Source organism: Stenella coeruleoalba, assembly GCF_951394435.1.
Source record: "Stenella coeruleoalba genome assembly, chromosome: 11".
NCBI lineage: Eukaryota > Metazoa > Chordata > Mammalia > Artiodactyla > Delphinidae > Stenella > Stenella coeruleoalba.
The window spans coordinates 88286085-88574442 of NC_137157.1; the positions used below are offsets into that span (position 1 = coordinate 88286085).

The 288358-nt window shown below is 35.1% G+C and overlaps 2 long non-coding RNA genes across 2 annotated transcripts; both read left to right on the forward strand.

The window, feature by feature from the left end:
- The first annotated feature begins 46163 nt into the window (after positions 1–46163).
- On the forward strand, positions 46164–155587 carry LOC307194822. Its single transcript, XR_013830638.1, has 3 exons — positions 46164–46282; positions 112971–113092; positions 155539–155587. It is a non-coding gene; the product is annotated as an uncharacterized lncRNA (long non-coding RNA).
- A 60390-nt stretch (positions 155588–215977) lies between these two features.
- LOC307194821 lies at positions 215978–269427 on the forward strand. Its single transcript, XR_013830637.1, has 5 exons — positions 215978–216114; positions 228548–228693; positions 253144–253231; positions 268614–268794; positions 269332–269427. It is a non-coding gene; the product is annotated as an uncharacterized lncRNA (long non-coding RNA).
- Positions 269428–288358: the final 18931 nt, after the last annotated feature.

Here is a 288358-nt window from a genome sequence, read left to right on the forward strand (position 1 = left end):
GATCAAAACACTGTAACAGAAATAAAGAATGCATTTAATGTACTCAACACAGCTGAGGAAAAAAATGAGCTAGAGAAAATATCAACAAAATATTTAAAAACCAAAATGTAAAGAGAACAAGATATTAAAAAAAAAAAAAAAAAGAGGGCTTGCCTGGTGGCGCAGTGGTTGAGAGTCCGCCTGCCAATGCAGGGGACACGGGTTCTTGCCCCGGTCCGGGAAGATCCCACATGCCGCGGAGCAACTGGGCCCGTGAGCCATGGCCGCTGAGCCTGCGTGTCCGGAGCCTGTGCTCCGCAACGGGAGAGGCCACAACAGTGAGAGGCCCGCGTACCACAAAAAAAAAAAAAAAGAAATGAATATACAAGGACTTTGGGAAAATTATGAAACGTGTACATGTATAGGCATACAAGAGGAGAAGAAAGAAAGAAAGGAAAATAAGAAATATTTGACACAATAATGACTGAATTTCTCCCTGAGTTATTGGCAGACTTGAAATCACAGATATATAAAGCTCAGCAAATATAAAACAGGAAAAATGCCAAGAAACTACACCTACCCATATCATTTCCAAACTACAGAAAATCAAAGGTAAAGAAAATATTTTGAAACAAGCCAGAGGGAAAACAACTCAATTATAGAGGATCAAAAATAATGTTTACATCTGACTTCTCAGTAACCATGCAGCAAGAAGAAAATGAAGTTAAAAAATTAAAATGTTGAGAGAAAAAACCCCCACCAACCTAGAATTCTCTACCCTGTGAAATTATCCTTCAAAAGTGAAGGAGAAATAAAGACTTTCTCGACAAAAAAAAAAAAAAAAAAATTCAGGAAATTTGTTGTCAGGAGACATGACTTGAAAAAAAATTAAAAGAAATTCTTAAAAAAGAAGAAAAATAATACTGATCAGAACCTCAGATCCACAAAAAGAATGGAAGATCATTGAAGAAGGAATAAGTGAAGGTTAAATAAGGTTAAATAAAAAAATTAATCTTATTAATTGAATAGGTAACTGTTCAAAATTATATATATATATATATATACATATATATGAAATGAGAGACAGCCATATTATAAGGGATAGGATTAGGATTATTACAAAGGAGGAATCAGGATTACTTTGTTATTGTAAGGTACCCACACTAGTCATGAAGTGGTATAATATACAAACTACCAGTTATAAAAAGTCACAGGGATGTAATGTACAGCACAGAGAATATAAACAATATTTTATACTTACTTTTTATGGTGATTAATCTACAAAAGTATTTAATCACTATGTTGTACACCTGAAATGAATATAATATTTTAAGTCAACTACACTTCAGTTAAAAAAAAGAAAGAAAGCAGACTTCGATGATATGTAAATGCATAGTGCAAACTCTAGGGCAACCACTAAAAAAGTTTAAAAAAAGAATATAACTGATATGCTAAGGAGAGAAAAGGAAATCACATAAAACCGCAATTAAAGTCATATAAAACCTCAGCTAAAATCACAAAGGCAGAAACAGTGGTAGACAAAATAGGAACGAAGAACAAAGGCAACAAGTAGAAAACGGTAATAAATATGGTAGATAGTAATCCAACTATATCAATGATTATCAATGATCTAAATGCATCAATTCAAATACAAAGATGGTCAGAGTGGGGCTTCCCTGGTGACACAGTGGTTGAGAGTCCACCTGCCAATGCAGGGGACATGGGTTCGTGCCCCAGTCCGGGAAGATCCCACATGCCGCGGAGTGGCTGCGCCCGTGAGCCATGGCCACTGAGTCTGTGCGTCCAGAGCCTGTGCTCCGCAACGGGAGAGGCCACAACAGTGAGAGGCCCGCGTACCGCAAAAAAAAAAAAAGATGGTCAGAGTGGATCAAAAAACAAGGCCCAACTCAATGTCATCTACAAGAAACCCACTTTAAATATAAAGGCACTTAACAGCTTAAAAGTAAACAGATGTATTTGTAGTGAGGTGGATGGACCTAGAGTCTGTCATACAGAGTGAAGTAAGTCAGAAAGATAAAAACAAATACCGTATGCTAACACATATATATGGAATCTAAAAAAAAATGGTTCTGAAGAACCTAGGGGCAGAACAGGAATAAAGACGCAGACGTAGAGAATGGACTTGAGGATACGGGGAGTGGGAAGGGTAAGCTGGGATGATGTGACAGAGTGGCACGGACATATATACACTACCAAATGTAAAATAGATAGCTAGTGGGAAGCAGCCGCATAGCACAGGGAGAACAGCTCGGTGCTTTTTGACCATCTAGAGGGGTGGGATAGGGAGGGTGGGAGGGAGATGCAAGAGGGAGGAGATATGGAGATATATGTATAGCTGGTTCACTTTGTTATAAAGCAGAAACTAACACACCATTGTAAAGCAATTATACTCCAATAAAGATGTTTAAAAAAAAAGTAAACGGAGAAAGATATTACACACTAACACTACTCAAAAAGAAGCAGGAGTAGCCATATTAATTTCACACAGAGCAAAAACAATTTATCAGTGATAAAGATGGGCATCATGTAATGATAAAGGGTTCAATTGCCTGAGAAGATATAACAGTCATTAACGTTTATACATCTAACACATCATCAAACTATGTGAGGCAAAAACTAGTAGAATTACAAAGAAAATAGATAAATCCATTATTTAACGTCCCTCTATCAGAAATGGACAGATATAGCAGGCAGAAAATCACTAAAGGCATAGGTGAACTCAACAACACCATCAACCAACTCTATATAATAGACATCTATAGACTACTTCAGCCAACAGCAGCAGAATACATATTTTTATCAAGTAGTCATGGAACATTCATCAAGATAGATTACATTCTGGGCCGTGAAACACCTTAACAAATCTAAAAAAAAATAAAAACCATACAACATCTCCTCTCAGACCATAATGGAATTAAACCAGAAATCAGTAACATAAAGATAATTGGAAAATCACAAAATATATGGAGATTAAACAACATGCTTCTAAATAGCACATGGATGAAAGGAGAAATCCCAAGAGAAATTTGAAATATTTTGAACTAAATGATAATGAAAATACAACTTACTGGAATTTGTCAGATGAAGGGAAAGCAGTGCTTAGAGAGCAATTTATAGAATTGAATGTATATATTAGAAAAGAATAAACATAAAATCAATCATCTAAGTTCCCACCTTAGGAAATTAGAAAAAGAAAAGCAAATTGAATCCAAAGCAGAAGGGAATAAGTAATAAGAATTAGAGCAGAAATCAGTAAAATTGAAAACAGGAAAGCAATGAAGAAAAATCAATGAAACCAAAAAATTCTTTATAAAGATCAATAAAATCAGTAAGCCAGGCTACCTTAGAACAAAAGAAGAGGACACACATTACTAATATCAGAAATAAAAGAGGGGGCATCACTATGGATTCTTTAGACATTAATGGGGTAATAATGTAATACTGTGAACTACTCTATGCCCACAAATTTGATAACCTAGATGAAATAGACCAATTACTTAAAAGACATATTTCTGCCAAAACTCACACAAGAAAAAATAGATAACCTGATTTGGCCTATTAATATAGGTATATTAAATAAATCAATAATTAATAATCTTCCAAACAGAAAGCACCAGGCCCAACTGGGTCCACTGGTGAATTCTACCAAACATTTAAGGAAGAAATTAGACCAATTCTCTACAATCTGTTTTATAGTATAGTAGCAGAGAGAATACTTCCTAACTCATTCTATGAGGCCAGCATTATGCTAGTACCCAAACCAAAGACAGTACAAAAAAGGAAAACTGCAGAACAGTATATACAAACATTCTCAACAAAATATTAGCAAATCAAATCCAACAATATATAAAGTATAAAATTTATCCTAGGTTTACAAGCCTGGTTCAACATTTGAAATTCAATTAATGTAATCCATTACATCAGAGACTGAAAAAAGGAAAATCACAAGATTATATCTATAGATTATATCTATAGATGTAGAACAAGCATTAGACTAAATCCAGCATGCATTTATAATAAAACTCTCAACCCATCTAGTGAAATAAGTCAGAGAAAGTTAAAAAAATACTGTATGTTTTTACTTATATAGAATCTAAAACTAAAACAAACAAATGAATATAACAAAAAAGAAACAGACTCATAAGTACATAGGTATATGTAACTATACTTCGATTTTAAAAGAAGTCTCAACACTAGGAATAGAGAGAGACTTTCTCAACTTGATAAAGAATATCTACAAAAATCCAACAGCTAAAGTCATACTTAATGGAGAGAAACTCATAATTTTCCCATTAGCATCAGATACAAGAAAAGGATATCCTTTTCCACCACTCCTTTTTACATTCATACAGGAGATACTAGCTCAATGCAATAAGGAAAAGAAATAAAAGGTACACAGATGGGAAGAAAGAAATAAAATTGTCTTTGCTCTCAGATGACATCATTCTCTGTTTAAAAAAATCCACAAAGAAATTGACAAAAATCCCCCTAGGACTAATAAGCAATTATAGCAAGATTGCATGACACAGGGTTAAAATACAGAAGTCAATAGCTTTCCTATATAACAAAAGTGAACAAGTGGAATTTGAAATTAAATACATAATACCATTTATATTAACACACCCCCAAGAATGAAATACGTAAGTATAAAGGTAACAGAATATGTACAAGATCTATATGAGGGGACCTCCCTGGTGGTGCATTGGATAAGACTACATGCTCTCAATGCAGGGGCCCTGGGTTCAATCCCTGGTCAGGGAACTAGATCCCACATGCAAGCTGCAACTAAGAGTTCACATGCCACAAGTAAGGAACTGGCAAGCCGCAACTAAGGAGCCGGTGAGCCGCAACTAAGAAGCCCTGGAGCCACAACTAGGGAGCCCATGTGCTGCAACTAAGGAGCTGGTGGGCTGCAACTGGGGAGCCCGCCTGCCTAAGACCCAGTGCAACCAAATTAATGAATTAATTAAAAATAAATAAAGTTAAAAAAAATCTATATGAGGAAAATTAAGAACTTTGATTAATGGAATCAAAGGAGAACTAAATAAATGGAGACATTCCATGTTTATGGAATCAATATTGTCACTGTGTCAGTTCTTCCCAAACTGATCAATAGATTCAATGCAATCTCAATCAAACCACCAAGTTATTTTGTGGATATTGACAAACTGATTCTAAAGTTTATACGGAGAGGCAAATGACCTAAAATAACCACACAATACTGAAAGAGAAGAACAAAGTTGTAGAACTGACACTACCAAACTTCAAGACACACTAAAAAGCTACAGTAATCAAGACTGTGATACTGTTGAAAGAATAAACAAATAGATCAATGGAACAGAATAGAGAGTCCAAAAGTAGACCCACATAAATAGAGACACCTGATCTTTGACTAGGAGCAAAGGTAATACATTGGAGCAAAGACAGACTTTTTAATAAATGGTATAGGAACAACTGGACATTCATATGCAAAAAAATATTAATCTAGACACAGGTCGTCCACTGGTCACAAAAAGTAATCCAAAATAAATTGCAGACCTAAATGTAATACACAAAACTATACAATTCCTACAGATGAGAAAACCTAGACGACCCTGGGTATAGCAATGACTTTTTAGACACAAAACCAAAGGCATGATCCATGAAAGACATGATGGATAAGCTGGAGTTCATTAAAATTAAAATTTTCCCTTCTGTGAAACACAGTGAATGTCAAGAGAATGAGAAAACAGGCCACAAATTGGGAGAAAATATTTGCAAAAGATACATCTGATAAAGAACTGTTATACAAAATATACAAAGAATTTTTGATGTAAAACAATAAGAAAAACAACACCCAATATAAAAATGGACCAAAGAATTTAACAGACACCTCACCAAAGAAGATATACACGGCAAATAAGCATATTAATATATGTTAAATATCATGTATCATCAGGGAAATGCAAATTAAAACAACAATAGGATATCATCACTATTTGAATGGCCAAAATCCAGAACACTGACAACACCAAATGTTGGCAAGAATGTGGAGAAATGAGAAACTTGCATTCATTCCTGGTGGGAATGCAAAATGGTTCTGCCACTTTGGAGGACAGTTTGATGGTTTCTTAGAAAACTAAACACACACTTGCCATACAATCCAGCAATCAGTCTCCTTGGCATATATCCAAAGGATTTGAAAAGTTATGTTTGCACAAAAACCTTTGTGCATGATGTTTATAGTAGATTTATTCATACTTGCCAAAACTGGAAGCAAACAAGACGTCTACAATAGATAAATGGATAAATAAACTGTGGTACATCCAGCAATGGAATATTATCCAGAACTAAAAGAAAATGAGATATCAAGCCATGATATAACACAGATAACCTTAAATGCGTATTACCAAGCAAAAGAAGCCAATCTGAAAAGGCTACATACTGTATAATACCAACTATATGACATTCTGGAAAAGGCAAAACTATAAAGAGAGTAAAAATATCAGAGGTTGACAGTGATTGGGGTCAGAGAAAAAAATATAATGGTGGAGCAAAGAGGATTTCAGGGCAGTGATAGTACTCTGCATGACACCATAATTATGGTTACACGTTATTATATATTTGTCCAACTCCTAAGATGTATAACACCAAGAGTGAACCCTAAAGTAAACTATGTACTTTGGGTGATTATGATGTGTCAGTGGAGTTTCATCAGTCGTAACACATGTACCACTCTGGTGGAGGATGTGGATAATTATTGCTGAGTATTTTTCTTTTTTATTATCTCCTTTAAACATTTCCGTATTATTCAGCTGTTTTTTAATGAATTTATATTACTACTTCTATATAATTAACATGTAATCTAAGTAACACTTTTATGTTTTTAAAATTCAACTATTTTAAAAGGTTGTAATGAAACATCACTCCGTCTATCACACTTCCTTACCATGGCCTCTTTCAGGCTCTAATACTCTTCAACTTAGTCTTCACTATTTGTATTGCTTCATGTATATCTAAATAACATAGCTATTCTTTTCTTACAAATTTTAATCCCAGATGTTTTGAAATAATATCCAAATGAGTACAGAATTTAAGTTTTATATCTATGCAGTTTCTTCCCTAAATCTTCTCAATATTAAAGAAAATTACTATTTTTGTTCAATTAGTGTTTAAACTTTATATAATTAAGATTATTCACTACTGTTCAGCCACAATATCTTTTATATATATATATATATATATATATATATATTTATATTTAGCTTTTCCTGAAATTAAAAATCATTCTCCAGTGCTTTGCTGAGTCAAGGCTATGGGAGGTATACTCTTTTTAAATTCATCATGTCTGAAAATGTCTTTACGTTAATCTCACATTTGAGTGATTGTTTATAGAAATTTATATTGAAGATTGTTTTCTGTTAATGTACTATTATAACCTAGCTTGCAGAGTTACGTTGAAAAGTGATGCAACTCAGATTCTTACCCCTTTTAATCTTATGCTACCTTGTTTTTCCTTTATTTTTTGTTTGTAAGAGGAGGCTGGGAGTCTTATCATTCACTGTAGAGGATCCCTCTGTTTCCAGTACAGGGTCTAACTATTGCTATTCACTGTGCCTGTTGACCTCAAATCTCCTTCAATTGCTCAAGAAAATTTCTCTTGTTTGAGTATACAATGGATAATCACCTATTTGCATATAATGAGGAGGGAAAATTTGTGATTTTAATAGCTCTCTACATTCTACCCAGTTTTCAATCTTTTTCAAACAAATTCTGTGCCTCTTCTCTCCTGGAGACAATGTGGATTGACCACTTAATATCATAACATCCTCCTGCTAGGGTTCTCTACATGAATTAGGGTACAGAAATTAGATGCATATAGTTTGGAAAGTAGAAGTGAGTCAGAGGTCATTTTTCTGATCCCTTTTGGCAGTTTCTTCCAACATGCAAGTTATGGAAAAGGAGAGTTCTGTGAAGTAGCATCCCATTGCCTGTTCTCCAGCTTCCTAAATCCAAGGTAGTTGTGGCAAGATGACAATGAGCAATACAGTTATGTTCTTGAACTCATGACTCCACAGCTACTTCCGATGTAATTCCTTGGAGTTTCTGCCTTTTAGTGCTCTGGCAGTCTTTCCTGGAGGGCCAGTCTAAAATTGGATTCACCACCCCTTCCAATAATTATGTAAGAAACTAATTTCCTGTATTAAGTCTTTTCCTGCATAAATGCCTCATTCCGTAAATGAGACCCTGTTTGACTATCTACCCATCTACCTTCCACAGAACATGGTGCCTTCAACTCCTAAACTCTTTTAGAGATCCATGGACTAAATCTGCATGGCTTCTGTTGGTGTCTACCTCTTACACATACTTCGGTTTCACTTACTTTGACTATTTTTTCCCATCTTCTAAAAAATTGCTGCTATCTCCCAACTTCTGACTTCTACTCATTATTTTTGTTGTCCTTTTAGGTTTATATCATTCTTATTATTTCAGTATTTTCTGAGAGGAGTAGGGAAGTTTGAGGGAGAAATGGAAATATACATTATCATCCAGTCTACCATTTTAAATATGATTTGTTCATGAATTGATTTATAATAAGTAATCAATTAATGGAAGAAGACTGGAAGAAAAAAGAATGTTTTTTTGCTGTATATAAATTGTATCCTGAATTCTTGCATTTTCTATGGCATTCCATTATAGAAAAATAAAATAGGAGACTCAATAGTCAGAGCAGAGGGGGACATGAAAAATGTTCTTAAAGAAATAGGGGTTGGACTCTCAAAATAAGGTGAGAAGTAGAGTCTAAGTAGAAACATATTCAAAGCTGGTATGGGGATGGTTAAAATACACAAAATGTCTAATATTTAATTTTTAATTATCTCCTTCTGCTAATTTTTCTGTGTCATGCAGTGATATCATTTCATGATATTTTAGGGAATGAAATTGAATGAAAAAGAAAACATAGGTTTATAAGTGGAATGAACAGGACCATTGTTTTAAAAGATGAGTTGCTATGTGAAAAATTAAATAGGGAGCAGAAATTCTGAGGCAGAAAGGACATTTATGCTTGCCTTTCCCCAATTCATCATATCTTAAGGAAACTGAGACATACTGGGAATGGAAATGGACTTCCCTGAGTACTTGGGATGATCATTTAAACCATTTTTTTTTATATTTAAGTAAAAACTTTATCTTTTTATTTTGAAGACAAACCACCTGACTTGAAGATGGTATTAAGCATAAAATTACTGCAATTGAATTCTGTATACGTCCAAATAATATGCACAGCTTATTAGCATAAGGGTCTTTGGTAAGTCAACTCTTCATCAATTTCTGAGTACTTTAATATTATAATGAAATGGTTAAGTTGCTCAAGGATTTATCAAAGCTACCTATTTTGTAACATGGGTCCTATGTAACAAATTCTAGAGTAAACATACGCAGGTGGCCCAGACCAAAACCGTTATCCATTTTTTCTGGTTGTACAGTGATGTTATAATCAATCATATGACTGTTTGCTAGAAATCAGCATAGGCTAGACAGTCATTTACACAGCAGTGATACCCCAAGTCAGTAATCACAGCTGGAGAATATCAGTGGGCAGGAGTGCTCATCCATGGGGAAGTTGTGCAGCTGCAGCTGGCATTCTGCATTTATGGTGAGCCTTAAAGTGTAAAGGATTTTCCCATAATTCCAAATTCTGAGGAGCTGATTGGGGGTGGGGATCCAGTGAGCCTCTGCAGTTTTGGAATTGTGGAATATTATATATGGAATCCATATTAATCCCACCATGTTGCTGTTCAGAGTAAGTATTTTCATTGTGCTGTTGAACCAAAGAGGATGAATGATTTAAACCATTTTATTCATGTATTTATAAAATTGTCAGAGAACCTTACTGTGTCAAAACTAGTATCTATCTCTGACATGACAAATTTAATTCTGGCATAAATTTCTGTATCTGGGAAGTAGACTGAAAGATAGCTCTACCCAGCTATGTGTTTTAAGAAAGATGCATGAGAGGGAGGAACACTCCCAAACTCATTATATGAGGCCACCATCACCCTGATACCAAAACCAGACAAGGATGTCACAAAGAAAGAAAACTACAGACCAATATCACTGATGAACATAGATGCAAAAATCGTCAACAAAGTACTAGCAAACAGAATCCAACAGCACATTAAAAGCATCACACACCATGATCAAGTGGGATTTATTCCAGGAATGCAAGGATTCTTCAATATATGCAAATCAATCAACGTGATACACCATATTAACAAATTGAAGGAGAAAAACCATATGATCATCTTAATAGATACAGAGAAAGCTTTCGACAAAATTCAACACGCATTTATGATAAAAACCTTGCAGAAAGTAGGCATAGAGGGAACTTTCCTCAACATAATAAAGGGTATATATGACAAACCCACAGCCAACATCGTCCTCAATGGTGAAAAACTGAAAGCATTTCCACTAAGGTCAGGAACAAGACAAGGTTGCGCACTCTCACTTATTCTCTTATTCAACATAGTTTTGGAAGTTTTAGCCACAGCAATCAGAGAACAAAAAGAAATAAAAGGAATCCAAATCGGAAAAGAAGTAAAGCTGTCACTGTTTGCAGATGACATGATACTATACATAGAGAATCCCAAAGATGCTACCAGAAAACTACTAGAGCTAATCAATTTTGGTAAAGTAGCAGGATACAAAATTAATGCACAGAAATCTCTGGCATTCCTATACACTAAGGATGAAAAATCTGAAAGTGAAATCAAGAAAACACTCCCATTTACCATTGCAACAAAAAGAATAAAATATCTAGGAATAAACCTACCTAAGGAGACAAAAGACCTGTATGCAGAAAATTATAAGACACTGATGAAAGAAATTGAAGATGATACAAATAGATGGAGAGATATACCATGTTCTTGGATTGGAAGAATCAACATTGTGAAAATGACTCTACTACCCAAAGCAATCTACAGATTCAATGCAATCCCTATCAAACTACCACTGGCATTTTTCACAGAACTAGAACAAAAAAATTCACAATTTGTATGGAAACACAAAAGACCCCAAATAGACAAAGCAATCTTGAGAACGAAAAATGGAGCTGGAGGAATCAGGCTCCCTGACTTCAGACTATACTACAAAGCTACAGTAATCAAGACAGTATGGTACTGGCACAAAAACAGAAATATAGATCAATGGAACAGGATAGAAAGCCCAGAGATAAACCCACACACATACGGTCACCTTATCTTTGATAAAGGAGGCAAGAATATACGGTGGAGAAAAGACAGCCTCTTCAATAAGTGGTGCTGGGACAACTGGACAGGTACATGTAAACGTATGAGATTAGAACACTGCCTAACACCATACACAAAAATAAGCTCAAAATGGATTAAAGACCTAAATGTAAGGCCAGAAACTATCAAACTCTTAGAGGAAAACATAGGAAGAACACTCTATGACATAAATCACAGCAAGATCCTTTCTGACCCACCTCCTAGAGAAATGGAAATAAGAACAAAAATAAACACATGGGACCTAATGAAACTTCAAAGCTTTTGCACAGCAAAGGAAACCATAAACAAGAGCAAAAGACAACCCTCAGAATGGGAGAAAATATTGGCAAATGAAGCAACTGACTGGATTAATCTCTAAAATTTACAAGCAGCTCATGCAGCTCAATAACAAAAAAACAAACAACCCAATCCAAAAATGGGCAGAAGACTTAAATATACAGACTGCCAACAAACACATGAAAGAATGCTCAACATCATTAATCATTAGAGAAATGCAAATCAAAACTACAATGAGATATCATCTCACACCAGTCAGAATGGCCGTCATCAAAAAATCTAGAAACAATAAATGCTGGAGAGGGTGTGGAGAAAAGGGAACACTCTTGCACTGCTGGTGGGAATGTGAATTGGTACAGCCACTATGGAGAACAGTATGGAGGTTCCTTAAAAAACTACAAATAGAAATACCATATGACCCAGCAATCCCACTACTGGGCGTATACCCTGAGAAAACCATAATTCAAAGAGTCATGTACCAAAATGTTCATTGAAGCTCTATTTACAATAGCCAGGAGATGGAAGCAACCTAAGTGTCCATCATCAGATGAATGGATAAAGAAGATGTGGTACATATATACAATGGAATATTACTCAGCTATAAAAAGAAACAAAATTGAGTTATTTGTAGTGAGGTGGATGGACCTAGAGTGTGTCATTCAGCGTGAAGTAAGTCAGAAAGAGAAAAACAAATACCGTATGCTAACACATATATATGGAATCTAAGGAGAAAAAAAAAAAAGTCATGAAGAACCTAGGGGTAAGACGGGAATAAAGACACAGACCTACTAGATAATGGACTTGAGGATATGGGGAGGGGGAAGGGTAAACTGGGACAAAGTGAGAGAGTGGCATGGACATATATACACTACCAAACATAAAATAGATAGCTAGTGGGAAGCAGCCGCATGGCACAGGGAGATCAGCTCGGTGCTTTGCGACCATTTAGAGGGGTGGGATAGGGAGGGTAGGAGGGAGTGAGATGCAAGAGGGAAGAGACATGGGAACATATGTATATGTATAACTGATTCACTTTGTTATAAAGCAGAAACTAACATACCATTGTAAAGCAATTATACTCCAATAAAGATGTTTAAAAAAAAAAAGACAGAAAGGTGCATGTATAAACCAACAAAATTTTGTAGATATCTGTTCCTAACAAGTGGACATGTAACAACCTTCCTTGAGAGACTGTTTTTTTATCACTCTGACAGTCAAGAAATCTATTTTAATTTAAGATAATTGGGTTTTGGGTATGGGAAAATAGTGTTATGTAGTGAAAAGGGCTGTGGGCTTTGAACACAACAAATCTGGTTTCAAATTTCATCTCGGTAGTGCTTGAGGCCATCTGAAAAATTTGCTGAACCTCCCTTAGTCTCACCACACATCCATAAATTGGCAAGAATATCACATATCTTGCATACATACTGTCAGAAATAATTTATGTTAAGGATATACTTCAGAATGTGGTATGTAACAAGAGTCAATCAATGTTTTTGTTACCATTCTTTTTTTTTTAAAGCATTTCTTATTTTTTTAAATTTATTTATTTTATTTATTTTTGGCTGCACTGGGTCTTTGTTGCTGTGCACGGGCTTTCTCTAGTTGCAGCAAGTGAGGGGTACTCTTCATTGCAGTGCGCAGGCTTCTCACTGCAGTGGCTTCTCTTGTTGCGGAGCACGGGCTCTAGGTGCATGGGCTCCTGTAGTTGTGGCACGGGGGCTCAGTAGTTGTGGCTTGCGGGTTCTAGAGTGCACACTCAGTAGTTGTGGCACATGGACTTAGTTGCTCCGCGACATGTGGGATCTTCCAGGACAAGGGCTCGAACCATTGTCCCCTGTATTGGCAGGCAGATTCTCAACCGCCACTAGTGAAGACCCTTTGTTACTATTCTTAAAGGTGTAGTTGATAGTGCCTAAACTAAATGGATCATCTGGTGATAAATGCTGTAATCTTAATATGCCCATACCCAAAAAGTGAGATAAGGAGTGAAAGATGTCTAGAGGAGGGAATTCTGTGCAGTAAGGCATTGAACTGGGAATGAAAAGGCTGCATTCCAACTTCAGTTTTATACAGTAACAGGAACTCTGTGCTCCTCTGCAAACAAGTTACTTCCCTGAGGTATCAGCTATCTAGCCTGAGTAACAAAGAAACACAAGCAGAGGAAACAGACAGGATTTGGGTTACATGATCATTAAGGTCCCTCCTTGCTCTAAGGCACTAATTTTATTTACTTATTATTTCTAAAGGCTCATATCATACCTAAGAAAGCAAGGCTTCAGAGACAGCAGCCTAAATTCTGAGACCCCTTTCTTAACCATGAATCACAGTCAGGAATATATTTTCTAGGAGTAATATATTTTCTAGGAGTAAAGATGACTCTAGGAACATAAATTCCTGAGTAGGTGTATTGAATTTTCTTTCACTCTGCTTTCAAATAGCAATGGTCCCAGTTTAACAGTTGCATAGGTGTTTTTAAACAATTCATCTCTCTCTCCCTTTAATTACACATGCACTCTCTCTAGTCCCCATACTTGTAAAACTGTAGTTTGCAATTTGACAGGATGATATTATAGTATTGAGCAATATGTGAATTGGTTTAAAAGTAACCGGAGTTGAAGCATACATCAATCACCACAAGTGCAAACGCAGGTCACTAAAGCTGTCAATTTCAATCAGCTCTGTAATTAAATACATCACCAATATGGATTTTGTGTAAGAATGTCACTTGTTCTTCAGATGTCTGCTATGAGGACAAATCACACTTCAGTGTCTCTGCACAGGCATGCTAAATATAGTATTTTTAAAAGCAGGACATCTTCATCCATCTTTCTCTGATTTGTTAAGTAGAAATCCATTTACTAAAGTGTAGTCTAAAAGCTATGTTTTTAAATATATATTTGAACTGCTTTCTATTTAATTAAAATATTGTAAATCTCAGTTGGCATTTTAAACTCATCTTTCACACGTTGAATAGCATTTGTTATGAAATAAATAGATAATGAATAATAATCATCTTTTAAAAGGCTGAACAATTTGTAATTATGGATAATTTGCAATTAGATATTCTTTATTATGTGTTCAAAAAGCAGAAGATGCTTTCGGTTGTGAAGAAATAAATTATTCATTTTGATTTCAGCAGGAGAACAAAACTATCTCACATTTAGAAATATTTTAACTTTTCTTCTTAAACAGCTATAAAGTATCATCTTCCAAAACACTTACCACTACATGGGAAAAACCTGCAACAAAGCCATATTACCAAATATATATTGCCTGCCATTTGAATTAATCTTCAAATAAGCTCCAGGAAGCAGGTCCCTGGACAGTTAATCTTTAGTTTTGTAGCCCATGCACATTTTCAATAAGGTTACTAGGGAATTAGGCCCAGTAGGGAGAGGAAAAGCATATTGTCTTATTCCACAGGCAGCTGTTGTGAGCCCTGTTAGCAAATTATAACTTCCTTAATTATGAAATACTGTATTAGTAGAATCTCCATCATCATGTCTATGCTCGTCAAAGAAAGTCATTGTAAATCTTTAGTATAAAGTTCCAAACAATTTTTAAAAATTCTCTTGGCTAATAACAAATCTCCTATAATGTTTCTCATCACAAGTATCATCAAAAAGCAAAGCCCAGTTAGATAATTTGAAATATTAAAGAACAGAGACAACAGTTAGGACCTTAATAAAGATAATGATCAAAATAAAACACTTGAGGAAAGGTGTTATATAAATAAAAAGTGATAGTAACTGTTCATTTTAGATTGTGTTGCTGTCCTCATCAATAATACACACACACACTTTTTTCAAGCATCTTTTACAATTGTTCCTATTTAAACAATAGCATCAAAAACCAACAAATTGTTTGATAAACAAAAAACATGAATCATCTGGAAAAATATCATAAAAGCTTAATATAATTCTGAGAGCCATCCAGAAAAAAAAAATTAAAAAGTTAGAGGAACATAAAGCAAGGGGACATTAACCACAAGTTGCTGACTTGAGGTTTTTTGGTTTTTTTTTTATTTTTCTTTGCAGTTAACAGTAGCATGCAATAACTCAGGAGCAATTTTCTGTGGATTACTGTACCTACTCAATTTATTTTGGAGCAATCTTTGTAAGTTAAGTCTCCACTTATATAAACATACATGTTACCTTCAGATAGACCTTAAACAGTGTAAGAACACTCTCATCTAATTTGTTTTAGTTCCTCTGATCTTCATGTTTAGCCTCACCCACTGTTCCTGAAATGCATGAATAGCAAGGAATAATCTTTTACAGACCAAATACTAAATAAATAGGAGATAATGTGAAATTGAGTTTTAAAAAATGAAACAGTGAAGCCAATCAAATTTGCATTGACTTTCTGGAGATCTGTGGCCTGCTAGTTCTGAGAAAGACCTTTTTACCTCCTCTGAAACTAAAATACAGCCACTCCCTGGATGCTTTTCTGAGCTTTCTCTGGGTCCCCAGTTAAGCACTTCTCACATAACCCCAGCAGCTATTTCAATTATTTTGCCAGTTTCCTCAGTCCTCTGTTCCATATCTTTCAACATCCCATGCAGCAGTGCTTGTCTCCTACTTTGGAGAAAACCAAACAAATGAGTAAATAATAAAGGTCAACAGGCAGAAAATCTCACTCCAAGCCATCAACATCCACCATTCCTTTTCACTTTCATGGACAAATTAGCTTTTTCATGTATGAAAGTTAACCTTTCTGCCATTGCTTGGGATTATCTTCTCTGCTATTCACAACCACCTCCCTCCATTAATTGCCTCCCTTACTCCTGCCTTTTGTGTCCCTTCTTTTTAATGGATTCTTTCCCTCTACATATAAAAATTCCAAGTTTCCTCCTTATTTAAAGCTACAATGCCCTCTTAACCCTATATTGCTCTCTAACTACTGAAAATCTTCCTCTTTTCCTAGCGGATAAAACACAGTTCTGAATAGTATACACATGCTCTAATACTTTTTCATCTCCCATTCTTTTGTCCACTGACTGTCAAGTAGCTTCTGCCACGATTTCTCTCTTGCCAGACACTAATAAACTTCTTGTGGTTAAAGTCGATGGTCATTTTTATTTAATATAGTTAGTATATTATTTCCTCTCTTTATCCTTTGACATTATTGACCTTTATCTGCTTCCTAGAAAGCAACTCTTCATCCCTTGCAGTGAGACTTTTCCACTATTGACTTTCTGTGGAAAGGCGGTGCCCCCAGTTTCAGTCTTAATCTTATACTCATGGGTACTGGTATCACTCCATACTCCATTTAATGACACTAGACAAACTTTGCTTCTGAGTTCTGGATACATAACAAGTTCATTTTTGATGCCCAATGTCACCTCCACACTCTGTCCCTAATTGGTCCCACTCTATTCTTATTTTTCACCATTTTGGGAAAGGTCCTCTCTTCCCAGAGCAAATAAAATGTATTGCTTACATGAAAAAAAACTAGGTTTTTTGCTTGTTTGTTTGCTTTTAAAGTTCTGTGTTCCTGTGACAGTTATTAACTGGTTAGCTTTGTATGAAAATGATTAAAAACAAACAAACAAAAAACAAACCGTATTTTCTTAATAATAGTCTTTGTTTCAAGTAAATGCATTTATTGTATTAATATCAACAAAGATAATAAAACTGATGATATTGTAAGGGATGAAAAATAATTTTACCTCTATCTTCTGAGGTCTTAACTGAGACCCTTGTGATAAAAGATAGATGAACAAGAGAAAAACAAACAAAAGTTTATTAACATGCATGCCTCATGTACACATTGGAGACAACCAAGGAAAAATGAGCAACATCCGAGATGGCTTAGAATTTAGGCTTAAATACATCTCAGCAGGGGAAGGGGAGGAAGGATATAAACTTCCAAAGGGAGAGTAAGTGATTTTTTAGGAAAGATGAATGGGTCCTTAGAAGAACAGATGGGAGGTATGATAGTTTCTTAAAAAGTTTGTCTGCGTGTAGGGTTAACTTCTAGATTTCTCTCCTGGGATGAGTCGATTAAATATCTTTTGGAGGAACTATCTTTAGGCAAAGAGGAGTTTAGAGAAAGCCTCCCCCCACCCCCAGCATTTGTTAATTTTCAAATGCATACAGCTCAAAGTAATCAATATGCCAAAGTGGTATATAGTCGTCCCTCTGTATCCACAGTGAATTGGTTCCAGGATCCCCAGCAGATACCAACATCCATGGATGCTCAAGCCCCTTATATAAAATGGTGTAGTATTTGCATATAACCTATGCACATCCTCCTGTATACTTTAAATCATCTTCAGATTTACTTATATGGGAACATATGTATATATATAACTGATTCACTTTGTTGTAAAGCAGAAACTAACACACCATTGTAAAGCAATTTATACTCCAATAAAGATTAAAAAAAAAAACCTAATACAATATAATTGCTATGTAAATATTTGTAAATACAATGTAAAGATATATAAATAGCTGCTGCTGACCCATGGCAAGTTCAAGGTTTTCTTTCTGAAAATTTCTGGAATTTTTTTCCCAAATATTTTTCATCTGCGGTTGGCTGAATCTGCATATGCAGATCTTGTGAAAACAGAGGGCCAACTGTATTTTGGGTTTGCATATTCCACTATCCTTCAAAATCAAAATCTGCTTAATTTTCTTGAGAATATACACAAATATTAAATTAACACTAGAATTCTAGTATAAGAATAAATTCTATAGTTAATATCTTTTAAAAGACAGATATGACGTGATTATTTTATTTTTATTTTCTAGCTTCTTAAAATAGTACTGCTTTGTGGAAAAGAATCAACCATCTACCTTTGTAATTGGTTTCAATCATTGGTAAAATAACACCAAACAGCAGTAACTACTTATTAAAAGACGGTAATACACAGGAAAATTTAAGTTAAATTGTACATTACATACTGGAAATCTACATAAGGTAGATCAAACATTCTTAATGCATCCTGTTAATAAATTGATTTATATATAACATGGGGTCCAATAAGATAATATGCTGTTTCCAGATTCTTTATTTTTCAGAATAAATCTATAATTGAGACCCTAAAGGCCAAGTGCAAGTAAAAATATCGTATTGTCAGTCTCTTAACAGCTCTAAAGAAATTAGAAATAATGAGAGTGGTATTACAGAAAAAAAGAATTAAAATAGAATATTTTAAAATCATGAATAAGTAATCTATTATTGTTTATGAATTTTAAATTAATTTTAAAAACTAATAAGGAAATGGGTTTAAAAGCTTTATAAATACTTAGGAAAATATAGAAAAAAATTGCATCAAAGTAAATTAGGAGATTTCAGGGACATTATTATATTTTACCTAATATGAACTTAAGACACATTAAAATATTATGCATAGATAATATATAATGGTCTGTTTGAAAAGAAGTAGTTGTTTGCTTCTACAGGTCTATGTTCCCTTGCGAATTACTGGCTGGCTAGCTGTGGATTAAAATGATCTAGTGGTCTACCGGGACAAGAAGGCCTTGGGCAACCACTCACCTTACAATGTAAAACCCTTTCTTACAAAATTAAACACAGAATGAGTTGCACTGAACTCTGCTCACTTTTGCTTTGTTTCTTTTATCTTATCTCTTTGAAACTCAAGAAGCAATGTTATATGAAAGCATTAAGGTTGATTTCATTTGTGATTTGAAGACTATCCATATTACAGATTATTAAATTAATAGCAATCTAACCTTGAAAGCACCTCTATCTGCTGAAAGAGCAACACTTCATCACCTGTTTTGATTCATTAATGTATCATTTAACTTGGTATGACACATGTTCAGCAGTTATAATTACATTATGGTCTTCCTAGTACATCAGCTCTGCTCCAAGTTTCTGTCACCACAAGTCCAATTTTCAACATAGAGCAATCCACTGCACTCTTTCCTTATTAGTGTCATCTTTAATGTAGCAGAGAGGCTGAACCATTACTTGGCACTGAGAGTTTAACAGCAATTAACCCCTGCTCTATCCCCAGGGATAAGTACATCAGCAACTTGCCAAAACACTGTAAACAAGCTGGCCAAGATCAATGTGCAACCATGCTGGCTGCAGAGCACCTAGTGTATTAATTTAGCATTGATATATAGGGAAAGAAGGAGGAAATGGTCTGCATGAAATTAACCTGAGTCACTTCCCTACCCTAAACTGGATATATTTCTTCCATGGATAGATATAGGACTTTAAAAAAAAAGAAAAAGGAAGAAAATCATGCTTAGAGTTAGCAAATATACTACATGTTTATTCAGCTTTATAGCCATAAGAAAATAATTATTGAATTGATTATTTCACAGGATGGTGTTTGAGGATAGGAAATGAAATGTATAAACAATGTATTCACATAATTTAAAGGTCAAATTCAAAGAGCAAATGACAAAGCAAACTCAATTTTGAGATAGTCTTTGGTTGTTCTAACATACAAATGACTGGCAAGGGGAGCCATATATGGTTCTCCATAAATTTCAACTTAGGAAATTCTTAGCATGATGAAGTATGTAGTTCTGAGAGTTGATGGTACAAACTCTAAAAGAGTGCAGAGACACTGCCCAGAGCAGAATGTGTGGTCGGATATTTTCTAGACTCATTCTGCCATAATTTGTAACTTGGACACTCAGTACAAAGCTGGATGCTTTAATACTGCAGTCTACTGAAAGTGGGAGGTGCATAATGTTAAGACCATAAGTGTCTGCTACAGATAGACATAAGAAATGTTAAAGTATTTGGAGGAGGTCTATGGACCTAGATCAAAGATTTAGCTTGTTACTTTATTTCAGTGCATTAAAAAGAAAAAAGGTCATAACTCTAAAGTGCCTAATTATTTTTCTGTTGTTACTTGAGTCACTGTCACTTGTTTATACTATGTATTTTCACATTACCATGCCAAGACTGGCACCACACATCACCACTTTTAAAATAATAGCAACTGTACCTCCTGCTGAATGGTACCCTAACTTCACTTTGGAGTGAAACAATCAGCTCTTGAAGATACAAAATTTCTTTTGTATGCAAATACTAATTATTCATTTGTCTGTACTTCTTTTCTCTCCATATTTCTTTGCAGAGATGGCAGTCTAGAATAAATAGAATTATACCACTCTCTTGCTAAAAACTCTTTAATGATTTCCTATTACATTTAGAATACATACACACACACTAAGTTAATAATTAAGTCCAAATTCTTCTCCAAAATTATGAGGCCCTACGTGATTTGTCCTGGCTGTCTGTTTAACTTTTTCTTCTGCTTTATCTTTCTAGGTAAGACCTACTTCAACTCCTACTATTCTGTCTGTTGTTCACCAATCTTCAGTCACAATGAACTATTTTTTCCTAAATAAGCTATGCCCTATGCTTTTCCCCCACCCCCATGGGCTTCACATTTTCTTTTCTTTTTTCTTTTTTCTTCTTTCTGGAATACTTTTCTCTAAGCAATATCTTCTCATGTCTAATTATTTAGTATGATTCACTCCTGTTTCTCACATGGCCCGATGGCAATGCCACATATACACAAAGGCTCTTTCTGAACATCCTTCTACAATCTCTCATTCTCTCTCTGACTCTCTGTTTCTCTATATACACATATTTAGACATTTAGACACTTATATTTAGATATTAAATATTTATCCTCCTGTCAACACTATGTTAACTCCAGGAACCCAAATACTTTTATTTTCTTCATAATACCCTATGTTCCTCTTATCTATTGTTACATGTTTTAAAAATCACAACATCTGAAATTAACTTAGCTATTTGCTTGCTGGTCTATCTCTCCCTTGGACTCTGTAACATTCACCACTGGTGCCTAAGAAATCATTCAGAAGATAACTAATACTCAATAAATAATTTTGAATAAATTACTTCTGAGTATGAATAATGTAGACAGTACCTGCCACAGAAATAAGAGTGCATTGTTTCTAACCTAGAACATGAATGGTCTCATAATTCAAATAGATATAGAAGTCTCTAAACTCTGTATATGTCCAAAGAAAAATGCTTTCTCAAACTATTGGGTTGGCCAAAAATTTTGTTCGGGTTTTCCGTAACATCTTATGGAAAAACCTGAATGAAATTTTTGGCCAATCCAATAGATTGACTATAATCATTTTCTTCAAAAATACAGTTTGGAAGTTGTTGGGAATTCTTGAATGAAAGAGCTATATAATATGGAAAATTAAATGAAATAAATGTATTTACAGAGAGGTGTCTGATACACATGATTGGATTTATCTTAATTTGTGGCATCACTCAGTAGGTATTTTCAATCTAACTTGTAAATATATGTAAGAATTTAAAAGTTATATGCCTATTGGAAATTGTTTTTAAATTATTTAAGAAATTTTCCTCTGCTGCCAATTTGGCTATCAATAAAAAACAATATCAATATCCCCCTTTCTCAAGATGCAGAATTGTGATTTTATGATAGGACAATTGCCCTAAATCAAACCTGATATTCTGAGTTGATCTCAGCCCATCATCTTAAGGCACTGCAACACTAAACTGTGTCTCATATAGCCACTTCTAACTGCTATAGAGTCTGTGAGATTGTTTTAGTCAATCTCCATGTGCTTTAAGTCAATTCAGATCCTACTGGGCCTCCCAGGATAGTGGATAAAAGTCCTTGAGTATTCATTTAATTTATATTCCAAGTACAGTTAGGAGCCTCTAAGTGGGCTTAGGGGTGAGAAAAGGGTAACCAAAGTCAGGTGTTTGAAACCACTGGTAGGCAGAGAATGAAGCATCATTTTACCTCTGCACACTGCTTTTCTCTCCTGCCCCTTCTGGACAGCTCATTCAACAAATTTTTGTTGAACACTTATTATACATCAGGTACTGCTCTAGAAATTGATGATACACAATGTGCAAATCTAAAACTGCTGATCTCATAAATTTTATACTTAAGTGAGATGAAATTCACAATAAAAAATAAGGACAAAAAATATATAGTCATTAGATGAGGATAAGTGCTAAAGGAGAAAAACAAAGCAGGGGGAAATATTGGAAATTCTGGGAGGGAATAATTTCAAGTTAATTGGTCAGTGAAAGCTATATTAGAAAGAGACATTTGAACAAGGACTTGAGCCATTCAGGTAACAGATGTCAGAAGCTCAGCTGTTCTGGAGAAAACTGAATTATCAGGTATTACAATAGCTGAACGAGCAACAAGCCAAAAACAAAAGTAACAATCAAGCCTTTAATCATTTACTGCAATGGTATAAACAAGAGGTTAAAATCAGAGAAAGCTCCAACTTCCCCCATTTCATTTTTCCCCATGAGCTGGTTCACTAGTGGAACATCAGATGGATTAGTACACACATAGGAGTCCTCTCAGTCTTGAAGGAGCTCCCCCTTTCACACACACCCCCCCACCACCAAAGTCTCCTTTATTTTTATCAACCTGAGGGCTGGGAAAAGGTGTTGGAAGGCTAGGAGTGTAAAGTACCAAGTACTAATTCACAGCGGTAAAAAGTATTTTCTAGGTTCCCTTTCTCCCCAATAAGGAGTTATCAGCAGAGGCGCTTAAGGTCTTGATTTGAGGGTCCCAGATAAAGAGACCTAGTGATAAAGGTGGCTATAGTAGGACAGCAAATATGTATAAGAGCATGGCTGGCCAGAGGGGCCTGAGTCCTTGACTGTAACTTCCTTTAGAGACTAATGCGCTAGCCACGCGCCAACTCCAGTGTGGGAAGGGCAGTTTTCCCCCATGACACCTGCCAGAAAAAGTTTTGTAATTGCTATGGTCAGGCCTGAAAAATTACATGCAAGTTTTCTGGCCAGGAGTCAAACTCCTCAATAGGACGGAGGGGCATGAAAGAGTGAGGAAACAGCAGGTGAGAAATCCCTGAGAGGGAATCATGGCTGGAATATCAGAAAAACAGCAAAGGGGTAAGAAAAGCTATTTAAATAAGCTGTAGAAGAAAGATATTAGGTGATGAAGTCAGAAGACTTCCCAATTGGACAGAGCCTTGGAAACCCCTGGAAGAACTCTGTTTTTTACTCTGAGCGGGAGTTGGGGGTGGGTGGGAAATGACTGGATGATTTTGGTAAAAACAATAATGCCATGATCTAACTTTTTTTTTTTAAAGAATTATTCTGCCTTCTAAGTTTAGGATAAAGTGTTGAAGAGAGGAGGGCAGAGGCAGAGATACCAGTTAAAAAGCTAATGAAATGATCCAGGATGATACATGATGGAGGTCTGGACTGGGGTGAGAGAGTAGATGTAGTGAAAAGTGATGGGATTCTTAATATATTTTGAAGATAGAACTGGAGAATTTGCTGATGGATTAGATGTGGGGTGTGAGAAAAAGAAAGGAGTCAAGCCTGTGCCAAGATGTTTAGCCTAAGCAACTACAAGAATGGAATTCCTAGTTACTGAAATGAGTCAAAGATTGTCAGAAAGCAGGTTCATGTGTGTGGTTGGCAGTAGAGGGGGGTTGGATTTTTGATATCTAGTAGATATTCTACTGATTATCATGTGGGTTAATGATTTAATGACTATAAGAGAGCCTTAAGATCTTTAGATCCTAAGATCATCCTTTAGATGCAGGGAAATAATTCAGGTTAAAGATCTAAATGTAGGAGTTTTCAGCACATAACTGGAATTCAACACAACAAGATAAATGAGATCATGGAGTATGTGTGTGAAGAGAGAGAACAGGTCCAAAGATTAATCCCAGGGGCACATCAATGCAAGAGGTCCTGAAGATAAGTAGGCACATGCAAAGGAGACTGATAAGGAGTAGAATGATAAGTAGGGTAGGAAGAAATCCAGAAGAGTGAGGTGGTGTCTTAAATGCCAGTGGAGACAGCATTTCCAAGAAATGAAGGGGATCAGTTTGATCACATGCTATTGAGAAGTCAGCGTTTAACTTCCCTGGACAAGAGCAGTTTATGTTGGGAGGAATGTCTTATTGAAGTGTGCTCAACAGTATATTGGGGGAGAGGAATCAGAGCTTAGACCACTTACTCAAGGAGCTTTGCTGTTAATATAGAGAAATAAAAATATACTAGAATAGAAAGGAGTGGGTCTTTCATCCTTTTCTTGTTCCTTGTAATAGGAGAAATGACAGCCCATTGGTGTGCCAACGGGGATGATTAAGTAGATAATAAAACATCAACAATTCAAGAAAAAGAAGGTAGAATTCCTAGAGCAATGTCCTTGGATAGGTGAAAGAGATGGATCTAGAACACAAGTGGTGGGACTGTCCTTAGACTGAAGCATGAATAGTTCATCCAAATTGATACGAGGGAAGTCAAATATGAGGGCAGAGACACAAAGTGTGATGGGTACCTGCAATGGTGGGAACCTGTGGAAATCCTTTTCTGACTGCTGTTTCTATTTTCTGAGTGACTTGGAAAGTAAGATTGTTAGTACAAGTGAACAAGGAAGGAAAGGTTTGAAGGTTTGAGAAAAGAAAAGAAAATTTGCAGAAGTCATTTCTGACTATCAGTTGGACAAATGAAATGTAATAGAAATGCCAGTTAACACTAAGTACTGCCAAAATTTAATGGTAATGAATATTAAGTGAAATAAGCAAGAATGATCTAATTTTCTCTCTGGCTGTGACTAGCTGTGTGGCTGCAGACAAGAAACAAGTGGAGTGCTGCATTTAAACAGAGTTTAAGTTTTGCTACATCAGTATGACAAAATAAGAATGATATTTTTGGTGATCTGCTCCCCTAATCTGCTTTCCTATTTTTCCTCTCTCACTCCTAAAACTGAGAGTTTAATGTCTTTTAGATAATTTGGCTTGGAAAATGCAGATTAATTTCCTAGTAGATAACTTCAGATTATCCAGTCTATTTAAAGCAACACCAGGGAAGAAAATGCTTCTTCTTTGAAGACATCTTATTATATCTAACAAAACGTAATAACGAGAAATGTTAAATAGCCTTCCCTTAAAACTTATGCTGAGATATTAAGCCTCCTCCTAACTTCTCACCTCGACCTGCAATTCAAATTTCCATCATTGCAGTTATCACTGGTCAGACAAACCAATCTGGGGAGGGGGAAAACACATTGCTGTTTTGGTTTCGTACATGTGTACACACACACACACACACACCCCCTTGGCAATTGAATAAAGTTCTGCCCAGTCTTTTAGCTAACTATCTCCAAGTCACAAGCCATAGATGCAAAGGGCTGCTGCTATGCCGAGTTAATTACCTGACAATGAGAACCTGAGGTTGGGCCAAGTGGAGCTTCATTACCACTGAGCATCACTGACCAATAAGGAAGATGACAAAAAGTAAAGAAATGAAAACATTTTCTTTTTTTTTCTTAATGGAAAACCATGTAAATATTAACTTTACAGAGTTTGGTCTATTACCCCGAAAAAAATGTTTTTATAGGGGGAAATAGAAAGCATCCATTGTATTTAGTCTTTCCTTGGGAATGGTATTCAGATACTGGCATATTTTTTTGGTTTCATTGCTTTCCTGTGAGCCAAAGTCAAGGTCAAATTCCCATTGGGCCAATAAGTCATCCCTGGGCTTCCTCCATTACCATCTTCTGGTAGATAAGAGAAGTGGCTTATATGCCCAGGTCAGGTAAACAAATCTTCATTATTATAAGGTAAGGTAGGAGCAGATAAAGGTTAAATTACTACCAAGTTGACTTGAATTAACACTAACACCTATTTCCTTCAACTTCAATTTTAAAACTTAAGCACACTGTATATAGGTATAAGCGTGTGTTCATGTACTTAGAATAATTTTTTCAGAGATGAAGCAAGAATAGAAAAATGTGGGACTTCCCTGTTGGCATAGTGGTTAAGAATTCTCCTGCCAATGCAGGGGACACAGGTTCGAGCCCTGGTCCGGGAAGATCCCACATGCCATGGAGCAACTAAGCCCGTGTGCCACAACTACTGAGCCTGCGCTCTAGAGCCCGTGAGCCACAACTATTGAGCCTGTGAGCCACAACTAGTAAAGTCCACGTGCCTAGAGCCCATGCTCCGCAACAAGAGAAGCCACTGCAATGAGAAGCCCATGCACCACAATGAAGAGTAGCCCCCGCTTGCCGCAACTAGAGAAAGCCCACGCGCAGCAACGAAGACCCAATGCAGCCAAAAATAAATTAATTAATTTTTTAAAAAATTTAAAAAGAAAAGAAAAATGTCTTAGCTAAAATTTCTTGAAGTACTTAGCAGAAATAGGGGAAAGGGTTTTATTTCAGCCTAATAATTGATGAACAAACAAAAGCTGAACAAACATAGAATGCTATGTCATTGTCAAAGGACTCAGCCTTTAATAATTGATGGTTTGGACCCTTGTTACTAGAAAATAAATTTTTTAAAAAAGAATGAAAAATATGAAATATATAACACATTACACTGTTTAAATAAAAATCTTATTTTTAATTGGAAATTGGCACCTTGCCACTAACTAAACTTGACTTCAAAAGCAACAGCTGGGAAAGCATCTTTTTAGTTCTTAATTACTGTAGTACGTAAACCAACTTCTTTTTCCTCATCATAAGACACTTGTCTAGCTGAGGATGAGATCAAAGTACAAGACGTGGGAAAAGAAATTATGACCTAGACTATAACATGAGGATCTAATAAAGTACCACAAGGAGTCTCAAGAATAAACTTACACCAGACTCCTTTCATTATATAAAGTCAGATTGTTGAGACTCAAGCTGAACAATTAGAGTGAAACTGGGGACACCTTTGCTCAAACATATGTTTTCTTCTAAAAGACTATTACAAAATGGGAAAAGGAAAATGATGTAATATGAGCTCAATTCTATTCTGACTACCAGAGTCCATAAAGCATTGGGATGTGGGGGAAAAGGGAGAAGACTCCATCTCACTTCTCTGGTGTTGGGCATTGGGACTGCCTCTTACTCTTCTCAATCTGTTATTTGTGATTCTCATCTTCAATATTTCCCTCTACAATCCTAAGGAACCTCATAAGAAATAATACAGGGCAAAACGAGGAACTTATTACTCTGTTCCGTGTAAGATGGAGTAGTTTTGAGAGTCATTTCTTTTCCAAAATGGGAATGGGGTTGCTAACCAAGAAAAAGAAAAGGAATATTTTTTGTTTTATAAAAAGTTAGAGGGCTATCCCTTGATGCTTTGCATGTTTGCAATACTTAGGGCTAACAAAGAAACTGGGAAATCAGACATACATATTTTTTTCTTTATTCCACCTGACCCAACCTCAGGCACTTTTCCCAATGACTGCATTCTTATTAGTCAGTTAACTAGCACATTAATGTATAATTATCTTACTTCAAGTTAAATAAAACCATATTTTAAAACACCATATTTAAAAATCAATAGAATAATTTCTTAGCTGATAATACTTTTTCTCCTTTATGAATAATCTTGACACTGCATATAACACAATGAAAGAAAACCCACTCTGGAACATTCTAACATGGAAACATTAATGAAAGCATTTGCAATACAAATCCCTAGCATGCTGACAGTGTTTTGAGAGGCACCCTCGTGAAATGTTTGTGCAGGAGGCTGGAAGTAACACTGTATAGAGGGTAATAAATGGAACATCATATTGTGGGAAAGAGAAAAAAGCCCTCCATTTTTCCTTTAAATCAAAGTACCAATGTAACCCGGCACAGCTAAAACTAGTACCCAACTACTTCTGATGTGCCTGCAAGTCTTAGCACAGTGAAAAGGACTTAACGTGTGAGGAAGGTGTGCTGTGTTATTGACAATTCCCTAGTAATTCAGTCATCTTAAGTCAGGTCAGATATTAAGATAGCCAGGATTTGGAAATATGGCAGAAGGGAAGAGTTACAGGTTTCTATAATGACCAAGGTTTATTATCAGTACTAATGTGGCTCTGTTTTTTTGGTTTGTTTTTGGTTTTTAAATTTTTTTTTAGATTTTCACAGAAGGCGTATAAAAAGGGAGAAATACCAATTCTTATATAAACATACTGGCAAGTGTTATATGAAGAAACAAGAATAATTCAAGCTAACACATCCATTCATTTAAAAATGTAGAGACATGTAATGTAGTATGTTTGCCATAATTCCTGTATAACTTGGGCAAACTGCATTATGTTTCAGTGACATCATCTTTAGAGTTGGGATTTGAATTAAGTGATAGCTGTATACTTTCAGTACATTTCTTACTTACGTATTTTTCTTCACCTGGATAACACAATCTTTCCAATCCAATGAAAAATTGGGTGAACCCCAAGAAAGAAAACTTTTGGAGATGATATAGATAAAACATGTAGAAAGACGTATTTTTACTAATTAAATTTTCATAGACTTCAACATTCCTTTGAGTCATCTAGTTAGAATATAACCAGTGATATCTGATTTTGTGTTGTTGTTGTTTTGTATTACTTGGTATTTGTTACCTATTGATCTGGTAATGGATTTATTTATAAGTAGTATGGTAAAATAGGGGGAGAAAAATACAATAAAACTGTGACTCTGGATCCAGGGAAAATTCTACTTGAACTTGAAAACTCTATTTGAATTTGAATTCCTCTGCTGCTTCTTACCAGCCAAATGGCTTCAGACAAATAATTCATCATATATGTATGATATATGTCATTAATATATCTGAGATATATATGTTAAACTATATCTCAGATATATTAATGACATCATAGAGTTACTGACATGTTAAATTAGATATGTGAAAATGATTTAGCATATAATAGTTAAGGCTTATTATATGCTATTTCTCTTCCTCATCCCAACCTTTATAAACATAAATAATGTTATATATGTTGTCAACATATTAGCAGCAACCCATGATACTTATGCGGATTTAAATATCAGTACTGCACATTGAAAATTTTCCATCTCGTTTCTACTTTCTTACTGCAAGCAGGTTAAAAATTCATTCAGTTATAGGTGCTAAGGGTTCATTGTCTAAAATGTTGCTTCAAGAAAACTAATTAATATGAGTGCAGAAAAGCAGAAACACAAGCCAAAAGAAATATTTTTCTTAATTTGATTAGATGTTCAAATATCAGATAATTTAAGTTTAGGATTTTTTCTTCTTTTCTGAATGACAGAACTACTTGATTCTAGAGAATTCTGCTTAATAATCATTCAAATGATTGTTAATCCAAACAGGGATGATCCAGGGGCTTATGTGTTAAGTCGGCATTATAAAGCGAGAAGATATTATGGATAAGACCCTCCTAGAGGAATTGCTTTATACTACCTACAGGTACCTGTTAAGTGTTTCTGCAAAGCAGTGCTTAAATATTAGCATTTTTTCACTTGAGGGAAAATGAACACACTGGGAAGAGAAAAGCATTCTGAAGATTCTGGTGTTTGTTTTCAAACTGTGTACACCCTGAAAAACTGGATGGAGATGCTTTCTGATTATTGTGCAAATAGATAACCAATACCCCCTCCTAAGTAAGTCAGATGAGTAGGTAAATATGTAAGACTGATGATGAGAGTTTGTATCCCTAACACATTCTTCCCCCAGGTTAACTTGCTAGGTTAATTCATCCCTAGATACTCATTCTTAAACTTCCTTTAATTGGCAATTGAGAGGTGTTTCAGCAGATAGGCGTGCTGCAGATACCCTAAAGCCAACAAAAGGGGAAGAGTTAACAAGGGGTTCTGAGGCACTGCGACAAGGGTGACAAGGTTTGTTAAGCACGAATAAAGGGGACAAGCATTGCAGGAGGTATTATGGATTGGCAGCCTTTTCAGAAAGGTCAGCAGCTTCCTTTTATAATTGCTTCCATTCATTTCAATACAGTTTGCTAGAACACTCTAAGGCCAGAAGCTGTCTAATGGCACACTTATAACTTCCCTTTTCTTTGCAGTGTCTCTTTCATTCAAAATAACTTTTGTTTTAGCAGGCTTAAAAAAAAATCATATGTAAGGAAACCATATTTTTAAAACTTGGGTTAAAATTCTCTTATAAATCTCTAGTAATTTTGTATGATTCATTTGAGAAAAATAGGAAATGACTTTGGCTCAAAGTGAAAATTCACTTCTATTTTTTAAAATGTCATTAAGCACCTAGACATTTTTGATTCAGCAGGACAAATATCTTGGCTTTTGCAACATAAATTATTCCAAATATTAGAGAGCAAGATTTCAAAAATATATGTAATTCCCTCCTGATTTTTCTTTTCAAATTCTGCTTGATCTTTCTGTTTTTTTCATACTTAGCAAACTTAATCCAACTTAAGCTAACCTGTCTGAGCTACTGAGAACAATTTCTAATGCACACATTCTTAAATTTTCAAATACACTTGGGATATTTCTTTGAAATGTGTTTTTCTAATCTCACCATCCTAAATTCAGAATCAGTGGTTTTAAGATGGAAAACAAGAATCCCATTTCCCAGGTGATTTTGATGCAGAACTTTCCTAGGCAATTATAGAAACAACATATAAAGCCACTAGACATCCAAAGAAAAAATAGTTTCAAAGGAACAACATTATTTATTAGATTTTTGTAAATCCATGAAGCTAATGATATTTAGGCATAAGTTTTATTTTATTTTTGGTAAATCTTTTTCTAAGTCATTATGGTATCAGTTGGATAATCCTACTAGTCCTGGGCAATGTCCTTTGGCAACTGAGACCTATCATGGATGCTTAAAATGAATAAATACATATATATAGTTTTATACAAAATAGACTTAAAAACAAAAACAGACATCTGGAATATAAAACTATTTTCTTTAGTAGTTTTGTTTTAAAAAAATAGGAAAAAATAAGTAGACAGCATCTTTACAAATCATGTTTATGGGTACTTCTGAGTAGCGTAAATTTTGCTTTTTTAATTTTTAAGAAACATTTTTGGTCCTGTCTCCCACTGAGTCTCTCTTTCCTATTTCACCTGCTATACCAACATAGCAATCATGGGAATTTCATAATTTGTGCATTCGCATTTGAGTGGAAATTGCTGAGACTCACCCTCCTAGAGCAAATGACCATAAGCTGTCCATTCTGCTGGAGGAAGTAAAGCAGGGTCTGCCTCTTTTCCACTCACAGATACAGCCAGAAGTTGGGCACGTGACCTTAACTCAGCCAATCAGAAACCCTGAAAAGTTGGATGTTATGCTAGTGGCAGAGGGAACATTTGGAGTTCAGATTTCCAGCAGCAGCGTAGGTAGTGTGCAAACCATACGGTTTCTGATGCATGTTCCTGGTGTGGTTTCTGCTGTCCTTTGATTTCTGCCAATTTTCCAAACTTGGTTTGTCAGATTTTTACTGATTTTCTGAGTCTAAGCTTGCTTGCAATGATTCTCTTATTGTTTAAAAATACCTTTTTTCCCATCCTGTTGCTTTTCACCAAGAACCCTGGATGAAGCCCTTTATTTTTTTTCATTGGCAAAGGCATGTCTGGTAATGAACACAGACAGATTTGTGTACAATTCAGAGATTATTCACATCATCACTGATAGGCTATGAAGGCATCAGGAGTCCAACTCAACATTATACAGGAAATGTGAAAGGAAGTAATCAGGAACATATAAAAATAATACAGTATGAATTTCAGAACACACAACTGTATCAGGAAAACATTTCACTGATTTGGGCTCATATGGATTTCTGGTTTACCATATTTTTAAAAAGTGGTTGAAAGCTAAGCAAAGTGAGAAACGATAAATTATCTGGAACTCAATTGTGCAGATATGTCAGGGAATGAAACTTGAGAAGGACTCGCTAAGACCAAATTTTAAGGTTGCATGAAGAAAGCTCTCGAATGTATGCAAAAACAAGGATTGAGAAAAACTGAAGATATGTACATATGTATATACATAATTACTTTTCAAACATATGGGCTGTTCATGTATTGAGTGCTTTACAAAGGGAAACCTAAAATCTAAATGCACAAATGAGAAACAGAAGATCTCAACTCCAGCTAAAGTGTCCCCATTTACTCAACAAATTTATAAAGGTGATGCAGTGTAGCTAGAATTGGAGGGATAGCTAGTTAAAATAGCTAAGTTATTATTTATTTACTATGATTGAATAAGCAAAGAGAAGTCCCATCCCCATTCTAAAATCTTCATTCGACTATGTTTAATATCATGTCATGGGAAATTTTTTAATTTTACAGGATGCCATGTTTGTAACGGGCCCATCAGTGGCACTCACACTGGCTATTCTATAATGGTGAGTATTGGAAGAATAATACTAATGGCAATTAAACAAGACTCCATCACAGTGAAAGGAGGACACTTTGATAGGTATGGTAAGGAAAGGTAATTGAACACAAAAATGTTAGACCCTTTTTAACTGATTTTAAAAAATGGTTACATACTTTTCTATGTCTCTTGAATTCTTCCAAGAGAAGGAGAACTTGCAAGCAAATGTACCCACTACAGTATGCCGAATACATGCTTGAATAAATGAACCTGTGAAATGGAAAGAAAAATATTTACCTCCTTGGGTATAATAGTAGTTATTAGTGTATTCATAAAACATTTCTAAGCATCCCCCTTTCCAAGCAATTGTTAAAATTTCATTTCCCCTTTGGGATTAGATGTGTCCATATGATTCATTTTGGCCAATGAAATATGAAAGGATATGTCATTTCTGGATGGAAACTTTCAAGTTCAGCACACAGTACACTATCTTTTAATTATTACTATTGCTGTGGAAATTGCAGATTAACATATTCAGATGAAGCCTTATTCAACCCAAATTCCTGAGTGCAATAGTCGAGAGCAAAACCTCTAGCTTATCCACAGTAAACATATATAACAAGCAAGAAATAAGACATGTGATTTTAGGTATTGTTATTGTAGCATGACCTAGCTATCCTCACTGGTACATAGGATAACTGTGAGGGTTAAATAAAATAATCAAGGTGAAAATGCATTAGTAAAGTTTAATTAGTAAGACTAACTAAACTAATTAATTGGTCAATAGTAAAGTTTTATATATATGCTATTTTTATTTTATTTCCATAATGACTTTCTTAGCATTTGTGAACATAGACATTTAATAACAAAAATGACCCATATAATTTAGCAGAACTCACTCTGAAAGAAATCAAGAGACAGGCCAAGAAATAACTAAATATATGACATAAATTTCCCCAAGGAAATGGTGATTTATAAATTCAAATTCAAATGCTGATGAGAATTATTTTATCATTAGTGAATGGTCAATATTTTCTCTCTAAGAATTGTGGCAGAGGAATAAAGCCATGTATTCTGGTGTGTTGGATTCAAGGTTATTGGAGGGAAAAACTGCGCAGTAGGCAAAATGGTTTTTAAGTCTTCTGTTCTTTTGATGTTTTCCCCATTTCCTACTACAAATGTTAAATTCCCTACTCCCCTCAAGTTTCCATAAGGTTTCTTCCTCTCCCCATTATTAAAACATACTATCAAGAGTACAACCAAAAATCTTAAAAGAGTTTGGTGGCAATTGGATAATAACTGTTCTCCACCATCATCAAAATTTGAAATTGAAAATTCAAAAATTTTATTTGAATCCCAGCAAGGAACAAATGGGTGGGCTGAGGGAGCTATCTGAGAGTGAATACCTTCCATAGAATATCTGAAATCATAGAATGTTCTCATTTTTTTTTCAATAGTTTCAACATAGTAGAAAGGCAAAAAAAGTGAAACTTTTTATGCCTTTACTTATAATTTTAAGAGAAGATTTATTCAAATAAACATAATTAAAATGTCCTAAATATTTAGCAGTGTAACCTGAAGCGTGTTCCAATAGGTCTTTCCACTGTCCATTATCCAATGTCTTCCAACAAGTCAAAAGAGGTTACATATAACCATTCTTATTCATGTCTTCTTATCATGCTGGATACATTTTATAGAGATGTAAGTAACTGAACCAAAAGACACATCATAGCAAAAAGAAAAAAATCCAGAAATTTTTGAAAAATAGTATTCTCTATGTGCATGTATTCCCTCAGCACCATGAACGTTTGAGAAAGAAAATGTAAAAAATCTATTTTAATTATTTCAGTTGTGGTTTTATTATTTTATACTGTCAACATACTTCTAAATTCAGTGTTAGACTAAAATCAACTCCTCTACTGACTCTATTTCTTTAAAACGCTTCTTTAAGCTACTTCTTGTTCAGTCTAAATTTGAATGTGTGCAAAAAATAGGTTACTTATGGCACTCACCCATTTAGATGTCAGAAGAAGTTCTATATGTCCACTAAATTACAACATCCTAATCATCGGCTGTCAAGCCTTGGAGAACTTGGCACTGTCTCATATTTCTGTTTATGACAGCTCACAGAAGGCATGCTGTGAACTGCTTTTTTTCCTGCTTAGGACCCAATTAGGGGTGACAAATGCAGGCATTTCAATATCCCAAATACAAATATGTGATATTGAGTATATCTAGAGGTGAGGTCACTGACTTATTTGCCAATGTTCAACATTCTGAAACAGGAAAGTTAAGGTTTGCTTTGCCACTGTTAAGAGTCTAGATCTAGAAGTCAAAATATTGCCAAGTACAAATGGGTCCTAGAAAGTGGAATTGCATGAAGGTGGCAAGAGTATGATTGACTCCTAGGAAGAAAAAAATAAACATGGAGAAAATCTCTTTGAGAACACTGCAGAAAGATAATAAATATTTAGTAGCCCAAAAAGGTATAATTTATAAAAGGGGCAGAGTTTTATTTGATGGTTACTGGAGGATTTGCTAGCAGATATGTAAAAAAAGATTATAGAAAACACAGATTGAAAGAAAGCTAAGAGGAAGACATAGCAGGTGTTTCTATTTCCTGCCATTAAGCAACCAACTCTTCCTTACTAAGAAGTATTATAGAATTTTGTGATAGAGCAAGAAAAAAATAATTAAAGACATGATCCTCAATTAGGAGTGATATTAAAAATAATTGTGATAAACTGTGGACACAAGCAATATAATTATAGGTGGATGTGCTTCTTTATCAGGCCATAGTGCTGTCATTGAACCCAAATATCCATCTTCTTACAAGTCTTCCCTGTGTCTCCAAGGAAATAATCTGTAACTTCAGGCAGTTAAGGAAAAAAAAAACAGTTTGGAGAAGATCAAAACAATTCACATTGTCACATATTGTATATCTTAAATTTTGTGATTGGTGGATTTTATAAGCAGTTATAAAATCATGATGATATATATGTGCCCCTTAAGCTGTTTTGTAGACCTGGAGACTTTATATAATATAAGCAAAGGCATTTTAGAGATGATCTAAATGCTCCAGTTCGAACACCCTGAATCTTTTGCAATGAAGCCTGATATCATCATTGCAGTATAAATTCTGTAAAAATCATGGACTTCCCTCTAGCTGTAAAGATGGTAGTTCTCTTTCTTGTCACTAAGCCACTGAGAATACTGACTACTGAGTTTATTACAGTACTTACTTAAGTGTTATCTTTTCAGTCAGCTCTGTTATTCATGAGCTGATTATCTAGGTGGTGAATTACCTCTGTTCCTCCTTTTCTTCCTGTTTTCCTCTACTCCCTGCCCATTGGCTATTCCCATGCTTGTTAACATTTCCACCAGTAGGTGAGCAACAGAAGGAAAGGGGGATGAAACACCAGTCAATTTTATTACTTGTTAGCAAACCCTTATAAAGGTTTGGTAGAAGAGGAAAATTTAACATAGTTGTTAAAATTAGGTTTGGGGGATTATCTGTGGCTTTTATTTATTCATGTTCTTTCTCTTGTCTATTAGCATAATCTATGACTATTGCATTTAACAATTATATTTTGAATATAAATGTGCTCTTAGTAGAGACAGCCACATTTTATTAATAAAACTGTGTATAGTCTTTAAAACACATTGGGAGCTTTCATTATAGTGGTATAAATATAAGTGTAAAATACTATGATTAAAAGTGACTACTTAAATAATGTTGGTAGTATTTAATAATTGACATTTACAACATGGAGAAAGAAGCATCCAATGAAATATGCAATATTTAAAGTTTCCACCTGCAGGTTTTCATATTCTCTAGTTTCTAGTGCTTCGCAAGCATTCAAATTACTATGATTTTCAGTTTATTCAGCTTAAGACACTAGTGATATCATCATGTCCCTTTTCCACAGAAATTTCAACATAATGGTTACTTACAGATGGTACAATTCTGTAATGCCAGTATCATTCTTTGCATCATTATTTGCCTCTTGCTCCTCAATTGGTAGAGTATCCCTGCCTAGGTTCTTTTAAAAAGTGCCAGCATATAATATGATGAAATATCCCACTGCAGTGAAAAATAAACAACCTTTCTTAGAAGTTTCTAAAGTTTGACAGGTACCTATTTTTCTTCTCTAAGAATCCAAACTCCTGGAGGTATTACCTCAGCAATCTCTCATTCCACATCTAGCGATGTAGCAAAATAATCATTAGTGTAATCTTGATAGAGAAAGAAAAGATATGACAGAAAATTTACAGATAGCCTAAATACTAATTCATATTAAACTTTTAAGGATTCTTATCCTAAACATTTCTTAAGGAAGTCAGTACACAGGCCATCTTCCTGGGAGAGAAGCCTTGAACTTTTTGAGTATGTGCTGAGTACAAGATTTTCACCTCATTTGGAATTACTTTGATGGCCTCTATAATGCTATTTTTCTCAATAATAGTTATCACAGGACAAATACTAGTAAGTAATAATTTGCCTGAATCCTTCTGAATCTCTTTTCACCTGGCTGAGAATATAAATTAAAATGAGGAAATGCTACCCAAGGCAATTGCAAGCATGACAATGGTGTGTTTTGATATTAACCACAATGCCAGTAGAAGTTCAAATTTCAGTCATCATGTAAATGCATTCTGGTCTAAAAATTTTCTGAGAAGAAGATGGGGTCCAGAGTATTTGTAGGCCTGTTATACCAGGGAGATAGATAAGATAAAGTGGATTCTCATGAATGGAGGAAAAGTTGTGAAGCCATCAGGTGAGTGATTTTCATTCCACTGAATGACTCCATGTAACATTTCTCCCAATTTTGGCAAAGGCAGATGATCTATACACTGGAAAGAAAGCTATGTGGTAGTTCTCTCTGAAATATACCACAAAACCAACACCATTCCCAAAACCCTACCAAAACCTACACCTGAACATCTTAGCATCAGTCAGGAAAAATATTGTGCTGCTCCTTAGCCCAATATAGTGTATCTTGCAGAAAACTGTATAGCCTTTCCAAGAACTAATGTACTATGTACCACTGGGGAAGTAATGCTTATAGCAGGCTATGGCTCTGAGGGTCATGAGTAAAACAGAGTGTAGTTAATGGTAGGCAAATTCTTCAGTGCCAAGATTGGAGAACTGTTCCCATTGTCTGATTGAAGCTTTCTTCCAGGACCCAATCAATAGATCTCTGACTTCCTTTTTTCTTTAGATATATACTTGTTAGTTGGCATGCAGGTATGCAGGCATTTGAAAACTTCATTAAGAAAGTAACATAAAATAAGGAACAATAAAGATCACTCAGTTCCTGAATGTCTGCTAAAGTGGAACTTTTATATGAACTGAATAATGGTGGCTGAAATGGATGGCATAGGATATTAAGTGTGCCTTCTTGGCCAGAGTGCTCACCACCTCTAAAGTGATACCATAGCCATAGGAAGAGAAAGATTTAAGATTAGAATCACTGTGATTATGGTCCAAGGAAGCTTCAGAATCAAACATGGATAGAACAATATTTTAAAATTTTCAGGAATTGTTTGGTCTCAATAAGTATCATCTGTGTCAAATATTTGGGGACATCTTGCCAGATGTTCTCACTGTAGGCCACAGTCAATATTTTTAAGCAAGTGACTCCAAGGGATGGCATCATGGTAGAAGAATTTGAATGTGATTTCCCACAGAAATCAGGGTGCATTGTTGGGAATCTGGAGGACCTAACTATCTTCTAGATTTTACCATGCATGCATCTAACTCTTGGAGAATCTGGATCTTAGGAGCTAGTGCATTGCTTTTCTCTTGTTGGATTGCTTTGGGCAGTGAGGTGAAGACTGGATGGCTACAAAATTCTCAGGCTGAGGAACTGCAGAGGAAGGGTAACCTTTGCTGTCCTCTGCCATTCCAGTTTCAGTGACAAGTTTACTATCCTGCAGTTTTGGCTGTTCTAGCTTATAAGAGATATAAAACACAAAGTGATTAAAGAAAAATGCCTACTTTATTTGGCACATGCTGTACTTACATATTTTCCACTATAATGAAAAAATTCTGAAAGCAAGGGCTTACCTTGTCTGGTTTACTGCTTTATTCCCAGAGACAAAAGTGTTTGGCAAAAGTTGCCTATTAAAAAAAAAAAAATTGCAGCCATGCTCAGATCAGAGCATCAAAGAGTATTGGGTTACCTCAAAATGAATCTCCATATCTCAAAGGCATGCTTTCCATTCCCCAAATATACGTGATTTGGGCCAAAATATGGTTCATTGAAAAATCACCTGTGGTGTGGATACTGCTTAGGAATTTCCTTTTGTGTTGAACATTCTTTCGTGTTGAATGCTTTTGTTTTGATGGTATTTGTTCTAGTTTTCTCAGACTAAGACAAAAATCATATTAGAAATTAATAAAATTGTAATTCTTATCCACCTGGAGTAACATTCTTTCCCTGAAAAGATTTTTATTGTAGCCAGAATGTAAAAGTGAAGAGTGGATAAGAGCTGTATCATACTTTTCCCCCAGTCCAAAAAGTGAGCTATGGGATATCTTTGACTGTGACAGGATTTCATGGCTTTGCTAGATAAAATAAATAATTTCAGCTTTGTTTTCTCAGGGTGAGTTGCTTAAGATTGACTGAGTAGTGGGTCTGTGATAGTCAGTCAAGGCCTCTCTGGAACTCTGCATAATTATTCTTTGGTAACAATGACTAACTGGAAAGACTGCTAAATCTTCACAGGTGTAATGTTCTCCTCTATTGACTCCTCACATTTTGATGGGAATTGGCAAAAAACTAAATATTACTTCAGTTTATTATCAGTGATATTTTAAAGCCCTGCTATTATTTAACAATACTATCATCCTCTTAGTCTAACTGTGGAAATAGACATGTTGATAAATGTCTACAATATAAATCATATTGTTAAAAACACTTAGCATATGCTGATCACAATGGGAAAAGAGAATAAGTAACAATTAGTTTTGGTTTAAGGATTCATGAGAGGTTCCAAGAGAAAAACCTTTCCCTTAGGAATGCTCATGAGAGATTCTTAAGACTTTGTAAAGGCAACATAATTCAATTAGACAAACACTTATGAATGGCCATTATGTCTAAGATAGTAAGGCATTGCACAAGACACTTACTTGGAAAGTGCAAAGAAGGGAAAAACAATATTCATTTCCAACAAATTGCTTGGGATATCATGGAGGAGACAGACATGTACAAATCTCATTACAACCCAGTAATGGTTAGAGGCCATGTGACAATAAAGAAGGAGAAATTAATTCGAGGCCTTGTGACAATAAAGGAGAAATTAATTCTAATATAGAAATTATGAAAGTTTTCTTATGGAATATTCACTGTTCATTTATTCAGTCACTCATTTAATCATTTACACAACAAAGTATAAACTAGGCACTGTTCTGGATACTGAGGATACACTAAAGACCAAAATAGACATAATGGAACTTACAAAACAGTCTGGGAGATAATACAATAAGCAGATAAATAAAGCAAATAACTTAGAAACTATCTGACAGTAAAGCATACTATTCCAGTGACTGAATTTTAGCTTCAGAGAGACATGAAATTGAATGGCCAGAGAAAGCTTCTCTGAAGACATTTAACTGTTCTGATTGAAAAGAAGGAGCCAACCTTTTAAACACCAGAGGAAAGAGTCTTCTGGGCAAAAGATGCAACTTGTCCAAAAGCTTAGGAAAGCAAGAGCAGAGGCCAGTTTGGCTAGAACTGAATGAGAGAAAAAAGGAGTAGTCCAAGAGTGATATGAAGGGTAAGACAAGGCTAGGACACATAGGGCTTCATAAACGAAAGTTTGGAGCTTATTCCAAGTTCTACAGGAAGGCACTGGAGAATTTTATGTAAGTGCTTTACAGGATCTCTTTTGCATCTGTCAGGCACATGGAGTAATAGAGGAACAGGTTTCCCAGCTGTAAGCTAGTTCAGGATAAACGCAACACATTTTTGCTCAGTGTGGGCGGGGGTCAGGTGGGGAGAAGGGATTAGAAGTTGTCATAGTGGAGAAAGAAAGTGGATAAAATCAGAATAATTTAGAATTGCTGAGTTGACTGGAGTACTGTGCTTGGGTAATGGAAGAGAGGGGTATTTAATCTGATCTGTAAAGACTTCAACCAGGTAGAAAAGAAAATGTTATGAGGAGAGGAAAAAGAAAAGAGGTAGTCAGCTTGGTTGGAAGAGACAAGTCCTTAGAAATATGACCACGGCTGATATAAACAGGGTGAAAATATGTAAACCTACATATTATGTAATTATTAAAAGTTCTGGATTATATAGATGAGGAAGGTATAAGACTGCTGGGAGTGATCAGATGGGGAATATTATGAACAGCTTTGGTAATTGGGCCTAAATTTCCTATTTGAATCTCAGCAAGATAAATTCTTTTTTTTTTTTAATTTGTAACACAATTTTTATCAGAAAAAAATTAGATAACACAATATGAAGATTTAACAATTATAATCCTACAACCTAGAAATTTCCAACCACCATACTGATTTTGAATTAGGATGCCTTATTTTTTATGCAGATGTTTCTCACTCAGGATATGTTATTATTTAATTTCTGATGTTAATAATAGAAACATTTTTAAAATATTAGGAAAAAATCACCACCACTATTAAGATTTAAAAATGCTTATCTACGTTACAAATCACTTCATCAACTAAGGAATTAATTGGCTCATGTAATTGGGTGGCTGAGGAACAGCTTAATTCAGGAATAAAACAACATCCCTAGGAGCCACAGCAAGCCACATAGCAAGAAGCCAGCAAGGTACATGTGACCCAAATCCTACTCTCACCCCATCACACACAGAGGGAATAGATTTTTTGGCTGACTTCTATAGAAGTTATTAATGACTGTCTCTCACTGTCTTAGATAGGTCATTTGACTGCTCTTTTTTTTTAATGTTTTATTTTATATTGGAATGTAGCCAATTAACAATGTTGTGATGGTTTCAGGTGCACAGCAAAGGGACTCAGCCATACATATACATGTATCCATTATCCCCCAAACTCCCTTCCCATCCAGGCTGCCACATAACACTGAGCAGAGTTCCCTGTTCTATACAGTAGGTCCTTGTTGGTTATCCATTTTATATACAGCAGTGTGTACATGTCAGACAAAGAAAGAGAAATACTGTATGATATCCCTTATATGCGGAATCTAAAAAGAAATGATACAAATGAACTTATTTAAAAAACAGAAACAGACTCACAGACTTAGAGAACGAACTTATGGTTACCTGGGGGGTGGGGGAAGCATGGGGGGAAGGGATAGTTAGGGAGTTTGGGATCAACATATACACATTTGATTGCTCTTGATTCAACCACTGTGGTGAAGGTAATAGAATACCCTGATTGATTTGGCCTAAGTCACATGTTTATACCCCAGGGAAAAGTGTGCAAATCCTACCTGAACGTGTACTCAGAGTGGGGAAGAGCCATATTCTCCAAAATAACATTGTGCTCTTACCACACAAATGGTTCTGGATAATGAAACAATAAATGATCAGCTCAACTGAATGTCCAAACTCTGAGAATGCACTGTGTCTTAATTTTTTCATTAATATTGCCCAAATGATAGTGTTCTAGAGTGGCCTATGCCAGAAAGTTTCCATTGTGAAATTGAAGATGTTTAATTTAGTAATTTGCCTTTGCCTAATTATATCCAAATTTACCCTCTTTCACCACTCCACCATTAAAGTCCAAGGTTCAGCAAATGAAAACTTAGGCTGAACTAAAACTTCAGATAATTTAAAAATTATTTTAATTAAAATGGAAATTTGAATGCATGCATAGCCTTAGCCTGTACCTAAGAATGGTGTTGAAATCAACAGAGGCATCATCTCAAAGGATCCAAGCAGGTAAGATGCTGGGGAAAATGTTTTGATATTAATCTAGTCCGCCTATAATTTATATTTCACAATCTTAAGAGAAATATTGAACATAATTTCTATTTTGTATGTCTCATGATTAAACTCATTGCACATGGTTTAATGAATTTATGATAGCTTTAGATTTTGGGAGATAAAATTTTGGCATTTTATTTTAGAACTTATGGTAGAAATTAAACATTCTTTTACTTAGGTAGCAATTTTCCTTAATATACATAAATCCAAGTTCTCCAAGTGTAAGTCCCAATTCTTCAGCCTTATAAGATATCTTGTATTTTAAAATATTGTAAAATGCCTCAATGCCCTTTACCTGCATTGTGGAAACTATAGAAGCCTTCCAATATGTTTAACGAATTAGTTGTATGAAAAAAATAAAGGTGGTTATATGTTTGTTAATTTAGCCTACTCTGAAGCCTGCTTTTCTTAACCTGCAACCTGAGGTCCTTAACCAACCTTAGTGGTCCTCCTGTTGATATTTGCCATTTTATCTTGACCACCACTTCATTTTATTTTTTTAATATTCCAAAACACCTTTAATATGGGTCAGCTTGTGTGGTCATCCTTTACTACAGATTTGGAGAAAATGCAACAACTAAAAATTAAATGTTGACTATTACTGTTTTTAGTAATCAACTGCACAATCTTTGATTTGCTGCTTGGGCTCCTCTTTCACCCTGGACACTATTCAGACTCCTAGAGTCCCTCACTACAAAGCTATCTGAGGAAACTAAAGATTTTTTTCATTTATTCTGCATAAAGATTCAGTTCTAACTTTACTCTTTTTCTAACTTTGCCTTGAAGGTAAGGATATGAGAGTGGGGTTGCTCACTGTCACATCTCCAAATGCCCTGGAATATACTTTGTTGAAGAAACAATCATCTCCCTGAAGATGAATTATGACCACTTATTATATGAAAGTGGCTGCTCCCAGTTTTTCTTAAATGCACATTAAAAACTGTTTTCCCCCTTTCCCAATGTACATGCAGATAGGCTTAACTTAAAATTTTAAACAATTTTGCTTCACTTCTTGTTAGATGATTCTTGAGGAAAAAATAATACACATTTTTAAAAGAGATTTTGTACTTGCCTTACATCTTTTCTTTGACGCAGTCTCATTAAGCTATCACATTCTTCAACTCATGAGTTAAAAATATTTTTTAAAAATTAAAAAAAAAGACAATACATGCTACTGGAAGAAGAAAACAATACAACAGAATGGGCATTGAGAAATAACTTGCTCTAATACTGATGTCTAGTGCCTCTATCCTTCTTTCCAAAGGCAATCACTATTATCAATTTCTTGTATCTTTCTAGATATTCTAGCTATATACATGCATATATGTATACCATCACCTTAAAAATAGTAATATGGTTTTACAGACTGTTTTGCTCCTCACATTTTTTGTTTAGTTTTATATACTGGGTATATTTCATATTAGCAATATAGCTCTAATTTTTATATGGCCATACTGTATAAATTTATATGGATATATTGTAATGTATTTATTCAGTTTTTCACTGGCTGACTTTGCCATCACCTCCACTTATTGCTACTACATACAGTAAAGCGATGTATGCCCTTCTACCTATATTTTGAGCATATGGACCATTAGAGCTGCAAGCTAACCCTAGAAACAGAATTATTGGTTTAAAGTACATTTACACTTTAATAGATAATGCCAAAATATCTTCTAATGAAATTTTACCAATGTTCATTCAATCACTGCTCATTCTTGAGGATACAATAGTGCTAACATCAATGCTTTTGCAGCTCCTAAGAGGCAACAAGTAAAATGATTAGGTTGTAATGCCTGGATTTGAATCCTGTCTCTACTACTTTGTTACCTTGGAAAATGTATTTTTTTTTTCTGTACCTTAGGTTTTTTTTTTCCTTTTGCAGTGGAATTAACGATATAAATTACTCTTCAGGTTGCTACAGGTTACTTAGTTAATGTATATAAAGCACATTAAAACAATATATACTACCTAAGCAATAGTTAATACAAATTAGCTATTTTAATCTGATCTAGAGGAGAGACAAGGACAAAATAAAGTTGCAGCTATTATGTTCGGGGTGGTCGTTTTGAAGGAGAAGCACTTAATTTCAGAGACTACAATATGGATATTGCTATGTCAGAAAAGGCTTTTTAAAACAAGTGACTGATGATTAAGTTGAGATCTGAAGGATAAGTCAGAGTTAAGCCGGTGAAGAAGTTCAAGAAAAATATTTGAGGAGGAGAAAATTGTATGCAAAGGCCTGTGTCAAGGAAGCCAATTGCTGGAATGGGGGACTGACCAAAGAAAGAACATAGGTGAGAGTCATCTCAGGTGAGTCTGAAGAGTTAGGCAGATTATGATCAACACCTTTATCTTAAATTAAGACAATGGAGATCCACTGAAAGCTTTTGGGAGTGGGGGGAATCAAGCAAGACTATATGGTGACATGATTGGATTTGTTCTTCAAATGTTTTCTTTATGCATATGGAGAAGAAATTAGAGAGCGGCCAGTGTGAATGAAGGTAGGTTGGTTGGAGGGTAATTATGGTAATAAAGATGGGAGATGATGGTAATTTGGACTAAGTTGGTGAAGGCAGAGGTGTGGAGAAATAAACATATTTAGAGATGAATTGGCAGGACTTGGATATGGGTACTTATAGGGTTAAGAAAAAATGAGAGAAAGTGTCAAAGATTTATATTAAAAAAACTAGTCTAAAGTCTGACACATGTAGGCACTCAACAGCTTTCTATTTTCTCCCCCCCCATCTTTTATATAGTATATTTAGAATCAACCTAATTTTTGGATACATATACTTGCCTTATTTTTATATTTCAATCTTTTATATTTTATTATCATTATTATTTACGCTAAGCATGTTTTAATGTAGTCAAGAATATATCTGTAGTTAAGATATTTCCTAATTATGTATTAAGGAGGCAAGAATCGCCTAATTTCTTTTTTTTTTTTTTTGCGGTACGTGGGCCTCTCACTGCTGTGGCCTCTCCTACTGCGGAGCACAGGCTCCGGACGCACAGGCTCAGCGGCCATGGCTCACAGGCCCAGCCGCACCGCGGCATGTGGGATCCTGCCGGACCGGGGCACGAACCCATGTCCCCTGCATTGGCAGGCGGACTCTAAACCACTGCACCACCAGGGAAGCCCCTAATTTCTTTTTTGTTGTTGTTTATTTGCTTGAAGCAGCCAAAAAAAGAATTTATTCTGGTTATATAAAATACTAGAAAATGAAAACTAATCTGTGGCGACAGAAAACAGATCAGTGGTTTCAGGGAGGAAGGCAAGGTGAGACGAGAGAGGGTTACCAAGGGGCAGAAGGAAACTTTTGAGGGCGATGGATATGTTCACTATCTTGATTGTGGTGATGGGGTCACAGGTGTGTACTTACGTCAAAACTCATCAATGACTGCCCACTTTCAGTTACTCAAACGTCAATTAAGCCTCGGCAAGAAGGGAAACTTTCCGCAGCCCGCAGCCTCTGGGAGGAGGGATTGTGGGAGAGGCTAGGCGCGCATGCTCAGTCCTTCCTCCACGCTCACCAATCAGATCCTGGTTGGGCGAACTGGCTCGCTGCGGAAGCCGGCAGACGTGAGAGGACGCCACGGTAAGATGGCGCCCGCGCGTTCAGCAGGGCGGGGCGGCTTGAGGCCTTCCAGAGGCCGGTGGCGTTTTTTCCTGAGGGTACAGAGGCGCCATGCAAGGACTCCAAACAGGCAAGCGATTTAAGCCGGTGTTCGTTTTGAAACAGTATTTTGAAGCGGTGTGGAAAGTGGGCTCGAGAGGATGGGGAACGACCTGGCGGGAGGCTGTGGTAATTTTTGTTTTTCCTCATTGGTCTCTCCCTTCAACCACGAACTCTTGGAGGGAAGGGACTATTTCGTGCTTATCAAAGTACCCCTTCCCCACATGCACCCCTGCCCCATGGCTGGGGGTCAGTAAAGTTTTGTTGAAGAAATCTCTTAATTTCTGACATACCAGAAATCTTTCTGAAATTTCACTAACCAATGATAAATCCCAAGGTATTTATTACATCCCTGTAGTATATAAAATGTAACAATTATAATTAAAAATAGTTGCCAAAGCATATATGTAGAATATATATAGAATACAAATATAGAATATATATAGAATAAAAATATAGAATATATATAGAATATATAAGCCAAAGCATACATATAGAATAGTATATAATAATATTCAAATAAAGCTATACATAGAAAATTAATAATGGTAAAATAATAGCAATAATAATAAAGCATTGAGTTTTATGTGCCACAAACAGTATTCAAAGAGCAACATATGTATCTTATTATCTAAGTCTTATGGAACCCTATGGGACAGATATTATTATTCCCATTTTAAAGATAAGAAAACCGTGGCATGATGAGAGGTCAAATAAATTGCAGGTAGTATCAGTGCTCCTAAGTGGTAGCACTGGGCTTTGAATCTAAGTCTTTAACTTTCCAGGATTTGCAGTCCTATGATGTATTTAAAAGCTTCATTTCATCACTGTACTCAGTTCTGGTTCAGTCATTTACTAACTCTGTGATCCTGTGCCATTATCCCACATAAAGTTTCACTCAGAAACTATAAATGAGAAAATTCATAAAAAGCACTAAGAAAACGCTTGGCATATGGTACATGCTAGCTGTAAATAAAATAAAAAGGTTTTTAAAATTACATTATTATTGTTGTTGCCACTGTTCAAATTTGTTTATTCACTTGAAGATAAAACTATTTTTTTTCTTACTCCCAATATTTTATGTTAATTTACAGTTCACTGGTATCAGGACACTTGAAATCAGGTGGCACTGAGAAATGAATAATACCTAAAAATTACATAGTCTGTGAAACTAAGTTTACAAATTTCAGGTCCACAAAATTCAGCATCACAATAAGCAACTGAGCGTTAACTCCCAGTTTCCTGAAGAAATAAATGTTTACAGATTTCTTTAATTTGGGGGATATGTTTTATTCATAACCTACGAAAGAATTTGGATGCCTGAGAAAAAGGTGAAGTAGACTACATTTACATGCAGAACTAGTTTGATGATTATGAGGGTCAAGTCATTCAAAACCCAGTTTTGACAGAACCTAGATTGCTAAAGTAGTCTTCTTTAAGATGAGTATGGTTTGAGACCTTAAATATTCATCATTAATAAAAATTCCCTGACATTTTTCAGAAGAACATTTGCCCGGGTCATTTGCCCAGATGCCAAGTTAAATCATTAAGGTGTGGCCAACTGCCATTTCATTTTTCTTTTTCCCTTAATATCCTAGATTTTTTAATTTAAAGGAACCTGAGGTATGCTTTTTCTTGAACATTGAATTTACAAGTGAGTATCATAATATCAGAAAGTGCCTTTCCCAAACCTAGAACTTCTGAGGTCTTTGAAAAATCTCTCTTTGGGATGGGGATATGGTTGGTAAGGGAGAGTGTTTCTGAGTTTTTAATAATTAAATTCTGGATTAAATTTTCCACTTAAAAATTTTCCAATGAATATAGGCCAGAAGCTGTTTTTCTTGCTGTTTGTTGTTGTGTTAGAGGTTGTTATTCTTTTTTTTTTAATGATTAGGGGTTAAACCACAGTCCATTTGATACTTTGTTGATTTTCTCTTGTATTACAATTTCACAGAAACAAGTGCAGTATAATTTTTTTTTTTTTTACTTATCCACACATTTTAATAACCTTTACCATTTCTCATTAATTGGAGGTAGGGTGAATCCTTTCCAATCTGTTTTAGAATATAACAAGGACAGGCTTTGTGTCACATCCCACATAGTACACATCCATGCTTTGCTATCAAAACAATTTCTTATGTTATCTCATTGTGTTTTATCGTTTGTTTGCATGTTGAAGAAAATTAGTAGTTCTGTATTTGAATGGTGCCTTGATATGATTTTTAAAAGGCTACTGAAATTAGGGAATGACTAGAGTAAGAAAATGAAAATGAAGATTGACCTTGAAAGTATGCTATTAACTAGATTTGTTCTCTAGCTCATAGTTTATGTATGTTAAATTAATATATCATTGTAACTATATTAGAAAGCATGTGTATCATCCAGTAGCAAAATGTCTCCAAGTTAGTTTCATCCCATATATATTTTGTTACTTTCAATGTGTTGAACATTCAGTTGTACAGATAGATGCCTCCTAAGTGCCACTTGCAAATAGTTGTGTTTTAAAAATGTGATGTTTATATCCAGCTACATGCAATAGGACCTGGTAAAGTCTTACTCATCCTTAAGGACTCAGATTATATTTTAGTTCTTTGTGATTCCTTATCTAATCCACAAAGGTGATCTTCCCGTGAGGTTTTCTTAGAACTTTATATGTGAGATGATTTTATAATAATATAGTTATTTTTGAATACTTCTATATCAGGCATGGTTTTAATGGACTTTCATTTAATGGGCTTATTGCTCCAAGAGAAGGTTTAATTGCTGGAGTTGTCAATCAATTGCCAAAACTTACCCATTCAACAAGAACAACATATGTGTGTGTGTGTGTGTGTGTGAGATACTAGGCGTTTATGCTATACCTAAACATTGAGGATTCAGATATTTTAAAGAGAGCTTGCTTTGTTATGAAATAACAATACAACAAGGAATACAGTTGCATAACTATGTAATAATACAGAACAGTAAGTACCACAAAGGAGGTGAGTATAAAATGTGGTATGATGGAAAGGTTCACAACACTTACTAGTTTCTGTTATGTGCCATGTACTTTATAGAGTTTAATCCTTTTATGTTTCATAATTATACTAGGAGATAAGCAAAATTAGTATTCTTTATTAATGAAGAAATTGAGGTTAGAGAAGTTTAGTAACTGCAGAAAGTCACATGGCTAGTAATTGGAGAATAAGAAATAGAATTCAACTCTTTCTGATTTTATTAGGTCAGTTGGATTTTTTGCTTGGGAGGACTGAGGAAGACTTAAAAAGGACAACAACCACCACCAAAGGACATGGGATTTAAGAATAAGAAAGGAGGGGAAGGGAATTCTCAGAAGACTGGATATTCTCAGTCAAGTTCAGGCTCTGACTCTATTGTGAGCCTGCATTAAGAACTGAGATAGCTCTTTTCTGTGACTTAATGCAGCTGAAGTCTTGCCTTTTAAGAACAGCATTCTAGTTACTTAAAATAATGAAGGTATAAGGGCTATAGACCGATCTACCGATCTGTCTTTCATATTATTCACATATATATATATAGATAGATAGATAGAGAGAGAGAGAGAGAGAGAGAGAGAGGGAGGGAGCATGCGTGAGAGAGTATCAAAACCCTTCTCAACTTCTAGTAAATTTTTAGTGAACTGAAAGTTACTTAATAGGTCAGATGCTTAATGAATCTTTCAAAAGCTTCTAATTTGCACTCCACCTGCAACTAAGTCATTAAAAGAATATGATTCCCTGTATATCAATGACCAGGATTTATTATTGTAAAATGGGTTTACTAATTGCTTATTTTGTGTTTGTTGACTGCTTTTATAGCATGTGCTGTTTATTGATTTATTTTTTAGATTTATAAAATTGCTTTTCCTTTCAAGGCACAGGGATATGAAATAGCATTAATTGTACTAGGAATATTGTGTATATATGTATAATTCTATAATAAAAATAGATTGCAAACACAGTATTGAATATTATTTTGTTCTCTGCCAGAATAATTATATCTTAGTAGAAGAACCAAAAGACTCTTAATGTTAAAAGGAAAAATGATAATACGATTGTAATCTGTATGAAGAAGAGTGAGAGAATTTCAAAATCTAAAACTACTCGAGGATTTGCCTTCTTAGACTAAAACTAGCAATAGCTACAATCATAAACCTTTTTGAAAGTAAATCTTTAAAACTTGGGATGTAAGAACCAGAGAATACTGAATCTGGGCAATGTAGGGGTTTTATTTTGGTAATTATAAAACAAAATTGAATATAAACATATAACAAAAATAAAATCTTAATTTCCATTCACTCATTCTCTCTAAAAACATCTCTTGAGCCCTGGATATAACAATAACATTATTATTGAAAACATTCATAACTAGCATTTATTAAGCAGGTATCATGTGGTAGAAACTGATGTAGAAATTGGAGATAGTGTGAGGAAAAAGACAAAGTATCTACAGTGAAAGACAGAACTAAGTTTATCTCCCCCCCATGTATTATTTTTCCTTGTTGTTAGAGTTCTCTAGGAATTAAAGTGTTATGATTAACTGGATTTTCTGATTAAGAATGTTTTCATTGTTGAAAAATTTTAATGAAATACCTTTGGCTTCCCTCCTTCCTCTTAATGTATTTAGATGAGAAATAAAAACAAATTTCCTTGACAGTAGACCCTATAGTGTATCATGAAAGGGTTCTAAGTTTTAATTTTAAGAAGATAGGTGCTACTGTTGATGAAGAAAGTAATAGATTTCACATTCATGTTCTACAGATGTAAAAAAATTATTTTATCAAAATAGGAAGCATTAACTGAGTTGACTTTCTATAATATTGCAGTTTTCTCTTTAGTGTAGCTTTTTTGAAATGATCTAATTTTTTAAGTAATTATATTTTAGCATAAATCTACTTATTTGAATTCAGGGTAAGAAGAGAGATGATTTTTATGAAGAGCAAAAAGAGAATGTTATGTTTATTCATTTATGTATTTTTATTAAATTATAGTTGATTTACAGTATTACTTTCAGCTCTACAAAACACTGAATTTTTATAGATTATACTCCATTTAATATTATAAAATATTGGCTGTATTCACTGTGCTGTATGATATATCCTTGTACCTTATTAATTTTATATATAATAGTTTGAATGTCTTAATCCCCAACCCAATCTTGCTCCTTCCTGCATTCTTCTTCCTACTGGTAACCACTAGTTTGTTCTCTATGTCTGTGGGTCTCCTTTTGTTACATTAATTTGCTTGTTTTAGTTTTTAGATTCCACAATAAGTGACAACATACAGTATCTGTCATTCTCTGTTGACTTATTTCACTAAGCATAATAGCCTCCAAGTCCATTCATGTTGTTGTAAACAGCACACTTTCACTCTCTTTATGGCTGAGTAATATTCCATTGTGTATCTCCCTCTCTCTCTCTCTCTCCCCCTCCCTCTCTCTCTCTCTCTCTCTCTCTCTCTCTCTCTATATATATATATATATATATATATATACCATATCCTCTTCATCCATTCATCTGCTGATGGACATTTAGTTTGCTTCCATATCTTGCCTATTGTAAATAATGTTGCAGTGAACATAGTGGTGCATTTATCTTTTCAAATTAGTGTTTTCATTTTCTTCAAATATATACCCAGGAGTGGAATTGCTGGATCACATAGTAGTTCCATTTTTAATTTTTTGAGGAAACTCCATAATGTTTTCCATGAGGGCTGTGCCATTTACATTCCCACCAACAGTTTACTAGGGTTCCCTTTTCTCCACATCCTTGCTGACGTTTGTTATTTGTTGTCATCTTGATGATAGCCATTCTGACAGGTGGGAGGTGATATCTCATTGTGGTTTGGATTTTCATGTCTCTCACAATTACTGACGTTGGGCATCTTCTCATGTGCATATTGGCCAACTGTATGCCTTCTTTATAAAAATGTCTACTCACGTCTTCTTCCCATTTCTTAATTGGATTTTTTTGTTTTTTTTGATATTGAGTTGTATGAGCTGTTTGTATATTTTAGATATTAACCCCTTATAAGTTATATCATTTGCAAGTATTTTCTCCCACTCAGTAGGTTGTCTTCTCATTTTGTCTACAGTTTCCTTTGCTGTGCAAAAGCTTTTAAGTTTAGTTAGGTTCCATTTGATTATTTTTGTTTTTGCTTCCTTTGCCTGAGGAGACTAATCCAAAAGAAACATATTGCTATGATTTATGTTTAAGTGTGTTCTGCCTGTTTTGTACTAGGAGTTTTATGTTTTCTAATCTTACATTTAGATTTTTAATTCATTTTGAGTTTTTTTTTAAATATGATGTGAGAAAATATTCTAATTTCATTCTTCTACATGTAGCTGTCCAGTGTTCCCAGCATCACTTATTGAAGAGACTGTCTTTTCTCCATTGTATATTTTTGCCTCCTTTGTCATGGATTAAGTAACCATATGAGCATGGGTTTATTTCTGGGCTCTCTATTCTGTTCCATTGATCTATGTGCCCTTTTCTTGTGCCAGTACCATACTGTTTTGATGACTGTAGTTTTGTAATATAGTCTGAAGTCAGGGAGTGTGATACTTCTAGCTTTGTTCATTTTTTCTCAAGATTGCTCAGACAATTCAGGGTCTTTTACATTTTCACATCTATCCCTTAATTTTTTATTGTAATTATGGTTGATTTTACAACTTTTGTCTCTTAATCTTTGTACTCATTTAAGTGGCTGATCCATAATCTTTACTATATATTCACCTTTACTGTTGGGATTTTTCCTTTCTTACAAATTCTTATTTCTTGTAGTAGCCTTTTCTTTTCCACTCAGAGAAGGCACTTTAAAACTTCTTGTAGGGTTGGTTTAGTATTGATAAACTCTTATTTTTTGCTTGTCCAAGAAGTGCTTTCTCTGTCCTTCAACTCTGAATGATAACCTTGCTAGGTAGAGTATCTTCATTTGTAGGTTTTTCCCTTTCAGCACTTTGAATATGTCATGCCACTCCTTCTGGCCTGCAAAATTTCTGTAGAAAAGTCAGCTGATAGCTCCATGAGGGTTCCCTTGTATGTGAGTCTTGCTTTTCTCTTTCTGCCTTTAAAATTCTATATTTTTAATTTTGCCATTTTAATTATGATATGTCTTGGTGTGGGTCTCTTTGGGTACATTTTGTTTGGAATTCTTTCTGTGCTTCCTGTACAGTAAAGTCTGTTTCCTTCTTCAGCTTCAGGAATTTTTTAGCTATAATTCCATCAAATACATTTTCTACCCCTTTCTCTCTCTCTTCTCCTTCTGGAACCCCTATAATGCAAATGATACTATGGTTAATGTTGTCAGAGAGATCCCTTTTACTATACTAATTTTTTAAAATTAGTATTTCTTTTTGCTGTTTTGATTGGATGATTTCCATTATTCTACCTTTTGAATCACTTGTGCATTCTTCTGTATCATCTAGTGTGCTCTTAATTCCTTCTAGTGTGTTTTTCATTTCAGTTATTGTATTCTTAATCTCTGACTGGTTCTTTTTTATATTTTCTAGTTCTGTATTAAAATTCTCACTGTGTTCATGGATTCTTTCCCCAAGTTCAGTTAGCATTCTTATTATTAATGCTTTGAACTCTTTATATGGTACATTATTTATCTTTGTTTCATTACTTTTTCCAGGTTCTTTTCCTTGTTCTTACATTGGAAACAAATTCCTCTGTCTTCGCATTTTGTTTACTTTCTCTGACTATTTGAAATTAGTTGGAACAGTTACCTATTCTGGTCTTGAAAGGGTGTCCTTCTGTGGGAGCATCCTTATGCAGCCTCCGTGTGCCCAGTGGCTTTGGTGGGAGAGCTGGATCTGAAGTAAGCATGGGTTACATCTTCCTCCCGGGGTGTGCTGGTGGCTACCATCTTGGTGGGAGGTAGGGTTGGAGATGAAGGGGCTAGACCCAGAGCCAAGTGCGAGCCTGGGCTTCTGTGCTCAGTGGCTGTCACCACACTATCAGGAGTAGGTTTGGGACCCAAGAAGCTGCAGCAGAAGCCCTGACGTTCAGATTCAAGCTGTTCCATTCCCCCCAAGTATGTGCTCTGTCCCTTGGCATCTTCACCTCCACCCTAGTGGAGAGCGGTGCCGATCAAGAGGGACAAAAGTGGGTACCTGGTACGAGCAGTGGTGTGATCTGGGATGGTCTCAGCATGCCAGTGGGAACCTCAAGCCATTTTTGATCTGCTGTCTCTGTTTTCTTGTATACAGTGGCTTCCCTCACTCCATTCAGAGGCAGGGCAGGGTCCAAGCTGGCTCTGCTTCTTCCAAGTACAGTCACCTCCCCTACTAATAGCACCTTTACCCCGGTGAGGAGCAGTGCTGGAGCAAGAGAGGCTAGGGCAGTTTCCCAGTGAGGGCTGGAGTGGTCTTGGGAAACCAGCCAGAGTCCCAGGGAATTTTCAGTCGGCTTCCTTCACTTTCTTCCTGGGAGTAAGCAAGTGTGTGTGCATGCTCTTATTGAGAGGAGTCTCTGTTTCTTACAGCCTTCTGGTAAGTCCCACTGGTTTCAAACCAGCTAAGGTCCTGATGTTGCACCCTAGGGCTGCAGTGCCCAATATTCGGCTCAAACCTCTCTCTCCTTAGGGAGGATCTACAAGATATCTCCATGATGTCCCTCTCCCCTTCTGTGTCCCCTGCTAGCGGTGTGGGTCCTGACCTGATCACATCTCCTCCCTTCCTGCCTAACTGTGTGGATCTTTCTTTACAGCCTTGGTTGTAGAAGAGCCTTTCTACCAGTCTTCAGTTTGTTTTCAGCAAGAGTTGCTCCACATGTAGATGTATTTTTGATGTGTTTGTGGAGGGAGGTTGAGCTCAGTGGCCTCCTACTCTGCTATCATGATCTTTGAAGAAAAATATTTTTAAAGAATATTCTACACATAGTTTAATTTTACATGGAAATGTAAAAATCACACAAATAATTTTTCATAGTCCATTTCATTATGTGATTCCTGGTCTACTTAAGTGAGATATGTAAAGGTGCTTTAGGTACATTCGTTTTGCATTTATTTTTAGCTTCCAATCAATTTGTGATGGTACATTGTATACTCTTGGTAGTGTGTTACAGAACATACTATCGTATTAATATAGTGATGTTCAAAAGGTCTTCAAACTAAGTCCTTTCCTGATTTGGGGTGAAATATTAAATTTATTTGGGGATTTTTGTGTTCCATGTCTTTTTATGTCCTAGTTTGGTGAATGTTTCTGAAAGTCCTTAAACTGATAGAATATTTCTACCCTATCTATTCAGTCAGTATTTTCCAGAAGCTCAAAAATGCAAGAAGGGGGTATCACTGTATAGAAAAAGAAAAAAATACAACACTTCTATGGAAAGTGCTGCATTTAATCATTGAATGGGGGCAATTGTCTCTTCTCTAATATTTTGACTTTATTTTGATTTATTGTATTAAATAATCAGAGGATGTTCTAAAGGTGGGCAGTGCCTACCCTCTCATCTTACCTATAAGGAAACTGAAGACAGATTTAATTTACTCAACAGAGTTTAATTTACTCAACAAAGGTCACATGGCTGGAAGACAGTAGAGCAAAGAGGAGACTTTGATTCCTGTCTTTGATTATTCAAATGCTTTTTTGACTAGATTATGTTTATTTTTACAGTAGAGACTACAGCCTCAGCAACTTAAAATCTAGGAGTGTTTTTGTTGATTTTTAAATTTTTTCTTTTCCTTCAAACTTGATGGGAGTAAAGGAAGGACCCGTGTTTTCTTCAGCTACATTTCAAAACAGGTTTACACACAATGCAGTTTTCTAGAAGTTATACTTTGTCATTAATTTAAATTTCAGGTAGGAGTTGGTGGAAGTAAAAATAAAAACAAAAGAAATATGGTTCTTTCTGTAATAAATATGGTTCTTTCTGTAATACCACAGTCCTTGTAATTTTCATTGTTAAGTGTGATACAACAAATGAATTTATTATTTCTTTAGAAAGACCAATTTATTCAAATGAAAAATGATTCTTCCTCAGTGAAAACTCCAGGAAATTTGATTGAGATTGAAGAAATAATTCTCTTCTATCAGAGGGAATTTCATAACCTCATCAACTCCCTATTTTGTGACTAAGCAAAGTCCACTGTACAGTTTAAAAAATCAGAACCTATTCATTGCTTTGCTCATTTAGTACTATAACCAGCACAAATTAAACCTATCTGTCAATTATAAGCAAATGAACAGCTTTTATTACCAAAGAGAATGACAATGCTATACTTTAATGAGTAATGGCTGAGGCCGATTGCTGCTTAATTCACAGATGACATAACATCCTTTTATTGATGCTCTCTGTGTGTTTCAGCCTGGAAGTTATCACTTACAGATTTAGTATGCCCCTAGTATAATGTAAAAGTACAAGTAAACCTGGAGCATTTAGCCAAACAACAAAAAAAATGGCTAGGAAAAAAAAACATTTTGTTAAGTGTCAAGCATGTGGCCTTAACCTTAGCAAGATTCTGTGCAATTGGAAATAAAACTCACAACACCATGAAGACAGGGAGGAATAAAAAACAAATCAAAATTCTGCTAGGCTACAACTGTTACATATCATTTTGTTCATGTTTTTAAGTAATGTGCTAATAGAAATTCACACTTCCAAAGATGTGAACCAAGTTATACTGTTGATGTTAAAGAACATCACTATTATATATTGTACAAGGAAAAATAAAGAAGCACAGGAATGTTTACTTTTAGAAATTTACCAGTTCCTTTATATTGTTCTAACAAAGTTTGCATGTTATAATTAAGAAAATTTAGAGTTATTACTATCTGTTACGACAATTTTTAATAGCACCTGTCCTACTAACTAGATGGAAGGAACCTACATTGGGCAATAAAAGGTGTCTTACTCATGTCTAATTTAAAAATTTTTTTTCAAATTATTTCACTCCAACTATGGGCAGTCAGTTCAAACTCAACTCCCTACCAGAGTAATTTGTCATTCTGTCACTTCCCATTTGCTCCCTACTCCCCACTCCTTGTTTAACCTCAGAACATTGAGAGACATATCTCTGAGTCTTCACCCATCTCACATGTGTCCTAAGGCTTTTATCTATATTAACAGATTTGATTTAATATTCACAACAAAGTAGATACTAATAGTTCCATTGTGCTGGTAAGAAAATAGAGCCTCAGAAAGATTAACTATTTATCCCTTTAGTGATAGCGAAACTTTATTGAGTGTGTGACATCTCACAGACACTTCAAAGCTCTATAGGTAATATACTATTATGTATGTGTTAAATTAACCCTCAAAAGCCTATGATGTAAATACACATATTATTCCCCCCACCTTTTTTTAAACATCTTTATTGGAGTATAATTGCTTTATAATGGTGTGTTAGTTTCTGCTTTATAACAAAGTGAATCAGCTATACATATACATATATCCCCATATCTCCTCCCTCTTGCGTCTCCTTCCCACCCTCCCTATCCCACCCTTCTAGGTGGTCACAAAGCACTGAGCTGAGCTCCCTGTTCGATGCAGCTGCTTCCCACTAGCTATCTATTTTACATTAGGTAGTGTATATATGTCCATGCCACTCTCTCACTTCGTCCCAGCTTACCCTTCTCCCTCCCCGTGTCCTCAAGTCCATACTCTAAGTCTGCGTCCTTACTGTTGTCCTGCTCCTAGGTTCTTCAGATTTTTAGATTCCATATATATGTGTGAGCATATGGTATTTGTTTTTCTCTTTCTGACTTACTTCACTCTGTATGACAGACTCTAGGTCCATCCACCTCCCTACAAGTAACTCAATTTTGTTTCTTTGTATGGCTGAGTAATATTCCATTGTATATATGTGCTACATCTTCTTTATCCATTCATCTGTCGATGGACACTTAGGTTGCTTCCATGTCCTGGCTATTGTAAATAGAGCTGCAGTGAACATTGTAGTACATGACTCTTTTTGAATTATGGTTTTCTCAGGGTATATGCCCAGGAGTGGGATTGCTGTGTCATATGGTAGTTCTGTTTTTAGTTTTTTAAGGAACCCCTATAGTGTTCTCCATAGTGGCTGTATCAGTTTACATCCCCACAAACAGTGCAAGAAGGTTCCCTTTTCTCCACCCCCTCTCCAGCATTTATTGTTTGTATATATTTGATGGCCATTCTGACTGGTATGAGGTGATACCTCACTGTACTTTTGATTTGCATTTCTCTAATGGTTAGTCATGTTGAGCATCCTTCCATGTGTTTGTTGCCAATCTATATATCTTTAGAGAAATGTCTGTTTAGGTCTTCTGCCCATTTTTGGATTGGGTTGTTTGTTTTTTTGATATTGAGCTCTCTGCTTGTAAATTTTGGAGATTAATCCTTTGTCAGTTGCTTCATTTGCAAATATTTTCTCCCATTATTAGGGCTGTCTTTTCGTCTTGTTTATGGGTTCCTTTGCTGTGCAAAAGCTTTTAAGTTTCATTAGATCCCATTTGTTTATTTTTGTTTTTATTTCCATTTGTCTAGGAGGTGGGTCAAAAAGTATCTTGCTGTGATTTATGTCATAGAGTGTTCTGCCTATGTTTTCCTCTAAGAGTTTGATAGTGTCTAGCCTTACATTTAGGTCTCTAATCCATTTTGAGTTTATTTTTGTGTATGGTCTTAGGGAGTGTTCTAATTTCATGCTTTTACATGTAGCTGTCCAATTTTCCCAGCACCACTTACTGAAGAGTTTGTCTTTCGTCAGTTGTATATTCTTACCTCCTTTATCAAAGATAAGCTGGCCATATGTGTGTGGGTTTATCTCTGGGCTTTCTATCTGTGTCATTGATCTGTATTTCTGTTTCTGCGCCAGTACAATACTGTCTTGATTACTGTAGCTTTGTAGTATGCTCTGATGTCCAGAAGCCTGATTACTCCAGCTCCGGTTTTCATTCTCAAGATTGCTTTGGCTATTCAGGGTCTTTTGTGTTTCTATACAAATTGTGAAATTTTTTGTTTTACTTCTGTGAAAAATGCCATTGTAATTTGATAGGGATTGCATTGAATCTGTAGATTGCTTTGGGCAGTAGAGTCATTTTCACAATGTTGATTCTTCCAATCCAAGAACATGGTATATCTCTCCATCTGTTTGTATTTTCATCAATGTATTATAGTTTTCTGCATACAGGTCTTTTGTCTCCTTAGGTAGGTTTATTCCTAGGTATTTTATTCTTTTTGTTGCAGTGGTAAATGGGAGTGTTTTCTTAGTTTCTGGTTCAGATTTTTCATCATTAGTGTATAAGAATGCACGAGATTTCTGTGCATTAAGTTTGTATCCTGTTACTTTACCAAATTCATTGATTAGCTCTGGAAGTTTTTGGTAGCATTTTTAGGATTCTCTTTGTGTAGTATCATGTCATCTGCAAACAGTTACAGCTTTACTTCTTCTTTTCCGATTTGGATTTCTTTTATTTCTTTTTCTTCTCTGATTGCTGTGGCTAAAACTGCCAAAACCATGTTGAATAATAGTGCTGAGAGTGGGCAACCGTGTCTTGTGCCTGATCTCAGTGGAAATGCTTTCAGTTTTTCACCATTGAGAACGATGTTGGCTGTGGGTTTGTCATATATACCCTTTATTATGTTTAGGTAAGTTCCCTCTATGCCTACTTTCTGTAGGGTTTTTATCATAAATGCATTTTGAATTTTGTTGAAAGCTTTTTCTGCATCTATTGAGATGATCCTATGGTTTTAATCCTTCAATTTGTTAGTATGGTGTACCACATTGATTGATCATGGTGTATGATCCTTTTAATGTGCTCTTGGATTCTGTTTGCTAGTATTTTGTGGAGGATTTTTGCATCTATGTTCATCAGTGATATTGGCCTGTAGTTTTCTTTCTTTGTGACATCTTTTTCTGGTTTTGGTATCAGGGTGATGGTGGCCTCGTAGAATGAGTTTGGGAGTGTTCCTCCCTCTGCTATATTTTGGAAGAGTTTGAGAAGGATAGGTATTAGCTCTTCTTTAAATGTTTGATAGAATTCGCCTGTGAAGCCATCTGGTCCTGGGCTTTTGTTTGCTGGAAGATTTTTAATCACAGTCTCAATTTCAGTGCTTGTGATTGGCCTGTTTATATTTTCTATTTCTTCTTGGTTCAGTCTTGGGAGGTTGTCCTTTTTAAGAATTTGTCCATTTTTCTTTAAGGTTGTCCATTTTATTGGCATATATTTGCTTGTAGTAATCTCTCATGATCTTTTGTATTTATGCAGTGTCAGTTGTTACTTCTCCGTTCTCATTTCTATTCTGTTTATTTGAGTCTTCTACCTTTTGTTCTTCATGAGTCTGGCTAATTGTCTATCAATGTTGTTTATCTTCTCAAAGAACCAGCTTTTAGTGTATTGACCTTTGCTATTGTTTCCTTCATTTATTTCTGATCTGATCTTTATGATTTCTTTCCTTCTGCTAACTTTGGGTTTTTTGTTGTTGTTCTTCTTCTTTCTCTAATTGCTTTAGGTGTAAGGTTAGGTTGCTTATTTGAGATATTTCTTGTTTCTTGAGGTAGGATTGTATTGCTATAAACTTCTCTCTTAGAACTGCTTTTGCTGCATCCCATAGATTTTGGGTTGTCACGTTTTCATTGTCCTGTGTCTAGGTATTCTTTGATTTCTTCAGTGATCTCTTGATTATTAAGTAGTGTATTGTTTAGCCTCCATGTGCTTGTATTCTTTACAGATTTTTTCCTGTAATTTATATCTAGTCTCATAGCGTTGTGGTCACAAAAGATACTTGATATGATTTCAATTTTCCTAAATTTCCTAAGGTTTGATTTGTGACGCAACATATGATCTATCCTGGAGAATGTTCCATGAGCACTTGACAAGAATGCGTGTTCTGTTGTTTTTGGATGTAATGTCCTATAAATATCAATTAAGTCCATCTTGTTTAATGTATTATTTAAACCTTGTGTTTCCTTATTTATTTTCATTTTGGATGATCTGTCCATTGGTGAAAGTGGGGTGTTAAAGTCCCCTACTATGATTGTGTTACTGTCGATTTCCCCTTTTATGGCTGTTAGCATTTGCCTTATGTATTGAGGTGCTCCTATGTTGGGTGCATAAATATTTACAATTGTTATATCTTCCTCTTGGATAGATCCCTTGATCATTATGTAGTGTCCTTGTTTGTCTCTTGTACTAGTCTTTATTTTAAGTCTATTTTGTCTGATATGAGAATTGCTACTCCAGCTTTCTTTTGATTTCCATTTGCATGGAATATCTTTTTCCATCCCCTCACTTTCAGTCTGTATGTGTCTCTAGGTCTGAAGTGGGTCTCTTGTAAACAAGGTCTTGTTTTTGTATCCCTTCAGTCAGTCTGTGTCTTTTGGTTGGAGCATTTAATCCATTTACATTTAAGGTAATTATCAATATGTATGTTCCTATTACCATTTTCTTAATTGTTTTGTGTTTGTTATTGTAGGTCTTTTCCTCCTCTTGTGTTTCCTGCCTAGAGAAGTTCCTTTAGCATTTGTTGTAAAGCTGTTTTCATGGTTCTGAATTTTCTTAGCTTTTGCTTGTCTGTAAAGGTTTTAATATCTCCGTCGAATCTGAATGAGATCCTTGCTGGGTAGAGTAATCTTGGTTGTAGGTTTTTCCCTTTCATCACTTTAAATATGTCCTGCCACTGCCTTCTGGCTTGCAGAGTTTCTGCTGAAAGATCAGCTGTTAACCATATGGGGATTCCCTTGTATGTTATTTGTTGTTTTTCCCTTGCTGCTTTTAATATTTTTTCTTTGTACTTACTTTTTGATAGCTTGATTAATATGTGTCTTGGTGTGTTTCTCTTTGGATTTATCCTGTATGGGACTCTCTGTGCTTCCTGGACTTGATTACCTATTTCCTTTCCCATATTAGGGAAGTTTTCAACTATAAACACTTCAAATATTTTCTCAGTCTCTTTCGTTTCCTCTTCTTCTCTGGGACCCCTATAATTCGAATGTTGGTGCATATAATGTTGTCCCAGGGGTCTCTGAGACTGTCCTCAATTCTTTTCATTCTTTTTTGTTTATTATGGTCTGAAATAGTTTTTTCCACTATTTTATCTTCCACGTCCCTTATCCATTCTTCTGCCTCAGTTTTTCTGCTATTGATTCCTTCCAGAGAATTTTTAATTTCATTTTGTGTTGTTCATCATTGTTTATTTGCTCTTTAGTTTTTCTAGGGCCTTGTTAAACGTTTCTTATATTTTCTCCATTCTATTTCCAAATTTTGGATATCTTTACTATCATTACTCTCACTTCTTTTTCAGGTAGTCTGCCTATTTCCTCTTCATTTGTTTGGTCTGGTGGGTTGTTACTTTGCTCCTTCAACTGCTGTTTGTTTCTCTTTCTTCTCATTTTGCTTAACTTACTGTGTTTGGGGTCTCCTTTTCACAGGCTGCAGGTTCATAGTTCCTGTTGTTTTTGGTGTCTGCCCCCAGTGGCTAAGGTTGGTTCAGTGGGTTTTGTAGGCTTCCTGGTAGAAAGGACTAGTGCCTGTGTTCTGGTGGATGACACTGGATCTTGTCTTTCTGGTGCGCAGGACCATGTCCCGTGGTGTGTTTTGGGGTGTCCGTGACCTTATTGTGATTTTAGGCAGCCTCTCTGCTAATGGGTGGGGTTGTGTTCCTGTCTTGCTAATTGTTTGTCATAGGGTGTCCAGCACTGTAGCTTGCTGGTTGTTGAGTGGAGCTGGGTCTTAGCATTGAGATGGAGATCTCTGGGAGAAATTTCACCATTTGATATTGCATGGCGTCAGGAGGTCTCTGGTGGACCAATGTCCTGAACTCGGCTCTCCCACCTCTGAGGCACAGGCCTGACCCCCGGCCCCCTGACAAGACCCTGTCAGCCACACTTTTGGGAAGTCTGAGGTCTTCTGCCAGCATTCAGTAGATGTTCTGTAGGAGTTGTTCCACATGTAGATGTATTTCTGATGTATTTGTGTGGAGGAGGGTGATCTCTGCTTCTTACTCTTTTGCCATCTTGAAGGTCTCCTCTCTTTTCACTTTGTAGATAAAGAAACAAAGACATAGACAGATTATGTAATTTGCCTTACACCATGGTGATATGTTTTAGTAGAACCAGTATTAACGCTCAGGCAGTCTAGCTCCAAAAGCTACACTATTAACCACAACTGCCTTTACAAAATTCATTGAAATATCACATATATAGATCACATAAATATCATAAAGATCACATAAATATCACATATATAGATCATCGCAACTGAAACTGAATCTGAATAATGGGTTGGTACTTTTCAAAGAACTAAAGAGGCAACAAATTATCTTGTATACCATTCCTCAGTGTCTATCATAGTATATACCAGTATAGCTAATAAGGTAAGATATGGTGTCTGTCACCCTTGCTTGCCCATGACTGACCAGCATCCCCAATCTCACTGTCTGTTACAAGAAGAGATCCTGTGTAGGCTTAAATAGTGGGACTGTTTTCCACTCACTCATTTACCTTATAAATGGTTTTCTACAACCCTGGTATACCAGTATGATTTTGTTGGAGGAGTTGAGGAGGAAACCAAAATGTAGGAATATAAATGGAGTTGCAGCCTGCCCCAAATTCAGCACCCACTTAATGGTGTCTTGCAGAGGCGGTAAGTACCATGAAAGTGAGGAGATTTTCAGTGAGTTTCAGACCTGGTGAGCAGGGAATATATGGGAGACCCATCATTGAAAGGGGAGGGAACAACCTGAAGTGCAGAGACCACATAAAAATTTATCAGAAGAAGATGGGCATTAAAAGAGGAAAAGTGGCACTTGCATTATATGTGACTAATTCTCAAATTCATTCTTCAGCTTTCAGACCGTTTGACTTCTGGGAAGTGTTCTCTGATCATCCCCAAGTCTGATTTTGGTGCCTTTCTTATGGAATCTAATAATAAACTCTTTAAAATCTAATAAAATTATGGAATCTAATAAAATCTATATTATAAAATCTAATAATAAACCACTTTAACTCATTCCAAACAAATGTTAAAAATTATAGGGAATATTGACAAATGTTTTCACAAGAAATTTATCTTGAAAAATGAAACAAAAATTTGCATATGTCTATCTGATATTTAACAAAATTTAGCTTAAGTGTAATGATATTCCTTTTCTTAAAATGAACAAAGAATGAAACACATAACAATAAAGAAATTAGCTTTGACTTTATATCTAACTTTTCTAATATAATAAAGAGAATCTAAATTTGAAGAATAATTATAATGATCAACCCACTATAATTATAAAGATAACCTAACATATGCAACATGATCATAAAAAGAAATCAAGAGCTTGTCAATTTTCCCTAAAGTCTGTCTTATCCTTACATTGTCACATAAGCTCTTTGAAGAGCTCATCTCTAATCCTTGTTGATTTTCTTTTTTCATTTTTTCTACCACTGAAAAGTGTAGTAGTATTTTTAACTACATTAATGTGCATTAACTATATTAAATATATTTAACTGCATTAATTAGTAGTTACCAGTGATTAATGCAGTTAATCATTACCAATGATGAATGTCGTTCTCCAACATCACTTTCAGGAATTTTGTGAAATCTTGCACTTTTTCCAAGATTTGTAGGTTGACTTCGCCATCACATGCCATTGTGCTTACATTGTTTTTAGATGTTTACAATAGCTAACAACTGGTGAAAGACTGACAAATAAGAAATGAAGATGTGGATGCAGTGGGGAGGATGCTTGGCATTAGAATCAGGGCAGATATTCAGCCAGTAAATACCGCTGTGGCCATAGCACTTGCTAAATTTTTGACATGCGTCCATACCTTGAAGTAAAATCACTACTTTGACACCCAAAATATGCCAATGGCTGCTACCCTCACTTGCCTGACTCTGCTCTGGGATTCCCCCGAACTTCCTCATAATGCAATAAGTGGAGTAGAAATCCCTGGCACAGGGTCCCCATGGCCCTGCCTGAGTGTTTTAGCAGACATCCTTTCTGATTGGTTAGTGACCATGCTGTCCCTGGACAAAAGACAGGTGGAACAGGATGTTTGAATTAAAATTATTTTTTAAAGTAGTCAGTTTATTAGTGAATATTCCCAGTGTGAGATACTTTTGTTTCCCTAGGCAACACTGTAACTCAGAGATTCAGAAAATGAATATTTGGATATAGTGACTCCCATTCTTCCCTGCTAGCATGGTTTTTAACACATTCTACTGCAAGTGTTTCTTCAACTGTTTTTTTTTTTTTTCTTTACTAATCTGGATTTTCTGTGACGGTAAAGCACAGATCTGTATTTTTCAATGTTCTATCTAGTGAACCAAGCTTTCACTCCTCTCCTATGAAGTCTTTGCTGATTTCATACCAGTGAAGTAAAAGCTAAAGTCCTCACAGTGGTCTTCAAGGATCTTCATTGTCTTCCATCAACTGTGACCTGATTGCTTGTTACTCTCACCCTTCCTCATCCTGGTCCAGCCACACTGGCTTTCTTGCTATTCCTCAAATTTGCCAGGGTGCTGTCTCCAGGGCCTTAGTATTTGTTGTTCCCTCTGCTTGAAACTCTTTCCTTAGATATTTTCACAGCTCATTTCTTCAACTGCTTCCAGGTGCAGTCCTTCAGATATTTACTTAAAATATTTCTTCTCAGGGAGTCCTTTTTTTTTTTTTTTTTTTTTGCAGTACGCGGGCCTCTCACCCATGGCTCATGGGTCCAGCCACTCTGCGGCATGTGGGATCTTCCCGGACCCGGGCACGAACCCGTGTCCCCTGCATTGGCAGGCGGACTCTCAACCACTGCGCCACCAGGGAAGCCTAGGGAGTCCTTTCTGATCCACTTATTTAAGTATTCATTCCTGTCAGTCCATATGCCTCTTTTGTGCATTATTTTTCTCTATAGATGTATGACTGTCTAGAGAAAATATTTATCTGTCTCCTCTTCTAAAATGTAAACCCCACAGGGGCAAGGACTTCTGCAGTTCTTCACTAATGTGTCTGTGGTCCCTAGAACAGTGCTTGGAACATAGTAGGTGCCCAATTAATATTTTTGGATTAAAACAGTGAATGAAAGCAAATTTTCCTTAAGATGTCCATTTGAGTCTCCACTAAGGGAAATGTAAATTAACATTTATTTATTGAAAATCTTCAGTGTGAATGATGCTTTCTCATTTGTCAAAATAATCTTGAGGGTTAGAAATAAATATTTCTTTCTTATTAAAGAAACACAAGTCCCAGAGTAGCTTACCCAAAGAGGGAGAGGAAGGATTCAGCCACAGGTAATGAAGGGTTCTGACGCCCATGTTACTTTTGACACCATTAGATAACCTCTACAGTACAAAAAGATTTCTAGAATATCTATTGTACCAGAAATTACACATTGTCAGAGCTTGTGCCATTAGTCACAATGGCCTCATGTATTTTGAATTTCTAATCTAAGTACTAACATGTGAAGATATGGCAAAGTGGGAAGAGAGGAAATTAAAAAAACGCTGCCCCTGCCCTGCCTTCTAAGCACTGGTTTCCATGTACTTTCCACACTCAAAGTTATAATTACAAAAATCTGTGTCATTATGCTTTATTACTCTCACACTTGGAACTGATCTCTATTTAAAAAACTGACAACTATAGCAATATGAAATAGAATCTTAAAAAACACTATCCCTTAGTCAGTCTGTTATCTTTTGTCAATTGTTTCACTTTAGAATATGTTTCATTTATTTGATTGTTAATGAGGAAAACTACGAAAAATGTGGGAAAGGAAGTAGTGACTGACAGGGTGGCAGCAGGACTGAAGCTACCATGGACAGCGACAGCACAAGCTGGAAAATGATGCCTTTTCCTTGAGGCAACACCCTGTACTGAGATGATGGCTTGGCAAAGGAAGAGTTGGAATTTTAGTCTGCACTCATCAAATGTTTATTCCAAAATTTGATTTTCCATAGTCATATCAGCTGTAATATCCTGAAATCAAAATTCAGATATGAAACAGCTAATCTCCATTTGAGTTAATAACGAATCAGTCAGTTAACGCATTTAACTACCTTATAAGACCTATTAATCAAGTAGCAAATTGTTTTTTATCAACCTGTGTCTTTGTACGCAACTCTGTATCAAAACAATCTTAAATATGTTTTCAGATAAATTTAAAATTTAGTGACTAACACCCTTCTCATGATCTTATAATCACGGATCTTTTTGGCAAAATTATTAACCGTCTTGATAACCATTCCTTTTCCAGGCCTAGATGGTAATGATGTTTGGTTTCTGAAAATCAAAGACATTGTCAAAGTATAGTGATTTTTTTCATAGTTGCTTATCCTTAAAATATATTGTAAATTTTAAAAATAGTTCCAGAACTCAGAATGGTGTTTGAAGCCCCAGCTAGATTATTGCAATAACTAAATAATAAGCCCCAACTCTATTCTTCATGTATTTCTCACTAAGTTTTAAAGAGGACAATACTTATTTGAATGTATAATTTTGGATTGTATTTGTTGACAATTGAATTATACTACTTTTTCACTTTGCAGAAAATTTGCTTTTTTTTCTCATTTTGTAAAGTGCTTCCTTTACCATTGAATCGAACGAAAAATAGAAAGCAGTAAAAAATACTACAATCTCTAATGTTTAAAAGCATATTTGGGAAGTGCTATGTTCTGCTTAATATAATTTAGTCAACAGAATATTAGTATATATTATGCTCAGGTTATCAATGTTATAGTCTTAGAACACAGTAAAATACATTGAACATAAAGGCAATTCAAAACATTCAAAATGTAAATTCATCTATTATTTTTGTCACTCTGAACATATCATAGGAGTTTTCAGGACATCAGGACTATTCCTACATATATTTTCATTGTCCTAGCATAGCTGGGGAGTGTTCATACAACACTGGATGAAAGAATGTTATACTCAATTTAAAAATTAGGATGATATTTGGAAATAAAATATAAGCATTTGCAGGGCTGGTAATTATTGATACACATATTCAGAAAGATTACAGGGCTTCCCTGGTGGCGCAGTGGTTGGGAGTCCACCTGCCGATGCAGGGGACATGGGTTTGTGCCCCGGTCCGGGAAGATCCCACATACCGTGGAGTGGCTGGGCCCGTGAGCCATGGCCACTGAGCCTGTGCGTCCAGAGCCTGTGCTCCGCAGTGGGAGAGGCCACAGCAGTGAGAGGCCCACGTACCGCAAAAAAAAAAAAAAACATTACAAAGAACTTACCAGCTATTACATTTGAGTTTCAATTATTCTTTAAATAAATGTGTACATCCTTTATCTAACTTATTTCATATGCAGTCTTAGTAAAATTTATATGTTTATACATATGAATTGAAGCTCCATTTTTACTACATGCTTTATTCAACTTTATTCAAACTTCGTTGGAGAGTTGACACTTTATCATTAGTGTTTCTCTGTCTCTAAAATATCATCATTCCTGCACACCCTCATCCTTTTCTGGCTTCTTTGAATAGAGCTTCACTTCTGTGTTTTCTTTCCCCCTTACCATTGTGTCCCTGAGCTTCCTCCCTCCACTATTCATAACAAGGTTACATTTTCTAGCTTAAACAACTTTTAGAAGGTTCCATTTTGATGAATAGTTTAAAACAATTTCAAAAACAAAAATCAAAACTAATTCACTGATGTCCTAAAATATTAATGATAAAACTGAAATTTGCTGATCATTCTATTTCTTTTAATATGTTTTTATGATATTTTGCCTTTTTACCCAGTCCTGTGAATCTTGATTAGAATATCCCTTTCTGTTGACTTGATGCTAATATCCCAATGCTAATTTTATAACAATTCCTGCAAATTAACCAAACTCAACAATATTCTGTTCATTTTTAACTTTGAAAAAAATATTATATATAATTTTTGAAAAAATCTGACAAAGTGCATTATGAGATACTGAAATGCTTTATAAAGAATAAAAGGAGCAATTTCTGTATTGAGTTGAAAGTTGATCTGCAAGAACCCTTGCATTTTTAGGTTGCTAGTTCTCTACCTTTGGGACAAGAGAGGAAAATTACAATGAAGTCTCACAGTGCTTGCTGTTCTGCCAATAGTTATGCAGTTTACTTCTGATATTTAATTTTAAGCTAGAGTGAAATATTTCTTAGAGTATGATATTGCTTTTACTCTCTATATACCTGATCAGGCCAAAACTGATTTCTTACTCTATCCCAAATCCAAAATCAGACAAAGAGCCTCTAAAGCTGCCCCAAGGGATTCCAATCAGTACTGAAGTCATCCTGAAAATATTATAAAATCCCTTATCCAGTGCTTTCTTGTCTGTATATGTATGTGACCTATCAGCTGGAAAGAGAATCTTAAAAAGCTACATTTTTCACTATTATTTTTGAGGTGAGAACCCAGTATTTTTCTTTTACTGTAATTCACTATTTAGATTTCACATGGTTTATTTATGTAAAAAAAATAGTCATATGTTCTATAATATAACAATTTTTAAAATATAGAACAAGAATTTAAAGGGAATTATAAAGCAAACATCAATGTCTTTCAAGATTTTGACTCCTCCATCAATTCTTTTTAGATGTCTTTCCTACATTTGATCTTATAGCAGCCTTTTAGCCACTTGATGTAGTCTTCCTTAAATATTCAAATTTAATTAATTTTCGTATGGATTATTCATTTTTACACTCTATTTATGTAGTTACAATGATACAATCATGAATGGAAACAAACTCTTTTGGCATGCAAATAATTAAGCCATCAGACCCAAAATGCATGGTGGTACTAGAGAGTAGTGTCTTATTATAAGAGAGTGTTCAGTATGATGTGTTTATCATACAGTAGGTTTTACAGAGGGAATGAAGAACATGCACAATGTAACAAATAGTTTAAATGGAGGTGGGTTAATAATACATTTATAGTACTTGTTTTTTTCTTAACATGTCAGGTCCACAGTTAAATGTGTCTTGTGAGAATAATTTTGCATTTGCTTAGAAGGAGGAAATGGGCAACCCTTGAGAAATTGATCTCAAAATTATATGCATAAGAATCACTTGGGACCCTAGTTAAAAATTCAAATTCTTAGCACTAGTCCAAAGACACTGGTTCTAGAGAGAAAACCCAAGATATTTTAAAAAAAATTGGCATCCCAGATGATTCTAGTACAAGTGATCCATGAATATATTTTGTGAAATAGTACACTATAATGTCCAGACCTCCCAGAAACAGGGAATAGTTTGCTTCCTAACACCTAATATGACTTTATCGTTATTTTTTCTGATTATGGAGGTGAGATAATCTCGTGTAGAAAATTTAGAAGAATTGCTAAATCAAATAATGAAAGCCACCTAGAATCTCATTTTTCAGATGTAATAGTTCAAAAATATTTTTCTGTATTTACAATGATTCATATATATACACTAACAAACACATTTATAAATTATATGAGAGGGAATTCTTTTCCTTAGAAAATATTTTCCCATCTCTATTAGTCAAGCTGTAGTAAAACAAAACATAAACCATGCCATTTAGAGTAGCATCAAAAATAATAAAATTCTTAGGAATAAATGTAACCAAGGAGGTGAAATGTCTACACCAAAAAAAAAAAAAATGGATTAAAAAAATGGAAGAAGACACAAATAAATGGAAATACATTCCGTGTTCATGGACTGGAAGACTATATATTGTTAAAATATCCATACTACCCGAAGCAATCTATAGTTTCAATACAATACCGATAAAAATTGTTTTTTCACAGAAATGGAAAAACCAATGCAGAAATTTGTAGGAAGCCACAAAAGATCAGATATAGCTAAAGCAGTCTTAAGAAATAAGAGCCAAGCTGGAGATGTCACACTTCATGATTTGAAACTATATTATAAAACAATAGTTATCAAAGCAGCATGGTACTGGTATAAAAATTGATACAGACCAATTGAATGGAATATAGAGCCCAGAAAATAATTCACATATACAGTCAACTGTCATTTGATAGGGGGGGCCAAGAATACTCAATGGAGAAAGAGTAATCTCTTCAATAAATGGTGCTGAGAAAACTGGATACCCCCAAGCAAAATAATGAAATTAGACCCCTATCCTAAAACATACAAAAATAAACTCAAAATGGTTAAAAGAGTTAAGCATCAGACCTGAAAAGCAAATAACCTGAATAAAATATGGACAAAAGACATGAATAGATATTTTTCCAAAGAAGACATACAAATGAGCAACCTCCTTAATGCTGGTCTTGGCAATGCTTTTTTAGATTTGACATCAAGAGCAAAGGCAACAAAAGCAAAAATAAACAATTGGTATTACATCAAATTGGCAATAGGTATGTGAAAAGGTGTTCAACACTACTAATCATCAAGAATATGCCAATCAAAACCACAATGAGTCATCAGTTTACACATTTTAGAATGGTTATTGTCAAAAAGATGAGATTACATGTTAATGAGGATGTGGAGAAAATGAAACCCTTGTACACTGTTGGTTGGAAGGTATATTGGTGCAGCCATTATGGAAAACAACCTAAGTGCCCATTGACAGATGAATGGATAAAGAAAATGTGATATATATATATCTAATATAGATATATATCTATAATATAGATATATCTATAATATATATATAGTATATATCTATAATATATATGTATATAAAATGGAATATTTTTCAGCCTTAAGAAAGAAATCCTGCCATTTGTGATGACATGGATGATTCTGGAAGGCATTATGCTAATTTAAATAAGTCAGACAAAGAAAGATAAATATTATATGGTATCACTTAACATGTGAAATCTTGAAAAGAGGGAAGAAAAGTAAAGTCAAACTCACAGAAACAGTAGAATGGTTGTAGCCAGTGGCTGGGGAGGGGAAAAATGGCTAGAGGTTGGTCAAAATGTACAAACTTTCAGTTATAAGATGAATAAGTTTGGGGGACCTAATATATAGCATGGTGCCTGTACCTAATATTATGTATTGTATACTTGAAATTTACTAAAAGAGTAGATCTTAAGTATTCTTACCAAAAAAAAAAAGTGACTGTGGAGTTCTGAATGTGTTAGTTAACTTGATTGTGGTGATAATTTCATGATGTATACATAGATCAAATCATCACATTGTGCACCTTACAAATATTCTAATTTTATCTGTCAGTTATACCTCAATAAAGCTAGGGAACAAAAAGAGAAAAATGAAGTCCATCCACATTTTTGAATGAATGAGTGAATAAATGAATTGCTGATAAAACTGTACAAAGTACAATTTTAAACAAATATAAAATTAGAAATAAATATGCAATATGATATGAAATTGCAAAACACATATAGTGCATATAATGTATACTATAAATGGAAATAGTTATACATAGCTTCTATATAGCATAATTCTTACATATATTTTCTTTTTTTTTTGAATTGAGCACTTCTCTAGATGCTGTAGCTATAGCAGTGACTCATAAAGTTTGTATGAATGGAGCAGCAGACAAACAGATAACATAGAATATGTCAGTTTGTGATAAATGCTGTGGTAGCAGAAAATGTTGGATTAGGTTATAGAGAGTGCTTTCAGATGTGTTAGTATCTAAAGAAAGTGTCTAGAAACAACTCTCTGATTTGTGCAGAGGACTGAATGACATGAATGGGTGAGAATAGGGTATTCTGGATAAGAGCTTTCCAGATAGAAGACAAAGGAGAGAAAAGTCAGAAGAAGACCTGGTCACTCTCAAAATGTTATTTTATTTTCATGTCAGACTCATAGCCTGAGAACAGATCATGCAAGACCCTACTGAAAATATCAAGGCTTTTGAACTTAACCCTGAGAAAGACAGAAAGCTATTGGAGGATTTTGTGCAGATAAGTGACTTGTTTTTAAAAAGATTACTTTAGTTGCTCTGTGAAGAAAAAACTGTACAGGCAAAAAGGTTGGGGCCTTTTGAGTCCTGTTTCTATATTCCAGGCAATAGATGATGGCAGATCAGATGTCAGTTTGAGATAGTTGTGGAAATGACACTGAGAACTGGTTGGATTCTAAATACTTTTTGACGGTAGAACTAACAGAATTGTTAGATAGATTAGATCTGGGATATGGAAGAAAGGTGACAGATGACTCTAAGGTTTTTGTCCTGAAACACCTAAAGGGTGAAGTCACCTCTGACGGACTTTGGGAGAAGCAGATTATTTTTTCCAAAATGACATATCATACTATGTAAGTTGATCTACAGTGTTGAGTAGGTTGGATGTGGTAAAACAATATGCCTAAATTTTATTAATTATAGATTATTCAAATAGAAAATATAGAAGGGGAAGATCTCAAACTGAAGAAGCATTATTTTACCATGAAAATGTACTACTGTTGTACAATATGATAAATAATAGAGATAATTTTCTCAATGCTGACTTTGACCAGCATTTCATGATCATACATTAAGTGAAAAAAGCAAAATGTGATTAGCAGTATGAACCCAATTTAAAAATATATCTCTGTGTATGTGTATATAACATATCAAACTATATATTGGAGTTTTTTGATACTAATGATTTTCATATTCATTTTAATAATTATTTCAGCATTTTCCAAATTGTCTGAAGAGAAAAATATACAGAGATAACAATTGAAGTACTGAATACTGGGGTAGATTAATGTGTCTTATTTTTAACTCAAAAGTTATTTCCATGTCTTACAATCACCTTATATGTTTGGTAAGTATTTTATAGTAATAGTATGATGATTTTTCCCTTTAAATAAGTGACCTCTATTATGTATTTGTTATTCCTTATGAGGACCCTATATCTACTAATTAACAATTCCTAAGAACATATTAACATCACCTCCTCACACATATCTAATACTTTCAGGTATAAGAAAATTTTCCAATTGTGTCACTTTTTTTTTTTTTTTCGCGGTACGCGGGCCTCTCACTGTTGTGGCCTCTCCCGTTGCGGAGCCCAGGCTCCGGATGCGCAGGCTCAGCGGCCATGGCTCATGGGCACAGCCGCTCCTCGGCATGTGGGATCTTCCCGGACTGGGGCACGAACCCGTGTCCCCTGCATTGGCAGGCGGACTCTCAACCACTGCGCCACCAGGGAAGCCCATTGTGTCACATTTTAACAAAACAATCCACATAAAGAAAACTTTGTAGGATGTGGTGATGAAAAGTTTATATCACCTTCTCCACATATTTTTGTTTGTAAAAATGTGTGTTATATATACATGATTTCTACATTTATTGAGATTGATATTTCATATTATTAATTAAGATACTTGGCTATCAAAGCTTCAAGGACACTAAATAATGTTGAGAGGTTACAATATTGTCTTGGTATGAATAAAGTTTAAATGATTTATGTATGTCTACTCTAGTAAAAGAATAGAAAAACATAACCCTATAAAATTAAAATAAAAAGTATAAAACAAACATTGGTATTTAACTAAACTCAGTACATTGAATTTTACTAGTCAGTCCTTAATGTCTGTCTTTCTGTTCTAGGATACTATGCAGGCTACTACATGTACTCTGAAAGCAAATCCTCTGACATACTCTCCCTTTTTGTATCTTTAGCATCTTGTATAGTTTCTGGTATTTTATTTACTTATTTTTAATTATTTATTTGGCTGTGCCAGGTCTTCGTTGCCGCGTACAGGATCTTTTAGTATACTGACCAGGGATCGAACCCAGACCCCCTGCATTGGGAGCGTGGAGTCTTAGCCACTGGACCACCAGGGAAGTCCCTGGTATTTTAAAAGAACTTAATATTTGGTGAAATAAACCACACAGATAAACTAATGATTTCAGCATGTTTTCAGAAACTTTCCTGGCCCAGAATATCAAAATGCATATCTCTCAAAATTGAATAGCCATAGAAAACATGACACATTTGTTGCTGGCAGTAGTAAGTATTTAAGTTCTTTTCCTTCTACTTCTTTATCTGGATGACAGTGGATCATCATGGTAAATCAACTAGGAATTATATTCCAGATTTTGTGGAATCATTAAAGGACTGTGTGTTTGTGTCTGTGTGTGTGTGTGTGTAGTTTCCTTATTAGCTTATCCTTGGTTGGCTGTAGTTAAGAAACTAATCCACTAAAGGCATGCTCAGTTTCTCCTGGTTGCTCCAGTGTATCATTTTCATCTTTGTTCTTTTAATTATATTTCTTCCACTAGATTCCTACAGGTACAAACTAGAAAGATGAAAGATTAATAAACACTTAACTCTTAAAAATTTAATATATAATTTTCAACGATGTTGGGCTTATTCTTTGCTAGTTTAAAAAAAAGGGAAAAGGGGGAGGAAGAGCAAATCAATTTTACTTTCCAGTTCTGTGAAGGTGATTTTCAGTAGCACTTAAGAACTAAAGGGGAAAAAGTGATTGAGAAGGTAATTAAATGATAAAAAGTATCAGGCAAGGATGCAGACAAAGTACAAATGGGGAAAATGATCAAATATGCTTGATCTTTAAAAATTACAGTTTCAAATTATATAAATTATAATTCTTGGAGCAGGAAAGAAATCTGGTTTTTGCCTATATTTTTTTTTCAATTTTTTAAAGCAATAACTGTGGTTATGCTTTCTCTTCCTCTCTTTTTCCTTCCCTCCCACTAGTGTCATGATTTTTAAACAAGGCAATTACTTCATCATCCATGTCACTTTTCCTGTTAGTTTTATGTCTTTTGTTCAGGAATCAAGAATTTAAAAAATACTAATTATCAACTTTCCTTGTTTTTCATAATCTTTCTGTGATTATTACAAGCATTGTGTAAAACTAACCACATTAGCATGGGGCAATGTGTAGTATCATACGTACTAGACAAAAAAGTAATAATCCTTATAGGTCATGGGCATCAGGATAGTATTTCTGATCTAGGTGAATCAAGACTGCAGTTACAATAGGATACTCTGTGTTATAGAGCCTTAGTGTCTAAATCACTGATATCAGATTAACACTTTGGGGGATGTAAGTCTTTCAGGTTATTAAAGTAAATTTACCAAATTGCTTTTCTAAATGCAACAATTTGGACATTACCTAATAGAGGTCAGAGTAATAGTAATTACAAAACATGAAGCCAGTCTTTAGTAATGACATTAGTGGCCTATGAATACCTTGAAATTTCTTGTACCTCTTTCTTTTTCTCCTGTTCTTATTCAGATTACCTTTCTGTTTCACTTTCAGCTCATGGTTCTGGTTTTCTTACCAAATAATTGCTTACTACTTGTCCTTCTGCATCATGATGTTCTGTGCTTTTCTGGGTAGGAAGATTGTCTTAAACAGCTGCCTGCAGCAATCCAACCCCCACAACTATCACTGCTAACGCTCTGAGGGGACTATCTTTAGACCTTATGCAAAGGATGGGTTTGGACCATGATTTTGGGGTACAAGGATGAGAAAACACATCAAAAATTTTATATGATAGTATCTGATTTGAGTTAGAATGCAAAGTACTGTGACAGGCCTTAACATCAACTTTATAAAAGTGACTAAATATATTTTAGATGTTTAAATTATATTCATATTCACTATATCTGCATTTCAAAACTATCTGAGATTAGGAAAAGATCTGAAAGAAAAAACTGTGTCTTGGTTATTAAGGGAAACCATTAAATACTGAAGTGTATTTAATATGCAAAGATATAAATAAATGTTACATATTTATTAACATTTAACAAATCTGATATTCCTTTGAGATTTTCCTCAACAGGCAAAGAATTGATGATTATTACAAATATCAAATAAATAATGAATATCCACAGGACTTAACAATACTCTCCTAGGTTTAGATACATTAATTTAAATCAATAAGATTTTTTTTTACTGAATACTTAAAGAAAAGCACTATTTTATACATTTTAGAAGTATTTTTAAAGACATGCTGAAATCGAGTGGGAAATACAGGTAGTCAGGAAGAAGAGTGAGTAGATAGACTGGGGAAATGGCTTTAAGAATGAAAGAGACTAACAACTAATGAACAGGACCCAAGACCTCCCTTCCTGTTTCCAGTGTTCATCCAGCTAGTATAATAAGTAATGCTCTTTGGCCAGAGATCAAAATTCTGAACCTTAGGATTCTACTTTGCCACTATCACTTCCCTAGAAATCTCTGAGAAACATTAGCATATAGCACACACACAAGATAAATTTGCAACTTTCTTAACATAAGATCTTTATCTCTGGCACCAACCTAATATTCTTAGGCTGGTTTAGGCCAGTGAAAGAAATTCCTTTGCTCTGTGTTAGATGCTTCCAACTTACCTTTTAAGCTAAAATTCTACCACCAGTATCTTTCCAAACTGGTGGTAAGAAATGAGAGAGAGAGAGGGAGAGAGAGAGAAGACACAAAGGAAAATGAAGAGAGAAAGAATTGAAAATAGTTTGAGAATGATTCTCAAGGTAAATGCGATCTATCCTCTTCAGGATTATTTTACATGTGAGCCTCCTTCTCCCTGCACTAGCCTGAGTGAGCAGCGAGGAAGCCCTCTCCTAGAGATCACATTTTCCAAGAGGGAAAACACCTACAGCAAAGGATCTGTAAGAGAATTGGTCTTCACCTCATTATCTCTGTACTCTTTGAATGAGGAATGAAAAGAAAGAGAATCCTGAAATTATTTTTTTAGTGAGTAGAATGTAAAGCTACTGAGGCATGTTGGACAGGAAAGTGATGTATGATATTCATTTTAAAAATATGGAAGAAACGGGAAGGGGAAAAATAAAGTTAGTCTGGACACTGGGAGATCGGTTTGGATGCTTGTTTATTTTTATGAGAATCTAAATTTAGGCAAACATATAAGAAGAGAGAGATGGGAGAGAGAAGAAAGGTCAAAAATTAAAACAAAATCTTCTAAGAACAAAGACAGTTTGAATTATGCAGGTTTCAAGAAAGTAAAGAATTTAGGATGATGCTCAGATCTTTGGCTTTGATAGCTGGAACTACTGGGAAAACAAATTAGATTACATATTTCAGTGTGAAAGAAAAAGGTAAAAGTGCTTAGATCCCTCTCACTAGCAATAGTTAATGTCTTACAGTGATTAGTGCTTCCTCAGGCTAAACAGAGAAACAACAGAACCTAAAACCTGTTTTAATGTACTAATAGCCTTGAATGAAGATATCAACTGTCACTTAAATAAGAAAATGATTAGGTTGTAAACATATTGGCCAATCAACTCATTTGCTGATAGTCATCAGGCATTAGCCGGTTGCCAGACAACTACATGTTCCAACTGGGAAGATTCTCTCATGCTAACCAAGGATTAGATTATTTGACATCTTTGGGGATCTTTTTATATAATCTAAAGTCCTTGCGACAGATGGCAGTAATTTTACCTGAAGATATCTAAAATAATAAATTAGATTGGATGATTAAATTATTTTTTTAAATTCCCATAGTTTTCTTGGATTTAAAGGACCGTCCATTCCAATTGGCTGTATGGTTGGATATAAATATTTGCTAATTTTCCTACATGGATAATTGTAAGACTTTTATGTTTATTCTTATAATTTGAAAATTGTCAATGTATGTGGGCCATTTTTATTTCTTTAGTTAATTTTGGATACAACTTATTGTGCCTTTTTGAGCTTTATGTTTTCCAAAGCTCAGGAAATGGTATTTAAACATAATACCTTGGACTGTTCTTTTAGAATACTTTAAATTCTTAGGTTGGGCTATTTTCTGCTATATATTCTTATCACTTGTCAAGTTGTAGTTTATGGACAGTACAGCGTAGTCGATAAAAGTGAGGCACAAGAATCAAAAAGACTTGGGCTTGGATATCTGCCATTTACAGGTTCTGTAGCACACAAATTGTGTGTGTGACATACTGTTAGCAGCAAGAAACAAAACTACTGACTCGAAAAGTGTTCATCTGTAAATAAATTTATTATCTCATAACTAAGACAGTTGGTTTCCATAAGTGTCCCTCTTCCCTGGTTCCAACATTCCTTCAATTATCCCCTCATATCTTCCCAATAAATCCCTGCATATGTACAGATGTACAACAGCTCAGTGATTTCCTTAAGACCCAGTAATCTGCCTGTCCCTTAGGAACTGTATTCTTCTGGACATGAACAAAAAAATACATAGCTCCATTTACTACTGGAGACTATCTTGTAGCCACAAAGCAAACAGTCTTAGAATGAAGCCAACACTGAACTCTCTGTAGACCAGGAACAGAAAGATCTTAGATCCTTGAGGACATCACTGAGCTACAGATCACTGTACCTAGCAAGTTTCCTTCCCTTGAACTTCCAGTTATATAGGATAATAAAGTTCTTTATTGATCAAGTTGATAAAGAGGGCAGGAGTTTTTGTACTGCTATATACAAAGTGGCAGATCCAGAAATCAAAGCCCACGTTTATTTAACTCCATTCCTTTTACCTATGTTATACAGTATCTATAAACCATGATTAGAGAAACAGAAAGAAATACAAAGAGAAATTTAGCCCAAACATTAAAAATTTCTTTAGGCTAATTAAGTCATCTTTGGACACAAATGCACACTTGGACCAGTGTGAGTCAGCAAAGGAATGCCATGAAGTGCTTGTTTTAGACTCAGAACCAGTTCCTGGAACCTTGAAATAAGGTGATCTTCTTCCGAAATATATGGCTATATGAAGGAGTGGTGATTTTCTTAACATTAAAAAAAAAGTTCTCTTAGAAAGATTTGAGAGGAGTAGAGAAGAGATGTTGAGGAAGTGAACAATGATGTGTGATCCTGGACATATTATTTAAATTATCTTGGTCTTAATATTGATACAAAATGGAGACAACAGTAGTAGTAACAGTAGCCTATTTCTTTGAGTTCTTGTGATGATTGAATAAAATAATACATATAAAATGCCCAATGCAGGTACATTCTAAAACTTCAATCAACCCTAGTAGTTAGTAGTTAATTCTCCTCAACATTCAGAAGAAAATTCCATAGTGTGTAGTTGTGCTGGATTTCTCCAGATTCACTCTGCAGCCTGTCAGCCTTCTCTGCATCCTGTGATCTTGGCCCATCCTACCCACATCATTGAATTCCCTTGCCCTGCAGCTTCTGGCTGTTTGATCAGTGTGAGACATTGACAGGAAATGAGAAGAAGGGAGAAGAGAGAACTTGGAGTATTTATTTATTCCCCAGGTTTCATCTCTTTGAGTTGCTATGGATTGACTGCATTAATCTACCAAAAGTCACAGTTCCTCTCTGACTATTTTCAGCACAGGGATATCCTCTCCAGATTGCAATAGCCACCCTGTTTCTTTGCCAATTTGATCAAAGGGTGTTTACAGTTCCCTCTGTTGCTGGCCCTAGGGTAGTACTGGGTTATGCCTGTGAGTTTCCTTACACTTAACTACATCTTTGCTTTATTCAACTTTCCTCAAATTACACATTTGAGTGTACATTACATTTACTGGTGGGACTCTGATTGATACTATCACTTGTATTTTTCAATTTTCTACTCAATTCTGCTTTTATTGCTACTAGTGGTAATTTTAATTTTCATATTGCATACTTTTCTTTTTTTGCAGATCTTTCTGTATCCCAGATCAATTATCATTTCTGTAGCCTCTCTTCCTACAACTCTTTGCATCTTTTTTAAAGTTGTCATATTTTTCTTGTATCCTGTTGAGATCCACACAGAATCTGTTTTTGGTGAGAGTACCAGTAGAGGTTTCTGGCTTTTGGGCAGGAGCCATGGAGTTTGGAGCTCAGCATCAGCCATTCAAGATCTGATGTTTATGGACAGCTGCAGAGTCAGTGGGATTTTCACTGGTGCAGTCCTAAGAGGTTGCAGGAATTGGCTCGTGGGTGATATTCTATCAATCCTGATTTTACTGTTTTGGAGAATCTGAGAACTATCTATTTTAAAAAATGACTTTCTTCTTATTAAACTGGTTCTTTTGTCAATCATGAACCCTGACCATTACCATAGGTCTATTTTTTAGTTCATGCTAGAAGAAAGATTAATCCTGCCAGATACTGGTTTTGGCAACAAGCAGATCATGTAGATCTGCTTTGGCTTTACTCAATACTTGGGCATTAGTAGAATTTCTCTTCTGAGATTTTTTGATCTGATGTTAGAATGACATGCCTATGTGCTAGCCCAATATCTTTCTAATGCCTAATATCCATTTTTTCCTATTATGCCTTTCTGCTGATCAGAGTCAAAATATTATTGTATGCATCTTCCTGGTACTCTGGCACACTAAATTAATGAAATAACTTTAAAAATTATAATTCCTAGGATGCATTGATTTGAGGAAATCTTCCTTTCTCTTTCCTACCCTTGAGCAGTTTAGTTGTTAAACTATTGTATATCATTCAACATTTGCATGCTCCTATATCACAAACTCCTTGCTTCTTCCACCTCAACCTCCCCACATTGCCTTAACCCTGAAATCCCCCCCTCTCAATCATCCCATCTCTGAACATTTCTAATTTCCCCTCCAAGTTAGAATTTTGAATGAATAGAGAGAGAGTAATTTTGATGGCCAGCAGAAATAAAGGCGAATAGCCTACATTCTTAAAAATGTTTATAAACTTTTAGTTTTAGTTAGGCAATAATATGTGTTCCCAAGATAAGGTAAAAAAATTGAAGTAAAAACCAAATATTCTCCTACTTTCAGACCGATGACCTTGCTAAAAAGCAAAGATGAGTTTGTGCTTCTGAATTTCTCTATTCAACTTCGTTTGCCTTGAATTTATTGAAAATTCATTATAAATCTTACAGACACATTATATTTAAAATGTCCATTGACAGATGAATAGATAAAGATGTGGCATATATATACAATGGATTATTACTCAACCATAAAAAAGAATAAAATAATGCCATTTGCAGCAACATGGATGGAACTAGAGGTTATCATATTAAGTGAAGTAAGTCAGACAGAGAAAGATAAATGTCATATGATATCACATGTGGAATCTAAAAAAATAATGCAAATGAATTTATTTACAAAACAGAAATAGACTCACAGATACAGAAAACAAAATTACGGTTACCAAAGGGGATAGCGGGGGCGAGGAGTGGGGAGAGATAAATTAAGACTTTGGGATTAACATATAGACACTACAGTATATAAAATAGATAACCAACAGGGACCTACTGTATAGCACAGAGAACTGTATTCAATATTTTGTAATAACCTATAAGGGAAAAGAATCTGAAATAGAATATATATACATATATATGTATCTATAACTGAATCACTGCTGTACACTTGAAACTAACAGCATTTTAAATTAACTATACTTCAATAAAATAATAAACTCAAAAAATATATAGGACTGCATGTCTACCCATTAGTTACTTAGAGCTGCAATAACAAATTACTACAAACTGGGAGGCTTAAAGCAGAAACTTATTTTTTCACAGTTCTGGAGGCTATATGTTTGAAATCAGGGTATCAACATGGCCACATTTTCTTTGAAGGCTCTAGAGAAGAATTCCTTCTTGCATCTTAGCTTTTGGTTGTTGCTGGTAATCTTTAGCTTTACTTGACTTGCAACTTCTCTCACCCCAGTCTCTGGCTGTCCTTACGTGGCCTTCTCCCTTATGATTGTGTCTGTGTGTTCAAATTTCCCTCTTGCTTTGTGACCACCTAGAGGGGTGGGATAGGGAGTATGGGAGGGAGACGCAAGAGGGAGGAGATATGGGGTATATGTATATGTATAGCTGATTCATTTTGTTATAAAGCAGAAACTAACACACCATTGTAAAGCAATTATACTCCGGTAAAGATACTAAAAAAAAAATTTCCCTCTTCTAATAAGGGCATCAATCATATTGGGTTTAGCACTCACTTCACTCCCATCCATTATGATCTCATCTTGACTTGATTACATCTGCAAAGACCTTATTTCCAAATGAGGTCACACTCAACAAGTTCCTAGCGAATTCGTAGTGTCCTGGTGAATGTGAATTTTGATGGAACACTACTGAACTCAGTACAGCATGTAAATTTTGGTTTTTACCCCCACTCTGCCTTCATCTTATTTTCCTATCCTTATTTCTCTTTGTCACAATTCGTTCTCAAGTTTGAAATTTTATGTAACATTGAAACATGGATCTTTATAAAATGTAATAAACCATTTTTTATTTAAAAAAATTTAAGGTGCAAAAGTAGACATAAAAATGTTTAAAACATCAATTATTTTTCAATCTGCTTTCAGATTCTTCCAAAGCATTGATGATAAACCACACTTTTGTTGATAGTATAACATGTATGTATGTATGTATGTATTTTTTAGTATTTTGGTCTCTCCATAGATGTCTATGAGAAAGTGGGGTTGGAATGTGCTAAGGACAGTTAGCCATATAACCTGCATTATTTTAAACTAGAACTTTGACTTTTTTTTTTTTTTTTTTTTTTTGCGGTATGCGGGCCTCTCACTGCTGTGGCCTCTCCCGTTGCGGAGCACAGGCTCCGGACGCGCAGGCTCAGCGGCCATGGCTCACGGGCCCAGCCGCTTCGCGGCATGTGGGATCTTCCCGGACCGGGGCACGCACCCGTGTCCCCTGCATTGGTAGGGGGACTCTCAACCACTGCGCCACCAGGGAAGCCCTGACCACTTTTTTTTAAAAGGAATGAAAAGTTTAAGAACCAATTATGATGAGCCTTGGGAAGAAACAGTAATACTTATACCAAAATGATGCAAGCAGAAATGATTGAGATTACATGAAAAGCCAAAGATGAAATTCTTTCCAGATGTTCATCTTCAGCATACCTGTCCCTGAATAAACTGTCACAATTTCAGAGAACTGGATCAAGATAGGGAGGCAGAGGTTGACTCTACTACCTGTAACTTTGAGCTGGTGATTTAATCTACCTTAGTTTTAATGTCCCCAGTTGTAAATTGGGAATAATATTTACCTCACAAGTATGCTTTTACTTAAATCGTATAATGAATGTTAAAATATGTTGTCCAGATTTTGTCAGTAGACATTGTATAAATGCCTTTTCAAGGTGAACCACAAACCCTGGCTCCTACAGACCTGTAAGTCCTCAGTCTTGTGTGTACAACCATCTGTTGTTCTGCCCAAAACTGTCAAGTGTGAAAAGGCCAAATCTGTTTCTAAACATTACACCTACACCATTTCTTGATGTACTCAGTTTCTGTGTTGTCTCTTTTTGTCAGCATTGCCTTGGAATATTCAAATTTTCTTTTTTACTGATATAGCATCCATTGGTATTTACCAAATTGGAATTTACAAGTGTCAAATGCATAGTGTACAGTGGAATAGCTTACCTGATTCAGATTAAACAATCATATTCTCAAAGACTTTAATTAATTTCAACTGAAAGAGAAGAAATACATGTCTATAGCATTTTTAACATTTTAGGGACATTATAATATGTATATATAAGAATTTTGTATATTATATATGTGTGCATATATGTATACACATATAATGTACAGCTTAAAAATAGAGTATTAACAGTAACTTTTAAACCTGCTCTGAGCTTCTCCCAAATTGTATTTCCTACCCACAAAGTAAGTAATATTATTAACTTTATGTTAATTATTCCTTGCTTTCTTTATAGTTTTTCCACATATGTGAATTATTTTCAGGTTTTTTTTCTTTTAAAATTTTATGTGAGTGGAATAATACTGAATGGATTCTTGAGTGGCTTGTTTTATCATATTGAACATATTATTGGGCTGGCCAAAAAGTTCGTTCGGGTTTTTCTGTAACATGTTATAGAAAAACCGGAACTTTTTGACCAACCCAGTATTTTAAAGAAGAAAATCTATGTTGACTCATATAGCTATAGTTGATTCATTTTCACTATTATATAGTATCCAATTGTATATTTTCATTTTTATGTCCACTGTACATTTATCTTTCTGCCTACCAAGAGATTTTAGAATTTTTTTAGAATGTTTTAGAATTGTTTTCTTTTTTTCCCAAATTTTTTGCTATTTCAAAACAATGCTGCTTTGAATATCCTTCAGTATGTCTCCTGATGCACATATGCATTTCTTTAGGGAGAATTCCTATAAATGGAAATTCTGGGTCTTTGGGCATACACATATTCAAATTTACTAAGTAATGAGAGACCATTGAAAACTGATTTTGCCAGTTTACAGTTACACAAGCATAGGTGTTCATATACAACTTCCTATATTGTTCCACATCTTCAGCAGCACTTGCCATTTCCCAGTTCTGTTTTGGTCCATTCGATGGATATTAAATGAAATCAATGTAAATCTTATTTTGTATTTTTCTGATTAATAATACAGTTGATACATTTTCATTTGTTGTTTAGCAATTCAAACTAGGTCTTCTATGAAATGCTTTTTGTGGTGGTTTTTTGAGGATTTTTTTTGGCAATGTGTCTTATTCATCTGAATTGATTTTATAGATATTCTGGATGCTGGTCTTCTGATGTTATGTGCTTTACTATTACTGTTTCTCTTTTAGTAATTTTTCCTCTACTGTCTTTATAGTATCTTCTGATGAAGATAAATTCATAATTTTAGAAATACTTTATTTGTATTAATATTTTATGTTGTGATTACCTGTTGGTGGGAATGTAAATTGGTGCAGCCACTGTGGAAAACAGTATGGAGGATGGAGGTTTCCCAAAAAACTAAAAATAGAATTTCCATATGATCCAGCAATTCCAATCCTGGGTATATATTCGAAAAAAAGCAAAAACACTAATTTGAAGAGATACATGCACCAATGTTCATAGCTGAATTACATACCATAGCCAAGATATGGAAGCAACCTGAATGAATGTCCATCAACAAATGAATGGATAAAGAAACTGTGGTATACATATACAAAGAAATATTACTCAGCCATTAAAAAGAATGAAATTCTGCCATTTCCAACAATGTGGATGGACCTAGAGAGTATTATACTTAGTGAAATACATCACACAAAGAAAGACAAATACTATATGTTATCATTTATATGTGGAATCTAAAAAATTAGAACAATTTTATATAATAAAATAGAAACACACTCACAGATATAGAAAACAAACAAATAGATACCAATGGTGAGAAGAATGGGGGAAGGGACAAGGTATGGAACTAAGAGATACCAACTACTATGTATAAAATAGAGAAGAAACTAGAATATATTTGTACAGCACAGTAAAATATAGGTATTATTTTGTAATAACTTTAAATGGAATATAATGTATAAAAATACTGAATCATTATGCTGTACACCTGAAACTAATATAGTATTGTAAATCAACTGTACTTCAATTAAAAAAAGAAAGATTAGGGGACTTCTTGTGCTAAGGAGACTTTGACAAGGGCAGTGCAGGTCAAAGACAGTTCTCTCTTCATCTCCTCTGATCTGAGACCTTGATAGCTGATTCAAGGATGGCTCAAGCTACCCAAACTCGCATGCCATAAATATAATGTATTTATTTTAAATAAAGTGTGTAGCTTACTAGGGACTGGGAAGAAATTATATAAGACCATTTGTTACAACATGGTTAAATACAAATGAGATGTGAGATCAACGGAAGGTATATTTCTCTTTTCTGTTTTCCATTTTATAAATGAACCTGGATTCCCAGGAAGAAGGAAGATAGTAGAAACAGTCATGTGTCATACCTGGATTCTTCAGCTACCTCCTCTATCTTTATCCCCTCTTAGCACCAGGAACTGCCATCTATGGAAAGGAGAGGATAGGGCATGCTTTCCAGGAGATAACCCAAGAATGAACTAAACCCTGTGGTATAACCAAATGTGACATTTAGAGTAAGGCTGAGTGTCCTGCTAAAACCCGAATATGAAAGTATCAGAAGAGAAAGAGAGCTGAAAGAATATATGTTAAAATATACAGCCACTATGGAGAACAGTATGGAGGTTCCTTAAAAAACTAAAAATAGAACTACCATATGACCCACTAATGGGCATATAACCTGAGAAAACCGTAATTCAAAAACAGTCATGTACCACAATGTTCATTGCAGCTCTATTTACAATAGCCAGGACATGGAAGCAACCTAAGTGTCCATCGACAGATGAATGGATAAAGAAAATGTGGCACATATATACAATGGAATATTCCTCAGCCATAAAAAGAAACGAAAGTGAGTTATTTGTAGTGAGATGGATGGACCTACAGTCTGTCATACAGAATGAAGTTAGTCAGAAAGAGAAAAACAAATACTAACACATATATATGGAATCTAAAAACAAAAAATGGTTCTGAAGAACCCAGGAGCAGGACAGGAATAAAAACGCAGATGGACAGAATGGACTTGAGGACACAGGGAGGGACAAGGTTAAGCTGGGATGAAGTGAGAGAGTGGCATGGACTTATATATACTACCAAATGTAAAATAGATAGCTAGTGGGAAGCAGGCGCATAGCACAGGGAGATCAGCTCGGTGCTTTGTGACCACCTAGAGGGGTGGGATAGGGAGTGTGGGAGGGAGATGCAAGAGAGAGGAGATATGGGGATATATGTATATGTATAGCTGATTCACTTTGTTATAAAGCAGAAACTTAACACCCCATTATACTGGAGCAATTATACTCCAATAAAGATGTTAAAAAAAGGGGGGGGGTGGATAGAAGAACACAAAATGAGAAAACTGGGAACAGTCATTCAGACTTGCCACTTTCAAAAGTGGTAACCTCTTGGTTGTTTTCACCTGCAGTCGTTTGCAACATCTAGTTTGCAGTTTTATATAGACACCAAACCTAAGCAATAGAATTATTCTCCTGCTTTTAACCCAAATACAATTGATTAAAGCTCAATAAGAGCTACATACAACATATGTAATAAATGCAAATCAGAAAATATATACATTACAGAAAATGAAACAGAAAAAAGAAAGTGCTTTCTTTGCAAAGCTAATAGTCTCTAACTGGATGCTATATTGAGATAAACAAGAAATAATCACAGAAAAAGAAAAACTACTACTAAAATTACAAATTTACATTAAAACTATCATGTAAAAGAAAATATCCAATTCAGTGAATTATTATGCATGAAGTCTTGGGTTCTTGACAGTCTGTTTTTGGCAAAAATATAACTGCTTTTCTGTAATTTTTCTAAACCTACACAGGTGATACAAAGGACAAAACTTAGCAAACTTATATGGGAAAGAAAGATAGTAGAAATTTTTATAAAGTGAGCACGTGAAGTAAGGTCTTCAGAGGATACATGTTATAAGCAATGCAGTGTAAACATTATTATATTGCTCTTTACAGAAGTGAAAATCATTTATCACCTACCATGTCATTTTTGATACAGAATCACACTTCGCCTTATTCTTTTTGACTCAAAAATAATTATCTCCTGTGTTTGTTACAGTAATAAAGATAATCATAATTCGCTCTTCTAGTGTACTTTTCCTCCTAAGAGTTTAAGCACTTTAGAGCAAACTATTACACTTGTCTTCATAAAAACCCTGCAAAGTAGGTATATAGAGATAAATGGCCATAGAAGATGAATAGGGGAAAATGTTTTAACCTGGAGAGTTGGATTCTTATTCATCTTGGTCGTTTGAGCCAGAGAAATGGAGTCTGCATCATGAATGTAGATTTGAAATTCTCCCAAGATACCAAATATTTTTTCCTTGATCTCAGAGGTAAATGTGAACATTTTTTTTTACTTGAAATTTTGGCCTAAGTTAAATTGAGATATGTTGTCAAAGTTTCCATCTAATGGAATATTACTGAAGGAATAAAAATACATTTTTCCAAAGAATTTTTGGCACAGCCCGTAGCAGCATCCTTAATTAACAAATATAGGCTCATTAAATATGTATATGTTTCATGTACAGTAAGTTTCATGTTAAGGCCAAGAATTAATATATGTACCAAGCTAATGATTTAAGGGAATTTTGTATTTAAATACTTCCAAGGAACCCATACAGGTAAGATCTTTTATAGGCAATGCCAAATCATTTCTAGAACTAGAAAATAAAAATGGTCAATCCTTTTCCTTCTAAAAGAATAGTTAAGAATTATTCTGATTGACTCTAACATGTGTTTGATTAATCCATCCTGAAGCATGAATAATTTAACTAAATTTTCTGGAATTTGAAAGAGTTAATTTTAGTCACAATTTCTAAACTTTGGGGAATATGTTCAAATATGGGAGAATCCAAGATTGAATGGAGTCTGCTGAATCCTCTTTATTTTGTTCCATCTTGTGAGATGTAGTAAATCCTATTGTCTTCTTCCTATAAATTAAAATAGGAGTATCTCAGTCACCTAGCTAAGTTATATGAAAGAATATTGAAAATGGGTGTTAAAAATGTGTCATTTATAGCCAGCAAAGTTAAAGTCTCTCTCTTTTTTTTTCTTTTACTGTTTTGAGCCAGTGTGTTATTTGGACTGTAACATTTTGTATCATCATCATTAAAATCCATACAAATGATTTTAGAAATACCAGAATTAAGTATTTTCTTTACATGCATGCTTACTGATCCTGTCTTCATAAAGACATAAATGTAAAAAATAAGGTTGTTTCCACACTGGCAAAATGCAGTGTACTATTTTGCAAAATGCACTGCACTGTTTGCGTATTTGACACTGTTACAGCTCTCTTACAAAATGGCATTCATTACACCCATGCTGCCAACTCTATCAATTCCATTTGATGGTGAAAACAAACCCAAGGTTTATTGTGATGATATGGAATCAGGTACAACCATATTCCAAATTGCCAAAAAAAAAAAAAAAAAAGCAGTTGGAGAGTATAGGACTCCATTCCTTCCTTTTTTTGTACAATGAACTGACTCTTTATTGACTACATTTAGATTTTAATATCTTATTTGCCCTTTGCCCCATTCTTTATTTTCTATCTCACTGTATTTTCAATTGAATTGTAGATATTGGCAACCTATTTCTGATTCCATGTGGTAATAGATAAATGTGCAGATGAATGGATAGATACATAGGTAGATACATGGATAAGTAGGTAGGTAGGTAGATAGATAGATAGGTAGGTAGATAGGTGATGGATGAATACCCTCAGGGTGCATGAGAGTGGGAGGGAGGGAGGGGGGAGAGAAACAGACAGACAGACTGACTGACTAGACGGAGGTAGGGAGAGAGGAAAACAGTATAAAATTTAATCTGAAGAACCATAATAGAAAAATGTATTGCTATTCCCATTTTATAAATTGGGAAACTGAAACTCACAGGCGTTAAGCACATCACCCCGCATCACACACTGATATGTGGTGGAGTCAGGTCTATGTGCAGATCTGGAGAGGATGAAGACTGACAAATAGATTAATATTTAGATTGTTGCCCATACTGAATATGGGTAAGGATCACTAAGTATATATGGACTGGAAACCAAAAACTTATTTCCCACACACTTGTAAGTCATAGAAAAATATTGTAAAATATCAGAAAAAAGGAATTTCCAAATGAATTTAATGAAGGAAATAACAGCAGGTACCTTCCAAAACTTGAAGACTGATAGACAGTTTTTGTGACAAGAGTTTTAAAAACTGATTTATTTGTATGTTCTGTTTCATTTGATTTGTAAAATTGTTCATCTGCTACCCAATCATATTGACTAGAAGGAAATATGGCTTTTTAGCAGCTCTTGCTTTCAGCGTCTGGAAATTGTTTTAGATTTTTATAATCCCTTTTCTCATTGTTGAGTCTAACTCATGAGAACTTCTCTCTTACTGTTAATTTAAACAACCTGCGATCATACAGACTGAGGTTCCCTGAGACTGTGAGTTCCTCCATTGTAATACACTTATTTCCTATTCATTTCATTACAGTGGGTTAAGAATAGTTACAAGTGGGGAGTTTCAGGCTGTCACATAGGATGTGTAGCATTCTAGATTTCTGAATGAGAACATCAACTATATGAAGTATTGTAAGTATTTCTATCCTACACCATGAAATAAGAAATCTATCCAAGTCAGAGTGTCATCCATCTATATGTTTTGCAAGTACGGAGACTTCATGAAATTGGACTCAAGTTATAGGAAGTACAAAGAAAACCACTTCTCAGGTGGCATCGTAGCTTTTATGTCCTTAAGCATTTATTTTTAACTTCGACTATTCTAAAATAGCAAAATGTTATGCCTCTATTTCCAAATCTTAAAAATTCCGTCGATTATTTGACTTTATATATTAGAGTTGTAAACTAGATACAATATTTAGATTTCAAGATGATGTCTGCCATGATAATAGATTGACACCTGGGTTTTATATACTGCAAACAGAAATAAGTCCATATTTAATAAACAAATATAAGGTCTCAATAATACGAGGTAACTTTTGTATGGAGTTATCTTTTACATAGTCACTCTTTTAGGATGATAAACATATTATCAAGTTATCAACAATTTATAAAATTGTTTATGTCACAAAGATAAAATTAGGCAACAGTCTAGAGTGGTCGATTCTGCGAACTAACCATTATAATTAGCCATTTTATTATAATATTTCTGTATTATATGATATACAGCATGAAGACATAAAAGCTTATCAATTTAAAAAAAGTAAGTTTCAAACCAAAGAGAAAATTAGAATTTTGACTCTAAAAAATTCTGGTTCCAAAGATTCAAGATCCAATGACGTTTTGTGTTTAAAACTATGTAAAAGAAGCACAGGAAAAATATTAAAAAATAAAATTACTGCAGCTAAGTCAAAGTTCTCATTTAACTCTAGGCTTTATAAGTCTGCTGTCTGTTTACAGACAAAGGTTTCTGGCAAATGGGAGGAACAGTAAATGGTAACTACTGATGTTCTTTGTAGAAGGCCTTTTTATCACTAACCAACTATATAAAAAGTTTATGTGCTCATCACATCATGGCACAGATGAAAATCAACATTTCAAAGAGCCAGAGCCATTGTTCTCTGAATTTACCCTGTTCAGACCATCATCCAAGCAAGAGAAATAAAACAGATTAAGGGGTTCAGCAATTTTCAACATCACAGAGTCCATTCCAAAGGGGATGTCTGCTCTAACAAAGATCTGGATGTCATGTTAGCCAGTGCATCAATTGTGCTCAAAGAGCCACAATGCAACCCTTGGCTGTGGCTATGAGATAAGAATTCTGGTTAATAAGAACAGTTCTAGGACAGGCACAAATGAGATTACAGGACAGAGACCCAAGTTGTGCCAAAACTCAAGATGATGTTTTTCTCTTTAGCTGTCACAGATGGGATGGCTTAAAACATTCACACCACATCATCTTTTAAAGAGAAAATTGTGGGGGGAGAAAAAAGGGTTTTCAAGAACTAAATGTGATAAAATGACAGAGAATTTGAACTTAAAGGAAAAAAAAAAGCAGAGAACTAACCCTTTTACAACACTGGCACATTACTGTTGAGGATTTTGGCAGAACATATTTACAACAGATTTCATGTAGGGGATAGAATCCAAAAACTACTCCTCCCCTAATTTTGAACTGAATTCTCCCCCTCTTTGAAAAAAAAAATACAGGAAGAAATAAAAATAACTTCATTTTTGGATTATATGGAAATTTGAAAGGAATCAGTCCAGCAGGATAGATTACCAACTGGAAAATTTGGAAGGAAAGTAAGGTCTGGGATTTCCGGCTTCAAGCTGGTGGACTCAGAATTTGTCACAGAGGTTAGTTCTCTCCAAGGGAGAGCCAGCCATACTATACAAGAGTACCCCCTGTTGGTTGGCTGGCCAGAGAACATTGGCAGTGCCTGCTGTGGCAGCTGCTCATTTAAACTTCTACCCTGAAATTTGCTAAAAGGAAAACAAGAAAGGTTTGAGAGGCCAGGGAGGAGAAGGGAAGCAGGAAGGATACCATGTGAGGAGGGAAGTTTGGGATGCAGATTTTCTTTAATTCTTTTGTTAAGATAGAAAAATAATCAAAGGCAATTACAGAAAATAGGGGGACAACACTGTGACCAAGTTTTATCCAAAGACATTAAGTCATTGTCAATGCCAATGTGTATCTAACTATGGCTTTTTTTTTTTAACCATAATTGTACCTCTGAATTATTACAGTGCAAGCCAAATCCTCATCCTTCTCCAAAACACTTTGGCCAGGTGATTCAGAGGTCATAGAATATATTTGTATTCCAAAAGAAGATAATGATAGTATTTTATTTCTCTGAATGATGCAAGTAGGGTCCAAAAACTTCCTCACCCTTCCCAATATTTAATCAATGTGAGGAATAAGCTGAAAATGAACAGAATTCTGAGATAAGTACAGCTATCCATTAAAAACATGACTGTGTCTGAAATGGTATCAGATGCAAAAAGGAGACCTGAAAGGAAAACAAACAAACAAAAACCCCAAAACTCTATGGTGTGTGCTGCAAACTAGTCCTACTGTTTTAGTTTTAACAGTAACATATAATTGTATTGAAAATAATTCTATCATAAGAAATATACACAACACTGTGCTGAGTTGGAGTATTAGCAAAAGCTGGGAAAGTCTGAATCGGGTTTGTTGTAATCTTTAGAGCAAGGATACACTGGGGTTCTAAAAGGTTAATGAACCACTTGTGGTAGACCTTTCCTTCACATTTTAACTCTGTTTTATTCCTGATAGAACCATTAACTTCTACACTAACCTTTCTACTTGTTACTATTACACACATTCTACCCACTAAAGCTTTCTATTGATTTTTGCCAGTGAGGTTTTGTAAAATGTAGCTCTAAATACATGGTTTCTGCAACTGTGTTAGCATCAGCCAGTGTTTGTGAAGACAGAGATTGTCTCTGGTTTTAATTTTTTTTATATATTGTGATTCAAATACTCTTTTGTTATGATTGTTTTCGCCAGAAATCTTCCCTAAAGCTTTCACATTTGTACTTTTTACATTGTATGGCAAATAGAATTTTATTTAATTTCTTATTTTTAAATACTGTGTTTATCCTAAGTATGCTAGAAAGTATATAACTTTAATTTTCTGTTGTTCAATATAAGTTTTCCATTACTGTGAGTGTGTGTGTGTGTATGTGTTTTGGAATGAAAGATTAAGAACAAGAGATAAAAACAATGCATATAAGTAGATATACAAATAGTTATATCATGTGAATTTTTATTTAAAAGCTTACATAATTTGCTGAAATGAATGCATGATATTCCTAAACAAAAATATTCAAGACTAAATTTAGCTCTGTGAAAATCATGTCAAAAATACAAGTTCAGTATGCCTTAAGTAAGAATACTATGAAGAAGTTAGCCCTGCAATTTTAATATGAGTTCCCTACTTTGTTTTGAGTATTTTAAAATGGTTGTATTATTTTTCTAATTTTAAATATCATCTTCTAAAATCAATATCCTTCTTTTAAAATCCTTTCAGTCTATTATTTGTTCAGTTTGAAAATGTCTTCTAATTTAGAGGAGTGACACATCAAAATAGCTGGTAAGAAGAAAAATAAATATTAATCCACATATGTTATCTCAACTCTGAGATGAAGTTAGAATATGGTTTGATCATTGACTGTCTCCTCACTATATTATAAATCTGAAGTTTGGGAAATACCCTGACTCCCTTTAAAATTTAAAATCCTTGCTCAGAACTTCAGTACTTTATTTTAAGATCTCAAATACTAGAACAGTTGCCTGATGATCCAGAGTATGTTAAATCAATCATGGTAGTTAACAGAAATGATCAAAAAGGCATGGTTCATTCTCAGTAGTAAAGGAGTTCAGAACAAGTCTCTCCAAAATGTGTCACTTTGGCATGTAGACTATTTTGAGCTGGAGGCAGGCAAGACCCAGCAGACTCAAGAAAAACTTTTACCTCTCCCTTAACTGCCTAAGAGAATTTAGATGGAAGGCCTGGTCCGGGAAGAGAACCATCACCAGAGATGACTACATAGAGTAGGGGCTAGGTGTGCTAAGCTGTTGGGGAGCTCAGATGGGCCTGGAGATCAAAGTCTTCTCTGTGTCCCATTGTCTCTGCATGGCATGGCAAACCTTCGTTTACCAAACGCTTGCTCTTCCCATCTTCCTGTGACTTGTCTTCCTTCCCTTTGAAGCCCCAGACATCTACCCACTTTTCCTTAGCTGAGAATAGAATATAAGCCTCAATTACCTGACTGCCTCTCAGTCTCATATTCTTATGGGACCCTTGTATGTACATAGTCAAATTTGGTTTTCTTCTGTTAATCTGTCCTATGTTAATTAATTATTAGACTAGCCAAAGAGCAAAGAAGTGGAGAAGAAAAATTTTTCCTTCCCTACAGTAGCAAATATCTAGACCTTTATGGAACTCTTATATGCATTAAATAAATAAATATGTGTGTGTAAATTTTATTTTGCGAGAAATAATAATTAAAGGCTATTTTTGCTCATCTGTCTTTCAGTTAGCCATTCTAGATGGAAAGCTAAATTTTTCAACCAAAAGATGATAATGTATCTATAGTCAACAAAACATCTTGATCTAACTGAAGACCAAGTGTATAAGAAAATACTTGGGGTTTTGGAAGTTGTTCTTACTAATCAAACCTATAAAGGAATACAGACAGATAGTCTGAAACACCAGCACCATGGAAGTGTTAACTCATTTTCTTTAAAGGAATACATTTTCACCATAGGACAATGGATTTTAAGTGGTCAGCAATTTTGTTTTACTTCTGGGTTATTTGATATTATACAGCAGCTGGACATTGCTAGTTATTAGATGTCATTTCTCTCATGTCTTCTCTCATGTCTTTCATGTCTTCACAAACACTGGGTATCAGTCTTTCTACTGACAGAGAACTAGCAGTAAAATTTAACAGCTTTGAAATATAAAATTATAGCATTGATCAGTTCATTTATGTCAGGCCGTTGATCAGGAGATCAGAATCACCTGGCGTGATGACAGACGTCTTAAGGTGTAGAGGAAGACAGGATGCCAGTTGACAAAGTGCACTTTGGGTGGAAAATCCAGAAAGTGGGTGGGTGACAGGAAGCAGGAGGTCTACTAGAGAGAACATGAATGTCAAAGCAGTGTTATTGTGTATCTTTATTTTAAAAAGGCAGTCACAGAAGAATGATCTGGAACCTGCATTGCACTTGATATCATCTTCCTTTCAATTCTAAGAAAATGAATAACACCCCTAGAGAAGATCATAAAGAAGTTATTGTCCTTAGGAGAAAGCCAAACTTTAGGTAAGACAAGGTGGAGAAAATTTCGGAGAGGTAGTTGACACCTATGGCCTCTTTTGGTTACAGAGTGCACAATGAGAATGTTTGGGCAGAAGGGGAGAGAAGGAAATTAGCAAAGTAATAGATAGATTTCCAGAGCTTTAAGTGGCCGTGTGCAGTGAGGCCTGACTGTTTTAAGCCCTTGAGGTTACTTAAAGTACTTCAGATGCTACCTGAAAGGGGGTCTGTTTGTTAGGATGTGTGGACATAATTGCCTTCTTCTTAATCTACACATCAGCTACAGAGGAAGAGGCTGTGAGTGTCAGAGCTATCTGACATGGGGGTATGGACCCTCCCATGGCTGAGAGTAGGTAAGGGGCAGTCCTCCCAAGCACAGTATTTAATCTCTGTACGTTGGGGCTCTGCTTGATCAGGGGTCCTAGGTCACTGCCCTCATGGCTTCACATAACATGAGGGATCTGACATCATTGTGTGGTAATATATACTTTGTAGTGGTATTTGGGAAGACAGCTGTGGCATTACTTGCATTGCTGCTAAGTTTGCAAATCCTCTTTCTTAGGAATAAACAGATCAGCTCCCTCACTTTAGGGCATCTTTTGGCCTCACATGACCAGGTCACAGCTAAGGTGACCCTAAGTAGAGCCTCCAAGAGCTCATAGGGACTCTATGTGAGAGCATTCATTGCTACCATGAAATACTGAAGGCCACTAAATATATCATATCACTTAATTAAAATTTAAGCTGTAATTGATAGAAAAATATGCAGTTGTCCTTGGAAAGGGGAAAACATGTCCATACTGTTACTCAATCCTTATCCCAGCCTTTGTGCCAAGCACTGGAGGGAAAACCAGAGCAGGAAAAATATGTGTCCCTTCAAAGAGCTTATTGTCTAGTTGAGATGACAGATAATTTTATTTCAGTATGATATGTGATACTGGTTGGTGCAAAGTACAGGAAGATCACATAGAAAGTAGACTTATTTCAGTCTTGAAGGAGTCAAGAAAGGCTTCTTAGAGAATTGTATCTACTCTGAAACATGAAGGCTGAGTAGGCATTAGTGAGGCAAAATGGGATGATAGTCCCTTAAGTTTAAGAATCAGCCTTGGCAAAGGTATCTCAGGAGATGACTGAAAGCCTGACACATTAGCAGAGCCAATATAGGCAACGCACCAACTTAATGGGATTCAACAATGTCAACTAGTTTTTCATTACTTTCACTTCTACTACTACTGCTACCACTGATAAAAATAATGATAATTCTAGATGCAAATTTCCAGTATATAGATGGAGGGAGACAGGCAGTTTTGAACATAATTTAAAATAAATTAAACTGGTATAATCTACATCACTTAGTATCATGTTGCTGTTAGGTGAGAAGATGCCATTCCCAAAGCAGGAAATTTAGAGAGCAACTGCTACTTTGGACAAGAAGATCATGAGAGGTTTCCAAATGTGATATATTATTGTTGACTGGAATCATTTTTTAGATACATATTGCAGGTTTTCTCAAGTAGAAATACATGATGGAAGATTAAAAGGCTTTCCTACCTCCACTCCCAAAAGTATTTTCCTACTACATAAATCCTCTCAGAACAGAGATGAAACCCTGAAAAAGGAGTGGGGGGCCCTAGTTCTAAATGAGATTAAGTTTCCACCATCTTGGTGGAATGGGGCTTCACTGTAATCAACAGATACTTTAAACAAATAAAATGGAAGTATTTGTATCTGAGTTCATGAACACACACATATAATAAAATAATTATGGTAACTTTTACTATTATTTTATCGAGTACGCAAGTGGTTTCTCCTACTAGGAACAGTGTTCCTTGAGAGCAGTTAAGTGAAGCTTCATCTTCATTTTAATGTTCCTTATGTCCAGTAAAGTACTTTGTTCATGGAAGGTGTTCAATAAAAGTTGTATAAATAAATAAACTTACGTGCTCTCCAAGAGTCTGAAATTCTAAAAAATATTTGGCATAGTATTTTAGAATCTAATTTATCCCAGAGATAAGATTAGATGTTTGGCATTGGGTAGGTAATTGTGTAATAGAACATAGTATTGGTGACTACTATGCCCATCTAACTCCGGATACCTAAAATTAGAAATACAGGAAAATTGGGTCTTAGTATTTAAATGTATGCCATACAGGGAAAACAGTAGTTTGAGGAATAGTTTTCACAAACACATTTACTGCTATAACAGGCCATAAACTATGCATCTCTCTTCCTTTATTTTAACTACGTGAAGTCATGAAAGCAAATATGTTTCTTAGACTCACCTTCTCCTGAAGATGATTTGTCAAGTCATTGCCCTTAACTTTTGACAACCCAATGAATTCACAAAAATAGAACTGATCCGTATGCCCAAGGCTTAAAGAAATGTAAATCAGGTAGTGTATTAAAAAGGAACATCAATCCCTTTACTTGTTTTTCATGACAAGCTATGTCTATGACTAAAATCTGAGAATATTTGCTAAAAGATGGTTCATATTTGTCATTTCTTTAGTAGAGTGAAAGATAATAAAGATGGTAGGAATGAATAAAATGGCTAAGGTAATTCTAGTGATTGTACACACATTAATACAATTTTTACTAGATAAAGTTTTTTGTAGATCAAATGAACTTGAAAGTGTTTAGCAAAGCAGCTTGGAAAATTTCCCAGGGCATATGTTATAATGCCCTCAAAGTAAGATTCTGTTCTCTAATGAGAAATAAACAGCAGTATCTAAGTTCTTTAACATTGTCCAGAGAAATGGTAATCTATAACAGTATTGTCCACATATTCAAATCTTATTTAAATAGAATTTGAGGGGTAACATGAAGAATGAATCAGTACAAAATTAGTTAGGTATTGATGAGATAATTTCCATCTTTCAGGCATTAACAGTCTTGAGAAAAATCCTAAACCAAAAAAAGCAAAATCAAACACAAAAACCTGAAATAAAACATAGGTGTTGTAAGTGAAATTGTGAAAAATATAATGCAAAATGTCACTTAATTCCCATTTTTATGTAGAAATTGATTGCAATAGATGTAGAAAAATAAATTTAATTTTAGGACAGTATAGAGTTGAAAATTTTTGATGTTTATAAAATAAAAGGAAGGAGTTACAAAACATATATGAGACTTTTAGAATAATTGAAAATTCGATCATTGTCCCTATCAATAAAGAATAAGAAAAATAAAAGCAACAGAATAGAGGCTAAATTGAATTTTCTGAATACACTCTTCAAAGTGTTCCCATGAGGTGCTAGCAGTTTTGAAAGTACTTTTAGTGTACTTAAAGTATATTACCTTTTCCTAAGAAATCATCTGTATGCTAGTAATTGTCAGTGAGAGTTCTACTGCACAATCCTTGTCATCTTGAATATATTTTAAGTAAAATATCTTGAAGAAATACATTATTACCATTTCATAAAACTGTTCTGCTTAGGTCCATACAGGAAAATGATCAAAATAATCAAATGTTTAGCATTGCTCTGACCCCAAAGTCCCGTGACTGAAAACTGTAGTCCTTTCCAGACAGATTTGTGCTTACTGGAGGTTCTCATCGATATAATTCTTCAATTTTTCTCCTCACTGCATTCAGATGGATAGTTAAAAATTTTTCAGTAATGTTTCCTTTGATAAGAGTGTCTCTGTTTAATGTGTCATAATGGAGGTATTGAGTGTAGATATTTTGTTGGTAATACTGGTATTAAATATACATTTGAGGAAAAGCAAAGCCAAGAAACTTTTTAAAAAAAATTTTAAAGATTTTTTTTTGATGTGGACCATTTTTAAAGTCTTTATTGAATTTGTTACAATATTGATTTGGTTTTATGTTTTGGTTTTTTGACCCCAAGGCATGTGGGATCCTACCTTGCTCCCCGACCAGGGATCAAACTCACACCCTCTGCATTGGAAGGTGAAGTCTTAACCACTGGACCGCCAGGGAATTCCCAAAGCCAAGAAAGTTTTGCTGCACCATTTTCCCTCAGCCCTTGCCCACCTTGGAACAGGGCTATGTAGAATTGGTTTTGACACTTTATGTCAAAATTCATCTTGACTTGAAGGGCATTACCAAAATATCCTCGTGTTAATCTTTTTTATCACAAGGAATACAATTGAGGATTTCTTCTCAAATTAGTCTCAAGTACTATCTTTTATGTAAGTCTGAAACATGGGAAAAACAGTTTTTATTGGTAAAAGAATAAATTAAATGTAAAGGGAAATGACCATAGCTAACAAAATGTAAAAAAAGGCAGATATGGAAGGGATAGCTTATACGTGATTGAGTCCAGTTTCCAAATATCTCCTTCTTCTAGACCAATGATGCATGTACAAATTTTTTACTTAAAAAAAAAATGATTTGACAAGTACAGGATGTGTGAAGACCTGAATTAACAGAAAATTACACAAAAGAGTACTGATAGTTTAGTTTTCCACAAGTTCAATATAATCCCACAGTGTTTTGTGGCTGCTAAAAAAAAATCAAGAGTCTAAACTTATAGCTGTGAAGGGAAGTGAGATCAGAATTAGTGGACTTCCAGCTAGAAGAGGCTATGCACAATGGGAAATAAATGACATGCCTCTCAATTTATTCTGCCATATGTAGTTGAATGGGATGAGAGCCATGGACATAAACCCCTACCTCCACCTGTGACAATCCATCAGCAGTGCTCCTCCATCTGGGCTCAGTCTTAGGTCTGGTGGAAATTTGGATCCAACATACCACAGCTTGATCCTTAAAGCCACCAATTGTACTAAGTCTCTAATAACTTCAGTCTGAGAGTAGGACACCAAATCAAAGTTCCATTAGGTATTACAGTGAGTTAGGGGGAAAGGGCCATTAGATATCCCCGTTGAGGTAAGCCCTTCATGCACTGAGTATAAGTATTAGTCATCAGTTGAAATCTCAGAAAAATATGATCTTATCAGTAGCCTTAATCTGGAGCTAAGACATATGCTTAGAAAAGTTAGGAATTACAGGGACTCACAAAAGTTTATTATGTAGGGTTCATTTAAAGACTTACTGAAACAAAAATACAGATATCAGTCATTGTATTCTCGTTCCTGTATGGGTCAATAACTTTGCCCTCTCTCATATCCTAAGTATAATATTTATGTTCATTCCAATCTGAGTAGGGTCACAGAAATAGACCTCAATGCTGCTAGAATGGGTGTTCCAATAACCTTGTAGCAATAGTCCAACCTACTTAGCTAAAAGAAAGACATTATCCACCCAAGAAGTTGGCGCAGATTGGCTCCCTGAAAACCTATAGTTTACTGTGTCATAGTATAGTCATCTCTTAAGGAAGAAAGAGAATCTCCAGGACTGGTGAAGTTTTCTAGGTCTAGCAGCTACAATAACACCAGTGGTTGGAACATTCCTTCCACTTTGAACTCTGCATTGAATTAGATCCCCAACCTTTAGGGGGAAATGTTTTATGCATGAACCCTCCAAGAACCTGGAAATGAATTCTTAACTGGAAACCTTCTGTGAGAAGCCAAAGTATGAGACTAAGAAGAATGTTAAGGGCAGTCAGAAGAGATACACTCACCAGCTCAGCAATAAAGCCTTCACTGTGCTTGAACTGGCCATAATTTGCCACAGATATGAAATCTCAGCATACCTAAGCCACCATTCTGTTAAGGCCCAGAGACAGAGGAAAAATGAAACCCCTGGGACATGGAACTCATGAAATATTCAAAAATCTCTCTGACGGCTTCCCTGGTGGTGCAGTCCACCTGCCAATGAGAGTCCACCTGCCAATTGAGAGTCCACCTGCCAATGCAGGGGACACGGGTTCGTGCCCCGGTCCAGGAAGATCCCACATGCTGCGGAGCGGCTGGGCCCATGAGCCATGGCCGCTGAGCCTGTGCGTCTGGAGCCTGTGCTCCGCAATGGGAGAGGCCACAACAATGAGAGGCCCGCGTACCGCAAAAAAAAAAATCTCTCTGAGAAAGCCGCATGTCTGACCTCTGATTTGGGTCAGATACCTATAACCAGGTTGGTGTGCAACTGGAGTGGGACTATGTTAAGACTATGGATATGTGTGGAGGACATGGCGAGAGGGGCCAAAAATATTGTTTAGAGGTGAAGTTGAGCCAAAGAAGGGAAGAAACAGTAACACCCAAGCTTCTAATCCCATGGAGACCAGGCCTAAAAAAATATGACAGAGGCCAAAGTGGGGAGAAAAGGGTGAGCAGTGGAGAGAGAGAATGTAGAATAGAGAAGCATAGAGATTTCTGGAAGTGCTAATAAGTTACATGGTGGGAAATAATTAAAGAGCAAGCTCTTAGCTTATTAAAACTAATGGGCTATAAGGCTTGGAAACTAATAACTACCATAATATAAAAAAGAAATGTGAAAAATAAAGATTTATTTAAATTACAGGACCTCTTTGGAAATTTAAGGGAGCAAACTAGGACAAATGGCTTCAAATAATCTAAGAGCTAAGAAGCTATGGGAAATCTGTCATGATTGCTTTAGAAAATAATCTTTGGCCCATTGGTTAAAAGAGGAGAGAGACTTCTCAGCCTTTCTTCGAAGGATCAGTTTCCCTCATGTTGCAATGAATTCCCCACTCTTAGAGTTGTTCAGACAGAGCCGGGAGGTCACCTTTCATAGACTTATAAAAACTCTTTATTTTCATTTCAAGCCACAAGCCATATGTTCTATAACATTCTAAAAATATTCATTGGTATACAAAAAGTACCAAATTAATATGGCAATTCATCTCTTCACTTTTAAATTCCTAGAGCATAGAATTTATACAGAGCTCTTTGTAAAGGGCTAAGTCTAGCATGATGAGTAGATAATTTGTAATTATTTTTCTGACAAAGACCACTGCTAGAAATTTTTTTAATGCTGTGCTTTATTAATTTTTCTACTTTTACAAGTATTGTAAAAAAAATCACAATGATATAATTGATTTGAGTTTAGCACTCATTACAATATCCACCTTAGGTATAGATAGAAGACCCAATCAAAATCTTTTTCTCTAATTAGTACATATAGAACATGTCTAATAAATTAGATATTTTCAAAATTCTAAAATGTAAGAAACAAAAGTTTAGTAAAGGGGAGTCATTCTGCATTTATGATTCACTCTTATGAGCATATTTTGGAGTGATAGAAAAAGACAAAATTGTTTTATATTGGTTTCTGCAGGTATTGACTTAATTTTTTTAAGGGTTTTTTTTTATATGGACCATTTTTTTTAAAGTCTTTATTGAATTTGTTACAATATTGCTTCTGTGTTATGTTTTTTGATTTTCTGGCCATGAGGCATGTGGGATCTTAGCTCCCCGAACAGGGATAGAACCTGTACCCTCCTGCATTGGAAGGCAAAGTCTTAACCACTGGACCACCAGGGAAGTCCCTCTGTAGGTATTCACATTAAACTTAGGAACAGATAGATTAGTAAATCAGGTTTTGTCAATTTTAATACTTTTATTATCAAATATTGAGTTTTTTCTACTCAGGTTCCATTTTCATTCTATGAAAATTTAAACACTTCCAGCAATTTCATCCATATTTCCCCTCGGTTCTCAATTATTTTCTTAAACATTATTTACAGGCTTTTGAAATTTCAGTTGCATTTTGTTTACCCACACATTGCACTAAAATTTAACTTTGAAAAAAATTACCTCTACGCAAATATCATTATTATGTAAGGGAACAGTGAAGGAAGGCGTTGTTAGTTATATTTTCTTAAGCATTGTGGGAAGTTATTTGCTGTTGTAAAGCAATACACACATCCATGCATACACACACACACACACACACACTTTCACACAGAGTTCTTCTATTATGTTGGGAAGCTCACGGGCAGATTACAAAATAACCTTAAATTGGTAAATGAGTCAAGTGGGCGGCATTATCAGTTAGTGCACATTGTCAAATTGCAATGTGTTGGACTTTTACAATTGCATTTCATTCTGGTTAAAGGAATTGTTTGGTTTTTTTTTTCCTCCCAATTTGTAAACCCACAGTCTCCTTGAAAAATAAAACTCTGCACTTGACATTTTCAGATTCTCCTTATCCCATTTCCATTAAAGACAAGTCTGACTTTGGGAGCACTAAGAATTTCAGAGAATTGAATTCCAGAGAGAAACTCCTACTGGAATAAAGTCTGCCTATCCAGGAACACAAAGGACAGCTTTTTCTCGCCCCTTCTAATGAAGAGCTAGACTAATGTCCCCTCTTGGGGTTTGCAGTAATACTCTCATGGAACATTCATTTGCAGAAGCTGCTGAGTTAACTCCAAAGTCCCCCTTTCCCATAGCAAGTTGTCTACAAAGACAGTGAATTTAAGGGGTCATGATAATGGTGTCTCCCAAGACACCAAGTAAAATGTTGCAAGTTCTCACACCCCATTTCAAACTCTCCTATGGATTGTTGATGGCAAGATGTGCATATCTTGAAGAGGTCACCTCCAAGAAGTTTCTACAAAGCAACTAATACACAGACTAGATAACTGTGGCAATAAAGGCACTTTTCTGAGACTCTCCTTTCTGGAACAATTAAAATAGATGTTGTCACTGTACACTGCAACAGAATTAAGGATGTAAGACCCCACGTTAAAGGTGAAGGCTAGGGCTTCCCTGGTGGCGCAGTGGTTGAGAGGTCACCTGCCGATGCGGGGGACGCGGGTTCGTGCCCCGGTCCAGGAAGATCCCACATGCCGCGGAGCGGCTGGGCCCGTGAGCCATGGCCGCTGAGCCTGCGCGTCCGGAGCTTGTGCTCCGCAACGGGAGAGGCCACAGCAGTGAGACGCCCGCGTACCGCAAAAAAAAAAAAAAAGAAAAAAGGTAAAGGCTAATAAGTGAAATTATTAGTATAGGCTCTTTAAGGAAAAGAAATTTAGCTTTCCATAATACTTCCCAGAGCTTGGAATAGGGCCTTTCATAAAGGAAGGAAGGAAAGAAGGAAGGGAGGAAGGAAAGAAGAAAAGAAGGGAGAGAGGGAGGAACGGAAGAAGGAATGATTGAACAAATAAAGGAGTAAACAGAAAAATTTATATTACAGCTAGCTAATAGGTCAAAGAAGTTATAAAAAATGTTTTGTGCCCATGTGCATTAGGCTTTTATTTTTTAGTTGTTTGATAATATTCAGGAATTTTCTCATAGTAAATGTTTTATGGGACTAAAATACAAAACAAGATCCTGTATATGAGAGGAAATTGAATTGAAGCAATCTCTATTGTTGGCTGTGAAGGGTTTCTTTGTGGTTTTTTGTTTGTTTGTTTTCTCCTACTGAGTACTTTGTCATCTGCGGGAGGTCAATTTATGGTCTCTTTAAAATGGGTAAATCCAACATTTTTCTTTCTTTTCTGCTATATTTTTTAAACTTGCCTCAGAATAGTGAGAACAAACTTAATATACGGACTTCAAGAATGATTTTCTCTAAAGAGGATGCTTTATGCCCAGAAGTGGATCTCTCACTGATACTCATTTTCTGGGGACTGCTTTGTGACTCTGTGTAACACTAGCTCTTTTAATAGCCACAGGAAGAATTAGTTAAAAATTGACTTTGAATGTAATTCATTTGCTACAAAGTGGTCTTTTACCTCCTGCTCTTCTCTTTCACTGACATCCACATTTTCGTTTCTAGTCCTTTGTTAAAAAATGAACTACACAGCAAAAGCATGTGAGGATAAGGATTTCTGAATACCATCATGCACACCATGGTGTTCCCAGCAGTGAGCCATTAATGCATCACTGTTGTCGTATGCTGGATGAGGGGGGAGAGAGAGTTAAGAGGAGAAGCTGGCTAAGGAGAACCCCAGGGATGAGCTTCCAGAGATCCTTACCTGGAAAGAAGAAAGCAACAGCCTTCATGTCTGCTCCTCTTGGCTTCCTGCACTCAACTCCCAGGGATTGTCTTGTTGCTAGACATGCCACTAACTACTATGTCAATGAACACAAACTCAGCAGAGATAAAACTGAAAGGAAAATGCTTTCCTTTTTTATCTGCTCAAAGTTAAATTAGTAATAGTCTGGGGCAAATACCTTGCAGAGCTAATTATAAGTACACATTTAAATTGGGCAAAATTGGTTTAGGTCTAATTGTTACTCCCCACCTCCTTTTTAAATTTACTATCTCCTTCTGTCTAAAATTCCACCATGAATGCCAAGGAAAGGGAATGTGCTATAACTTAATGAACATTTAAATCAGTGTTAAGATCCTTTAAGCTTCTCTTAAGTTAGAAATTAAAAGGTCTTTGCCATGGGTAAAGGGAAGAAGAGGGGTGGAATCTTTTGGATCACTACAATATTTTACTCATAAATAAATATCTACACCTCCCATAAGCAAATCATTCTGATACAGCATAAACTGAGCATTGGTGAAAAAAATATATTTTCAACTCCTATTACAAATGCTTCCCAATGCTTATAGAAAGAAAATATGATATCCATGATTAGCTTCCTAGTTTAGAAAATGCTAGCATTTCCATTAATAGAGCAAGGTCTTCATAACCTTTGAAGCCTTTGACATAGGCTTACCTTTGCCTATGTCATCTATATGGTATTCTTGATTACTAGGTCCTCATTAGTAGATATAATGAAGAAGGAAAACAATCCCACCATTCAGCAGCTTTTGTAAGAAAGAAAAATTTTCCAAAAAAATGCAATCAAAAGATACAGATTCAGATAAATACTGCATCTAACATTGATTTTCAATAAATATTCATTGTATTCACAAAGTAGCTGAAAGTATAACTTCATGATAGTAAAGTAAACATCTTTAAAACTTATTTTCTACTAGTGTCTTCCTTCTCAGGAGAGTGCGGTATGGTAAAAATCCCTTTACTTAAGCTAGTTGGAGTCTCCATCTTTCAAGTAGAATGTTAGATAAAAACTCACATTTTAATCCTATTGTAAGAGGTATTTGTCAATAAATGCATATTTTTGGTATAAAATCAACAGTTTATGCAGAGAAAAAAAATATTAACTTGTATAATACTTCAGCTCATGCCTCAGAAAACATATCAGAGCTTTTAAAATTACATAGTAAGTTAAACTCCAGTTATACAGGATCTAAATTCCTTAAGAATACTCTCTAGGAACAGAGAAAGATAGTAATTTGAAGATTGAGTCACACAATGTAAATCTCAGTGAAGGAGTTGTTATTAGAGAAATAAAATTACAATGTTTCTGACATTGAATTTAATGTAAATAAAACAAATGTATAAGGATTCAGGTAAATACATTTAAAATTCTAGCTATGATCAATTGAAAAGCATTATAATTATCTTATGTGATATTATTTTTAGATTTACAGAAGCCAAAATTCTATTTATGATTAAATGAGGTATAATGCATGATAAGCGTCACGTTTGGTACAAAATAATCCCAAATATAACACACCCCACCATCACACATTTATTACTTGTACAGCTCTTAACCTATCACAGGAACTCAGAATAACAATGATTGTATTGATGTCAGTAAAAAAACTACACCTTCAAGAAAAAGGAAAACTTAAACTCAGAATCTTAAGTTTTCTTGCAAATAGATTAATCCAAATACATATGTATAGCTTTAGTCGTCTTCTGAAGCTTCAGATCCATAACTCTAATTTTCTTCTGGACTTCTCAAATCAATGTTCCATTTTATTCAAAACCAAACAATAATCTCAAAGCAAGTTCACCATCTTCCAATGCATCCTTTTGGCTATTGCAGTATGTCAAAAGATGCTATATTGTAGATATGCGAAGTGTGAGTGGGTGTGTGTGTGTGTACAGAAAGAGAAAGAGAGAGAGTGGATTCCCTCAACAGGGCCCTACTACAGGGTCTAATTTTGAAAAAAAAATTGAAGTTGTATAGATCTTAAGGTTAGTGAGATCCAAAATGCTGAAATACTGGTGAATATTCAAAGTCCATGAAATGGAAGAGATGCAGGAAGTAAGACCAGGTTTTTAGTTATGTCCATAATGTAGATGTTTACATTACTAAATATTATGATAGGATAGAAGATAAGAAGATATCCTTAAGCAAGATTTTCAACTCACCAAAGAAGGAGAAAGAAAGCAATGAAGAAATAGTGAGAATGTTGACTTAAATTCGTGGTGTATGTAAAATGCGTAACATAAAATATAAAGTAATTATTAATAAATGTTAATTATTTTTTGTGTCATTATGTAAGTCATTGGAATTTTTATGAATGAGGTTACCTTAAAATATTTATACTTTCAAAGGTATAACCTATGCAATGGAGATGTGAATCATGGTAAATACGTAAGGCATGGAAAAGTTCCCATTTGAAAGAATGGCATGCTCCAGCTTGCCACAAATATTCTGAAGAAAATCACCACTTACAGAAATCACATCTGATATAATTGGCCACATCAAGAATTCTTTAAAATTGTGGAGGGGGTCAGTGCTCTATTTCTAAATGGCATTTGGTTGAAATTTAAAAAGAAAAAATTTTGTTATATATTGATGTTCCTCATTATGGCAATATTGTAATTTGAGTTAGAAATTTCTTCTGGAAAAATCTTCTCTTAGTAAACATTTACTGCCTACTTTGAAAATCTTATAAAATATGACTAAACAAAGCATTAAGAATTATGCCAATTAAAAAGATAGAGAAAAGGTTATATGGATTGTGAGTTATCTCCATTTTGGTAATTCTTAGTTCTCATTTAATGGACATATGTTACTGTTCAATAAAATAATAAAGCAAACTATAAATAAAGGACCAAAAGTGTTATAAATAGTTGAGAACAGAGTTAAAAATACTAAGCGCAAAATGAATAGGGCCTCTGAAATTCTTTTTAAAAAAGTGTTAACTGAACCCATGTTAGAGTATAATGATGAACACAAATGGGTAACTTCAGTACTTGGCTGACATGACTAATATAAGCAAAACTATTTCATACTTCAGTGTTGTTTGTAAAAATGTAAAGTAAGGTAATATAATGCAATGTTTTTGATAATGTAAGTAAGAGAAGTATAGGAGAAATCTGTTTTATGCCAAAAGGGAAAATGAGGAGTAATGGATAAAATTTATGAGAAGGTATATTTATTTTAACCTAGGAAATATAAATAATAATATTTCAAAATTGAATAGGGGTTCCACTTTCAACCCTGATGAAGTAATGATACTCAAATTGCTATCCAGCCATAGTCAACTATAAAACTGGAAAAGTTTTATGAAACGACTGTTTCTATTCATTTGAGAGTAGGCAGCAAAGAATTGTGAACTGTAGAGAAAAAAACAAAAACCAAATGAGCCCTATTAATGCCCTGTATTTCTGAATGGAGTTAATTACTGGACCCTGGCACAAGGAGAAGTGGCATAAGCATGGCTTCGTAATCATGCTGAATTGAATACACAGAAATTGGAGTTTAGCAAGGCTTAGAGAACTGGTATTTGGAAGGTAGAGTACTGACCAAGAGAAGGCTACTCAGAGAAAGAGCTCCAAAGATCTGCAAGGGTCACCTTGATTCTTTGGCTGAATACTAAATTACCATACATAGAATGACTCCACAAGGCCAGGCAAAGAATAACTATTAAGGAAGTACAACTACCACAGAGCCATAAGATGGAAAATGTCCAGAACTCTCATAGCGTTGGGAAAGTGTTGAGTTTAACTAACCAGATTGGAGGAACCTCATGAAACACACATGGCATTTTGCAGAGATGCCAAAAGGGCCATACATCAGTAGTGAAACTAAATTAATCATCGTGTAGAATTACTCTAGACCTTACCAGGGATTCCTGGAGTTGTTCTATAATGACTAAATAGACAGTTCTTTAAGAGGATAAAGCAATACTGAATGTGTGTGCACCTAATAATATAGGGTCATTATACATAAAACAAAACTAACAGGAAAAAAACAGATAAATATACAATTTTGACTAAATCATTTCATCTTTTCTCAATATTTGGTAAACTAATTACAGAAAAATAAGCAAGGAAATTTGAATAAGGCTCTCCACCAAAATGATCTAATTGACATTAATAAATCTTTACATCCAAAAACAGTGGGATACACATTTTTCTCAAGTGTACATGGAACATTAGCTAGGAGAGTTCATATACTGGACCATAAAACAAGTTTCAATAAATTTAAAATGACTGAAATCTTTTAAAGAATTTATTCTTCCCAAGAGAAAATAGAAATCAATAATAAAATATCTTAGAAAAGCCTCAAGTATTTAGAATCTGAACAAAATACTTCTAAATAACCTATGTATCAAAGAAATAACGGGGGAAATTAGAAAGTACTTTTAACTTAATGGTATTGAATATAAGGCATTAAAATTTGTGGATGTAGCCCAAACAGTGCTTATAGGAAGCTTCATACCTCTCAATGATTATATATATTAAAAAAGAATAATAATCTAAAATTGTATGGTCAAAATTTTTACCTTAAACAGTTTGAATAAGAACAAATTAAATTTACATTTAGTAAAAGAGAGGAAAGATAAACATAACATTAGAAATCAATAAAATAGAAAAGAGGAAAACTTTCGGGAAAATCAATGAAACCAAAAGCACTTTCTTTGAAAGAATCATTAAATTAATAAAAATCTAGCTACACTGATGAAGGAAAAAGTAGAAAAAGACCCACAAGTTACCAATGACAGAAATGAAAAGTAGGACATCACTAGAGAATCTATAGATATTGAAATGATAAGGAACTATTGTGAAAAAGTTATGCCCGTTAATTCAACAACCTAGATAAAATGGGCAAATTTCTTGAAAGACACAAATTAACAAAAATGGCATAAGAAGAAATAGAAAACTTGTATTACCATGTATTGACTAAATGATATGTAATAATAATTTAAAACATTGCCAGCAAAGAAAAGAAAAAGAAAAGAAAAAACTCCAAGACAAAATTCCTTTCCTAGTCAATTCTGTTAATTTTTTAAGAATAAAAACATATTACAACTCTTATACAAACATTTTCAGAACATACAGTGGTGGGGATATTTTCAAATTCTGCCAAATACATTACAAGAAAAATGCTAATATTATTCATTAACACTGGTAAACCTTAACAAAATATTAGCAAATCCAACCAGCATTCTATACAAGGAACATATATTATGACCAAGTCAGTTTTATCACAGGAATGTAAGGCTATTTTAATATTTGAAAATCAGTCAATATGATTCACTAGACTAATGCACTTATATTCAACATCATATTAGAAATTCTAGTAAGTACAGTTAAAGGGAGAAAAAAAGAGATAAAATGGTATACAAAAAATAAAATTATCTTTATTTGCAGATGGTATGACTGTGTATATGGAAGAATCCTAAAATTTCCTAGTAACATTTTTAAAAAAGGAACTAATAAGTGCAATTAACAAGGTTAAATGACACAAGGCCAATATACACAAATAAATTTTATTTCCAAGCAAAATTATTTTGAAAATGTGAAACCTTTACAAGAGTATAAGCAACAGATATAAGGAACAAAATACATGCAAGATAACATCTTTTTATATACAGGAAAGTCACAAAATATTGCTGAGGGCTATTAAAGAGAGCCTAAATCATTGAAGTTATATGTGATGATCATGTGTAGAAAGACTCAAACTTTTAAAGGTATCAATTTGCCCTAAGTTGATCTATAGATACAATGAAATTCTAACACATTACTGCAACTTTGATATATAAATTAATGGACTCATTCTTAAATTTATATGGTCAGTGCTAATAATCTAGACCAGGCAAACCAATCTTGAAAGAGAAGAATATATGCAGAAGACTTACATTTTCTGAGTTCAAAACTTAAAATAAAGCTACAGTAATTAAGACAATGTGGTTTTAGGATAGGATATATACAGATCAATGAAATGGAATAGAATAGTGTCCTGATAGAATCATGCACAGATATAGCCTATGATTTTCAACAAATGAGCAAAGGAAATTCAGCAAGGAAAGAATAATCTTTCAACAAATTGGGCTGGAACATTATGAATGTCTTATTGAAAAAAAATAGTAAAATTTTATCATTCATAAAAATTAAATCAAAATGAATGATAGTTCTAAATATGAGCTAAAACTATAAAAACCTAGGAAAAAAAATCTAAGAGAAAATTTATATATCTTTGGGGTAAATTTTACAACTTTGGGGTAGAAAAATATTTCTTAGCATGAAAAAAACTAACCACAAAACAAAAAATGATTAGTTTGACATCTTTAAAATTAAAAACATATTTATCAAAAGGTACCTTAAATAAAATAAAAAGACAATCTATAGACTAGGAGAAAATATTACCAGTCCATATATCTGTCAGAGAACTTCTATTCATAGTATCTAAAGAAATATTAGACCTAAATAATAAGAAATCAAATATCTTTATAAAAAAGGGCAAAACATTTGAATAAATGCAGCATAAAAGAAGATATAAAAAATAACAAATAAACATGTGAAAAGGAGCTTAATATCTTAGGTGGTTAGGGAAAGGTAAATTAAAACCACAATATGGTACTACTACACATATACTAGAATAGTTAAACTTGGAAAGATTGACTATAGCAATTGTTGGTAAGGATTAGAGCAAGTGGCACTCTCATACTTAGCTGGCGGAGTGTGACAAGGTATAATCACTCTTTCAATCTTGACCACACTTTCCTTCCATATTCCCTTTCGTGTTTATCTATCTTCTTTAAGTTATAAAATTAGCTCTGAGTATGAGAGAAATAACTCAATAACTGAGAGTTTATGTTTGAGTAAATCAATGTATGGGCACTCTAGGCATGGGAATAAGGTAAACATTATCTTAAGATATTCAGTGACTTTTTGCTGCCTCTCCCTCTGATTGTATTTTTTATTTACAGAAAAATTATGATCCAGAGAATGTGAAAGAAGTGTCACGTTAAAAAAGTTATTAACACGAAAGTTTACCAAGGATGCCAAGAGGAATATTTCTATCTGGAAATGATGACCCAGCTGGACAGAGGTGAGTCAGAACTGATGATAAATAGATCTTTTCTCATAACAGCCACATGTCAAGAACACCTGATTCACTCCAACAGTGAGTGTTAATCTCAAAGTTGTTTCTTACTTTTTTATGTCCCTGGTTGAAACCTATTTCACATGGTACAGATTCTAGGCTGGTGGGTTTTTTCTCTCAACATTTTAAATATTTTGTACCACTCTCTTCTTACTTGCAGTTTCTGAGGAGAAGTAGGATGTAATACTCTTATTTTTGCTTCTCTATAAATAAAATTATTTTTCCCTTGGTCTTCTTTCAGGATTTTTTCTTTATATTTTATTTTCTGTAGTTAAAATGTAATATGCCTAGGTGTAAAATTTTTTAATATATGTATCTTGCTTGGTGTTCTCTGAGCTTCCAAGATCTGTGGTTTGGTGTCTGACATTAATTTGTTTCAAATATTTCTTCTGTTTCTTTTTTCTCTTTCTGGTATTCCTCTTATGCATATGTTATACCTTTTATAGTTGTACCATAGTCCTTGGATATTGGGTTTTTTTTTCTAAATCTTTTTTCTCTTTGCTTTTTGTTTTTTTAGGATTCTGTTTATACATGTGCTAGCTTAGATTTTTTTTTCCTCCACTCTGTCCAGTCCATTATAGGCATTCTTCATTTCTGTTACAGTGGTTTTGATCTCTAATATTTCTTTTTTGGATTTTTTTTAAGATTTCCATCTCTCTGCTTACATTGCCCATTTATTCTTGCATGCTATCTACTTTATCCGTTAGAGCCCTTAGCAAATTAATGGTAGTTGTTTTAAATTCCCAGTCTGATAATTTCAACATCACTGCCATGTTAGGTTCAGATGCTTACTCTTTCTCTTCAGATTGTGTTTTTTGCCTTTTGATATGCTTTCTAATTTTTTCTTGAGAGTCAGACATGGTGAACTAGGTAAAATGAACTATTGTAAGTAGACCTTTAGTAATGTGATGGTGAGTTGTGAGGGCAGTGGAGGCATTTTATAGTCCTATAATGGATTAGGTCTCCATTTTTGAGTGAGTCTATGCCTCTGCATGTGAATTTCACAAGAGTTTCTCTGTTTGTATATTTGTTTGTTTTTTCCTCACCCCTTAGGTGGGGCAGGATAGTTAAAGTGGGCTGGATTTGGATATTCCCCTACCCCAGTTAGGCTCTGGTAATACCCCAGCTGATTAGGCTCTGGTTAACTAGTTCCCCCTTAGGGCAAGCCTTGTTAAGAACAGAGTACTCTGGATTACTTCAAATGGTTCCTTTCTCCTCTCTCTTGCCAGAAGCAGGAGAGAATTTTTCTCCCATATTTACCATGGAAAGTTGGTTGAGCTCTTGGAGGTAAATCTCACAATGTTGTGAAGCCCATCCTATGACTAGGTCCCCTTGGAGTTTTTGACTCTTAGAATTGTCCACAGTGAGTCTTCAGCAATTTGTTTATTACAGTTCAGTTTCCTACACTGTTTAATAAATTTTTAGATGATTTCTTCACACTATGACATTCAAAATCCTTAAACCAGGAAGAGTTTGATATAATAAATTAACAATTACTTGAATTTTGAAGCAGTATAATCCTAGTCCTAATTCTACTACTCCTTGACCTTAAAAAGTTTTTTATTTCTGTAAAATGGACATGATAGTAATTTTGCAAGGAACAATTAATACAATATTGATTATTCTCAGTTCAACATACAATGCAGAGCAGATACTTATGACTATATGAGGGTGTCACAATGGGGTGCTATCTTAAAATTATCTTTAAATTGTTATTTTATTAATTTCAGCATCAATTTCTTTTGAAAAATAATAGGAGGAAAAATATATCAGAATTGGATGAAACATAATATATTTGAAAGAAAATTAAACTATCTGGAGTGGGGTGTGTGGTGTTAAACGTGTATGCAATTTGCAGTTGCACTGGAAATGATCAAGTTTTATCTTTTAAAAATAAAAAGTAAATTAAGAAAATGTAAATTAATTTGGAAATTCCATTGCCTTCCAGTGTTATTTCAATTTTTATGATGCTTGTTCTTTAAAAAGTCCTTTGGAATAAAACTGTTTCACAACTTGTAAAATATTACAATTCAATTTCGCTGTTTGGCTTGAGATTTTCCCATCACTTTTGAATTGTCTTTCTTGCTTCCCAAGATCTCTTGGCTTTTGACAATGAGAATAGGAGATTCCCCTGGGTGAAATTCACACAGCCCACATGTCTTGACAATTTGAACTGACTCTTCGCCTTTCAACTTCTCCTTCCACCTCTCTCTTTTATAAATCCCCAGGGTTGCACAAATTTCACCTTCACTATGTGAAGATGTGTTTGGAGGAAAAGAGGAAAAGTGCTTTTCACATATAGTTGAACATGACCAAATTATATAATGGAATTTATGAGAAATGTAAAAATAAACTGTTAAGAGATAAATCTTACTCTGCTTTTTGTGGAAGAAAATTTGTATGGCTACTATATAAAACTCCCCACTATTTATCTAAGATCATTTTAGCAACCTTAGAAATTAGTTTAGTTGTTGCAGAAGCTGAGAAATCATTGTGAGAGAAAATACAAATATTTTTTATCCTCACTTTACTAGTATTCATTCCCTTTTTCATTAGAAGCAAAACATAGTTGGGGTATCAAGCTCAATATTTTTTCCTAGCTCAGAATGAGAGTTGGAGAGTATTTATTGCATGAGGTAAATAATGGACTAATTCTCTAAGGCTGATTTTGGACTTGGACCTAAAAAAAAAAAGTATGTTTGTATTATTTATCATCTTCATCATTATTATCCTCATCAGCTGACCATTATTTAATACTTACTTTACCTGAGGTGTTGTTTCCAGTGCTCTGCACCTATTAATTTATTTAAACTTTACATCATAGACTTCTGTGTGTTAACTTACAATACCATCCTTTTCTTCTGGCTTTACTTTATTACACAGTCCCTCTAAGTGCCCTTATCTAAGTCCATGGCTTCCCCAGACATTTAGACATGATGCATTTTGTAATTCTAGCCCAGACAACATTTCTGAACTGGACAATTTCTAACAAACTACCTAGTGAATGTCTCCACCTGGATGACATACTGCCATCCCACCTAAAAATATCCCCCCTGTTCTCTATATCTGTTATCTTATTACTTGGACAACACACATCAAGTCACTCAAAGAAGAATTACATCAGTTCATACTACATGCCTCTGTCTTTTTAAGTTTTAACATTAGTCATTCTTTAACTTCAATTAATTCAAATTAATACCATCTTTTTTGCTTATCCTTGAGTTTCCATTCCCACTGTAAATGTTTTAAGCAAATACTTATCCTTCTGCACCCTGGAAGCAATATTATCTAGTCGTTAAGTGTGACAATGTTGGATTCAAGCCATGCATGCTTCCAAATTCCATTTTCATGCTGCCTAATGTGTGACCTTGGATAATTTCTTAACCTCTATAAGAGGGGTATAGCAATCTTTATCAGTCTAACAAGATGTAGGAAAAGTGAAAAAAGTCAAAAAAATAAATTGAGAGTAAATAAGAAACATAAAATGAGATGCTAAAGTAAGTCCAAATATATCAACAAATAAAACAAAGGTAGGAGACTAAATTTAGTTTTAATAAGTCAGAGATTCTGAGACTGCATTTTAAAATATTCTTGCTTACAAGAGACATGCCTAGAACAGAATGAAACATAAAGGGATATAAACACTACACCGTGAAATATCAACAATAGAATTGTTGAATTGTTGCTGTATCCCCATAAATACCATTATAGAATCCTAAATCATGAGTGGAATTTAAAGCTTTGTCTCTCTTTGTTTTCTATATCAGTCAGAAATTTCTGTGGGAATTTATAGATACCCAATTGAAAATGTCTTACATAAAACAGAGAAAGTATTGATTTATGTAACTGGAAAGTTTAGTCATGGATTTGGCTTGGACATGCCTATATTCAGAAGCTTAAATGCTGGGGTCATTCTCTCCATCTTTAGATCCATTTTTCTCTTCATGTTGCTTTAATGCAGCAGATAGATTATTTCCACATGGCAGGAAAGATATCCACTGTCAGCCCCATTCACAACCTGCCAGCTTACTAATTCTAACAGGTAAAAAGGAAAAGAGACTTTTTCTTCCCATGTCCATATAGCAACCCTGGAACACACTCTGTTTGGACTTGCCAGAGGTAAGTCTATGGATTATTCCTGACTGGGACACATGCCCAACTGTTTGATCATAAGTGAGATGAGGCACTGTGATTGACAGAACCACTTGGATCGTGTGTATTTTGTAGGATGGAGTACTGAGTAAAAAAAAATGTTTACACTATACATTTTTTTATTGACTATGGTTATACTAAGGCGGTAAGTGCCAAGACTAGTGTGTGCACCTGTGAAAAGGATCCGGGAAGCTCTATTTTTAAAATAGTCCATAGGTCTGTTGGACAAAAGAATACTCCTGTGGCTTATATAGGCCTAATCTAATCCACAATGAATTATTTAAATATAAAATGTTAATTTATCATTCCTGTAAGATTTTTTTTTTTAGGATCCTGTGACAACATTAGGCAGATGACCTCTAGTTTATGACTATCTTCTCCTTAGATTAATGACTAAAAGAAGTTTATATTAATCTCTCCTGTATAAATAAAAAGCTTTGCTGGCATAAGAATCCTGGACTAGAAATCAGTTACAAAAAGAAAACTGGAAAATTCTCAAATATATGGAGATTAAACAACAAGATACTGAACAACCAATGAGCCAAAGAAGATATCAACAGGAAAATCAAATGATATGTTGAGGCAAATTAAAATGGAAATATAATAACAAAAATTTGGGCTGTGGCAAAAGCAGTTCTAAGTGGGAAGTTTATAGTGATAAATGCCTACAATAAGAGCAAAAACTCAGAAAATAGTCTACCTCAAGAAACTAGAAAAAAAAAGAACAAACTTAGCCCAAAGTTAGCAGAAGGAAGGAAATAAAAAGATCAGAGTGAAATAAAATGAAATAAAGACTAGAGAAACAATAGAAAAAACTCAATGTAACTAATGGCTTTTTTTAAAAAGATAAATAAAATAGACAAACCGTTAGCTAGACTCAACAAGAAAAAAGAGGACTAAAATAAATAAAATAGTAAATAAAAGAGGAAACATTACAACTGATACCACAGAAATACAAATGATAAGAGAGTACTATGAACAGTTATACACGAACAACTTAGATAACTAGAAGAAATGGATAAATTTCTAGAAATATATATTCTGCCAAGACTGAATTATTAGGAAGTAGAAAATCTGAACAGACCAATTAATATATAAGGAGACTAAATCATATGAAAAACTTCTTAACAAAGTAAAGACCAGGACCAGATGGCTTCACTAGTGAATTCTACAAAACATTTAATCAGGAGTTAATACCTGTTCTTCTCAAACTCTTCCAAAATATGTAAGAGGAGGGCACACTATTAAACTCATCTATGAGACCAGCATTACCTTGATACCAAAACAAGACAAGAGAATACAGAAAAGAACACTATAGACTAATATTCCTGATAAACACAGATGCAAAAAATCTCAACAAAATATTAGTAAACCAAATTCAGCAAAATAAGATCATACACCACATTCAAGTGGGATTTATTCCAGGGATGCAAGGATGTTTCAACATCCAGAAATTAATCACTGTGATATAATACATCACATTAACTAAATGAAGGTTAAAAATTATACAATTATCTCAGTAAATGCAGAAAAAATTTGACAAAATTCAAATTTCATTTATGACTAAAAACTCTCGACCAACTGGGTATAGAGGTAATGTACCTGAACATAATAACTACTGTTCTGAAAAAAATATTCCTCTCAAAATATTACTGCTCATTGACAGTGCACCTGGTTACCCAAGAGCTCTGATGGATATGTACAAAGAGATTCATGTTATTTTCATGCTTGCTAACATAACATCCACTCTGCAGCCCATGGATCAAGGAGTAATTTTAACTATCAAGTCTTATTATTTAAGAAATACATTTTGTAAGACTATGGTTGCCATAGATGGTGATTCCTCTGATAGATCTGGGCAAAGTCAATTGAAAAGCTTCTGGGAAGGATCCACTATTCTAGATGCCACTAAGAAAACATTCTATATTCATGGGAAGATGTCAAAATAGCAACACTTGCAGGAGTTTGGAAGAAGGTGATCCCTCGTGGATGACTTTGAGGGGTTCAAGATTTCAGTGGAGGGAGTAACTCCAGATGTGGTGGGAATAGCAGGAGAACTAGAATTAGAAGTGGAGCCTGAAGATATGACTCCAATTTTGAATACATAAAGAAGATATGATGTATATGTATAATGGAATTTTATTCATCCATGAGAAGGAAGGATATCCTGCCATTTGCTACAACATGGATGGATCTTAAGGGCGTTATGCTAGGTGGATATAGCCAGACAGAGAAAGACAAATACTATGTGATCTCATTTGTATGTAAAATCTAAGAAAAAGTCAAACCTTTAGAAATAGAGATTTAAAAAGTGTTTGGCAGAGACTGGGAGGTGGGAGATATAGGGAGAGGTTGAAAAGACATACAGATTTTCAAAATAAGGTCTCTGGATCGACTATATAACATGGTAACTATATTTGATAACGCTGCTATGTATAATTGAAATTTACTAAGATAATAGAACTTAAATATACCACCAAAAAAAAGATATATATGTGAGGTGAGGGATTTGGGGGGAAAAATAATGTAAATACTTTAAGATTCTAAAAGCATATTAACATCCTTAGTAGAACAAGATGTTTTAATCCCTCTTAAAAGTCTTTGTATAATTGTTATGCTAATTACTTACTATTTTATTATTTTTATAAAGCAAGTCATTTGGAAGTAATAGAAACTTCTAAATGAAGTGGAAATTAAATGGTATTAACTTTGAAATGATTTTTTATTTGAGACCTTTTGTTCATTTTAATGAGTCCTAATGCACAGATTCTGACTATAATAACCTTTGCAATTGAATCAGTGATTCCCAACCTATGTTCTCAAGAACACTGGAGTTTGGTGAGAGGTATATAGGAGTTCTGTCACACACAATTTCTATGATAAAACATTTTTGCAAAGTGGCACAATATAAAGAAATCACAATGTGTATTAACTAAGCCATAGCCATAAGAATCCCATGGTGAAGAAATTTAGTCTCACATAAAACAAAACCAGACAAAACAAAACTAAAAAACAGTAAGAGGGACTTCTGCTTCTGGCCAAGATTGAATAATGGGTACTAGACTAGCCCTACTGCCTTTAAAAACAAAACAAAACAAAAAATCCTAGAAAAGTAGATAAACAATATTAAAAAAAAGTCTCTTCACAGATATTGGACAACAGACAACACAGAGCTGGAATTCTGAGAGAAAAAAAAAATGAAGTACACCCTACATTTTCCAGGCTTTATTTCTGGAGCACTGTCCAGACCAAAGTTCAGGGAAAGTCCAGGCACAGTAAAGTCTTACTGAGATAAGAAAGGCTAAGGTGGTTAGAATTTGTAGGGCAATATACTATGAAGGATGGCTACATGGAAGGGAAATATATCCAGACATTTTTAAAGGAGTTCAATTAATCCTCTGGATGAATATTAAACTGAATATAAAAAGTCTGACACTCTATGAAGCCATACAAAGAAAATCATGACTAAAGACCTATAAGGGAACTATAAATTAAACTAACATCTGAGCTCTCAAGCTCACACCCACTGAGACATGTTTCAGAACCCACAGATTTAATTATACTTCATCGAACACCCAGGAAATTCAGGGGACACCTCAGAAATGCCATGCCTTAGAACAAAGATTAAACTATAGGAGACATAAGTCAACTCTAGATGTGCATTAACAAAGCATAAAATCAAGATTCAAAAAGATTAAAGTGATTTACAAGTAAATTAATGGCTTGCCAGAACAAAACTGACTACTAAAGGAAGTTACCAGGATCAGCAATATTCAATGTCCAGCATTCAATCAATAATTACTAAATAGGCAAAATTTGAAAAATGTGGCCTATAATAGGGAAAAAATTTAGTCAGTAAAACAGAACCAGAAATTACAGGTGTGATTGAATTATCAGACAAGGACTTAAAAGAACTACTATAAATATGTATGAGTATTTAAACCAAAGCATAACACAGTAATAAGAAAAATGGAAACCATAAAGCAGAGTCAAATTAAACAACATTTGACAGTATTCTGACATGGATTGGCTTAATTGGGGATTGGCTTTTCCCAAAGAAGACATACTTGAACTTGATAAAATGGCATAAAAGCTATCCAAACTAAAACATAAGGAGAGGAAAAAATAAGACTGAAAAAATTAGAGTCTCAATGATCTTTGGACAATATTAAGCAGCCTAACATAATTTTATGTGTGTGTGTGCACATGTGTGTATAACTGGAATCTCCTAAAGATGGGAGGGAGGGGCAGATAAAATAATAGCTGCAAATTTTCCATATTTGATAAAAATATCAATCCAGAAATTTAAGAAATGGTAAATCCCAAGCAGCATTACACCAAGACACATCATAATCAAACTGATGAAAACTATTAACAGAGGAAAAAAATTAAAGCAGCCAAAGATAAATGAAACATTACATAAAGGGAAAAAATGACCACTGAATACACATTATTCTGGAGTCAAGTCAGAGACAATGAAAGAAAATATTTAATTTACTGGAAAATAGTCATACTAGAATTCTATACACAGAGAATATTTGTTTCAAAAATTATGGCAAAACAATGCCATTTAACAACAGGCAAAACTTTACAGTACAAAACAATAGCCAACCTGCACTACATGAACTTCTTTGGGATGAAGGAAAATGCTTTGTGATGCAAACTAGTTTAAGTTATATTTACCTGTTATATGTGCAAATATAAAATATTTTTATGTTTTCTTTACATTTTCTAAGAAATAAATTACTGTTTTGATAAAAAAAACAATGCCAAGATATTTAGTGAGTTATGTCATATGTGGAAATAAAATATGTGACAGTAATAACACAAAGGACAAGAGAAGTAGAAATGCACTGTTATATGTGCAAGTAGTATAATATTATTTGAAAGTAGATTATAGTAAGTTCAAAATATGCAGTGTAAACGTAGCAAGTAACACATCAGAAAACAAAGTGATTTAACAAAACACCAATAGAGAAGATGAAATGGAATACTAAACATATTCAAGTAATTAAAAAGAAAAAAAGTAAAAGACAAAAACAAGAACAAAGTAGATGGACTAAATAGAAAGGGAATAGCAAGATGTAGACTGAAATACAATATCAATAATTACATTAGATGTAAATGGACTAAAAATACTAACCCAAAAAGAGAATTATCAAACTGCAGTTTTCAAAAAATCCAATTATAATACTATCCACCACAGAACACACTTTAAAATGAAAACACATTCAGCAATAAAAAGGAGCAATCCACTTACACAATGAAACGGCTTGGATGAGACTGAAATATTTCTTAATGAACACATCCAGACACAATTTGTGCATACTCTATGTTTTCATTGATATAAAGTTCTAGAATAGGCCAAAAAAAAGAAAAGATCAGATAAAGTAGTTGGCTGTGGCAGGTGCAGAGTGGAATTTACTACAAAGGAGCATGAGGAAACATTTTACCATGATGGAGATGTTCTATATCTTAATTGAGGTGGTGATTATATGGGTTATATAAACACACCAATATGTACACTTAAAATGTAAGTGTGTTTTATGTAAACTGTACCTTGATAAAGTTCATGAACAAAAAGAAAAAAAATTAACAACTGGGAAATGGTCTAGAGAAAGAAATCAATTTAAATATTGATTTTTCTCTCCAATTTATCAATACTGGTAAGTTGAAAACCAAGTTCTTTCCATAGTCATTTGTGGCAATTGACCTAATCCAACTTGTTGAAGTCTGAAGTAATGAGGGTTTAAAATTATTTTAATGACACCAAAACAAATAGTTTATATAGTAGAGCCCAAGATATGTCTACTAGTCATTTCTATATAGTCTACAAGCTTGGTAATATATAATTTCACTTCTGAATAATAGCTTATATACATCTTACTGTGTGGCTCTCTAATTTCTCTGTAGCATTGTCTTCCAGAAATCATGAAACATATTGACTTACGAGTTGAATGAATTTGTTTATATCAAAGTAAAAGTTTCACTTGATTTTATGTTCAGTAAGGGCAATGGGCTTCAAGTAAGAGAGGTGATATAAAGGCTATAGCTGCTGAACTTCCAAGGTCCTCTGCCATGAAACTTGCTTTTTATAAATTACCAAATAAGGTATCTTATTCTTTTAGTTTCTCATTTCACATCACAAAATTATACCTGAGAATGAATTGTCATATTTACACCAGAATATATGTTACTTGATGGGGAGAAGAGAAGTTAAAAATCTATAAACATGATTTAAAGATAGCTGATTCTCCTGCCGATGCAGGGGACACGGGTTCGTGCCCTGGTCCGGGAAGATCCCACATGCCGCAGAGCAGCTGGGCCCGTGAGCCATGGCCGCTGAGCCTGCGCGTCTGGAGCCTGTGCTCCACAACAGTGAGAGGCCCGCATACCACAAAAAAACAAACAAAAAAAACAAAAACAAAAAAATCAGTTTTAAAGATAGCTGATATTCTCCCAGACAGAATCAATTTTAAGACTTAGAAAGTAATATCCTAAAGAGAAGAGATAATCAACTTTTTTTTGCAGGATATTTTAAATCTTATTATACAAATGAAAATTATTAACAAGAAGAAAAGAAATAACACCTATGAATTAGGAAAGGATCTACAGAAAATCCACAATGAAATCAAAAGACGACTAAGTAGTACAAATAAGTATAAATAGAAAAACATACTGAAGAAGTTAGAATTTAATATTTTATTTAAAGTTCAGGTCAAATTATTAGTGAAACCTGTACAGATTCTGTTAAAAAAATCTATAAGCATGGCAAATATGAGATATAATGGCAGAATTAACTGAGTATTGGATATGGGGAAAAACAGAATCACAGTTTATAAATGTACTAATTCATATACTGATAATTAAACATTACAATTAGAGTCAGTGGAGACCTAAAGAACAATCCTTTTATGATCTAGAGCAGCATTTGACAAACTATGTATACATGAACTCACATTTCTTTTTGTAAATATAATTTGTTTGGAAAACACTCAAGCCTATTCATGTATATGTTGTCTACAGCTACTTTCACATTACAAGCAGAGTTAGTATAGCTGCAACACAGATCGTACAGCCTGCAAAGCCTAAAATGTTGAAAATCTGGCCATTAAGAAGAACTTTGCTTACCCAGAAAATAAAAATAGATCTAAAAGGAAATATATTTCCAACAGTGTTATTATTAGATATTGCATTAAAGAGCAGTGGTAGCTTTTCAAGCTTGAATCAGACTGGTATTTAATGCTTATGTTGGTGAGAAGAACAATGAGCAGGAGACCCTTCTTTGGTGGTGGTGGAAGGGTGGCGGTGGGGGGAGGAAGAAAGAGAGAGAGAGAGAAAGAAGAGAGAGGGAGATTGATTTAAAGGAGTTGGCTCTCCGACTGTGGAAGCTGACAAGTCCAATATCTGCAGGGTAGGCTGGCAGACTGGAGACTGAGAAAAGTTGATGTTTCAGTTGAGTCTGAAGGCAGTCTGCTGACAGAATTCCTCTGCCTTGGAGGGAGGTTAGTCCTTTTTTATATTAAGGCCTTTAACTGATTGGATGAGGCTCTCCACTCTGCTTCCAAAGTTAATACTATCTGCACCTGGGTAGGGTGGGCGGCAGTAGAAAGAGGCTGTTAAGTTATTGATTCCCCTAACCCATCCTTGGAGAATCAAATTGATTTTGTGTAGAGTGAAGTCCTGCATATTTCTTTAAACCCCCTGGGTGCTTCACATAGCCAGCCAGAGTCAAGAACCAGAAGGTTAAGCAAAGTTTTATGACAATATATTATATAGCCTCTAAGTTGTTACAGTGCATTTTGATACAGGCTCAAGGTGGAATATGTTTAATTCAGAGTTTAGCAAATGTATTTTACCAGTGAACCTTAATTCATACATGATCTGTTAACCAATGTTTCTTGAAGTAGGTTGAGATCTGCTGCTCTAGACCAATACTGTCATTTACGAAAGAGAAGATGAAAGGTCAAGGAAGTTAAGTCATTGCCCAAAGTCACACCTCTTAACAACAGAATCAAATCTAAAACTTGGGTCTCCTTTCTTTGTCTGATGCTCTTTTCCTTCTTCTTTATAAAATAACTCAATATTTATTCCTTCTGACCCTCCATTCAAGTTTCACCTGTGTCTAGATTGTTGCAATCAGAATCATTGCAAATTTAGTTGGGGAGTTTTTCATTGCTATGGTGGGTACAGTTTACTTCAAATGCACTGTGACAGAGAATAATTTCTCTCTCATTACCTTTTCCTTTAAAACACCACTTTAGGGGCCTGAAAGTCAGCTTCCTAGTCAATGTTGACTGCTGAGGCGCTGACAGAATGACAGTCCTGAACTGGCTAATCAGAGGGTGTAAATGATATAAAGGTGACAGTCACTACTCTATTAGTGTTCCCATCAGGAAGCTAAGAACCTCTATCCATGATTCTTGGAAAAGTGTTATAAGAACTAAGGTAATTTTTCATGATTTTAAAATAAAGCATAGTAAGAAGAGCAAATAATGATACTTCATGGCCTAAATGTTCTCTCCATTGCTGCTCGAAGATAGCAATTCTCATCTGAGGTGTGTTTTGCAGGATGGTTTGTGTGATTCATTATGGAGTATCTTAAATAAGTTCCAAATAAAATATACATTTCCAAGTTTGCAAACAAATTACTTAAAATATACATTATATGTGATACAAGTTTATTACTAAATTAATTATTCCTCTCACTTGTACTCAATATGATTCCCTGAAGGAAAGAAAAAGGGGTAGATTTTCTAGGTCAGTACATGCAAGTTTGTTACATGGGCGATTATCATGTAACAAACTGATAAAAGATGGAGAACCATACATAGGAGGTTCTGACAAGTTTTTTTGGGGGGGGGGAACATGCTACTCTCAATCTACTGACTTGTGAAATTTTACACACTTACACATCCCCACACACATCAGGTCTACACACACAGGGCCACATACACAGTTCTAAAACTATAAATCGCCATTGGGCTGTCTACATCTCTGAAATGTCTCATTCTAGGTTTGAAATTCTACAAAACAAAAAACAAAAAACAAAAAACAACTATTTCTTCCCTAAGATATAGATGTTTCTAATGCCGAATAAATCTACAAAGGAATTGAAATGACCAAGAAACAAGCCAGGATAAAATAAGTGCATTTTTTTTTTTCAGAGTAGAGCAGGCATAATATGGAGTCTAAGATATGTATGCTGCAGTATTTACTGGGATACAAGAAGGTCCCTTGATGACCTAGACACAATTTTCAGAGTGCTTCAAACATCTGCTACTTCAGTAATAATGTGTTTCACTATATTTTCACAAAGTAGCAAAGAGTTCCAGAGCACCTCCAAAAGAGAAAGGATTGAAAGCTGAAAAATTCTGGGTTGGGACCAAGGTTGTTATAGAAAAGGTTTCTTCCCTATTAAAAAGTTTTAATTTAATATAAATTAAAATTTATATATTCTTTAACATTAACATTAAACAATGGGAAATTGGTGTATGAACAAGCAAGTCTAAATGTCTTCTCATCATATGGTTTTGCAAGGGCGTAACTAAACTTCACACACCTCATATATGAAGATGATTTGCTGATTTTATAGAGAGCTTCATCCTTTATGTTACTGAAGCCAGAAGCATTGTACCTGCAGTATCAAAATCAACCTATCCATGCATAGACGTTGATCTAAATCAGCTTGGTCGGGTAATAGCATTTCTCTTGTGATGTCGTTTAACTTTTTACCATAACATAGATTCACTCCAACTTGGAAAGCATCCAGTGTTCAGATGGCTAAAGAGAAAAAAATACTGAAGAAGCTACTTGGACCCATAGGCTACACCTACATATTAAACTTACTGCACAGCCAGCTTGGGTGAAATTAGAGAGAAAACTGCCCAAGCATGTCAAATGTTTAAGCTTTAAGACCCTGGGTGGAATGAAACAAAAGAGGAAGGAATCCAGGGGTGCTTTAGCATAATCAAGCTGCCTCATGACACTGAAGTCCCACAGCTGGGACTGAGAACTTACTGCTGTGAGGAAACTTGTAATTGTATTCCAGACCCACAGTCACCAGTGGACATGTGGTGTATGTCTGTGTGTCTGTGTGTGTGTTTTAAATTTTCCTGCTAAGAACAAAAAGAAAGGGAACAAACAAATACTACAGAAACTAACATGTTTCTCATTCCTTTTTTACAAATGTGTAATATCTTAAATATCTCCTTGCTCCCCACTCCTTCAACTTTACTTTTGACTTACATAATTCTGGTTGGTGCCTATCACTTTAAGACCCTTTTATTCAGTCTGAAGTTTATTAGATTACATATTCCAAAAATGCACTAGAATGTAGTAATATTATACTTGAAATGTCTTATTTTTATGCAATAAACTCATTGAAAATGAACATTTTTTTGTTTATATTTAGTGTCTTTATTGCTGGGCAGAGGTGCTATCCAGCAATCCAAAGCACTGGATTTAAGCTCAGGTATTAAGAAAGCAACATTCTACTTTGTTTCCCTACACCCCCATGCTCCCATTTTAATGGCTTGTCAATCCATTTCCATTTGCTGATTTAGCCATTTTGTAAAACTGACTGACAGCAAAGTATGGCTCAAAGAGGAGATTTTGATGGTATTTTTTGGAAATAAAAATCTGTTCATAGGATCTAACACCCACTGATACATCACATATCTACTGACCAGATACATTTACATCTATTGTAGAAACAGGAGTTAGAACTAGGAAGGTGGAAGGGGCAAAAAATTCTACACTGAAAGAAAGAGAGGTAAAAATATCTGAACTTCTTTCCAAAATTAAACACAAACGCACACACACAATACCAGTCTACAAGAACAAACAAGTTCCACATCAAATATTCTAGGAGAATATTGCCAAGCTATTTGGCCTACTTCAACCCAAGTTACACCAAAACAGTATGTGCTTTTTAACGCTATGACAGATGGTTATCTAAACAACCAAACTCAGCTATGTTATATATTAATCACTGTAAAAGAGGTATGATTAAATGAATGCTATTCTATAATTTTCCAGTACTATTCACAGACATGGCATACTTATATTTTGTATACTTAGACTATATAAGTATAGACATACTTATATTTTGACCTTTTGCCCAAAGACTGAGATCTGATCATTAAGGGGCTAGTATAATTTCTAGTGTGCTTAGAATTACTCAGCTCCTCTTCAATTAGCAGAGCTACCCATGACACTGTATATGAAAACTTTCCTACTAGAGAAGTAAATATAATATAAATAGTTAAAATTACTTGGATGATGCTGCATCTCTAGAAGTGGATTTCAGTAAGTTTTATTACTAGGCAGATGTGAGTTTAAATTCTGACTGTAGGTTAAGCAGTTAAGAAGAGTTGGGCATATCTAGATTTTAATGCCTCAATTTGCATATTGGTCAATACTGCCTACTTCATGGAGCTGTTCAAAAAATGCATGCCAACCTTGAAAAATATAGCTGCTGGCACACAGTGAGAACTTAATTAATATAAGCATTTAAAAATTTATTGTTATCGTGACACTATTATAATTAGAGATGCTTATTAATTTAAGAATTATTTAGCTAGTTTATTTATCCCCTGCTCTATAATCTGTTTAATATGCATAAAATACCTAGGATATGTTAGTAAATAATATATTATGTACTAATATAGTAATACATGTGACTTCTCAATTTTCTCTCCCTTCAAAAACTACAATCTCAGGAATTCTTCTTAGAAGTTGTGCATTGGGTTAAATGAACTAACACTTGAGTTATTTCAAACCCATATGCATATCTAAAGCCAATGAACCAATTAATTATTGTATTGCAGCCAGATCTACTAAGATTTTTTTCAAATGACTGATTTAATGTTTAAATTTTTGAAATTACTAATTAGGGAATGATTTAAGTTAGCATAAAAATGTCTCATGTGCATTCAGATGCCCAGACCCAAAGCAGTATAGCCTATGTTGTAAGCAGCTGATTTTGTTGTGGGACAGACCTGGTTCTAATCACACTCCATCACTTACCAACTGATGATTTTGGAAAGAAAGATTGTATCTGTTTGTTCCCCTTCTGTAAAGCAGGTATAATACTAGCAACTGCCTCGCTTAAAGATTGTTTAGCATATCCTTGTTGATAATAACTGTTCAATACATATTATTGAGTATTGTTGCTATTGTTATGTGTGTGATACATCAATCTACCTGAAGTTACAGGAAAACAACAAAAAAAGGCATTTAAAAGTTTGATTTAATAAATTTGTAAAAGCTATATTTAAAATTACATTTAAATCAATTAAAATATTTTCTATGTGTATACTCAGAAATATGCTATAATTAGGATCTTTTTTAATTTTTTTTCTGTTTCTTAAAATTTTTTTTATTGACAGTTAATTTGCAATATTGTGTAAGATTCAGGTGTACAGCACAGCAATTCAGTCATATATATATATACATATATATATATACAACTGAATATATATATAAAACTGAATATATATATATAACTGAATATATATGTATATTGTTTTCACATTATTTTCCCTTATAAGTTATTATATAATATTGAGTATACTTCCCTGTGCTATACAGTAGGTCCTTTTAGTTATCTATTTTATACATAGTTTGTATATCTTAATCCCAGCCTCCTAATTTATCCCTCTCCCAACCCCCCTTTGGTAACCATAAGTTTGTTTTCTGTGTCTGTGAGTCTGGTTTTTTTGGAAATAAATTCATTTGTGTCTTTTTTTTTTTTCCTTTTAGATTCCATATATAAGTGATATCATAAGATATTTGTCTTTCTCTGTCTGGCTTACTTCACTTAGTGTGATAATCTCTAGGTCCATCTGTGTTGCTGCAAATGGCATTATTTCATTCTTTTTATGGCTGAGTAATATTTCATCATCATTCCAAGATGTAATACCACGTCTTCTTTACCCATTCTTCTGTCAGTGGACATTTAAGTTGCTTTCATGTCTTGGCTATTGTAAATAGTGCTGCAGGGAACACTGGGGTGCATAAATCTTTTTGAATTATGGTTTTCTACAGATATATGCCCAGGAGTGGGATTGTAGGATCATATGGTAGCTCTATTTTTAGTTTTTTAAGGAACTTCTATATTGTTCTCCATAGTGGCTGCACCAGTTTACATTCCCACCAACAATGTAAGAGGGTTCCTTTTGTCCTCCACACCCTCTCCAGCATTAATGATAGACTTTTTGATGATGGCTATTCTGACTGGTGTGAGGTGATACCTCACTGTAGGGTTTTTTTTGTGTGTGGTTTTTTTTGTGATACGTGGGCCTCTCACTGCTGTGGCCTCTCCCGATGCGGAGCACAGGCTCGGGACGCACAGGCTCAGCGGCCATGGCTCACGGGCCCAGCCGCTCCACGGCATGTGGGATCCTCCCGGACCGGGGCACGAACCCCTGTCCCCTGCATTGGCAGGCGGACTCTCAACCACTGTGCCACCAGGGAAGCCCACTCACTGTAGTTTTGATTTGCATTTCTCTAATAACTAGCAATGTTGAGCATCTTTTGATGTGCCTTTTGACTAACTGTGTGTCTTCTTTGGAGAAATGTCTGTTTAGGTCTTCTGCCCAGTTTTTGACTGGGTTGTTTGTCTTTTTGATATTGAGTTGTATGAGCTGTTTTTATATTTTGGAAATTAATCTCTTGTTGGCTGCATCATTTGCAAATATTTTCTCCTATTCTGTAGGTTGTCTTTTTGTTTTGTTTATGGTTTCTTTTGCTCTGCAAAAGCTTTTAAGTTTAATTAGCTCCCATTTGTTTATATTTGGTTTTATTTCCATTACTCTAGGGGACAGATCCAAAAAGATATTGCTGCAATTTATGTCAAAGAGTGTCTTGCCTATGGTTTCCTCTAGGATTTTTATTGTATCTGATTTTACATTTAGGTCTTTAATCCATTTTAAGTTTATTTTTATGTATGGTGTTAGAGAATGTTCTAATTTCATTATTTACATGTAGCTGTTCAGTTTTCCCAGTACCACTTATTGAAGAGACTGTCTTTTCTCCACTGTATATTCTTGCGTCCTTTGTCACAGTTAATTGACTATAGGTGAGTGGGTTTATTTCTGGGCTTTCTATTCTTTACCATTTTTGTGCCAGTACCATACTGTTTTGATGATGTAGCTTTATAGTATAGTCTGAAGTTAGGGAGCCTGATTCCTCTAGCTCTGGATTTTTTGTTTTTGTTTTTGCGGTATGTGGGCCCCTCACTGTTGTGGCCTCTCCCGCTGTGGAGAACAGGCTCTGGACATGCAGGCCCAGCAGCCACGGCTCACAGGCCCAGCCACTCTGCAGCACGTGGGATCCTCCCAGACCGAGGCATGAACCCACATCCCCTGCACCGGCAAGCAGGCTCTCAACCACTGCAACACCAGGGAAACCCTGCTTTTTTGGGGGTTTTGTTTTGTTTTTATTCTTAAGATTCCTTTGGCTATTTGGGATCTTTTGTGTCCTTTAACTTTCATAGTATACTTTTACTATACCATGACATTAACTTTTTGCTTTATAGCTTTACGTCCTTTGGACAGTTGGGCAGTTTTATTTTCTTAAGTTGACAAGTTAAGCATCAATAAAGTGTCTGATCAGGTTTTTCAATTATTATAAAAACTTGTTTTCCATTTCTTTATTTTTCTCTTCTGCATTTATTGGCATTTCATGTACTGTTTCTTTTGTTTGTTTGTTTGTTTGTTTTAATTCCCTGTCTCCTTCAATAAAATGTAAGCTGTGTAATGAAAGGGAAATGCTTTGTTCACTGATGTGTTCCCAGAACTTAGACTATTATCTGGCACTTAGTACATTAAATAATTATTTGTGGAATGAATGAATGAATTAGATAATCATATATAATAGAGTTACAGTTAATAGAACAAGGACTAAGTGAAAAAGGAAAGAGAAAGAATTTTTATCTCTACATATTATTCCCTGGTCATGTTGCTACCTTTACTTTTGAGTAGCAGATACATATTTTCTTTAAATGAAACAAAAAATATAAGCACATCTAAATTTTATTATAAAAATGTCTCATATGCATTTAAAAAGAGAGAAAAATATTCATAATATCACACATGCCCCCATCTAGAGAGAATAATAGCTAATAACACTTATTACACTCTTGCTTAGTGCCTGGCCAGTGCAAAACACATCATACAGTTAATCTATTTTAAACCCCATAAAACTATAAAGTAAGATTATTATCAATTTAGAAAAACTGGGATAAAATAGTGTAAGTAACCTTCCAAAAACATGTAGTTAAAGTGGTGAGGCTAGGTTCCAAACCTAGAATATTTGCAAATCTTATCTCTTAACGTTATACTCTATTGTTAAAACATTTTTGTCTGTTTTACTCATATGCAGACTATTTCATACAGTTTATTTTAGATGTTTTGTGTTTTCTTATTCTATTTTTATGACACTAATTCTGAGATTTCCCTTATGCATTACATATTCTTCAAAATTTTATTTTTAAATTGATGACTAATATATCACAATTCTCCTTTCTGGTGGATACTTAAGATTATTTTCTCTTTTCAGTTTTGTAGAGAGGCACTGGTTAGATTATCATGATAGCATGATTGAATCAAGACTGTTCAGTATAGTGAAGTTTATGAACATTTTGAAAACCTTAATTTTTTTGCCAAATTTTTGCAAAATGTGTAAATTTTTACTCCTAAAAACATTGTTCAGAATACTTATTTTAGATGCCCTAATTGTCTTTTGGCATTAGCGTTTTCTTTAAATTCTATTTTGAAGGTCTCAATATTTCAACTTTTATGTTTAACATGATTTTTACAACATTAATTACTGTTTGATTCTCACAAAGAGTGAAACAGTAATTAAAATTGCCTGTTTGTGTCCTTTCCTCAGTTTTCCTTTCCTAGTTGTTTTCAATTTCATTTATAACCTTAACATTTCTCTAATCACATATATTTAAAAGACTTAATTCCAGCTTAATTTTGATTTTAATTTTATTATATTAGTGAGATACAGAGATTTAGCTTTTGAGCAGTTCCATTTATCATTTTTTTCCTATGCTGTCTCTTAGATAATTTCCATAATTAAAAATTCTTTTCTAGGACAAAATCAATTCTTCTCCTTTAATTTATGTCTAATATATTTATTTATTCAAATAATATGAAATCTATTTTAGTACAAATGTAAAATTATTGTTGCTAATTAATTGTCACATCACTGTATATTGATTTATATTTCTATTCCCTAAAGAATTTTGAATCTTCTTCATCTGCATAATTTTATATATGTGGTTTTCTGTTTCTGGACTATTTTCTCCTTTTGATCTTCATGTCAATTCCTTATAATTAATACCTTCTTATTATTATAGCTTTGTATGATTTATTATCTAGTAGGGAATGTTTTTTATTTTTACTCTTTTTTTCAAAATGCTAATGGCTGGTCTCATTAAGTTTATTTTCCAGATGTTCTCCAGAATTATTTTGCTAAGACCCAAATAATCTCTACTAAGTTTTTAATCAGAATTGTATGCAATACATATTCTAACCAAGAAAAATGGACACCTTTAAAATATTCAGAATTCTTTTGTGCTTTTTCAGGAAGATTATATAGTTTTGTTCATATTGTTTCTGATCTTTCACAAGATTGGACCTGTGTATATTATGCTGAAATATGTTTTCAAGACACAAGCTGGAATCAAACTTAAGCTGTGGTAAAACTCATAAGGTCTCATAACCATGGATGCTACATCATAACTATGGAAGTGATGGCACCAAGGATTCAATTAGATATCAGTTTACTTATATGGTAAATCAGACATAAGCACCTTAGCCTCCTCACTCACCCACCACGCACACACAAACACATGTGCACAAACACATGCACACTCATATACAGTCATTGGTTTAGACCTAAATCTATAAAATAGAAATCATTTTAGTTTTATCACTTTTTCTAATCCCCATGGAAACAGGCAGGGTATCAATTTTAAACAATAATTAATAGATGTGAGGTTTGTCATGCCAGAGTGGAATATAGGCTGTAAAATGTAGTTTGAATCCTACTCTTACTTTTACTCTGGTGCCCTTGAGCAAGTTACTTCATATCTGTAACACAATTTTACTCATCAGTAAAAGTGGAAAAATAATAAAACTTAATTTGTAAGATTATGGTAAGGATTAAATGAGGTAATACTTGTAAAAGTATTTAGAACAGAGGCTGGAATGTAGTAAATGTTTGATGCAGGTTGGTTATTATGTGGGCATTTAGAGAAGTAGAAGGGAATACAAAGACTGTAATACCTTTCTTTTTAAATCACAGTTCTAATGGCTAAACTAAGTAAACATGCAGATAGCTGTCAAAATGGTAACCAGTATGAAGCATCCTTTTGCAAAGAGTTATTTTAAGAACATAGCATATCATTCTATTAACGTGAAAAGAGAACAAAGAGAAAGTTTTTGCTCTGAGAAGTATTTCTATGTCTCTTCCTATTTGATTAGGTCTTACCTATTGGGTTTAAGGTGGGGAGAACCCTCAACTATCAAAGATCCATAGGCACAGAAAAACTTCTAGCCATGAGACTATTATGACCCAAGGTAGCCACGTACATAATTTTTCCAGCTTTTGTTCTAATTTTATAAAATTAGGAGTAGAATCCTAGAATAAGAGTCTTTGAACTTTGTGGATATGTACACAATTAAGGAAAATAATTAAATTTAAAATTAAACTTAAACATGCGTATTTAAATATATATACATATATATTTGCAAGTACATATGTGTAACTGTACTAACAAAATATACACATATGAAATGTAAACATACAATTTAAAATAGAAAAGAAACAATGTTTTTAGATGACTTTCAAATCATCATCCTTCATAGTATTTTTAGTTAATAACTCATAGGAAAATATACTCTTAATATGAGAGTCATTTTTAATGATAGTGAATTCAAATGCATATTTCCAGTAGACTGTGATATTCATAAAACAATTCATTCAAGATTTTTTTTGGATTTGATCAGACCATCATTTTCTTCTTCTTGCTTTTTTTTTAATCTCTTAATGTGGTGACAGGGAATTCATATTCAAAGTAAAAAAGCATGTTAGTTCTTCTGTTTTCTTACTGTTCCCTTGTGCTAAAATATTTAGTATTATCTTATTTCTGTGCTGTCTTGCTAAAGATTTTCCCCAGGCATGTTTGTATTTTGTGAATTTTTTTAAGTTAAAACCACATGCTATAACCTGCAAATTTAAATTGGGACAAATTATGATCAGCTGAAATATGTTAAAAGTAGACTGAAGAATGAGAGCCCGCTGATTAACCTCTGCCCCCAAGTAAGAGGGATGTCCGCTCTTCCCTCTTATGCACTATGCTGTATCTGACATTCTAGCCAGACCAGTGCCTGTCCTTATGTTAAAAATTAGGAGTGCTAAATTGTTTTCTTATTTATTAGTTAAAAATAAATTTTAGCTAAAAATAGAAATTTTCATATTTCCTATTCAAATCCTAACAAAGCATTGCATATTCCAGAATGCTAAAAAAATAATTAAATTGTCTATTTATTTTAGGCCATTCCTCAGAATGTTAAAGTTTTTAAGTTCCATAATTTGCATTCAGATTTAGAAATTAAGAAATTCGAGCTATGAGCGATATACCTCCACTTGCAGGCTGCGTGTCTGACTAGCACAGGGAATGCGTGGCAGATGGGAGCAGAGTTCCCCCCTTCTGCCCTTCTTCCAGAAGCTTTTCTCACCTCCAACTCTTCATCTCCATTAAAACATATTCAAACATAATTAGTGTAACATTAAAATGGAAGAAATTTTGTAATTGCCAGTTGTTCTGTAGCCATGGTTACATCCAAGATTTATAGCAAGTAACTCCAGGCTGGGCACGAACAAGCAGTTAGCAGGAACAGCAGTAAGAAAATGTTTGTGTGCATGTGCAGGTGTGCTGATGTGAATGTTTGCCAAAAAAAAAAGGAAAAAGAAAAAAGAAAGAAAGAGAGAATATTCGGTGACATTTAAGGTGCTAATATCTGGAAGTCAACCTTTAATTTGACAGCTTTTAGTGCTAGTTAATTTCATTCATCCAGGCGAGGTGTAGGAAATTTGCAGCACCTTTAAATTATCACGTTTTTCCACACTGCCTCAGGCCTATGTGGAATACCTGAACCATACATTTTTTTTACCTTTTTTTTTCAGGTCAGTTGAAGTAAAACTTTCATTCCCTTTCTCAGACAATTAATCTTTAGCTAATTGAAGCAGGGATGCTGCAGGATGGGTTTCACTGGGGCCTGTAAATCTCATTTAGCAAAGTGAATTCAAGGCACACGCTGCACCTAATGATGTGACAGGTGGACTGCACCGCAAGACAGCAGCCTCGGAAAAGTTGATTCTCATTAGACCTGCAGAGTCCTGCAGTCAGTTTTCTGATGGCTGAAGAACACTAATCGCATCTGTTTGCTCCTGGGGAGGGGTGGGGGGGAGACAGGGAAGTTGTGGGCTGGGGGGTGGGGGAAGGGAAGGAAAGAAGAGGAAGGGGCAAAATGCTCTTCTTTTCTTTCACGAGTTAATATCCTTGACTCCTGCCCAAAAACCCAGCAGGTATACCTCCCACCAAGCGATCAGCCTCCGTTCTGCTGACTCCAACAGGGTGCACCCTTTCCCTAATTAACTAAAAGGGCTATGGAAAGCAAAGGAGGCCTTGTGTTGGGTGAACCAATTATTTTGAAGGGTATTAAGTCATCAGATTTACTTTTATCTTGATTGCATTGTGGAAATCGTGCATAATTAATGGTGGGAGCTTATTAGGAAAATGATTAGGCAAATTACACAGGTGTCGGATGCATTTTTTATGATAAATTTGCTAGAACAATCCTGCAATTCCATCTGTTCAGCTCACATCAGAATGTCACTCTGAAGAAATTAATGGTGCAGAGTTATACAAAGTTACTAGAGGCTTTGGTTGCAGATTTAGGTAAGATATGTGTAAATATATAAATATAAATACATAATAACTAGCAGTTTACTAATAAGTATTTGATGTTACAGTTCAATAAATTTCTTATTTAGTCTTGAGAGTAAATGATAGTCAGATGGAAACAAAGAAGTAGAACAAATGTAAACCTCATCTAATCAGTTTGATGTGTATGTAGATAAAAATAAGCACTAGCTATAATAACTCTTTGCTTTGCATGATGACTGCAAATGGGCTACCAGCTCACTAGTGTAGGAATCCTTGTGTTTTGTCCCCAGATCTTAAATCTTACCTGCAACCATTCCCATTTTCAGTTTCCTTTCAGTTTTAAATGGAATCACCTTAAGAGTCACACTTTATCAGAAGCTCTTGTACAAGTAGTATATCTAGTACATATAAACCAATTATTTACTATCTGAGGAGCCAACTTCCTCTTTGACTGCCAGAAATAAGTCAAGGAGGAGAATTGTTAGGAGTTTTCATTCCACTCGGGCATTTGTTAGCTGGGATCATGCTTATTCTCATCAATTTATATATGATCAAGTAATGCTGTATATTAATATTCTCTAAACTTCCTGATACTATGAACTGATGTAAATCTTTGATCTGAAATACAAGTTTAGTAATATTTAGAGAGAGTATTAATTATCAATAAAGGCAATATAGAATGTCTTCTTCAAAAATGTCAGGTCTAATTTCGTTGTTCTATAACGAAAAAGTAGTTCATTTTTAAGTAGCATTCAAAATACGTACATACATCCAAAGCATCAGAAAATGCTTTTAGCTTAAATTACTGGTAGTACTGCTCTAAAATAGCTAACCACTCTTGCTGTTTGTTATATAATGTCATGAAAAGAACTATTGTAATCTTGTGTCTTTGGTCTCTTCAAACTGCAAAGCAACTCAGAATAATTATTAATGTTGACATTGTAGATTGGCCAGCTGTGTCATTCACCAAAGCAATATTTTTGACTTATAAAAACATAAAAGGTGATCAAGGTGTATAGAAAGAACCAACTTCCATATTCTATATGTACTTTGTTTAAGCTGAGTATTTTCAACTGCCTGCTACACTGCTGTCTGATTTTCCTACAAAACACTCAAACTCAACAAAATAAAAACTAAACTCCTTATCACTACTTCCAAAATAGGTTCTTTAACAAATGCCATTAATCCCACTTAATTAACCAGATTTAAAATTTGGAAACCATCTCTCTCCTCAGTTTTACTCCAGTGTCCAGTTTGCTGCAAAGTCCTGTTATTTCTACCCTAGAATATCATTCGCTATCCTCACTTATACCACCTCAGTTCAGCATCCATTGATTTTCACTGGTATTAATTTGATATCCTCCAAACTTGCCCTTATGCCATTAAGCATTTTACATTGCTACTGCAATTATTTTCTAAAATGTATCACTCAACATTACTACATTGCCTATGAGATAAAATCCATCTTTAGGACAAAGGCCATTCATGATGTGACATTGTGCCTACTTTTGCAGCCTTATCTTTTGCCACCTCCCCACAGTCATCCTGAACAGCCTGTGATTCTTTGAGTACAGCATGCATTTTGGTGTCGCTTTGCCTTTGCAAGTGTTATTACCTCTGCGAGGAATCCCCTTTCTTAATGTTCTGCTGTCTGAATATTCTTCCTCAATCATCAGGTCTCAGAATAATGTCACATCCTGTGTGAAACTTACCTGAAACCCATAGATGCAGGTTTTACCTTTTCCTCTGTGCTAATACAGTGTTTTGTATTTAATTCAGTATTCCCATTTCCTTCACTATGTCTGTGTCTTCCGCTTAGACGTGAGTTCCTTGAATGGAGGGATCAAGTCTCACTCACCACTCTACAGCTACTGCCTAACACATTTTCTGTAATATAGTACATAATGAATGATTGTCCAGTAAATGAATAAATGAAAATATATGTGTAGCATTACATGGCTGAATAGTAATACCCCAGTCTGCTTTAGCCAAAGAAATTCGTTCATGGGTAAATGAAGTTTTGAATAATAAGTCAAAGTATTTTATGCTAGCACTTTTTTCGGAAGTCATAAACCAGGGTAAACTATCATTTTCTTGCTTGCATCCCTCTCTCACACACACAGGAACACAAACACATATTTGCTCACTTACCACAGGAAGCACAGAGAAAATATACTCTCTGGTAACAGCAGCAAAGAGCTGTGTTGAGGGTGCATATGATCTTGCTACCCAGAATGTATACCAGGACCAGCAGCACTGACATCTCTTTGTTAGAAATGCAGACTTTTAGGATCAATCCCAGACCTCCTGAATCACAATCTACATGTTAGCAATATTACCAGGTGGTTTGTAGTGCTTAGTGTTTGAGAAGCCACAGCATTAGAAGACACATCTTTCACAGACTCCAGGGCTTTATGTAATAATAAATAGAAATGCTAAAACACTAATAGATGTAACAGTTCAATACATATATAGTGAACTTTTTTTTTTTTTTTTTTTGCCGTATGTGGGCCTCTGGCCTCTCCCGTTGCGGAGCACAGGCTCCTGACGAGCAGGCCCAGCGGCCACGGCCCACGGGCCCAGCCGCTCCACGGCACGTGTGATCCTCCCGGACTGGGGCACGAACCCGCGTCCCCTGCATTGGCAAGCGGATTCTCAACCACTGCGCCACCAGGGAAGCCCATATAGTGAAAAATTTAAATCCAAACTTTGATCAGCAGCGAACAGATACTAAGAATTTTCTGCGTTAGCCATAGGACCTCTTTTTACACAGGGGAGTGACCTCTCTCTCTCATATTTCTGTAGAGTGTGGATCAATATTAAAGGAGAAAAGTGTGAGCATGCATTGCAGAACCAAGGAGGACAGAAAATAAGGATCTGTGCAGGATCATGACATGAGTACCATCTATGCCCACTTTGGAGCAAAGTTCACGCCAGTTCCTTAAAGACAAAGATTGGAAGTTAATACCCTATTTCTATACCTATGTGTGTGCATAACATAATATATCCACAGAGAGTCACACACACACACACACAAAATCGATAATGCTCAAGTGAATATTTTTTACTACTGGTAAATTGTTTTCTTATTATGGATTCCACCATTGTCAAATAATCCTTTTGTTTTCTTCCTAAAATTTCCAATAAAAAATAATTCTTGTCAATATTACTAGGAGTACCTAAACCAGATAGAACTAAACTATGCAGAATAAATTTACAATGTGAGCGGAACCCTGATGAAATAGTGCCTAAGCAAGTTATATTTCAGTCTAGGTGTGTCTCAAAGCCACAGCCCAAGGTCAGGCCTACCAATCAAAGGAAAAATGGAAGCTTTGGCAAGAAAGTGAATAATTCTGACACCAGATGCAATCTTATTTCAGTTAACCAAATATCCAAGACAGATATTTGCTTTTATCCTCTCGGAATGCATAGGACAATGTGGCTGAGAGAATTTAGCTTAAAATTAATATTCCATGTAATTAAATTAATTAAATAAATATGAGAAGGTAATCTTGGAATTAAAAACTGTAAGCATAAGATTATTCTTTACACCTAAGAATTGGATGAGTTCTTTAGACATCATTCAGATCTTTCTGAATATTAAACTTGTCTTTATTTCCTGAAAAATATAACTTTAAATAGAATATGAGAGGAGGGCAAATTTTTATGAAACTTCTTTTTTTTCAGAGATATGTAAGGAATTTTGATTATCCTTATCAACTATTGTATTATGATTAGTGTAGAGTGCAAAATTAAAATTTCTTTGTAATTTTCCAAATATTTTCTAGTATAATACTGTTTTATTACTATTATACATTTCCCTAGCCATAGTCCCATATTTTGAATCTAGTTGGTTTACATTATTCAATACAGATTATGACAATAATAATCGTAATTAATTTTGACCCTCCTAAATTTTCAAAGATTTTTTGCAAGACATGAAAATATGTAGTGTAGAGTGAAGCATAAGTACTTTATTGATGTTTTAATACAGCAGAATGCATCAAATACTTAAATGTATTCAAATGTCAACTTATTTCCAACCATCTTATTTTCCTGCCATCAACATAATTTTTAAAAATCAAACATTTTCCCTACTCCAACTATGATAACTCACCAAAAATTCAGATCTTGTTTCCAATTCAAAGAGCTCAACTGTGTAGTTTCATCACCAAGGAGAACTGCGCAAACACATACAAACAATGCAGTGGGAAAAATCTTATTTCTCTTTTACTGAGATTTCAGTGCTTATATAACTATTCATTTAATTGTAACAATGAAGAGCAATAAAACACAATCACTAAAGTGATTGGGTTCTAAATAATCAGTGTCTTTGTAAGCACCACAAAGACCAAAAAGTGATCATCATAGGCTATATATCCAATGAATGCTGCATTAAAGATCACCAAATCTTTAAAAGATATACCTAGTATTTCACAGAATTGTATGTTCTAGGTCAGTATGAAAACCTCAAGGATTGAGCCATATAGTAATTCATTAAATTGTTTCAAAGTCATAGACATCATGACTAGGGAGTAAGAATTTTCTAAAAATATGTTGGTGAGAGAGAGAGGTGCTATTCCTGAAGGTTTTTCTGGCAAAATGACCTTCTGTATAACAAATGAAAAGCATGACCAAAAGAGTTCACTAGATACTAACATTTTGAAAGACAGTCACTACTAGAAAAATACATCCCAGATTGTCAAGATTGTTCTGGTTATCCATTTTGAGATGCTATACTACTCCCAGGAACCTCTCCCTTATTTACTCCTGTAGCATATCGTCATTCTGTTAGATTCAGTTCTTAGTGAATTAGAGAGGCATCAAATAAGGTATCTTCTAAGATGCACTTAGAGGATAAACAATTTCCTATATTCTTGTATGCATAAAAAATGAGAGAAAATACTTTTGTGTTGAGCATAGATGGTGCATATGTTTCAAATGTTATTTCTCCAAGTTCATTAGTTGTTATCTTCCATGGTCAATCCAGCAGCAATTCAATTCTTTATTGACTGTGAGACCTTGGAGAAATTTGTTTTTTAGCCACAGTTCCTCATCTATAAAATGGGGACTCCTATATTCTAAAATTCTTTTGAGCATTGAATAAGATAATACACATAAAACACTTAATCCAATGTCACTTAATCCTGGTGCCACTAGCACCAAAATAATGATTCATTGATTATGTCAGATTGAGGAGAAATGCCCATTCTCCTAGTGCTCATACTTTATTAGTTTAATTTCATCTTTATCATGACTACCCCAAAGTTCAGAAAAAAATTAGCGCGAATTTTCTCTCAAGTTTTTCTGTCCTTTGTTTACTTCTGTCCTGGTGTTCAGCATCAATATTAATGACATCAAGTGCTGGAATTGAGTTGTGCCTTCCATAGTTCTGAAAGATAAATGACTTGTGGGATTATTTTAGCATTTGGCACCTATGTGATAAAAGAATGTGCCTTTTGCATTGTGGTAGGAAAGATCCATGGCTAGGCATAGAAACCAATGTTCATAGACAGCTCTTATAGAATTGGAGTAACTTGGAAGCAATAACAGAATGTTAACAACGACAAAAACAACAAAAAACCCTTAAATTTAGGAAGGAGGAAAAGAGAAGCCAACAATTTAAGGAGCTCCAGTAAGGGATTTCAGTTACCATTAGGATATGTTCCAAAAACAAAGGCCCCAGGGAACTTAGATTAATCCATCATTTATCTTACCCACGAGGGGGATCTGTAAATGACTTCATTGATCCACAGCTGTGTTCAGTACCTTACACAACAGTGGATCAGGCAGAAATAAGATTGTGTGGGCAAAGGGACATTAATAGAAAAGATTGAGCTGGAATTAGCTTCTCAGATTCTTTGCTAGTGTGTCCTGACAGCTTCCACCTGTTTGGTTTTAAACTTGAAGGAAATTTCTTCTTATGTGATTATTACCATAGGATGTCATTCAAGGTTGGGACAATTCCTTTCATTTTTCCTTGGTTTAATAAAAGAGATTCCTGCAGACTTATGCAATCAAATCATTTTCTAGCCACTGTTCTGCAAGGTTTAAATAGCTCAGTGGTACTTCTAACAGACTTTATAGCTAGTCCGTAAAATAAAAAACTTAAACAAAGCAACTCAGCTCAGAGACAACAATTGGAAAGGGGTAATATTCTGTGTGAGTAAATCCCAGGGAGGTCATAGTTAGCACAGATTCACATCTCACAGAATTCAGAACATCTTCCGAATACTATCTCCCTGTTCTCTCAAGGTCGGAAAAGGAAACACATTGGCATTATGTTCAGTTCATAGTGAAAGTAGTGTGTGTTACAGAAGCAGCGACACAAGGTTGTTACAAATCCTTGACAATACTGTCTCACCCATGAGTGGGTTTGTTACTCTCAGAACAAATCCCGCTGGCATACATTTACAGATATCACCTGAAAACATTACTGAAGCACTATGTTTAATGTGTTTCAAAGTGAACTCAGTTTTGGTTCTGGAATCGTAGTACTAAGAATCAGCCAATTGAGAGATCTGCTTAATTCCCCATATTATTCATTCAGGACAAATTTTCAATGAAAGGCAGTCTGGTTTTCCAATAAACAGCCAAGGAAGATAGAGCAAGATTTCCATTCTGTCAACAGCTGAATTTATTCTCTTCCAAAACAAGTTTCCTGTTTACATATTAATCAATGAACTTTCAAATTACTGTTCTTTGTTATAAGAGAATTGGGACATGACTCAAATTTTGACTAGACTTGTGTCCCTCTTACCACCAGATGTCAGTTGGTTGCCCGGGATGAAATTTCATCTGAATGGCTACTTGCAAGGAACTTACATTGGTATGACATCTCTTCGTTTTATTAGTTAGCAGAGATCACCTTTCTCTCCTGAACCACTTTGTTTAAAATGCTTACTTGGTATGAGAAATGAGAGATGGGTTATGTGCAGAGTGAAAGAAAAGCTACACGTTTATAATTTGAGCATCCTTTTAAAATGTAAGAAGAGGGCAAAAAAGTTACTTTGAGAGTTCAGGAGGGAGGCATTTATTTGGACAAACAGCCCGATAGTGATTTAAGGAAGATGAAGCTTTTGGAACAGAGTTGGGAATAGAGGAAAAAAAGGAAGTCAAACTACCCTGCAGATGAAATGAATAGGAATTAGGAAAGGCAGAGAGCAAAAAAGAGAGAGAGAAAGAAAAGAAATGAAAAAGCAAGAACAAAAGCAAAATCTGGACAGTATGTTAGAAAGTTCTAACATATTGGGAAAAGGTGACAGGTGATAATTTCCTGGCTGCAGTGCAGACCACATTTTGTCACTCCACACCATTAAAAGCTTGTTACGTATATGCGCCTTGTTTGAGAGGGCTGACTGAAATTAAAATAAAAGCCTGAGTTACACGTCGGAGTAGGCGTAAATGAAACAAGAATCATTTAAAGTGAGATAAGGGAGGCTAACAGATTAACAGAAAAAATAGAGACCTTGAGAACATAGATTGGTAGGTTCTTGGGAGAGACATGGCACTCTCAGAAGATATTGAACAGAGACATCTAGCCATTTTAATTTAAATCTCAGAGTATGAGAGGACATGCACTGATATTTGGTTACATAATTTTTTAAATGAATATATTTTCTTTGTATAAATGACAGTTGTAAGCATTTGGAGTGCTATACCCATAGGTATAGCTATACCATAGCTCTCCAAAATGAAACCCAAAGGCAGCAGAAAGGCTCCTAGTCTTTTTATTCCATTTTATATGAGGAGTTGAAATATGCACTAAATATAACATGTGTAAAAGTCAGGACTATTTCAGTGCAAGTGACTAAAAGCAAACACATATCAGCAGATATATGAAAACAAGTGTATTGGTCTCTTTATCTGATAAATTAAAGAGCTTTAAGATCTGATAGTTCAAATAATGTCATTGGGTTACTTATTCTTTCATCTGTCATCTTTGAGTGATGCTTTTCAGTCTGTTGGCTTGATTTTAAGGTAGACTCTCCCCATGTTGTGGTATTGATGGCTTACCTGCAGCTCCAGCTATCCCAAGGAGAAAATAGTTTCTTTCTTAAAAACATCAGCAAAAATACCATTGCTCAGTTTGGGTTATGTGTCCATTCTTAATCCAATCAGTGTAGCAAAGTAAGACTCAGAAAAGAATTTGTAAAAGTAGATAGAGTCAAGAATGCTAGAGTCAACTCTTTTTAAGTTAGTAGAATCTAGCTCATTTATAGTTATGCAGATATGAATTTTATAGTTACTATCCTCTATTCTAAAACCCAGAAAGAGGCCTAAGCTCAAGTACCATAACAAAGAGTGTTTAATTCATTTGTTTTCAAATTTGTTTCATTCACATAGATTTGGTCAGTTCCTCTTTCACTATTGATAGTTTTCCCAATGATTATATTTTTGGAAAGATATTAATAGTAAATGAGGAAAAAACTTGTTTTTTTAAAACTCTCAACAAGCATATGTGTAGCTCCTGGTTTCTGTGTTTTTATTTACAGCATATTTCTGTTGTTTTTTTGTATTGAGATATAGTTGATTTACAACATTATATTATTTTCAGGTGTATACCTTAGTGATTCAGTATTTTTCAGATTATAATCCATTGTAAATTATTATAAGATAATGGCTATAATTCTCTGTGCTATACAATATATCCTTGCTGCTTATCTATTTTATACATAGTAGTTTGTATCTGTTAATCCCATACCCCTAATTTGTCGCTTCTGCTTTCTTCTCCCTTTCCGTAACCACAAATTTGTTTTCTATGTTTGTGAGTCTGTTTATGTTTTGCATATAAATTCATTTGTATTATTTTTCAGATTCCACATATAAGTGATATCTTAGATTATTTGTCTTACCCTTTGGCTACTAAAGGTTGTTTTCTCTGAGTCTGTTTTTGTTTTGTAAAGAAGTTCATTTGTATCATTTTTTCATATTCCACATATAAGTGCCATCATATGATATTTGTCTTTCTCTGTCTGACCTAGTGTGATAAGCTCTATGTCCATCCATGTTGCTGCAAATGGCATTATTCCATTCTTTTTTATAGCCGAGTAATATTCCATTGTGTATATATACTACATTTTCTTTATCCATTCATCTGTTGATAGACATTTAGGAGCATCTTTTCATGTGCCTGTTAGTCATCTGTATGTCTTCTGTGGAAGAATGTGTATTCAGGTCTTCTACCCTTTGTTTGATTGGGTTGTTTGTTTTTTTGGTATTGCATTGTATGTACTGCTTATATATTTTGGATATTAACCTCTTGTTTGTCACATATTTTCTTCCATTCTGCAGGTTGTCATTTCATTCCATAGGTGTTTTCCTTTGCTTTGCAAAAGCTTTTAAGTTTAATTAGGTTCCATTTGTTTATTTTTGCTTTTATTTCTTTTAGCTTAGGAGACAGATCCAAAAAAATATTGCTATGATTTATGTCAAAGTGTGCTCTGCCTGTGTTCTCTTCTAGGAGTTTTATGCTTTCTATTGTTACTGGTTCTTAAGCCATTTTGAGTTTATTTTTATTTATGGTGTGATGAAATGTTCTAATCTCATTATTTCACATGTATCTGTCCAGTTTTCCCAGCACCAGTTATTGAAGAGGCTGTCTTTTCTTCATTGTATATTCTTCCCTCCCTTGTCATAGATTAATTGAGCATAGGTCCATGGTTTTATTTCTGGGCTCTCTATTCTGTTCCATTGATCTATGTGTCTGTTTTTGTGTCAGGACCATGCTGTTTCAATTACCGTAGCTTTGTAGTATAGTCTGAAGTCTGGGATGGTTATACCTCCAGCTTTGATCTTTTTCCTCAAGATTGCTTTGGCAATTCAGGGTCTTGTGGTTCCATATGAATTTTAGGATTATTTGTTCCAGTTCTATGAAAAATATCCTGGGATTACATTAAATCTGTAGACTGCTTTGGGTAGTAAGGCCATTTTAACAATACTAATCCTTGCAATCCAAGAGCATGGGATATCTTTCCATTTCTTTGTTCTGTTGTCTTTATAGAATCACCATTCATAACACAGATGAAATATTACATGGACACACATACTAGATTCCACAGTTTCTAATATTTTACAAAGATAATACTTTAAAATCAGTAAAATTATAAAACTGTTTATATAAACTTTCTAGCTTTTTGTTTTACTATGATGTTATCAAAAATTCACAATTAATATTTGGATTATCTTGGCTAAATTTATTAAAACAAGTAAATAGCAAAGAGATAATTTTGTTACTATAGTGGCAGAATCTTGAAAGTTATTTTTCCTCCTTTTCTTCCTCAAGTTTCATGTGCAGAATACTAACATTTGTAAACCACAAATAGGCAAATGAAGTATGTTACATACAGCAAACCAAAGTTTATAAAGTGCATATAGTGAATACGTATATATGTGCATATATATGGGAAGAGATGAGATAGGAAAAAAAGGGGTGAATTATATTCAGATATCCATGAGGAAGAGATGACTGCAGTTATAGTTTATATGGAAATGATCTATAAACAAAAACTTACATAATTTGATCTTATACTAAGTCTACTTCAAAGAACTGCCTAACTTTGACAAAAAATATGGAAACTTGGTAAAAGCAAACAAAATAACACATAATAAAATTTTAAGACTATAGATTGAAGTTTCCAATATTTACTTGCAATGTATGATTCCCATTTAATCATAATCATGAATTTAAATCATAAATTCATTGGAAGTCATATTCACTCTGATTCTTTACAGAAATATAGAAAAATGTTTCTTTAAACGTATTTTCTATATTTATTTGGAAGTTAATAGCAAAAGGAAAACATAGTGTTTAGCTAGAAGAAGGGATTAAGAAGGATTCAACGTGTCCATCTTCAGATATGTGAAGGTTTCATACATCAAACAGATCAGCCTAATTTCTATGGCTAAAAATTATAGAATTGCAAGAAATTGATGGAAAGAAGTGAGGTTTGGGCTTCGATAAACAGAATAAGTTTCCAGCAGTCAGAGCTGTTCAAAAATGGAATGCAGGGCTTCCCTGGTGGCGCAGTGGTTGAGAGTCCGCCTGCCGATGCAGGGGACATGGGTTCGTGCCCCCGGTTCAGGAAGATCCCACATGCTGCGGAGCGGCTAGGTCCGTGAGCCATGGCCGCTGAGCCTGCGCATCCAGAGCCTGTGCTCCGCAGCGGGAGAGGCCACAACAGTGAGAGGCAAAAAAAAAAAAAAATGGAATGCAAGGACTTAGGAAATAGTGAATTCTTTGTCATGGAATTGTGCATGACAAAACAATGGTTCAGGTATCATAGAGAGGAGTCTAGGCTGTGAATTGAGAGGTGGGATATATGAGATGAGATCAATGTTCATCAAACCTCCTGATTCCCAGATGCTATTAAATCTTTTATCAAGAATCTGAAGATAGATACTTTTTGATTGTTAATAACAGATGCTTACCCAAATCACTTAAAATAAATGATAAATAATTCATGAAATTATAATGGGAAATCATGCCTTTAAAATAAAATTCTAATTTACATGCAGACTCCCAGGAACAATATAGATATCGTAATTGACAAGGATTTATTTTTTTCATTTTAGTGTGGGAGGGGCAAGGTTTTAGTACATCATCCATTCAGACAGCTAGTGAGTCAGGTAACCGTCTGTTCATTCATCCATAAACATAGATTGAGCAGGTAATATGTGCCAGGTCTTCTGCTAACAGTATGAGATGTTTTGGTGATCTTGATAGACATGGCCTCTGCCTTCATGCAGCTCTCATTTTGGGAGGAAGCTAGAGCAAAAGCAAGTAAAATAATTTAATTAAAATGGGGAGGGAGTTAGGATTGTCAAGAAAGGCTTTTCTAAAGAGCTGACATGTATCTTGAATCCTTAAGTTTGAGGTGTTAACTCTGTGAAAAAAGGGCAAAATTATTTCAGTGGAGTAAGCACTGGCAAAAGTCTTGGAGGCAGTGAAGAGATGACCAACAAATCGAAGATATGAAAGAAAGCCTTTATGGTTGACGTCAGAGAGAGGAGAATGACATGAGATAAAAATGTGGAAAGAGGCAGGTGTCAGATTCATTTTAAATGAGAAACCACTGAATAATTTTAAGTCAGGGTAAGAAACATGATGGGATTGTTTTTTAAAAGACTTCAAAGGTGGATGAGTAAGGAATGCATTGAGAGGAAAAGCAAGGAGACAAGATGGAGAAAATAAATGATTTCAGATATAATTTCAGGTGAAATTGATAGGATATGCAGATAAATTTAAGAACTGTATTCTAGGCAATGCCAAAACCATAAACCAGTTTTGGAACTCTACTTACTAGTAAGGGCAGCACTCTCCCTTCAGTGGTAGCAGCCCAACTATCACTTACAGTTTGTTAAAAATAAATTTCTACTAAATAAGAGCCAAGAAGAATCACAGCATTTCCCCCAAATAAAGACTAATATTGTTCTCACACAAAAAAATGTAAATATATAAATAAATAAATATATGTGAGGTAATGAATGTGCTAATTAATTAGATGGGAGGAATCATTTCACAATGTATACATATATCAAAGCAACATGACGTACACTTTAAATATCTCACAGTTTTTTTGTATGCGTGTGTTTTGGCCATGCTGTGCAGCATGTGTGATGGTTCCCCAACCAGCGATCAAACCCAGGCCTCCACAGTGAAAGTGCCAAACCCTAACCACTAGGCCACCAGGGAACTCACTAAATATCTCACAATTTTATTTGTCAGTTGTACTCAGTAAATGAGTTGAAACAGGTTTCACTAATTTCCTTCAATTTTTTGTAACCTTTGTAGGTCCTGGCTACCAAATTGTGTTGCAAATCAGTTAATGATAGAAGTTAAATATAATAACCTACATCTGAAGAGCATCTTAGCACAATGGTTTCATATTCATTTTCTTTGAGATATTACACATTTTGCAATAGGTATTGTTATCCCCATTGTCCAGATAAAGTAACTGAGGGTCACAAAATTTAGGTGACTTGCCTAAGATTACAAAACAAGAAAAAGGAACAGCCCTGGTACTCAAAACTGGGTTCTCTTCTTCTTACCCATGAGCTCATTCCCACATTACACATTCCCCTCAGTGTAAATTGGATCTTTCATGCTTTATCTCAGGCTTAAATATGAATTTGTGCAGGATGACTATATTCAAAATTTGCTTGTAATACAAAGCTAGTAGGAATAGTCATGAAAGGAAGGGAATTTAGCCTCTTTAGTCAAATCTTGGCCTTTCTGTTTAGACTGCAAATTAGTACTGATTGTGATAGAAGTTTCCATGGGGTAAGCACTAGGCTCTCAGGAACTGAACTTCTATCATCAACATTTAAAGCTGAAAGCCATTAGACAACAGTAGCTTGGGTCACTGTTGTTATCATTAAGAATTTATGGGCTTCCCTGGTGACGCAGTGGTTGAGAGTCCGCCTGCCGATGCAGGGAACACGGGTTCGTGCCCCGGTCCGGGAAGATCCCACATGCCGCAGAGCAGCTGGGCCCGTGAGCCACGGTCGCTGAGCCTGCGCGTCTGGAGCCTGTGCTCCGCAACGGGAGAGGCCACAACAGTGAGAGGTCCGCGTATCGCAAAAAAAAAAAGAATTTATGCATCACTTTATATTTGGAAAGAGGTCAATGAACACAGTGCACAGTTTAAAACATAGAGAGCCTTCACCCATACTGAACCAGGCAGAACACCATTTTTTTTAAACAGTTTTATCATTAACTATTCCAGGGCATCAGTAAAGTTATAAGAGATCCAATTTATTCTTTGGTCCCCAAGTATTAAGGAAACATAAAATAAAATAAAACCTGAGCATAGCAGACTTACTTTTATTTAAATGATTTAGGATAGTTTGATGGTTGTGTTCTTTGAAGTCAAGGCACATGCAGGTTTCAATTTGTGTGTCTGCCCCATAATACTTCTGTGACTTTAGATATGTCACTTAACTTTCCTGCACCTTTGTTTTACCAACATCTTTGGATGGATTACAAAAATATATGGACATTACTCATTATTTTTGCCCACCCAGCCTCTAACCTAACTTTCATTAATTGAAGTTATTATTCCAAATATTCTACTTATGTTTATATCCTCCCTTGTGACTATGATGCAAGCACCTGATATGAAATTTGCCAATCCCCAAAGTCATCTTAGATATTTATTCAGAAGCTAGTGATGCAAAAAAGTGGGGATTCCTACAGGAGTGGCAGCAGCTATATCTATTTTCCCAGGGGAAGATATTGGCAGTGTTAGTAGCAGCATCCACTCTCTGATACCCATGGTGTCAAAGATGTACATGTGGGCATCGGGGGTACAGAAGGGGAGGAAATGGCATCATCACTGAGCCAATTCTGCTACATGATTTTGTGTTTTCTCCAGGTTGTTCTTGACCCTTTCCAATGATACTTAGGGTTTTCCAATACCTTTATAAATAATTTTTTCTGCTAGGTAAATTATCTTATAGTGCTTACACCAATGAACCCTGACTTAAAATAAAAATAGTGAACTGAGTACCTGACAATTAGCGGTCTCAGCTCTGGAGTTTATGAAAAACTTTCTTACATACTCTTTTGCTTAGCCATTAGAGCAACACAGTGAAGATTAGCAATTTACAGCTGAAGGAGCTGATGGTCAGAAAGGTCACCTGATTTTCCCAGGATTACATGTGGGAACTGGCAAAATCCCAAATGTAAACAGGAAAATTGTTTAATTTTCCTGACGCTGTATCTGGTATTTATTACTAAATCATAACTTTTCAGAGTTGGCATTCATGCAGATTCTGGTTGATTGATAGAGAACAATAATGCATCTTTAAGTCATGAGATGTGGCTTATCAGACAACCACGTTTATGCCAAGCATACAATTGTCCTAAAATAATACACTCATTATGGTTATTATAACAAAGCTTTGTATAAAGTTTGCATAAAACAGATATCTTTACTAGTCTCTGTCAGTCTTCAATTTCCTATCATGCCTGATAGAGCAAAAAATGTATGATTTTCTGATTTTAAAAAGGCAGAGATGATACGAAGAGATGGAAAGATATACCATGTTCTTGGATTGGAAGAATCAACATTGTGAAAATGATTATACTACCCAAAGCAATCTACAGATTCAATGCAATCCCTATCAAATTACCAATGACATTTTTCACAGAACTAGAACAAAAAATTTCACAATTTGTATGGAAACACGAATAGCCAAAGCAATCTTGAGAACGAAAAATGGAGCTGGAGGAATCAGGCTCCCTGACTTCAGACTATACTACAAAGCGACAATAATCAAGACAGTATGGTACTGGCACAAAAACAGAAATATAGATCAATGGAACAGGATAGAAAGCCCAGAGATAAACCCACGCACATATGGTCACCTTATTTTTGATAAAGGAGGCAATAGTATATGATGGAGAAAAGACAGCCTCTTCAATAAGTGGTGCTGGGAAAACAGGACAGCTACATGTAAAAGAATGAAATTAGAACACTCCTTAACACCATCCACAAAAATAAGCTCAAAATGGATTAAAGACCTAAATGTAAGCCCGGACACTATAAAACTCTTAGAGGAAAACATAGGCAGAACACTCTATGACATAAATCACAGCAAGATCCTTTTTGACCCACCTCCTAGAATAATGGAAATAAAAACAAAAATAAACAAATGGGACCTAATGAAACTTAAAAGCTTTTGCACAGAAAAGAAGGTCATAAACTGGACAAAAAGACAACCCTCAGAATGGGAGAAAATATTTGCAAACGAAGCAACAGACAAAGGATTAATCTCCAAAATTTACAAGCACCTCATGCAGCTCAATATCAAAAAAACACATTTCTCCAAAGTAAACATACAGATCACCAACAAACACATGAAAAGATACTCAACATCACTAATCATTAGAGAAATGCAAATCAAAACTACAATGAGATATCTGATGATGGTCAGAATGGCCATCATCAAAAAATCTACAAACAATAAATGCTGGAGAGGGTGTGGAGAAAAGGGAACCCTCCTGCACTGTTGCTAGGAATGTAAATTGATACAGCCACTATGGAGAACAGTGTGGAGGTTCCTTAAAAGACTAAAAAAAAGAACTACCATACAACCCAGAAATCCCACTACTGGGCATATACCCTGATAAAACCATAATTTAAGAAGAGCCATGTACCACAATGTTCACTGTAGCTCTATTTACAATAGGCACGACATGGAAACAACCTAAATGCCCATCAACAGATGAATGGATAAAGAAGATGTGGGACATATATACAATGGAATATTACTCCGCCATAAAAAGGAACAAAATTGAGTTATTTGTACTGAGGTGGTTGGACCTAGAGTCTGTCATAAAGAGTGAAGTAAGTCAGAAGGAGAAAAACAAATACCGTTTGCTGATGCACATATATGGAATCTGAAAAAAAAAAAAAGTTACTGATGAACCTAGTGTCAGTGGCAGGGCAGGAATAAAGATGCAGACATAGAGAGAGGACTTGAGGACTCAGGGGGGAAGTGTAAGCTGGGACGAAGTGAGAGAGTAGCATTGACATATATACACTACCAATTGTAAAATGGATGGCTAGTGGGAAACTGCTGCATAGCACAGGGAGATCAGCTCGGTGCTTTGTGACCACCTAGAGGGGTGAGATAGGAAGGGTGGAGGGAGGCTCAAGAGGGAGGAGATATGGGGATATATGTATACATATAGCTGATTCACTTTGTTGTAGAGCAGAAACCAACACAACATTGTAAAGCAATTATACTCCAATAAAGATTTTTAAAAGGCAGGGAAATGGCATGAAAATGAAAAAAATCAATATTTAATCTAAAATATTCCAAATTTATTTGAAAGTTTACTGATTCCTACACCATACAAATAAATAAATGTAAACACATACCTAGAAGTACTCAAATATATGATTTCCTAGAATTTTCCAATATTTCATTCAAGATATACTACAAATACACTACTTATTTTGTTCAGAACCTACAAATATTTATTTTAACTACAAGCAAATAACTCACTTATGGAAAATCACATTGTATTGCTGGTAAGAGTTCCAGCTGGTACAACAACTTTGGGTTATGGCATGACCTCATAACATGGGACATGTGCAAACCCTGTAACTCAGAAATCCCCCTTCTATGCATATACCTGGAAAAACTTTTGCATCTGTCCAACCGTGAGTTTTATACAAGAATATTAATTGTGGGACTGTTTATAAAAAAATATTGGAAATAAACCAAATGTCAATTAGCAGGAGAATGGATAAATGATGATATATTTTTAAAATGGAATATAAAATATTAAAAAGAATAAACTAGCTGCAAACCACAACATAGGTGAAGCTCAAATATATAATATTAAGCCGAAAACAGGAAGTCAGAAAATAAATCATACTTTATGATTTCATTTATCATAGTTCAAAACAAGACAAAACGAATAATACGTTTTAAGGTTACATGTAAATGTAGTGTAACCCCAGAGGGAAGTAAGCCTTTGATCAACACAAAATTCAAGGTATAGTTTTTATCCCTGGAAAAGTTAAAAATGTGAAGAGAGCCCATAAAAGGTATTGCTTAGATTAGATGATTAGATGAGTGATTATTTTATTATGTTATCTGTACCATAGCAATCTAAACTATAAATATGACATAATTCTTAGTATAACATCTTTTAAATATAACTATATGTGTTAAGGACCTATTAAAAATTTTAAGTGTTTGTTGAAAGGGCTCACAGGACTCAAAATGTTTATACTCATGGAACAGCTTTAATATAGGTAAAGGGTACAGTACAGCAACAGTAGGGGAAGAATATATATCAAAAGTGTCTAGAGACTCTAGTGTAGAATTCTTTGTCCTCCTTCCACTGGTCAAGTTGTACAGTACAACACATTGTGTCTGGGTCTCAGACTGCTACTCCCTTACCTCAGTACCACAAAACCCAACCTCAGCTTGTGGATGGGATATCTTAGAGTGAACTGGTCACAGAGGCAAATTCCAGCTCTATGACCTTCCTTAACCATTAAGACCACATCTCCATGCCCACTGCCTCACCCCACCCTGCTCCCATGCCAGATTTCACCAAACCCAGATACAGATCATAAATCCAATTATTATTACTAACTAATGCTAACAGACTAATATAACTCATGGAAAAATAAGAAACCTGTGGTTATAGAACATCATTTTTCTTTTTTTTTCTTTCTTTTTTTTTTTTTTTTTTTGTGGTACGCGGGCCTCTCACTCTTGTGGCCTCTCCCGTTGCGGAGCACAGGCTCTGGACGCGCAGGCTCAGCGGCCATGGCTCACGGGCCTAGCCGCTCCGCGGCATGTGGGATCTTCCTGGACCAGGGCACGAACCCGTGTTCCCTGCATCGGCAGGCGGACTCTCAACCACTGCGCCACCAGGGAAGCCCAATGATTTTTCTTAAAGAACAGATTCCATAGATTGCTCAAGAGTTGGTAGCTCTGGGTAAGTGTATGGGGTCAACCCAAACCAGGTAAGATTAATCCATGCTATGTAGTACATATTAGGGCATGTGTCCACTATTGGTATGGGAGTGTTGACTACATGTCAAAAATGTATTTCAATTTACATGAATAATTATTTACTGGCTTGTCTTTTAACACACCCATAAAATCTTGACAGCTAAGCCACTTCACCCATACTTCTAGGCTTGGTCTAGCTGCTGATTTGGGGATCATCTCTATACCTAAGCAATAACAATATAGGGAGTATCAGCCTCCATCAGCCTCAAATCTGCCTATTTAGCAACTTTGTTTTATTTTGACAATGACTACAATGAGTAATACCATTTATTAAGCATGTTTTAAATTAAGCATTAAGCTAAGCACCAAATATTTATTATCTCATTCAATACACAAAACATGAAGTAATGAGGAAACTGAGACTGAGAGCATTAAAATAACTTCCCCTAGGTTATATAACAAGCATAGCAGTTTGGAATGCTTTCAGCTGTAAGTATCAGAAACTTGATCACAATATATTAAATAAATTGGAGCTGATTTTTCTCTCATAATGAAAAGTAAATAGCCCTGGCCTAGTTTGCACAATAATGTCAGTACCAGATACTTCATGATGCTTTTGGTGTTTTCTTTATAGTTGCAAGACAGCTGCTACAGTGATATGCATTATGTTTACACTTGACCAGGAAGAAAGGAGAAAGAGGCAATATCAGCAAAAAACATCCATTTTATCAGAAAAGCAAAATTTTCCACAGAAGTTTCCAACACATTCTGCTTATGTCTCATGCAGAAAAACAGTGACATGTGGTCACACTCAACTGCAAAAAAGACTAGGAAAGGCAAGGAAGAAAGGTGTTGAGATTGGGCATTGGTTAGGTTAACAAGACTGTATGTTTACCAAGTGGCAAGGTCTGAAGTCAAAGATACCATGTTAAACAGACTCTCCCCCATTGTCTTCAAACTGATACCCTCACTTAGCCATCAGGTCCTGTTTTTTGTGTTTATCTTGCATATGAGTCCTTACCTAGATCCTCCACCAAGAACACTAATTTCTGAGACACTTTTCTATCATCCCTCATTCTTTCTGTTAATTGCTCCCTAAAGCAGATTAAACACCTTACTGGGCTTCTATGATATTCTATTATTTTGTACTGCTTACCAACCAACTGTGGCCCAATCCATCCTTCTACTTCATCTGGATTTGGCTGTCTGCTCCTCTCATTAGTCTACTTATTGCTCTCTGAATATATAACCTAGCTTTAATCTCTTTAGATTGTTCCATTCAGTATTCCTGAGATGGCTTTTCTTCTCCATCTGTAAATGTCCATCCATTGTTCAAACCACAGCACATTCTCATTATTGAAAATGTCTCTAAATGACACAGTCCACATAGATTTCTATATTTTCTGAGGTAAAGTAGAACTTACAGGGTATACTCATTTGAAAAATAGTGTCTTGCCTTATGAAATCTTTTGGTGTATTTGATACTTATCAAATATGTTGTTATTTAATTTTTCTCATTTAAAAAATATTTGAAATATACAGAATAGTACAAACCATTAAAGAACAATCACTCCTATTGTCAGCGTCAAGAATTAACTTTTACTTTTTGTCATTTTTTTAAATTAATTTATTTGTTTTTATTTTTGGCTGTGTTGGGTCTTTGTTCTGTGCGTGGGCTTTCTCTGGTTGCAGCAAGTGGCGTGCGAGCTTCTCATTGTCATGGCTTCTCTTGTTGCAGAGTACAGACTCTAGAGCACAGGCTCAGTAGTCGTGGCACACAGGCTTAGTTGCTCTGCGGCATGTGAGAATCTTCCCGGGCCAGGGACCGAACCCGTGTCCCCTGCATTGGCAGGCAGATTCCCACCCACTGCGCCACCAGGGAAGCCCTCTTGTTTTATTTTTCCCAGATACATACTCACTAAAACTCACTACTGGTGTTCGCATATATATAGTTAAGAATGAGATTAGATCACTCCCTAACACCATACACAAAAATTAACTCAAAATGGATTAAAGACCTAAATGTAAGGCCAGAAACTATCAAACTCTTAGAGGAAAACATAGGAATAACACTCTATGACATAAATCACAGCAAGATCCTTTTTGACCCACCTCCTAGAGAAATGGAAATAAAAACAAAAATAAACAAATGGGACCTAATGAAACGTCAAAGCTTTTGCACAGCAAAGGAAACCATAAACAAGACCAAAAGACAACCCTCAGAATGGGAGAAAATATTTGCAAATGAAGCAACTGACAAAGGATTAATGTCCAAAATTTACAAGCAGCTCATGCAGCTCAATAACAAAAAAACAAACAACCCAATCCAAAAATGGGCAGAAGACCTAAATAGACATTTTTCCAAAGAAGATATACAGACTGCCAACAAACACATGAAAGAATGCTCAACATCATTAATCATTAGGGAAATGCAAATCAAAACTACAATGAAATATCATCTCACACCAGTCAGAATGGCCGTCATCAAAAAATCTAGAAACAATAAATGCTGGAGAGGGTGTGGAGAAAAGGGAACCCTCCTGCACTGCTGGTGGGAATGTGAATTGGTACAGCCACAATGGAGAACAGTATGGAGGTTCCTTAAAAAACTACAAATAGAACTACCATATGACCCAGCAATCCCACTACTGGGCATATACCCTGAGAAAACCATAATTCAAAAAGAGTCATGTACCAAAATGTTCATTGCAGCTCTGTTTACAATAGCCCGGAGATGGAAACAACCTAAGTGTCCATCATCGGATGAATGGATAAAGAAGATGTGTCACATATATACAATGGAATATTACTCAGCCATAAAAAGAAATGAAATTGAACTATTTGTAATGAGGTGCATAGACCTAGAGTCTGTCATACAGAGTTAAGTATGTCAGAAAGAGAAAGACAAATACCATATGCTAGCACATATATATGGAATTTAAGAAAAAAAAATGTCATGAAGAAGCTAGGGGTAAGAAGGGAATAAAGACACAGACCTACTAGGGAATGGACTTGAGGATATGGGGAGGGGGAAGGGTAAGCTGTGACAAAGCGAGAGAGAGGCATGGACATATATACAGTACCAAACGTAAGGTAGATAGCTAGTGGGAAGCAGCCGCATAGCACAGGGATATCAGCTTGGTGCTTTGTGACCGCCTGGAGGGGTGGGATAGGGAGGGTGGGAGGGAGGGAGATGCAAGAGGGAAGAGATATGGGAACATATGTATATGTATAACTGATTCACTTTGTTATAAAGCAGAAACTAACACACCATTGTAAAGCAATTATACTCCAATAAAGATGTAAAAAAAAAAAAGAATAAGTGATGTGTATTATTCTTTAAGAATTAATAAATAAAATATTTAAAAATTCACCTTTGGCAATACTTCAATCCCACTCCGTGTCCCCCATCTTTTCTAAGAGGTAATCCTTTCACAATTTCTGTGTGATTTTTTCCATTTTATTTTTTGTACATGTATACATCTACATCCATGCACATTCTGTTGTACATATTTTTACATTAGAAATTACACAAATGGTATTTATTTCAACTTGTGTCTTTCATAAAAGGTTTTAGAAATAAATATATGCACATACACGTACACACACAGATACATATATATGTACACATTGTAATTTAATGTATTCCAATTAGTCACTGTATAGTAATGCATTGTATAAATATACCGATATTTACCCATTTATCTTCTATGAATGAATAAGTAAGTTTCCAGTTTTTCACCATAGAGACAACACTTGATCAGAATAGTAATATACCCAAAGTGTACCTGTGCAAAACATTCTTTAATGTGTATGAAAAAGCAGAATGGCTAGCTATTAGGAAATAAGCATTTTAATTTCACTAAATTAGTAACATGTTGCTCTTCATAGTATGTGTTTATTTTGTTGGTATATGAGTGTGTGAGGGTGCACTTTTTCTTACATCCTTGCCAATTTCAATAATGTTAGATTTTTATGAATTTTTCAGTGCAATGAGCAAAATATCATGTAATTGTTACACTAGTTGCTATGTGCCTGATTATTAGGGTTGTTGCTTTTCAAAAATAATTGGCATGAAACATGCAAAACTTCAATTCATAACAAATTTCAAATATATCTATTACTAAAAAATATAATTGCTTCCAAACTTAAGTGGTATGTAAAAAATAAAACATTAATGATGAAGTTAAAGGTTCTTATTATCCCATCCCCAGTCCCTAGATGCACCCATTGTCATGCTTTTTAAAATCTAGTTTGTTTCTGTTCTTTCAGTGTGTATATATGTACCTATAAAGAGTATATAACGTTGTAATATGTTTTTAAATTTCCGTAATACAACTTTTCTAAAGCTTATTTCCTTAATTTTCTGCTTTCAAGATCCAAATATATGGAGATATCAGACATTCATTTTTCCTAGATAGTATCCCATTGTGTAAATAGAAAAACATTTATTTATCCATTCCACTGCTGATGGACATTGTGTTGCTCCAATTTCATGAATTACTAACAAGGACACCATAAACATTCTTGTACATGTATCATGCACATATGTGAGAGTTTCTATACAGGTTATAGTGCTACAAATGGTCTTTCTGTACTTTCAGCTTTACTAAATATTGCCAAATTGCTATCAAATTCATTGTACAGTCATACTTCCCTTGTTTTTTTGTATGCATGGTCATTATTCATTGAATGGCAGACGTTTGCAAATTTTACCGTTTTGAGTGCTGGATATTTTTGTATGGCAACAAATATTCTTCAGCTTTGTTCTAGAGCACAGTTACGTTATTTAAGAAACACTGTACTCTTTTTGAGTCTGGCTTTTAAGCTTTGTAAGGTGGGATCAGACTAGCTGTAAGTCTAGGGCTAATATTTCCGCAACTACTGAGACAACACCCTTCCGAGGCCTCTGCCCAATGTTCCATTAATTACGTTTTTTTTGTTTTGTTTTTTGCTGTACGCGGGCCTCTCACTGCTGTGGCCTCTCCCGCCGCGGAGCACAGGCTCCGGACGCGCAGGCTCAGCAGCCACGGCCCGCGAGCCCAGCCGCTCCACGGCATGCGGGATCCTCCCGGACCAGGGCACGAACCCGTGTCCCCTGCATTGGCAGGTGGACTCTCAACCACTGCGCCACCAGGGAGGCCCCATTAATTACGGTTTTTTTTCCCACTCTGGTTGTTACCCCCATATTCTGATCTGCAAACCCTATCTGCCTTGACCTCCTTGAATTTCCAATCTCTTGCACTCCATCTGGTTACCTCTTACCTATGCTGATGCCTCTCCAAGCATAATCTGGGATAATCATTGGGCTTACCTTGCTTCTTCCCTCTCTCAGGGGTTACCATCCTTCATTATCTTGATGACCTATGTTTAGAAACCATTTTGTCACATATTTTGTTAAGTTTTTTAGTTGTTTCAGGAGGGAGAGTAAATCCAATCTGAGTTACTAAATCTTGGCTTTCAGTGGAATTCTAACTCAATTTTTAATATTGTATTATCCCTACATCCCTGGGATAGTCAAATGTGACCACAATATAATTTTTTCTACATTGTTGTATTCACTTTGTTAATTGTTTAGTATTTTGCATCTTTATCCTTATGTAAGATAGTTTATAATATTTGCCTTGTGTTTTTCTTTCCCAGTTTTGCTATCAATGGTGTATTTCTCTCTTTCCAGTGTCTAAAGCAATTATTGTTAGTTCAATTATCTCTTGCTTGAAGACTTAGTAAAACTCCCCAGTAAGAATTTTTTTGATTGGTGTATTTTAGACTCAGGAGATGTTTTATGTTTAAAACATTATATTTGTTTTATGTAAGTTTACTATTTCTTATGTAACATGTACATACAGTGTCCAAATCATTCAAGTTTCTAAATACATTGGCATAGATTATTCTGTGTTACTATGGTTTAAAAATCCTGAAAATATCTGTAATTATTTTCCTTATCTTTTAAAGTCTAATACAACTTATTTATGCTTTTTCTCTTTCTCTTTTAATAGTCTTGCTAGAGGTTTTATCATTACTATTGTTATTAATAATAATCGTTGAACTTCTATTTTTCATTTCATTTATTAATTTCTGCTTTTATTTTATTATACCTTTATTCTAGTTAACTCTTTCTCCTATTTTCAACTTGAATGTTTAATTTAATATGTTTCCTTTTATCTTTTAATGAAATTCATAAGGCTATGGATTTACCTCTAAATACCATTCTAGCTTTACCCATAGTATGGATCATTGTGACTTAATTGTAAGATATTGATTTCACAATTTTCACTGTAATTTCTACTTTTATCTATGAACTAGTTAGAAGTGAAATTTTAGTATCTAGATATGTTTTATTTTAAGCCATCTTCCCTTTGTGATATTTAATTTTATTAACTTTGTTCATAGCACATGCTTGAATGATTAACACTTGATGAAAATTGGTAAGAATTTTTTGTGACTTTTGTGGTACTCAGTTTTTTCTATAATGTTCATGAATGCTTGAAAATAAAAGAACATTTTCTTTCTGTTGTTAATAGGAATCTACTTAAACTTACTAAATCAAATTATTGTCCAAATATTCTAGACAGTTTTTTTAACCTGTTTCATCTAAAACTTTTGGATATTTTATGGTTTTTTTACCATCATAAAATGTTTTTCTAATTCTGTAATATTTTTTCTTTTATATATTTCAAATATACATTATTAGGATCCAAGTTTACTATTGAAATATTTTCTTTATAATTTTATTTTATGTTTACATTGTTTTTATCCATAATAATATGGGGTTTTTTGCTGAAATTTTATTTTGAAAGATACTAATGTTTTCTTCTCATGTATATTTCTTATTGCATAATTTCCCTTTTTTCTGTGTCCCAATGTTTTAAGTGTGTTTCTTGTAAGCACATATGACGGAATCTAATTTAATTTAGAAATCAATTTCATATACTCCAGATTTTAATAGAGTTTAATTCATTTATAATTATTATGATTGCTTATATATTAAAGTCTATCTTCTTGTTTTTATTTTATTTACCAATAATTTATTTTTTCCTTCTTGTCTCCTGTTGATTTGATAGTATTTATCCTCTCCTTCTCTTTTTCGCTCATCACTGCAGATTTTATTAGAAGCTGTAAATTGCATTTCATCCATATAACCATATAAGTGGTTACCCAACTTTTTAGTCTGCACATTTTATTACACACGTTTTCAAAGTTTAAACATCTCTACTTTCTTCCAAGAAAACAAAATTCTTCTCAGATTACTACTACTTATTGTACTGGGAAAGCTTGTCTTTAAAAAAAATTCACTTCCTTTCATTGTTGTTATAAACCATAAAATTCCTATAGTTTCTGGTAACTCTGCTCTTCCCTTGGGCTCTGTGTCTCCATCCACAGGAAAACAGGAGACACCAGAACTCTGCATCTCAGGCAAGACTTCTATTCCTCCCTCTTTCTTCATGGCCCACAACCTCATATCCTGGTTACCCTGGAGTCTATTAGAACAAGCTATCATGCCTTTATTTCTGTTTACTTCAGTCCTCAAAAAAGAAAAATATATAAATAAATTTAAAAATAAAAACCAAGACCTTCTGTCAGCTCTCATCACATAGAATCATATCCTTGTAGTTTGTCCACCCCTATTGGGACCCCGTCTCCTACTCCTCCCCAACTCCCAAAACTCTTCCATAGTTCTGCCTGAAACTGAGGGATCTCAAACTCCTGTATTCTTAGAATCTCCTCTGAGCATTCCCTTAACCTTCCTGTTTTAATTGAAACTGACAGTTTTCTAAGCACACAGGTTTCCTTGCCATTCTCTTTCTTAGGTGGTATGTTTTTTTCTTCATACCTTTCAAGTTACCAACTTTGGAAGTGCGTGAGGTATTTCTTATTGTTCTTCCAGACCATTTTTCCTCTCTATTTCATTTAGAAATAAAAATTGAGGGAAAAATACTTTAAGATCCACGTAAATATCTTTGCCAGCCTCTAGTCTTTCTTTTTGCAATTATCACAGAACTCAGTATTTCCTTTCATGTATTGACTGTTTTAACTCTACAATAACTCTCATATTTCTCCTGCTAATATTCTTGGTGATTTTAATAAACACATAAGCAGTCCATCAAATATGATCTTGTACTTTCTTCTCTATTATGATGATATTGATGTATCTCTCAATTATATAGTCCCAGAGTTAGGTGCTAAATCCTTCTGTTGCCAGCAATTGAAATGTCTCCATAATCTCAATGGCAGTAGTTCCACTCTGACATTCTCTGATTTTTCCAGCTCATACTATCTAGAAGCCCAGTATGACAACCTTTCTTCATGGCTAAGAACTATAACCTTTTTTCCTAATAAGTTTTCACTATACCCTATCACCTTCATGTCCCATTAGTTGTGTTTTGATGCAGTCCATGGTCCATTATTAAGACCATTTTATACTTATTCTCTAGTCATCTCATTAAGTGTTATGGCTTTGATACTATTTATACACTGATGACTCCCCAAAGTGTATCCTCAGTCCCAGACAAAGATCATGAGCTCCATATTCGTTTTGTTTGTTTGTTTGTTTGTTTGCGGTTCGCGGGCCTCTCACTGTTGTGGCCTCTCCCGTTGCGGAGCACAGGCTCCGGACGCGCAGGCTCAGCGGCCATGGCTCACGGGCCTAGCCGCTCCGCGGCATGTGGGATCTTCCCGGACCAGGGCACGAACTCGTGTCCCCTGCATCGGTAGGTGGACTCTCAACCACTGCGCCACCAGGGAAGTCCCTCCATATAAGTTTTTTCAACTATTTCCTTGCCATTCCTGCCTGTGTTTCAAATAGTTTGACATACCCCAATCTGAATTTCTAATTTTCTTCTTCATATATGATCCTCTTTAGCTCAGTGGATGGCAAAATTCACCTTCAGTTGCTCAGATCAAATTCTTGAAATCATCCTTGAACCTCTTTCTCTTCTACTCCACATCAAACTTATCAGCAAATTCTGCTAAATCTGATTCAAAGTATACATGCAATCCTATCGCATAACTATTACTACTCTCATCATAACTGATGCTATCAGATTGTTGCAATAGCCTTTTAACTTAGAGGTCAGCAATCTACTTCCTGCAAGCCAAATTATTTGTTCATATAATTTGCACATTTTGATACGACTTTTTTATCTTTTACTCACTGATATGTAGGCAGTAGTCACATATTCTGGATACTAATCATTTGTCTACTGTATATTGTACAACTATTTTCTCCTAAAATTTAGCTTACTTTTTAATATTAATTATAGTTTTTTGTATATAATTTTTACATTTTTAAAATTACCAGCTAAATTTTAAACTTTCTGATGGTATGGATCTTGCTTAATACAACTTTAATATTCTACTCTAACACATCATGGGTGCTCAATCAACATTTATTTATTGATTGATTCAAAACACTGCATTTCACTAGAGTTTCTATACACAGCTCATAGGTAACAAAGCAACAGGATTCATCAGTCTATACTAGCATTGGCCTGTACCCCATCAGCAGTCAGAAATGAGCATTAGAGGATAAGCTGGTTTCTCATGTTCTACTGTGACAGAACTCAGGTACACAGGGCAAGAAGTAGGAAGCATCGTATAAATGTACAGAGGATTCCAGACAGAATCTTAAAGTAGTAAATGCACTTTCAAAAATGAAAAGGTTTACTTCAAGGTCCCAGTTCCTTACACTGTTAGAAATATTATTCAGGAAGTCTTTTAAAGGAGGTCTGTTCACATAGTATGCAATTTCATACACACAGGATAGTCAGGCTACTAGGAACTAGTTTTGTGTTCTATAATTCATTTGCCACCTTCAACTGTTAGCTTATATGTATGTTTATGTAAGACTATATTTTCCATGTATTACCAGATCAAGCAATATATATGCAGCACCAAGAGAAAGTATTCCTGCTGCCCCAACAATATCATTCACTACAAATTTAAAGAATAGGAGAGGTGCCTGCCTAGCCAATGCATTTCTCTCTCTGCCTCTCTCTCTCTCTCTCTTCCCTCCTCTCTCTCCCCCTCTCTCTCAAACAAATAACTACCTTGGAAGTTCACTAAGTTCATAAGCCTGTAAATGAGTTATGCAGATATAAGAAAAGTCAGGAGGGACAACATCTGAGCAAAATAAATCTGAAGGAAGAGTAGAGGAGAAAGTGTACAGTGTTCCAAAAACTGTGTATTAACATGAGGCTCACATTGATTTTTATACATTTCAGTTCTCTATTACACCTGTGGGTATGGTTAGAAAAAATTTAAATGGCTTCTGAACATCATTAACTCTACTGAAAAACTACCATCTTACATGGAAACGGTAAATATAAGAGTGGCAGGGAGTGGCAGGCATAAGAAAAGTAGACAGAAATTGACAGTAGGAAGAGAAGTACTTGAAGAGAGAGAGAGAAAGAGGAACAGAGGTGTATGGAAAGAGAAGTTAGAGATAGCTGGTTCTGAAATGAAAGATAGGAAAAAGTAATAAACCTGATACCAATTAATCTATATACTGAAGGTATTACTGCCAGTTATTTATTGCACTGTGAAGAATGAGCTGGTGTTAAAACATGTATGATTATCAGACTCAACTGGAGAGCTTGTTATAAGATAGGGATTCTCCAGATCTATCCCTCTACCACTGGTCTATCCCACCCCACTTCATGCGTTAGGATGGCACTGGGGCATCATTTTACATTTATGTATGTATGCATATATATGTATGTATACACACACACAAACATGCACACATGCACATATTTAGGTTCAGTAGCTGGTCCTAATTTCCACACAGGAACTCATACTAATTTTGTTGAGTACTGAAAGCATGAGGGTCTCTGTCCCTCTCTCTGCCTCCCAAGCTTTTCCTTCACAAGAAGAAGAAACATCAATCACATTGAATGAAGTTTCAGGCCTACCACTAAAATATAAGATCCAAGAGAGAAACTCTCTCTTCTGCCAGTTTGATAAAAAGGATACAGTATAGAGTTCTATCAGGTAGATACAACCAACTTGCTGTTTTCCATATTTCCTTTATTAAGATTACTTTGATCCCTTCAATTATTTGTTTCTTATAATTAACTCGTAAGATTTGGACTTGGAGAACCGGTCCTAATATTTTCTCCACAAAGTAGTTAACGTATAGCTTTCTCAAGGTTCCAATGTGACTCTAACTGTAAAATAGGGATAATAACACTTATCTGTCTACCTTGCAGTTTTGAAAAGAGTACAGAGAAATAATGTATACGTATGTTTTTAACCTGTAAACTAGTATAAAACATTATTTACATAGTTAGCTAAAAGTGGAGTTGTGCTTTGACTTCCAAGCTAGACTTTTAGCATTGCCTGATACTTTCTTATTATCCTTGTAAAACAGATCACACTACAGTAATACATGGTTTCTGGGTCCAGCCTATGTTTCCAGCTTCCTGACAAGGTCTTAGAGTTTCAGTGAATCATTTTTCACATTTTTTTTCAATTCTTTATTCCATCTCCTTATAAGGAGAAAGAGAAAATCATCTTAATTCATATGGTTAAAAATTATTCTCTGAAATGCATCATCAGTTTTCACAACAAAAAACTGAATATAAGTTCAGTTATATAATATTTTTAATATTATATTTTAAAATATTATATAATAAAATATATATTATATTATTAAAAATATAATATTTTTGTCTGAATATAAGTTTTGATTTCTCTGGGCTACATACTTAAGTGGGCAATTACTGGTTTTTATGGCAATTACATATTTCGTTTTATATTGATATTTTTTAAAAGCCAACTTTTACTAAACTCACCAATTTGTTCTAGGTAGTTGTTTATGTAGGTTCTTGGCATTCCAATCTGTATGACATTTACTTTTCTTGCCTTATTTATCAGTGTGGTAAATGTCCCTTTAAGCGCTCTTTTCACTACATCCCTAGTCTTTGATAATTTGTATTTTAATTTTCATTAGTTCAAAATATTTTTCAATTTCTCTTAGGACATTTTCTTTGACCTATTTGTTACTTGGAAGTATGTTGTTTAATCTCCAAATATTTTTATAATTTTCTACTATCTTTCTGTTATTGATTTGTAGTTTTAAATTCCCTGGTGGCCTCAGAGCATACTCTGCAAAATTTCTAGTCTTTTCAATTTGGTAAGGTGTGGGTTTCTTTTAACACAGACTGTGGTCTATCCTGATGAATGTTCCTTGTGAGCTTAAAAAGAATGTGTATTCTGCTGTTACTGTACAAAGTATTCTGTAGATGACAATTAGATACAGTCAACTGATGGTGTTGTTCAGTTCAGCTGTATCCTTACTGATTTTCTGCCTGGCACAGTGTGTTGAAACCTCCAACTATAATGTTTTATTCGTCTATTTCTCCTTTTAATTCTATCAGTTCTTCCCCATGTATTTTTTTTAACATCTTTATTGGAGTATAATTGCTTTTCAATGCTGTGTTAGTTTCTACTATATAACAAAGTGAATCAGCTATATGTATACATATATCCCCATATCCCCTCCCTCATTTTTTTTATTAGATCTTTATTGGGGTATAATTGCTTCACAATACTGTGTTAGTTTCTGTTGTACAACAAAGTGAATCAGCCATATGCATACATATGTCCCCATATCCCCTGCCTCTTGAGCCTGCCTCCCATCCTCCCTAACCCACCCCTCTAGGTCATTGCAAAATACCGAGCTGATTTCCCTGTACTATGCTGCTTCTTCCCACTAGCTATTTTACATTCAGTAGTGTATATATGTCGATGCTACTCTCACTTCACCCCAGCTTCCCCCTCCCACCCCGTTTCCCCAGGTCTATTCTCTACATCTGTGTCTTTATTCCCGTCCTGCCCCTAGGTTCATCAGAACCATTTTTCTTTTTTTTTTTTAGATTCCATATACATGTGTTAGCATACGGTACTTGTTTTTCTCTTTCTGACTTACTTCACTCTGTATGACAGTCTCTAGGTCCATCCACCTCACTACAAATAACTCAATTTCATTTCTTTTTATGGCTAAGTAATACTCCATTGTATATATATGCCACATCTTCTTTATTCATTCATCTATCAATGGACATTTAGATTGCTTCCATGTCCTGGTTATTGTAAACAGTGCTGCAATGAACATTGTGGTACATATCTCTTCTTAAATTATGGTTTTTTTCAGGGTATATGCCCAGTAGTGGGATTTCTGGGTCATATGGTAGTTCTATTTTTAGTTTTGTAAGGAACCTCCATACTGTTTTCCACAGTGGTTGTATCAATTTACATTCCCACCAACAGTGCAACAGGGTTCCCTTTTCACCACAGCTTCTCCAGCTTTTATTGTTTCTAGATTTTTTGATAATGGCCATTCTGACCGGCTTGAGGTGATACCTCATTGCAGTTTTGATTTTCATTTCTCTAATAATTCGTGATGCTGAGCATCTTTTCATGTGGCTAATGGTCGTGTGTATGTCTTCCTCAGTGAAATGTCTATTTAGGTCTTCTGCCCATTTTTTAACTGGATTGTTTGTTTTTTTGATATTGAGCTCCATGGGCTGTTTGGAGATTAACCCTTTGTCTGTTGTTTCATTTGCAAATATTTTCTCCCATTCTGAGGGTTGTTTTTTTGTCTTGTTTATGGTTTCCTGTGCTGTGCAAAAGATTTTAAGTTTAATTAAGTCCCATTTATTTTTTATTTTTTTTCTGTTATTCTAGGACGTGGGTCAAAAAAGATCTTGCTGTAATTTATTTTTCCTATGTTTTCTTCTAAGAGTTTTATAGTGTCTGGTCTTACATTTAAGTCTTTAATCCATTTGGAGTTTATTTTTGTGTATGGTGTTAGGTAGTGTTCTAATTTCATTCTTTTACATGTAGCTGTCCAGTTTCCTAGCACCACTTATTGAAGAGGTTGTCTTTTCTGCATTGTATGTTCTTGCCTCCTTTGTCATAAATTAGGTGACCATATGTGCGTGGGTTTATCTCTCGGCATTCTATCCTGTACCATTGATCTATATTTCTGTTTTTGTGCCAGTACCATACTGTCTTCCTACTGTAGCTTTGTGATATTGTTTGAAGTCAGGGAGACTGATTTCTCCAAACCCATTTTTCTTTCTCAAGATTGCTTTGGCTATCAGGGTCTTCTGTGTCTCCATACAAATTGTAAAATTTTTGTTCTAATTCTGTGAAGAATGTCATTGGTAGTTTGATAGAGATTGCATTGAATCTGTACATTGCTTTGGGTAGTATAGTCATTTACACAATATTGATTCTTCCAATTCAAGAACATGGTATATTTCTCCATCTGTTTATGTCATCTCTGATTTCTTTCATCAGTGTTTTATAGTTTTCTGAGTACAAGTCTTTCACCTCCTTGGGCAGGTTTATTTCTAGGTATTTTATTCTTTGAGTTGTAATGGTAAGTGGGAGTGTTTCCTTAATTTCTCTTCCTGATTTTTCATTGTTGATGTACAGGAATGCTAGAGATTTCTGTGCATTAATTTTGTATGCTGCAACTTTACCAAATTCATTGACTAGCTCTAGTAATTTTCTGGTGGCATCTTTAGGATTCTCTATGTATAGTATGATGTCATCGGCAAACAGTGACAGTTTTACTTCTTCTTTCCAATTTGTATTCCCTTTATTTGTTTTTCTTCTCTGATTGTCATGGCCCAACTTCCAAAACTATGTTGAATAAGAGTGGCGAGAGTGGACATCCTTGTCTTGTTCCTGATCTTAGTGGAAATGCTTTCAGTTTTTCACCATTGAGTAGGATGCTTGCTGTGTGTTTGTCATATATGGCCTTTATTATGTTGAGGTAGGTTCCCTCTATGCCCATTATCTGGAGAGTTTTTTTATCATAAATGGGTGTTGAATTTTGTCAAAAGCATTTTCTGCATCTATTGAGATGATCATATGGTTTTTATTCCTTAATTAGTTAACGTGGTGTATCACATTATTTGATTTTCATATATTGAAGAATCCTTGCATCCTGGGATATATCCCACTTGATCATGGTGTATGATCCTTTTAAATTGTTGTTGGGTTCTGTTTGCTAATATTTTGTTCAGGATTTTTGCATCTATGTTCATCAGTTATATTGGTCTATAATTTTCTTTTTTGGTGTTATCTTTTTCTGGTTTTGGTATCAGGGTGGTGGTGGCTTTGTAGAATGAATTTGGGAATGTTTCTCCCTCTGCAATTTTTTGGAAGAGTTTGAGAAAGATCGGTGTTAGCTCTGCTCTAAATGTCTGATAGAATATCCCTGTGAAGCCATCTGGTCCTGGACTTTTGTTTGTTGGAAGATTTTTAATTATGGTTTCAATTTCATTACTTGTGATAGGTCTGTTTATATTTTCTAATTCTTCCTGGTTCAGTCTTGGAAAATTGTACCATTCCAAGAATTTGTCCACTTGTTCATTGTTGTCCATTTTATTGGCATATAGTTGTTTGTAATAGTCTCTTATAATACTTTGTATTTCTGCAGTGTCAGTTGTGATTTCTCCTTTTTCATTTCTAATTTTATTGATTTGCATCCTCTCCCTTTTTTTCTTGATGAGTCTAGCTAAGTCAATTTTGTTTATCTTCTCAAAGGACCAGCTTTTAGTTTTATTGATCTTTACTATTGTTTTCTTCATTTCTATTTCATTTCTGCTCTGATCTTTATGATTTCTTTCCTTCTACTGACTTTGGCTTTTCTTTGTTCTTCTTTTTCTAGTTGTTTTAACTGTAGGGTTAGATTATTTCTTTAACATTTTTCTTGTTTCTTGAGGTGAGATTGAATTGCTATAAACTTCCCTCTTAGAACTGCGTTTGCTGCATCCCATAGGGTTTGGGTCATCGTGTTTTCATTGTCATTTGTTTCTATGCATTTTTTAATTTCTTCTTTGAATTCCTCAGTGATCTCTTGGTTATTTAGTCATCCATTGTCTAGCCTCCGTGTATTTGTGTTTTTTACAGTTTTTTTTTTTCCTGTAATTGATTCCCAGTCTCATAGTGTTGTGGTCAGAAAAGATGCTTAATACAATTTCAATTTTCTTACATTTTCCGAGGCTTGATTTGTGACCCAAGATGTGATCTATGCTGGAGAATGTTCCGTGTGCACTTGAAAAGAAAGTATATTCTGCTACTTTTGGGTGGACTGTTTTGTAAATATCAATTAAATCTATCTTGTCTATTGTGTCATTTAAAGTTTGTGTTTCCTTATTTATTTTCTGTTTGGATGATCTGTCCATTGGTGTAAGTGGGGTGTTAAAGTCCCCTACTATTATTGTGTTACTGTCAATTTCTCCTTTCATGGCTGTTAGCATTTGCCTTATATATTGAGGTGCTCCTATATTGGGTGCCTACACATTTATAATTGTTATATCTTCCTCTTGGATTGATCCTTTGATCATTATGTAGTGCCCCTCCTTATCTCTTGTAACAGTCTTTATTTTACAGTCTATGTTATCTGATACTAGTATTGCTACTTCAGCTTTCTTTTGATTTCCATTTGCATTCAATATCCCTTCACTTTTCCATCCCTTCACTTTCAGTCTGTATGTGTCCTTAGGTCTGAAGTGGGTCTCTTGTAGACAGCATGTATATGGGTCATGTTTTTGTGTCCATTCAGCCAGTCTGTGTCTTTTTGTTGAGGCATTTAACCCATTTACATTCAAGGTTATTATTGATATGTATGTTCCTATTACCATTTTCTTAATTGTTTGGGGTTTGTTTTTGTATGTCTTTTTCTTCTCTTGTGTTTCCTGCCTAGAGAAGTTCTTTAGCATTTGTTGTAAAGCTGGTTTTGTGGCATTGAATTCTCTTAGCTTTTGCTTGTCTGAAAAGCTTTTGATTTCTTCATCGGATCTGAATGAGATCCTTGCTGGGTAGAGTAATCATAGTTGTAGTTTCTTTTCTTTCATCACTTTAAGTATATCCTTCCACTCCCTTATGGCCTGCAGAGTTTCTGCTGAAAAAATCAGCTGATAACCTTATGGGGATTCCTTTGTGTGTTATTTTTTGTTTTTCCCTTGCTGGTTTTAATATTTTTTATTTGAATTTAATTTTTTGTTAGTTTGATTACTATGTATTTTTGTGTGTTTTTCCTGGGGTTTATCCTATATGGGGCTCTCTGTGCTTCCTGGACTTGGATGACTCTTTCTTTCCCCATGTTAGGGAAGTTTTTGACTATAATCTCTTCAAATATTTTCTCAGACCCTTTCTTTTTCTCTTCTTCTTCTGGGACCCAGAAGAAGACCCAACATATAATTCTAATGTTGCATTTAATGTTGTCCCAGAGGTCTCTGAGATTGCCTTCAATTCTTTTCATTCTTTTTTCTTTATTCTGCTCCTTGGAAGTTATTTCCACCATTTTGTCTTCCGCCTCACTTATTCATTCTTCTGCTTAAGTTATTCTGTTATTGATTCCTTCCAGTGTATTTTTCATTTCAGTTATTATATTGTTCATTTCTGTTTGTTTGTTCTTTAATTCTTCTAGATCTTTATTAAACATTTCTTATATTTTCTCAATCTGTGCCTCTATTCCATTTCCGAGGTTCTGGATCATCTTTACTATCGTTATTCTGAATTCTTTTTCAGGTAGATTGCCTATTTCCTCTTCATTTATTTGGCCTTGTAGGTTTTTACCTTGCTCCTTCATCTGTGACATATTTATTTGCTGTCTCTTTTTTTTTAATGAGTAGGATCACGTTCCTGTCTTACTGGTTGTTTGGCCTGAGGCTTCCAACAGTGGAATTTGTAGGCTGTTTGTTAGAGCTGGGTCTTGGTGCTGAGATGAGGACCTCCGTGAGACCTTACTCCGATGAATATTCCCTGGGGTCTGAGGTTCTCTGTTAGTTCTGTGGTTTGGACTCAGAGCTCCCACCACAGGAGCTTTCGGCCTGACCCCCAGCTTGTGAACCAAGATCCCACAAGCTGTGTGTGGTGGCAGAAAACAATAAAAGAGAATAATAACAAAGTAAAAAATTAAATTAGACTAGGAAACTAACAGATATGTTTAGAAAGAATGTAAAAATAAAAATATAGGTGAATCATCAACCATAAGGTACATTAGTACCACAATAGTAAAAAACAGGAGGAGGGAAAAGAAAAAAAAAGGGGGGGCTGAAGGCCTTGGCTGTGGAGGGCGGGACCTAAGGAAGGGTGAGGTTTGGGTGGTAGGCAGGGCCTATGCTTAGGACCCACAGGGCTGGAAAAGGCCCTGGGTGCTGTGGAGGGTGGGGCTTATGATCAAGAAAGAGAAGGAGCTCAGGCATGCCCGTCAACCCGGTCTCAGAGGGTGGGGGACCTCACCTGGGAGCCCAGCTGACTTCCTGGGCGTGAGTAGGCCGGGCAAATGCCCTTCTCTCCTCTCTTGCTCCTCCAGTCCCAGAGGGTCCCTTCCGCCTTCCTCTCCTGATCTCCCTGGCCTCCCTCCTATGCCCCCAGGACCATTGCGGCTGAGGGCGGGCCTTGGAGTGCAGGGGACTGGCCTGGGAGCTCAGCAGGCTCCCCTGGCCTGAGTGGGCGGGGCAATTGCCTTCCACTCCTCTCCCTCTTTGCCCGGATACTTCAGCCTGCCTCTCCTGATCTCCCTGACCTCCCTCTTATGCCCCCAGGACCCACGTGGCCTGGAGGGGGCTTTGGATGGGGGGTACTGACTTTGGAGCTCAGCAGACTCCCCAGCCCAAGCGATTGCCCTCCGCTCCTCTCCTGCTCTTCCCTGAGGGTCCCTCCCACCTGCCTCTCCTGATCTCCCTGGCCTCAGGGACACCAGTCCTGTCTGGCTTCCACTTCTCCTCCACCCTCAGGCCCCCTACATCCTACCGGTTCACGTGGGTTTCCTCCCATCTCCTTGGACATCAGGGTCCCCCACCAGCAGCCGGCAGGTCCCCTAGTTGTGGGGAGATTCTAACTTGACCTAAACATTATATTTTACAACTGCATTCATGTAAAGATGGATATAATGAAGGCTGCATTTTATATTATATATTCATTTTATATTATATATTCATTGTATATTCGTTCTTATCTTCTCATCATAAAAAAAGTTATTTAGGGCTTCCCTGGTGGTGCAGTGGTTGAGAGTCCACCTGCCGATGCAGGGGACACGGGTTTGCCCCAGTCCGGGAAGATCCCATATGCCGCGGAGTGGCTGGGCCCATGAACCATGGCTGCTGAGCCTGCACTTCCGGAGCCTGTGCTCCGCAACAGGAGAGGCCACAACAGTGAGAGGCCTGAGTACCACATAAAAAAAAAAAAAAAAAAAGTTATTTAAAAATATTCTGTGGGCACTGTGGTCCCAGGCACTGTGCCTACTGGTCCTGGGGAGGGGGTTTTCCTGATAGCAGGGCAGCCACCCTGGCAGGGAAAAAAATCTTCCCATGTATTTTTGATGCTCTGTTGTTAGGCACATACAGGTTAAGGATTGTTATGACTTTTTGGAGAATAGACCCCTTTATCATTATGTAATGTTTCTCTTTATCCCTGATAATTTTCCTTGTTCTAAAGTCAACTTGTGTGAAATTAGTATTGTTACTCTAGTTTTTTCTCAGTTGGTATTAGCATGATACATTTTTCTCTGTCCCTTCACTTTTACCTATATGTATCTTTTATCTATATATATACATATATATTTAAAATGAGTTTCTTAAAGATAATGTATATTTGGGTCTTGTTTTTTTTTAATCCACTCTGACAGCCTGTTTTTTAATTCACATATTTAGACAATTCACATTTGAAATCATTGCAAGTATTATTCATTAGTATCTACCATGTTTTTAAATGTTTTCTATTCATTGCATTTTGTTGTTTACTTTTATCTTCCCCTCTTTTTCTGCCTAGTTTTAATTAAGCATTTTATGTTATTCTATTTTCTCTCATCTCTTAACATATCAATTTTACTTCTTTTAATTCTTTTTAGCAGTTGCTTCAGAGTTTGCAGTACACATTTACAGCTACTTTAAGTCTACTTTCAAATAATGCTGTACTGCTTCATAGATAGTACAGGTACCTTAAAATAGAATATTTACAATTCCTTCCTCCTATCCCATATAATATTGGTGTCATACATTATACCTTTATGTTACAATCACTCAGTAATGACCCAATATATTCTTGCCATTAGTACTTTGAACAAAAGGTTATCTATTAGATCAGTTAAGTATCAGAAAAATAAAAGAATTATTTTATGTTCATTTATACATTTTCCAGTTTCTTCATTTCTTAATGTACATCTGAGCTTCTGACCTATATCATTTGTCTTTCTCTCTAAAGAACTTTTAACGTTTCTAGCAGTGCCAGTTTGCTGGTGACAAATTCCCTTAGTTTTTGTTTGTCTGATAAAGTATTTCTCCTTCACTTTTTTTTTAAAGTGGGCAGAATGTGTAACTTTTTTATGGTGGCAAAAACCTTAAAATTTACCATCTTAACAATTTTTAAGTGTACAGTTGAGTAGTGTTATTTTCACATCATTGTGAAACAGTTCTCCAGAATTTCTTTATCCTGCAAATCTGAAGCTTTATACCCATTAAACAACAGCTTCCCCCCACCCTGATTCTCACCCCTGCTAACCACCATTCTACTTTCTGTCCCTATGATTTTGACTACTCTAGGTACCTCGTATAAGTGGAATCATACAGTATTTGTCTTTTTGTGACTGGCTTATTTTACTTGCCATAATGTCTTCAACGTTCATGCATGTTGTAACATGTGACAGGATTTTCTCCCTTTTTAAGTCTGGATAATATTTTGTTGTATGCGTATATCATATTTTGTTTATCCATTCATCCATAAATAGACATTTGCATTGCTTCCACCTCTTGGTTATTGTGCATATGGATGCTTTGAACAAGGGCGTACAAATATATCTTTAAGACCATGCTTTCACTTCTTTTGGATATATATCCAGAAGTAATATTGCTGGGTCATATGGTAGTTTTATTTTTATTTTTTTAAGGAAACTCCATTCTGTTTTTCATAGTGGTTGTATGATTTTACAATCCCACCAACAGTGCAGAAGTGTTCCAATTTCTTCACATCCTTGCCAACACTTTTTATTTTTTTTCATAGTAGCCACACTAGTGGGTGTGTCTGTTTTACTTGTGAAAGATAATTTCACTGGTACAGAATTCTAGGGTGACTTTTTTTTCTTTATTTCGATAGTTTATTATATATTTCATTTTACTCTCTTCTTTGTTGTTTGGTTTCTGAAGAGAAGTCCTATGTAATTCTTGTATTTGTTGCTCTATACATAAGGTGTTTTTTTTCCCCCTTTAGCTATTTTCAGGATTTTCTCTTTGTCTTGGGCTTTCTGCCATTTGAGCATGATATTCCTAGGTGTAGATTTTTTCAGTGTTTTTCTTTATGGTATTCTCTGAGCTTCCTGGACCTATAGTTTTGTGTCTGTCACTAATTTTGGAAAATCTCATCAATGGTTACTTCAAATATTTCTTCTGCTTCTTTTTCTCTTTCTTCTCTCTCCAGTATTCTTACTACATGTATGTCATACCTTTTGTAATCATCTCACTGTTCTTGGATATTCTGTTCCATTTTGTTCACTCTTTTTGCTTTTCATTCAATTCAGGAAGTCTATTGACATATTCAGGCTCACTGATTCTTTACTTGGTCATATCCAGTTTATTGATGAGCCCATAAGAGGCAATCTTCATTCAGTTACATTTTTTCCCAGCATTTCCTTTTTATTCATTCTTATAGTTTTCATCTTTCTACTTATATTATCCATGTGTTCTTCCATGTTGTCTAATTTTTACATTAATGCTTTAACTTATTATCAGAGTTATTTTAAATTTCCAAGCTGGTAATTCTAAAATCTGTGTCATATCTGATTCTGGTCTTGTTGCTTGCTTTATCTCTTCAGATTTTGCTTTTAGGATTTCTTGTAATTTTTTATTGAAAGCTGGTGATGACATGATATATCTGGTAGTAGGAATATTTAAGTATTCCTACCAGTTTCTGGTTCCAATATGTGTATTCTCAGTAAGCTGATCTTGGCTATAATTCTGTCACCTGTCTCTCTAGGTTTTAAGGTAGCAGTTTGTCCTGGAACCTCAATTATTTGATAGATCTAAGAAAAGTCATTGATTTTGATTTTCAGCTTGTTCAACTTTTTTGTTATTATAAAAGTAGAAATGATAAATTAATGAGCTTTACATGTTAGAACTGAGACTAGAAGTCTTAAGTGTTGCTTTAAGACTGTTTTCATCCTTATGACAGAGAGCTAACATTTTTATACATACATTCACTTCATACTTTTTTATATAAAACTTTTTTAGAATATAAAAGCACAATTCAATCATAATCCCATCCCTTTTTATCTGAATAATATAAAATAAGAATGGAGTGCTTCTGTCTACTCAACCCACTGGCATTTCCACTTCAACCCACTCAAGGTTAAGTATTATTTCTATTTGGTATATATCTTTTCTTTTATCTAAAGGTATACAGATGCACACACACACTTTTTAAACAAAAGTTCAACCATGACTTATATATTAGTCTTTTATGTCAAGACACTTAGCTCCATACAGAGGGATAATCAGAGGAATTAAATTAATAGCGTTAAGGTATACTTTAATACATAATAACTCTATTGTAATTTTTATTGGCTACTTTGTAATGACTGTCATCAATAAGATGAATTTGTTGAACATCTACTGAATGCAAGGCACCCTAGTAGATATTGTGATAATAAGGGTGGCTTGGGGAAAGGAAAACATACATATCAATATTGTACTAGCAATTAAAGGAAGCATAGTATTAAAAGTCAAATAACTAGCACATATTTATAATTGTCCCAAGTTCACAGGAGGAAGGAATCACTATCTTATGCAACAAAAATGTTTTCACTTGGTTAGGATCTGAGGTAGGATAATTGGGGAATAAAAAACATGTGATGTTGAGAAGAAATTTTAAACTGAGTAAATAGTAAAACAGTTTTAAAAACTAATCTATACTAAACACATGTGTCTGTTCTGTTCTAGGAACTTTCCATATATTAACACATTTAATACTCAACAATCCTATGAGATAAATACTCATTATCTCCATTATAACTCTGAGGAGACTGAGGCTTAGAGAGAGAAATAATGTGCCCATGCATTTAAGCTTTGAAGCAAAATAGTCTCTAGAACCAGTGCTTTTAAATTCTGCTAAATCCCATAGGTGGGCGTGTATAGCATTTAGGGAGGGGGGATGTTTGGAGCTACATATTGCAGGCTTCTGAATGCCAGCCTAAGTAGTTTGAATATTTATCTCCAGGCAATAAAAAGTCAATGAAGACAAGAGGAATAGCTTGTACAAAGAGTGTTTTAAGATAATTAATTTAATAGCAGTGTATAGAATGAACTGAATTTGAAAAGATAAAAAGCAGAGTAATTATTGAAAAATCTGGTTTAATAGTTAAGTAGTAAAGGGGTGAATGCCTACTTCAGGATAATAGGAAGAAATAACAAAATCAAAGGACAGACATTACAGTCATATTACTCTTTTAATTCTGTCAGAGGCACTATTATCACACCAAAAAGAAAAAAATGGCTCTCTTGAGTGCTTAGTCTTAGATCTCAAATACAGAGGTCTTACCTCTTAGTCCAGCCAAATAAAAGAATTATTTGTGTATATCACAGTTAAGGGCAGATGGAGAAAATTCCAACTGACGTTCAATGCATTTACCAATATTCATCATTTTCTAAAGAGTGTTTTATAATATAAAATTGTAAAACGGTGTACGTTTGAAAAGTTGAAAAATAAAGATTTATGATGGGGTCAAAGTACATATGTTAATGTATCATATATTATCTTTAGTGAAAAAAACATTCTCAAAGAGGTAAGCAGGAAAAATCTTTTAACTGAGGCAGCACAAATCACGGAAGCTTATTAAAGCATAAGCACCTGAGAAAATGAAAGAATACAAAAATAAAAGCAAGATCTGAAAAACAGATATTTTCAGTCAGAGAGCAGAACATTCAATATAATAATAAGAAAAGGCATCATAATAGGAAAAGGAGAAAGCAGAAACACATCCAGTATACACACAAAAATAATAATTGATTTTAGAAACTAGGTGATGGGTTCCAATTTCCATAACTTAATAAAAAGACACTTTACATGCAAAAGAGCCCTAGAAAAGATTAGAGACTGAATGACCTGAAATAATGCTTTAGAAATGCCCTGTTTTTTGTCAGAATCTCATATTATTCAATATAATCATATATACAAAAAAGTAATCTAGCAACAAATTAATTTCTAAATGCCTGAATATAACAGAGAAGGACATGTGCAAATAAACCCAGCAGGTAGTTAATAGCCAGCTTCTCCAAAGGATTGATGTCATCTTTATATGTGAAAAAAAATCAGGGTACTGCCTTTGGGAATATCTCTAACATATTTATACTGGCTATTTAGCTTAGTAGTTACCGGACATCAATAACCTGGCACCAAAATAAAAGTACTGGAAAGAGATTGAAATGAGCTCAAAGGAAACATTTCACTTCAAGATAAATACCATGAAAATATAGCTGATTGCAGTTTCTTGGGCATAAATTGTCATGAGTACACACTTCATTAAAAATGAGATTAATATAAAAACTATTCTTGTACTCCACTAATGTATCATTCTCCCCACTTCCTGTAGCGGCTTAGTTTAGCTGAGTTAAATGATTTAAAAAAATGGTAGTGCAATAGAAATGGGACCAAGAGCTATTGGGGGTGGCTTAATAATCAGGATTAGAGTACCCAGTTTTCCTAGAAAGACATCCAAATCTAAATCTCAGTAGCAATTCCACCTTCTATTCTTGAAAGATAAATGAACTGTGTTCCAAATAACTCATTTTATGACGGTGCTTTAAGCAGGACTATGAACATATAGCATTGTCTTAGGGAACATGGGGTAAAATGCAGATTCTAATTTGGAAAACTTTATTTTCAAAAGATACTTTAAATTAAAAAAGGCAATTTTTTACCATTGTTCTATCTTTTCATGGACTTATGACCTCAGTTTAAAATATGAAACTTTATGATTCTATCAATGAATGGTTATTAAAAAAATAAAATACCTAGTCTTACTTAGACACTCCCTGCTAAAGCCTAGTAGGCTTTCTGTCCTATTGTGCTTAATTAGCTCATCTGGCTAGCAAAACGCTGTCCATGTGATTGCTGCTCATCACGTGTCATAACAAAAGATCCAGGCCCAGGATGAACATGGTTTCCAGTACCCTGAGAAGTGCAAAAAATTGTACCATCTTGTACAATTTGTAATGTAATGTATAAGTTACATTAGCTCTCTGGACTGTATTTTGACTGTATTTGATGATCTTAAAGTAGCCTTTCAGTGCTTGGCTGCCACATTCTCACGTGCAGACCAACATTTTCAGATTCCAAACTGACGAAAAAGTCAAGTGTGATGAACCGAGTGTTTCATAGTATTCAAGCACTGAAATCTACTGTAATGTAATGTAATGTAATCTAATGTAATGTACAAGTTACATTAGCTCTCTGGACTGTATTTTGACCGTGTTTGATGATCTTAAAGTAGCCTTTTAGTGCTTGGCTGCCACATTCTCATGTGCAGACCAACATTTTCAGATTCCAAACTGACGAAAAAGTCAAGTGTGATGAACCAAGTGCTTCATAGTATTCAAGCACTGAAATCTTACTAGGTGTAACTAGGACAAAGTAATCCATGATCAAATTACTTTCAACATGTTTGTTTTTGTGTGCCAAAGTGTCCAGCAGCTTGTGGTGCACAAAGTAAAGATGATTTCATAAGACTCTGTCAAAGTCAAATTCAACTAACGTTGCTTGAGCAAAACCTGTGTGCAAGGAATTATGCTAGTTCCCACCACATTATTTATTTAACTTAATCCTTAACAAAAATTTCTAAATGTCTTGTCATTATCACTATTTTACTATTGCAAGAACAGATGCTTATAGACACTGATAAATGGAAGAATGAAATTTTGAACCCTGACCTTCTGGTCCATATAGTTAAAGAGTCTGTTGTGTGTGAGTGTGTGCATGTATGTATAGTACAATACTTACGTACGTATCATTAATTTAATTTATTCTTATTTTTTACTTTTTTTATTTTTGGCTGCATTGAGTCTTTGTTGCTGCACGTGGGCTTTTCTCTAGTTGTGGCGAGCGGAGGCTACTCTTCTTTGTGGTGTGCGGGCTTCTCATTGTGGTGGCTTCTCTTGTTGCGGAGCACAGGCTCTAGGTGCGCGGGCTCAGTAGTTGTGGCTCGTGGCCCTAGAGCGCAGGCTCAGTAGTTGTGGCACAAGGGCTTAGTTGCTCCGCGGCATGTGGGATCTTCCCGGATCAGGTCTTGAACCCCTCCATTGGCAGGCGGATTCTTAACCACTGTGCCACCAGGGAAGCCCTGTATGTATCATTAATGAACACTTGTTATTTACCAGACATTGTGCTAAATGGGTTATTTTATGTGTGTGTGTGTATGTGTGTATTGCAAGGTTGATATTACTTAATCATTAAAACAAAGAGATTTAATAACCTGCCCCTAGTAGCAAAGCTCTTATTTGGTAGAACCAGGATTAAAATCAGACAGATTTAATTTTAGAACTCATACTCTCAGTGACTTCAACACACAGCCTGCAGACAGTGTGCTTATTTCTCTCTTCAATTTTCATTTCAATTCCATCACTACTGGACCACAAGTCTAAACCATTATAAAGTTATTTGAATCCTATACAATAAAATGTGGGATAAGACTTGAATATTTCCTAGTGTCATTTTCTGAAGTCACCTAGTTCCTATCATATTAAGATGATAATGTGGAGAAAATATTCCTTGCTTGGTCTATGCTTTTGTTTTTTAAATCAATTAAATGGATTTGCATATAAAATAATGTTTCTGTTATGTTTACAGCCGGCCATGGACTGTTGATTTACTCTCTGTAGCAGGGATTATGAAGACCTTATGATCATTTTGCTCTTGACTTGTGATCCCTTTATACTGTTAAGTGTGGAGGGTGGGGCAAAGGAGCATACACACATCGCTATCCTATACCATGTCAGATCTTTCAACCAACACCTAGAAGAAATGGCCTGCCGAAATAGCACTCTATTTAAATGCAGATTCTTTTCAGACAATCTCTTGGATGGCCGGCTACATATATATGCGTGGTTTTTTTTCTCACACATATACTCTCCAATTGCAGCTGTAATCTGCCTTTAAATACCACATTTTCCCTTTGAAAAAACAGTTTCACTTTTGAAAACTTAGGCTTAGTTCTTCAAAACAAAATTTATTAATCTCACTTGTGTTTTTAGTAGCAACAATGAAAAGAGACAATTTCTTAAATGGAAAATCACAAGTTACAGTGATTAATGACATTTTTGTTTATTTGTTTGCCTGTAGGCCAAGTATGAAACAGTGTTTCCCTAGACCCCTTGTTGGTAAAATTGCAGCAAAAACAGGTGCAAAAACATTACACATAATATAGTAGAAAAGGGCTTACTTCCAAGAAAGTCTATCCATATTAGTTTCTATATTTTGTACTTCACTAAAGGAGAAACATGGATCAAATTTGTTCCAACACAGTTGGAAGCTCTGTTTTCTTTTTTGGTCTACATATTATTTAAAAAGTCAGTCAAGATAAATGTAAAAGACTTATGCTAGTTTCTGTTTTATAATTACTGTAAATTCTTATGGGTCTTTACTTTTTAATTCCTCTTTCAGGCTACTTTTATTCTTACTAGGAAGAAATATACAAATAACCAAACAAAGAATATTTATCAAATAGCAACTATCCTTTCCTTTATGTGCTACAGAAAACAATTTCTGTCCTTGAGAAGCTTCCATTCTGATCAGGAAAACTAAACTTCCAGCACAGGCTGCTCTCTTTCCTAACTAGATAGCAGCTCCAGGTCCATTAACATTCCACTTGCTTCAATTACGTTATTTATTTCTCTTTCCACCATCTCATCACTTAGATCCCAGATTTGTAATATTTATGCATCAAATGTTCTCATTAAAGTTATTGACTGAGATGTCCTCATAGGAGATAGAGCACAGTCAACTAGGTGCTCCCAGTCTACAGACACAGATAAAAGGAGGTAAAAGACAAGAAAAACATAGTGACTCATTTTTACTGAGGGAGGAATAAAGTGGAAAACTTCTTATGAAAAGAAAGCACATAATATGCAAGTACTCAAACAGGTATATTGAATAAATAAAAATTATTTTGTAAGCCAAAATAGGCTTATAAAGGAAAAGGGAACAACCATAATTTTTAAAATGTATGTATATTCTATTTGCTATTAGATATCCTGGGACCTTGAATGTTCTCCCACATTTTATAAAAATCATTCAAGTGCTCTAGAAAGTTATGTGAATTTCTCCTGGCATACTCTCAGGATTTGGATATTATTAAAGGATTTATTTCTATCAATTAAATGAATATATCTCCAGTGGAACCAGTACCTAGACTCAGGTTTGCAACCCCCTACTGTATACTGGTATTGTGAGAAAGGAATAGAGTTATATTAGCAGTAACTTTAATATGTGAAATTTTGTTATGATTTTTAAAGTCTTTTACCCTTAAGGCACTTGAGCAACATAAAAATTGCAGCACACCCATAATCCATCACCAGCTGTTTAAAATATAGTTCAGTCAAACATATACAAACCATCAACGCTCATTTCATTGTCAAAATTACCTCATAATCAAACTTTAGCTGATTGTCTTCCAGTCTCGGGAAACTCAACTCATTAGGGACATGATGGGGGTGGGGCATTTTAAATTCTCTAATGCAATGATTAATTGTCCAACAAAAATACCAGTGACACCCCTGCTGAAATCACTGCCTGTATCTAGCCCTTTCTCCACAGGCAAAAAAAAAAAAACATGGAATAGAAATATCCTACATCAGCCATTGTTGTCAACCCTAGCTCTGAGGGTAACACAGGGCATCCCCAGTTATCTGAAGTGAACTAATGACATTTTTTAGAACTTCTCAAAGTAGATTTTTAGGATCTTGTACTTAAAAAGAAAATGCTGTATTGCATATTCAGTGAAAAGATCTTGAGGTAAAACTAGGTAAAGTATTGAAACTTCCAGTTAAAGAGCCAATATTGGGTAGGCTATCTAAATCTAGTACTTAGGACAAAAACTAGGAAATTGTAAATCATCCATCACCGAGGAAAGATTGAATGGATGGGCTAAATGAGTGGATAGATATTTTGTTCAATGCAAACTGCTACAGAGAATGTCAAAAGGAATCAGATACTGTCCCATCTTTGTGTAGCTTTATATTGAATTGTGGGAAAACAAGTAATTATTTTACAAATGTTGGTGGAATGAATACCTTTAGACATACAGAAACCAATGCTACTGAAGATTTTTAATGAGAATTCTGAGAATCCCCTAGGTGGTAATGTGACAGGTTAAAGCTTTGTTTTATTATAGCTGGCACAAAGAAAATGGTTGGGTAAAAATTTAGATGAGTCATAGTTCTGACTTGTTGTTTAATTAGTTAGTTACTCAGTGTAAGGCTTTTTTGTAAATTTACAATAACATTTTCTATCCATGAATCAAAAAGATAGAAATAGCATTGACCAAAGCAGTAATGGAAATTTGATCACTACCTTTCTTTTTTTTAATGATTTTAAATTGTATCGTTATTTATGGTTTATCTTGAGACTTTATTGAGGGATACTTTATTCACTCATTTATTTACTTATTATTTATTCATTCATTCATTCATACATCGATCCATCCATCCATCACTAAATAAGCTTCTGCTACCCAACTCCTATTGGCAAAACTCTATGCTAGACAATTTGAGAGAGGAAAAAAGATACATAAGTTAAAAGATCTATTCTCTGAGAGTTTACAACTTCCAGGTCCTCTTTGACTAAATAGATTATAAAACCCTCTGCAAAGATGCTGATTTGACAGCAAAGAAATTTGTGATGGTGTATTAAACTGGGTCATTGCTATTGCTTAACATTAACCTAGAAATGCCATTTAAATAGAGCATAATAAATCTTCAATTTACCATGTCCCTTCTTGTCCTAAGTGCCCCTATGAGACCACAAATTAGACCAAGATAGCCTGATCATTTCTCTATTCACCAAAAAGGGTGGAGACACTAAGTTTACATTGCCTCGGAAAAATGTTCATAAATCACTGTTTTTATGCTGATCCTAGGTTTCAAATAGGCATTCCAATCTAAAGTAATGACAAAAAGGTAGCACTTCAATATTGGAATGATTGACACTTTTATGGTGTCTTTTTCAGGCACATTCAGTAAAATACTTTACTATGTGTCATACTTTTCTACTATTATTCTGTCAGTCATCAGTTGGATACAAAACTTAAAATGTGATAGTCATAAGTGTCTCTGCCCTCACCTTTCTCCTTTTCTGTACTTATTCATGCATGTATGTATCTACACATACAACATAAGTACATATTTGGGTAGATAGATGATAGATAGATAGATAGATAACGTATCATTCAATTTAGCATATTTACTTGTTTTAAGCCTATTTATTATATTATTGGAAGAAGGAAGGAAGGGAGGGAGGGAGGGAATATATCTTTATCCTGTTCAGATATGAATCCCAACATTGTGTAACTTTATTTCAGGTAACTTTACTCCTAAGAAAAGATGTCCATGGTCCCTTTTTAATGTTCTTAAACCCTGATACAAGTTTTCAGGGTCAAATGTTCTAAACTGTGAATGACTTAGGTCTTTGCATTTTCTTCCTTCTTCCTGTGTCTGTCTCTGGATAATGTCATAGATCAGCACATGAATCAAAAGATTTTTAAAAAGCATTAGAGATGAAATTAAAACTTCTAAAACTATTTTGTGCATAACTCTGCCAGGAGTTTGGTGAGTGAAAATGTTTAATGATGACTGACTTGTTTCTTTTGGGTTTGCTTAATTTTAACATTGACAGCCCAAAACAAATACACCAAAACTGGCTTCTCTTCAAACAATGATCCATCTTCATTCTCTCTTTTATAAAATCAGATTTCCTGAAAAACTATCTCCACCCACTGACCCTCTCACTGATTCTCTGACATTCTTTTTACACCTCTAACATTCTATTGAAATTCCTTTCTCAACAGCCAAATTCCTTTCTCAACAGGCTCTTCTTTGTCAAATCCAATAGCCTCTGGTAAGTTCTTGCCTTTTTTTACTCTCTGCTGCATTTTCCGTTCTAGACCATCTTCTTTTTTTTTTAATTTCTTTTTTTTTTTTTTTTTTGGCTGCACAGGCTCTTAATTCCCCAACCAGGGATCGAACCTGTGCCCCCTGCAGTAGAAGTGCAGAGTCTTAACCACTGGACTTCCAGGGAAGTCCCTAGACCATCTTCTTCTAGGAATGCTCTTCCCTTGTGGTCTTGGAAAAAATGCCATGGCTCTCTACTCTTCTAACCTCTCTGAGTGCTTAGCATTCTTCTGCCAAGCTGACTGGTCAGTCAGCAGGCTTTTCTCACACATACAGAACTTCCAAGTAGCTTTCAGTGTCTTAATCTTTAATATGATGAATGGCCATGGGTAATAGGAAATATGAGGAAAACCTCAATCATGAAAAAGAGAGCTTAAAAAAAATTTAAAAAGAAAAAAGCAAGTTGGATAATATTGAGATTTTTTTTCAATGTACAGGAAAAATAAAAGGAACAACAAAAATTACTGTAAAGTTGTTTGTTTAGTGATTTTTGCAAACTAAGTCTTTTATGTCTGTATCCTTTGCCATGTGTGGTCACTGAAGTCTCTGCTTAGTCACATAGTGGTCAGCTACTGATTAGATGAAGGTTTCCTAAAATGCCTGGGACCAGTAAGTACCCCAGTCTTTGTGGAGGTGTCCGTGTTGGGGCACACTATCCACACTCAGCCATGAGGTTTACAGCTCTGCCTTAGCCTTCACTTCCTTCTTATGCAGAACCTCAAGATTATTCAGAGGTGAAATCATATAGCCCTGATTATTTCTTGAACACACACACAGTCCTGGGCATGCACACAGAATATGCACATATATATGCTTTGTCTTCTAGATTCCCAGAAGTATGTTTGAGGTTTTCAAAGTCCCTGCAAACATCTCATTCTCCAGATTTTTTTTTTTCCTTTGTGAGCTTTTGCTTAGCCTCTTGTTTGCCCAAACTTAGGAAGTCACAATGTTCAACAGTTACCTCAATGTATTACTTTTTCAGTGATATTTGACTTTTTAAATGTATCACTCTGATAAAAATAACTAAGTAAACAAACATTTAGAAAAGAAATAAAAAAATAAAACACATCATAACTTTTTCATGTTTCGTTAGGAACCACTCTTTGCCTGGTTAATTTCTCTCATCCTACTACAAGTCTCAGTGCAGAGGCCATTTCCTCAAGGAAGCCTACTTTGAGCTTCCAGATCAACTTCAGACAATACTTTATGCTACCGTAGATCTGAGAATTTATTTGATGGACCTTATCATAGTGTATGTATCTGAATATTTGTATAATTCTTTGCCTACTGCTGTCTGCCCAGCTAGGCAGTAAGTTCCACTAGGGCCATTACATCTGCTTTGTTCACCACTGTATCCTCACTTCCTATCATACTTACTATCACATTGTAGAATGTTAAACACGTATTGAATAATGACAGCTCTACATCCTAGGCATGGAGAACTCATCTAATTCCATAACTTTATTTCCCCTACATACATCCATAATTCCAAATATTCTCCAGAGATCCATATGCTGAGTTACTAACTGCCTGCTGAACATTTTTCCAATAGAGGTCCACTAGGGACCCAAAGCCAAGTGTCGTCTTCTCAAATATGCTTTCTTCTTTTCCCTATGCCAGTTGATCACGTCACTTCTCTTAAGGATAGAAACTTATGAACATTTTTATTCTTACTTTATTTTCACATTACTTATATATTTGGAATAAGTCCTGTCTTCCTATAACTAACTGCACTATTATCAATATGTTCTCAAACATTGTGCTGGAGATGTTCTTCCAGTACCTATTCTGCAGTAAACTTTGAAGCAATATCTAAATTCCTTAACATGGCAATTTTAATTCTTTATGATTTGTCCTTCCAATATTTTAAAAATCTTCACTCTTGTCTCCAATTCCACCTCACTCCTTTGCACAGCTAAGTGGTCAGCTACTGATTAGATGAAGGTTTCCTGAAATGCCTGGGATCAGTAAATACCCCAGTCTTTGTGGAGGTGTCCGTGTTGGGGCACACTATCCACACGTTAGATTATAGTGTCAGGTTTTTTACTGATCCCTGAATATGCTTTTACCTTCTAAACCTAAGCAGCTATTTTTTCATTTTAAATTGAGACATAATTGACATGTAATGTTTAAGTTTAAGGTGTTCAATGTAATGATTTGATAAACATATATATTACAATGCAAATTACCATTGTAGCATTAGCTAAGACCTCAATCAGTTCACATAATTATCATTTCTTTTAAGTTGTGAAAATATTTAAAATCTAGTCTCTTAGCAATTTCCAAGTATATAAGGCAGTATTGCTAACTATAATCACAATGTTATGCACAAGATCCCCAAAATATATTTATCTTCTAACTGCAAGTTTTATAACCTTTGGCCAACAACTCTTCAATTCCCCCACCTCCAAGCTCCTAGTAACAATACTTTACTTTGTGTTTATATGAGTTTAGCTTTTTTAGATTCCACATATAAGTGATATCATACAATATATGTCTTTCTATGTCTGACTTACCTCACTAGGCATTATGCCCTCAAGGTCCAACCATGTTGTCACAAATGGCAGGATTTTCTTCTTTCTTGTAGCTGAATAATATTCCATTATATATATTTGTGGTTTCATGTCTTATGTTTAACCCATTTTTGAAACTGGTATAAGATAGGGGTCTAATATCATTTATTTTGCATGTGGTTAGCCCAATTTCTTAGCACCATTTATTGAAGACACTATTCTTTCTTGTTGTTTTTTTTTTTTTTCGGTACGCAGGCCTCTCACTGTTGTGGCCTCTCCCGCTGTGGAGCATAGGCTCGGGACGCACAGGCTCAGCAGCCATGGCTCATGGGCCCAGCCGCTCCGTGGCATGTGGGATCTTCCCGGACTGGGGCACGAACCCGTATCCCCTGTATCAGCAGGCGGACTCTCAACCACTGTGCCACCAGGGAAGCCCCTATTCTTTGTTCATTGAATATTCTTGGCTCCCTGGTCAAATATTAGTTGATAGTATATGCAAGAGTTTATTTCTGGGTTCTTCATTCTGTTTCATTGATTTATGTGTCTCTTCTCATGCCAATACCATACTATTTTGATTACTATAGCTTTGTAGTGTAGTTTGAAATCAGAACGTGTGATGCCTCCAAGAACATGGGATATTTATTCCTCTGTTTGTGTCTTTCATTTGTTTGCATCCTTTTCAATTTCTTTTTATCAAAGTCTTGTAGTTTTCAGTGGACAGATCTTTCACTTCCTTGGTTAAATTTATTCCTAAGAATTTTTTATTCTATTTTAAATAGGATTTTTGTTATTTATTTTTCAGATATTTTGTTGTTAGTGTGTAGAAACACAAATAATTTCTCTACATTGATTTCATATCCTGGAACTTTACTGAAATCATTGATGAATTCCAACAGTGTTTTGGTTGAGTGTTTAGGATTTTCTAAAATCATATCATCTGCAAAGAAGACAATTTTACTTCCTCTCCAATTTGTTTGCCTTTAACTGTTTATCTTGCCTGACTGCTGTAGATAGGACTTTCAGTACTAGGTTGAATTACAGTGGTGAGAGGTAACACTGTTTTCTTTTTTCTGATCTTAGTGGAAAAGTGTTCAATCTTTCATCACTGAGTATTGTGTTAGCTGTGGGTTTGTAGTATATGGCCTTTATTATGTAGAGGTATGTTTCTTCTATACCCAAGGTGTTGAGGGTTTTTATGACAAAAGGATGTTGTTTATTGTCAAATGCTCTTTCTGTATCTGAGATGATACGATTTTCGTCTTTCATTCCATTAATTTGGTGCACCACATTTATTGATTTGCATATGTTGTGTAAGATTTATCCCTTGCATCCCAAGGTTAAATCCCACTTGGTCATGATGTATAATCCTTTTAATGTGCTGTTGAACTTAGTTTGCTAATATTTTGCATTTATATGCACCAGGGTTATCAGATTAGGGTTTTCTTTTCCTGTAGTGTCTTTATCTGGCTTTGGTATGAGGGTGATATTGGCCTTGTAAGATGAGTTCAAGAGTTCTCCCTCCTCTTCAATAATTTGGAAGATTTTTGAGAAGGATTGGTGTAATTTTTTTTAAATGTTTGGTAAATTCACCAGTTAAGCCATCTGGTCCTGGGCTTTTCTGTGTTGGGAAGCTTTTGATTACTAACTCAATCCCTTACTTATTATTGGTCTACTCAGAATCTTCATTTCTTCATGCTTCAGTTTTGGTAAGTTCTAGGTTTCTAGAAATACATTCATTTCTTTTACGTTACCCATTTTGTTGCCATATGATTGTTCATAGTAATCTTTTATGATCCTAGTATTTCTGTGCTATCAGTTATAATGCCTCCTCTTTCATTTCTGATTTATTGGTTTGATTCCTTTCTGTTTTTCTTAGGCTAGCTAAAGGTTTGTCACTATTGTTTACCTTCTCAAAAAAATAGCACTTAGTTTTTTTGATCTTTTGTTTTTCTGGTCTCTATTTTATTATTTCCACTTTAATCTTTGTCATTTCATTTCTTCTGTTAACTTTGGCATTAGTTTGTTTTTCTTCTAGTTTCTTAAAGTGTAATTGTAGGTTGTCTATTTGAAATCTTTCTTTATTGCTTCTGCAGCATCCTATAGGTTTTGGTATGTTGTGTTTCCATTTTCATTTGTTTTAATATCTAAATTTTTTTTCCTTTTGATTTCTACATTACTCAGGACTGTGTGGTTTAGTTTTCACATGTTTGTAAATTTTCCATCTTTCCTCTTGTTGTTTATTTCTAATTTCATACCATTGTAGTCAGAATAGATACGTGGTATGATTTGAATGTTTTTAAGTTTTCTAAGGCTATTTTGTGGCCTGTCATATGATTTATCGTGGAGAATGTTCCATGTGCACTTGAGAAGAATGTATATTCTGCTGCTGTTGGATGGAATGTTTTATATATGTCTGTTAGGTCAATTTGCTCTAAAGTATGGTTCAAGTCCAAAGTTTCTGTGTTGATTTTTTAACTGGGCAATCTATTAGAAAGTGGGGTAACGAAGTCCCCTACTAATATTGTGCTGTTGTCTACTTCTCCATTCAGATCTGTTTGAACTTGCTTAATATATTTAGGTTGTCTAATGTTGGGTCCATACATATTTACAATTGTTATACCTTCTTAATGAGCTGACTTCTTTATAAGTATACAGTGACCTTTTTTGCCTTATTATTATTTTGGGGCTTAAAATCTATTTTATCTGTTATAAGTATTATTACCACTGTTCTCTTTTTGTTTCCACCTGTGTGGAATATCTTTATTCCATCTCTTCCCTTTGAACATATTTGTATCCTTAAAGCTGAAGTGAGTCCCTTGTAGGCAGTGTATAATTGAGTCATTTTTTTTTAAGCATCCATCTGTGTTTTTTGACTGGAGAATTCAATCCATTTACATTTTGAGTAATTATTAATAGGAAAGGACTTACTAATGGGATCTTATTAATTGCTTCCTGGCTACTTTGTTGTTCCACTTTTCCTTTCTTTCTCTCTTGCTGCCTACCTTAGCAGATTGGTGATATTTTGATGGTGGTATGTTTGATTCTCTTCCCTTTATATTTTGTGAATCTTCTATAGGTTTTTGTTTTGTAATTACCATGAGGCTTACATAAAACATCTTACTGATTTGAGTCTATTTTATACTGAGAGCAACTTAACTTCATTCACATAGAAAAACCCGACTCTTTATGCCCCCCGCTTTTATGTTTTTGTTGTTACAATTTACTTCTGTTTATATTGGGTATTTTTGAACAAGTACTAATAGGGATAGTTATTTTTAGTAGTCTTTACCTTTAATCTTTATACTATAGGGAAGAGGTTAATGCGCCATCATATTGCAAAATTAGTTTTCTGAATATGACTATATACTTACCTTTACCAGTGTGTTGTAAATTTTTGTTTTCATGTTACTAATTAGTGTCTTTTCATTTTAGCTTGAAAAACTTTCAGCATTTTTTGTAAAGCAAGTCTAGTGGTAATGGACTCCCATGGCTTCTGTTTGTCTTGGAAAGTCTTAAAAGATCTTAATTTCTGAAGGATAATTTTGCCAGATAGAGTATTATTGGCTGACAGTATTTTTCTTTCATCATTTTGAATATATCATCCCTCTCTCTCCTGGCCCATAAAGTTTCTGCTGACAAATCTGCTAATAGCCTAATGGGGATTCCTTTGTAGTTTATAATCTTTTTTATTTTGCTGCTTTTAAGATTCTCTCTTTTTCTTTTTTTTTTATTATCTTATTATACTGTGCCTTGGAAAAGGTCATTTTGGATTGAAAAAATGAGGTGATCTGTTAATTTCATGAACTTGGATGTCCAAGTCTCTCCCCACTTTGGTACTCAGCTATCATTTCTTTCAATACACGTTTAGCTTCCTTCTCCAACTTTTCTTCTTCTGGAATTCCAGTGATTCAGATTGGTCCTTTTGATGGTATCCCATAGATCACACAGGCTTTCTTTACTCTGTTTTATTCTTTTTTATTTGTTCTTCTGAGTTTGCATTATTTCAAAGTTCTTATCCTCTAACTCACTGATTCTTTCTTCTACATGATCTATTCTGCTGTTGATGCTCTGTATTGCATTCTTCATTTCACTCATTGACTTCTTCAGCTCCAAAATTTCTGTTTGGTTATTTTTTAATGATATCTATCTTTGTTAAATTTCTCATTTTATTCATGTTGTTTTCCTGATTTTGTTGAATTGTCTTTCAGTGTTTTCTTGTAGCTCACTGAATTTTCCCAAAAAGTTTTTTTGAATTCTTTATGGGTAAGTCACAAATCTCTGTGTCACTGGCTTTGGTTACTGGAGGAATATTGTGATTTTCTTGTGATGGCATGGGTCCTTGATTCTTCATGTTCCTTGGAGCTTTGTGTTTCTGTTTCCACATTTGAAATAGCAGCCACCTCCCCCAGTCTTTACTAGCTGCCTTCAGGTGAGAGATACTTTTTTTGGTTCTGCTATATATTCTGGGACTTCCTCTGGCCTTGTATGAATATGTTGGTTCTATACTTCTTTTTCTCTCTTGTGGCAAAATTCTTAAGCTTGTATGTTTTCTCTAGTTCTTAGAACTCACCAGGCCTGCTGCTGGAAGCCTATTTTTTTTCCTGTTGGTGGCGATAAAGCTCAAGATTGTGGTTTCTCCTTTACCTACCTGAAACCCCTGGCCTGTTTTCTGCACAGGCTCCCTGTCTACCTGAGCTTGCTTTCATGAACACCCTTGGGATCATGCACAGGGAGCTACCTAAAGATTGGAGGGAGATGTGGAATTAGCAACAGGGAATTGGTGGTGTTGCAGGCCAATTTGGGAGATCTTTAGGTTAAGGTTTTCCTAGCAGACTGTGAGTATGCTTATTGCTAGAGCCCAAAATACAACAGGGACAGCATCCCTTTAATGCCCTCTGATATTCTCATTGGCTTCTTTCCTGATGTCTTTCTTCCCCCAAGTCATGGATTTCCTGCTTTAATACTCTGGGCACAGAAGGATAGAAATTGATTTCTTTAGCAGCATCCCACACAGATGGGGAGTTCCAGCATTCATTCACTTTCTCTCTTTACCCCATGGGAGAGATCATGGGCTCATCTAGCTCTAAGTTGTACCACCTTGAGGAGAGGGAAGATGGCTGTCAAAGTTTCTTTACCCACTCCAATGTCTCCAAACTTGTTTTGTTTTGTTTTCTCCACTGAGTACTGAAACTTCTCCTCTGGAAATCTTGACTTCTACAAGGTCTCTGTCATCCATGGGTAGCTTCCCAAGGAAGTGTTTTCCAGGTGCTCACACGCCAGAGGCAAGAGAATCTGAATCAGTTAACAGGCTCCTGCTAGTTCCACAGTCTGGTCCAAGATCTGTCTGCTTATTTCCCGATGCACAGGTGGGTTAGACCAGTGGTCCCCAACATTTTTGGCACCAGGGACTGGTTTTGTGGAAGACAATTCTTCCACGGACCAGGTGGCGGGGGGGCAGTGGTGGATGGTTCAGGTGGTAATGCGAGTGATGGGGAGCAATGGGGAGCAGCAGATGAAGCTTCACTCACTCACCCACCACTCACCTCCTGCTCTGCGGCCTGGTTCCTAACAGGCTGCAGACCGGTACCAGTCCACAGCCCGGGGGTTGGAGACCCCTGGGTTAGACTCCTCATGTGTTGTTAGCATGTTGGATCCCACCACTCCCATAGAGGCACTTTTGTTTGTGGATGCAAGCCAAATTTTAGGTGTTGGGGGTGGGGTGAAGCAAAAAGGAGGGACTTATGCCACCATAATGCTAGCATCACTTCTCTTTACATTTCTAATTTTTAAATTGTCCCTACTCTTCAAAGCTTATATCATGTGCACATGATTTATAAATTCCTAGATCCTCAAGGTCAGTGTCATCTCTCCTCTGTTTTCTAAAACTAATTTTATATAACTAACAGCATAAATAATATTATTCTGCTTAATAACCATGTACATATCATACATATATTATGTTCTACCTGCAAACAGACACTAATGAATTTCTTCTTTTTATATATCCTACAAGTACCACCATACTTAAAACATAGTAGTCAGTCAATGTAGGCTTATGGACTTAAAATTACCTGGTAAAAGCTGATACTTTCCTCAAATCTTGAGAACTCATATTGTTCACTCTCTATATAATGATAAATAGGTGAAAAGCAAAGTATCTAGTTATTTGTCATTGCCCACAAATAGAACATGAAAGAGCACTATTTTCTCAAAACTGATATCATCAAAACTGCTATGTTGTAGTCATATAGTGTTAACTAAACAGGTTCACCAGATGGTATTTATTTCATTAATCTGTACACAAACTCATGATTGTTAAATGAAATATATATGCTTATTTTACAGGTTTTATTGTAAACTTATTTTAGTTTTAAGTTACTTTTATTATTAAATTTATAATGATAAAGAAATGCACTTACATGATTAAACATTAAAATGGAACAAAATGTTATTTATTTAACTCAATAGCTTCCAGTCTTTTTATGTTCTCAGAAACTTTCTATGTATTTGTAAACCTTCACAGGTATATAAACAAACACACACACACACATCTTTGTTATCACATAATGGTAAAGATGTAATAAATACCAACCACAGATTCTACACAGGGTATAACAGGAAGTGTTTTGTTTCTTTGAGAGGTAATGTAAAGTGAGAATTCTGGTCCATTGGTAACAAGAATGAACAGAAAATAGGGTATGTGGTAGAATAAATGTTGCTTTAATAAATTTGTGTATCTAAAGTAATTTGAATGTAATTTTTTTAACATCTTTATTGTAGTATAATTGCTTTACAATGGTGTATTAGTTTCTGCTTTATAACAAAGTGAATACATATATATATGTTCCCATATCTCTTGCCTCTTGTGTCTCCCTCCCTCCCACCCTCCCTATCCCACCCCTCTAGGTGGTCACAAAGCACTGAGCTGATCTCCCTGTGCTATGCGGCTGCTTCCCACTAGCTATCTATTTTATGTTTCGTAGTGTATATATGTCCATGCCACTCTCTCACTTTGTCACAGCTTGCCCTTCCCCCTCCCCATATCCTCAAGGCCATTCTCTAGTAGGTCTGTGTCTTTATTCCCATCTTGCCCCTAGGTTCTTCATGACCTTTTTTTTTTTCCCTTAGATTCCATATATATGTGTTGGCATACTGTTGAATGTAACTTTGACATTATTTTCTAAATGATGAGGTGAGAAGGGAGTAGCATAAAATGATTTGCAATAAAATTGCTTGCTTTCCAGGAAGTAAATAATTTTGCCAGTAGTCTGCCATCATTTATGGAGCTTCTGTCTTCACACTGAATCCCAGAACAACTTGGGAGCATGTCTTCAGAAGAGTGCACCAGAATAGCTTATATGGAATAAAGTAATTAATGGGTAGAAATGGTAGAAAAACATATAAATTACAGATTCAGATGAACACTTTTGATGATTTTTCTTAAGCTATAAGGGCAATTGCACAAAGAAAAAGAAATTGGTAATTAAACAGAATGAAAGGAAAGTGAAAGAGAAGTTTTGGAAATTAATTTCTAAAAATTTTTCAAAATATGTGTTTTTAATATATGTTCATTCAATGAAATGTCAACTCTTGGAGGGTTCGTCTTTTTCAGTCTGAACAAATGTGTTTTCAGCCTGAACAGAGTATGTATTTTCAGCCAATATTAAACGATTGTTGACTGATGGAAGGTGCCATATCACTTTGTCTAACACTTGAACCATGAGAGGGTCATTTTTATTAAGGCAATAAAGCTCTCCCACTCCATTCAGGTTTTCCATTTGGTCTCTTTAGAGTACTCCTCTCCCTAAATTTTCTTAAAGAAGGAAAGTTTTCACTACACATTTCATACTTTATTCTGTCTCTAGTCCTTTCTGAGAGTATCTTCTCCAAATCAGGTCCAAACAGAAATTCAGTGCCCTTTGATGGACTGAACAGTATCCATGGAACTTCGACAGTATCCATTCTCCTTATCTTCTTTCATTAAAAGAAACACTTTCCAGATTTTAACTTAGTCCATGCTCCTTTGCAGCTATGTTTACTTTATGACTAAGTTTTAATCGATTGAAATAGAGAAGTTGCATAAGCAATTTCTTTATCATCTTATTTAAGACAGAACCTCCTGCCTAAATTTTACCTTTTCACTTTTCCCTTCCCATTGTCTAAAATTCAGAAGAGGTGCAGTAAGCTGCCCCATCCAAGCATAGAAGAAACACCAGCTCTTAAAACCAGAGAGGAACACCACATGTTGAGGATGGAGAACCACCCTGGCAAACCACGTTCCTAGATGACCTCTTGGACCAGGTCCCTCCCTTCCTGGACTATTTCTGGAGAGAGAAAAAAACTGCTAATTCATTTAAGCAACAGTATTTTGGGTTCTGTTGATAGAATAGTTTAACCTACACACTAAATAATATCAAAATGGCAATGGAAATACTATACTACCATTAATATATATATATATATTATATATATATATATTATATATATAGGGCTTTGTCTCAGTGGATGGTAAGAAAACCTATATTTCAAACTGCAAAGCTATGAGCCTTGTTATGTCTTGGCCAAATATTTTAAACTGTCATCTGCAATAACTTGGAAAGCAGATCGCATGCTTTAAAGAGAATGTAATTCTGGGGCTTGGAGATGAAAACAGAACATTGTAGTGTGTTGGATGTTCCTTAATGCTTTTAGCAAGGTATTATAATAAACAGATGAGCCCAGTCAAAAACTGACAAATTTGCATGCAGAGATGGAAGATACTAGAATTCTGTAAAGGAGATTTTATCTGCCTTTGGCCTCAGTTAGACAGTCTAGTAATTTTTAGCAGACAGGGTTGGAAAAATCAACAGCTTGTTTAACTCAAACAGTAGAAAGTAATGCTCCAGACACTTCTCAAATAACTCTCGTTATGGCTTTTCAACTAGGAAAATGGAAGTTAACCTGCTGGTAAAGATCAGGTTAAGGGGAATATCTTAGTCTGTTAGCCTATTTTTTCAGATTATAACCATTAAAATGAGGGAGGTGGGGATGATCCTGGAATAGAAGCCAGTATTTAATACAGTTTTAGGGAACTATGTCCAAAAATTAACTTTGGTATGGTAAATGGTACATGAGTTATTGAAACAACATTAACTTGAAGTCAAGTAAGTTTTTAAGGAAATTATATTGTCAAAGAATCATCTAGCCAAGTCTTCAAAACCCATATGGGTTGTTTGAGTCCTAAAATTATTCCTGAACTTTCAAACCTGCACCAGCAGGGAGTGGGCTGTAAAAGCTGGAAAGTTGTGTAATGCCCACTCCAATACAGTCACAGAAGATAATGAACAAGGAAGACTGATCTGAAGGGCCAAGACAGGTCAGAGAGAACAATGGACCAAGTTCTCTTTTTCCAAAAAACAGAACCAGTGTCTAATAAGAAAACTTGTTCCACTGCCAAGACAGAGAATTTGTGCAATTTCTGTTCAGCAGAAGTTCATCATTGATATGAACTAGTAACTCCCATGTCTCCTATTTTTACCTTTTCCAAATGGAAAGCTGATTTTGCATTCATAATGTACTACTTTCCCTTATGGAGATTGATCTCATGTGGGGAAAGAAAAGTGAGCATGGGCACCTTTAAGATCAGAGACCAGAGAGTGGAAATTGCAAACCATCCTCCAGGATGCATTTCCCCAATTATTCTTTTAGTAATTACCCCTCCTCATTTATTTTTAACTGAGCGTGTATCTACTCAACCTCACACTATATTTCCCAGTCTCCCTTGAAGATAAATGCAGTCATGTGACTACATGTTTGACAGTGAAAGTTGAATAGTGTCAACCTACCAGCCTAGGTTCCTGAATGAACTTTTAGAGCAGAATCTGCATACCTTCCCTGAACTATTATGAGAAAGAATAGTATACTTTCATTTTATTTAAGCCACTATTAGAGAATTTTTGTTATAGCAGCTTAGTTTATACTTTAACTTACATAACAATAGCATAATAGCATAATATTACTACATTTGCCTACTGCTTGTGTTTTGCCAAACCATAGACAACTCTATGTTAAAATGTATTTGATTTCATATTCTTGGTAATTCCATCACTACTCTGTTATAGCTACTTCCCCAAGCCTACTGTGATAGTTAATTTTATGTGTCAACGTGGCTGGGCCACAGTGCTCAGATATTTGGTCAAACATTATTGTGGATGTTTCTATCATGGTGTTTCATTGGCTGAGACTAACATTTAAATTTGTGGATTTTTAGTAAAGCAGATCATCATCCATAATGTCGGTAGGCCACATCCAATAAATTGAAGGCATTAATGAAACAAAGACTGACCTCTTTTAAGCAATAAGGAATTCTTCAGCAGGATGCCTTTGAACTCAAACTGCAACTATTCCCAGAGTCTCCAGCCTGCCCATTTACCCCATCCGTCTTTGGACTCACCAAGCCTCTACAATCTTGTGAGCCAATTTCTTAAAAATAAATTTCCCTCTCTCTCTACACACACACCATCATCATCATCATCAGACTTTAATACCATTATAAAATCACCATTTTGCTATTGACAGCATGTATCTCAATTTCAGATTATTTTTTCATGGTACAAATATTTATTGAAGATTTATTAAGTACCAGATTGTAGTTTTGGAATACAAAAGAGCCTTTCTCTCATGGGGCTTACATTCTAGTGTAGAGACAGATAATAAATAAATAAATGAATAAATTTTTAAAATGATAAAAGTACTGTGAAGAAAAATGAAGCAGAAGAAAGAGCTGGAGAATGACTGAAAGGAAGTATTTTTTAGAGAGTGTCTCGGCAGGGTGGGGAGCTCTTGATGATTTAAGAGATGAGCAGTGTTATTTTATAGTGAAGGAGTCATCCATGAGGATATTTCATGAGGTCTAGGCTAAGGAAATAGTAAAGGTAAAGTTCTCATGGTTAGAGAATGCTTGATGTGTTTGAGAAATTTTGCTAGAGTGCAATGGATAGAGTGGTCTGGGACTTAAGCTGGAAGGGGTTTTCTATTTTTGAGATTCTAAATTGAGCAAAAGTCAGACCTTAATCTAGTGGTAATAAATGTCTTAGACTTTCTGAGACTACCTTTTCTGAGTATTTATTTTGAAATTTCCAGATATGTTTGAGAGTCATCCCAACATTTATAGGAAATAAGGCCTCTTCCATGTGTTGATAACTAGTCAGGAAAATATTCCTATAAGTTTCTTCAAGTTAAGGATGAGGTAAATGTTGCATACCATATTTAGATAGTTACATGTTACAATTTTTTTTATGTTCCTTATAAATTTCTAGAAGTTAGGTGTACTAACCCAGTCTCAGCTGCAGTTAGGGACTGGGAGAAGTGGTGTGAGCTCCAGGGGACCCAAGTACTAGCCAGTAGCAGAGATTCCACTTGCCACTGAGCCCAGGACATTGAGGAGGTGAAACCAGTCATCAGAGGAACAGAATGAGGAGCTTGAGGGCAGGTTTTTCTATCAACGTGGAGATTCTCAACTTACCTACAGCAAGGGTCTGGATTGTATTTGATTAAAATAGGTAGCATGTTTTCTTACCATGTATAGCCTTGTATTCAACCTTATGATTCTTGCTTTTAGCTCTCAATTGACCATTTAGTCCTAGCTTTGATAAGCAGGATTTATTAACAGAGATGAAAGTTGTAAAATAGAAATTCAAGCGGTAAGGGGTTTCCACTTTTATTAACTATTTAATGACAACTTCAGGAAGGGTGAGGCCTCATTACAAATGCTGTTCTTAAAATAAATATAACAATAGGCTAACTCTTATCATAAAACAAAATCTGAATCCTCCAGGTTGGTAAGCAAAAGAGAATCTCAATGTTAGCAGAGGATAGATTCAAAAGGCCAATCACCTTTCCTTCCTTTTAGGAAGCTGTGAAATGACAGCACTCCTGTGTCAGATGTCACATTCAAAATACGGTAATTCAAGGAGATCTTACTTTAAAAGAGACTATTTAACAAAGATGTAGATTTAGGGTGCATGATGAAGTGGCCCTAAGTATAGTAGTATTTTCTATCATCATCCCAGGCCCAAAGGGGCAAATGTAAGGATAGGTTATTAGAACCCAGAGGAATAGAGTCACATAGATTAAGAAACATTGAAAAGAACAGTAAGCTTCAGTGTAAGGGTAAGGATACAACCTTGTAAAGAAGGAGCTAAGGAAATAAATATTCTGACTTCACTCTCCTCACTCCTTCCAATGCTATAGTGCAGGGATGTCCCAATGGACAAGCCCAACAGTAAACAGCAGTGTGGGAACCATGAGGTAATCTGGGATAGTTAGCAGGACAGAAAGGGGTTGAAAATTAAACTGAAGGGAGAAATGGGAACTTTAAGGCACAATTCCCTTTCTCTGCCTTGACAATGAATCTGTCCCAGGGTGATTTCAACAAGTGAAATTTCTATAAATGACAGAAAGATAACTCTTCCTTTCTTCTTGTCATTGATAGAGGTAGTATGCAAGAGGCAGGCTCATGACTGCCCCTCCTGCAATATTCTGATGGACGGTAAGCTTTCTATGAATGGATTAGTTACTATTTCCTGGGGAAGGAAGATGAGGCAAAGACAGACATGGATATTGGAAATATATTTTTTTCAAATAATTTTCCAGTTCAAAGGAATGTTTCTTATCAATGGGCCTAAAGAAAGAACTTGGGAAGAGGAGCATCTGTACTTACAAAGCCCACAGAGCTCACATCCACAGTTAATAATTTCCTCAACACAAAAAATGTCTAGGCACGTTTACCACACTCATAAGACCTAGATTCATTTGTCACTTTTAAAGAATACTACAGTTAATATTGGAAATATATTTGCTTCCTTCCTGGGATGAGGATTCAGAACCTGACCTCAGGCCATTCTTTATGGATTTGCAAAGTAAGGCCCTAAATGAAAAGATGAGTTTTTTCAGTTCTTTCTAAAGGTCACTGTGCTGCAGATCATGGTAATCTTTAATATGTGAGTCCTATGGCACCAGAAACACCCATGTAATACAAACTGAGATTTTTTTTTTAATTTTGTCATCTAGTGTTAATAAAGTTCACTTTTCAAATATACATACGTTTAAAAATCAAAGGCAGTATGTGTATGTTTTTGCATAATTCAATAAAATTATTCCTGAAATTTTTAATTTTTATTCTCATAAACAAAAATTAAATTAAAATTTTTTTTCAAAAAACACTCAAGTAGATTCTGCATCATTGAAAAATCTTAGGGCAGAAAAATGGTTTATGTGCTTCTCTTACATTGAAAATCCCAGATGGCAGCCCAGTACTATATCATATATTTTTTAAATAATTCACTTAGATACAGAGTATATTATACAGTATATTATGTAATTGTATTTTAGTACCTTTAAATACACTGACATGGCTTAACTTATACCACAGACTGCACAGGTGATGGTACAACTGCTACACAATAAAAAAATTAACAGCAAGAAGAGTGTTGATTTGACAACATTATCAAAAATGCTATGAATAAAACCTAATGTCAAATAGCATACAAAAATAGCTACCAAAATGTGACATATATTTTAATACATAAAAGAATTTACCAATCAGAAGAATTTAGAAAATAAATACTCAAGTTAAAAAGTAGAGAAAAATCAGAGATTTAGAGTCAAAATCACACATCACATTTGTCTACATCTCCTAATTTCCATCCAATCGTCATGATTTTTCTCTTTCTTTTACTACAAGAATAGCCTAACTCTTCTATTAGCTTCTACTCTTGCCTCTTTTTGAGGGAGTAGATTGATTTCTACTATCCACATATCATCCAAAATAATCTTTGTAACACGTTTACTTGATCACACTCCTTCCCCCAGCTTAAAATTTTAATTACTTACCATTATCCTTAGAAATAATTAATAATTGCAACCCATGTTTAAAATATCCTTCATGGGATTGTTCCTACAGACTACTCTGTTTTTTCCCTCTGCCACTCTTCTTTCCCCTAGCTACCTTTGCATATTAGTCTCATGTATGTTCATTGAACACCCCAAGCTTGTTCCCAGCTTAGACTTATTCACTCTCTTTGAAAAGCTCTTCCCTAGCGATGACATATGAGTGACTCACTAACTTAATTCTGGCCTCCTTTAAATATGCCAGTTTTTTCTCATCTCAAGGCCTTTGGCATATGCTCTTAAATCTTCCTTAAATTCTCTATCTCCTTCATTTCAAATAGTTGGCTGCTTATTATTCCTCTATCCCCAATTATGCATAAACTTTATAGAGTCATCCTCCATAAAATTTATGTTTAAAAGATACTCTCTATTTCTAGTTTTAAAATAAAGGCTATCCTCTCTTCCATGTGATCAATGAGAAAATAAAATAAATTTTATCTTCTAAAGTAGATGGGAATATCTATACTATTGGCAGAATTCCATGATGCACTCTCAAGACTTTTTCCTGGTGTACACACCCTGTATAATCCCCTCCCCTGAATGTGTGTGGGACATGAGAATATGGTAAAATAGTGCTTCCATGGTTAAGTTACTAATCAGTTGCCTTTGAGTTAATCAAAAAGGAGATTATCCTGGATGGGTCTGACTCAAACTGATGAGTCCTTTTAAAAAGGTGTGGCATTAGAGAGACATTCTGCTGGACTTCAAAATGAAGGAAACTACCATATTGTGGCAAAAACAACCTTAACCTGTTACCATAATCAAATAAAGGCAATGCAAACAAAAAATCAAAACAATATCTCTCATGAACATTGGCTTAAACAAACTTAGTAACATATTAAATCAAATAAATAAATATATAAAAATATAATACCTAATAAACAAATGGGATTTAATGCAGGAATACAAGGTTAATTCAACATTTGAAAAGAAGTCAGTTATTTCACCATTTTAATGGACTGAAAAAAACGATCTTGATTCAGAGAAAGCATTTGACAAAATTCAGCATTCATTCATGCTGCATACTTAAGAATTTCTATGCATATTTAGGAATAGAATAAAATGTTCTTATTCTGATAAAGGACATCAGGAATAAAATTACCACTAATATGATATTTACTGGTAAAAGAATGAATGTTTTCTCTCTAAGATACAGAATAAGGATAAGGTGGCTGCTCTCACTTCTATCAACATTGTACCACAGGGTCTAGCCAAAAAATTGTAACTGCGAAATTAACTTTGGAATAGATGTAAAACTATTCAGGTTATCTAGGTTACTTTGAGTGAGTTTGATAGTTTGTGTTTTAAATAATTTATCCATTACATCTAAGACAAGAAAAAGAAAATAAAAAGCATACAGATTGGAATAGAACAAATAAAACTTTATACTTGCATCTGCCATGATTGTCTAAATAGACAATTCCAAAAATAATGTAATACTGGCATCAATAACTGTGTTTAGCAAGGACACAGGAAACAAGGTCAATATTAAAAATCAGTTTCATTTCAACTTGCAACATAGTAGCAAGAAACAAATAGAAACTGAAATTAAATATATATGTATATATTCATATATATAATTTACATTTGAATTAGAAATCACAAAGTGCATAGGGATAAATTTACAAAATATGTGTAAGATCTATACATTGGAAACTATACAATATTGCTGGAGAAAATTTTAAAAGATCTAAATAAATGGAGAAAATGCACTATGCTCATGGACCAGAAGACTCAATATTATTAAGTTGTTAATTCTTCTCAAATTAATCTACAGATTCAAAGTAAGCCTAATCAAAATCCCTATTGTTGTTTTTATTTTTGTTGCTGTTGCTGTTATTGAAAATAAAAAAATACAAGCAAAAGCTTGACAGAATGCATAGATTATATTTAAATATAGGACTTAATTTACAAATAACATCTCTGTGAGAAATTATGTGTAAAAAGTAGTCAACTTGAAAGAAATTATATGATAAATAATAGTTGAATAGAAATCTATTTTATAGTTAGAAATAAAAATACATCATTTACAGGCAATAAATAAAAGAAGCATAAATATATTGCAAAATGTAAAAGTAAAAAGTTAGAAAAAAACTTGTAAACAGGAAAAAATTGAGTTATAGGTGAGAGAAATTAAATAAAAAATATCATTTTTATTTCTCTAAAGAGAATGATGAATACTAGTAATATGAAAACTACTTAAAACTGGAACATTATCCATATGTCATCAGCTAGAGTTATACATGTATCCTCTGAAACAAAATACGTAGTGTGCAAATTATCACAAAAAAAGTAAGCAAAACAAAGAAATATTAATATTGTAAGGGAAGAAAAATAACATATTGACAAGAAATATAGCTTAAATATTACTACAGAATTCAAACCAAACATTTCTGTCAAATCAAAGGAAATATTTTAATCAAGTATTGGTTATGTAAATTAAGTTGCAACATATAGTGAAGTGTAGTTAGAATATATGCAGCCATTGAAAATACCGAGGCAGTTCTATATATACTGATGAGGAACCTTTAAGTAAAAATTACAAAATGAGGAAAGATGAGTAAGTCAGTTATTATTATTTTTTAATCACACACACACAAATACACAGAATATCCCTAATAAAGTATAGAGAAAATAATTGAATATTGATTTCCTCTGAAGATAAAATTTTGGAGAAAGTTGGAAGAGAGATTTTTCACAGTATGTACTTTTGTATATTTTAAATTTTGTGCAGGCTCATATTTTATTTCTTCAAATATAAGTACTTTTAAGAAGTACTTCTTTCATTTCTATCTCTGCATCCCATTCACTTTTCAGGGAACCTATAAAAATCTGTAATTATAAAAAATGGATTTGTTCTCATGTTTGTTGTTTATCAGGCTCACAAAATTGTAAGCTTTATGTGGGTTGGGGCCAAGTATATTTCCTCTTAAATAGAACCTGGTATTCAAATAGGCACTAAATATGTACACTTTTAAAAAATTAACAAACATAACCAAGTGAATAAAAGAATAGATGATCTAATCAAGGAATAGAAACAAGTAAATTGAAAAAAAATTATTAATAATAATAAACAATCACATATAAGTTAAAACCAAAGCTAAATATTTTACCTCTTTGTGAAACACTTTATAATATCCAACACTTGTGGCTGTATGCAAACAGATACTTTCTAACATTGCTGTGTTAGAATGAGTAACGGCCATCAGAGAAATTTTTATAAAATAGAAAACTCGAACTTAACATAAAATCCAAACAATAAAAGATTGGCTGAAATATCAGGTATAACCCTTATGGTGAAATAAAATGAAATAAAAATGCTATGGAAGATTGGTTCAAGATGACAGAATAGAAGGACGTGCATTCACTCCTTCTTGCAAAAGCATCAGAATCACAACTAACTGCTGAACAATTATCGACAGGAAGACACTGGAACTCACCAAAAAACATACCCCACATCCAAATACAAAGGAGAAGCTTCAATGAGATGGTAGGAGGGGCGCAATCACAATAAAATCAAATCCCCTAGTTGCTGGGTGGGTGACTCACAAACTGGAGAACAGTTATATCGCAGGAGTCCACCCACTGGAGTGAAGATTTTGAGCCCCATATCAGGCTTCCCAACCTGGTGGTTTGGCAACAGGAGGAGGAATTCCCAGAGAATCAGACTTTGAAGTCTAGCGGGATGAGATTGCAGGACTTCAACAGGACTGGGGGAAACAGAGACTCCACTCTTGAAGGGCACACACAAAGTAGTCTGAGCATCAGGACCCAGGGTAAGGAGCAGTGACCCCATAGGAGACTGACCCAGATCTACCTGCTAGTGTTGGAGGGTTGCATGCAGAGGCGTGAGGTGGCTGTGGCTCACCATGGGCATAAGGACACCGGCAGCGGAAGTTCTGGGAAGCACTCCTTGGCGTGAGCTGTCCCAGATTCCTCCATTAGCCCCAACAAAGAGCCAGGCAGGCTCCAGTGCTGGGTAGCCTCAGGCTAAACAACCAACAGGGAGGGAACCCAGCCCCAACCATCAGCAGACAAGCGGATTACAGTTTTACTGAGCTCTGCCCACCAGAGCAACACCCAGCTCTACCTTCCACTTGTCCCTCCCATCAGGAAGATTGCACAAGCTTCTTAGATAGCCTCATCCAGCAGAGGGCACACAGCAGAAGCAAGAACTACAATTCTCCAGCCTGTGGAAGGAAAATCACATTCACAGAAAGATAGACAAAATGAAAAGGCAGAGGGCTATGTACCAGATGAAGGAACAAGATAAAACCCCAGAAAAACAACTAAATGAATTGGAGATAGGCAACCTTCCAGAAAAAGAATTCAGAATAATGATTGTGAAGATGATCCAGGACCTTGGAAAAAGAATGGAGGCAAAGATTGAGAAGATTCAAGAAATGTTTAACAAACACCTAGAAGAAGTAAAGAACAAACAAACAGAGATGAGCAATACAATAACTGAAATGAAAAATCCACAGAAAGGAATCAATAGCAGAATAGCTGAAGCAGAAGAACAGATAAGTGACCTGGAAGACAGAATGGTAGAATTCACTGCCGGGGACCAGAAGAGAGAAAAAGGAATGAAAAGAAATGAAGACAGCCTAAGAGACCTCTGGGACAACATTAAATGCAACAACATATGAATTATAGGGGTCCCAGAAGGAGAAGAGAGAAAGACCCGAGAAAATATTTGAATAGATTATAGTCGAAAACTTCCCTAACATGGGAAAGGAAAGAGCCACCCAAGTCCAGTAAGCACAGAGAATCCCAGGCAGGATAAACGGAAGGAGAAACACACTGATACACATAGTACTCAAAATGACAAAAATTAAAGACAAAGAAAAATTATTGAAAGCAACAAGGGAAAAATGAAAAATAACATGAAGGGAACTCCCATAAGGTTAACAGCTGATTTCTCAGCAGAAATTCTACAAGCCACAAGGGAGTGGCATGATATATTTAAAGTGATGAAAGGGAAGAACCCACAATCAAGATTACTCTACCCAGCAAGGATCTCATGCAGATTCAAGGGAGAAATCAAAAGCTTTTCAGACAAGCAAAAGCTAAGAGAATTCAGTGCCACCACCAGCTTTACAACAAATGCTAAAAAAACTACTCTAGGTGGGAAATACAACAGAAGAAGAAGACCCACAAAAACAAACCCAAAACAATTTAAAAAATGGTAATAGGTACATACATATCGATAATAACCTTGAATGTAAATGGCTTAAATGCCCCAACCAAAAGACAAAGACTGGTTGAATGGTTACAGAAACATGACCCATATATATGCTGTCTACAAGAGACCCACTTCAGATCTAGGGACACATACAGACTGAAAGTGAAGGGATGGAAAAAGATATTCCATGCAAATGGAAATCAAAAGAAAGCTGGAGTAGCAATACTCATATCAGATAAAATAGACTTTAAAATAAAGACTCTTACAGGAGATAAGGAGGGACACTACATAACGATCAAAGGATCAATCAAAGAAGAAGATATAACAATTATAAACGTGTATGCACCCAACATAGGAGCACCTCACTACATAAGGCAAATGCTAACAGCCATGGAAGGAGAAATCAACAGTAACACAATAATAGTAAGGGACTTTAACACCCCACTTACACCAATAGACAGATCATCCAAACAGAAAATAAATAAGGAAACACAAGCTTTAAATGACACAATAGATAAGATAGATTTAATTGATATTTATAAAACATTCCACCCAAAAGTGGCAGAATACACTTTCATCTCAAGTGCACATGGAACGTTCTCAAGGATATATCACATCTTGGGTCACAAATCAAGCCTCAGAAAATGTAAGAAAATTGAAATCATATTAAGCATCTTTTCTGACCACAACGCTATGAGACTGGAAATCAATTACAGGAAAAAAACTGTAAAAATACACAAGTACATGGGGGCAAAATGTAACCAAGAGATCACTGAAGATATCAAAGAGGAAATCAAAAATACCCAGAGACAAATTATAATGAAAACACGATGATCCAAAATCTATGGGATGCAGCAAAAGCAGTTCTAAGAGAGAAGTTTATAGCAATACAAGCCTACCTCAAGAAACAAGAAAAACCTCAAACAATCAAACCTATTACGTAAAGGAACTAGAGAAAGAAGAACAAACAAAACCCAAAGTTAGTAGAAGGAAAGAAATCATAAAGATCAGAGCAAAAATAAATGAAATAGGGCTTCCCTGGTGGCGCAGTGGTTGAGAGTCTGCCTGCCAATGCAGGGGACACGGGTTCGTGCCCTGGTACGGGAGGATCCCGCATGCCGCGGAGCGGCTGGGCCCGTGAGCCATGGCCGCTGAGCCTGCGCGTCTGGAGCCTGTGCTCCGCAACGGGAGAGGCCACAGCGGTGAGAGGCCCGCGTACCGCAAAAAAAAAAAAAAAAAAAAAGAAATAGAAACAAAGAAAACAATAGCAAAGATCAATAAAACTAAAAGCTGGTTCTTTGAGAAGATAAACAAAACTGATAAACTTTTAGCCAGATTCATCAAGAAAAAGAGGGAGAGAACTCAAATCAATAAAATTAGAAATGAAAAAGGAGAAGTTACAATGGACACTGCAGAAATACAAAGCATCCTAAGAGACTACTACAAGCAACTCTATGCCAATAAAATGGACAAACATGAAGAAATGGAGAAATTCTTAGAAAGGTATAACCTTCCAAGACTGAAACACAAAGAAATAGAAAATATGAGCACAACAATCACAAGTAATGAAAGTAAAACTGTGACTAAAAATCTTCCAACGAATAAAAGTCCAGGACCCGATGGCATCACAGGTGAATTCTATCAAACATTTAGAAAAGAGCTAACACCCATCCTTCTCAAGCTCTTCCAAAAACTTGTAGATGAAGGAACACTGCCAAACTCACTCGAGGCCACAATCACCCTGATACCAGAACAGACACAGATATTACAAAAAAAAAGAAAATTAAAGACCAGTATCACTGATAAATATAGATGAAAAAATCCTCCACAAAATACTAGCAAACGGAATCCAACAACACACTAAAAGGATCATATAGCAAAATCAAGTGGGATTTTTCTGAGGGATACAAGGATTCTTCAATATACACAAATCAATCAATGTGATACACCATATTAACAAACTGAAGAATAAAAACCATATGATCATCTCAATAGATGCAGAAAAACCTTTTGATAAAATTCAACACCCATTTATGATAAAAACTCTCCAGAAAGTGGGCATAGAGGGAGCCTACCTCAACATATTAAAGGCCATATACAACAAACCCACAGCATACATCATTCTCAATGGTGAAAAACTGAAAGCATTTCCTCTAAGATCAGGAACAAGACAAGGATGTCCACTCTTGCCACTATTTTTTGTTGTTTTGTTTTGTTTTTTTAATTAATTTATTTATTTACTTTTGGCTGTGTTAGGTCTTCATTTCTGTGCGAGGGCTTTCTCTAGTTGTGGCGAGTGGGGCCACTCTTCATCACGGTGCATGGCCCTCTCACTGTCGCAGCCTCTCTTGTTGCGGAGCACAAGCTCCAGACATGCAGGCTCAGTAGTTGTGGCTCACGGGCCTAGTTGCTCTGCGGCATGTGGGATCTTCCCAGACCAGGGCTCGAACCCACGTCCCCTGCACTGGCAGGCAGATTCTCAACCACTGTGCCATGAGGGAAACCCTCACCACTATTATTCAACATAGTTTTGGAAGTTTTAGCCACAGCAATCAGAGAAGAAAAAGAAATAAAAGGAATACAAATTGGAAAAGAAGTAAAACAGTCACTGTTTTACTGTTTTAGATGACATGATACTATACATAGAAAATCCTAAAGATGCCACCAGAAAACTACTAGAGCTAATCAATGAATTTGGTACAGTTGCAGGATACAAAATTAATGTACTGAAATCTCTGCATTTCTGTACACTAACAACAAAAGATCAGAAAGAGAAATTAAGAAAACAATCCCATTCACCACTGCAACAAAAACAATAAAATACCTAGGCATAAACCTACCTAAGGAGGCAAAAAACCTGTATGCAGAAAAGTGTAAGACACTGGTGAAAGAAATCAAAGATGATACAAACAGATAGAGAGATATGCCATGTTCTTGGATTGGAAGAATCAATATTGTGAAAATGACTATACTACCCAAAGCAATCTACAGATTCAATGCAATCCCTATCAAATTACCAGTGGCATTTTTTTTACAGAACTGGAACAAAAAATCTTAAAATTTGTCTGGAGACACACAAGATCCTGAGGATCTTATTGAGGGGAAAAAAGGAACTGGAGGAATCAGACTCCCTGACTTCAGACTATACTACAAAGCTACAGTAGTCAAAACAGTATGGTACTGGCACAAAACAGAAACATAGATCAATGGAACAGGATAGAAAGCCCAGAGATAAACCTACGCACCTATGGTCAACTAATCTATGACAAAGGAGGCAAGGATATACAATGGAGAAAAGACAGTCTCTTCAATAAGTGGTGCTGGGAAAACTGGACAGCTACATGTAAAAGAACGAAATTAGGACACTCCCTAATGCCATACACAAAAATAAACTCAAAATGGATTAGAGACTTAAATGTTAGACCGGACACTGTAAAAGTCTTAGAGGAAAACATAGGAAGAACACTCTGACATAAATCACAGCCAGATCTTTTCTGATCCACCTCCTAGAGTAATGGAAATAAAAACAAAAATAAACAAATGGGACCTAATGAAACTTAAAACCTTTTGCAAAGCAAAGGAAACTACAAACAAGACGAAAAGACAATCCTCAGAATGGGAGAAAATATTTGCAAATGAATCAATGGGCAAAGTATTAATCTCCAAAGTATATAAACAGCTCAAGCAGCTCAATATTAAAAAAACAAACAACCCAATCCAAAAATGGGCAGAAGACCTAAATAGACATTTCTCCAAAGAAGACATACAGATGGCCAAGAAGCACATGAAAAGCTGCTCATCATCACTAATTATTAGAGAAATGAAAATCAAAACTACAATGAGGTATCACCTCACACCAGTCAGAATGGGTATCATCAGAAAATCTACAAACAACAAATGCTGGAGAGAGTGTGGAGAAAAGGGAACTCTCTTGCACTGTTGGTGGGAATGTAAATTGATACAGCCACTATGGAGAGTAGTATGGAGGTTCCTTAAAAAACTAAAAATAGAATTACCATATGACCCAGCCATCCCACTACTGGGCATATAGGTGGAGAAACCATAATTCAAAAAGACACATGTATCCCAATGTTCATTGCAGCACTATTTACAATAGCCAGGTGGTGGAAGCAGCCTAAATGCCCATCAACAGACAAATGGATAAAGAAGATGTGGTACATATATACAATGGAATATTACTCAGCCATAAAAAGAAATTGGGTCATTTGTAGAGACGTGGATGGATGTAGAGACTGTCATACAGAGTGAAGTAAATCAGAAAGAGTAAAACAAGTATCGTATATTAACGCATGTATGTGTAACATAGAAAATGGTACAGATGAACCGGTTTGCAGGGCAGAAATAGAAACACAGATGTAGAGAACAAACGTATGGACACTAAGGGGGGAAAGTGGCTGGGTGGTGCTGTTGGTGGCATGAATTGGGAGATTGGGATTGACATAGATACACTAATATGTATAAAATAGATAACTAATAAGAACCTGCTGTATAAAAAAATTAAAATTAAAAACAATGCTATGAAAACTCTTTCACATATTAAAAACCAAACTGTTTATATTTATTAACACATTTTCCAAAAGAAAAATCATACACCCATAGACACATGTACCTTGCAAAAATATGATAAGTATATAAGGCAAGAAGTTCAGAGTGGTTATATCTTAATGCCAGAGCTATTTGTATATTTAGATATAATCCAGACTTTCTATAGTGAACATATATACTTTTAAGGATAAAATTTGTAACAGAAGATAAAAAACTTGATCCTAAACTGGCAAAACTGAAAAACAAAAAAAGTAATGAAACACCCAGTTTCTATTATGAGACCGGTCTTTTAAAATAGTGTTTTAAAGCATTTCTTTTATATTTGGGGTGACAAAGCAGAACATTTCAGACTTGAGATGTGTTGGCATCTTGGTGTAATTGAAAGAACAGCAGTTTGACTCCTTATCATCCTCAGTTCAAATATGGCTCCACTTCTCACTAGAGCCCAGCATGGCCTCAATGCCCCAGGGTGCCTTTATGCAGATGAACGTTGGTGCTACATAGCTCTTTGCAAGAATAAGTTCCTTTAGAAAAAAAGAAGAAAGAATAAGTTTCTTTTAACTTCTCCAAGTCTCAGTTTCCATATCTGAAGTGGTAAAGCGGTGCCAACCTCAAAAGAATTTAACAAAATACTGCTTATAAAAATGCCTAGGACACATTTATCTTAATGAATGTATATATACTGTACATGTGTAAATTGGAATTAACATAAACTTTCTCTATGTAAATATAGACACAGATTGTAGGCCCATAAAATGGAGACATAATCACATACTGACAAATGGAAGTGCATGGTGGAAACTACATTTTTATAAAGAGATTAGATATGCTTGCAAGTGATGTAAAAGGCCAGTATATTTTCTGTCTTACACAGGCAATTTTAAGAAAAAACAGATGGGATTTACAGAATTTGATTTATTAATAACATGTATTTTATTTTTGGTCCAAAACTAGGTTTTTTTCTTTTAAGATGGGCAGAAATATGCAAGAAAGAAGGACAGAAAGCCAAGATTTAAGGAAAGGCTCTGAAATAAAATATGCACACACAGACTTGAAACAATCTGGTTCTAGGGTAACAAAGTAACAGGTTTTTCTCCACACATTTCCCCACTCCCAGCTAGGCACTGAATCCCCGTATGCAAACAAAAGGGACATATTGCAGAGGTGATTCATACAGCTGGGGACACAAAAGGCTGTTCCAGCCAAAGCCAACAATTAACAATGGCCTATTTGTTAAACGTTGTCCTCTCTAACTTGCTTCTTTCTTTCTGAGGAAAAGTGGCATGTTTGAATACGTGACATATTCTTTAAAGTTTCCACTTTTAAGCATTACTAAATGTACCTCAAAATAACAACCAACTTTCCCTTTTTTAAAATAGAAACCCAGGTTTTCATAAATATCTGTCTGTGCTTTCATCTGCATATGTGCTGCTATCTTTCCATAAACTCAATCACAGTTAATTTGGTCTGTATTGGTAAATGTAGAAAGGCTCTCAGATGGTTTAGAAGAAATAGAACAAAATTAGTTTGGATTTTTTTCCAAGTGGATTGTCACAATCTGTGCATGCTATTTCTCTCATTATTACATTTATGCAGCATTCAGATTCCTTTTTCTCCTTTATCCACCTCCTATTTAGCATAAACAGAGGAAGAATCAAGTGGATATAATCACCTCTAGATCCTTGATAAGCTTTATCCAATAGCTAAGAGATATTAATGCTTGAATGGCTGTTATTGGTTTTCATTTGGCATGTGATATCGAAGCAATGTGTCTTCTGTTGTACTTAGGAAACTCTCAATTAGAGTTCCAAGCACCAGTAGGCAAGGGAGAAATTTTCTGGCTTTGCTATGTTTTAACATTCCTGAATCTGGTCTCTGTCATGATCATCCTTCAAAGGAACCTCCATTTTAGCACAACTGCCAACAGACTCCAAAGATAGGTATTAAGGTAGCTTGTTTATAGAAATGTGTTTAGTCTCATTTCTAAGGAAATGTATTTGGCACAATACTTATTTATTGTATTAAAACACGATTATTTGCTATTAAAAATACAAAGCAATTAAGATAAATGTGAATGTCAAAGTCACAATAGAAATTATTTCTTTCAAGTAACTCCAAGACAGTCTCCAAATTTTGAGGCTCCTTGAACTTTCTTCTCCAAAAAGAGGATGATACCTAGGATTTAACCATCTTTTTCCCAACCTGTGACAGTGTTATCAGAAGTATTTGAAGCAATTAGGTTTAAAAGATGCTTCTAATTCTTCTAGTTTCTATTGATTTCTCCTATTACGTGCCTCCTAAACACTTTATTCACATTTTTTGTGATGAACACTTTCCAAAATAAATGTCAATTGTCCGTTCACATTCTGTTTTCTCTTACTAGCACTTCTTATGAAACAGAGGTCTTTTCTTCCCCTCTGTACCCAAGTTTAAAATGCAATGTGGAAATATTCTTCCATACTGAATTTAATTCTATTAGGGGCCTCCGTTTCTGTTAGGGTGTGGATAAACAACACCACCATTTCAGATTCAGTATAACCTAGTCACTTCCAGATTAATACAATTTCATTGGGGGAAATACTCAACTTTTCGGGATTTCTCTAAACACTCCCTTCTCTTTTATTTTTCATCAGGTGGTATCTGAGTTTAGAAGAGGCTTGCATAATGGCTGGGCATTGGAAATGATATGTTTAAAACAACAACAACAAAGCAGGGCAAATAGACTCCATGAGACCATTAGGGATCCAGATCCCTTAAGATTTTGTTTTGTTTTGTTTCTCTAGTCTTTACAGGGTTAAAGCTAACTCACTAGTAGTGTTCCATCCATGTTCCAGTCCATAAGAAAGGAGAACGGGAGGAAGTGGAATGCATGCAGTTTCCTACCTAAAGATATGACTTGAAAGTTTTCTACATTATTCTGCTTATATCCAATTGTCTGAACTTAGTTTCATGGATTGTACTAGCAGAAGAGAGCCATATATGTTGATAACCACAAGGTAGGGAAGAAAAAAATAATTGTCATAAAATGGGTGAAAATAACATCTAACAATAGTTGAGCTAGAATTCATTCATCTTAAAGAATTAAGTAAAGCATTTTAGAGTATGTCATAAAATTAACTGAATGTGGGGCTTTCCTGGTGGTGCAGCGGTTGAGAGTCCGCCTGTCCCCCTGCCGATGCATGGGACACGGGTTTGTGCCCCGGTCCAGGGGGATCCCACATGCCGCGGGGCGGCTGGGCCCGTGAGCCATGGCCGCTGAGCCTGCGCATCCGGAGCCTGTGCTCCGCAACGGGAGAGGCCACAGCAGTGAGAGGCCCGCGTACTGCAAAAAAAAAAAAATAATAATTGAATGTGTTACCTTTGATTGATTTATTCAGCTAACATTTATCAAATCTCATCCATGTTAGTAATGGGAAGTTAGCTAATATGAAGGAAAACAATTCTAGTATCTTCTTTAATGAGAATTACTAATTACTAAATTTGCTATAATTTTATTACTTGACAAAAGTGGAAATACAAAAGTGAAACCTGTTTGGGGTTTTTTGTGAGATAGTTTATAAGTTCAGAGTCCCATAATATAATGAAATAGAGATGTTACTTAGTATACGATACTTTCAAATTGACTGAATAATTCCATGAACAATAGCAAACCACTATTGAGAGGAAAGTCTATGACTTGAATCAGTTATCTTTTGGCTGTAAATAACATAGAACATAGCTTAATAGGTCTGGTGCAGGTCTGGTGCAGGGACTTAACAAATATTATGGAAGAATCTGGCTCCATCTATCCTTCCATTCTGTCATTCTCTTTTTGTTGGATTTTTGTTTGTCTTTGTACTCTTCCCTCATAGTCTCAGAATGGTTGCCATAGCTCAAGTATAAAACGGTCATATTCGATGTCAGGAATCTGGGTAGTAGCAAAAGGGATCTTTTGTCAAGTTTTCTCTTTTTATCAGTAAAGGGAAAACTTACGCAGAAGCTCCCTAGAAGACCTAACTTTTTGCTTCCTTGACCAGAACTGCAAAAAGGTTAAGAAACGGAGATATTTCTACAATTAAATTAAATCATTAATGGCAAGACTAACAGCCCTACAGTGGAGTACATTGGCACCCTAATAAAATCAAGGTTTATATAATAAGTAAATAGAGGGAGAATATCTTTGGGGTACACAAATAATGGGTTCTGCCGCAGCTATGTAACCATCAAAATCATGGCCTTTGTATACCTTCTTTCATAATTTAAAGGTTATTCCAAATCTCCACTGCCCCCTCAGCCAATGCACTTCACAAATAATTCCATCTCTCTTCTTAATAAATTACATTCCTGTTCTATGGCTTCCTTACTCTCAGAATTATAAACATGATCTTGTCTCTCCTATCTCAGTGATCGATTCTGGCTACCTGGCAACTTTTCTCCTTTCCTCCAAGGCTAAATATTTCTAAAGTGTAATTATCACTCATTGCCTCTGCTTATTTACTTCCCTTTTACTTTCTAACCTAAATTAGTCTGACCTTGGCCTCCACAATTACAACTATTGCTAAATTCAACAGTGGTCAATGGTCTTAATATTTCAATTGTAATAGACAATTTTCTGTCGTTATAAAACCTGAGTTCTGTGTGGCATTCAACTCTATTTATCACTACTTCTTGTTGAAGTTATAGCTTCCTTTGACTTCTGAGAAACTACTCCTCACTACATTTTCTCACATCTTTCTGGCAATATCTTGTTCATTTTAATGGTTTGTGTCTTCTATTTGTACACCTACTCTGTTGATGCAGGATACCAACATGCTAAAAATTCTTTGCATTAAGAAACATATAGAAATTCAAAGAAATGCCATATGCCATGTCACTGTTATAAATAGAATAAGATCAATTTTATTAAACCATTAAGTTACCCCCTTCAATGGTTGTAAATTTCAAGTGAACATGAGAATCACTAGGAAATAAATTACCAGAAATAAGGAAGACCAAACTGATAAAAAGATATGCTATTTCCTTACATGGAGAAAAGCTGAAAAATATTGTAATTCAGAAAGTTGTTAAATATAAAGTCAAGCATAAAAATAAAGTGACTCTTCAGGGACCAGCAAAAAAGAGAAAACACAAAATTAGACCAACAACCTCAAAGTGTTTTAATTGTAGTTCATGGGTATTTCACTAGTTAGTCAAGGCTAAAATCTAATACTGTTGTAGGGACAGATGTGACTTTCTAGATGCCTAGAAAGTGGAAAGCTTAAAGAAAGTCACCTGGATGAAGCTCAGATCCTTAAAGTACTGCCCTAGCCATTAAATTATATCTATAATTTATTTTATATATATTATATATAAATATACATTATAATTATATATATATATATATACATATATATATATACTGTCCTAGAGAAGTGTTAAAAATACGTTACATATCTAGAGTAAAAGAACAGAATGACTACCATTAAGAGATAGAGTATTTAGGCTTATAGCATGCTCAAGTATGTAGTCTAAATATATGCTATACACATGATAATAGAGACACGATCTAGGAAATAAACATAACAATGTTTGAGGATATTGAAAATTTTAGATCCCTGAGAGAGCAAACATTTTCCATCACAGTTTATATTGAAATTCCACAGAACCTCTGCCAAGCTCACAAGAAAAAAATTTACAAACCTCAAAAGAAATAAACCCCCGTAAAATCAATATGCTGAATATGATAGAAGAAATTTATTCCTTCAGCTCTCCATTAATTTGATAAATATTTATCAGATGTCCACTATAAGTCAGAAAGTCTTGAAGCCACTGGATATATAGAAGTGAATAGACAATGAAGGGATGAAGATATAAAAGAAGGAAAATAAACCATAGTAAAAAAAGAAACGGGATAGATAAAAAATAGACAAAGCCATAAAAGAGCAAAGTGAACAACTTACTCCCTGAAATTAAGGACTTAATGGACATGTGTCCACTTTAGGGGTAAACATACTAAAATTAGAACAATACAGAGAAGATTAGCCTGTCTCCTCTTCATGGATGTCATGCAAATTTGTGAATATTTCTGTATAATTTTTTAGCATCAATCCCTAAATCTGAGAAAGATGGAATTAAAAAGAAACTTACAGACATTTCTCACTCATGAATATTGATGAAATAATCCTCAATAAGATATCATCAAACATAATTCAACAGCTAAATAAAAAATTTTAATATGAAAAATTTAGGAATGCAAGGTTGGTTCAGTGTTAGATACTCTATTAATATAATTGACCGTGTTAACTTATCTAAGGAGAAAACTCATAATGAAGTCTCTGAAGATAATGAAAAGGCCTCAGACATAATTTCAAAGCCCATAGCTCCTAAAAATTAATTAGTATTATAGGAATATATGGATACAGTGAAATACCACTTATACCCATGAGAATCACTATAATGAAAGAGAGGGAAAATGCCAAATTTTAGTGATGTGGAGTAACCAGAACTTGCCTATACTGTTAGTACAACATCTTTGGAAAACAGTATGGCAGTACCTATTAAAGGTGAATATTTGCATAATCTATGACCCACCAATTTCACTCTCACATATATTATTGACCAAGATGGCCTTAATATTCCCCTCATCTTGACTAAAATTTACACAGCCTTCTTCCTTACTTTTGGTCCCTGACCTATTTCTAGAGCATTTACTTTAGAAAACTTGTTATTATAAATTCTTTCTCTGCCTCTTTAAAATGAAACTTTTAAAAAAGTCTTTTGCCCGTTTTACAACCCAAGACTATTTTTTTCAAGGGCCTGGGAGCCATCCCTTTGAAATGTAACCAAAAAGGAAGAAAGCACCCTTACCCCCCAGTCTCTACAGGAGGGTAGAAGTCTAACTTCAATCGGTGCCCAGCTCCAAGTTATAAAACTACCTTCTATCATGAAGAGAGGTAATTGGAGATGGTCAATTAGCAAATACAGGTGACCTATAATCCCTCTACCCCATATTTTAATAATTCTTCCAAATGTTTTTTCAGTGGAGTTAAATTTAGACTGCATTGAATCTCTACGCTACTGCAATGTCCTTGAACAAAGTCTTTCTTACCTGTTTAATGTCATCCAGGGCAATATTTGTTTTGACATTCTCAACAGAAGTGCACACATATATACTGCAAAAATCAAAGCACTAGAATGTTCATAGCAACACTATTCAAAGTAGTCTTAAACTGGAAACTAGCCAACTGTCTATCAACAGTTGAATGAATACATAAATTATGGTATATTCACAAAATAATTCTATTCAACAATGAAAAAGAATGTGCTACAACTACAGGCAAAAATGCAGATCAATTTTTACAAATACAATGTTAAGTAAAAGAAGCCAGTCACAAAAGATTACATTCTGTTTGATTCAATTTGTTTAAGTTACAAAAACAGATGATGCTTAGCCATGCTTTTAGAAATCAGGGTAATGTTTATCCTTGGTAGGGGCAGTGACAGGAATGGTTACTCAAGAGGTTTCTGGCTATATTCTGGTCGGCATCAAGGCATCAAGAAGTGCTGGTCTTATTCTGTCTCTTGATCAAGTGCTGGTTACCTGAGTTTATTCAGATTGTGAAAATTCAGCACACTGTATAGTTTTGAAACATGCACTTCTCTTTATGGATTTTACACTTAGTGTTTTTAAAAGTCTCCCAAGGATCTTGTTAAACGTGCAGATTTCAGCGCTCCATTTTTAGAGATTCTGATTTAGAAAATCTAGGATGAGGTTAGGGTAGGTACGTTTTAACAAGCAGGTGGTCTTGGCACACGGAAAATCACTGCTTTTGAGAGCTATAAGGTAGTGAAACTCTAATTACCAAGTCTGTCAAAGAACCAACAGGGAAAAAAAAGCAGTAACATTTAAATGTGACAGAGGGGGGAATATGATTGAATAGAACTCTACCAACTCTAGAATTTTGGACACATTTTATAAACAAAAAGGTATAGTTTAGTAAACAAAGTGAAAAGTTCTTTCTACTTCTAATACAAAAAAGCTTACCATTTTTGCAAGATTATCTTCATCATTCATGACTTAGAGTGGTGGCGTTGCTATGGCAACACAGCAACAAGCATGGTAACCCAGTTTAAGTCCCCAAATGGAGGTTGAGTTGGATGTAGCATAGATCTGACCTCAATATCTGTCACTCCTTCACCTCCAGGACTGACTCAGCTATTCTGGTATTTCCTCTCTCCTTGTACCCATTTTCCCTGATGCTGTAGTGACTGTGAGTTTGAATTTGGCCAAGTAAGCTGTGAGTTGAGCAAAACAAACCTCTTCTGACAGTAGCTACACTAAGCTGCCAGCTGCTCAGGGCTTGCTATCCTATTACTTCAAACCTGAAGGTAGAGTTTTCTAAACAATAGGAGCAAGGCAAATATAGCCTGTCCCTTCTAGATCTCAGTGGGTGCCTTATCTGAGCCACACTGAGCTACAGGGCCAGAGATGACTAAAGAAGATCCTGCTTTATTTACATGAACTCTCCCATGATAAATACACTATCAGAATAGTTTTATAACTATTCTAAAAAATCATTAATAAATAAATTATACATGTCTGCTGACTATAAAACACCAAAAAACTAATTTATTGCTGCAGGTAAGAGGAAAACATCTGTACTTACTTGACTGTAAATGCATAAAGCTATTCTTATTCCAACTCCTTTCTTGGCTTCTTTCTCCCTACGTTCTCCCTTACACAATATCCTGTTTTTTCCCTATAATAGATGTTGAATTCACTGATTCACTAGTTCACAGTTTTCTGGTTTGTCTTTTGACCCATTTTAAAACTAATGGATTTGTGTTTGCCACTTTTAAATCCTCAGGTATCTTCCCTGAATCATTTTTCCCCTTTTGCTATCATTTTGGTTTTGAAAGAAGTAAATCAATACTGTGCCTTAAAAAGCCCTGGCACTACTGTCGGTAAATATATTGCATTCAGTTACTTTTGCTCACTAAATGTTGCTTGATATAATACCAGAGCATCCTCTGCGGCACCAGGAAAAAAAAAAATGCTATTTTGAGCTGTGAACCAAGGATTGATTTTTTTTTAAGATATAATATATATTTTATGTATTGCATCCAACCTTGTTATTTGTCAGATTTCATAGAAAGCTCCATTCTCTCATTTGTGTGCAATCTAGGCAGCCTTCTGCAGAGGTAAGGAGTTGTCTTTGTCTCTCCAGCTTATACTTTGGTAAATTCCACCTTCAGTTATTAAACAAAATATAGTCTGAACGCTTCATGGACACGGTCCAAAACTCAGCCCTGACAGTCCGAAAGCCTATGTGGAATCTTTAACACATTTCAACCTCTGAGTCTATGTTTTCTCACCTAACAAATGAAAATTTAATAATAAACCATTTTGTTATATTGGCAATCGAATGAGAGGAGGTATACGAAAGTGCAAACTGTAAAGCAATGTGCAAATGCCAGTCAATCCCTCATTAGAAAAAGTTAAGCAAACTTGTGTCATAAAAAAGAGGAATGGGGCTTCCCTGGTGGCGCAGTGGTTGAGAGTCCGCCTGCCAATGCAGGGGACACGGGTTCGTGCCCCGGTCTGGGAAGATCCCACATGCCGCGGAGGGGCTGAGCCAGTGAGCCATGGCCACTGAGCCTGCGCGTCCGGAGCCTGTGCTCCGCAACGGGAGAGGCCACAACAGTGAGAGGCCCGTGTACCACAAAAAAAAAAAAAAAAAAAAAAAAGAGGAATGGTTGTCCTCTCACTACTCACATTGTCTGCTGTCCCACACAAAGGTGGAATTTATTTTAATTTATCTTAAAGGGATCAATTAGATTAGCCACATTCTTTTCACCTATATCCCCAAAGATGGTAGCTTCGGGAGAAAGCATGCCAATCTGGTAGATCTTGCCACTAGAAACCCCAGGGGGCTAAACCCCTTGTTTCTCAAGTCAACTTTTATTCCTAGTCACCACAAAGATTCTCTGAAACCTTCTCCACTTCCTTAAATCTTCACTTAATCCTCTCTTCCCTCAGTTTCAGCAGTTTCTTCTCCTCTTGTGCCCTGTTTTAAAAATACAAGGACTTGCATGGGAAATCTCACAATCTACCATCACTATGCTTACCAACAAGCCTCCATTCACAGTCTCCCCCGTGGCCAGAAAGAGCCCTGCAACTCCAACCTCTCACTTTCTCCGACATCATTCTTGAGAACCGTTAAACGTGTTAAGGTCACCCCATCTTAAAAAAAACAAAGTTTTCCTGGGATAGCACATCCATCTCACACTAGAAATGCATCTTTCTTTTCCCCTTCACAGCCCAGTCTTTTCACAGATTCAGCACTTTGTATCTCCACTTCTTAACATCCTACTCATTCTTCAACCCACTGCAATCTGGCCTCTTCCCACTACACTACCAACAGCTCTCTTTAAAACAAATGGAAACTTTTCAATCCTTTTCTTCCTTGATTTCACAGTGGCTTTTGTTTTTGTCATTTTACCTTCCTTCTTTTTTTAAAAGGAAATAATTTATAAAGATGAAATTCACATAACATAAAACTAACCATTTTAAAGTGAACAATTTGGTGGCATTTGGTTCATTCACAGTATTGTGCATCCACAACATCTATGTAGCTGTGAACATTTCCATCACTTCAAACCAAAATCCCCTACCCATTAAATAGTTTCTCCCCATTTCCACTTCCCTCCCAAGCCCTAGCAACATCTAGGTTGCATTTTGCTCCTAAGGGTTTATCTATTCTGTATATTTCATACATCAGATGGAATCATGTAATGTGTGGCCTTTTGTCTCTGGCTTCTTTCACTTGGCATGTTTTGGAGGTTCATCCACCTCACAGCTTCATTCTTTATTATGGTTGAATAATATTCCACTGTACGTATATACCACAATTTGTTTATCCATTCATCTCTCTTTATTCTTGAAACACACTCTTCCTAAGGTTTCTCGAACACTGCACTAAATTTTCCCTTTACTCTTTGTAAGCCCAGCACTTAGCATAATATTTTGGAGGTTCATCTACATTGTAGCATATATCAGTACTTGATTTCTTTTTATCAATGAAAAGCATATTCCATTGTATGCGTAAACCACACTATATATGTATCCTCCCCAAGTTTCAAGACCTATATCTCTATCCCAGGAATTTCTTCTGAGCTCCAGATCCATATATCCAACTGCTATTAGATACTGCCACTTGGCATTCATACATATACTTGTCATAAATATACTTCAGACACAACATGAAAGGACTGATGTCACCATGTTTTCCAAAAGATCATGCCTCCTTCTATTCTACATTTCCCCTCTTATTAACTGGCACTGCCACGAACCCTGCTACCTAATGTAAAAACCTATTCTTGTCCTTGCTTTATTCTCTTCCCCCTTCTGCCACATTCAATCATCAAATTTTTTCTAGTTTATCACTTTAATATTTCTCTTTAATATCTCTTGAATTCAATCACTTCACTCCAACCCCATCAGCATTAACCTTGTCCAAGCCACCATCCTGTCCCCTGTGGATTAAAACAAGCTGACACCCATGCCTCCAGGCACAGTCTGTTTTCCACATTGCAGCTAGAGTAATCTTTCTAATATACAAGTCTCGTTGTGTCAATCCTATAATAAAGAAATCTCTTCAATTGCTCCACTTTGCCCTCAAGATAATTTATAAATTCCTTAAAAATGCATATTAGAGCCTTCAAGAACTGATTCTGTTTACTTCTCATCTCTGGCCACCCTTCCTAGAATTCTACATCCTTTGGATAACATGAAGTTTAGTGCTTGATTAGGCCACATCCCCACCCTTTTTTTTTTAAAGGTCTTTGCACAGGCTGCTCATCTCCTCACACAAATATCCCACCATTCTTATCTTGCCAATTCTTAATCATTTCTGAATGATCTACTCCTTTCTTTCTGCCTTAAATATAGACTTTATTCTGTTTCTGTTTGTGTTGTCCTACAATCTGAACTCTTCAGTCTACTGTACTAGCTGCTCTGCCTTTGTCTCAGCCTTTTTTGGGAGAGACCATGTCTTTTTGCATCTTTTTTAAGAATATTAAAACATGTTTTTCTAAAACCTGTTTTATTTCTAGACGAAAATACTTTTTCAGATTATATCCTTTAGTCTTCCTTTGGTGGGTGTGAAGGTATATATATACACACACACACACACACATATATATATATATATATATATATATATATATTCTTTTTTTTTTTTTTTTGCGGTACGCGGGCCTCTCACTGCCGTGGCCTCTCCCATTGCGGAGCACAGGCTCCGGACGCGCAGGCTCAGAGGCCATGGCTCACGGGCCCAGCCACTCCGCAGCATGTGGGATCCTCCCGGACTGGGGCACGAACCTGTGTCCCCTGCATGGGCAGGCGGACTCTCAACTACTGCACCACCAGGGAAGCCCGTGAAGGTATATTTTTAAAGCCTGGTTGAGTTGCAATGAAGCAACTCTGCTCTGTTCCCAGGATCCCTCACCGCTGGGTACCTCAAGGCCACTTTTTGTAAAAAGGTAATACATCCAGCATGGAAACGTATTTTGAGGTACCCTTGCAAAAAAAGCTTGAGCTTTGGAAATTTAAATTAGAGGATTGTGATTAAAAAGGAAAATTGTGGAACATTCAATCTGTTAACTAATCAAAACTCAAAAGAATAGCAATTGTATACCAATAGTAAATACAGTCAGTCCCCTGCATCTGAGGGTCCTGAAGCCAATCTTCCTTAGATACTGAGGGACTATTGCATATTTTATTACCAAAAGGATATGGTAATAAAGTCTACTTTATTTATATTAAAGTCTAATATGTTTTGTACAATGATAATATTAAGAATTTATATCTACTCATGATTTTGAATGTTTTAAATACGTCATTGTAAAAGATAACCAGAAAATACAAATAAGACAAAAAAGGTTTTCTGAAATATTTTAGAAAAATCTCCCAAGGAAAGAGAGTAAAATACTGGCTATGAAAAGAATAGAAGCCTTCAGCAAACTTTAGTGCCGGGGTAAAAAACAGTGATAAAATTGTCAATGAACACTGATTTCACTCTTCAGTACAAGTGCAATAATAAAACAAGCAGCGTGACTGACAAAAAAAAAACCTAGACTTTTCCTTAAGTGATCCAGTTTTCTGAATCACCCCCATGTGACTTTTAAAAAGTATGGAGTTCTTGGCATGTGAAACAAAGTAGCAACGCAGCTTTATGTTTTTAAAGTCCACAAAAGACAAATTAATGTATTCTGTAATTTAACATTTAAAACTCACCTTGTATTATGTAAGTCTCATATAAAATGAATCTTAATTGGGATGCACCAGAATGTGATGGGAAGAATCTTGTATCAATGGTCAAGCATTATGGACTAAAACTTATGACTATGTAACCTTTGACAGGTCATCTAGCTTCCAATTTCTCTGTGCCACATTTTCCTTGCCTATGAAGTAATGTGTAGGTTGGGCTAAATGGTCTCCAAGATCACGTTCAGATCAAATTCTAGTATGGAATAAAATTGAAAAGCAAATGTACTTTTCACTAAAATAATTACTTGCTACTGATTATAATTGCTTCCTTTTGGTAAAAGGACATGCTCATATATTCATTTTTGTGTGCATAGACTGTTTTCTATACACAGTGTGCCTATAAAGCCATGTGATGTTTTTTGAATAAACATAAAAGCACTTACTCTTTCAAATGATTCCAGTTCCATCTTAGGTGGCCAAGTCCGGAAGTTGCAGATTTCTACTGTTGCTGAGATTTGTCAGTTTGAAACTCTTGAAATTATCTTCTAAACTGAGAATATGTATTTTTTTAATTCACTTAATATATCATGCATTTATGCACTTACCAAGGATATCCTCCCCAGAGGGAATTTCCTGGCAGTCCAGTGGTTAGGACTCCACGCTTCCACTGCCGGCGGGGCATGGGTTTGATCCCTGGTGAGGGAACTAAGATCTTGCATGAATGGCAAGTAAAAAAAAATATATCCTCCCTAGAGCTAAATCTTAATCTTTTGACTGTGTTTTTGATTTTTCTTGCTTAGCAGCAATGAAAAATATTTCATAGCCAAAATTAAACATGAAGATAGAGAGATAAAGCTGGATAATAGGGTATTTGGTTTCTAAAATGTGTCACTTAATTATGATACACAGAGATGAATTTTACTGTGTGGCTTGTAAAATAGCAATTTTTTAAAAAATCTCAAAAGAGTGATTCTAAATGTGGTTTGAAAAATAGCAGCATATTTAGGATGAACGTATGAATTCCCAGAAAGAATACTTTGAATTTTAACATTTTTCTGATTATGTAAGTTCTACTATGGTTTGTTTTAAAAAAAATCCCTTCCATGATTTTATAAACAGACATGTTTATATTAAAAATGAAAACAAAATTTGTGTTCAAAAGAGTACATATATTATATATATATACACATATACACACATTTATACATGTAATTTGCTAACTTTGGAATTCTAATTTATTCCATCACCTTTTGCCTTAAATCAACTTTATCTCCAATTTCCAGAATAAATAAATAAATGATTAAAGGGAAATTTTAAAATTTCCATACCAGAGTTATCTTTAAGTTTCATGTTAAAGTAGGTGCTTAATGAAAACTTATTCCTGTGGCCTGAATACTGGAGGGCTCTTCACCTTCTTGTCAGTACTGGGGGCAAGTTCTTCACCAGACTGAATTAAACTGCTCTTGAAAGCAAAGCTGCATTCGGAAAGATGGGCAAATATTACCATTTATCGTGATATAATTTTTAATCCCAGAGATCTTTTGTCGTAGGACAAAAATTGAGGAAACATCTCTAGTAAGTCATAATCTGTGTTACTTGTGACAACTACTGTTTTCTGTGCAGATCTCTTTCCCCCAGTCACATGAAAGATGACATCAAATCCTACCGCTTCTACAAGATATGCACATTGTCTTGTTACAATAAAGACAGCACAGATTATCATTAAAATCTATAGATTTCCTACATGAAAAAAATTTTTTTAGTTTCTGAGAGATGTAAGAGAACAAATATTTAGAAAAATAAAAAATGAAGCTGAGTTACTTTCTTCCATTCTCTCTTTCATGTGATTCTTTACATTCTTTTGTCCTTTATTCATTAATCTAGATTTATTTTACATTCTACATTCTACCATATTGTCATTTTTCACACTAAACACATTATTTTAAATAGAATTTTTGTTTATTATTTTTTTAAACATGATTTGTTAACACATTCCACTTGAAATCTGGTCAAGGAGAAAAAAAATTGGTAGATTAAGTTTGGGTTTGCTTTTATATATCTGTCAATCTTGAGTCAACATCCCTTATGATCAATCCTAGGTTTGCAATCACTTTCTGATGAAAATTTTTGAAATATTTGTAGATAAGTTGGTACTATGTGTTATATTTTTACTAAATCCAAATTTTCACTTTCTACTAAAGGTGGCAGAGTCCTGTAATGATCATTCTTAGGATACAAATTCCATTACAAAGTTCCTAAAAGTTCATAATGTCCATTGATCTAAAGAATCCAGGATGAGCCAAGTGTAATGTAGTTCAACAGAACAAACGAAAAGTGCTTCTCCAAGGTAAGCTCCATCCTTTACCAGAAAAGCTTTTCCTGTGTGTACTTAAAACATGTTTATAAGCAGGTGATGTGTGTGCTGCTTCTTCTAATTATACAAGCAACTAATGAAAAATACTGCTCTTTACCCATGAAAAAATGTTAATGGAAGAAACTTTCTGTGTCTTATAAATTCAACAGTATTACTTGACCAACTCCCCCCACCCAAAAATATGAAAAGGAGAGCCGAGATCCCAGAATCTATCTTTCCACACTTGCTTTAGCCCCCTATGATTCATATTCCTTGAACACTAAACTGTAAGCCTTTGTACAGGGTCCACCCTGACTTCTCCCATTATCTAGATAATTCTTATGCAATTTTAAGGTCTGTCTTGACATTATTCATCTGGAAAGTCTTCCCTGACCAACTGAGACCAAGTGCAGTGATAATCCTTGTGCTCCCACAGCACCTTCTACTAATCCTCACTGGAGCGTTCAACAAGTGCATTACAATTTCTCATTTCCAGGTGTGAGCAAGGACCATATGTTAGTCACTGTTGTATCTGCAATTCATTCTATAGTTTTTGGTACATACTTGGTACTTAATAATTGCTCTGTTGAATGAATTCTCACTAAAAAATGTTTTACCAACCAATTTTACCCTGAGAGTGGTATCTAGTCATCCATAGCTTTCCAACATCATGTTGATCCTTGATTATAGTTTCTCTGACAACAGGTCAGGAATCAATAACACTGAAAATAAGTTCTTAGAATCTCAAAGTTGTTCATGACTCTGCACTCTTCAGTGGCTGCTCCTTCATGTTGACTCAACTCATGTTGTTTCAAAATACAAGCCTCTTAGCCCTGATGTAGAACTTTAGTTCTTGGGTACTGCCCTTGGCACTTCTCAGCCTGGATTTGCCAACTGCTGTTCAGACTTGCCCACTTTGAAGTACTCTCAGAAACAAAGCAGCATAATTGAGCTCTTGGTACAAAACTTGGCTTTGGCCAGGTTTGCCTTAGCCTTTGTGGACAGGAATCTCACAACATAAATATTTGGTATGGTTTTGTGTCCATGGCACTCATGAATTGCTCTTCTAACTTTATTTATTTACTTTCTATTTCTGTAATATCATAATATTCTTCTTACCATAATACTTCCCTAATAATATAAGGATTAAATAATTTAATATGTTAAAGCTAGATATTTTATTTTAATCTTATTCAATCATTAATGTTGTAATAAGCAACATTTAATTACTATGAATGTGTTGTAAACATATAATATGCATAATTTCTCAACCCGTTATTTTTATTTTCTTGTAAAATGAAATGATCATCTACAAATTGTCCATATTCCTGTGGTAATCTATGCCATTTTTTCCCCATATTTACCTTAAAATGAAAGTCATCATGCTTAGGTATCTGTGAACCAGTGATAGCAGGATCCTCCCACCATTCCTCTCCAAATTAATCCCTTGGGGAAAATAAGAGAACAGACCCAAATGTTTACCACTTAGCTCATAGCATTACACACTAATAAATATTAAATCCACTATTTCACTTTGCTGTATCCCATTATTTCACCAGTGGTATCAAATGTGAAAACATTTGGGCTCACATGTAACCTAAGAGAATTAGGAGGATGTTAAGCACACACACATGAAATCCGTTTGATGAAAATACATTAAATACATGTACTCTATTTTATATATATATATATATAAAGAGAGAGAGAGAGGAGTTTATTTTCTCTTTTTAATTTTTTTAAAAACCAAACACTACAACTTACTAAAAATGAAGCTTCAGGCATTATTCTGACTTACATAATTCTAAGAAAAATCATTCTCAACTAGTATTCTAACATATTTTCCCATAAAAAGAGTCATGCTTGAGAGCAACAAGGAATATAGCAAGGAGACAAGGAAAAGAGAAGAGAAAGAGTTGCTCAATAGAAGATAAAAAGAAGAAAGGTAAACTATCAGGGATTACCTGAATTTAATTGAATTACAGTGGTCCCTTCTTATCCTCAGGAGATATGTTCCAAGATGCCCCGTAGACACAGGAAAACTATGGATAGTACCAAATCCATTATGCTATGGTTTTTCTTATAGATACATACCTATGATAAAGTTTAATTTATAAATTAGACACAGAGATTAACAATAGCTACAATAGTAAAAGATTAACAACAATAGTAATAAAAATAAAACAATTATAACAATACACTTTAATAAAAGTTATGTGAATGTGGTCACTTTCTCCCTCTCTCTCTCGAAACATCTTAGTGTACAAATTTAATGCTTTTTCCATCTTAACTAACCATTTATCATGCACTATGACCATAATTTTTGCAATTTGAGGTATGTCAGCAAAACTAGCATGAATTTCTTTTTCCTTCTTCACAGTTTCATGAATTGAAATTTGTTCTTATGGTAGTTCTTAGCAACCTTAGCATATAAATATTTTTTCTTATTAAGTTAAAAACTTTCACTTTTTCACTTAAAGTAAGCACTTTACAGCTTTTCGCATATCTGAATTGCCAGCATCACTACTCTTGTGCTTTGGAGTCATTATTAAGTAAAATAAGGGTTACTTAAACACAAGTACTACAATGCTGAAACTGCCGCTCTGATAACCCAGATGTCTACTAAGTGACTAACTGGCAGGATATGCTGGACAAGGGGATGATTCACCTCCAGGGAGATGGAGCAGGATGGCACAAGATTTCATCATGCTGCTCAGAATAGCATGCAATTTAAAACTTATGAGTTGTTTATTTCTGGAACTTTCCATTTAATATTTGAATCACAGTTGACGTGGATAACTGAAATTGTGAAAAAGGAAGCCACTGATAAGGAAGGACTACTGTAGAATCTTTTTGTGAAGTTGCTTGAGTTTGCATTATTCAAAAAATAGTAAAGGCAGAGTATCTGTAACCAAAATATGTTTTAAAAGTTCTTTCTACCCTAAAGTCACCGTGAGTTCCCTGGGGAAGGGAACATAGACATGGTGGTCATGGAGCTGCTGAAGTTCAAGAAGCCACCAGTATCTTGGTTTAAAGCCTCCTGTAAGACACTGAAGGACTTGCTGGCTGTGGTGCTGGCCTTCAGCTGTGTCACTCTGCTGCTGATCCTGTTCCTGTTGACCCTGAACAAGGTCAACAGCTGTGCTGCCCTCTTGGCTGTCTGGGGAACATGGTGGCTGGGGCAATGGAGAGACTGTCTTCTGAGGAGGAGATTGATGGTGTATCGCAGTTTATCACCAAGGAACACTGGGAGGCAGCAGGACCTTCAGAAGACACCTAAATAACCCTTATATATACATACAATAATATTTCCTATTTCTCTAGTAAAAAAAATCAATACAATGCTACTTAAATGTTAGATGTTCTCTGGGCATCTTTCATGGACTGGTGTGTCTGATCTAAAGGAAACTGATTTATAGAGATTAAGAAGGCTTCTGGAAAGGCATTTAAGTATGACTTCTACTGGAATTTGGACATATATGGGCATGCTTTGCAAACAGTCTGGCAGAAGCCTATTTGGGAAGGAAGCTGAACATCAAGCTAGCTTCCCAGGAAAGAATGTATCCTTAAGAAAAACAGGAATTGCCCTGCTGAATTTGAATAGGTAGATAAGAAACCTTTAGCTATTGGAAAGAATAGGAACTCTGAGAAAAATGGAGTTGCTGTTACTTGAAAATGTCATCAGCCTCTAGATTATGTCTTGGTTCTAGGTTGAGGTACAAACATAATTTTGGTATCCTGAAGGGTCAGATCTGTTTCCAATAACAAATTGTTATGCCTGGTGGGGACTGTAGAGCAACAGCAGAGAAAGACAGTTCCTCCTGGTCCTGGCAGGAATATGATGGCCATTGTCAGGCACCACAGTATGAATATCCTAGAAGCAGACTTCCTGAGCATGTGGGAGATTCTCTCTGTAAATTCCAAGAAATGCTTACAGAAGCAGAAGTGATCTACACAAAAAGAGGTAACTTGAGCCAAGGTAATCTATAGTATGATATTTCCTAAAATGAGAAGCAGATTTTCTCCTCATCTACAACATCCTCAGGCCCATTAGTGCCCTAATAAGACACTGATTTTAAAATATTATTCAACTTACTTTATTAGAAGAAAATATAGGAAACGAGTTTCTTGACATTAGTCTGGGCAATCGTTTTTAAAATATGATCTCAGAAACACAGGCAATGAAAGTAAAAAATGACAAGATTGCATTAAACTAAACAGCTTCTGTATTGGAAAGGAAACAATCAGCAGAGTGATGGGACAATCTATGAAATGAGAGAAAACACTTGCAAATCATATAACCCGTAAGGGGTTAATTTCCAAAACATATAAGGAACTCAACTCAATAGCAAGAAAAGAAATAATCTGATTTTAAAATGGGCAAAGTACTTGAATAGACATTTCTCAAAATACGACATACAAATGCCATTTTTATTCATTTGTATACAGAAAAATGTGTTCAATTTCACTAATCATCAGGGAAATGCAAACCAAACCACAATGAGATGTCACGTCCACCTGTTAGAATGGCTACTATCAAAAAGAGAAAAGATAACAAGAATTGGCCAGTTTGTGAAGAAATGGGAAATGCTGCTCTTTGTGACAACATGGATGAATCTGGAGAACATTATGCTAAGTTAAATAAGCCAGACACAGAAAGACAAATACTATATGATCTCACTACATGTGGAATCTAAAGAGTCAAACTTTTAGAAACAGAGAGTAGAGTGGTGGTACCAGGGGCTGAGGGTTGGGTGGGGCAATGAAATGTTAGTCAAAGGGCATAAACTTTCAGTTATAAGATGAATAAATTCTGGAGACATAATGTACAGCATGGAGGCTAGAGTTAATAATAATATATTGTGTGTTTGAAATTTGCTGAGAGTAGATCTTAAGTATTCTTCACACACACACACACTCAAAATAGTAACAATGTGAGGTAAGAGACATGTAATTAGCTTGATTATGGTAATCATTTCATAATGCATATGTATCTCAAATCACCACATTGAACACCTTAAATATATACAATTTTTATTTGTCAATCATACCCCAATAAAGCTGAAAAATTAATAATTAAAATATTATTAATATCCTCAAATGCTAATTTGTCTTACAATTTCATTCTGACTCCCCTTGAAATCCTCAAAACAAAATCCAATAGATGTGAATACCCTGTTCCCTAATTTAAACTATTCTATAGCTACAGAGTCTCCTTTAGCAAACATAAATAGGATGCAGGGAACTTAGCAATTGCCAGTGGTTTGAAGGGCATAAAAACTTAAAGGCATAGTCATAGACCTCTCACGGATGGCCAACTATAAATATAAGTAGTTATTAATATTTGTTACTATTAAATTTACTGTGTACATGTATTGCTTCAAGCATTATGTGTGTTAATTCACTCTATCGTTGCCACTATTATTTGAGATATGTTATAACCCACATGGTGTAGATGAGAAAACTGAGGCACAAATGACATTAGCCCATCCCTAGAAAATGCAGGACGTGGAATTAGTATCCAGATGGTCTAGTTCCAAGGATCACACCCTTAACCTGTACTTCCTGGCTAAATTTCAAACCTTTCTGTAAAGATTATGTCAACTTCCCTACTCTTTCCCTGGAAAGACTCTTCAACTTACATTATTAACCAGCATCTTCTTTAGAAAAGGTAATTGGAGGATATTGAAAGACTCCAAGATTCTTGACAAGGCAGAGAAGAGTATTGTTCCTGATGGGAATGGTCTCTCCATATTTCATATGACACCTTGAAAAAATAGTTTTAATGAAGGACTATGCAAGGGGGTAAGTTTGTTTTTTTTAATCCCTTCCTAGTCATTTAACTTTAGGTTTTTAGGGAAAGAAACTACATTTAGTCTTTCCTTCGCAGAAAAAATAATTTTCTTGTATTATTGATACAGTAGTAATTCCTATATTATCAATAGTTTGCGAAGTACTCTGAGCCAAATAGTTTCATGGTTGGGAAGATCTCCCCTCCCTCAAGTCTCTAAACTTTGAGAAACGAGGCAGGAATTGCGTCGTTTTCTTGTTAGACTCCATAAAGGTTACTTTAGTAAGTAACTTATAAGTTACAGACACATATTACTGTTGAGGGAAAAGTAATTTGTTGTAATCATTTTTAATTATAGTTATTTTTAATTATCTTTGCTGTATGTGTAAACATTAAAAATACAAACAGAGCTGCAATAGCACAGATGGTTGGTGCTTGTTACCCAGGCTGTCAAGCATCATTTGGACACCACTGCCTCCTTTTCTCTAATTGTGAGCAAAAGCAGTAAAGTTGCTTCTTGGAAACGATTTTCATGTTTGAGAAAACTGGCTGTTACTAAAGATGGGAGAACCAATTTATGGAAAATTTTGTCGTCCTTTCTCTCTCCCTCAGCTATGCCCTTGAACTCCTCTCCATTTGAGGCCCTCTTCACTCTTGATTTTCTGGTTTACCCAGTAGTCAAAATAGACATGCACAAGTTTGGTTTCGCTCTAACTCATCAACTAATCAGCAACCTAGCATGATTAAAAAAAATATGTACATTAAAATAACAATATGAAGTGTGCAGATGGCACGAATGTTCCAAATATCTGGTTTTATGCACATCCACACACAAAAACCAAAGTAAAGCTAAATGATATTCCAAGATTTTAACACTAGTAGCTCTCTGGTGTCAACATATGGTTAAAGAAATTAGATCCAATTTTGTTCAGCTATTAACATGAGAACGGTTATATCTGCCACCTGGTGGCCAGCTCTAAAGTGGGTCAAACACCAGTTTGAATGCCCCTTAAATAGAAGATGAATTTACTCTGTGAGCTTAGAGCCAAAAGTCAAAGGCTACATCATAATCCAAATGTTAAATTTCTCAGATCAATGCAAAGAAAAAACTTCTCCTGGCTTAGCATGACATTGGTCAATACATTATATTTCCATTTATTTTTCTAACTATTGTTCAATACTTAATGTTGTCTAGGCAGGCACGCTGGACTGCAGCCATGGCAAAGAAAAAAAAATTCTTGATAATCAGCTTTGCATAGAAAAGTATATTCTCTCCAAACATGGTATTATAACCAGAAGAACAATTAAGGTTCCTAAGCAAGGAATTCTACCCATGGGTAGAATGGGTAGAAAATGGACATAAAATATTAAAAGGAGTATGGTCCAGGGGCAGGGCAGTCCATACCAGTTTTGGTGTGAATGAATGAGATAATAGCTGTCTACACTGACCCACCAGCTTTACTACCAATTGTTCTGATGATCTGCAAAGACAGAAAGGACCTGAAAAATAAGGTAAAGAAAAATAAGCATAACATTTATTTCCTAACTTTTTGTATTTCTATACATCTTAAGTCATTTATGTACTCGTCTATAGAAAGATACCAAAACACAGTATACAAATATTTAGGTAATCTCTTCTCACATCGAGATACATGAGATAAGTTAATGAGACAGAAAACATTTACTCAAAAGTTGAGGAAGAAAACTATAAATTTGAAAAAAAGTTACATTCTTTTAGCCTCAAAACAGTTGTTAATGATGGGTATTGAGACAATTAAAAACAAAAATTTAATTTATCACTGAGCGTGCCAGATGTATAGTCCCAGAGTACATGTCTGTTTTCTATCACAGAAACAAGTTACTGAGACTACTCTACCATTTCATGCCAATTTTATATTTAATGATGAAATTGCCCTTATTAAAGCCATAGTACTTTGCTGAGAATAGGGATGAGTTATAGAGCACTCTCCTGTTAACTTTGGGAATGTGACAAATAGTACAGTCAAGATTAAACCCCAGTTACTTTGAATACATCCCATAATGAATAAGTTAGAAGTGAACAATATCATATCCATTACCTAAGTTAGTATCTATCACATGAGTCAGAATCTTGAAGTCTGTACTGTAAAAGCTTATTTTAATTGTATGGACAAGTAATTCAATTACATGTCCAGTGTCTAGCCTTGTAAAGATAGTGGGCCCAGCAATATCTTCTTTAGAAAACAAAGGGCCTGACAAGTAGTCTATGGGCTTCTCAACTACAGTCCTTTACAAAACAACCTACACATAATGCATAATTTTAAAATAATAATAATATTTAAGAGCATCAAGTTAGGAAAAAAAGAAGAAGTAGAAGACAAAACTGAGTGGGAAGCAGGAATCCAGAGAACTGAAGCCAGTTTTGCATTAAAAACAAATGGAAGCCAGTGACAGCCAGCTTCCAAACAAAGACTAGAGACGTCCCTTCACATGGGTATGGTCCCAGACCACTGGTACTGCAAATAGCATGGTGGGAAATAAGAGGGTGAATTTTCCCCACAGAAAGCTACAAGGAAACCTTCTTGTCCTGACTTTGGAGCCAACTGGAGGAAAAGAAAAATCTGCTAAAAAGGCACCACCACACACCAACCCTCATAAGAGATTCTAATACCAACTCACCTTTTCTTTTCTGATTCCAAAAGTCCCTTAAGCTCCATATTTATTAGTCTTCTTTTAGGATTGTTACTGCTTCCAGTACCTAGTAGAAGTAATGCAGATCTTCATGGAAGAAACTCACCTTTCACTCAGACCCCAAAACTTCTCAAAACATAAAGTTGCAGAGATCATAGCTCACATTCAAAAAGAAGAAAATATACAAGACAACACAGCATCTTGAGTGAGATCCTGCTGAAATACAAACACCATATTCATACACACAAAAACTTCCAAATGATCAGATATACAACAATAAATAAGTTTACTACATACAAAAATTACTAAATATAATAAATTCTGATAACATTCTTTTTCTCTCTTGTTTACTCACTTATCCTATTGCTCTCCTGAGCTCTCGGAATCACTAGATCAGTACTTGTGCTTCTGGCTCTCCTTATCCTTGAAGTCCATTGAGATACTATTTTCTGATCTACTTTCCTCAGCTAGTCCCTCTTAACACATAACCTCAATCATTTCCCTGATCCAGGAAAACCTGAATTCCAGGTAAGAGATGATTCCTCTATTTCCCTTATGACAGCAAGCCTCTCGTTACAAAATCACCCCACACCATCTCTGCCCTCCCTTTCAGGCAAGAAGGTCAAATGGCTTTATCATTAAATAGTAGCCCTGACTTCTTCAGATCCACTCACTGAAGACACTGCCTTCACATCTTTGCTTAGACCTTACTAAATTCTAATCCAGGATCCACCATTTATTAGCTTGTCTGGTTAGTCTCTTGACTTTACCTATTATCTATTTGCTGACTACTCTCAAACTTGTATCTCCTGCCTAGAATTCTCTCCTAAAAGGTATAGTCACATATTTAAAAATCTACTTAATATTTCCAGATGGATGTCCAATAAACATTTTAAATTGTACATGTCCAAACTTTAACAGATATTCCTTCTAAAACTGCTCCTCCTCAAATCTCCTCAGTACACTTGATGGTACTTCCATCCTTCAGTGGCTCAGCCAAAAGCCTTCCACTGAAAAGTCATGCCTGACTTTTCTTTCTCTCATACTTCACACCCAATTTTCAGGAATTCAATGGACTATAGCTTCAAATTATATACAGAATATGATGAGTTTTTTTCTCTCAGTATCCACTGTGTAGACTGATTATGAAGTTGTTTGCCTCATCTTACTTTTAGTAGTTCATTTATCCAGTAGGAAGTTCTGCTTTGAATCCCAGCTTGAGGGGAATTTGAACTTAAAGATTTTATCTAATTTTACCAATCTTCTGCAATAAGAATAGCTACTGCACATATATTGAGTTTCTGGCTGGAATTCCGATCAGTTAGAAACACTGCAGCCCCTCACCTGATTATGATGTAAATTATGCCTTACCTGTCATGAGCAGCTCCCTTGGGTTCCAATGACTGTGGCACTTTAGGCACTCGATAATGGACCGCTGGCTTAAACGTCAAATGTCAGCCCTACAGTCAAGTCAAGACACTGTCTCCATACTTCTTGGTCTCTGATTTCTATTCAACCTCACCTCACTTTCAACCATTTGCATATTCGGCTAAGGCACTTTCACAATTCAAACCTAAATCTTAAACATTGAGGCCCAGAGGTAGGAAGGTATTTCTGGACTCGGGCAGTGGCTCAACAATTGCCGTAGAGATATGTCCTTTCTCTCTTTATCCTCCAATATACAGATGTAGGCCTTCATCTTTATTCCTGTGGTCTTGAGGCTGTCAGGGACTGCTTCTCCTCCAGACATCATGGCTACATTTCAGGCATGAAGAAAAAAGAGGAACACAAGGAGCAGTACCTTTATCAGCAAAGTGAAAACTCTCCCAGAAATTCTCATCTTATGTCTAATTAGGATTGTGCCATATATCTTATCCCAACTGGAAAAAAGTTTGGGAAGGAAGTATTTTTAGCTGTTATATTGGCTTTCTGAACATAATAGAGATTCTCTAAAGGAAAAAGGAGCAATGTATAATATGTAGACAGTTTCTGCTATATCTAGCAAAGAACACTGGGCCTGTTTCATAATCTAAAAGAAAAGGTCATGCAAGTTGAGTGAATACGAAGCAATAGGTTAAAAATAAGTTCCCCTTTTCCTACAAGTCTCTCTTACCTTTAAAATTACAAAGATAATTGTTCATTGGATCATTCTTCCTTAGGGTCAACTCAACGTTGAACTATTTTGTTCACTTTTTATATAAGCACTTGGTCGGCTTCCAGTATGAACGCCTGGAAAATTAGGGAGTTCTGCTCCAATATTTTTTTCCAATTCTTTTACTACTTTTCTGTCTTAGTTGGCTCCGTTTCACGGTTCAAAAGTTAAATTGTAGAAAAGGCCTAAATTTATTGGTCTAAAAATAGTTTTAAACTTATGAATATGGCTGGTTATAATATAAGGAATACTAGTTAGATATGCTACTCCTAAGAAAACAGTTCGCTTCTGTGAAGGATTCCTTCTACTTGTTGACTGCCAGAAAGCCTGCAACCACACTTGAGGTCTGCTCTGATGAAGTTTATAGGACTTCAGCAATACATTTCTTTTGGTCAGAAGTTCTTTCTTGACTCTATTTTTCTCAGGTACATACAGTTTATGCTCTCTTACCATATTATGTATACATCTTCATAAGCTGTCTCCTTCTAAAATGGTGGAATGAAAATAAACCATAATACTCCTGTATAAGTAAAGTATTACATAGGCCAAATATTTTCTTCACATAGTGCATTGTGTTATGAATCCTAAAAGCACACGAGAGAATTAGAACCCATGTTACTATTTGCAAGTATATATACATATCCTTCCTCATGAGGAACAGTGAAGTTTAACTTGCAAATATGTAACCATTAGTGAATTTTAAGTGTAAATTAAGAGTAAACATCTACTAGAAGGTGACAAATGGGAAATAAGTAAAAAGAGGATTTGGAAAACGTGAATATGAAGTTACTCTTGGAGGAAGAAATGAGATATGGTTGAAAGAAGAGGGAGCCCTATAGAAAGAAAGAATGAAAGAGTTGAAAGTCACAGACACGGAGCAGCCATGTCATATGGAGAGCCAGAAGATTACATGACTATGTTAAAGGTCCATAAAGATGTATCAGGCTGATAAGAGCAGAATTTAAAAGGAGAAAGTAGAGAGTCCTTATGTTTGACTCAGCAAGAAAGCAGGAACCACATCATTCTGGAACAGGAAAGAGATGTGATGAAACAGTGTTTCAGGAAGATTAATTTTATAAGCACTCTGAAGAATGGATTGTCATGAAACTGAATTGAAGGAGAAGAGCTAGATGTTTGTTGAAATAATCCATGTGTGAAGTTATGAGGGCCAGGACAAAAATGGTAACTGCTGAAATGGAAACAAGTAAGAAAAGTGAAGAGTCATTATATGAAGCATCAGCTGTCTCCAACTTTAAAGGGAATCCAGCTGAGAACTGGAGGTTAAACTCTCTTTTTGGCAGCATTAACCATGCTTATAATAGCGCATATGTCATTAGCTATTTCTACAGATAGAGGGGTTTACAAATAATCCACATGTAAGTGATATTATATAGTATTTGTCTTTCTCTGTCTGACTTATTTCACTTAGAATAATGCCCTCCAAGTCCATCCATGTGAATGCAAATGACAAAATTTTGTTCCTTTCTTTTTGGCTGAGTGGTATTCCATTGTATATAGGTATACCACGTCTTCTTTATCCACTCATCTGTTGATGGACACTTAGGTTGCTTCCATATCTTGGCAATTGTAAATAAGGCTGTTATGAATATAGGGTGCTTGTATCTTTTAGAATTAGTGTTTTTGTTTTTTTCAGATATATACCCAGGAGTGGAATTGCTAGGTCATATGGTAGTTATATTTTTAGTTTTTTGGGAAACCTCCACACTGTTTTCCAAAATGGCTGCACCAATTTACATTCCCACCAACAATGTATGAGTGTTCCCTTTTCTCTACATCCTCACCAAAATTTGTTATTTGTGTTCTTTTTGATGATAATAATTCTGACAGGTGTGAGATAATATCTCATTTCAGTTTTGATTTTCATTTTTTGAATGATTATACTACCTAAGGTAATCTACAGATTCAATGCAATCTGTATCAAAATACCAATGGCATTTTCACAGAACTAGAATAAATAATTTAAAACTTTGTATGAAAACCCAAAAGACCCCAAATAGCCAAAACAATCTTGAGAAAGAACAGAGCTGGAAGAATCATGCTCCCTGACTTCAGAGAATACTACAAAACTACAGTAATCAAAAAGACATGGTACTGGCACAGAAACAGACACAATAGATCAACGGAACAAGATAGAGAGTCCAGAAATAAACCCATACACTTACGGTCAATTAATCTATGACAAAGGAGGCAAGAATATAAAATGGAGAAAAGATAGTCTCTTCAATAAGCTGTCCTGGGAAAACTGGACAGCTACATGTAAAATAATGAAATTAGAACATTCTCTAACACCATACACAAAAATAAACTCAAAATAGATTAAAGACCTAAATGTAAGATGGAATAGTATAAAACTCCTAGAGGAAAACATAGGCAGAACACTCTTTGACTTAAATCTCAGTAATATTTTTTTTTATCTGTCTCCTAAAGTAAAGGAAATAAAAGCAAAAATAAGCAAATGGGACCTAATTAAACTTAAAATCTTTTGCACAACAAAGGAAACCATTGACAAAATAAAAAAGACAATCTACTGAATGAGAGAATATTTGCAAATGATATGACTGATAAGGGATTAATATTCAATACATATAAACAGCTCATACAACTCAACATCAAAAAAAAAATGCAACTGAAAAATGGACAGAAGAACTGAATCGACCTTTTTTCAAAGAGGAACTGCAGGTGACCAACAGGCATAAGTATTAGTTTTGTATTTTTTATTTATTTTTTATTTAAAAAATTTTTTGGCTGTGCTGCATGGCTTGCAGTATCTTAGTTCCCCAACCAGGGATCAAAACTGTCACCCCTGCAACGGAAGCACAGAGTTGTAACCACTAGACCGCCCAGGAATTCCCAGTATTAGGTTTTTATAACACTTTAGGTTAAAGTTGTTTAATTTTTTAACATTCATGCAATTTTATAAAAAAAAATCCTTCTTGTTTATCTTCCTGGTAGCCTGAAATCTTGCTTATTTCATGGGGGAGAAATTAGGCTGCCGACTTTGAATTAGTATCACAATTTAAAATATGTACGTATGTATTTTTATATGTATTCATGCATATGTAAATACACACACAAATACCTTTGATGGGTTGAGGAAGTTATCTTTCACTCCTAGTTTGCTGAATTTTAATTATATTTTGAATTTTTCAAATGTTTTTCTTATTTATTGATGGATGATCATTTTTTTCTCCTTTATTCTGATAATGTGGTAAATTACATTTATTTTTCCAGTATGAAACCAACTTTGCATTCCTGGTAAGAACTCTTATTGTCATGTTGTATTAGCTTTTTACTTATATTGTTGGCTTTGATTTGCCAATACAGTTGATTCTCATTATTTGTGGTATTTTTGTTCTGTAAAGTCACCACAAACATTGAGTTAGTAAATATGGAACCATTGCATTTAGGGAAGGACAAAAGTTAGGCTTCTGCAAGCCTCTGGTCCCAATATTTCCTCAACTAATCAATACCTAACCTTGTTTTCTATGTTTTTCTATTCAAAGACACCTTATTCAATATATATTGTTGATTAATTTACATAGAATTCATGGCTAAAGTACTATAACTTATGCTTGAACAAAGCTTATCTAACATTTGATTTTTCTCCTGAGGGCATATCACAGCTTCCTTTCACTTAAGAACATAGACAGCAATTCAGCACTACACTTGTGGGCTATTTTAAACAGCAAAATCACCAACAAAAAGCACACGAATGTGAAAAACATAGCATTAAATGAACTGTGAAAAGGACAGTTTTTTAAGTATGAAAGCTAAAACAAGAAGGCAGAATGCCACCTTATTTGACATCATCTGGGAACATGCTCTTCTGGTGACTCAATTTTTGGCTGCTCTGTGCATATGCATGTCTGCAAATAACCTAGAAAGCACTTCACATATTGATCTGAAGTTACAAATAAGTTTTAGCCAGTAGGCAAATTCACAAATATGGAACCTGTAAATAATGAGAGTAGACTGTATTTTGGTAAGGATATTTTTACCTATGCTTATGAGTGATATTGGTATAAACTATTTTTTTCTTGTAATACTTTAGACAGAGTTTAGTATGAGGTTATGTTGGTTACTTAAATAATCTGATTTTTATTCCCTTTTCTTCTTTATTCTGAAAATACTTATTTCTTCCTCATTGATAGAAGTCATTATTGAAATGATTAAACCTGGAGTTCTGTTTGTTAAAGAGTTTCTTAATATGGTCTCAATTTTTTAAGTAGACACAGCACTAATTATATTTTTAAATTTTTATTTCTTCTGTGTTTAGCTAATTGTGTTTTTAACTTACCTATTTTTTCTAACTTATCAAAAGTGTTGGCATATACTTTTTCATAGTATTCATTTATTTTTCCTGTGAAATCTATAGGATCTATAGTAATGTCTTTCTCAATTCTTTTATTATTAATTTGTTCTTTCAGTCTCTTCTTGATCAGTTGTACTAGCTGCTTATCAGTTTTATTACTCTTTTCAAAGAACCAATTTTTGAATGTGTTGACTACTGTTTCTTCAATTTCTAATTTATTTTCATCATTTTTTCTCTTTAATGACTTTAATTTTTACTTATTTTGTAATTTCTTTCTTTCTTTTTTTTGGGGGGGGTGTGTGGCGCTACACTGCGCAGCATGTGGAATCTTAATTTCCCAACCAGGGATCCAACCCATGCCCCCTGCAGTGGAAGCATGGACCCCTAACCACTGGACCACCAGGGAATTCTTTTTGTAACTTCTTAAGGTTAAAAACTGGAATCATTGACTTTGTTAGTAGAAACATTTGTACTTTTTTTTTTTTTTTTTTTGCGGTACACGGGCCTCTCACTGTTGTGGCCTCTCCCGTTGCAGAGCACAGGCTCCGGACGTGCAGGCTCAGGGCCTAGCCACTCCACGGCCTGTGGGATCTTCCCAGACCGGGGCACAAACCCATGTCCCCTGCCTCGGCAGGCGGACTCTCAACCACTGTGCCACCAGGGAAGCCCTGAAACATTTGAACTTTTAACTTTGCTTCTCACTGCTGTTTTAGTTGCATCCCACACATTTTAATACCTTATGACTTTATTTTCATTCAGTTTAAAATATTTTCTAATTTTTCTTTTGATTTCTTTTGTAACCTATTCCTTACTTGAAATGTTTGAAAAATATCTATGTATTAGTTTGCTGTTGATTTCTAAATTAATACAATTGTGTTTAGAAAAAGTTCTCTGCATTATTTCAGTTCTTTGAAATTTATTTAGACTTGTTTTATAGCATTTCTGAGCTCCTTGAGTACATGTCCACTCATGTACTCAACATTTTAATATATTTTTGAGATCTTCTATACATTCTTTAAATTCATGTCTAAATAGACTATTGATGTACCCTTTTGGTTAGTTTTTGCATGATATATTTTTCCCATTCTTCTAAACTTTCAATGTCTTTATATTGATGGTTTACCTTTTTTTAACAGCAGATATTGTGGTCCGTTTTTTTTTTAAGTCTTACAAATATTGTCTCTATTTAGATAACTGATTTTTTTTGAATTAGGTTTATTTCTACTTAACCTATTGACTGATACATGTAATTTTAAATCTCTTGAATAATTTTCTTTAGCATTTCTTTTAGTTTGGGCCTGAGGGCAACTAATTATATCTGTACCAATTTTATTTGCATGAGAACATTTTTCACCTTTCTTTTTTGAAGATAAAAACCCCAAAGTGGATTTTTGTTGGCAGTTATTTTACCAGAATGTTAAAGTTGTACTTTCACTAAAATTATCTTTTTCTTGAAAAATCTGGTCTCCATCATATTGCTGCTTCTCTAAAAATATTATGCATCTCTTTCTCTGTTTTTCATTGATCTTTTTATCTCTGGGGTTAGTAGTCAGTTTGCTATTCTGTGCCTATGGGTATGTTTCTTTGCATTCATCATACTTGATATCTTTTATCAGTTTGAAAACTTTTTAGTCAATTTCTGTTGAAATATTGTTTCTTGCCCCCATTTTGCTATGTCTTTCCCAATAGAACTGAAATCCCATGGTATATTCAATAATGTTATCATGTCCTATTTGTCATTTATCTTCTTTTTAGTATTTTCCAATTTTTTTCACCTATGATTTTCCAGGATACATTAATTGATTCATCTTTCAATTCAATAACCATTGTTTTGCTGTGTCAAATCTGTTGCTAAATCTGTTTACTAAATTTTAAAGTTTATTTTATTTTTACAAACAAAAAGGATACAATTTTGCATTACCTTTGTCTAATTGGCAGAAATTTGGTCCTGTCTAAAACCTTTCAACATGGAGCAAACATGCTCATGGACATTTTGAGCAAGGCTAAATTTTAAGGACCTTTTTTTTTTTTTTTTTGCGGTACGCGGGCCTCTCACTGTTGTGGCCTCTCCTGTTGCGGAGCACAGGCTCCGGACACGCAGGCTCAGCAGCCATGGCTCACGGGCTTAGCCACTCCGCTGTGAGATCTTCCTGGACCGGGGCACAAACCCGTGTCCCCTGCATCGGCAGGTGAACTCTCAACCACTGCACCACCAGGGAAGCCCTCAAGGACCTTTTTGTGGATGAAGTGTCTTCTGGACATTTTGAACAAGACCAAAAATGTCCTGCCAGGCCTGTGTCTTCTTTGTATAGATTTAAGATTCTGATGAGATTCTCTTTATTTTAATTTATTGTATTAAACATATTAATTAGAGTGATTTTAAAAACCAATATCTGATTTATCTGTTTCTTTTCTTTTTTTTTTAAATTGAAGTGTAGTTGCTGTACAGTGTTGTGTTAGTTTCACATGTACAGCAAAGTGATTCAGTTGTAGGTACATATGTATTTATTTCTTTTCAGATTCTTTTCCCTTATAGCTTATTACAAAACATTGAGTATAGTTCCCTGCGCTATATAATAGGTCCTTATTGTTTATCTATTTTATATATAGTAATGTATATCTGTTAATCCCAAACTCCTAATTTATCTCTCTCCAACCCCTTTCCCCTTTGGTAACCATAAGTTTGTCTTCTATGTCTGTGGGTCTATTTCTGTTTTGTACATAAATTCATTTGTATCATCTTTTTTAGACTCCACATATATGTGATATATGGTATTTGTCTTTCTCTTTCTGACTTACTTCACTTAGTATATAATCTCTAGGTCCATCCATGTTGCTGCAAATGGTATTATTTCATTCTTTTTTGAATTGTTTAGTTTTTCTTTTGCTTTTATCCTGTTTCTTGCCAAGCCTAGTCATCTTTTTTGAATGGTAATCATTTTATATAAAAATGATAAGGCTACATATGTTGTGGTATTCCCCAACAAATAATTTGTTTCTTTTGGACATTATGTAACAAATTAACAGAGCATACTGAAACAATTGAGGCTGGTGTGTCTCAAATTTGTTCTTATTTTTAGGCATGTTCTTTCTACTTTCTCAACTAGAAGCGTTTACTAGGGCTACAACACCTTGGAAAATCCCAGTCTCCAATTTTTGTCTCCAAGCACTGTGAGACTATTGAGTTTTTCCATTTAACTTGCCACTTTCCATGCTCAGCATTCTTGCTCATGCATTTTGACTTACCTATGTTTATCTGAGAAGCCAGCAAGTGCCATATGAAACAATTGCATATAGAATGCAGGCAACATTTCAATGTGTTTTCTTTCTGGGATCTTGGTGTCTCAAATCCTATGTACCTTGATGATCCTAAATTTCAGTTTTTTTCCCCCCAGATCAGTGAGACTACTACAAATTTTAGGTCACTAATTTCTCCTAGACCTCTGTGTTTCATATTGTGAATCAGCAAATATCCAGAAAGGATAAAACAGGACAAAAGTATGCCTGATTTTAATGATTTTCATTCCCATTAGAATGCTGGCCGCTCAAACTCTAAATGCCCTAAATTTTCTATATTGCTTTTCTTTAAAATCCAAGTTGTCTATATATCCTGGATTAATTCCTTGTCAAATAAATGATTTCCAGATTTTTCTCCCATTCAGTGGGTTGCCTTTTCACCCAGTCAGTATTTTCTTTTGATGCATAAAAATTTTAAATTTCCATGAAGGCCAATATACATATTTTTCCTTTTTTGACTATACTTTTGGTATCATACACAAAAAATCATTGCCAAGTTCAATGTCATGAAGATTTTGCCCTATGTTTTCTTCAAACTGCTTTACAGTTTTAGGTCTTACATTTAGACCTTTGTTCCATTTTACATTTATTTGTATATTTAATGTTAGGTAAGCATCTAATTTCATCCTTTGTATGTGGATAGCCAGTTTTCCCAGTATCATTTATTGAAAAGACTGTACTTTCCTCATTGAATGGTCTGGTCAAAAATAACTTGACCATATATATGAAGGTTTATTTCTGGAATCTCTTTTTTATTTCATTAGTCTTTGTCTGTCATTATGTCATTACCACACTGTTTTAATTATTGTGGCTTTGTGCTAAGTTTTGAAATCAGGAAATGTGAGTCCTGAAATACATTATATGTCTCTTTTGAAGATTGTTTTAGATATTTTAGGTCCCTTGAAATTTACCTCCTTATTCCTAAATATTTCATTGTTTTTGATGTTATTATGAATGGGACTGTTTTCTTTATTTCTTTTTCAGACAACTCATTTTTATTATGTAGAAATGAAATTGACTTTGTATGTTGAGTTTGTATCCTGCAAATTTATCGAATTCATCTATTAGTTCTAACAGCTTTTTGGTGGAGTCTTTAGGATTTTCTATATATAAGATTAAGACACCTTCAAGCAAAAACAACTTTACTTCTTCCTTTCTGATTTTAATACCTTTTATTTATTTTACTTGCCTGACTGCTCTGGTTAGGACTTCTAGTACTATTTTGCATAGGAGTAGTGACATTAGTGTGCACCCTTGTGTTTTCCTTGATTTTAGAGGAAAGCTTTTAAATTTTTGCCATTCTGTATGACATTAGCTGTAGGCTTGTCATAAATGGCCTTTATTATGTTGAGGTATGTTTCTTCTATACTGAATTTATTGATAGTTTTATTATGAAAAATGTTGAATTTGTCAAATAATTTTTCTGCATCCATTGAGATAATCAGATGATTTTTATCTTTTATTCTGTTGATGTGGTGTATCACATGTACTGCTTTCTATATGTTGAACTATCCCAGCATTCCAGGGATGAAACCTACTTTGTCGTGATGTATGATCTTTTTAATGTACTGTTGAGTTTGGTTTGCTACTATTTTCTTGAGAATCGTTGCATCTATATTCATTAGGGATATTGGCCTATAGTTTCCTTTTATTGTAGTGTCCTTTTCTAGCTTTGGTATGAAGATTATGCTAGCCTCATAAAATGAGTTTGGAAGTGTTCCCTACTCTTCAAAGTTTTGGAAGGGTTTGAGAAGAATTAGTATTAATTCTTTTTTAAATGTTTTATAGGATTCACCAGTGAAACCATCTGGTTTTTGGATTTTCTGTTTTGGGAGGTTTCTGATTACTGATTCAATCTCTTACTCGTTAGTCTATTCAGATTTTCTGTTTCTTCATGATCCAGTCTTAGTAGATTATATGTTTCTAGAAATTTATTTATCCTAGGTTATCTAATGTGTTGCTGTATATTTGTTCATAGTAGTCTTGTATGATCCTTTTTATTCCTGTGGCATCAGTTGTAACATTGCTGTAGCCTGAAGACGGGTACAGTTGCAGGCTGGGCTTTGTGATCCTGTGCACCACTGGCACTGCTCCACTGTTGGGCAAAGTCACTGGCTGGTCTCTTTGGTGAGGAAGGTCCTTTGTTTCCTGCAGTTGGTGGTGTTAAGAGGCTGTGCTCCTTAGCTGGGAAGGGCCACTATCCAGGTTCCCTCATGGAATGGGACCTCAGGCTATGCTAAATATTTGGATGGGGTCACTGGCCGGGATCCCTGCCACTGGATCCCACCGGTGGGAAGCTGCATTCAGCAATCAGGTAAGGTCATGGTCTGGGCTTTGTTGTGGGATGGGACAGTAGGCTGGTCTCTGTGGCAGGTGGGGCTGTAGGCTGGGCTCTGACTGGGAGGTACTAGAGGCTGGGTTCCCAGGGTCATTCTTAGGGTTCCTTGATTTGGCAGGACCAGAGGTTATACCTAAAAGATGGATAGGAGTGCCCCTTGGCTTCCTGCCCATGTGCAACTATAGTATGGGCTCAGTGGCTGCCTGGATTCTCAGATCAGGCTTCCTGGTTGGACAGCACTGGAGGCTATACTGGGCATTTCGGTGGGGCTGCAAATTTGCTTCCATGCCTGAGCAGGTCCAAAGAACAGTCTCCAAGGCTGGTAAACTCTTTGGCTGAGGACTCCAAGTCAGGCAGAACTGCCCACTGAGTTCCCTGGCCAGACAAGACCACCAGCAGATGGACAGAACTGCTGGCTGGCATTTTCACTGGGGTGCAGATGTGAAGAAGCATGCAATCGGTCAAGATCTGAGCACTGGTTGCTATAAGGCCCGCCCCATTTCTTTGTTTCTATTTGATCCTCAGTGGTCAAGCCCAGCAGATTTCCCCAATGATCTTCATGAGCAGAGACCCAAGAGGGCCTCCTGGAAAACCTCCTGCAATATTGGGGAAGCTGGATATCCTCCTTGGGTTTCTTTTATTCCCCATTGGAGAAACCACAGGCCCCAGGGGGTCCTCTTGGTGTCAGGCACTGTGTCAGACTGGTGGGGCAATGCACTCAAAATGTGGCATCTCCTCTTACCCTTCTATGAGTATCTGTAGTCCAGGGAGGTATTTCAACCTCACCCCAGATTCTGGAATTTTCACAATGATGTCTTGTCTATGGATAGTTGCTAGTTAGTCTTTTGAGAGGGACTAAAGTCAGGAGTAACCTATGTCACCATCTTGATGACATCACTCTGAAATTGGCATGAAGTTTAACACATTATCTTAGATTTTATGAAAGATGCCAAATCACCCTATACTTTTTATTGTTACTTCTCAATTGTGTCAGAATTCAGGCAGAAAAAAAAATATGTTATCCATTCTTTATTAGTTGCATCCCCAAACTTCAAAGGAAATCAATTTATCTGCACCTCAACATCCTCAAGCATAAACTAAAATTTATTACCAAGTGTCAGATACTATATCATGTTTTCTACATATTTTGACTAATGTAATCCTTTATAGCTTCACTATGAGGAAACTAAAGTATGAAGAATTTAAATAACTCACCAGAAGTCTCATGGATAGTAAGTAGAAAAGCCAGCATTTGGATCCAGGCTGCCTGGTTCTAGATCCTGAATTCTTAACCAAGATAGCACTATTTCACATGCTTACCATAAAGATTAAATAAATTAATTCATGCAAAACACTTAACACAGTACCCAGTGCATGAGATGTTTAGTATATGATGTGATATTTATTTTTGTTATCAGTACTTTTGCAAGCTAAGTTTCTCAGAAGATCCCCATGTATAAAGAAAAGAGAAAATACTTTGGAGCAAGAGAAATCTAAATCCAAATTGCAACTTTGCAATTAATTGCAGAATAATGTTCAACAAATTACTTAAGCTTTCTGTATCTCAGTTTTCTTTGCTATAAAATGAGTATTAATAAATTTCATAAGATTTTTATAAATTATTCATTTAGCAAAGTTTACAAACTTCTATTATGTGTACAATTCCAGACACTGAGAATATAGCATGAATTAATTCTAGAATATAGAATGAAACAGACAAAAATCTGTTTCTCAACATTCAAGTGATGATAATGTATGACACACTATAAGCACTCAGATTTGCGTTTTAAAAATTAAAATTTTAAATCTTCCCTTTCAATTTAATGAGTCTTAAAACTCCTATTCAGTTGAAATTTGGGAGAAAAATGTCAATCTACATAAATGATGTAATCTTTTTTGATCTGATTTTTAATTCTGTAACTTCTAGCTTTCAGAAAAGGAAATAGTACTGTATATAATCATTACCAGATAATTTTACTTACTGATTTCTTTATTATCCACCTTATTTCCCCAAGTATTTATAGTTCCTGTTCTGTATTTAGTCATATTTGTAAACCTACTGAATAATCACTTAAATTGCTTTCTCAATTAACTATCCAACAGAAATCTCCGTTGAGCTATGATTTGATCTAAGAACTTCTGTGATGGCTGCAATGGTCTTGAATATGTATTTTACCAAGTACTTTCCTTGAAGTTTGCTCTAGCTATCTGGCAAGCTGTCATAGGTGCTTGGATAATTCTTATTCAAGCTGATAAATATGCTTTGAGTAGTGTCCCTTTAAATTGAAAATACACCTGCCTTATTAGCACTGTAACTGACAAACTTCTTAGTTAAGCTGTAAATTCCAGCAATGATATAGTTTATGGGTGCTCAAATGTTGTAAACCTTTTCCTTCCACTGTGTTTCAGATTTTGCTCTTAAGACTCCAGTGGTAATACACGTTTTTAAAAATCATGAAGTTATTTAGTCTTAAAAATGATCTTAGGAGGCCCTCTAATATCACCCACACTTTGTTCCTTTAAATTGAGAAGATCCTTGCAGGATCACTTGGGGAAAAATGGGATCCAAGACAAGATTTTAGTCCAGTGTCATTTCCTCTATACAATCTCTATGCTCTGTTCTCTGGGGAGGTCTACCTCTTCCTCTCTTCTCATTTTTCTCATTTCTATTCTCACTTTTTTGCTCTTTCTTTGTTCTTTCTATGTAATTTTAGTTCTATTTTCTGGCTTTAAAGTTCTTTTCCCTTCTCCTTCAGGGTTTCTCTCATCATCAATCACATTTATTCACAGTTCTGGGTTTGTTGTGTGACAAATAAGTTGCAAGATTTTCAAGAAGCAAATTGGTTCCATGTATGTGAATTACCAAAGTAGCATAAAACAAATTTATAGAAAGGTAAAAACCAAAGCAAAAAGACTGGATACTTATAATAATAGGTAGAAAACAGGTAGATCATGAGTGAATTAAGGTGTCGAAACCATCTCATAGACAAAGAAATAAAAATTAGAGAAACTTAGCTGTTAGCTCTCAAAGTGTCAGGTGCTTTACAAATATTCTTTAAATATTTTTGTAGCATCCTCTAGTTGTTCTGATTGAGGAAAATTAATCTCAGATAATTCTGTAATATATTACCTAACATTATGCAACTACTTGTCAGAGCTGGGAATCAAATTTTGGTCAGTCTTTCTCCAAAAATCCATGTTCTTTTTAGCTCATCATCCTTTCCATGGTGGCCCCTAATTATTTCCATAGAGGGAACTATGGTGAGGTTGGTTATTTGGCTAATTATAATGCCTAAAACATTTTCAATGAAAGTGAAGAGAGTAAAATCAAGTCAGTCAAGTCAAGTTGATCATTATTTTCTTTTGATTTTGGTACATTAGCTTGCTACCTAATTGGCTAGTGGTTGGAACTGATTGACAGGTGTGATAAAACTCATTAAATCAACTCTTGTGAAAAAGGAAATGATTGCTATCTAAACATGGTATTAAACTCAAGGATTCTCATACATGTTACAATTTACTCAATCTCCAGGGATGGAAGTCAACTTTGCATATGAAAGGGTCCACAGAAAAGCATAGCATGTGTCCCATGACAGCAATTTCCAATTATTAAGCTCTGGCATACTCTATGTGAGTACTTATTCTAAGATGTACAACAAATAATGCATTGATAATGAGAATCCTGATGATTGCATATAATTTTTCAAAAGTAACAAATTAGACAAGATTAAAGATTTTGCCTGTAACCAAGTCACTTGCTTTCATTTGCAATAGTGAATGTTGAGCGACAATTATGTGTTCCTTGTGTTTCTGCAAATGTTATGAGCAAAGACACTGACTGCCCTTTCCTCTTGACTATGTTTCAGGTGTAATTGTATAGTGAACAACCATGGAAGACTGCAACAACATCTGCCTCTGGGGCAATAATCAGGCATATTTGCTGTCTACTATTGGGTGAGCCTAAATGTTCATTTGTTTTTTTCCATAAAATGACTCTAGTAGCACTCAGTTGTCTTTAACTTCATTCGTAACAATTTTGTTAGATTGTATGTGACAGCTGTCATATCAGCGTACATTTAAAAAAAGACATAAAAATTGATGAATTTTTGTGTAGCCCTGTGTGTATATGGTGGGATTGGAAGGAAGTCCTCTATCATGACCTCCTTCTGGAAAACCAAACAATTCCAAAAAGTACTGCTCCCAATTAGACCAACTGAAAGCAGCACTCGACAAAAAGCATTCAGAATTAGTCACCGGAAAACACATAACCTTCCATTAGGATAACACAAGACCACGTGTTTCTTTAGTGACCAGGCAAAAACTGTTACAGCATGGCTGAGGAGTTCTGATTCATCCACTGTATTCACCAGACATTGCACCTTTGGATTTCTATTGTTTAAGTTCTTTACAGAATTCTCTTCATGGAAAAATTTTCAATTCCCTGGAAAACTGTAAAAGGCACCTGGAACAGTTCTTTGCTCAAAAAGATAAAAAGTTTTGGAAAGAAAGAATTATGAAGTAGCCTGAAAAATGACAGAAACTGGTGGAACAAAAGGGTGAATACGTTGTTCAATAAAGTTTTTGGTGAAAATGAAAAATGTGTCCTTTATTTTTACATAAAAACCAAAGGCACTTTTTGGCCAACCCAATATAAAAGCTTCAGGTGCCCTAAAAACAGGCTTCTCTCTTTAACCTTATTTATGAGTGCATTTATTACCTGGCTCTATTCATGCTGCCCTGTAGGAATTAGGGTTCAGGGAATCAGTATGAAAATGTGGTAGTCTGGCTATTGCTATTATTATGAGTAGGAAGTTGTCCTCTGACTCTGACCCAGGATATTTGTGTCTTTTACTAACATCCATGAAACTGGGCAGGCTAACGTGTCCGCCTGCAAGTAGGGTAAACTCTTGCCACCTCAGAGTTTTGGACAGTGAACAGAAAACTTGCTCCTAAATATACTTCTAGAAAATAATAGCAGGCAGTTGCCAGAGGAAGCAGATTGGAGAAAGGATAATCTTAAAATGTTTTCATATGGTTGCTTAGGTTTAGATCTCTGTGACCCTGGACTTGTTATTTCAACTTACCTGGCCTAAAGGTTATCATAGAAGTGATTGATTATTTAACATGCTGTTATTTGTATTTCAAATTTCTTTTTGTTTACTATTTTAGAACCAGATTTGGAGGGGGAGGTCTAAATTTCTTTTTAAAAAAGTGTTCTTTAATATGTTTCATTTTATCAAATTTTTAATAGTACTAATCTACCAAAGACTGTAGAGCTCATGTCCAGTAGAAAAGGCAATAAAAATTCAGATATGTTGTCAAAATCAGTTGTGAGTCAATATTATAGTTTAAAAAAAACAAACAAATTAAACTCCTTGTTTGAAAATATTATCTTTATTTTATATTTCTTAATTTAGTTCAATTTCCATGTATTTGTATTCACTATTATTTTCTCAGCTGTTTTTAAAAACTCATTGATTTATTTATAAGAAATGTGTCATTATATGTTCAATTTTCAATAGAAATATCCTGGGAAATCAGATATATGATAGAATATATTTGGCCTTTAAAATACTTGCCATAAAAATTAAAATTTGCATTATTTATTTATTTTTAAATTTATTTTATTTATTTTTGGCTGTGTTGGGTCTTTGTTGCTGTGTGCGGGCTTTCTCTAGCTGTGGCAAGCGGGAGCTACTCTTTGTTGTAGTGCATGGACTTCTCATTGCGGTGGCTTCTCTTGTTGTGGAGCACGGGCTCTAGGTGCGCAGGCTCAGTAGTTGTGAGCTCAGACTCTAGAGTGCAGGCTCAGCAACTGTGGCGCACGGGCTTAGTTGCTCCGTGGCATGTGGGATCTTCCAGGACCAGGGTTTGAACCCATATCCCCTGCATTGGCAAGTGGATTCTTAATCACTATGCCACCAGGAAAGCCCTAAAATTTGTGTCATTTAAAATTAACATTAACATGAAACAGAATCTAATAGTCTGATCAACCTGAATGTCAAATTGTGTAGCAACAAATGTGTTTTCTCTGTTTAGATCATTAACATGTGATGTTGATTTGTGGTAGGCAGTCTTTATGTACTCTGCAAATAAATTTAAGTTAGTTGTCTAGAGAAAATTTGACCCTTTCTCAGAGAAAAAGCTTGTTACATTAGAACATTTCAGATTTAAGTAGTCACTACCAAGAACAGCAGGTTGTTTCAACCCCAAATTCTCGTTTCTTTGTGCTGACAGTTGAATTCTTGATGTACTTACCTGGAACATTTAATCATCTCCTTAACCCTACTCTCTGCAGTATTTTTCTGTAGAATGTTCTATGTTGCAAACTTTATAACATTAAACATTAGTGAGTGTGTGAGGAACCTTAGAAAGTGTGAATATCACTTTCATAGATTTCTTCACAGTCTTTCTTTGGCGCCTGCTACTAAACCCACTTAATCAGCACCCTGATAAATGGTGCATCCACTTAATTGGAATAATTGCCAAGGAGAAGAATCAATGTAGTTCATTTCAATGACTCCAAACAATGGATAAATTGCACACAGAGTCCATTTAAATAGCCCCCCTGATGTTGTCGATAGGCCTAAAACAGGTGTGAATCGGTATTTGCCAGCACAAACTTCCCACTGTGTAACCTTTTTTTTGGCATCATGCTGCTTTCCTGTTCTACTACAGCTGCTAAATTAGGTTATCTTACTTTGGATGAAAAACTTAAAGTCCTTGAAGCTCTGATTCCTCAGTAACATCATCACATGAGCAATACACCAAAAATAAAAGCAAGAAGTCAGTATTCTGAGAAAGAGTAATTGAGTAATTAGATCCTGAAAGAGAGGCATGACATACAGTCAACATCTTTTTTTTTAAAGCTCAAAACACTACATATCAGAATAATTCTCAAGCTTCTAATAAGAACAGAACACCAGGGCACTTACATCTCAGTATATACATCTCCTGCAAATTTTTTTAGAAGCTTAGAAGAGTTTTTCAGAAGAGGAGCTACATGGCAAAATATCTCTAATTTCTAGTTTGTAGGTTGTATATATGTGTATGACCTTCTGATAGTGAAGAGGAGTTATTAACACATTTATTTCTTTCAGAATCTGTGCTAATTAAGCATATTCTACTATATTTCTTCCAGTATTTTTTTGAAAACTAAATCCATATGTAAAATGTCTCTGTCTTCCTACTTGTTTGTTTATCTTGTGAAAATGTTTGCTGAAATCTGTTCATGAAAGAAGTTGAGACTGGAGAGCCAAGATTAGGAGGGAGGAGAATTGGGATTCATTTCCCCTGGAGTTGCTGATGTACTTTCTCACTGTAAACTTTGGCATCCTTCAAAGTGATGGACTTCGTGAAACTCTAGAAAGGAAAGGTGGGTGGCATGCTAAACATCATTTCACCCAAAGTTCTTATTTTAGGGATGAGAAATTTAAATCCTAGATAGACTTCAGTTTGTTTCAAGTTCTCTCAACTGGTTAGTGGTAGAGTCAGGCTTCTTGGGTCCTTTTCCCAGAACCTTTGTGTTCCACTCTACCTCCATATGACAGTAGCTATTTGCTCAAACATTGAGTAGATAATGGACATTGAAGAGTGGAAACTCTATGTATTTATTGACCTACTGTAGGGTTTTACAAGCTTCTGCATTCTAAGCATTTATTCATACAGTCATTTTCTCACCCATTTATGCATTCCCTCAGCAAAATGTATGAGTACTTGCTGTCTTTCAGGCACAGTGATGGGCCTCAAAGATTCTGAAGCCAAATCCAGCCTCTGTACCCCAACACCAAATTAAATCTCGGAGACAGAGTTTTGGGTGAAGTAGAAAAGAATAGCTTTATTGCTTTGCCAGGCAAAGGGAGCCACAGAGGGCTAATGCCCTCACAACTGTGTGTCTCAACCTGGAAAGAGTAGTGAGAAGTTTTATAGTAATGGTTCAAAGAGGGCATGATCTGCTCATGGACATTCTTCTGATTGGTTGGTGGTGAGGTAAGTGGGAGTCGGCATCATCAACCTTCTGGTTCCAACCAGTCTGGGGTCTATGTGCTTGTGGACAGCATACGCATTCATTTCTCCCACCTGGTGGGAGTTTTAATATCTGTAAGAACAGCTCAAAAGTATTGTTATGTATATCTCTTGATGGGCAGGACCTTGCCCCAAGGCCTCACTATTGTTTCTTTTGACTGTTCCTCCCTTGTCTCTGCATCTCCTCCCTTCCATAATTAGCAACAGTTTGAACCTGCTTGTTGGAACGCAAGGAAGGTCATGGAGGCTGAATGAAGTCTATTTCCTGTAATCAAGAAGTGGGGACACAGAAAGGCTTTTGTGCCCAGGAGCCCCACAGGGTCCTTCTCGGTATCAAGTCTACAAATTACAATGTCCAGGCCTTCAGGGATTTTACACCCAGGGGATTGCTCCTAGTATGTGAAGGATGATAAATTTAATTACTACTCTGTTACTTAATAGGCTTTGCATAACATCTCATTTAATCTTCACCACAGTCTTAGGAAAAATATATTATTTACATCATTATGTAGAGGGGAAAAATGTGATTCAAACCTGTGAAGCCAATAAGTGGCAAAGGCAAGTTTCAGATCTGTCTGACCTCATAGTCCAAATTTTTTTCTCTAGCCCATGCCAACTCCCACTGGAGTTGATAGAAAGGGGCCTGAAATTTAATCAGTATCTATCTACCTCATAGTTTTGTTAATTATAGGAAAATTTGGTTGTGGAAAATGCATGTATTCCTCCTATGAAAGCTAACCTGTTCATTCAGGAGTGGGATGACCTCCCCTAACAGTACAGCCATGGTTGAGCTCAGGACACAGAGCTGAAAGAAAAGGACCTGAGACATTTCCTTCCACTGTAATCAATAAACTAAACTCACGTATGCTCTCCTCTCAAAACTTCCAGTTTTTAAGAAGATAAAAAGACACCCTTGAATATAAAGGTTTAATGTCACATTTGTTTAGCATTTCCTTTGTATGTCATGGCCAGTTCTTGAAGGGGTGGAAACTGAAATAAACCACGCAACATCACTAGTATTGCCAAAGAAAAATGTATACAGGTGAACAACAAAGGCAATGCTGCAAAAGAATGGACTAATCAACGGGCAACATGCAGACCTGAGCAGAAAAAGAGGGCCCCATTACATGTACGAGACCCAGTTACATATATATGACCATCAGTCAACTGCGGCAGCAAATCTCAAAGTCTCAAAGTCACTGCATCTTACCTAGAATGTGGAGCAGGATGGAGGTCTATGGGGTAAGACCTGAGAATCAGGGCCCATGTAGCACTTCTGATCAACACTTTGAATGTAGATATGCAAACAATATTGTAGGTTTTAATCTTACAATCTACTGAACTGAACAAATATTTAATGAGTATTAGATTACACTTGCCATGGCCAGCTCTAAATTTATATCCATGGAACACATTCCAAGAAATTACACTTTAATTTATCTGTTTCAAACATTGACAAAAAGGGACACTGTATTGCCCTACAACTTTTTTTTTTTTTTTTTTTTTTTTTTTTTGCGGTACACGGGCCTCTCACTGTTGTGGCCTCTCCCGTTGCGGAGCACAGGCTCCGGACGCGCAGGCTCAGCGACCATGGCTCACTGGCCCAGCCGCTCCGCGGCATGTGGGATCTTCCCGGACCGGGACACGAGCCCGTGTCCCCTGCATCGGCAGGCGGACTCAACCACTGCGCCACCAGGGAAGCCCTGTCCTACAACATTTTAATTGTAATTATTTATTTGTATACTTTTGTTTCACAAAAATATATCTATAGCCTTTAAAAACTGAAACATCAAAATGTATTAGGATTAAAGGGAATTTTTTTGAAAAATATGTAATGTAATAGCATCATTTTTGAACAGATGGCAAATCTTAACTTTTATTTTTGCAACTGCACATATTGTTAACACTTGACCTGGTATGTTCCCTTTGGATAATGATTGTAGTATGACAAAGAGAAGAAAAAACAACTAAAACTGTTATCCTGTTAGCAACTAAGATTAATTTGATATAGCAAAGCGTTGCTAAATAACCTGGCAAAACATGAAGTATTTTGTATATCTATTTTAGGAACATAAACTAGTCATTACAAAGGGTAGTGACAAGCAGGTATGTTGCAAATTTCAGATTAATTAAAATGCTGTTTAACAAGCCCTATTAGAATGCAAACGTTTTTCATGATTGCTGTCACAAGCTGGGTTTCAGTTTTATTTGCTGGGTTTCCTATCCATTTAAGCCTTTCTATTCCCCCATACCCAGCCTCCATTCCTTTGCATTGAAGTGAACCCAAGCACAGCAACATTAGCCTAATGCATGAGAACAATGAGGTGAGGAAAAAGAGACTAAAGAGGTAAGTCTAATTACTCTAGTTTCATAGAATAAGCTTTTAAGGCTAAGTTCACACTAGGGCAATTACCCACCTAATTGCTCTAGTTTGAAGCTGGTTTGAAAAGATGTTTTCAGCAATGTGAGGAGAAAACATGCAAATTCAGTGGATTGGGTTGATCCCTATTGCCCTTTTTAGTAAAGAAAAACCCCTTGAAGTATTGAGATGACGTTCCTTGAGCATACTTCAATGTACCAGAAAGCCTTTCTGGATAGACAGCAAGGCAGTGTGGAATCACATCTAAATCCATGCACTAACGTTACTCTATAGCAACTGACCAGTGAATAGAAAAAAGAATGCCTCTAAAAGTACATAGCCTCCATTTCTCGAGATGAATCTGGCAACATAAAAGGTAATGGATTTTTATTTTTTGAAAACCCTTTTTAATTTTGTTTAAGAGTACTCTCAAAAGTTATGCTCTAATATAGTGGGTTAGTTTTATAACCTAAGCCCGTTAAACTGCAAGGTCTATGTACCTGAGTTAGAACTGATTGATAAAAATATCGAGTGGGATGCAGTTCTCAAATAATATCTGATGCAAAGTGTGTTTGGAAGGAAGAGAGGAAGGGAGGGAGGAAAGGAAAGGAAGGAGGAAGAGTGAGAGAGGGAAGGAAGGAGGGAGGGAGGGATAAAAATTGGAGGTTAGGTTGAAGATAAAACTACATATAAATTGGTGGGGGAGGTGAGTCCTGACCAATGTAAAGTCCATGCCTTTGACAGAGCACATGCTGCTATGGGTTGGTATCTCTTTCAGGAACTACTTGGATATAAAGACAAAGATATATAAAGAGAATTATTCAAAGCAAGGGTAGATTTAGGGCTGAAGAAATTGAGCCATGTAAGCCAACCTCCTCATTGTAATATGAAGAAATCTAAATTTTAGAGAACTGTCAGTGTCACATGAAGAATTAATAATACAGCCTGTTCTCAAATCCAGGTCTCCTGACTGCCAGTCTGTCTAGTAACAGTTTACAGATGGGAAAAACAAATGGAAATCTGTCCAGGTTAGTATACTGAGTTAGAAAAAAAGCAGAAATGCCTTTTAACTGCAGTCTACCTTTAGGGAAACCAGAAGGTGAGTAAAAACTCTATATAAAATATGGTACTTAGTCCAATAAGTCAATAGGTAAGAAATGCTGAAGGAGAGCTACAGAAAGGATATTATGGAGAATAAAAAAAAAAAATCAGGAGGTCTTTAACAGAGGAATGGGGGTTTATGTCCTGATTTAATGCTGTTTTTTTTTTGTTTGTTTGTTTGTTTTTCCCACATTCTCAAGATTACCTAAGTATGCTAGGTGCTTTTAAAGAAGTAAAGGCAGGATGCTTAAAACATATACTTGATTCCACTGTATCATGTAGCTTTTCAGTTTTCTTCTGATGTCTGCCTCTGTGATAAGGGGGAACAAAAGAAAGTGAAATTAAGGAAGCAGACAGACACAATAAGGAAAGGGATGTTTGGCTCTTTAACTTATAAGGCCGTATCTTTATAAAGAGCAACTAGAAAGATGCTTTTTTCAAACTTAAGAGTAAAGAGAAAAATTTTCTCTGTCTCAAAATAGTTAAGAAATCATAAGAAATACAACAAATTGAACCTCTATGTTGAAAACTTTTGTTCTAATTGTATTATTTTAAAATTTGTGATTATGCTTAGCTCTTTCAAAGATTCAAGGAAAAGGAAAAGAACTAATGTATTCTTTTTGATTCCCTTGATGATTATTAAGGAAAAGCTGTCCTTTTTAAACCAAGGATGGCAAATACCTGGTACAAATATTCCTATTTCCTATTGTTTCATCCAACATAGATATTACTAATCACGATATTAGAGATAGTCGATTGTTTTTTTTTGTTGTTGTTGTTAGCTCGTCAACCCTGCTTTAGACCAGTTGTCAGCAAACTATTTTTCTAAAGAGTCAGATAGTAGATATTTCGGCTTTGTAGGCCATCAGATCTTTGTTGCAGCTATCAAGTCTAAGGCTGCCACTGCTGTAGCTCCAAAGCAGCTGTAGACAACATGTGAAAGAGTAAGTACCACCTTATTTCAATAAAACTCATTTACATATGGTAGTGCTCTTTTTAGTTTTTTAAGGAACTGTTTTTCATAGTGGTTGTATCAATTTACATTCCCATCAACAGTGCAGGAGGGTACCCTTTTCACCACACCCTTGCCAGCATTTATTCTTTCTAGATTTTTTGATAATGGCCATTCTGACCTAGGTGAGGTGATATCTCATTGTAGTTTTGATTTGCATTCCCACTACTGGGCATATACCCTGAGAAAACCATAATTCAAAAAGAGTCATGTACCACAATGTTCATTGCAGCACTATTTACAATAGCCAGGACATGGAACCAACCTAAACGACCATCGACAGATGAATGGATAAAGAAGATGCGGCACATATATACAATGGAATATTATTCAGCCATAAAAAGAAACAAAACTGAGTTATTTGTAGTGAGGTGGATGGACCTAGAGTCTGTCATACAGAGTGAAGTAAGTCAGAAAGAGAAAAGCAAAAACCGTATGCTAACGCATATATATGGAATCTAAAAAAAAAAAAAATTGGTACTGATGAAGCTAGTTGCAGGGCAGGAATAAAGAGGCAGACAGAGAATGGACTTGAGGACAAGGGGTGGGAAGGGGAAGCTGGAGCGAAGTGAGAGTAGCATCGACATACATACACTACCGAATGTAAAATAGTTGGCTGGTGGGAAGAAGCAGCATAGCACAGGGAGATCAGCTCGGTGCTTTGCAATGACCTAGAAGTTGGGATAGGGAGGATGGGAGGGAGGCTGAAGACGGAGGGGATATGGGGACATGTATATGCATATGGCTGATTAGCATTGTTGTGCAACAGAAACTAACACAGTATTGTGAAGCAATTATACTCCAATAAAGATCTATTAAAAATAAACAAAACCAAACTTATCTACAAAAACAGATTTGGCCCACAGACTTTAGTTTGCCAAACCCTAATTCAGAGGTATTCAGTAGTATATTCGACCCTTGAACAACATGGATTTGAACTGCGCAGGTCTACTTCTATGTGGATATTTTTCAATAAATATACTGAAAAAGTTTCTGGAGATTTGCTACAATTTGACAAAGCTCACAGACAAACTGAGTAGGCTAGAAATACTGAAAAACAGAAAAAGTTAGATATGTCATGAATACATAAAATACATGTAGATACTAGTCTATTTTATCATTTACTACCATAAAATACATACAAATCTATTATAAAAAGTTAAAATTTATCCAAATGTATGCACCCAAACACAGATCATACATGATGCCATCAGTTAAACTAGGCTACCACAAAACAATCATATTTCTACTTCTTCATTATCAGCACATGAATCATGATACCTGTAAATAAATTCCTTTTTCATATTATCTTTTTATTTTTGATGTCTAGTGTTAGTAACACATATAACATGTACAGTGTTTTGTATCATAGAAGACAATATTGATGCAGGTACTAACAGAATTCAGTTGTAAACAAATTATGTAAACTTGGAGTATTGATATGCACAGTACAGTAAAGTAAATGTATTTTCTTTTATGATTTTCTTAATATCATTTACTTTTCACTCTCTACCTTACTTTGTTTTGAGAATATAGTATATAACACACATAATATATAAAATATAAGTTACTTGACTGTTCATGGTACTGATAAGACTTCTGGTCAACAGTAGACTATTAGTAGTTAAGTTTGGAGGGGAGTCAAAAGTTATACCTGCATTTTCAACTGTGCAGGGGGTTGGTGCCCCTAACCCCTGCATTGTTCAAGAGTCAACTGTATTACTATCCATTTGATGGCAGCAATATGTTCATTTTGGTTAGAAATGAGAATCTTATTTTTTTTCATTTTGGAAGGCAGAAAAGAAGGGACAGAGGGAAAGGAGGTGAAAGAAAATGATTTATATTGTAGATACAAGAATGAATATAATATTTCTCACATATTTGAAGTATATCATTACTTTAAAAATGTTTTACATAAACCTTGTCTTCACAGAGTTCACATATTAAAAGTGTAGTTAAGACAATGGTGCAATAATTGTGAAATTATATTCATAATATATGAAATTATGTTCAATAATCCACAAGTATTCTAAGGGTGCAAATTTATACTGGAGAACTGAAAAGTAGTCTAGGCTCACTTAGCAAGAGCCTAGGCTTTTATTTCCATGGTATAAGTATGCACATCATGTCTATTTTAAGTTAACAACTTGACATTACTGAAGGTGGAGTTAAGAAGAGATGTACCAGACCATTGCATAGTATATCCAGTAAACTTCAAGAGCACAGATAATAATAAAATGTAGAAAATTATGTAGGAAGTGTTGAATTTTCAAGTTTTATAATTACCTTTGTTTTAATATAATTTATTTAATTATGATCTTATATAATTTAATTTTTTATTATGACTGAGTTTAACAACCAGCTCACAAAATTTCTGAAAACTTAACAATAGGCTCTTGCTAGCTGGTAGTTGGCTCCTATATGTATATACACACAAACAGACACATCCAACATTGTGCTAATGTAATAACATGGTCGTATTTACTGCTTCAATTTGTCGAAAAGTTATATAAATATCATCTTTTATTGGCATTTCAATATGTTTGATAACTAGGTTTGCAATGACTTGGGCAGATTAATTAATAAGAAAAGTTTTATTCAGATTCATGTGGACAAGCTAGAGGGTACTATTTTTACTACCTACCACTATTTTGGTCATCCACACATTATTCTCAAATATTGCTTTTTCCCCTTGCAATCTACTTAAACCTTAGGCACAAAAGAATTACCCCCCTCCCTGGGAAAGGTAAGTTACCCTACAGAGAGAGGTCTTCCCTCTGAAGTTTCAAATTGTGCCCAGCTGAACTAAATATTCTGTGAACAATTAAGCATACAGTTATGATAAAAGAGCAATAGTCATTAAGGTCATTGCACTTGAGGCTTCCATTTGAACTTCTTTTGGGTTCAAGGCAGACAAAAATCTTTTGTTTTACACACTTTCTTCCTCAGCCCAGAGGTAATGTAAGAGAGGATGAGAAAGAAAACCCCTTCTCCCTAGATTTTTGAAAACTTTAAAATCTAATGATAGAAAAGGACTGTAGTTTGAAACATGAAAGATCAAAGTAGCCTACTAGAGAGACATCGAATATATAACTTCTTATGGGAATCTCCCAGGCATGAGATTATTCTGAGATTTCAATCTTATAGTTAAATAGTAATATATCAAAAATTTGGTGAAAATAGTTGCTTTATAAAATGTTCAGGAGTCAGTCATTTAACTCTCACAAAATGTCAGTAGCTTTATTCACAAGCCTTAAACTTAGGAAACTTGAGATATGAGTATTTAAGAAAACATCCTTCAAAAATAAACAAACTTCCTTTAAGGTTAATTTGGAATGAAACATTGAGTCATTTTCACAAAGCAATCATTTGCCTATTTCTAAACCTTGATAGAAATATACAGAAACAAATTGGTGGTCAGATGCATGCATCTGCCACCAAAGAGCTACTTTTTGTAAAGCCCCAGGGGGTATATAAGACATTTGCCAGAGGTTCTGAGAAGTTGAATCACGGCCTCAAGTTTCCTGGACCCTACACACCAAACACCAATAAGCCACTGTGATCACCACCGTATCGGCTGTATCTACTGCTCTGGCCAATATCTTGGCCTCACCTCTAATTTCAACCAAGCCTGGACACTCCTGTGCAGGTTTTAACTCAACTTTCACTGACATTGTTTTACATCAACTGTTGGCATCTTAGCTTTCTGCATCCCACTCCCTTTACCTACACATGAACAGCTTAGAAGTATAAGAGAACTAATGAGATTACTTTCAACCAGTGGTGAACTCATATAGACAAATAATTATCTCTTCGTCCCATCTTTTGGGATGACGATTTTGAAAGGCATTCTGCACTCTTCTTAGCATGGTCTCAAGGCTTCAGTTGCCCACACTTGTCACTTCGATGAAACTTCACTTGCCTTTCTCTCTTATGATATTTACCCCTGCTCTTTGGAGTTACCATCCAAATACAGGTTTCCCCCAATATTTGAAAGTGGGGCATTCCTACAATACTTGTAAGCCAAAATGGCATAGAGGGAACAATTACCTTAGGATACGTCTTGCTAAGGGGTGCACAAAATAAATTGAGATAAAGCTCAAATAAATTGAGACACAGCTCAAAGCTATGGCAGCTTGATACTGAGTGCATTTCCTGGAAAGGAGCCTGGAGGCATCACTTCCACTGCTAGGGGTGTGCACTGCCACCACAGCTCCGTACAAAACAAACGCTGCATGCTACTTTTGCTTTTCACCTTTCTTCATAAAAGCAAAAATCCTCTTCAGTTAGTGAAAACAGGTACTAATGCGGGTCTTTCATAAAAGAGATGTGGTATAAAGTGAACTTTTGAAAAGGGGGAGGTTATCTGTACACCTGGAAATAAATCAGACTGAGCTTTTGGGGGAACTGAAGCTGATACAGTCAAATCATCATCACACAGGTGTTACACCATGTTTCTCTCTAAGAAAATTCATTTTGTTCTATACTCTCTCCCCGCCAGGGGCCATAAAAAAACACTCCATATATTATTACTATGCTCATTTCTCTTTCTTCACTAACTGTGTAGCCTTTAGCTACCACGGTGCAGTCCTGAACCCATCTCCCCATTCCTTCATGGATGCATGCAGCCATCTCAACTTGCCCTATTAAGCATACACTTCACCCTTCAGAGCTTTTGTGACCACTCCCCCCATCCAAGTTTTCCAAGTCTGTGTCCCTGACCCTAGAAACCTTCTTTGTGAAGGCGGAATCTAGATAAAGTGGTAGAACAATGCGAGAGAAAACTGAACCTTTGGTACTGACGTAAGTACATTTTCACAGTTACTTTCTGAGGGCAATGCCCCTTTCATTATGTCAAACACAAAGGAACAATCCTAGTGGTAGCAATAATCTTGTAAAATGTACTCAGTCATTTACTCTGGAGACTGAAATCACTCCAGAGGCAGAACTGAGACATAATATAACTGTAGAAAACTACAAAATATTTTTAGTGGCAAGCCATTTGATCTTCTATAGAAAGCACTGACAGAATTAATTTTTTAGTGACCTGTAAGTATGTTCTCTCTTACTGATGCTTTCTTACACATATGCATTCCTTCTTTTGGAGGAAATATTGTACATATCCCTGCAATCTACTGAAACATAGCAATTCTTTACAATTATTTCCCTTTCCCATGTTTAAGGCATTGAGTCAACTCAGCATACTTTGCACCACACTCAAAACCCAAGAAAGTAGACAGGAATATACATCTTCAATATTTTAACCTATCTCTTTGTGCAGAGAGATTGGGTTTCAATAGGAATTCCTAGAAGGATCCTTATTAAATACTTATGTACAAACATGCAGATATGTGTGGGGTCTAAACTCTAATTTTTATACAAACCCATTGTTTGTTACTTAAAACTTATGAGGAAACAATGAAATTGTTTTATTCTATAAGGAAGAAATCTAAAATATTGACAGTTACACACAGCATATTCATTACTGGAGGTTACACGCTATTTTCTGCAGACTTAATGGGTAGAAATTTCACATGTCTACTCACATGCATACATGTATTTTACCTTCATATTTATTTTCCAATAAGCAATCAGAGAAGAAAAATGGAAAACCAAAATTAAAATGTTTATCCTCTTCTCTTATGATAGTTAAAATATTTACATAAAGGTAGTAAAATAAATACAGTTCATTGCTTCAGTAAGGAATCAAAAGAAATGATAAAAATTTTGTTAATATAGATAAGATAAATATATTCTAAAAAATATTTCTATTTATTTTCTGTTTATATTTTGATATTTGTGTGTGCTTTTCTTGGTATCCAACTCAGTATTTTCTTATACTGGATTGTGGTGAACATGTATTGCTAAAGAAGGCATCATTTTTTTGTTGTTTTTTTTTTCACTTGGACCCAAGACAGATGTCAATTTTCCCTAAAAAGGAGCAACCCAAAATGTATTCCACCATCTTGGCATATGTAGAAAATATTAACAACAAAAGGAGGGATGAGAAAAAAATCAGAGTAAGCCAGGGCATGTAAGAGTAAAAACAATACCTGTTGGTAAGTAAATGTCTAAGAGTATTAGAGGTAGTAACTTTCAAAGAGTTAATAAGGACTCATGAAATATGAATGTTGAGGAGTAGACAGATAATAAAAAATTTACCTAATCTGAACAATTATCTTTTATAACAAAAGAGGATTAGTAGAGATGGGAAGGGGTATGTAGGGAAGAGAAAAAGAGAGAGAGAGAGAGAGAGAGAGACTCAGACTGAACAAAACAGGAGAATTAATTTTGAAATCCATAAGCAATTCCTATTGGCTCTGTTTTCATATCTCATCACTCTAGTCCCACCAGTTTCTCTTTCCAGAAGTATTGCAGTAGCCTCCTAACTGGTCTTACTGATTTATCACTGGTCTCCTGTGGTCTTTTATATTCATTATAGCCAAAGGAATTTACTGAAAACAGATACATTAAAGTAAAAAATCACTAGCTAATATGATAGGTTACATTTGTTTGTGATAAGTAATACACAAAATAACAAAAGTGTCATAAAAATTTCTTTCTCATTATTGTCACAGTTCAAATTTGTTATATATATATATATATATATATATATATATATATATATATATATATATATATATATATATATATATATATATGAGTTCTTCTCCACATGGTCACTTTAAGGACCCAAGTTCTTCATCCCATTTACTACATTTCAGACACAGGGCTACTGCAAAATGCAAGGGTGGCTAAATATTTGTAAGCATTCTTATTCCATGGTCTCTCAGATCTTCTGGGATAATACTTCTTGTTCTACATATTCATTCCTACAGTTTCTGCATGCTTGGCACCTACAACATTTTTTGCGAGACTACCTTGGGCTCCTGAAGCTGCTTTGTCCAGAAGCACTGTTATCCAGAATTGCCTGGCAGTTTAAGTCTGCCCAGGGCTGCCCATAGCCCAGTGACTAACTACTACAGAAGTTGGAAAGCCCAGGTCTCTTACCTCAAAATGGTACAAACTCTGCAAAGTAATTTACACTGCAGAAAGGATTTCACCTGAAATTGCATTAATGTTTAACTTTTCTGCTTTTCCCTCCCCCTTATCACTTTCTTAATAAATCACTTGCATATGAATCCACAGCTTAGAGGAACTCAACTTCAGACTCTCCTCTTTGTTTAGTCTGCTCCCAACACACTAGCGTCCATGCTTTTTCTTGAACCTGCCAACATGTCTCAATGTCAGGGACTTGCAGATGTTTTTCTTTCTGCCTGGAATGCTATTTTCCCACATGTAGACATGTGGGAAAATAGCTCCTTTACTTCCTTCAGGTCTTTGCTCAAATATCACTTAATCAGGGAAGTCTTCCATGACCACCCTGAATCCTCATCCCCTGCCAGTACATACACTTTTTCCCCTTCCCATCCTATTCTCCATAGCATTCATCTTCTGATATACTATATATTTGTTTATGCTTGCTAATTGGTTATATTTTGCACTAGGATATACGTCCCACTTATAGTACCAACTTTCTCTGTCTCCATTCTCCAGCTGCATCCTACCACCCAGTACAGTGCCAAGGTCCACAGTAGGCATGCAGCACATATTTTTGAGTGAAGTGTACAAATGAATGAAAGACTATGGAAAACTTAACTACAAGGTAAATGATATTTAATTTTCATTCTATAAGTAAGTTTCTTGTTGCCTTTCTAATGTCTAAAATTAAAGAAATCCTATAAGAACGATTACTGATAAATATCTGAACCAGTTGTACCTCCACAGTCGATTGCAGAAATAATTGTCATCTTCATTGTAAGCAGCATGTGTTGTAGGATATTGCCAAGCTTAGATGGGATCTTTATAGAATATGCTGTAAGACGGTTTATGGAATCAAAACGTCTGATAATATTAATGAACAATCTAGGCATACTCTGCCTGAATGCTGCCAATAAGTTAAACAGATTTATTGAAAACCAAATATATGGTGTAGAGTTCTTCTCACAGAGTTTTGTGCAGTTAGAGAATAAAAAGCTATGTGACATAAATAATCTTCAAATGAAATTCTTATGTAACAAATGAAGGACACTAAAACTTTCCTAATAGTTTTATAGGAATGAGCAAGCTTGGAAGGGAATGAGCTGTAAAGGTAATGCTGAGGTGGTAAATGCATTAATAAATTAAAAGAGAAAGAGAATCAAAGCATGAAATCAAGAGTGAATTTTAAAGGTAACTTGATCAGAACATCAGGAAAGGCAGTTGGAGACAGAAGGCTGCTAGAGAGAGGTCTGAAGCCAGACTGCAGCTCTGGGTACATATTACCTTTCCCTCTGTTTTTTTGTCCCAAAGAGACAGACATCCTCTGTTACCGGTTTGGCTGGCTCTTAGGATCAGAAATTTGCAGTAAAGTTGACTCAAGTCCTTTCTGGATGACATATAGTGAGATGGAATCAGGCTGTCTGCCCATTATTATCCACAATGTGAGCACCTAAGTTTTAATCTGAACAAGGGGCTATGACTGAAAGTATATCACTATATTGGCATATCCTATTGACTTTCTGATAATGTTCTAAAGCCAGTTGAGAAAAAGAGAGAAAATGCCACTGGGTACAAATTGTGGCATCAATTCTCTGCCAGACTGATCAATTTTATTTATATATTACCTCCAGCTACATACTTAAAATCTATAGTTTTACTTTCTCTTCAGTGCACAGCCCACAGCTTAAATAATTGCAGATTCAAAAGAATTTTAAAAGGTTTGAACAGGCTTTAAATTAAAAATGTGTGAACATTGTTGTTTTAACCACTCTTAATTATTTACTAATTTAACTCAGTAGATTCACCTTTTCTCTTTCTCCCTCTCTCTTGTTCTTCCTTTCTCTGTGTCTCTCTAATTCCCCCAAGGAAAAATGTTCCTCAAAGCTCCCATGTTCATCCTTCAAATGATTTGGAACTATCTTAATCCATAAAAGAAATATAACATATATATATAGATCCATTAAACTGGGTCATCAAAAAATATCAGAAATTCTGATTTACAAATCCTCTGTACTCAGTCCTAACTACCCCTGCCTTACAATGATAAGATTTTAAAATCCGTTCATTAGACATCAATGTTATATAAAGCAAATTAAAAATACATCTACTCAAAAAGTCTTCTAGCAGAATACATAATACTGAAGCCTTTTATGCATGAAATCTTTGTAACAAAACTGTAAATTCAGATAATAACCCCAAACACAATGCCACTTGCAGGAAATTCATTAAAAATATTGGAGAAATTCAACAAAAATAAATACAAAGACTATTTTAATTTATCTCAGAATTTTGCTCTACATTTTGGATATTAAGAAAAATTATTCAGTATTTCACTAGAATACTTTAAAGAGTGAACAGTTTCAAATTGTTTCAAATGCTGAGTTTTGGTAGCTTCTATGACATAATTTAAATGTATGGTTTTTAGAATTATACTGAACTATTTTTACTGAATATTTATCATTTGATAGGCAATATGCTAAGTGATTAACATACGTTAATTTAATTTGCCTTCATATACACCCAGTAAGTTAGGAGTAATTATCTCCATTTTACAGATATAGAAACATAGACTTAAAGAGGTAAAATAGATTTATAGTTCATGTGGGAAATTGAGCTAACATGGAAGACTCTCCTCTCCAGTAAACAGAAATATTGGATTAAATGGAACCAAAGCTATTTAAATAAGCAACCAACCACAAAATAATGTTACACCCAAAATTTCTAGAAACTAAAACAGAACTCAAAATCTTAATAACACAGTAGCTCAAAGCTGAAGTCAAATGACTCAGTGGAGTTTCAAAGCCAGATATAGACCTTAAAGGTTTATTCTAAATCTCTAATGGGGAAGAAATCCATGCCATAAGCTGTAGGAGGTTAAATTTGATTTATTTACCTTTAGTGGCTAGTTATGAAAACCTACCATATCGATAAAACAAGAACTAGGAAAATTAAAAACAAAAATTACTTTCAACTTCCTGTGGTCATAAAAACGTAAAGAGAAATGAGGAAAAACAAAAGAGAACCCTCAACCTTTGTCCACATCTTGCTGTGGAATCCAAATTCACAACGATACATACTGCCTAGACAGAAACAAAAAGAAGTGTGAAACCTCCCAGGAAAGATGCTTCTTAACCAGAGCATATAGATTTTCCATTAAAAATGACAAAAAACTTCACAGGATACACTCACAAAAATAAACTACATAAGGAAATGAAACATCATGAGACAAAGGAAAATGATAAAGGAATCATAATATTTCACACCAAGAAATAATGGGACAATTAAAATGGCTTTTAAAATAGTGTGGTTGTTATGTACTGAATGTTTGTGTCCCATAAAACGTCATGTGTTGAATCCTTAACTCTCACTGTGATGATATTTGGAAGTGGGACTTTTGGGAGGTAATTGTGTTTAGATGAGGTCATGACGATGGGACCCCATAAAGGTATTAGTGTCCTTGTAAGGAGAGGAAGGAAGACCAGAGTGCTCTCTCTCTCTCTCTCTCCCCCTCTTTGCCATGTGAGAATACAGTGACAAGGTGATTATTTACTAGCCAAGAAGTGGACTCTCCTGAGAAACTGCATTAGTGGGCACCTTGACCTTGGACCTTGCAACTTCCAAAACTGTAAGAAATAAATGAATCTAAAAAGGAATTTGAGAAAATAACCCCACTTATAAGAACATCAAAAATAAATAAATAAAACATTTAGAAATTAACAAAGGAGTAAAAGGTTTGTGCAATGAAACTGGCAAGCTATTGCTGTAAGAAATTAAAGAGTTCATAAATAAATGGAAAGACATACCATGTTCATAAGATTGGAAGACAATATTATTAAGATGTCAATATTACCCAAAGGGACTACAGATTCAATGCAATCACTATCAAAGTCCCAAGGATATTTTTGCATAAATAGAAAAATTCATTATAAAATTTATATTGATCTCAAGGGACTTCAAATAGCCAAAATAATCTTGAAAAAGAACACAGTTGAAGGATTCACACTTCCTGATTTCAAAATTACTACAAAGCTACAACAATCAAAATAGTGTGGTACTGGCATAATGACAGACATACAGACTAATGGAATAGTATAGAGAGCCCAGAAATATACCCTTGCATATACGGTCGAATTACTTTTGGCAATGATGTCAATAAAGAAAGGAAATTTTTTCAACAAATGGTGTTGGAAAATCTGGATATCCATATGCAAAAGAATGAAGTTGGACCTTTACCTAATAACATATACAAAAATTAACTAAATATGGATTAAAAACCTAACTATAAGAACTAAAACTATAAAAATCCTAGAAGAAAGCATAGAGAAAAATCTTCATAACATCGGATTTGGCAATAATGCCTTGGCTATGACACCAAAGGTGCAGGCAATAATAGAAATAATTAGACAAACAGAACTTCATGAAAATGAAAACTTTTGTTTATCAAAGGAGACTATCAATAAAGTGAAAAGGCTACATATAGAAGGGGAGTAAATATTTGCAAATAGTATCTGGGAACGGATTAATATCCAGAATATTTAGATAACTCTTAAAACTCATCAACAAGGGCTTCCCTGGTGGTGCAGTTGTTGAGAGTCCGCTTACCAATGCAGGGGACACGGGTTCGTGCCCGAGTCTGGGAAGATCCGACATGCCACGGAGTGGCTGGGCCCATGAGCCATGGCCACTGAGCCTGTGCGTCCGGAGCCTGTGCTCCGCAATGGGAGAGGCCACAACAGTGAGAGGCCCGCGTACCGCAAAAAAAAAAAAAAAAGAAAAGAAAAAAGCTCATCAACAAAAAACAAGCAACCTGATTCAAACTGGGTAAAAGACTTGAATAGATATTTCTCCAAAGAATATGTACAAATGGCCAGTAAGTACACAAGAAGATGCTCAAAATCACTAATAATTAAGGAAACACAAAGCAAAACCACAATGTGATATCATCTTACACTTGTTACAATGGCTACTATCAAAGAAAAGAAACAAGTGTTGAGGAGGATATAAAGAAATTAGAATCTTTGTGGACTGTTAATGGGAACATAAAATGGTACAACTGCTATGGGAAACAGTATGGCGATTCCTCAAAATATCAAAAATAGAATTACCATATGATTCAGTAATTCTACTTCTGGCTATATGCCACAAATAATTGAAAAAATGGTCTCATAGAAATATGTGTACACACGTATTTATAGCACAGTGTTCATTACTCACAAAGCTAAGACATGGAAACAACCCATGTCCATTGATGAATAAATGAATTAGCAGAATGTGGTATATACATGCAGTGGAATATTATTCAGCATTATAAAAGGAAGAAAATTCTAACATATACTACAACATGGAAGAATCTTCAGGACATTTTGCTAAGTGAAATAAACCAGTCACAGAAAGACAAATACTGTATGACTCCACTTATATGAGGTAACTAGAATAGTCAAAATCATGACAACAGAAAGTAGGATGGTAGTTGCCAGGGACTAGCAGGAGGGGGCAATAGGAAATTAATGTTTATTTGATGTGTGTAGAGTTTCAGTTCTGCAAGATAAAAAGTGTTCTGGAGATGGATGGTGGTGATTCTTGCCCAACAATATGAACGTACTTAATACCACAGAACTGTACACATAAAAATGATTAACATGGTAAATATTATGTTATATTTATTTTGCACAATATAAATGAATAATATTAGTAGACATGAAAAGAAGCAACAAAATGTTACCCATTACTAGTACTCATTTTGTGACACCCAATAGAAGACTTAGAAATGACAGATGATGAAATTAACAGACAAGTTTTTTTAAATAGTGATTATAAACACATTTAATAATTTCAAGAAGACTTAAAAATAGGAGAAATTAAAGACAAAAAATTAAAGTTAAGTTGTGATGAAAAACACAGAATCTGAAGTGAACAATTAACTGGATGGGCTTAAGAACAGATTAGACACTCCAGAAATAAAGATAGGTAAAGTTAAAGACTTCTGAAGCACAGAGAGTAAAACAACTGAAAAGAAAATTAGGTTCTCTGTGACCTGTGATCAATTTTAAGCAATTACAACTACATGTAATATGTGTCCTAGAAAAAAAGGCAGAAGACAATATTATATTTGAAGGTATATTGGCAAACATTTTTGAAAACTCATATAGGAAACTCAGCAAACCCCACACAGGATAAACAGAAATAATATCATACCAAAATAAATCATATTTAAATTGCTGACAACCAATGTTTAAGAGAAAAATTATAAAAGCTGTCAAAGGAAAAAATAATATATATGTATACATACATATGTAATGGCAGCCATCTTTTCATCAGAAATTATGCAAATCAGAAGATAAGTTAGACCAAAAGAGCAAAAGGAAAATTCTGACAATCTAAAATTATATATACTGCTAAAATATCCTTAGAAAATGAAGGCAAACAAAACATTTTTTAGACAAGTAAAGGCTGAGAGAACTAGTCACCCACAGACTTGTGTTATAATAGAATTTCTTTAGTGGAAGGAAAATAACACTAGTGAATAGTTGAATTTATGTAAAGAAATGAAACATACTGGAAATGGTAATAATAATTAAAATAGTTTATTTTAATTCATTTAAATTATTTACAATAAATTAACTGTTTAAAGCAAAAACTAATGATATATTACAGGATTTATGGTAAATGAAACTATAAAAGGTATTACAGTGACAGCATATATAATGAGATGGGAAAACTGAAGTATACTGTAAAGTAATATATAAAATTGTATAATATTACTCGAAGGTAGATTCTCACAAGTTAACAGTACATATTATAATCTGAAGAGCATCCATGAATAAAACAAACAAAACAACAGAGATATAGAAAATTAACCAATAGAGGAGATAAAATGAAATACTTAAAAATACTAACACTCTGAAGTAAATAATGAAAAGAGTGAAAAAATTTACCAAAACAGAGGAGATGAATAGATAAGAAATAGCAAGATGATATACTTCAATAAAACATACTGATAATTACATTAAATAAAATATCTAAAAATGGAAATCAAGACATAGTTAGAATGAATAAAAAGCAAGACCCAATGAAACGCTGTCTATAAGAAACTTAGTTTGAATATTAAGGACATAGGTTAAAAGTAAAGAATGGAAAATATTCTACTATGGATTGGTTCAAGGTGGTGGAGTAGAAGGACATGCTCTCACTCCCTCTTTCAAGAACACTGGAATCACAACTGCTGAACAATCATCAACAGGAAGACATTGGAACTCACCAGAAAACATACCTCACATCCAAAGACAAGGGAGAAGCCACAATAAGATGTTAGGAGGGGTGCAATCACAATAAAATCAAATCCCATAACTGCTGGATGGGTGACTCACAAACTGGAGAACACTTATACCACAGAAGTCCACCCACTGGAGTGAAGGTTCTGAGCCCCACGTCAGGCTTCTGAACCTGGGCGTCCGGCAACGGGAGGAGGAATTCCTAGAGAATCAGACTTTGAAGCCTAGTGGGATTTGATTGCAGGATTTCAACAGGACTGGAGGAAACAGAGACTCCACTCTTGGAGAGCACACACAAAGCACTGTGTGCATCAGCACCCAGGGGAAAAAGCAGTGACCCCATAGGAGACTGAACCAGACCTACCTCCTAGTGCTGGAGGGTCACCTGCAGAAGTGGGGGTGGGGGGGTGGAAGGGGCTGTGCCTCACCATGAGGACAAGGACACGGGCAGTAGAAGTTCTGGGAAATACTCCTTGGTGTGAGCTCTCCAAGAGTCAGCCATTAGCCCTGCCAAAGAGCCTGGGTAGACTCCAGTGTTGGGTCACCTCAGGCCAAACAACAAACAGGGAGGGAACCCAGACCCAACCATCAGCAGACAAACAGATTAAAATTTTACCCACCAGAGCAACAGCCAGCTCTACCCACCACCAGTCCCTCCCATCAGGAAACTTCCACAAGCCTCTTAGATAGCCTCATCCACCAGAGGACAGACAGCAGAAGAAAGAAGAACTACAATCCTGCAGCCTGTGGAACAAAAACCACATTCACAGAAAGATAGACAAGATGAAAAGGCAGAGGGCTATGTACCAGATGAAGGAACAAGATAAAACTCCAGAAAAACAACTAAATGAAGTGGAAATAGGCAACCTTCCAGAAAAAGAATTCAGAATAATGATAGTGAAGTTGATCCAGGACCTTGGAAAAAGAATGGAGGCAAAGATCGAGAAGATGCAAGAAATGTTTAACAAAGACCTAGAAGAATTAAAGAACAAACAAACAGAGATGAACAATACAATAACTGAAATGAAAACTACACTAGAAGGAACCAATAGCAGAATAACTGAGGCAGAAGAACGGATAAGTGACCTGGAAGACAGAATGGTGGAATTCACTGTCATGTAACAGAAGAGAGAAAAAAGAATGAGAAGAAATGAAGACAGCCCAAGAGACCTCTGGGACAACATTAAATGCAACAACATTCACTTTATAGGGATCCCAGAAGGAGAAGAGAGAGAGAAAGGACCTGAGAAAATATTTGAAGAGATTATGGTCGAAAACTTCCCTAACATGAGAAAGGAAATAGCCACCCAAGTCCAGTAAGCGCAAAGATTCCCATACAGGATAAACCCAAGGAGAAACACGCTGAAACACATAGTAATCAAACTGACAAAAATTAAAGACAAAGAAAAATTATTGAAAGCAGCAAGGGAAAAATGACAAATAACGTACAAGGGAACTCCCATAAGGTTAACAGCTGATTTCTCAGCAGAAACTCTACAAGCCAGAAGGGCGTGGCATTATATACTTAAAGTGATGAAAGGGAAGAACCAACAACCAAGATTACTCTACTCGGCAAGGATCTCATTTAGATTCAATGGAGAAATCAAAAGCTTTACAGACAAGCAAAAACTAAGAGAATTCAGCACCACCAAAGCAGCACTACAACAAATGCTAAAGGAATTTCTCTAAGTGTGAAACACAAGAGAAGAAAAAGACCTACAATACTAACCCAAAACAATTAAGAACATGGTCATAGGAACATACATTTGCTGGCCTAGCTATACTCATATCAGATTAAATAGACTTTAAAATAAAGAATGTTACAAGACACAAGGAAGGACACTACATAATGATCAAGGGATCAATCCAAGAAGATATAAAAATTATAATTATATATGCACCCAACATAGGAGCACCACAATACATAAGGCAACTGCTAACAGCTATAAAAGAGGAAATTGACAGTAACACAATAATAGTGGGGGACTTTAACAACTCACTTACACCAATGGACAGATCGTCCAAACAGAAAAGTAATATGGAAACACAAGCTTTAAATGACACAATAGACCAGAGAGATTTAATTGATATTCACAGGACATTCATCCAAAAACAGCAGATTACACTTTCTTCTCAAGTGTGCATGGAACATTCTCCAGGGTAGATCACACCTTGGGTCACAAATCAATCCTCAGTAAATTTAAGAAAATTGGAATCATATCAAGCATCTTTTCTGATCACAACGCTATGAGGTTAGAAATCAATTACAGGGAAAAACCCACAAACACATGGAGGTTAAATAATACGTTACACACTAACCAAGATATCACTGAGGAAATCAAAAAATACCTAGAGACAAATGACAATGAAAACACGAGGAAATCAAAAAATACCTAGAGACAAATGACAATGAAAACACGACAATCCAAAACCTATAGGATGCAGCAAAAGTAGTTGTAAGAGGGAAGTTTATAGCTGTAAAAGCCTACCTCAAGAAACAAGGATAATCTCAAATAAACAATCTAAACTTACACTTAAAGGAACTAGAGAAAGAAGAACAAACAAAACCCAAAGTTAGCAGAAGGAAAGAAATCATAAAGATCACAGCAGAAATAAATGAAATAGAAATGAAGAAAACAATAGCAAAGATCAATAAAACTAAAAGCTGGTTCTTTGAGAAGATAAACAAAATTGATAAACCATTAGTTAGACTCATCAAGAAAAAGAGGGAGAGGACTCAAATCAATAAAATTAGAAATGAAAAGGGAAAGGTTACAACAGACACCGCAGAAATACAAAGCATCCTAAGAGACTACTACAAGCAACTCTTTGCCAATAAAATGGACAACCTAGAAGAAATGTACAAATTCTTAGAAAGGTATAACCTTCCAAGACAACCAGGAAGAAATAGAAAATATGAACAGACCAATCACAAATAATGAATTTGAAACAGTGATTAAAAATCTTCCAAGAAACAAAAGCCCAGGACCAGATGGCTTCACAGGTGAATTCTATCAAATGTTTAGAGAAGAGCTAAAACCCATCCTTCTCAAACTATTCCAAAAAATTGCAGAGGAAGGAAAACTCCCAAACTTATTCTATGAGGCCACCATCACCCTGATACCAAAACCAGACAAAGATACTACAAAAAAAGAAAATTATAGACCAATATCACTGATGAATATAGATGCAAAAATCCTCAATGAAATACTAGCAAAAAAAAAAATATATATATATATATACTAGCAAACAGAATCCAACAACACATTAAAAGGATCATACGCCATGATAAAGTGGGATTTATCCCAGTGATGCAAGGATTCTCCAATGTACGCAAATCAATCAATGTGATACACCATATTAACTAATTAAAGAATGAAAACCATATGATCATCTAAATAGATGCAAAAAAGCTTTTGAGAATTTTCAACACCCATTTGTGATAAAAGCTCTCCTGAAAGTGGGCATAGAGGGAACCAACTTTAACATAATAAATGCCATATATGACACACCCACAGCAAACATCATTCTCAATGGTGAAAAACTAAAAGCATTTCCTCTATGATCAGGAACAAGACAAGGATGTCCACTCTTACCACAATTATTCAACATAGTTTTGGAAGTCCTAGCCACGGCAATCAGAGAAGAAAAAGAAATAAAAGGAATACAAATTAGAAAAGAAGAAGTAAAACTTTCACGGTGTGCAGATGACATGATACTATACATAGAGAATCCTAAAGATGCCACCAGAAAATTCCTAGAGCTAATCAATGAATTTGGTAAAGTTGCAGGATACGAAATTAATGCCCAGAAATCTCTTGCATTTGTATACACTAATGATGAAAAATCTGAAAGAGAAATTAAGGAAACACTCCCATTTACCACTGCAACAAAAAAAGAATAAAATACCTAGGAATAAACCTACCTAAGGAGACAAAAGACCTGTATGCAGAAAACTATAAGACACCGATGAAAGAAATTAAAGATGATACCAACAGATGGAGAGATATACCATGCTCTTGGATTGGAAGAATCAATATTGTGAAAATGACTATACTACCCAAAGCAATATACAGATTCAATGCAATCCCTATCAAATTACCAATGGCATTTTTTACAGAACTAGAACAAAAAATCTTAAAATTTGTATGGAGACAGAAAAGACCCCAAATAGCCAAAACAGTCTTGAGGCAATAAAACGGAGCTGGAGGAATCAGACTCCTGACTTCAGACTATACTACAAAGCTACAGTAATCAAGACAATATAGTAGTGGCACAAAAACAGAAATTTAGATCAATGGAACAAGATAGAAAGCCCAGAGATAAACCCACACACCTGTGGTCAACTAATCTATGACAAAGGAGGCAAGGATATACAATGGAGAAAAGACAGTCTCTTCAATAAGTGGTGCTGGGAAAACTGGACAGTTACATGTAAAAGAATGATATTAGAACACTTCCTAACACCATACACAAAAATAAACTCAAAATGGTTTAGAGACATAAAAGTAAGACCGGACACTATAAAAGTCTTAGAGGAAAACATAGGAAGAACACTCTTTGACATAAATCACAGCCAGATCTTCTTTGATCCACCTCCTAGAATAATGGAAATAACAATAAACAGATGGGACCTAATGAAACTTCAAAGCTTTTGCACAGCAAAGGAAACCATAAACAAGATGGAAAGACAACCCTCAGAATGGGAGAAAATATATGCAAACAAATCAACGGACAAAGGATTAATCTCCAAAATATATAAATAGCTCATTCAGCTCAATATTAAAAAAACAAACAACCCAATCCAAAAATGGGCAGAAGACCTAAATAGACATTTCTCCCAAGAAGACATACAGATTGCCAAGAAGCACATGAAAAGCTGCTCAACATCACTAATTATTAGAGAAATACAAATTAAAACTACAATGAGGTATCACCTCACACCAGTTAGAATGGGCATCATCAGAAAATCTACAAACAACAAATTCTGGAGAGGGTGTGGAGAAAATGGAACCCTCTTGCACTGTTGGTGGGAATGTAAATTTATACAGCCACTATGGAGAACAGTATGGAGGTTCCTTAAAAAACTAAAATTAGAATTACCATAGGACCCAGCAATCCCACTACTGGGCATATACCTAGAGAAAACCATAATTCAAAAAGACACATGCACCCCAATGTTCATTGCAGCACTATTTACAATAGCCAGGTCATGGAAGCAACCTAAATGCCCATCGACAGACGAATGGATAAAGAAGATGTAGTACATATAGAGAATGGAATGTTACTCAGCCATAAAAAAGGAACAAAATTGGGTCATTTGTTGTGACGTGGATGCATCTAGAGACTGTCATACACAGTGAAGTAAGTCAGAAAAACAAATATCGTATATTAACGCATATATGTGGAAGCTAGAATATGGTACAGATGAACTGGTTTTCAGGGCAGAAATTGAGATACAGAAATAGAGAAAAAATGTATGGACACCAAGGGGGGAAAGTGGCGGGGGTGGTGGTGGTGGTGTGATGAATTGAGAGATTGGGATTGACATGTGTTCACTGATGTGTGTTAAATGGATGACTAATAAGAACCTGCTGTATAAAAAAATAAAATAAAATTGGAAAAATAGTTCTATTATGAAAATCTTGCTTTTAAGGAATGAAAAATGACTACATTAATATCAAAATGTACCTCAAGGCAAAGGATATTCGCTCTATGTGTATCATTGAAAAGAACAATGGCTATCAGAGCCTCTGCTCACAAATGTTAGAAACATAAGACTTGGAGAATTGTCTACCAATAATATTCAGCCATGAATTCTACATCATCTTAACTTCTGAAAAATTTCCCAAGACAGACAAGGGATGGACCAAAGCTGCTTAATAAGTATATTTGTTTTATTTAACTAAGGGTACTTCAAATAGACTACTAGCAGCAGGATACGGCCAACCTATACTATAGTCATCCCTCCTGTGCAGGGGGAATTGGTTCCAGGAATACCTCCCACTGTAGGTACCAAAATCTCGGGATGCTCAAGTCCCTTCTATAAGATGGCACTGTATAGTCATCCCTCTCTATCCATGGGATTCTGCATCCAGGGATTCAACAAACTGCAGCTATGATCATAGCTCCTAAGGTCCTGGACCCAACCCAAATCCTATAAAACTTCTGTGTCTACCTAAGGAAGGAACATGGTTTTCTGCTTATGTTTCTTTGTTGACCTTTCTACTTGGTTTAAGGCATCCAGGAATAGCAGGATGCAGTAGCAGTTGCACAGACTCTTCCTTGTCCTGAAAGGAGGAAGACTGGGAAAATTTTATCATCTATAACAACACTTGCCAGTAAGTTAAGACTCATTTCAATGACTTCCATGACTGAGGATGTATCATCAATCACTTCAACTAAAATCAGAGACAAATGCTATACCATCTTTTCTAATTCTGTGACTCCCATTGCAGGGGAAACGCCCCCAAAGATATTTATAAATAACGAGTCTGTTTTCCCTCTAAGAAGTCTTCCCCCACCTTAACCCCATCCTATGTAAACAAAACTGACCACATTTTGGAAAGATTTCCAGTTATTTGAGAGCTGCATGATCTATTGGTGGTGCTTCCTTAAACAGCTGAAGCTACTTTATAACCATTTTTAAGGTGCCATCCCTATGTTTTTAGGAGGCAAGCAAGTTCATGCCTGGATTCTATACAAGAGCTATAATCTCAGAGGCACAAGAGAGTATTGTTAAGGCTCCCCCGAGTGGGCCTTATTGAGGGGCACAGACTAACAATGCCTCTAATATGGTCTCCTGGTTGGCTGGCAAGTCTTGAAATTCTCAGTTCAGTTCAAATAATTGAATCTTGTCATAGTTGTCAAAGAATAAACTGGGAGGAATCAGTCTAATCTGTCCTGTTTGTCTACACCACCAGCCAGGTGGCTTTCATCTACCTCAAAAAAAAATACTGAGAGCATAGGCAAGGAAAACATCCAGAACATCCCATTTGTATTTTCTAAGGAAGACGTAGGAGCTCGGGCCATTCCTGTAGTTTCCAATAGACTCCTTAGTAAGTTTAAGGGGAATGGTGGTCTGATTCTAGTTGGACCTTTCTCTTGATGATAGCAAACCCAGGAATGAGTTCATGTAAGCTTGTAGCAGTTTCCCAGTGTTGCACAAGGTTCTTTTCCTTCATGAGGATGTCTGCAGGATGGCTCTCAATAACTAAGATCAGTAATGCAGTTTCCCCTCCCTAAGCAACTGGTGGTTGTTCAACCTCCACAAAATTATTGTGTTCTGTTACAATATTTTTAATGTCATCATTTTTCTAATCATCTCCTACTTACACCCAGAATTTCATCCAAAAAGATCTGATGCAAGGGGGAGAAGAGCATTTTTATAAAACTTATAGAGATCCATTATGTCCCCCACTTTGGCCACAAAAGCCACTGTAGAAGAAGTCAGTGAGCAGTGTTCATAACCACATGGTCCTTGTAATCTAGGACCACATGAAACCAATGAGAGAACTAAGTCGGTTAAAGCAGAATTAAGTTTGAATCACCTATACTCCCTATTGGAATGCCATGAGGCACACGTACTAACCAGGCTGGCCTGGAATTGTTAGGAGCAAAAAAAGTTGCATCATTTCCAGGATAGATCAGAATGGAATTCCTAATTCTAAATCTAAGTACATAAAACCTTCTACTCCTTTTGTCTTGATCTTTATTTGTCAAGCAGCTAAGAGGAAATAATCCCTTTTTGGAAACATCCACATTCAGTGACCCTATTGCACTACTAAGGTATGAGACCAGGAAGAGGTGATGGAGGTAGAGTTTTTCCATAACATTCTTAATCAGATGTAAAAAAAAAAGTGCATGACAAAAAAACAAATATTTGTGATGCAAATAATTTTGAGATGGAATACAAATTTGTTGAGTTAATACATAAATTTTTGTGTTTAAAAAAAAAGGTGTTTTCCTTTCATTCCTATATTCCTAGTTTTACTGAGTATATATTTCCTATTTTTAACTATGAATGAGTAGACACTTTTGTTAAATGCTTTTTTTTACAGCTTTTAAAATACTCAGATTTTCTCTTTTATTTTATTAATATGATGAATCAAATTTATTGATTTCTTGGGCTTTAAAGCAAACTTGCATTACCAGAATATATATTATATATTTTAAAATATATCATTGACTTAAATTTGCTAAATTTTAAATAATTTTCACATCTCTGCCTATGAGGGATTCTATATGTTTCTTTACTAGTAAAGTTTTTGTCTAAATTTGATATGAGGATAATATTGGCCTCATAAAAGTAGTTGAAAATCATTTCCTTCTCTTCTATTTTTCTGGAAGTGCTTGCATTGAATTAGTAATAATTCTTAAATGTTTGTAGGAATTCACCAATTAATCCATCTAGAATTTTCTTTGTAAGAAGATTTTTAACTTTAATTTCAATTCCTTTAACTGGAAAAAAGTTTTTCAAGTTACTAAGTTTTTTCTTTGATCAATTTTTGTAACTTGCGTCTTTAAGGGAAACTTAACCATTGAATTTATTGGCACAAATTTGCTCGTAATATCTCCATGTTTTGATTTTACTATTAGTAGAGTCTGTAGTGGTGGCCACTCTTTCTCCTGATATTGGTAATTTGTATTTTCTCTCTTTTGCTCTTGAACAGTCTATGTAGAGGCTTATGAATATTACTGATTTTTTTTCAAAGAATCTACCTTTAGATTCACTGATTTTCCTCTATTTAAAAATTTTTTTGTCATTGAGTTCTGCTCTTATCTTTATTATTTTCTTTCTTCTACCTAATTTGCACTTAAATTTCTCTTCCTTTTCTAAGTTCTTCAGAAGGAATTTCAATAATTGATTTTAATTTTTTTTTCATTTAAAGCCATGCCTTGCCCATTTGGCATTCTTTAACTATGTCCCCAAAATTCTTATATGTTGTATTTACATTATTACTCAGTTCACGTATTGTTAAATCCTCATATTTTTTTTCTTTTTTGATCATTAGATTATTTAGAAGTATGTTGTTTAAATTCCATATTTTGGGGGGTTTATGGTTATATTATTGTTATTGATTTCTAATTTAGTTCCAGTGTTTCTGGTAGTTACCTTTATATTAGATCCCAATTTCATGGTTCCTTTGTGCAGGTTATTCATCTGATAAGACCTTCAATTGTTACCTTGAATGAAAATCAGGATGGAGATTTTTAAAGAAAATACTGTCTAGAAAATAAATGCCAAAAATCAAAATATGAAAAGTTTCTAATCTGAAAATACTAATAGAAAATTATTCATTTGCTTTTACCATTATGAACTTCAGGCCACCAATCAAAATACAGAAAATAATAAGTCATTTTGAGCTTTGATATCAGTCTTGAAGATATTATAAATTTATTATGGGAAGTTGTCTAGAAATTAATAGAAAGGGTGGGAAGGTTCAAAATAGACTTAAAAGTTAGAAAATATCTCTTCCTCTTGTTTCATATTCCATGTCACTGCTTATAAATCAAATACTGTTGTAGTGTCATTTGAAACACACACAGTGGTAATTAGGAATGATACAGACACTCTATGTAAATATTATTTCTAGTTAAGTTGCATTTAATTAGCATTAGTAACACACACACACCCCACAGCAGATCATAGAAAAACTTCTTTGCTAATTGTGTTTTCCAACTTCTGCAACCAGGTGAAATTGGCTTGGAGTCAAAATCTTAAAAAATATATATATATAGCTGGATGATTTGTGTTTTGTTTGTTTGATTTCCACTGTCTATACACCTTTACTGATTCCACAGGATATGCTTATGTAGTTTAAATCACATTAAGTTTTTTAAAGAACCATTATATATTACAATTTGAATATTACCTGCATGAGCCAAAAAACAATTTCAATTTCTGCCATTGTCAAGTTGTGGTTATTTTTACATTTCTCTTTTCTAAGTAAAGAATGATGAATTTGACTTCTTTCAAAAGTTTTGATGATTTAAGAAATTTCCATACTTGAGAAAGTATTACAAACAAAAATTCTAATATTATTTCCCATTTAATTATAAAAATAGACGATACACTTGATTTTGTTTTATATTTTATAAAAATAAGTGTTTTTTTAAGATTATGTTGCTATCAATGACTTTTTCTCTTTTAACATGAAACAGATAAGACTTTATTCATCAATAGTCATGTTTAGGTCAATGGTCCTCAACTGGGAATTATTTTGCCCTCCAGGAGACATTTGGCAATATCTGGAGATAGTTTGATCATAACAACTGGGAAAGTGCTACTGGCCTCTAATGGTTAGAGGCCAGGGATGCTTCTAAACATCCTGTAATGGGACAACCCCCTACAACAATTAGTGGCCCAATAAGCCAGTACTGCTGAGGCTGAGAAACACTTTGTTAGGTGAATTCTGGTTATTATTATTTCCAAGATAATATAATATAATATGATGATTCAAAAATTATTTGTGTAAAATGTTCCTCCTGTTACATATGGATTAACAGAATTATAGAAAACCTAAACTATTTTCCCAGTTTTAATCAGAAGTGATTAAAGAATTGACAAAATTAAATCTATGACATTAAAATTATTATATATTATGTAAGAAACTGACATTTTTCTTCATCAAAAGAATACAAAAACATAGAATTTACAATGACAACTTCATAATCTGGTTTAGCTAATTTATGAACACAATTCTCAATAGGAATTTTCTTAATATTACAAAAAAGAGGTGTTCTTTCATACACTCAGAATTTTTTATAACTGATTCATGAAGCCGTTGCTTCTTTTTTTTCTTACAGCAAAAATCATTCAGTTTTGGAAGGTTGAGGTATTTCATTAACCTATCTTCTAAAATAAAACTCAAAAAATAGGAAACTTGCTGTATAAAGGATAGAAAGTAATGTCAAAAAGGTAAATGGTTCATTACAGGAAAGGTACTTCCACTCATAACAGATACTACACAATCACTAGTAGTTTCTAAATTTATCTTATTTGTTTATTTTGGAGCTCTCTCACCTCCATTTTCCTTTATTTCTCTAATGTCTGTATTTTCACATACTTTTTCAAAACCTGTAAGTTTTATATCCTGAATCCATCAATAAGGCTCTTTGTAACTGTCAAAATTAACAAATTTTGATTTTTATTTCCTGAACCAAATATGAAAATATTTAGTGAGTAATAGTGGGTGGACTATCATATCTAATGATTCAGAAATTTGAAGACACAATTTTGTTAAATATACAAATTTTAAGTAGCATTTACATTTAGAGTTTTATTTTTCTTTAACTTGGTGACCTATTTGGGATAAGACAGTTGACTTGGTTAACTGCTTTCCCTCTAGAGTTTTTAAAAATTATATCAGTTTTCTCCTAAACTTGAGGGTATAGCGTGAAAGATTCTGAAGACGGTGACATTTCAATAATTACATAGTATAGGACATCCCTTAACTTTATTTAATTATAGGCTTTCAGATTCAGTCAATAGTAAGCCATATGACTACAATAACAACATCAAATTTATTATCAATGAAGACTAAACAATAATAGTTTGATATAAATTTTTGAAGAGCATTAATTCAGAATATTTTATGTGAAAATATATTTTATTCAAATATAATAGCAGGAATTAAGCCAAGAGTTGTACTACTTACGTTGATTTTGCCACAGAATGGTATGTAGTGAGCATAAATTTTGCTTCAAAAATGTTTAAAAATTATTTAATTTAGTGTCTGAAATGTTTTCCCAGATAAGTCATATCCAACAATAGTTTATATATTTTGTTTTTATAGAAATCAGAGTATTTTACCCTTTCACAGAAATTAAATTTAATTTCAAATTATTATGGTTTGAGGGAGATCAACCCCATGTGCATATATTCTATTTGATACAATAAATACAAATAATCAGTATATATAACTCCCTTCCATACTGTCCAGTTTGAACAAGCTAATCTAAAGTCCACTAAAAAAAAATCTGTGAAAAAATGATTGTTTCATGTGTACTTCAAAGTGAAAGTGATGGCCTATTTGGAGAAATCTGCATGAACAAATACGGTCCTTTCTGCATTAAAAGTCCCTAATAACTATAAAAAATATGGGCACTAGAGTATAAGCAGTTTAAACCTTTCATAGTTAATCCATGTAGCAGGGAAGGTTCATGCTTTGAGAGGGCCCATCTGGCCTCTTTGCAAATGGGAAGGTTTGTACATATGGGCCATAACATATGCATAGCTAGCTGAACCAACCCCTGCAACTAAACAGTAA